This window comes from Sarcophilus harrisii, chromosome 4, assembly GCF_902635505.1.
Source record: "Sarcophilus harrisii chromosome 4, mSarHar1.11, whole genome shotgun sequence".
NCBI classification, from domain to species: Eukaryota; Metazoa; Chordata; class Mammalia; order Dasyuromorphia; family Dasyuridae; genus Sarcophilus; species Sarcophilus harrisii.
Window position 1 is genome coordinate 132,421,416 of NC_045429.1, and position 243,793 is coordinate 132,665,208.

The 243,793-nt window shown below is 35.7% G+C and overlaps 2 protein-coding genes across 6 annotated transcripts; one reads left to right on the plus strand and one right to left on the minus strand.

Annotated features, from left to right (window-relative positions):
• The first annotated feature begins 50,785 nt into the window (after positions 1–50,785).
• Positions 50,786–121,149, plus strand: EZR (ezrin). Of its 2 annotated transcripts, none has more exons than XM_003769572.4 (14): positions 50,786–50,985; positions 52,672–52,753; positions 82,338–82,421; positions 93,305–93,400; positions 94,499–94,773; positions 95,634–95,717; positions 97,085–97,231; positions 104,966–105,062; positions 110,365–110,528; positions 111,595–111,725; positions 113,752–113,912; positions 114,357–114,449; positions 116,022–116,273; positions 120,359–121,149. In XM_003769572.4, the coding sequence occupies exons 2-14, from the start codon at positions 52,742–52,744 to the stop codon at positions 120,521–120,523; spliced, it is 1,761 nt and encodes a 586-aa protein (XP_003769620.1). In that variant the 5' UTR covers positions 50,786–50,985; positions 52,672–52,741; the 3' UTR covers positions 120,524–121,149. The 2 variants fall into 2 exon arrangements, with proteins under 2 accessions (XP_003769620.1, XP_031793411.1); XM_031937551.1 differs by lacking the exon at positions 50,786–50,985 and adding an exon at positions 51,033–51,055.
• A 12,236-nt stretch (positions 121,150–133,385) lies between these two features.
• SYTL3 (synaptotagmin like 3) lies at positions 133,386–235,738 on the minus strand. Of its 4 annotated transcripts, XM_023503304.2 has the most exons (17): positions 235,492–235,738; positions 234,330–234,420; positions 228,377–228,506; positions 224,370–224,423; positions 221,598–221,725; positions 220,990–221,483; positions 216,245–216,463; positions 193,880–193,944; positions 177,875–177,926; positions 176,297–176,363; positions 174,503–174,575; positions 163,905–164,029; positions 153,198–153,332; positions 145,328–145,506; positions 141,666–141,768; positions 138,573–138,743; positions 133,386–136,001 (listed from the first exon to the last, which is right to left on the minus strand). In XM_023503304.2, the coding sequence occupies exons 6-17, from the start codon at positions 221,097–221,099 to the stop codon at positions 135,933–135,935; spliced, it is 1,368 nt and encodes a 455-aa protein (XP_023359072.1). In that variant the 5' UTR covers positions 221,100–221,483; positions 221,598–221,725; positions 224,370–224,423; positions 228,377–228,506; positions 234,330–234,420; positions 235,492–235,738; the 3' UTR covers positions 133,386–135,932. The 4 variants fall into 4 exon arrangements, with proteins under 4 accessions (XP_023359072.1, XP_031793412.1, XP_031793413.1 ...); XM_031937552.1 differs by having other exon boundaries at positions 220,990–221,725; XM_031937553.1 differs by lacking the exon at positions 228,377–228,506 and having other exon boundaries at positions 220,990–221,725.
• Between the last annotated feature and the right edge of the window lie 8,055 nt (positions 235,739–243,793).

Genomic DNA, 243,793 nt, shown 5'->3' on the forward strand with positions numbered 1-243,793 from the left:
AATGGACTATCTCCCTGATGTCCCATATTACACCACTGTAATCTGTTCTGGTCATTTTATTTTTAATCTCTTCTTATTTGGTTAGTGAATCATTGAGGCTATTTTAATGGTGCCATCTCACCTCCCTATGTGGGGTTTTGTTCAATAAATCAAGATGGCAAGGTGCAACCCTGGATCACCCCCATTATTTGCTTTCTCTTTTATTACTTACTATTGCTTAAATTTACACTGTTAAAAGACTTAGCCTATTTAACCAGTTGAATTGAGATGGAATGGAAAGCAGAAGGTGGTCTTGGCAAAGATATTTCTTTCTACAGACTTTCTAATCATATATTTCTTACCAAACACTTTCTTAGAGTATATAGTAAAGTAGTAGAGGGATTTTGACATTTCAAACTGCAAAATAGAGGGAGCTCATGGCAGGTTGATTTTTATTTTGTCAATCAAGTAGGAGGCACATTAGTTATAGCATATATTATAGCATATAGATATATTATTAGTTTTATAATGAGGACCTCAAGGACTCAAATCAGCTAAATCTTGAGTAGTTAGGAGATTGTGCTTTGAGGCAGAAGAGGGTCTCAGGTTCATTGATTCTAAGTCAAACGGAACCTTAGAGAGTACTGATTCTAATGAGTAGAACCAGGAGATCATTGTACCCAGCAACAAGAAGACGATAGGAGGATTAATTCTGATGGGGGTAGCTCTTTTCAACAATAAGATGATTAAAGCTAGTTCCAATGATTTTGTGAGGAAGAGAACCATCTACACCCAGAAAGAGGATTGTGGGAACTGAGTATGAATCACAACATAGTATTTTCACTCTTTTTATCGTTTGCTTGCATTTTGTTTTCTTTCTCAGTTTTTTCCTTTTTGATATAATTTTTCTTGTGCAACAAAATAATTGTGTAAATAAGTATACATATATTGAATTTAACATATATTTTAACACGTTTAACATATATTGGATTACTTGCCTTCTAGGGGAGGGGGTGGGGGGGAAAGGGGAAAAATTTGGAACACAAGACTTTGCAAGAATCAATATTGAAAAATTACCCATGGGGCAGCTAGGTGGTGCAGTGGATAGAGTACCAGGCCTGAAGTCAGGAGGAGCTAAGTTCAAATCTGAACTCAGACACTTAACACTTCCTAGCTGTGTGACCCTGGGCAAATCACTTAAACCCAATTGCCTCAGCTAAAAAAAAGAGAAAAGAAAAAGTGAAAAATTATCCATGTATATGTTTTGAAAATAAAAAGGGTTAATAAAATTCCTAAAAAAAAAAAAAAAAGAAAAAAAAGAAAATATTGATTTTAGAGTACCACAACTAGTAAGTATCTGATATAAGATTTGAATCCAGAGTTTCCAAACTCCAAATCTACTTCCCTAATCAGCTAAACCATACTGACTCTGAAGCGAACTAGGAGGGGAGAATTCAATGGGGAGGGGAAATTGTTTTAAGATTTTGTGAAAAAAATAACACCCCCAACTTTGGAATTCCCCCCTAGGTTCTGCATATGTCAGGTGTAGGAAGTATGTGATATCTTAAGTGCATTCTTTGGGACTCAGAGGCACTGAATCAAAGAGAAAGCCACCTCCCATGGACTCTAGAATGACAAAGGTCAGTTTATAAAATCTTTTTTCAAATTAAAGAAAACAAGAATGGCTTATAGTCTATGCCAGGTTCGTAGGTATGTCAGACTACTGTGCCATTTCTGACTCACTGTTCTCTAGGACTTTAGCCAACACGAAGATTTTTTTTTTTAATCACTTGTTTAATGGTGTGCATTGGCCCTTCAAGAAATAACAGCCTGGGTACCTTCCCTCATTTCCTGTGTCACAGGCTGTTTATAGTCCCTGAATGCTCGCAAGCAGTTGCTAAGATTCAGGAGAGAGACCCTGACGTTTCGGCAGGGAGGGGAGGGATTTGTAAGGTCTCTGGAATGCAAGCATTGATGTTTTCAAAAGCATTTACTGTTAAGAAAAAGAGAAAGCCCGAGGAATGCAGACCTCTTATCATTTTGCATCATATAGCATGCATGCCTTTAGGTGTGTGCTGGGAGGTCAGCAGAACCTGCCTTCACAGTTACCGAAGGAGTTCTGGTCAGAGGGAGGGAGGAACAGCACATTCGCTCTCCAATGTGCGTCACCTTCCTGGGCAGAGCACCAGGATTGCCCTAGGAGATTTTACAAATGATTATTTTTTCTTTTTTGCATGGGTTTTTTGGAAAGACTCTATTTTTGGGTGTGGGTCATCTAACATGAAGTGAGTTCCTGCTGCAGCTACTCCCTGTCGGATTGAGCTCCAGGCCTCCATGACCCAGGCCCAAACCAGAATAGGCCACAGTGACTTGGGAGTTACTTCCAGGAAAAACGTAGAAATCCAGGATTTCTCTCTGAGCTACACACAGTTTGGGACCCATCCCTTCCTGGCAGAAACAGAAGCTACCTCTAAGTCTAACCTTGAATTGAATTATGGGGTGAAGGAGAAGTGAAACTATTTATTTACTTGATTTCCTATTTGACCTAGTATTGGTGACAACGATCATGATGAAACTTCTGAGCTCCTTCCTTCCATTTTTTTTTTTTACATCTACAAAAGTGACACAGACTAAGGGGGGGATAGATAAAAAGACAGCTTAACCTTTTGAAACCCTAGGAATATAACCCAACCAAGGGCTGTCTCTACACTGCTAAACAGAATAAGAAGATAAATGCCTCTAAGATGAAATCCACTTTTGAGTGTAACTTCTATTTGACTGAAAGTAAAAGCAACCTGCCATGAGCTCCATCTACTTTGCAGTTTAAAACCTTAAAACCCTACTAATATTTTCCTAAAAACTCTGAAAAAGAAGAGGCTCATATCTTTGCCATTTTCCATCTCATCTCAATTCAACTAAGTGAATAGGTAATGTTAAGCAAGAGTAAGAAAAGAAGAGGCAGATAGTGGAGGAGATCCAGAGTTGAGCATTGACTGGATGTCAACAAGAGAAATTCTAGGGGGCAAAGGAATTGATTAAACCAATCTTGTGGATGAGCTGAGCTAAAGTGAAGATGGGCATTATGAGAGTCAGGATTGTCCAAGGTAAAAATTAACATGTATACAGGAGTCCTCCAAATAGGAGGCCAGGGAGTGGTATTGAGGGAAGAGAGATCATAAACCAGACAGGGGATTTGAGAAAGAAAAGGGAGTTACTTATATCCTGGAAGATCATTGCAACAGAGATACAGACTGAGTTATAGAGATTAAAGTCTATCTAGACCAATTTCTTCATTCTACAATTTGAGAAAAGTGAAATTATATCCAGAATCATAGTTAGCATGTATCAAAGGCAAAATGTGAATTCAGCCCTTCCAACATTCCTGTGATCCATTACAACAAATTGCTTCTCTGGATAGCTTGAGATTTCTCTTTACTAGAAGTCTTAAAGTAAAGATTGGATGATCCCAATCTGACTGGATATTGTAAAGGACATTCTCAGTCAGGGCCAGGTTGGACTAGATGATCTCTGAGTTTCTTTCCATTTCTGAGATTCTCTGAATTATAACTAGGAGAATGATGCTATAATTGACAGAGAAAGGGAAATTTGCATAAGGAATGGGTTTAGATGAAAGTCTATGGAAGATGTCCAACAACTCTCCTACTATCAACTTGAGTGCCATTCTTAGAAAACCAAAGTGGAATTACATCAGGTATTTTATTTATTCATGTAACTACTGCTTGAGCAATCCTGACATTCATCCCAATAGAGCTATGAATTTCTTCCCCAATTAAGGACTGTTTATTTTATCATTAAGTCTCAGGGACTCCTTTTCTGTTATTTTTTCTTCAAGGTGCCAGAATTTGACAATAGTTTCATATATTGACTTATAGTCTCAATTTTCAATTCTCCCATAATCCATAAAATTCCCCTTAAGGTCTGACTATACAGTGAAAGAAGCAAAGAAATAATAGTTTAAAGGCACTAGAATTATATTTGCAAATATAGTTGATTTTTCATGCAAAACACTAAGCTAATCATTGAGTATCTAAATAAAAAAGATATAATCCTTGTTCTTAAGAATTCATATTTTGTTTTTGCAGCAAACCAAATGGAAAAAACCCATAGTCCTTAAGATATATCAGCAGAGCAGATAGTAACGCTTCTCCTTTAATGTATTTACATGAATAAACCCAAATCCATTTCTGGTGTCGGACTTCAATAATGCCAAGGATTTTGGTGGTGAGAAATTTTCTGAGTCTTCAATAGCTGTAACTACTGAGGATCTCTTTCTTTAAAGATCTTGGCTGTGAGATCGTCCTGTTGTTTTGCTATTTCACTAGGACAATCCTTGTTTCAACATTTTTATATATACTTTCTGTTGCTTCCACCTTCCTGCTTTTTCTTGATTTCCTTCTATACAGTATGTGGTTCCAGGCTCTCTTAAGGAGATGCTCTCAGAATAATAGAAAGACTATGGGGAAAAGCCAACATGTAGAAGGGCTGGTACCCCAAATATGGCACTCTACTTTCAGCTTCTTCTCCAATGACTTTAGGAAATTTCCCTTGGGTAAATAAGCTCATTTATTCTGTGCATTTCTTGGTATATATTCTTATCCATATAAATTCTTGAATTTCTTTATGCTCTCTACTGAGATCGATGGACTTATTCAGTCTTCACATGCATGATTGTTATGGGCCAGAACTATGTACTTGAAACAAGGATTTTTACAAGGTGTTAAGTCAGTAGAATTGATAAAACAATGGTACTCTATTTTAGCATATAATATTAGCATATTATGTGATATATATAGTTCTCTAGTTCCATATGATTGATTTAATCTTACAACAAATAATGGCTCCCTAATGATATAATGATTGGTTTATACTCAATGTACTGTAAATGATGTAATTATAATAGAGCATATATACTAGGACAAACTCAGCCAGGGTGGGACTCAGAGACAGATTCATTCCATTTCCCACCTTTGTGGTGGCTGGAGGCTGGAGCACAAGCCGCAGATTCAGAGATTCACTCCATCTCACACCACTGGGGTGGCTGGCCTGTCCTCCTGCATTTCCTCCACTGAGATCAATCTAGCTCAGGCCCCAGGCAAGGAGATAATAAAGAATTTGGACTTTAACACCTGGCTATTCTCATGGTGATTACTGAACTGAAAGATGCTCCCAAGACCTCCAGAAAACCAACCAGAACACTACAATGATGGCCTTTGTTTTAATAGCATTTGACCAGAAGACTGGCCCTTAGGTTATAGCTTAAGGCATTCCTTCAACCTAAAATTATTTCCCCTAAATTCACAATCTTTTGAAGAGAGATGATAGAGTAACTGGAGGGTCTCTCACTGAGGATAGCAGAACAGTTGGTCTTGTGTCTCCAATTATCCTGCTCCACTCAACTTTGAAGTTATCTTTAGAAAATAGTGAGCAAAATTCCAGAGTTATCTATTCAGTTCTCCCTGCAAGCAATATTTAGACAAATTCATCTGTACATATACATAATCTTCAAGGACAAACACCCCTTCGGCTATCTATATCTCTGTCTGTATATGTTCATATAAATGTACATACAGATAAGGAAAAGGAAAAGCATTTTTCTCATTTTTCATTTCCTCCCAGTTATGCATTTAAACAATTTTTAGCATTTTTAAAAAATGTTTTGAGTTCCAAATTCTATCCCTCCTTCCCTCACTTGAGATGGCAAGCAGCCACAATTGTGTAAAACATTTCCACATTAGTCATTTTGTATAAGAACACTCAAATAATAGAAAAAGAACAAAAGAAAGTGCAGAATAGCATACTTCAGTCTGTATTCAAACAATACCAGTTTTTTCTCTGGAGGCAGATAGTATGCTTCACCATTAGTCCTTTGGAGTTGTTTTGGATCACTGTATTGCTGAGAATAGCATTCACAGTTTTTCATTGTACAAAAATGCTGTTACTGTGTACAATATTTTCCTCTATTCACTTCACTTTTCCAGATTTTACTGAAGTCATTCAGCTTGACATTTCTTGTAGCACAATAATATTCCTTTATAATCATATACCACTGTTTATTTAGCCATTCCCCAATTGATGGGTATCCCGTCCATTTCTTTGCTACCACAAAAAAAAGCTGCTATAAATATTTTGTAGAAATGTCTTTTTCTCCTCCTCTTTTTGATGAGACAAGCATTTATTAAGTACTTACTATGTACCAGAACTGTGCTAAGAACATACAAATATTATGTGATGTATGTACATAATTTTATATACTTTTGTGTATGCATTGTAAGAATCTAAATAATTAGATTATGTATTCTATAACCTTTGCACCAGAGCTATCCTCCAGACAAAAAGGCCCCAAGTCACTTTAGAGGGCTTTCACTTCCTTTGGGCTCCTCAGTTAGAGAAGGAACCTGAGAACCTCAGGATCTGGCTCATTTGCCTCCCACTCATGTGGAACATAGTTGCCTGTCATTCCCCCAAAGATGTCCATGATTTTTTCTTACCAGCATTCAAACTCATATGTATCGAACCTATAATAGGCCTTATGGATACTGTAAATGAATAAAGGTCTCACACCCAAGGCCCCTTTCAACGAGTCCCCATTTGTCTCTGCCCCACTACAGACCTATAACATTCCTGGGACTACAGTCCTGCCTTAGGTTGGGCTCCACCGAGAGACAAGGTCAGGCTTTGCTCTTACCCATCGCACAGCCCTGCTCCTCCACCTCTGGCTGACTCATCACCATGGTCCTTTCTCCAGTCCCTTCCCTGCCACTTGGTCCCAGTCCCGTCCCTGCCACTTAGTCCCCCTGCAGATGGCACAGGATAGCTGCTGCATCTCCCTGGGAGGTGATGCCATTTCCAAAGTGGCAAAATGGTGGCTTTACAATGGACAGAGTTACAGTTCTTTCACACCTGGGACCAGAACAGAAATTAGGCTATTTACTGCAGGTCTTCATAGTAGATCCCATGGCTGTTCATTAAAGGTGGAAACTGGTCTATTTTGCTGTTCCACACATTCCCTTGGTGTTCAGGTAAGTAGACTACTGCTTTTTCATCATCTCTCAATAAATGTTCGGTGATTGCTTATACTTTCTCAGTTTTCTCCATTTCCCCTGACAATACAATTTAGTCAGGTGCTGCTTTGGATAAGTAATTTTTTAAAAGCTGGAGCACGAGGAGCAGGATTGGAAGACTCATCCTTGTGAGTTCAAATTGGCCTCAGACACTTACTAGCTGTGTGATCCTGGGCAAGTCACTTTACCCTTTAAAGCCTTAATTTCCTCATCTGTCAAATGATCTGGAGAAGGAAATGGCAAACGGCTCCAGTATCGTTGCCAAGAAAATCCCAAAAGGGAGTCACAAAGAGTCCAACAGAACTGGAAAATGATTGAACAACAACAAATAATACAGAGCAACTCAGGGTTGGGATAATTGGGATTATAATTAATCCCATAAATATAATTGGGATAAAGCTAATGACTGCTTCTAGAATAAACATCCATAACACTCAAGTGTCTCTGACAGCTCTTTGTTAAACTGCTAAGAAAGCTAGGTGGTAGGAGGGATAGTGTGCTAGACATGGAGTTCAAATCCTGACTTGGATATTTACTGGCTATGTGACCTGACCAAGCCAATTAAGCTCCATTTCCTCATCTATGAAATAGGGATAATGATAGCACTTACCTCCCAGAATTCTGGTGGAAAAAAAAAAAAAAGATATTTGTAAAGCATTTTTGCAAACCTTTAATTTCTTTATAAATACTAACAATTATTATTCTATTTTTTTCTCTTTTTTCCATATTTTTCTCTAACCAACACATCCTAGTCACCTAAATTATGCTAGTTGTGTTCTGGTGTGGGTGAGTGTGTCTGTTCCTCTTTAAGACTTCCCTATAAATGCATATTCTACAGGTATCTAGTTGTAGATTTAGAATTTCACTAAAGTATAATAACAAAAGACTTCTAGGTGGTCCAATGGATAGAATTGGAAAGTTTGAATATACAGAAGCCAACTACCTTTGGATTATCCCAAATTCTTAAGATTAATTGAATAGACAACATTTCTACACTTTTCATTTCCTATATCTCTGGAGACCATAATTCAATTCAAATCTCAAGAATGGGAATCACAAAAATTACCAAAAAAAAAAAAAAAAAATCACAACTGGAAGTTACTTAACTATTATAATTATCAGCTCATGGTTATTTTTATAGGAAATCTTTCTGACTTGAGACTCAAACTTTAGAGCTAGAGAGGACCTTGGAGATTCTCTTCTCATTTTACAGTCAAGGAGAACTGAGGCCCAGAGGTAACATATTTGTCAAAAAATCACATAGAAAATGTCAGAGACAGAATTTGAACTCAGGGTCCCTTGACTTTAAATCCAGTACACTTGGAATTATGCCATGGTTTTGTTTGGACTGAATCACAGTCCCCAGTAATATGAGAAATGAAAAATGTAGAAATTCTATCTATTGAATTAATCCTAAGGATTTGGGATAATGTAAAGGTAGAGGGTTCTATACATTCAAACCTTTCAGCTCTACCATTCTGTTGTAATCCCAGGAAGGGGAGGGAAAAGAACAAAAGCATGTCCAATTCTTTGTGACCCCATTTGAGGTTTTTTTGGCAAAGATATTGGAGTGGTTTGTCATTTCATTCTCAAGCTCATTTTACAGATGAGGAAACTGAGGCAAGCAGAGTTAAGTGGCTTGCCTGGGGTCACACAGCTAATAAGGCTGAATTTGAACTCAGGTATTCTTGACTCCAGTGCCTTTGCACTAATCCCTGCACCATCTAACTGTTCATATCATTAAGTACTTTAGTAAAAAAGTATGAATAGACTGGAGTCATCTCTGGATTCTGTCACTTATTAGCTATGTTAATATTATTATTTATATATTTTTAGTCAATACTTGGGGTTTCATTTGTGTAGGAAACTCCCAGATGTGGAAACTATTAGACTTGTGCTAAGCACTGGGGATACAAAAAAAAGTCAAAAGACAATCCTGCCTTCAAGGAGTTTACAATCTAATGGGGAAACAACCAGCATACAAACAAAATATATAACAAGGATAAATGGGAAGGAAATAAAATTAAATTGTTGTTCAGTAGTTTCAGTCTGTCACACTCTTCATGACTCTATTTGGGTCATACTTCCTCACTCCCTTTTCTTGCCAAAGATACTAGAGTGATTTGCCATTTTCTTCTCCAGCTGATTTGATAAATGAGGAAACCGAGACAAACAATGTTAAGTGACTTACTTAGGGTCACCCAGCTAGTGTCTGAGACCAGATTTGAACTCAGGAAGATAAGACTTTCTGGCTTTGACTAAAAAGGAAGCCAAGAAGGAAGTAGGCAGAGATAAGGAGGAAGAACATTACAAAGATGGAATGACTTAGTCATGAATCAAGGAAGTGGGTATCACAGAATTGAAGAGTCTATGGTGGAAATAAGAGGGAAACAGATGGGGAAGAAGTAGGTTATAATGGACTTTGAACACCAGAGGATTAAGAGCCTGAAGGTCTGCAGAATGCTTCATGTATATTATCCCATTTTATCCCCAAAATAACAGAGATAAGTTTTATCATGCCCATTGTACAGATATCAAAACTAAGACTATGAAATGTAACTTGGTCAAGGACACACAGCTCATAGGTGTCTGAGGAGGAATTCAAACCCAAGTGTTTCCTGATTAAGTCCACTGCTCCATCCTCATGCTGTCCTGTAGCAAGGCTTAAGAAAAAACATTTCTTTTTTTTTTTTTTTTTTTTAATTTCCTATGACTTCCTTGTTATCCGAAGAACCATTTATGTATAAGAATCCATATCCATTTCACCAACAGGCTCATTTTAGAAAGGCTAAAGGCAAAATGAGCAACTTCTCTTATTTTCAAATATCATTTGTAACAGAGACATTGGACATGATGTTTGGAAGGGTTGCTAACCAACATTCTATAGAACAAAGTGTTGGTGTTTGGTGGTTATGAGTCACGGATGAATGACTTCACCCACTGTGAACCTCAAACTGGGTGTGTCATATGCTTTAGATTAACTAAGAGCTCTTTACTCTTTCAGGTGAAGGAAGTTTTCCCCTTAGCTGCTTAACCTTCAATATCTTCGAAGAACAAACTCAAGTTTGATGTCATTGAAGTTTCTACAAATAGGATTTTGAAGGGCAGCAATTGCCGATTAGATTAAATGACAGTCAATTTGGGGCTGGCTAAACTATGGGAAATAATGAGTTTATTTTCTACATTTGTCATATAGAAGCAGTCTAGAAGCTGCTCTTATAAATAGGAACTTCCTCCTTTTTAATAATTTCATATTATGTCATTTTCACCTATTTGTGAGTATGGGATGTCTATCCAGTGAGATGGAAGCTCCCAGAAGACAAATTCTTGTTCTTTCTTTTTCTTTCTTTTTCTTTCTTTCTTTCTTTCTTTCTTTCTTTCTTTCTTTCTTTCTTTCTTTCTTTCTTTCTTTCTTTTTCTTTCTTTCTTTCTTTCTTTCCTTCTTCCTTCCCTTTCTTTTTCCTTTGCTCCCTCCCTCCTTTCCTTCCTTCTTTTTTCTTTTGCTTTCTCTCTCCTTTTCTTCCTTCCTTCCTTCCTTCCTTCCTTCCTTCCTTCCTTCCTTCCTTCCTTCCCAAAGATAATGGAATGGAATTTCCTTCTCCAGCTCATTTTACAAATGAAGAAACTGAGGCCAACTGAGTGTCTAGCATCACTCAGCTAGTAAGAGTTTGAGGTCATTGAAGATCATGAAGATTTGAACTCGAATCTTCCTGTCTCCAGGCCTAATGCTCTATCCAGTGGATCATCTAGCTTCTTGTTCTATCATAGATCCTTTTTGTATGATAATGGACAGAGAGTTGTGGTTTTCAAAGAGAACCAATTACATCAGGAAGGTGATGTCTTGACTTGCAAGTTACTTGGATTTAAGTGAGGCCGAACTGTGCAAAGTCATCCACCTCACTCTCTCCTCCAGAATCATCTGAGTCCAGTGGTAAGATATGGACATGGTTCAGCAACAGGCAAATCAGTCAGTCCATAAATAACTCTTTATTTCACATATACTAAAACCACTAAGCTCTCTGTTTCCTCATCTTGTAGGAAAGAGATAATATTTTTGCCATCTTCCTCACAGGTTTGTATTGAGAAAAACAGTTTTAAATTTTAGAGTGTTATAAAAGCATGATTAATGATTATATTCAGACAACAATCAATATTCCAAATGAACTCTTTAAGATGAATAAAAGGGGACATTTCTATAATCCATTGTTTGTAGAGCCCTTTGTATATTAGTAATTGACATGTAGCTAATAACAGCTAACATTTATAGAGAGGTTTAAGGTTTTACTTTAAAAATGTCATTTCATTTGATCCTCACAACAACTCTAGGAAGTAAGAACTGTTATGATCTCCATTTTACAAATGAAGAAACTGAGGCAGAGAGTTAGCTAAATGACTAGCCCAAGGTCACACATCTAGAAAAGGATCTGAGTCTGGATTTGAATCCATATCTTCCTGAGTTGATTACCATTTTGTAGCAGCTCACCTTTTTGAAACAGACTTTTTTTTTAAAACATTGCTGTGATTTTTCTTCCAGTGAATCACTGATATTTAAGCAGGATCCATGATAGAGAGAAAAGACCATAAATTGTGCCTCCAGTTTTCTCCATATTCTAGCTGAATTGTTTCCTCTCTTAACAGATGAAACAAAAAATGGTAAGAGTGAGCTAAAGAAATCCTGATGAAGTTATTTTTCCTAACCTCTTTTTGTGAACCAGTTGACATGCAATAATTTCTCCCTCATCAGTGACTTATTACATAGAATGCTGGATATTTACTAGCTGTATAATTCTGGGGCAGCTGCATCACATCTTTCATTTTCCATTTCCTCATCTATGAAATCAGTCAATAAACATAAATAAATCCCTGCAATAAGCCCTAATATGTCCCTAGCATATGCTTTACTATGTGTTTAGTGCTGAGGATATAGACAAACAGTCCTTGCCCTCAAGTAGCTCACAATTTAATGGAAGATACAGCAAGCAAGCGAATATATTCAAACAAGCTACATGCAATGTAAATAGGAAATGATTAAAAGAGGGAAGGCGCTAGAATTAATAGGGATTGGGAAAGGTTTCCTGTGTAACAGGTGAAAATGGGGAGGAAGAGCACTACAGGGATGGGAGACAACGACAGAAAATGACCAAAGTTGAGAGATGGAATAGCAAAAAGGCCTGTAAATGGGGATAATAATAGCATTCATCTGATAGGGTTGGTATAAGGAGAAAATGAGACAATATGTGTAAAGTACTTTATGTATCTCAAAGAACTACATAAATATTGGCTTGTTATTTGAAGAGGCAGCATTACAAAAAATTTAGTTTTTGAAATGCCAGACTTAAGGTAGTCATAAAATTATTGTAATATGAAAATACAACATATGGTTTCTGTTCAGATCAAGAAGAATTTAGATGTACTGAAGATATTCAAGGTCACAGTCCAATCAGATGAACTGGGAAAGTAAATTCATTAGTTGCATTTATTGAATTAATAGTTAATATTAATTGTTCACATTTCCAGGTTCACATAGTTACCTCTTTGATGAGCAGTGAATCACCCAGTATAATTTTTTTTCATAAAACAGAGTCTCATATGTAAAATAGGATCTCTTCATTTGTCTTGCCACTATATACTAAGGACCTCTAGGTACTGCTATCCAAAAGATTGATTTTTACTGTACCCTAAGGACCACTGGACCTTTTCATAAACCTTGTAGCTGTATCTTCCTGTTGTTACTCCCAATTGGGAGGTGAACTCCTTAATTGCAGGGATTGACTTTCTTTTCTATGTGTATTCCTAGTACTTAGCAAAATACTTGGCACATAATAAATGCCTACACACAAAACAGGGAAAATGTGCTTGGATAAAATTTTGCCTGAGAGTCATTCAGGCAAGATTTTCTTGAGGATAAGAAATAAATGTGAAATGGCACAGATTTTCCAGCATTTCGATAACATCCTATTCTCATAATTGATGAGAATCTACCATTTCACTACTCATTGTCCCATGTGAAGAAGTAGAGATCAAACTTAAGAAGGTGAAGAACATGATGACACCCACTAGATCCAGGAAAAAATCCATTCTGGAACTCTAAGGCACTCAGAAATAGATGTTCAAGCTGGCTCAAAGAGGAGAATATTCTGAAATAATAGAAAAATGGTGATTATTAACTTTTTTTTTTTTAAAAAGTGACCAACAAGACATCAGTAAGTAAAACCAAATGCCTACTCTCTCATTCATATAAAATAATTATTAGACTAATCTAAGTATAGATAAAAACACAAGAAAGGAACAAACATATGATTCTCAACAAGCCACATTTTCAAAGTGAGACAACTGAAAGTTGTGGAGAATATAAAAGTATTTATCAAAAAAAAAAAAAAAAAAAAAAAGCTTGTATGATAGCTAACTTCGTGTATTTGCAAGGATGTCAGGGGTCTTGCTCTTCTTGGCCTCACAGGACAGAACTAGGAACAATGGACATATGTTACAAAGAAGCTAATGATTGGGCTGATATATAGGCTCCTAAATTTAGAACTAACCCCAAATAGTATGGACTTTCTCAAGAGGTATCAGGTCCCCCTTCACAAAGCGTCTTCAAACAAAGACTAAATATTTTGGGGGTATCTTAATTAAATCAACAAACATTTTTATACTAAACACTCTATGTAAATAGATGAAAAATGGAAAAGAATTGTTAAAATTTCCACGACAAATTATTTTCTCCATTAATATGAACAGAACCAGCATACTGGATTCTAACATCCCAACATAAATGCGACAGTAGAAATAGCAATAAACTAGATAAAAATGGAAGGAGCAACTGGACCAAGCAAATTATATATAAAGGAGGATTGGGTCAGAAATGACATAATTTTGAGGGCATTGAGAAATCAGTTCTTATAATATAGAAAGAAGAGAAGATATATGAAATAAAAGGGGAAAATCAAGGGGAAGGGGCATTGATGATTACAATGCTTGCTTTTCATCTCTCTTTGAGAATTTATATATATATATATGTGATATCCTTTATGACTATATGAGAAAGGAATAGATAAACTTTCAAAATTAATATTCTACAGTAATGTTTTTATAGTCACACAATTCACTGGAAAGTGCAAATAATATAATATCTTTTTTTTTTTTTTACTATTTTTAAAAGGACATAATTAGGTAGGGCAAAATATAATCTCAAATACTAATTTCCAGCATGATATCTTCTGTGCACATACTAAGATAATACAAGATTCCCTGATAGATACAACAGAAGTAACTTTGATATTCCTCTGATTTTTAAAAAATGTGGCAAAGTCAAGAATATCAAGGTAATTATGAATTTAAAAAATGTAAAAGAAAATAATCTAGCTGTACCAGACTTAAAACTGTATTATAAAGTGGCAGATATGAAAACCATTTGGTACTGGCTAAGAAACAGAGTAGTACATGAATGGAATAGGTTAGGTTCACAAGATAACTATAGTTAGTAATCTACTGTTTGATTAACCCAAAGACTCCAGCTTCTGGATAAGTACTCACTATTTGACAAAAATTACTGAAAAAACTGGAAAATAGTATAGCAGAAATTTATCATAGATTAACATTATACACTCTAAACTAAGATAAGGCTGAAATGGATTCATGATTTAGTCATGAAGGTTGATATTAACCTTCAAACAAATTAGGAGAGCAAGGGATAGTTTATTCATCAGATCTTTGGAGAAGTGAGGAATTTAAAGCAAGAAATAGAGAACATTGTAAAATGCAAAATAGATAATTTTGATTATTTTAAATTAAAAAGATTTGAGCAAACAAAGCCAATGAAGCCATTATGAAAAGGAAAGCAGAAAGCTGGGAAACAATTTTTATAATCAGTATTTCTGATAAAGGCTTCATTTATAAAATATATAGAAAACTGGTTCAAATTTTTAATAATACAAATCATTCCCCAATTGATAAATGGTCAAAGGATATCAAGAGACTATTTTCAGATGAAGAAAATAAAAAGCCATCTACAATCTATAAAAAAATAATCTAAAGCACTACTGATTAAAGAAATCCAAATGAAAACAACTCTGAGGTACCACATCACACCTATCAGATTAGCTAAATTGACAGGGAAAGAAAAGGATAAATGTTAGAGAGGATCTGGGGAAAATATGCTCTAAATCATTTTGGATTACTGAAAAGCAAATTAAAACAACTCTGTGGTACCACCTCACAATTCTCAGATTGGCTAAAATGATAGGAAAAGATAAGGATAAAAAAAAAAGATAAGGATAAATGTTGGTGGGAATGTGGAAAAACTGGAATACTAACACATTGTTGGTGGAGTTGTAAACTGATTCAGCCATTCTGGAAAACAATTTACAACTAGGCCCAAGAGCCATAAAGTGCCACTAATAGATCTATATCCCAAAGAAGTTATAAAAGAGGGGAAAGAATACACATATGTAAAAATGTTTGTAGCAGCCCTTTTGGTGGGGACACAATTGGAAATTGAATGTATGCCCATATATTAGGAATGGCTGAATACATTGTGGTATATGATTGTAATGGAATACTATTGTTCTATAAGAAGTAATGAACAGGCTGACTTCAGAAAAACCCAGAAAGATCTATATGAACTGATGCTAAGTGAAGTGAGCAAAATGAGGAAAATATTGTACGCAGTAACAGCAACATTGCATGATGATCACCCATGATAGACATAGCTCCTTTCAGCAACATAGTGATCCAAGACAATTCCAGTAGACTACGGATGGGAAATGCCATCCACATCCAGAGAAAGAACTCTGCAGACTAAATACAGATTGAAGCATACTATATTCACCTTTTTGATTTTTTTTGTTTTTCTTTCTTGTGATTTTTCCCTTCTGGGGATTTTTTTCCCCCACATGGCTCATATGGAAATATGTTAAAATGATTGCACATATATAATCTATATCAAATTGTTTGCTGTCTTGGTGAGGAAGAAAGGAGGGAGAGGAAGAAAAAAAATTAAAACTCAAAATTTTACAAAAATTAATATTGAAAAACCTCTTTACTTACAATTGGAAAAATAATATATCATTAAAATAAAATTTTAAAAAATTAAAATAAAAAATAAAATGTGGCACAAAACAAGGAGGCATATGATCACTAAGGAAATTTAGTATTATTATAGCGAATGCCCTGCTTAGAATTCAAATAAAAAGTTGATTCCTTATAAATGCTGAAGTCTTCCTGATGCTATTGGTTGCAAGTGACATTGCACCAAATGCATCAAGTGCTAGAACATTATTCAATCTCCTAAGTGAGATCCACAGTCATAAAAAAAAAAAAATTGCCCTAACCATTCATACAGAAAAAAAAAAAAAAACTAAGTGAATGAAAAGGACATTTTTTCCAGAAAATTATATTCTGATTGAATCCCCCTGTGTTGTCCCATCAGTACATATAATTAGAGATTTTGCTGATGGATAATAAAATGGATCCATAATTGAACAAGAAATAAGCAGGTTGGATTGCACTTTGGGAGAATAGGTAGCATCTCAGAATCCAGGCATTTCCTTGAAACAAAATCCACTATTTTTAATACCAATTTTATCCTGACAATGCAATATTTAATGTATTTAAATCATGAAGTACCAGAAATTCCAAAGAATCAAAGCATTGGTGACACAAAGGAATAATTAATATACATATTCAGGAAGGAGTATAAATATATTATTAAAGATGAGTTAAATGCAGGAAATGGCATGAAAGATGTTACAATGAGATATATGTCTGTAAAAGAACATGGGCCTGTCATGTAATGAATTAATAAGTCAATAACAATATGCCAGGAATTGTACTGATCGCTAGGTATACAAATATGAAAAGACAGTCTCCATTCTTAAGAAGCTTACAATCTAATGGGGGAACTCAACATTCAAAAGGAAGCTGAAAAGAGTTGACTGCAATGGAAAGAAAGACGGTATTAATTATTTAGTTCTGGAGTCATGATGGAAAAGTCCAAAATAATGCAACCAGGTGGTAGAATGAAAATGAAGGATTACAAATGAACAGCACATGGATCATTCTAGTATCCAAATCATATTTGGAAACATAGAGGAAGACCTTTAGATTGTTAGATGTATCTCTAGAAGAAATCAGTGAGGTGCACAGGACTAAAAACCATAGATGGGGTTTTGGCTATACCTTTGGAAAAGTACCTACAATAATGAGATCACTGACAGAGTCACTGAAATATTGAATGAGCTATGTAAAAACATTGTGATGGATGCTGGAAATATTAGGATGAAAAATAAGTTTTTTCCTTTAAGGAGCTAAAAATCTAATAGGGTGATTATGACATGCACAAAAATAAATAGGATACAAGATAAATCTAAATTTCTTGAGGGTGGGAACTGTTTTTTTTTCATCTTTTTCATTTTTAATATTAGAATCTAGCATAGAGCTTAACTCTTAAGTAAATTATTTAGTTAATAATAGTTGAACTAATTGTGACAGAACCGAAGTGATAACAAATTTAGAGAAGGAAGGAAATAAGCATTTATTAAATGTCTGCTGTATGTTAGACACTGTGCTAAGAGCTTATAAATATTATCTCATTTGATCCTTACAACAATTCTGGGGGTATAAATTATGATAATCCCCATTTTTTTGCTGAGGAAACTAAAACAAACTGATTATGTGACTTGTCCAGGGTGACTTTCAACTAGATTACAGATCTTAAAGAAACAAAGGGATTTCAATAATTAGTGATGTGGAGGTTAGTCTGTTCAGGGACAGGGAATTGTCCATGAAGATATGTGGAAGAAAAGATTATAGGACAAGGTTAGAGAAAAGCTTAGCTGAATATAGGTTATGAAGGCAAATAGCATGAAACAAAGCTGGAACTATAAGTTGAGACCAAAGTGAGAAATAGTTAAATGTTGGTCAAGATTTGTATTCTTTTTTCTTATAAGCAATAGGAAACCAGTGAAGATTGTTTATTTGGCTTTGAACAGAGGAATGGGAAGATCAGACTTGTGAACAAGCAAGGTATTTGGGAACAGACTGAAAGATGGATTGGAAAAGGGAAAACATGAGGCCAAAAGACCATTCATTAAACTATTGCAATTGTACATTTGGGGGGTGTGTGTGTGTGTGTGTGTGTGTGTGTGTATACAAACATGCATTTATTCAAAGATCAGCTACTAATTTGTGATGAATTGAATTTGAAAGGTTTATAAATAGCATAAACTGTTGTTCACAGGTATCATTACTGACTTATTGTTATTTAAGAGATATTAGAAGATAATTTGTACCTTTTATTAAAATGTGATTAAGTATCCCAATATACCTGCAAAAGTCCTTCTTTTAATGAAGAATATAAAACCAAATAAAGGTCTACTAGTTCGTTTATCTTATCTACTTGTAAGGACAACATACATCCAAAGCATGAGGCATATTTATTTGCATACAGTGGCAAAAATTATAGAAAAAGACAAAGAGAAGACATGAAAATCACTAATGTGTAAAGAAAGTGTAGTTTGCTCTCAAATCAGCTAAATAAAGTCTAAAGTTAATTGTCTGATTTAGTGGTACTTGTGGAGTCTGGGGACTTTTTTTTGTAAACATCTATTTTTACTCTGGAAACTTTCATACCCTATTATTTCTGAAGTGCTTTCAGTTTGTTGCTGGATTTCTGTCAAAGTCAAGGATACAAAGATCTGCAACTTGCTTTTAAAAGCCTTTGAATCAAAGACAAGTCTTCACCTTTGTGCTTTACAATGAACCACCAAATCGTTAGGTGTAGAAGGGTCACTGTGGGTATATTGGAGTGTTTAATTATGCTTTAATGAAAAGTCATCAAGTACTGGGAAGATGGTGTGAATTAAAAGTAAATATATTAAAAAAAATAAAATAAAAAATAAAAGTAAATATATTCTAACATCTGCAAAATAACAATTGGTCAGGAATGACACCTGAAAAAGTTCCACATAGTTCTTCCATTCCCTAGGCATTTGATGTTTTGTCATTGGACCTTTCAACATAAATATAGCACTTGATATCCCTCCACACAGGGTATTTTAAACAAAATGTAAAGAATCATATCTCAAATGATCATCAACTCAAAGAGTCAATCAAATATCATTGACTTATTTATGGAATTAGAAGTTTGTGGGATGCTGCAAATCACATGCAAAAAAGATTCCAAGTGCCCAAAAGCCATTTTTAAAGAATCAGTATTTTTAACAATCAGATAATTAAGAATCAGACATGACGGTAACAATTGAACAACAACAATGCTTTTAAAATTTGGATTGGAAAGCTCATAAGTTTTGAGTTTCTTTTCTTAATCTGATCTTTTGAATATGATTCCATTTTAGAAGACCATTTTATAGAACTCCTTAACCTGTAGCTGCCACAATTAATTTAATTTTGACCAATTTGTGTTTCTATGACCTTTCTTATGATGTTTATAAGCATATGTTTCCTTTTTAGAATTTTGTAAATGCAAATGCCATCCTTCTTCTTGGGAATATAAATGAATTGGTATTACTTACTAGAGAATACATGCATGCATAGACATTTATTCATAGTTATATTAAAGAGTAAGGCTTCTTTCCCTTTTTGTCACAATCTTTATGTATTGGAAATTTAATCTGTCCCAATATAGAATTTGGCAGCTTTCTTATATATAATATCAAGGGAAAACACCATGACAACCTCCCTCAAAGTCCTCTGTTCCTCACTTGAATGAGTAGCCCAAAACTAACCTTCTTGCCCTGGTGAAGCAATTTAGACACAATTCCAGAGAAAGTTGACTGCCTATAGGAATTGGTTATTAGCCTCTATACCTCTATGATTTAAATTAGCTCTCATCATTTTTCTTCCTCACCTCTTTCCAACTTCTTTTTGTATTTTATCTTCCCCACCAGATGTAGAATTCTCGAGAGTAGAAACCTTCTTGTTTTCATGTTTTTGTATCCCTAACACTTAGCACAGTTAATAAATAAATATTCTATTGTAGTAAGTAAATTCATTCTCTCGCTCTCTCTCTCTCTCTCTCTCTCTCTCTCTCTCTCATCTTTTAGCTGTGTGGAGGATGCATTGGAGGATATATATTGAAATGAAGGGAGATCTAATACAGGAAGTTCAATTAGAAGACTATTACAGGTGCAGCTAGGTGGGCTCAGTGGATAGACCACCAGCCCTGAGAATCCATATGGGTTATGGTATTCTTCTGTTGAGTCCAAACTATAAGGTCATTCATAATTAACACTACGTGTAAGCCTGCTACTGAACAGATATCTTAAAGTACATTTCTAAAAGTAGTTGCCAAATGAATAAAACAGAACAACCTCTTAAATTTTCCCACTTAGTTTTCTAAGAGTGAGGTTTTACCATAGATCTTTCTTGATCATCCAAACTTAGCTATCTTTCATTCAACATTATATGTGTCAAGTAGCCCCTGCATTGGTAATAAAGTTATTTGATAAATTATCAGACTTTTTTTTTTGGCTAATAATTATCCAGGCTGCTGAACTTAGAGTTCAACATTTTTACAATACTATTCCAATACTCATAGAAGACATGCAGAAGACCACTTGATGTACCGACTAATATAATCAACCACACATATCATGTGGCATAATTACTGTCAGAGATATACCTTTGCCAAATGCAAATGCAAAAAAAAAAAAAAATGAGGGGGAGAAAGAAGGGAAGAAGGGAAACAAAAAAAGAAGGAAGAAGGAAGGAACGAAGGAAGGAAAAAAGGAGAGAGGAAGGGAGGAAGGGAGGGAAGGAGGGAAGGAAGGAAGGAAGGAAGGAAGGAAGGAAGGAAGGAAGGAAGGAAGGAAGGAAGGAAGGAAGGAAGGAAAGGAGGGAGGGAGGGAGGAAGGGAGGGAGGAAGGGAGAAAGGAAGGAGGGAAAGAAAGAAGGAGGGAGGGAAGGAAGGAGGGAAGGAAGAAAGGTGAGAGGGAAGGAAGGAAGGAGAGAGGGAAGGAAGGAAGGAAGAAAGGAAGGGAGGGAAAGAGGGAAGGAAGAAAGGAAGGAAGGAGGGAGGGAAGGAGAGAGGGAAGGAAGGAAGGTGAGAGGGAAGGAAGGAAGGAGAGAGGGAAGGAAAGAAGGAAGAAAGGGGGAGGGAAGGAAGGAAGAAAGGGGGAGGGAAGGAAGGAAGAAAGGAGGGAAGGAAGGAAGGAGGGAGGGTAGGAAGGAAGGAAGGAGGAAAAGAAGGAAGGAAGGAGGGAAGGAAGGAAGGGAAGAAGGAAAAAGATACATAGTTAATACCAAATTGGAATTTAGTAACTCACAACTCTTAGTGATTTAGTTTGCTACCATTCATCCCTTTGCCAATTTCTGACTTCTCCCAAATTAGAGGAGATAAGCTAAATTGTTTTTGTTTAAAGACTGGATTTCCCCATTTAGTTCAGGAACTATTCATGGATCCAGACCTACTACTGATAGGCACAGAAAATTTGACCTGATCTGTGTTGAACCTGGAATGTTTTCTCTTCTTTAGGCAATCTGGTGACTCCGCATTCTTGGGATGATTACCATATTAAAACCATACAGTTCCAATACATATTCAGCATTGTCCACTGATGTGCAGAACTCTTAAATTCTAGTAATCTGCCCACTTCAGCTTTCCTGGTAGAGATTAGAGGTGTTTACTACAACACCACACTTTTTCTTTTGTGTGTCTGTCAATACACAATTTTTAGATATCAGTGTAAAGTTCTACCTCCTAGGAAAAGCAGGTGTTATGTTAAGGACATCAGTATTTGGCAATGTTCTTTTGGCCTATGTAGGTATCAAAATCTTGCTGTTGTGCATCTAGATAAACTGAGTCATAGAAACTGGGACATGAGATCATAAGGTCATTGTTTTAGAGCAAGAATGAATCTTAAAAATCATCTGATTCTGATCCCTTCATTTTACAGATTAAGGAACTGATCTCAGGGAAGCTAAATGCTATGTCCAAGATTACACAGCTTGACCCAGTAAAGATTTGAATCTAGGCTTCTGACTCCAAATTCTTTCTATTTTACCTTGTCTCCCCAAATTAGCACAATTTTTTCCAACATCAAGAGAAAACAAGGAAGGCCTCTGAGAATACAAAGTGGACCAGCTGTGGTGAATTTTTAGGTTTATGGTCACGAACAATATCAAAAAGGTATATATATTTATAAGCTTCTGTTCTTCTCTAAGGTCATTATGATATAACAGAACTATTCCCAGATATTTTGTCTAATTAGTCCCTTTGTAATCTCTAATGATGATAGGTTTTTATATCATCTCCTCATATTAGAATGTAAGTAATTTATCCTTGTTTAGTCTTCTATCATTGTCCAGTCATGTTTACCTTTTTATGTTTCCCCTAACTCCTATATTTGAACTTTAGAGTTTTTACATAACTCAGGTCTTTTCATCAGAAATGCTTGAAAGTACTTTATGTCATTCTCCAAGTATAATTATATTCAGTTTTACTAGGTAAGTCACTCTTGGCTTTAAGCCTATTATAGCCTATTATTTGCCTTCTAGAATATCATATTCCAAGCGCTATACTACTTTTTAACTGCTAAATGGTTGAGTTGTCTTAACTATGGCTCCTCAGTACTTGAATTCCTTTTTCCTGACTGTTTATAAGTATTTTTTTTATTTGACCTGGAAGACCTGGATTTGGGCTATAATGTTTTTATGAATTTTCATTTGGATAAAGAGGTGACGGTGGATTCTTTGTTTTTACATTGCTCACAGGTTGTAAGAAGTTTGGACAGTTTTGTTTTAAAATTTCTTGAAATATAATGTCTAGGCTCCTGTTTTGTTTATGGTATATAGATAATGTAGTGATTCTTAAAATTTTCTCCTCAATTGGTCTTCTAAGTCAGTTGTTTTTGCTATGATATGCCTTACATTTGCTCACTTTTTCCAGCATTTTGACTTTAATATTTCTTGTTGTCTCATGGCCTCATTGGTTTCTATATGAGTCCATCCTAATTTTCAGGGAGTTTGTTATTAGACAAGCTTTTATACTTCTTGTGCCAAGCTGTTAACTCCTTTCCAATTCTTTCTTCCATAACTCTCAACTTTTTTCCAATTTTTGCCCTCTAGCACTCTAATTTCATTTATAAAAATTTTTTAAAAATTCTTTTAAAATTTTTTCTTCATTTCTGGAAGAAATTCTAGTTGAGTTTGTGCCCAAAACTGTTTTTGTTTTTGTTTTTTTGTTTTTTTGTTTTTTTTGTTTGGTTGGGTTTTTTTTTTTTTTTTTTTTTTTTTTTTTTTTTTTTGCTTTGAAATTTTGCTTGCAAGTATTTTGGAGTCATTCCTTTCTTCTCAGTTATGTCACAAGCATCCCTGTCACTATAACAATAGGGATTTCTTTTGTTTGGCCATTCTACTAACCAGCTTCCTGATTTCATTCTTGATGTTAGAGCTGGGTTGTGTGCCCTCATGGGAAAAAAAAAAAAAAAAAGTCTAATCCTGTTACTTCTTTCTTCTCGGAGATAGCTCAGGCTGGGGACTTTCAAGTTTTCAATGCTCTCAAAGTGATTTGATCTTGAGCAAAGTTTGATTACTATCCCATTGTTTTGGGTTCTGCAAGATTCTTACCTGGATTAGGATCTGAGCAATAGTGGGCCATGTAGATGGCACATTAGATAAGGTATCAGAAAAATTCAACTTTGTGATTTCAAATCTAGCTTTAGGCACTGACTAGCTGTATAATCCTGGGCAAGTGACTTAACCCTGATTGCTTCAGTTCCCCTTTTGTAAAACAAGCTGGAGAGAAAAACGGCAAACCATTTCACTTTCTTTGCCAACAAAACTCCAAATGGTATCACAAAGAGTTGGATGCAACTGAGAAATGACTGAAGGACTACAAAAAACTAAATACTGGCTAGACTCAGCTACCATCAATTAGCTAGGAACCTAAGCATTCTCAAATGACAGAACTGCAGGTCTGGAATTTTGGTCTGGAATTCATATCTTGGTTATTTTTCTACAGGGCTAGAAGAAGCTGGAAATGAGCTCCTACTTTGCTTCTGGAATTTGAGCAATGTCACTGCTGCTTATTTGTATACTTGCCTCTGTGTGTACTACCTCGGGCCTTTGACTGCTTCTTCTTCCCCAAACACCCACTGTGGGCACAGGTACCTTTCTTAGTCCACCCAGGATCCATAACCTGCAGTTGGGTGAAAAAGCTGCCAAATGGCAACTATTCCTATTGTGATGGACCGGTATGGGTATAGGACCTTCTCTTGTTATGGTGTCCTTTTTCCTGAGACGTACACAATTTCCAATGTCCACAGATCTCCCTATCTTATTCTGAACTGTAAAAATGTGCTTTTTTTGGATTTTCCATCTGAAGTTGGTCAGATACATTTTCTAGATCTGTTTGAGGGTGTGGGGAGACAGGAGAAGGGAAGAAGCTTGCTGTACTTTTTTTCTGCTTACTCCTCCATAGTTCTCAAGACCCTCTAATAACATCTCTTTTAAATTCATATTTATTTTTCCTCTTTGCAAAATCCAAAAGTTATAAACTTTGGGTTAAAAATCCATACTTTTTAGGCCCAGTTCACTAGATTTTTAAATTTTCTCCAAAGCTTCCTCAGAGTCATTGCCTGCTTTCCATTCCTTTCCCTATACTATAATTATTTGAATTATTATGTGAGGATTCTGACAATGTCTCTTCTTTAACCTCTACTCTTTCTTAAATATCCATACAAAAAATAGAAAGCTGATTAAATGTATGTGATCCAAACATAAGACCTCTTTCTCACTAAAGGAAAATTTCTAAGATGAACCAAAAGCAGCAGTAGCTGCTGCTGTTACTGCTGCCACATTTCTTTATCCTTGTCCTTGTCTTCCTCCTCCTTCTCCTATTATCATTGTACTACTACTATTACTTCTATTATTACTATACTCATATTGTTACTATGCTACTATTGCTCCTCCTATTTGCTACTTTACTGCTACTATTACTATACAACTACTATTTCTCCTACTCCTAGTAATTTGAAGAGCTCAATGATTTTAGAAAAACATGGAAGGTTTTGCACAGAATGATGAAGAGGAAAATGAACAGAACCAACAGAACATTTTATCCAGCAACAGATATATTGTCTTAAGAATATTTTTTGAGCAAATAAGTTATTTTGTTTAATAAATATCCAAATTACTATAAAAGACATATGTAGAAAGATGCTACTGCATCCAGAGAAAACACTGATAAATAGAATAATTTTATATGTGTGTATATATGTGTAAAGATATATATGTATATATATACTATATATATGTGTATATTCATATATACATATGTATTTACATACACACCTATTTGTGGTCTCATGATAGACATCTAGGGGAATGAGGAAAGAAAGAAAAAAAGAAATTCACATGATAATTATGTTGTATATTTGAAAAAAATAGCAAGTTGTACATAGTAGATTTATAGTAATATATATAGTACATAGTAGTTTCATATGTAATCATCTTGTTTATGGAAATGACCATTTTATTCCATAAATTAAAAATAAAAAAGAATATTCTCTTTCTACTATTATTCATTCTTGTCCTATTATTATTACTTTTACTACTCCTATGCTTCTGTTACTACTAAAATTCTATTACTACTGTTACTTTTCCTTTTCCTCCGCTTATTACCACTATTACCATTATTATTACCATCACCACCACTCCAACTATTACTATTCTTATTATTCTTGCTACTTCTATTATTCCACCTACTACTTTACTACTACAGTTACTATTACCACTACTACTCAGTTACTACCATCATTACTCCCACTCCCACTCTTATTACTATTCCTACTACTACTATTCCTCCTCTTCCTACTACTTCCTACTACATCTTACTATACATCCTACTACTACTGTTACTCTTCTTCCTATTACTACTGCTACTCTGTTACTAATATCACTGTTACTATCATCACCACCACTCCAACTACTATTACTATTCTTACTACTCTTGCTACTTCGATTATTCTACCTACTATTTTACTACTACAGTTACTATTACCACTACTACTCAGTTACTACCATCATTACTCCCACTCCCACTCCTATTACTATTCCTACTACTACTATTCCTCCTCTTCCTACTACTTCCTACTACATCCTACTACTACTGTTATTCTTCTTTCTATTACCACTGCTACTCTATTACTATTATCACTGTTACTATCATTACCACCACAACCACCACTAACAGCAACCACCACTATTACCACCACCACCACTACTACTACCACCATTATTCCTCCTTTTCTCTACTAGCACCACCACTATTACTCCTATTTCTACTTCTACTCCTACTATTACTCCACTATTATTCCTACAATATTGCTGAAAAATCTAGCAGTGTTATAACACATGTAGTTGTTGTTTCCATAGCATGTTTGCCCCTGCTCACCTTAGAGGGAAGATAAGATCATTTAATCCTGGATAATATTCCAAAGCATGTTGCAATCTTTTGATCTCTTAATTAATAACAGCTACCAAAATGGGTGGTTCTTGCTGTACCAGGTATCCCTCTTCACCCAAGTACCCACTTCAGTCCAGAAATTGAGAACACTTGTTTCTTTGTTCAGGATTCCCAGAAACCCAAGAACAATAGCAGCAACAGTACCTTAAAGCCATAGCAGACTGGCCATACCTCTCCTCTCACCACTCCTTTCAACATAACCCAGTGAACATAGAAGAGGAGATTGTTGGGTTTTGTTTTTTTTAAACTTAGTTTAGTCTCTGTGTGAGTCTACTTAGTTGTGCCTACCTACTTCTGAAAGACTTAGAGAAAAATGTAGATAAATAATGAGACATTTTAAAAGAAATAGAAAAGTCAGAAAAATTCAAGAAATGAAAAAAGTGCATTTTGATATACCAGGTCTAAGATAAATGACATCCACTCTCTGAGAGCTAGCCTGACTAAATTTAGAGAAATCTATCACCAGGTTAGCCTAGTGGTGACATTGTTTGGGAGAGAGTAGAGGATATAGCATTTCAAAAAGGTCATTAGAAAAAAAAGTCAAGATCTGTATCAGTGGAGAGAAAAGTACCTAAACTCACAAAATTAGAGCTCTTCAAAGAAACGTTTTGTTTGTCCTTTGTTCTGTAAGAGGACCATGACATCAGGGAGGTGATGCCATGACATTCAAGTTAGTTAGATTCAAGTGAATGTGGACTATATGACATCCCCAGCTTTACTTTCTCTTCCAGAGTCATCTGATGTCATATTCCTCTTTGAAGAAATATGTTTACAAAGGAGGAAAGATGGAATAGGATGGGATGTAAGAAATTTGGAAATGTTTGGTTTTATTAGAAAGATCTGTTTCCTATAAATACTTGTTTCTGCCTCAGTCCCTTGGCTCATGCTTTTTCCTCCTGCCTGGAGTGTCTTTCCCCCATATTACTTACTTCTTTTAAGACTAATCTAGAGACTTACATCTCCCAAGAAGCCCTAGATGCATTGTCCATTTTCTTTCCTTCCTTCCTTCCTTCCTTCCTTCCTTCCTTCCTGTTGTCTCAATAATCATATGTAAAAAATCATCATCATCATCATATGTAAAACACTACTGTGCCTTTTGTCACTTGCTTAAATATTCTAGTAGTTTCCTATTACAACCTCTCTGCGCCTTAGTTTCATTATCTGTAAAAAAAAAAACACACACATACACACCCTAGACCTCATAGTCCATGGCATCAAACTGTTATTTTCAGTGACTCCTTAAATGTTTATCTATGAATGAAAATCTGAAAGGATAATTGAATGAACTAATGTGTATTACAAAGAAACATAACCTCAATTTCTATCCCTTCTTTTTGTTTTCTTGTATTAAACATTATGTACATATACAATCATATAAAGTCAGCAGCAAAGTTAGGAGACTACATCTTCAGACAGAGGGCAGCCATTGCCAGGTGATCATGGAAATCAGGTATTTCCCATGACGGAAGTTCACCTTCCTTTTAAGGTATTTGGGGTGGGGAGGGAAAGAGGAAGAACAGAAGAGCTATCTTTTGTGGTCCCAACTATTTTTAGTCACTCTTCTCCAAGTCATAACTACAGGTTACCATAGCTACACCAGGGGTTCCCTTTGAAACTCCCTCTGGGGGTTAAAGTTAAACTTTTTGAAATGAACTTTTTGGGGGCAAAAGATCTGATCAAACATGGTAAAGATAAACAAAGTCACAAAGGTACAGGAAGGGAGTAGAGTCTCAACAAAAGGATCAAATGCACATTGTACATCCTTAGGTGACTCTAATACTTATTTCAATTCAGTTCAATTTAGCAACCATTTTTTAAATGCCTGCTATATACAGGACAGTGGGATGGGTGCTGGATAATCTCTCTTGCATTGTAGATACCCTATCTGATGAGTTAAATGGGACTAGACCTGGAATCAGGAAGACTTCAATTCAAATCTGGCCTCAGATACTTACTGCATGTGTAACCTTGGGCAAATCACTTAATCTCTGCCTAACTCAGTTTCTTGATCTATAAAATGGGAATAATAATAGTATTTATCTCTCAGAGTTATTGTGAAGTTAAAATGCAATTATATCTGTAAAGTGCTTTCAACAATTCAAAGTCATATATAGAAGTGTTATTTATTGGTATTGTTATCATCATCGTTACCTTACTATTACTATTGTGGGTGAGGTGTTTTTTGGCAAAAGCTTAATTTGGAGATCATCCTAGAGATATGGTAGAAATAGTTAAATGGAAATAGAGCTTGAGGACTTGGGTTCAAATTCATTTGTTTTACTCTAGGCAAGTCATATAATCTCATTGGATCTCAGTTTTCTCTTCTGCATAGTAAGGAATTGGATTAGATGACCTTTAAGTTTTCCTTCTAGCTTTAAATATATGATCCTATTCTTTTCTGTGGTACTTAATATCCTTGACATTTATATGAAGGGGTTGGATTAAATGATTTTTGAGGATGACCCCTCCCCTTATTCCTGACTCCTACATATAATATTAGAGTCATAGTAGAAATACAGAAAGAAACAGCATGGATATTCTGACTCCTCTTTTATTAACTTTTTCACAGGGCAAGCCAAAGATCTACCATGGGCAGTGAGAACTGAGATTTTTGTTTGGGGGGAGTTTTTTATCAAAAAAGGATTAGATGAATCTCTATAAAACAACCAAGGCACATTAATATGATGCCAGGCCATTTGTGTAGTGCTTCCAAGAGTGGTGGGCTCATTGCCATTTCCTTCCCAACCCTGGAAAAGTACAAGGATGCAGGTTGCCCCATAGGCCTGAAAATCAGATGCTCAATTGTCCTGCAGGGTAACCTGACTCTGTACCAGCTGTGGCTTAGAAGTAGGAACAAAGTCTTGTACTACTCCCAGAGGCACTGGGGGAGTGATGATTGAGAAAGGTAGGAAAGGAGCTCCAGTATTTACACATGGCTGTGGAAGGCTTAATTGGGCATTCTCAGCTCCAGTAGTCTATAGTCCTTCTCAGGTGACAAGTAGTAAGAGATTGCAAAACATAGATAGATAGATACATATATACATACAGAGAGAGAGAGAGAAATGGAGATTTGTGTGTATATGTGTATATATATACACATATACACACCTACTAAACATATATATGTGTATATATACACACACAGACACACATATATAATCATCATTTCATTTTATGCTGAAAGGGTCACAACAATGTTAACTGAAATAAAATGAAAGTGTAACTTACATATTTGGTGACAAAATCTCACTTTTTAAGAGATCCTTTCAAATTAAAGCATTAAACAATCTTCAGGATGTTAAGTGAACATGAAAGTAAAAAGTATTTGAACTGAGCACGTTTACCTACTTGAAATCATTCTAACAGGGATGATTTTAATCTTTAAAATAAAAAATGATATTATTTGCTTATAAATATCACCTTTATTTTTTAAGCAAAATCTCCACTTTCTTGAACCCAATAAACCATCCTTTGAAACAAAAACTAAAAACAGAAAGAGAAAAATCAATTCAAAAAAATCAACCAATATCTCAACCAACTGTGACTATATGTACACAATATTTCATATCCACCTCTGCAGAGAAAGGACTTGCATTTTCTCAGTTCATCTCTATGACCAAGCTTGGTCTAATAATAGTTATAATAATAAATTGCAGTATAGAGTGCTTTATATGATTCCTTATTCTCCTCTTCCTTTCAGCCATTCCTCCCCCAAAGTAGCAACAAAACACTACGCAACCCTTTTACTATATTCTTTAAAATGCCTATTTTGTAGGTAACAAACTTTGCTTCATCTTAAATCTTTTCCTCTCCTACTCTTTACATCTACTGTTACTAGCTATTATTGAAGCCTAGTTCCATCTTAATTACAGAGTCTCCCTAGTCATTTTTTCCAGTACCAGCTGAATTTTCTTTTTTTCTTCTTTTTTTTATTATAGTTTTTTTTTATTGACGGAACATATGCATGGGTAATTTTTCAACACTGACCCTTGCAAACATTTCTGTTCCAACTTTTCCCTTCCTTCCTTCCATCCCCTCCCCTAGATGGCAGGCAGTCCCATATATGTTAAGCATGTTATGTTAAATACGATATATGTATACATATTTATAGTTATCTTGCTGCACAGGAAAAATCAGATTTAGAAAGAAGGTAAAAATAACCTGAGAAGAAAAACAAAAATACAAGCAAACAACAGAAAGAGTGTAAATGCTATGTTATGGTCCATACTCATTTCCCAATGTTCTTTTACTGGATGTAGCTGGTTCTGCCCATCATTGATCAATTAGAACTGATTTGGAGCCTCTCATTGTTGAAGATAGCCACTTCCATCAGAATTGATCCTCATATAGTATCATTGTTGAAGTGTATAATGATCTCCTGGTCCTGCTCATTTCACTCAGCATCAGTTCATGTAAGTCTCTCCAAGCCTCTCTGTAGTCATCCTGACCAGCTGAATTTTCACTGATTCCCCTCTGCTTAGTAGTCTGAGGTGGGGAGTTAAAATACTCTTTGCTCTCCTTTGCCATTTTTGGGTTTTCTCACTACCTCCATCTCTTAGTAACCTCTCCTCCTTTAAGGTTCATGCAATCCATATCTTCTATCTAATCAAAATCCTGGTATTGTTTACAAGTTTCCAGTCCACTCCCCTTCTTTCAAATTCAACTAGATGAATAACTGGTACACATTTTTTTTTTCTCTCCAACTTCTGCCCTCATACTGTAACAAAAGACTATATTTGTAACATAACTATCAATAAACATATTGAGACTCCCTTAAACACCTTAACCACTCAGTTCTTCAGCCTTTTCTCTTCCCATGACCTGCTCTTCTATCCCACTTCAGCCACACACAAAGATGATCATAAACATGAACTTCCATGTTCAAGAATTCTCAAATCATCTTATCTGACCACAAGCTACTGGCTTTCTCCCTCTCCTTCTGCCTTTCCTTGTCAAGCCTGACTCTTTGTCCACATAGTGATTTTTAATCCCTTGACCCTTCAGGTCTCTCCAGTCTTTCCTTTTCTCCTCGTTTTGACTCCTTGTTGAACCATAATTGAACTGGTTCTCTTCTCTTCTCTTCTCTTCTCTTGCCTCCATGGTTCCTTCATCATATTGCCAATTGCACCTTGACAGACCTCAGCTTTGGATGACTCCCATCATCCATTGCTTTTGCTTCTGCACATGTGCTATTGAGCAAATATAGATAAAATCACATAACTGTTTCTGACTGGATCCCCCACCAGCTTATGTTACTGAACCTCAACTAGGCTCTCCCTCTTGATAGGCAATCTTCCTATACTTCCCTTGCCAATTACTATCTCACCCTCCATTGAGGCTCTCCAAATCTTTTTATGTTTCCTCAAACCTCCCATGGTACTCTTTCCCCCTCACCTTCTCATCTGAGAAGTTTGCCTCTTATTTTGTAGAAAAAACTAAAGCCACTGACCTTAAGGTCCTTCTTCTCTCCTTTTCTTCATCATATACTATTTATTGGTTGTTGTCTTTCAACAAAGAGGACAAAAATTACATCACTATGTTAGAGTCAAGTTGTAATATGTTTGACTATGGCTGAGCAGACCAATAGAAGCTCTTTCAGAGATCAGACACAAGTAGCCCCTATAAATATTTGGAAGGGACTTTCTAACTCTGTGCATCTTGCCTTTCTTCTGAGCTAACTTAATTCTGCTTTGCTCATAGGGCACCCCTTGCTAGATGGTCCTGTGCTGGTATCCCATGTCATACAATCAATTTTAAAGTTCTTAAGAGAGACCTTGAGAGTGATCTTGTATAACTTTTTTTGCTACCTTGTGAGCACTTGCCATATGTGAGGTTTATCAAAATAATCTTTTTGGCAAGCATAGACTTGGTATTCGAACAATGTGGCCAGCCCAGTGGAGTTGTGCATTCTGCAGTAGAGTTGGAATGTTTGGTGATTTAATTCAAAAAAGCATGTCAGTGGGGATCACATCCTGCCAGGTGATCTTCAGAATCTTCCTAAGACAATTCAAATGGCAGCAACTCAGTTTCCTGACATGGCGCTGGTAGACAATCCAGGTTTCATAGGCAATGAGGTCAGTACAACAGCTGACACTACCTCCACCTTCCCTCCATTTCACATAATAAAGTGGCCCTTCTTTTTGCCAAGAAATCCCTCTACATGCACAAGTGATTCCATTCTATCCCTTATTTTCCACCAGATTGCTCCCTTTACCGTCCAACTTTCTAATTATCTTCAGTCTCTCCCTGTCTACTGGTTATTTCCCTATAATTTACAAACATGTCTATGTCTCCCCAATCCTAGGGAAAAAAAATCTCTCCTAATCCTCCCATCCCTGCTATCATCCTATATTTCTTCTGTGCTTTGTGGCTAAACTCCCCAGGGAAGGCAGTCTACAAAAGTCTACCTCTGCTTTCTCTCCCCTCACTCTTTTTTTACCCTTTACAATCCAGCTTCCAACCTCAACTCTCCACTAAAACTGCTTTCTCCAAGATTATCCGTGATCTCTTAATTATTAGATCTAATGGTCTTTACTCAGTTATCATTCTTCTTGGCCTTTCTGCAATCTTTACTGTTTATCACTTTCTTCTTGAAAGTCACGTCTCACTAGATTTTTAGAATACCACTCTCTCCTGTTTCTTCTCCTACTTAGACATCTTCTTTTAAGACTCTTTGCTGAATTCTCTTTTAGGTCATGACATCTCAAGTGTTCCTCAGGGCTTTCTTTTTTTTACCCCCTCTATACTATTTCATTTGGCAATCTCATCAGTTCTTATAGAGATAGTTCCTATCTCTATGCTGATGATTTTCAAATCTAGTTTTCCCGATCTAACCTCTCTATTGATCTCTTGGATATTCAATTGTCTTTCAGATTATCTTAAACTGGATCAGATACCTTAAACTAAACACATCTAAAATTGAACTCATTATCTTTCCCTCTAGCCATTCCCCCAAACTTCCTTACTATTTAAAGTAACTACCACTGTCCTCCTAGTTTTTCAGGCTCCAAAATTAGGAATCATCCTGTACTTCTCATTATTTCTGGTCTGCCCACACTACAACACCCATATTTATTCTGTGGCCAAGGTCTGTCAATTTTACCTTTGCAATATCTCTCATATATGCCCTCCTCTCTTCTTTGACACTGCCCCCATTCTATGCAGACCCTACAATATTCAAATAGCATGTTGCTGCTGGCACTTCCTGCCTCTCTGTCCACTCTTATCTATCCTCTATTTAGCCTTTAGAGTGATATTTCTAAAGCACAAGTATAACCATGTCACCAGTCAGTGGCTCCCCTCTTACCTCCAAGATCAATACTAAATTCTTTGTTTAGCATTTAAAGCCCTTTACCATCCCATTCCAGTCTTCTTATATCTTATTCCCCACCAGGTATTCTTTAACCCAAGGACACTAACTTTGACCTATGAGGAAGACACTCTATCTCTTGATTCCAGGTATTTTCTCTGGCTATTCTTTTTTTTTTTCCTAAGATTTTCCTGAGTTTATTCTTTTTTTTTAAAAAAGTTTTTAATTTTCAAAACATAAATGCAGGGATAATTTTTCAACATTAACTCTTGCAAAACTGTGTGTTCCAATTTTTCCCCGCCTTACCCCCAGATGGCAAGTAATCCAATATATGTTAAGCACAGTAAAAAATATATGTTAAATCCAATATATGCATACAATTATCTTTCTGCACAAGAAAAATCTAATCAAAAATGGAAAAAGTGAGAAAGAAAATAAAATGCAAGCAAACAACAACAAAAAGAGTGAAAATTCTATGTTGTGATTCATACTCAGTTCCCATAGTCCTCTCTCTGGGTGTAGATGGCTCTTTTCATCACAAGTCTTTTGGAACTGTACTGGATTATCTTACTGTTGAAGAGAGCCACATCCATCAGAGTTGATCATTGTATAATCTTCATGTTGCTGTGTACAATGATCTCCTGCTTCTGCTCATTTCACTCAGCATCAATTCATGTAAGTCTCTCCAGCCTCTCTGTATTCATCCTGCTGATCATTTCTTATAGAACAATAATATTCCATAACATTCATATACTATAACTTATCCAGTCATTCTCCAACTTATAGGCAAACACTCAGTTTCCAATTTCTTGCCATTACAAAAAGAACTTCTGGTTATTCTTTAAATCCTGGAATGCTCTTCCTCATTTCTTCCTCCGTGTTTCTCTGGATTCCTTTAAGTCCTAACTAAAATCCTGTCTCCTATAGGAAGGCTTTCCCAAACCCCTCAATTCTAATGAAATTAATATTTTATTTCCTACTTATCCTGTATATGACTTTTTTGTACATATTTGCTTGCTTGTTGTCTCTCCAATTAAACTGTGAGCTCTTTGAAATCAGGAGTTATCTTTTATGTCTTTTTGTGTCCTTGATGCTTAGTGCATAGTAGCTGTTTAATAAATGTTTATTGATTGATTGACCAAAGTGTTTTACATAAATATAATATTGTAATGTGATATTAATATACATATTTTAGATATATTCACACAGATACATATAGAGCATTTTGAGTACCTCAAAATATTTTTTTGATCTCATTTTATCCTCACAACATCCCTGGAAGTGTTATCCCATTCAACAGGAATCTGAAGCTGAAAAGCCAAATAGCTTGCTCAAAATCACATAGCAAGAATCTGGGGCAAAAGTCAAACTCAGGATCTAAATGACATTTATTTTTATTAATAATCATAGCTAACCTTTAATATGACACTTTAGTTTCTTTACAACAAAGCATTTTCCTTAAAAAAAAAAAAAAAAAGTAGAGAGTACAAGTAATATCATTCAGATTTTACAGATGAGAAAATTGAGAGATTGAAGGACTTGCTCTCCATTGTGGAACTAGTATGTAGCAGAACAAGGACTTGAACTCAGATCTAACTGCATTTTTTAAAGAGGCAAACAGAGTTAAGCATTTGCCCAGGGTTACATGGCTAGAAAATGTCTGAAATCCTATTTGAATTAGGACCTGACTTCAGGACCAGAGCTCTATCCATTGCACCACCTAGCTGTCTGGTCATCTGCATTTTGCAGTGAACTGCATTATCTCCTTACCTCACACAGGTGCTTTGAGAACAAAGCTGCACAAATCTTGAATGCTAAAAGATGTGAGTTATTGTTATTGTAAAATATCCTCCAGGGATTCCACCAACAGCATCAGTGTGCTACTGGGGGCTGAGCACTGTATTAAGCACTGTGGGCATTAAAAAAGAAGGAATAATCCATGCCATCGGTGAATCTATCTCATCTAGTTGGGAGCTCCATGAACTGGTGCAGATAGCAAAATCCTCCTTTGAAAGCACCATTTGCCACGCCAATCCCCCCAAAAGCCTCTTGTATGATACTTTGCCCTTCTCATTCTGTGAATCCTCTCTAAAGAATCTCCCTCATACACTAGAGGCCTTTTCCTCTCTGGTTCTTTTGATATTTCATGGGGACCAGTATAACACTCAAGCTCTCCCTTTATTAAATTTGACTTGTATTCTATGAGTAGCCTATCTCCATCTTGGAGCATATATATGTGCATCCTGGATGACATCTCTTACTTACTGTACTTCTCATATATAGGTTAATTATCTTTGCCCCAGTCTACTTGGATCTATTATATAGCTTTGTTTATTGTCCTTTTAGGCCATGAGAGATATTGATTCTTCTGAGATGAAGATGTTCTACCATTCATAGATAAATAACATCATGTGGATAATAGTAATGGTAAGGAGATGACCATTAGGAAGTACTTTTGAATTAATAAATGCACTGTCCAAATTTGAGCCACTCTAATCTGTCTGATTGTGGGCAAGGCGTGTAATTTCACTACTCCTGCAACTAAGTAAACTCTCTTCCCTTCCCTACCTGGACCAATTGGTAAATCAAAGAGATATACTATCCCCTCTGCTAGAATATCCTGTCTTTAATAGGGTCTTACCACATCCTAAACTTGAATTATCCCCAGTACCTAACATCTTTACTTCCTATTTAGGTGCTACCAAGCAGGAACTAGAGAAAATCATGAAATTGATACTTGAACCTACAGATTTGCATATTGTAATCTCACCCACAGGCCTTTAGGCTTGGAGGCAAATCCTTTTATACATTTCCCTAATCCATTCATTCTCTGTCTCTCTCTCTGTCTCTGTCTGTCTCTGTCTCTGTCTCTGTCTCTCTCTCTTTCTCTCTCTCTCTCTCTGTCTCTTTCTTTTTTTCTCTCTCTCTGTCTGTCTCTCTCTTTCTCTCTCTCTCAGCTTCACCACAGCAGCTATTCCAAATCTTATCTTTTCTCAGATCCTTCACTGAACTTCTGAACTTCCTCCCCAGATTTTTTCAGAAGAACTCAATTCCTTCTTTCCTAGAAAACTTCAAATCATTCACTGTGGGTTCCTTTTTCTTCTTTCCTCATCTTTATCTCATATTGTTCAGAAGTCTTGTTCCTGTATTTCCATCTTCACTCCTTTCTCTTATCAAGGCAAAACTATACATATCAGAGATTGTGTATGTGTGTGATGGATTCCTTTGGAGGCTGATGAAGACTTTGCAACCTTTCTCAAACAAAGATAAAATCCATGGCATTACAAAAAAAACTGATTATGTTGAAACAGTTACCAAAAAAGAAAAGAAAAGATGTTTTTAAGTTCTCCCTATCTACTAGTTCCTTCTCTGTTACCTAAATATGCCTATATCTCTCCCAACCTTAAAATATCTCACTTGATCCTACTAACTGTGCTAGGCAGCAGCTTGTGGCTTTCCTCCCCTTCATGGTTCAACTCCTTGAGAAAACTGTTTACAATTAAGGCCTCCAATTTTTCTCCTCTCATTCACTTCTAAAACCTTTGATAAAACATCCATATCAACTGAAAATCTGCTACTATATATAGGATTTTCTAGGGTTAGGATTAATGCTAATTTACATAAAAACTAAAGCAAACACTGCATTTGCAGAAGGAAAAGGTTGTTCCAAACCAACAGCACTTAAAAAGATATATTTCTATATCGTATTTCAACTCAATTGTATTTGATTGAAACACTAAAAATCTGACATTTACAAAAATAAAACCTTTGCTATCTAGCTTCAAGTCTCATCATTTCATTGAAAATGCTGTCTCCCAGATATAATGCCTTTTCTCAACCCTCTTACTCTTTAATCTCCATACATTTTTTGACACTGTTAATCATCCTCATCTCTTGAACACTCTTTCCTCTCTAGGTTTTTCTAACATTGTTCTTTCTTAGTCCTCCTCCTATCAATTTAACTACTCTTTTTCATTCACCTTGGCTAATTATTCCTCCAAATCATGCCCAATAACTATGAGATGTCCTCGAAAGCACTGTCCCAGGTCCTTTTCTCTTCTCTCTCAACACAATCTTGCTTGGTGATATTATTAGCTTCCATGGGTTGAGTGATTATCTCCGTGCAGATAATTCCCAGATGTTTCCAGCACAACTATCCTTCTTAGCTCCAACCAACTGCCTTCTGAACATCTTAAAATGTTTATACATATAAAATATGTATGTGTATGAACACAGACATATTAGGGCAGTATATATAATCCAGACAATAAATATTTTAATCTATTTTTTCTTCCAGTATGAATAACCATGCTCATCTCATTTTAGTGAATATAGATTTCATTTGGGAAACCCTACAAGTTTACACTCAGTACAACATCATCTACAAAAAGAAATATCTGAAGTAGCATACCACTTGTAGAAAATACTTCTCTTTGATTATGCAAAATACATCCTCCATGCTATAGCAGAAAAAAAAAAAAAACTAGATCTGGAGTCAGAGGATCTGGCTTTAAATTCTGGTTCTGCTATTTATTAACCTTAGAAAGCCCTTTCCCTTCAGTTTTCTCATCTACAAAATGAGTTTTCAAGTGAAGCTGGATGACTTGTTGAGATGATTCTCAGTCAGAAATCTCATCTCATTTATGACTAATGTACACATTAGATGAGCATGTATTTAGTTGTTTTACATCTTATTGAATGTTGAGATGCAAGGAAGACAAAAGCAAAGACTATTTGTTGCCTTCAAGGAGCTTGCATAATAACCTAGCATAGTTCTAAGTATGGAGGATACAGGGATGGAGGTCAATCATGAAGAAGCTGTAGAAGTTTGGCTGGAAAGTGTTTAGGACTTGAACTTTGTTTATTCAATCAAGATGAAAGAGTGGAATGAATGGAGCATCATGAATACTTAGTAGATTGTCAGAGGTTAAAAAGGATCTAGGATTCAAAAAATACTCCAATGCTATGAATTTAAAAAGTTCAAAAAGCACGGAGTCTGGCAAGATTGCCATCATTGTCAACAGACTTTTAGTTCATATTTTCTCAATTTTTAGAATAAAACATTAAGATTCAAGTCAATTCTCTGCCATGGCAGTATGGTGAGACACTGTGTTATACTGGGAAAGTGCTGTTTTTGGAGTAGTTGAGCCTCAGTTTTTTTCATTAATAAAAGGATATTTGTGCAGAAAATGCTTTGTAAGACTTAAAGCACTTATGCTGCAAAGAATTCCAAGCAAAATAATGCCCATCAATTGGGGAGTGATTAAACAAACTATAGTACATAAATGTAATAAAATATTACTATTCTGTGAAAAACAGTGAATACATAGAATTCAGAAAAGCATAGAAAGATTTACATAAATCAATGCAGACTGAAGTAAACAGAACCAGGAAAATACTATACATAATGATTACAATGATGTAAATAGAAAGAACAAAAACTAAAACCTGAATGCTGTGTAAGTATCATGGTCAAGCCTGACCACAGAAAATGAAAAAGATATGAAATGCACCTTTTTTTCTTTCTTTGCAGAGGTCGGGGCTCTTGGTTTTGTTGAACTGCCTCCCCCTTCTTTTCCTTCTATTCTTTGTTATAAGAAATGGTTCTATGAGAAGAAAAGGGGAAAGGGATATATCTGGAAATATAGGGATATAAAACCAAAAATATCAATTTCAAATACACTAAGTTTTAAAGCATTATATAAATGTGAGTTATCTGGAATTTTCTCTTAACATTTAAAAAATTCATGAAAATTTCAGGGAGTCAAAATTCATAATCTTCTCACAGTTTCACCTTAGATGGGAATAGAATAATCAGTACCTAATAATGTGATCAGGAATACATTTGGTGAAGAATAAAATTGGCTTAGTATTATTATAATACTAACATCATAGATAGAGAGCTAGGCTTGAAGATAGGAAGACTTCTGAGTTCGAATTTGATCTTAGATATTTACTAGCTGTGTGACTTTAGGTAAGCCATTTAATTCTATTTGCCTTAGTTTCTTTATTTATAAAATGAGCTGGAGAAGGAAATGGCAAACCACTCTGATATCTCTGCCAAGAAAATCACAAATGGGTTTATAAAGTCAGTCATGATTGAAAATAACTGAACAACAATAATAAACACCAGACTGAATGTTCACAAAATTGTGGTGATGCTCCAACTAGATCTATCAGAGTATTCCATTTTGTTTTTGAAGTTTTATGAACAACTTCTGTAACCCTCCTGAACATGGAAACATCAGCCAGTTTCACCAACAATGAAGTCATAGAATATATAAGCATTTCATAGCACTGAGCATAGCTCATCACCAAATGACTTGGTTAGCTTGAGTTCTCTAAGAAAATAAACAGCAGTGGGATGCTCGGCAGCCATTGTGCAATGAAGGGAGTTCATGAAGCAGTTGTGAACAGAGATAGTTAAAGAAAACCAATTCTGGAAGTACTAAATCACAATATTGAACCACAGTAGACAAATCAGTCCCATGTGTCCCTATCAGGAATGACTAAGAGGTAATTTTCATTAGTGAAGACTTCTGTAAAGAGGGACTTCTCATAGATGGAAAAGCAGTCTTTATGTATACATAGTTTGGGAAAACTGTTTGAACTGTATTGGTCTTTTGAAACACACCCTTAAACATAGATCACAATCAACATTTTTTTTTAAAGCAAAGGGCTGATGCTGAGTGAAACAAGCAGCACCAGGAATGCATTGTACATAATAACAGCATGAATGTGCAATGATCAACTATGAAAGTCTTGGTTCTTTTCAGTGGTTCAGTGACCCAAAGCAATCCCAATAGACTCTGGACAGAAAATGCCATCTGCCTCCAGAAAAAGAACAGAGACTGAATGTAAAGCAACACATGCTTTGTTCACTTCTTTTTTTTGTTTTGTTTTTGTTTTTTTTCTCTCCCATGATTTTCCCCTTTTGTTCTGATTTTTCTCTTCCAACATAATTTATAAAGCAATGTGTATCATAAATAAATATTTTTAAAAGAAAGGGAAAAAAGCAAAGGGCAATGATATAGTATCAATAATACCAGGTTCCAGCTAGAAAAGACTTCAAAGGTCATCTAGTCAGTCGATCTAATTTACTCAACTGAAAAATAAACTAAAGTTCCCACCAATTAAGTTCTGCTACTTGCCTAAAGTCATAAAGCTATTTAAAGGTATCTGCTCATGCAGTTTTTAGGAATGCTTTCTTGAAGTTTTTTGTTTGTTTTAAATGATCGTCATTTCTGTTTATAGTACACCTTCTGCCCTAGAGCTGAATCTATGGACAACAGTTAAACAACTAGAACTAATAAATTATTGAATAAGCCACTCTGCACCTGTAGTCCTTTGCCTATTTGCTGTTTTGACTGAGGTATATTTTCTCATCTGTCCAACAGAACTGATATCGTTTGGAATTTTTTTCACTATAAGCATTGTAATTTTGTTCTTCTGGTTCTATTTGTTTTACTATGTATCAGTTAATATAAATCCATGTGATTCTAAACTTTTCATATTCACTCTATCTTAGTTTATGATAACATTCACTTACCACAATTTCTTCGGGCATAATGAATTCACTTTACTTTCAGTTCAATGATATTATAAAAAATTCTACCATGAGTATTTTAGTACATATCGTACTTTTTCTTTTATGACCAGAGAAAAGAAATCATTAAGTCAAACAGTATAAACTGTCCCAAGAATTCTCAAATCCAATTATTGATAGGAATCAGAGATTTACCTCCAATTAGTCATGATGCATGGTCAAGTGACAAAGGAAGTTGTTGGTTTTTTAAAAATGAGTTCTAGACTATATGAATGAGAATTGTCAAAGACCTAGACAGAATAAAATCTAATCTGAAATAAGAATTTGGTTCGTGTTTCAGCCTAGTGTATTGCAATTTTGTAAATTTATATTAACAGAAGGTTTCATTGAAGAGCCATTATTGGAACTGATTAATTTCCTTCTGTTTTAGGAAAATCAATTGTGCCAAGCAACAGTTATTATCTGTTGGTCCTCGTAAGGCTTTTTATGCCTGAAGGGTCAGTTCCTTAATTTAAATAATAATTTTCTGTCTCTTATTGTTGCTATTAATGTGTCTTGCAATGTCATTATGTACCTTCCCCTCAAGTAATGAATCTTTTAAAATCAATTAGTCTAGTCTCCTATGGGCTATGTCAGACCATCAAGTTTATTAAAATTCTGTTTAAATAAGAGTACATAGACCTTGAATTAGGAGCCCTGGGGGGCCTGGAGGTCTTAAAGGAATAAAATGAATGAAATTTAGTGCATAATCTTTGTGTCAAATATTTAGATTACTCTTCTTCCTTTCAGTTTCTCTTTTTGTTCTAAATATTAGAATTGTCAGATAATGGCTGGATAAGCAAATGTTAGAAAACTATAATAGTCATAATAGCAAAAATAGTAATATAGGAAAAATAAACTAAGAAAGGAAAATATGTGTAGAAGAAAAAATACAGCATAAGAAGGAGAAAAATGTAGCATAGGAAGTGAGTTAATTTACCAGTAAAGAAAGTTGTCTGATCCATAAGCACCCTCTCACATTATAATCACAAAAGAGATGTCTATTTTCATCATTTAAGGATCTGAAAGGATCTCACAAATCTTCTTCGATTTACTAGATGAGCTTTGAGAGTTGCTGGGGCTAAAAAAATTATTACTTTCAGGTTGATCTGGTTTGCAGAGCTTTTCTGAATTCAACTATATTCCTTCTTAGATAAGAAATATCTAACTTAATAGAACCTACCAGAACTTAAATTCTGTTGACACATTTTTTAAGAATTCAGGTTCACTTTGACTTCATGATGAAGCCTCACAGTAGGAATTTTAATAGTAAGAAAGGGGGAAGAGATTTTTATAAGTGAAAAAAGGCACTTAAGGATAACTTAAGAAAATGATATTATTCAAAATATACACCACTTTCTAGGTAGTTTTGAATTATCCTATTTAGACCATAAATCTCCCCAAACTACTGAGAGTTTAAGAAACATTTAAAAATAATTTTGAAATCTATCATTGGTCTGAACAAGACAATTCAGTGACATTGTAGTCTTAGTTGAAAAGAAAAACAAAATCAAATGAGAAAAAAGACTCAATAACCTGAGGGCCCAAAAGATCCAATGATATGTTTTAAATGGGAAGGAATATTCAAAATTTGGTCACCTATGGCAAAGACCAAATGTGGAACTGACAACTACTGAAATACCAAATACTCTCAAAACAAATGCTTATTTTTTATAAGCCTAGCACATAGTATGTGTTTAATAAATGTTGTTTGACTGACTTTCATGTTCTGGGAAACAACCAATTTGTTAAGATCTCTTCATTAGCTAAGGACTCTCCTTTTGAGGCCATTGAGAGGAAAATTGGGTTTGTCAAGTTATTTGTGAACAGAAAGCTGTGATTACATTAGGAAATAAGTTTGAGGATTTTTTTTTTTTTTAAGATTAACCTGGCACCAGTTTTGAGATATAAGTAAGATAGGGCCTAAGGTGATTTGATAAAATTTTTATATATCAGGAACATGTAAATTCACTGTGTACACATAGCATCACTAGTCCTTGGCACTGCATCTAAACTGCCACAAATAATGTCCTCATTTCACTGAAGTTTAACCTTGCCTGAAGAACTTAATTACTTTGTAAACATCCTATAACTGTCCTTTTTTTTAATCATGAGATAGTCATATATAATTGCTATTCTATTACCAAGAAACTGAATCCCTTAAATAAATAATATGACTTATTCAAAGTCAACCAATAAGACTGAGAGAGCTGGGAATGGAATCCAACACTATTGACTTCAGTGTTTTAACTACTTCCATCCACTACATTTACGACCATATTAAAATAAACCTAAAACTTGAAAATGAAGATTTGTTTGCTTAAAAAAAAAAAAGTATAAAATTTACTCTTGAGGGTTAAAAGCAGGCGTGTGCTGGCAGTAGCCAGTATTGACTTCGGAGAGCCAATTTGCTTTATTTTTAGTGTATTTTCATCTTGAAAATTGGTAAATGCTACAACTCAAGTCTTGATTTATTGTTTTATCGATTGTTTAGACTTAAGGCAATGATGGAGAAAAAATATTAACAATGCAGATAAAATTTTAAATTAATGTTGTGTATACATTGTTTGATTTTTTTTCAAGCATCTGGTTGTTAAACATTTACCAGAAAACCCACAGAAAGATCAGGTTTTAGTCTTCTAGAATCCCAAGATCCACTTAAAAAAAATTTAAAGACAATGTAATTTGTGCTATATGTAAAATTTAAGCCAATCATGTGATCAAAAATTACATTTGAAATATATACCCCATTGGTGGGGTTAGGAATAAGAATGTCTGACAGACTTTTGGGCTATACTAACACTAGGAGTAGGAGAAGCTAGGTGGTTGGTCAATACAGTGCCTGGAAGTCTTATCTTTCTGAGTTAAAATCTGTTCTCAAATACTTTCTAGCTATGTGAATCTAGGCAAGTCACTTAACCTTGTTCCCTCAGTTTCCTCCTCTGTCAAATGAGCTGGAGAAGAAAATGGCAAACCACTCCAATATCTTTGCCAAGAAAATCCCAAATGGCATCATGGAGAGTCTACATGACTGGAAATGACTAAAACAACAGCAAACCAAAATATGTGGTGTAGAAGATGACAGGCTAGGAATTCAGTTATTTACTCTATCACTAATATGTTGGATGACTTTGGCAAATCAATTTGTGCCTCTGTTCCTCAAATTCTTTGTTTGCAAATGTCCTTTCCAGAATCTTGTGAATTTAATTTTAGGATTATTGGATCATAGATTTAGAGCTGAAAGGGACTTTTGAGATCATTTGATCAACTCCAACATTTTACAGATGAGGCCCAGAGAATAAAATTACTTTCTTCAAATCATAGAGAAAATGATGAATTCAACCTCATATCATAGTATCCAGAAATTTTCTTATCACTGTACTTTATCTTATTTTATTAGATTCCTTTTTCATTATTCCTCACAATTTTTCTTTTTTCCAATGGAAGAAACTGATGTTGTTAGAAAAGAGTTTCTACAAGTAATACATTTGAGTTTGAAAAACAGTTATGAAATATAATAACTGTGTGAATATGGGAAAATCATTTATCTCTCTTCAGAACTTTACCCCAAAAGAGAATGTAAGTTTAAAATTGAAGTTCTCCCATAAGAAGTTATTTTTATTTTTTTCTTTATTTGATATTTTTATTTTTCCCAATTATATGTAAAACAATTTTAAACATTTGTTTTTAAAACTTTGAATTCCAGATTCTCTCCCCTTCTCATTGAGAAGACACATATAAATAGCATTTTTAAAAAGAGAATTTTCTTCACATTATAACATCTCATTAACCTGCACTCTGGAGACTCAAATTTCTTTTTTTTTTTTGTGGGACCCATTGGCACTAGTGAGCCTTTCTGTGTAGCAATTAGGACTATAGAATCAAAGCAAAACTATGATAGAATTAGAATTAAGATTCATCAGTTTCTTATCCTTCCCAAACAAGACATTCTATATAAAAGTCTTACAAGTAGTAGGAAAACTTTACTATTCTGTCTTTCTATATGCAGCATATCTTGGTTTGAGAAACAGTTAGGAAATATAAGAACAGTTGTAATGATATACTAAGAAACAATAAGCAGGTTGATTTTAGAAAAAAAAAACACGGAAAGATTTGCATGAAACAAAGAAGAATGAAATGACTAGAACTAAGAGAACATGTATACAGTAATAGCAAAATTGTTCGAAGTATAATTCTGAATGACTAAGCTAGTCTGAATATTATAACTATTCAAATCAACTGCAAAGGACATATGAAGGAAGATACTATCCACTCTCAGAGAAAGAACTGACAAATAGATGTATCCATATTATGGTTTTACATATATATATGTATATATATATATATGTATATATATGTATATATGTGTATCTTTGTATATGTATGTGTGTGTCAATTGATGGTCTTTAGTGTGGGGGAGGGAAATAGTTTAAAACTTTAATAAAATTAAATTTATATTTAAAAATAAAACAAGAAATGTAATAGTTGTATAAATATAAATGAACCATTTACCTCTCTCATTTTTTTCTCATCTAAAAATGAGCTTACTACTATTTGCACCATTTTTCTTCACAGGGTCATTGTGAAAATACTTTGCAAACCTTAAGGTGCTATATCAAAATGAGCTATTATTATTGAATTACTATGTACCAGCCTCTGTGCTAAGTTCTGCAGATACAATGAAAGGCAAAAAACACAGCTCTCAAGTTTACATTCTAATAGGGAAATGACATGCAAATAACTATGTACACATATGATAAATTCAATTTAAGTGGAAGGAATCTTAGCCTATCAGAAAGGTCTCCTGCACAAGATAAGGTTTGAACTGAGCCTTAAAGGAAGTCATGGAAACCAAGAGGTAGAGTTGAGGAGGCACAGCTGTGAAAATGGAACAGAGCTGGAAATTGGAGTGCTATGTGCAAGGAACAATTAGGTCAGGATAACTTGATTGTGGGTGTGTAAAGTATAAGAATATTGAAAGGTAGGAAGGAGTCTGATTGGGAAAGGCATTAATTGACAATCAGAGAATTTTATTTTTTTGTCCTGGAGGTAATAAGGAGCCACTAAAGTTTACCAAGTGGGCATAAGTTGTAATTTGTTGTTGTTGAGTTATTTCAGTCACGTCCAACTCTTCATGACCACACTTGGGGTTTTCTTGGCAATGATACTGGAGTGGTTTGCCATTTCCTTTTCCAGTTCATGACTGAAAGTGAAGAATTAAGGATGACAGAGAGGTTGCGAGTTTCCCTAGCTAAAAGAATAGTGATGTCCTCATTATTAATAGGGAAGATTTTAGGGAAAAGATAATAATTCTGTTTTATACATGTTGAATTTGAGATGCCTATGGAACATCCAATTCAAGCTATCCAAGAAGCAATTAGGGAGGTTAGGTAGTGCAGTAGATAAAGTTCTGGGCCTGGATTTAGGTAAACCTGAGTACAAATATGGCCTCAGACACTTATTTGCTGTATGAGTCTGGGCAAGTCATTTAATTTTGTTTGCCTCAGTTTCTCATCTGTAAAATGAGCTGGAAAAGGACTTGGTCATTCACTCCAATACCTTTGCCAAGAAAACCCCAAATGGAGAATCAGTGAGTGAATAAGAACAAGAAGCAATTGTTGATGCAGGATTGGAGATTAGAAGAGAGTTTAAGGCTGGATATACAGATTTGCATATCTGCAATAATATGATAGTTGAGTTCATGAGAGATCATGAGATCACTAAGACAATACTGAGGGAAAAGAAAAGAAAACCTAGGACAGAGCCTTGAGTGATAGCCATAAGTCATGGATATGACTTGGAAGACTATCCAACAAAGGAGTCTGAAAGGAAATGCTCAGATAAATAGGAAGAGAACAAGGAGAGAGCAATTATCAGGTTAATGTATGGAGAAGAGAATACCCAGGAGGAGCAGGTGATCACCAGTGTCAAAGGCCATCAAGAAGTCAAGAAGGATACAGACTTCTATGGAAAGGCCATTAGATTTGGCAATTAAGACATCATTGGAAAATATGGTAAAAGCAGTTTCAGTGGAGTGTTGAGGATGAATGCCAAAGTGAAGAGAATTTAGAAGTGAGTGAAAGAAGACAGGGAAGAATTAAATATAGACAACTTTCTTAACAAGTTTAGTGGAGAATAGGAGGTGAGCAGGGATAACTGGATCAAGTGAAAGTTTTTAAGGATGAAAGAAAGATAGACATATTAATAGGTAGCAGGGAAAGGAGAGATTGTAGATTTGAGATAAAGACAGACAGAGGCAGAGAGATAGGGAGAAAGAGAAAGAGAGTGGTGATGGTGGGGAATCACTGAGGGACCAATCTGCTAGAGAAGTTGGAATAGAATGGCATCACTTGTTTGTAATGAGAGGCAGGGATGAAGGAGGAGAAAATATAAGAAAAAAGAAGGATCTCTAAGCTAATGATCTCTCTTTTTTTTTTCAGTGATATATGAGACAAGGTTCTCTCTCAGCTGAAAGCTAGGAAGAAGCAATACCATAGAATACTTGAGACTCTGTGATCAGCAGAATAGGGAATCAACTGAAAAAATATTAAAGGATTGCCTTTCTACAGTGAAGGCCCTGTTGAGATTATGTAATATAAATATATAGGGGACCCAGTTAGTATGTGACTTTCTCCTACTCTGTTTAGCATAATGCAAATAAAAGCAAAGGATTCGGATGATGGGAGTAATCTCAGATTGTGGTTTGGCAAGGCAGGATCAGTGATAGGACAAGGATATCAGGAATTTGAGTTGAATGAATTCTGAGATAATAAAGGAAGAATATTGTAACCAGAGGTGGGAGGAGAGTATAGCTAGGACAAGGATGATGTCCTGGGATAGAACTGAGAGGAAAGGTCACTGTGGCAATAAAAAATAGAGTTAGACGTTATAAGGCATGAGGAAAAATGAAATGATAAAGATTGTGAGCAAAGGAATTCCAGAGTTCATGAACACAGAGTATATAATATAAATTATATTTTTACCCTTGGCAATTGATCTACACCCACAGAGCTACTGACAAAAATGAATTAAAAAAAGACTCTGATGCCCATGAATAGTCAACTGATCATTCTTGAAAAACCTTTATAGCTGAAAATTCTGGACAGGCCAGTTTACTTAACAAGTCATGCATCTAGTAATGCTTGGCTTCCCTAGAATCAAGGTTCATTATAACTTCAAAACTTAAAGCATAACTAGTGTTCATGGTTTTAAAATTCTGTTTTTTAACACAGTGAGTTAATGGAAGTCCAATATAAAATTTGATGTGTATGTCACATTCTGTTTTTTCTATCTTAATCTCTCACATATGCCCCCTTCTCTTCTCTGACTTACCATCTAGGTGAAATCCCTAATACCTCATATCTCAACCACTTCAAAATCCTGCTAGTTGGTTTCCTAGCAGACTTGATCACATCACATACATAATTCAATAAATTCTTTTGGTTTCTTATTACATCAAGGACCAATATGAAATCCTCCGTTTAGCTTTTAAAGCCTCTCATAATATGCTTCCTTCCTATTTTTCTAATATTTTTATGCCTTACTCTGATTTCTATATTTTATGATCCTTACTCTAGTGTCCTTAGAATTCTGTCCTCCTCACTGTTGCTTCCACAGGATACATCATCTCCTTACCAAATTTTCAGTCTCCCTGATGTCTGGAAGGAACTCTTTCCTCCTCTTCACCAATTTCTGGCTCCCTTCAAGTTTCAGTTAAAGTCTCTCCTTCAAGAAGCCCTTTCTAATGCTCCTTAAATATTAGTGCCTTCCCTCTAAGATCACCTCTAATTTGTTCTATATCATCGTTCGTAAATAGTTGTTTATGTGTTATCTCTCCCATTAGATTGGGAGCTGAGATTGGTTTGCTTTTTTTTTTTTTTTTTTTTTTTTTTTGCCTTTCTTTGTATCTTAAGACTGGGCACATAGTGGATCCTTTAATTATCATATTCTGGCTTACATTTCAGGAACCTTAAGAATTCGATTTATGTCTTTTTTCAGAATATTATCATTACACTGTATCTTGTTATTTCTAAGTTAAATTCCTTCAGGTAGTTAATTGCTTATATACTGCAGCTTCTCCTCCCGAATCTCCTAGCCATCCCAGTTACTGTTTTTAATTTTCCCTCAGCTACTTGTGTCTGTGTGCACGTGTGTGCGTGTGTGTGCCCGCACGTGTGTGTCCACTGACATGAGAATTCATCTCTATGAAGAAACGTCTTTCACTGATGCAGGGGAATAGCTCTTATGTACTCTATTTTAGAAAGTAGCCTAAAAGATTAAGTGCCTTAACAGTGGTCACATAGTCTCTGTTGGAATAGATCTTAAATCCAAGTTTTCCTCACAATAACTAACTATACAGCATTGCCTCTCCGAAGCTACTTATTTAATGTTTTAAAAGACTAGAGAAAAAGTTTCTCGATATCACATTTAAGTAAATTAAGATAATAAATTACTTGACAAATATAACTCTTAAGCATTCAGCCATGAGGTGTTCTCACTTTTTCTTTGGAAAACTACAGGCTGTTGGATTTTTTCCCCCCAATGGAATGCCATTGTTCTGGAATTGAAGTGTACAGTTTTGTGACATGTAAGTCGACCCAGGTACAGGTACAGCAAGCCCACAATGGTGAATGAATTCCCAGAACACTAGTGCATCATTAGTCATGTAGGTAGGTGGGTGGGGGTGGAGTGGAGAGAACCATCACTTGGGGCTAGAGAACCACAGCAACAAAAAGTAAATACTCTTTGTAACGTAACGTAAGTTACAATATAACTTATTGTTATAAGAGTAAATAACAATATAACAACTTTCAGGATTTTCCAGGGACTTGGCTGTGCTCTGGATAATACTGAGTATCTCACACTGAATAATACGAATGTATCTTGGCTCTCCCTTAGGGGTTAAACCTTAAAAAAAAAAAAAAAAAAGGAGGGGGGAACAGTTGGACGTAAACCCGTAAAAAGTTCTTGGGGATGTGGGGAGTGGGGACTAGCAATTGTGACAAAGTCTAGGGAAGAAGCAAAGACGGCCTTTAAAAGAAAGAAGGGGAGGGTGGGAGGGAAGACGGGAGGGAAGGAGGGGGAAATCTCTCCCAGAGTTTCAGAGATTTACTGGGAGGGAGGAGGTGAGTGAGAACTGCTCGAGCCAGAGGGAACACAGGGAGTTGTTTGTGCGAGGGAGGAGAGAGGGGGGGGGGGGGGGGGGGGGGGGGGGGGGGGGGGGGGGGGGGGGGGGGGGGGGGGGGGGAAGGGTGTAGGAGAGAAAGGAGAGCGCGGGTGGAGGGTAAATGAGAAAGAGAGAGGGAGGGAAAGAGCTGGCCCAGAGTCAGCAGCCATATTGCCCGCACATGCACGCGCGCACACACCAGGAGAGAGGGGCGGGGCGGGGCGGGGCGGGGCACAGTACTCACATCCACCCGCCCTCCCTCCAGTCAACCTGCCCCGGCCTTAGGGAGCCGAGTAGCTGGAGCTGGAGGGCTGAGAGTCGCACTGGCCCACTGACTGCCTGCCGAACGGAAGAGCGGAGGGCTGAGCTTGCATTACGCGGGTAGGACTGCTGCTCTGCTTCACTCTCGGGCGGCGGCGGCGGCGTGGGAGGGTGGGCTTGAACTTGCGAGGTAAGAGTCTGGGGGTATGAGACCAGACCCTGCACATCTCTTGGACTTCTCCCTTTCTCGCTCTTTTGGAGAGAGCACTGGCGACAGGTGTTCCTGGGGATTGGCAGTTACCCTCCGGGAGTGGAGTGAATGGAACTGGACGGGATGGGGGGAGTCAACATCTTCCAAAGTATCCCCTCGCCCATTCTAGGGGGGACACGCCAGAGAGTGTCCTCTTCCTTTCTGCCCTGCGGCCGCTGCCAGGTCCTCCCGACCCATCCACCCTTTAGGACCGAACCCAGCTTTCGCGAGTGATCATGGTCCTCATTTAGGTTTCTTTTCTTTTTCATAAACTCTCCAATACATTTTACCCCCCTACCCCCGGCCGGGGGTCTTCTAAATAGGGACTCCCGTGGGCTCCCGGACAAAGTCTAGCCGCGTGCCTTTGGCATGGAAAGTTCTTATAGACGCCACCTTCTGTTTGACCTAAATAAATTACAGGTTACATCGGATTTTTTTTTTTGGGGGGGGTGTATTATTGGCGCTTTCTCATAATGCCTACTTTAAATACTTTACCACCACCACCCCTTTTTTAAAAGTGAACCCTAAAAAAAGTTAACATTTATTTGTTAGCGTTACTTATCGGCGCTATTTGTTAAATATTTGTTTATCTCTCTCCCCCTCCCCATTCATCTTCCTCCCAGCTGCCTGGCTTTACAACATTTTGGCTTTCAATACTTAGGACGTCTATCTTTCCGTCCCTGCCTTTTCTCCTCCCTTCATTCTCCCATATTTTACCTTTCCTAGGAGTCTGCTTCAAAAATTGTTTCTTAAAGCATTTGTTGTGATTTAAATCTTTGGACAAACGGTTGTTGGTTGAAGTGAAACTAAGAAAGTGACTAAGCTGCCTTGAAAACGAAAGACTTACTTTAAAAATCCCCTTCTGTCCTCCTCCTCTCTAATGTCAGTCCCTCCCTCTCCTCCTGCTTTCTCCTTCCCCTCCCTGGGAGAGGAGAGTTGAGTTTTTTCCCTCCAGACTTGGGACCATACTCCTTGGGAACCTTGACAAAAGCAATCCTACACCTGTCCTTGCCTTTATCCAGGGTCCTTAGAGAAAGCCACTTTGACACAGTTGCCCTAGAGCCAGACAAAGAGCGGGCAACAGGTTGGCACACCACTGATTATTTTTTCTCTCAACCTGCCCCCTTTTTCATCTTTCCTTCCTCCCTCTCCCCTTTGATTCAGTGATTCTTCCCTTGGGTCTGGAGAGATTGCCTGAGGGTGATTTTGGTTTGTTTTTTAAACATTTAACATTGTTTTTTAAAATGTTAACTTGTATTTTCTTTTAATTTTTGGTACTTTTGATTTTATGGGTGTGGTTAAGTAAATGACCTTCCTTGGTGAAGGCTGGGCTTTTCCTCTCTTCTTGGGTGAGGCATTAAAAAAACAACAACAAAAAAAAAAAACGGTGGAGTTCCTCCATAATTACTGGTCTGGTGACTCATCCCCAGTTCCCCTGTTGGGCCTGTTTTTTAAAAACCCCAGCAGTCTTGGGACAGACTTCAGATCCCTGTAGTTTGTCTGTGGGAGAACGAAGGTCTTCTTTCCTTTGTAAACGGAACTTTCTTTCACTTTAGGGAAAGAAGAGAGCTCCTTGCATGAAAGCTTTGTTTGGAGGGATATTAAGGAACAAATCAGGAACTGAAAATGCCGAAACCAGTAAGTAATGCAGTTTTATCATTTCCGTCTAATTACTTTAGATGCCCAACAGGTTCCATGTTGGAAACTTTGTGGTTTTATATATTTTATTTTTCTTTATTTCTCTGTCTATATTCATTTACTTATTTAAATGAAAGTGACCTTGAATGAAGAGCTTAGACAATGGTATCTGAAAGATAGATTTTTTTTTTTTTAAGGGAGAAAGTAAAACATACAGAGGCTTCTTCTGTTGTGTCTTTATGTGTTGAAACAGAAACATCAAGGAACCAGGATTATGCTATTTTCTACTTAGCTCTACACTGAGGCTTCTGGTCCACCATGAAACTTCACATTTTGAACACTGTTATAATTGGGACCAATTTATTGGTCAGAAACTTCTTTGGGAATATTCTTCTGGCTTCTGCATTTTAAAAATTCCATTCCTCCCTTCTGAAGCACTGCATCCTAATGCCCTTTTTTCTTTGTTTCTTTAAGTGGTGAATTGAATCCATGAAATTCATGGGAAGAAGGGATTCAAAATAATCTGAAGTAGGTCATCCAAGATCTTTCAAGGATTTGAAATTGAATTAAGCTTCTGTCTTTCTCTTTGTAATTTAAAGTCACCTTGAAGAGAAGACTTTCTATAACAGATTGCAGTAGAATTCCAATCCCTTTTATGAGGCCCCTTCAAAGTCACTAAGGTCTGACTGAATTGTTGGACTGCTAGCAGATAGAATGCCAGGACTGGAGTCAGGAAAACTCATTTTTCTGAGTTCATATAGCCTCAGTTACTTACTAGCTGTATGATCCTGGGCAAGTCATTTCACCCTTTTGGCCTTAGTTTTCTCATTTGTCAAATGAGCTGGAGAAAGAAATGACAATCCACTTGTATTTTAGCCAAGAAATCCCCAAATGGATCTTGAAAAGTCACACTAGACTGAAATGACATCAACAAAAGCAGTATTCCCATCTATATACCAATTTAGTAATGGGTTTGAATTGTAAAAGGAGGCAGTACCCCAGTGGGGGGAATATTCTTTAAGATTTTGGTGTGTATAATGGGATGTGTTTGAACTGTACTTTTTGCAGCATAGGGATTGTATTGACTCCAAATATGTTGATATCTTTTTTATTTCCTTTGTCTGAGAGGGTTGGTTTGTCTTGGTTTTCCTACAAAGTATTGGAAATGTTCATAATTGTCCATGTATGACTTGTCACTTCTTAGCAAGGCTTATGTGCCTTATTGTGCTTTGCCACAAGAGGGTGGTTTAATCAGTAATCTGAACTATACTAGAAAACTAGAAAAAAGATCATGATTTTCTCCAATGATCAACATTTTTTAAAAGTAGATAAATTAGTTCATTTTTCAAGTGTAGTGGGGAAACTATACTTTGGGGGTTTTAAGTATAATGAGATACATGGGGATTTAAATTTGGTTTTAAATCTTTTTTTTTTCTTCTTTTCAACTTAGAGTTTGTTTCAGGGTCAAAATTTTATTCTGTTGGACATTTCTCTGGAAAGTCTACCTTTAATACAACTACCATTGTTCAGTTCATAGGAACATAGGTTTCATGCTGGACAGAACCTTCCAACTCACACATAGCATGTTGAGTCTAGAGTCAGGAAGACCTGAAGTACTTAACTGTGTGTCCCTGGGCAATTCACTTTGCTTGCTTCAGTTTCCTCAACTGAAAAAAGAGGATACCAATAGCCACCTATTTTACAATGTTGTTGCAGGGACCAAATGAGATATTTGTTAAAAAGCACTTAGCTCAATGCCTGGCACATAGTACACATTACATAAATGGTTTATCGCCTTCCCCTTCCCATTTTCTACAAAACAAACAAGTGGTCCACTTTTGTCTTTCTTTTCTAATGCTCACCATCTATCAGTCTGATTAAATTGCTCTGGAATTACTTCTGCTGTGACTTAGTAGCTGTCAGAAAACTGACCTCTTTGATATAATTTCCTATTGAGAACACATCTGGGAAAACATTATGCACAGGGGTAGGTCAAGAGAAATGATTACTTCTAAAATAAAAATTTTTTTATTGTGATTTGATGGGGGGGTAGAGGGAGGAATCACTAAAAGGGCAAGATGAGCAAGAGTAGAGCCATTGGAATAGAATAGAAATTCTAGCAAGAACTCTACTCACTTCCTCATTTTCCCCCATAATAGATTCTTTTTTTTTAAATGGCAGGCATGGTTTTACTCGTTTATTCGAAGATTCTTGATCTTTTTTTTTTTTTTTTTTTAACATGGATCTGCACAGTTTGGAGAATGAAGTTTGTGGACTTCATCTCTGAATGTTTTTATATTCATAAAATAAAATACATAGAATTAAAAAGAAAACTAATTATCTTGAAAAATTGTCACCATAATATTTACTAAATTATAGACAGTTACAAATCTCTCTTGGATTGGTAGAGTTTTCCCTACATAATCCGTACTAGCAAGCAAGCAGTTGATACTTGGTTATCCAAATTGAAATTTCTGCTGGTGGTAAGGGAGGAAGGAAGTCCTTTGCATTTGTTCTCCCTAAGGACCAAAAGAAGCTAACATTTTGTGGGTGTTCCTGTCATAAAAGTATATTTTTTTCTTCCTGTAAGCAGGTTAGTGTGTCTTTAGTTTGAAAATGACTGACACCTATTTTGTATATTCATTCTTCCACTTACTGTGCTGGAGAAAAATTAGTCTCAGAGTTTTCCTTTGTAGACAGGAATTATCTGATGATTTTTAGTGTAGATTTGGATCTGCATTGGAGCACATAAAACACCCACATTTTTGAGTGAGTTTCAGTTGAACCATTTTCAGAGGTGGCCTGAAAGACCATTGAGACCCCTACTGTGTGACGGATAGTCTTGCTTTCCCTAATCTACTGCCTGCCTTCTATGCCTAACAAAAATTAAATTGGAAGTGTAGTACTTCTATTAGGTAGTTTTTATGCAGGCTTTCAGCAAAGGTCCAACAATACTGTTCATTTCTTTTTAAATTAGGATTCCTTTGCTAGATATGAATTTTGGTTTTTTTTTTGTATTTGATAGGATGGGGCAAAGAAGTTTTTAATATAAGAATAGATGCATTTGAATGTTTTAGGTTTAACTGTCAACATGACTTTATAACTGTTCCCTTTCAACTTAACAACCAAAGTATTTTTAATTATTGTGCCTATATATCCACATCCCATCATTCAAACAGTTGACATATATACATTTTATATATAGCCATCTCTTTAAAAAATCAGTTCCCACTTTAAAGACAATTGAAGTTAAATCAAGTAGGATGATGCTATCCTAAACAAATATAAATTATTTATATTGAGATTAATATCTAGGAGTCACAGAAATAGCTAAAAGCATTGTCAGAGAAAAAATCCAACAGTCAGGGCAATGTGTTTTTATCATCCATCATACTTTTCTGAGCTCCAGTAATGTACTTTCAGTACACAGTCTGCTATTTGTTCTTCTATGATCATGGGAAATCCCAAACTGCCTTATTTTTATAAACACAGTTTCTTTGCTACTTTCCAGGTTAGGTTGACCTATTTTCTTTCCTCCCTCTCTATTCTCTTACTCCTTATAGGGGTCATATATTTGCAAACCTTGTAGGGTACAAACAAAAACTATTGTAACCAACCTCTGAAACTGTGTTGTGAAAGAACAGAAAAGGGTATTGTTTCCCTGGCCTGAGGATTTAAGGGACTAAAGGGTTTTTTTTTTTTTGTTTTTTTTTTTTTTTGTTTGTTTTTTATCTCTTTAAATAGTCCAGGTAAGAAAAACTTAAGAGTGAGTTATCTCTAAAAGGCATAAAGAGATGACTCCTTTGCTTTTTAGTTTTAAAGTGTTTGACTTGCCTTTGAAATTTTCTATTCAACACCAGTTTCTTTTTCTTTTAAGTAATTACAGAATTCACTGAATCATTGAATTTCAAAGCTAGAAGATTATCTAATCTAGCTCATTCATTTTTTGCAATTGAGGCCAAAGAGAGGGAAAAAAAATGATTTATCCAAGGTCACATAGCAAGCTTTTGGCAAAACTTTACCTAAAATTGAAGTCTTTTTGATTTCTTATCTTCTAACCTCTGGGTATTTTAATCAGATTCAGTTACAAAGGCATTTGTTTGACATTAGAATCTGAGCAATTGAGATTACTTTGTCTCTCTTGTACTGCCTGGATACTTCTGACAGCCTTTTTTTTTTTTTTTTTTTTTTTTTTTTTTAATATTCCTTCTGTAAGTGAGAATATAAAAAAGATGTATGTGTTTAGTTATGGCTAATGATAGATATTATGTCTATCAATATATTTTTTTAAATTTTTCCCCCTAAATTACTTTGGAATAAATGCAAGATTTTTTTTTCCTGTACTATTGCGGGGAATAAGAGGTCAAAAATGTGCCTCTTTGGTTTTACAAAAGGCAGCCTCCCTAGAATTAAACAAATTATTGACTATTAGTCACACCAGAATCAGCCTGAGTTTGGGGGGAGAGGGATAAACAGGAAAACCTAGGTTCATATCCAGCCTGTGGCCACAGCTTCATGACTCTGGATAGGCAATTCTAGGACTTATCTACTAAAATATAGACAGTTAAAAATCTCTCTTGGGTTGTGGTGCTTCTTAAGGAAGAGACTTATCTATCTCTTTCATAACTTTTCTTCTCTTATTCCTTATTTTAGCATCTTGTCTTAGAAAATACTGGCAAAACAAATGGATGCAGTAAATACATCGTATTTACCATATGCAATTACAGTCTATTACCTCTCTCCATTAAATAGCAGAAAAGTGCATTTTTATCATTAATTTTTCAGAACTAAGATTTGATGCTATTGCATATGGCCTGAATTTTGGTTTGTCTTTTAGTATTTTCACTTACATTATCATAGTCATTTGTGTACTTTATTCCACTAGTTCTACTTTTTGTGTTCAGTTCATGCAAATCTTTCCACATTTCTTTGAATTCTTTATATATATCATTTATGCTGGTTTATTTTTTTAAATTTCATTTGTAAATGTAAACATGACTACATATATTTTGTTACATATGGGACCTTCCTTTCTATCATCTATCTCCTTGGGATATAGTGAAATCATTGGATTTAAGGATGTGAATAGCTAAATTAAGTTCTTATAGATTTCTTGTACCTTTATCAGATTCCAGGACTGTTCCAAAAACAACCACTGATGAGATGTGAACTTGAGATTGTGAAGTATCTTTATGGTCACTATCTTGAAACCAAAGGGCGGATTGGAATATCAGGAATGTCATTGTTGTTATTTGAAATAAAATTAAATTGAGTTTGGAGGGAAAGGAAGATAGAAGAATAGATATTAAACCAGAGCAAGACTGGTTAAGACTAAGAAAAATATGCCCTGATTTCAACTTTACTCTCTAAAGAGTCAGTTGCAGGACTCAAGGGCAGAAGAGGCTGGAAATCCCAGATCAGGTATAAGAAAGAGATAATCTTTTATAAACTTTCCTTCCCCATTACTTTTCTTTCTCCCTTTTCTAAACCTCATCATTGTTTATAGCTTTTTGCCCTCTATATCTCTATGTAGATGCTTTATTGGTGCAATAATTCCTTCAAACTCAGTTCATAAAATGAGTACTCTGCTTAAAATTAAATTTCTTTATTTGCTTTATTTGGCCTAGTAAAAATTTATTGTCTACTCTAGGCCAGGCACTGGGCCTATAGGTATACAGAGGCAAAAAGACAATCCCTGCCCCCAGAAGCTCACAGTCTCATGGAGGAGACCACAAGCAAACAAATCTGTACCTTATACAGGATAAATAGGAAATAACTAAGAGAAAGAAGGCACTAGAATTAGGAGGAATTAGGATAGATTTTCTACAGAAGGGATTCTAGTTGAGTCATAAAGGGAGCCAGGAAAGCAGGTGAAGATGAGCAAAGAAGCACATTCCAGGGTTTGGAAATCCCTTTTCAATTAGTTTCTAGTTTTCTGAGGCTAATCACTGAGCTCATTTCTGCCTGCAGCACACATATATATATACATATTAAGTAAATAGAAGAAGCACTGAAAAATGATGTGATTATTAGAATGTAATCTGTCTGCTCATTTTTGTATTTGAGTGCCTGGTACATAGGTACTTAATAGAAATGCTTTTCAATTGCCTATTGAGATAGATTATCTGTCTCAATAAAGAATCAACTATCTACTTATCTTAAGAGAAAAATTTTCATTCCGGACTTTTATGGCATCTTCCTCCCAACTCCAAATTTAGAATTTTCATAGAGGTTTCAAATCAAGAATCTGAACATTTTGATCCTGTGTGAAGATAATACTTCTCTCAAAATCTATATATAAAGGTTCATTTAATATTGAAAATATTTATCCATTATGATAGAGAATATTTATTTACTACTTCTAGCTGTGAGCTTCCAAATCATTTTTATTCTGAAGGTGGTCTGTTTCAAAAATGAAACATAGTTGATTTCTTAAGGATTTAAAAAAAAAAAAAAACATTTTAGAGTAAAGGGATGCTAACAGAATAATGTGAGTTAAAGTCCTTAGTGGGAGATTATAAAATCCAGATACTTTATCCATTATGAATATAAAGAAGAAGGTTTTAAAATTTGTGCTTGTCTTATTGTCATACTGCATTTTACTGGAAATATATTTCATTTTTCTGGCATTATAAACAGGTTCCAAAAAGTCTGTGTATGCACAGTTCCTAAGTTCTTTTGAGCATTAGTAGTGCCTGAGATTCTTTGGAATCAAGGGGAAATTTTTCCTATTGGGAAATGTTGAACGTTCTGCTTTACTTTGTAAATTTGGACAATGTAACACCATTATCCCTCATTCCATATTACCTCATTCCCCACTATGGGGAACTTGGTGACCAGATTCTAAAGTATTTTCTTTAAATTCTAATTTCCTGAGAGCATGAAGCATATTACATTAAGTCATCAGGTGAAAGATATAGTTGTTTTAAAGGAATTTAACAAACTACTGAGGAAAGCAGTAAGGGAGTGGAAAGCAGTCTTCAAAAATTAATGCCTTTTTTTTTACATTACAAAATACTTTTCTGAATATAATAATCCCCATCCCTTCCCTAGTAAATCATACTTGCAACAAAGATTAAAAAAAAAGAGAGAACAAAACAATTCAACAAACCAATCACTAGTTTGATTACCTGGCATTATGCAAAATATTTCATATCTATACTTCCCTAGCTCAAATAGTAGAGCTATAAAGAATATCCTGAAATCATAATTCAATAGATTGCAGATTTAATAAAGCTAATGTACTTTATAGCTGAATAGGAAATTTTTCCTATGAATTATAAAATAATTATACTTTTTATCATGTTTTCTAGTAGAATCATTAAAGTTTTTCTGCTATCAAATCTATTCATTTTCCTTCACATAAACCACTGAAGTAAAATTTAAACGCATTTTTAAAACTATTAATTAGCAGTATATATTAAGTAAATATTTATCTTAAAAATATGTAGAGTCTTAGGAGAGAATTGATCTGTGAACTGGTCTTTATTACTGTTGATATTTATAACTTCCTAATGTATTCTGGGGTTTCTAATAAGAGTTAATAATTTATTTAGGATAAATAAAAACAGACTTCACCATTGATAGTCCTTTGGATTATCTTACCAAAAGCAATGGCATTCTTCCTTTTCCAATTTTAATAAAATTGTTTTATGGAAGCCAATGGGGAGATGAGATAGGAGGTAGATAGGTTAGTGCTCAGGGGACTTTTGCTCTTTGCATAGTCCTTTGTGGTTTTGCTTGTTTTTGTGTTTTAATGTGACTACTACTCTGTCCTGAAGTAAAACCCCCTGTTTTGGTTGGTTCTTTGCTTCTCTAACCTAGGGAGAGGCTAGAAGGATCTGATTAATGAATGAATTAGGCTCCCCAGAGTTGTTGTTGCCTCAGGTAATCTAAATATCTGCTTCTGTCTTTTAAGAAAAGGGAGGGAGAGGCTAGAAGGATCTGATTAATGAATGAATTAGGCTCCCCAGAGTTGTTGTTGCCTCAGGTAATCTAAATATCTGCTTCTGTCTTTTAAGAAAAGGGGTGTCCAGAAACATTTTTAGCCTTTATGACAAAGGAATTAATAAGATTTTTTTAATCCCCCCCTCCCACCAAGAACATCTATCATAAGTTTCTGTAATATGTTAATTCTTTTGGGGCTGATCTTGTGCATGTTATTTAGAACGTTCTTCCCCCACCCCTCCCTTCCCTCCCAGGTTTAGCCTATTGTATATAGAATCATAGATTTAAAAATGGAAGAGACCAAGACCATCTAGTTCAATTCTTACTTTTTATATTATTTTTTTGCTGAGGCAATTGGGGTTAAGTGACTTGACCCGGGTCACACAGCTAGGACGTGCTAAGTATCTGAGTTAGATTTGAACTCACGTCCTCCTGACTTCAGGATTGGTGCTCTATCCACTGCACCACCTACCTGCCCTCCTAGTTCAACTTTTTACCTCTTCATTTTATAGTAGAGGAAACTATAGTCCCAGAGAGAACAACTTATACGCAAAGTCATACAAGTAGCAAAGCAACTGAAGCAGGATTTGAACCTTAGCCTTTTGAATCCAAATTTAGTGTTCTTTCCACAGATTTCACACTACCTACTGTAGTATGTCCCACTATCAGATTAGATAGATGAAGTAAGAACACTGTCTTCTAAAGTGACTTAACTGCAAAGAACTTTGGGGTTTGAAATATAGTGATGGAGCTTAGACATAAAGATTGGTTTGAAACCGGGAATATCCCAGACATTTGGGGGGTGAGAAGGAAAGAGATATTGCTTTCCTCCCTCTCCTAACTCCCCTGTGTTTCCCTCTCCTCTCTTTATCCCCTCTCCTACCCTTCCTCTTCTCATTTCTCCTTTCTACTCTCTCTCCCTTCTTCTCCCTCTCTTCTCCGCTGTCCCTTCTCTCTTTTTCTTTCCCTAACTTAAGTGATCTTATAATATTACTCTTATTGCAGAATCATCTTAGCCCTTTTTAGGGAAAGAGAATAACAATATGCCAATTCATATTCAACTTCTGATAAACTATATGACCTGTGTATGAGTTTCTATCTTTGTTCTTTGGCTTGGTCCATTGGAAAAAGCACTAGACTTGAAATAAAGAGTCTGGTCTCACATTCTAGCCCTCAGTTTCTTTATCTGAATAGTATGTCACAATAGGAGTGGAATAGGAAGTAGTCAAATATTTGAAAGTCCCATCAGTTCTAAAATTCTGTGTTGGCTTTTTTGTACTAATGTGGTTTTATTTTTGATTCTGATCAACCAAATATTTATTTATTTTTTTAAAGAATGGATTTCCTCTTTTAATTTGCCTAAATAATTTTCAACTTACCTAAATAATTTTCTCTTTTACGATGTCAGAAATCCTCTTCAACTTGGGAAAGGGAAAGATTAAATAGAAGAGGGAAAGGCAAAAAGAACAAATGTAATAGTTTAAAAAAAAAGAATAATTTAAGTATAAAAGTTAAAAAGGCATAAGAGGAATATATATATTAGAAAAACCTGAGGAGATAAAGAGCTAAAATTGGACTGTTGGGAGAAAACCAATGCAGAGAGGGAAAAATCAGTGTCCTGTGCCCTTCCGATAAAATAGCAACTCTTGTTTGGCATTCAAAACCTTTTACAATCTAGTTCTACTCTGTCTTTCCAGGCTGATTACAGATCCCCTTCATTTGTCTTTGCTGGGACCAAACTGATCTACAGAGCTATATTGACTGTAGACATTTCAAATTCCATTTCAGGGCCCAGTGTTTCCTTAACTGTAAAATGGGGACCATAATTGCACCTCCTCTCAGGGTTATTGTGAGGATCACATGAGATAGTTGTAAAACACTTAGCACAGTGCCTGACATGTAGTAAATATTTAATGAATGCTTTTGTCTTGCTTGCTTGATTGTCTCAAAGGAAGACAGGTAGGATTTGTGTAGAAGTAGTGAATTGGAGACTTGGGGGATGAGGAAGACAAGAGGAGGGACAGAGAGACAAATGGGAAAGAATAGTTAAAATGGTGGGAGGGATGAAATGAAGACATAAAAATATAAGTAAAAGAGAAACAGTGGAAGAGATTGAGAGCCTGAAGAAGGCACATGTGAATTAATATGTGATTGACAGTAATAGAAGGTTGGTAATAAAAGCCCTAGACAGAAACTCAGCCCTGCCATTACTTGGCTGATTGTATGACTTTGGACAAAGCTGTTAAGCTTTTGGGCCTCAATTCTTTTGTGTTTAAGATTAAGAGGTTGGACTGCCTGATTTCCAAAGCTTCCAATTCTAAAATGCTTTACTGTAATTCTGTGATGCTAGGGGTGATTTGGTCATTTAAAAACAGACAGAAGAGGGTTATGGGTGAGGGAGAATAGCACATTGGGTAGTAAAATGACAATCTTTTTTCTAATAGAAAAAGAACAAAAACAAGAGAATTAAGTTAGAGAAATGAACAAGTTAAAAAGAGGTATTGTAAGAGAGGGGGAAAATTCGGAACTCAAAATCTTACAAAAATGAATGTTGAAAACTACATGTAACTGGAAAAATAAAATACTAGTAAGAAAGAAAAAAGAGGAGCAAATTTTCAGCCTTAGAGTATAGAGTATAGGAGAAAGAATGGATGTATCTAGGAGAGGGCAGAGATAGTGACCATTAAATATAAATGCAATTTTTTTAAAGATTTCCTTTTGACAAAGGGAGTTAGAACTGAGAAACCCATCTTGGAGCCATCTTTATAAAAGTAGCAAAATTTACAAAATAAAAGAGATTGGAAAGACTAATGAATATATTTGTTTTGTTTTTTTTAAGTAAAAATTGTTTTTCTTCTCTTGATCCAAAAATTGATTTAAAAAAATAACTGGAGAATATCATCTGAATCTTTTTTAAAAATGGAAAAGTCAGACTTTATATCGTTACCTTGGATAAGTTAAATAAAATTTAAAAACACATATACACAACCCCTATAAACTAGACTTTTGTCCTGATCTTTGTCTAACTGATGATTCATTCAGCTACTATCTTTGTACCACACTCGCAATTTCAGTCATTGTAATCAATATCCGTTTCATATGGAAAGGTCTTGTTATGCTCATTTCTTATCACTTATGTATGATAAGATGACATTTTGCATATGGTTCTCTGTCTCAGAACAAATTGTCTGACAATGTTTTATTAGGAGGAAGCCCCTACAAATGCTTTTCTCTGTATTCATTCATTCATTAAGAACAAAGGATCTTTTGTGATGCAGTGTGGCTTGCTAATCCCAGTTCTTTACAGGGTCACCATTTTTATAAATTCTGTCATCCAGAACTGCTATAAAAGGAGATTTTGTTGATGGTGAGATTATATTTCAAAAAAGGTTTGAGAAGGGACTCCTTGATAGAGATGGTTTGAGTTTCTTCTGTCCCATTTACTAAGATATTGTACAGTGACAGATATCTGACATGTATTAAAAGAAAGCAGTTTGTACCTTTGCAGCATCTGAGTAATTTACCTGTGAGATCTCAGACTTGGTACCATCATGTAAAATTAAATGTTTGGTCTATTATATAATCTGCATATAGATGCATAACTTATTAGGTCCCAGACCTCAGATGATTTATAGAGAGGGGGGTGGTAATTATGAGTGACAAGGAAAGAGAGAGAGAAAGGAAAAAAATAACTTCATTGATACTATGTAGGAGATGGTCCAAACTATTTTGTTTCTATTTCTTGGGTTATCTTGTCATCTACTACCCCTGTCTATACCAATTACCAATAATGGTACTTTCCCTGGAACCAGTTGATTGGGGAGTATGAACTTATTTGACTATCTAGATGATTTTAAACCATTCATGCTGTGAGGTTTATATACATATATCTTATCCATTCAAAATGACTATTTTAGGATCTCTTATTATACACCCTGTCATTCTGTCCAATCAAATCAATACTACATTTGCTTTTGTTAATTGCCATAGCTACACTGTGACTGCAATCATCATACTTGTGAAATCCCCAAACAGAAACTTCCTTCTTTGGTCTCCATTCCCCTATGTAATATGCTTTTTCTCCCAAGCTTGCCTTGGAAGGCAGGAACTATCTCAATTTCATATTTGTTTTCCACCTAGCACAGTGACTGGCACTTAGTTTAATGAATACTTTTTCATTTATTCATTTACCAGTCCATTTTCTCCCCAGACAATGCAAACTTTTTGAGGAGTAAAAAATAGGAAAGTAGTTCTGTGTATGTTGGGGAATAGAAAATAGTTTGTGATCATTGTTGTTTATTAGGCCATTTGCCTTACTTCTTTTTTCTAATAGTTCTACTTCTAATACAAACTTAATTTTTAGATATCACAATTTGGGGAATTCATTTAGACAGCTCAGAGTATTATTTTACCCATTATTATACCATTATCTTATAACAAAAACCAGATTTAAATTTTTTATATATTTTTTTATGTATGCCATATAAGGAAATTCAAGGTGGGGGTTTTTTTGTGGATTTTTTTTTAAAGAAAAAAAATATGTTTAACACTATTTTCATCTCTGTTTCTTTTAAATTCTTGTATATAATCATATCACTCCAGATATATTTTTTAAACACTTCTTTTTTCTCTGATCTCTTTTGGAGGGATGACTGGTATAGAAGAGCAATGGAAAAAGCCATTATACTTCAAATGAATTCAGAGTCTGAAGACTTGGATTCAAATTCTGTCACCACTTATGTGACTTTGAGCATCATTTCATTGCCCAAAGTTCCTATGTCTTTCAAAGTTGTTTGTCTTTAAGTTATTACTGTATAAAATGGTCTGGTTCTGTTCACTTCCCTCTGTGTCAGTTCATCTTAGATTTTTTTCCCTTTTTTTTTTAAATTTTGCTGAGGCAATTGGGGTTAAGTGACTTGCCCAGGGTCACACAACTGGAAGTGTTAAGTGTCTGAGGCCAAATTTGAACTCATGTCCTTCTGACTTCAGGGATGGGGCTCTATCTACTGCACTACCCAGCTGCCCTTCAGTCCCTTTATTATTCCTTATGACACAGCAGTGTTGTACATTCATATATCATAATTTGTTTAGCCATACCCTAATTGATAGGAATTAGTTTCCAATTCTTTGTCAACTACAGAAATAATTGTTATAAATGTATTTGTGCATATGAGTCCTTTTCCCTTTTTAAAAATTTCTTTATGATATCTCCAGGTCAAAAGATGTATACGATTTAGTGACTTTTTGAATATAATTCAAAATTGCTTTCCAGAATGGTTGACTCAGTCATAACTCCATCTATAATACTTCAATGTACCTGTTCCCTTCTCCACCAATTGTCATTTTCCTTTTTTTTAATCAGCTTTGCTAATCACATGGGTTTAAAGTAAAACCTCAGAGTTTCCCTTATATTTTTTTACTTACTTTATGACCAGCATAGTACTTTAATTACCTTGGGAAACATTAATGGAAAAGACAACAGAACCTTAATTTTCAATATAGTTTATCATCTACCATTTGACTAGCATATAAGAAACAGCAAGAGAAAGTCAACCAATGAAAGGGAGCAGTTGAGGAACAGTGAAAAGAGTGCTGTATTTGGAGACAAAGACATGACTTTTACTTTGTGACAATGGGCAACTAAGTTATTTAAATTTTTCTGGGTCTCATTTTCCTCATTTACAAAAAGAAGGGAATAAAACAGTTGCCTTTTAAAGTCCCCTCTAGCTCTAAAGCTAGGGATCTTAAATAAAAAACTCAACAACCATTTGGGACCATTGACCCTCCCTTGTTGACTTCCTTTGACTGTTCTTGTAAACCTAGTCTCAGTTGATAACAAATGTCTTTAGTCAACAAGGATTGAAGTTTCTATCACTTTTGTATTTGTTCCCCCAAACCAAATTCCTTTCCATAGAAGTTAGAAATTAATTATTTTTAGTGAGATTCTAGAATGTATAAAAGTTGGTCTTCACTGAGTTAGTTATATTATTAAATGGAAAAAGAGTTTCAGCAGAAAAGTAAAACTTTAAATGCTAAGTTTCTAAATATCTTATAAGAGGTTGCATGATGTTTATAAAAACATGCTTAACTTGATAAAATGTTAGCCCTGATGGGGGAACTGAGAGGGAGAGAGAAAATTTGAACTCAAAATTTAAAAATAATTAATAAAAAGTAATGAGCAGGTTGATTTTAGAAAAACATGGAAAGATTTGAGTGAAATGAGTAAAAGTATATAGTAATAGTATTGTTTGAAGAACTGTGAATGAATAAGACATTCTGATTATTATTATAAATATATAATAGAAATATAAATTCTGATTATTATAAATATAAATGCTCAAGTCAACTACAAAGAACCTATGAAGGAAGATGCTATCCATCTCCAGAAAAAGAGTTTGGAACTTAAAATATAATCAAAAAAAAAAATAAAGTTGAATCTTTAAAATAAATTTTTAAAAATATTTATTTGGTAAATATTTAATGAACTATATACATATATATTTAAATGTATTAAGCAAAATAAAATAGTGTCTGTATGTTCATAATACAGAATTATGATTTGCCTTTGGCCTAAAAGTTAAATTCAGAAAAAAAAGTTTTTGAGTTACTTTTTATAATATTTGATTAATGCACTGATATTTGAGAGCTGCACTGCTTGTATTTTTGTGGGAAGTTTGGGGAGAGGGGGCAAGAAGAGGGATGTCCTAATTTAAAAAAAAAAATTAGTGAGTATGAAAAGTCTCTTTGGTACTTTGTAAGGGAAATTGTTAAAACTGAGCCATAGAATACTGGCCTAAGCAGGGGAGATCCTGGTTCCAGGTAGAACCTAGAATGTGTTCTTTGCTTACCAAACCATTAAATGCCTCACTGGGAATCATTCTGTCAATTCCAAAGTATGTATTAAGTACGGACCCAGGGGCTCATCTGACAGGTTTGACCCATGCCCTTGCCGAAAGCATCCTCAAAGCTTTTTTCTCCTTGAAATTTGTCTTCAGCAGGTATCAGCTATTTCTGTGATTCCCTGCTTTAACTGGCCCTGGGGTGTGATAATAATCTTTTTTGGGCCCCTGGGGCTGGGGACCAAGTTGATCTCCTGACTGTGTGCTTTTCAGTCCTTCCTTCCCCTTCCCATTTCAAGAATCTCCTTGTCAGAAGTGAATAGGATTTTTAAAAAAAATACCAGCAGGCTTATATAAACACATAGTTCTCCTGGTTCTGTTTGCTTCATTCAAAATCACTTTGTACAAATCTTTCTAGATTTCTCTGAGTCTGAGTACCTTTTTAAAAAAATCTCTTCCCAAAAGTCTCTTGTTTTTTTTGTTGTTGTTGTTACATTTTATGTTCCCAGCTACCTCCCTTTCCTCATGTACCATAGATGTGTTTATACACACACACACACACACACACACACACACACAAAATCGATTCAAATCAATAAACATTTATTAAGCACCTACTGTTTGCCAAGCACTGTGTTAATTTTATAAAGGGAACGTAAAAACAAATTAATGATTTTATCCAAGATTTGGCTCTAGTTAAATAAAACACTTATTCAGTATTTTTGCAGAATTTCACTACTCATTTATTTCAAACTATGTTTTTGGACAGCTTGCATTCTTAGTTTGGGTTTTGAAAAGGTTAAAGTTCTGAGTTTTCCACTTGTGTTTTTAATAGAAAGATGGAAGAATAAAGACTTCATGGCTGTACTTAAAAACAAAACAAAACAAAAAATACCAACCACCAAATCTTTGTGAGGCAAAACCATCTGGAATTTCCTCTTGAAGAAGAAAAAAAATTCTTTTTCAGGTGTCACTGCCATTCTTGCTACACACATTGCCTCATTGAGGAAGAGGCCTTATAGAAATGATTTTAAGATACAAGGTTGGTGACATCCTTAAAGGGAGGGAGCTTTCTTTGCCTCTTTCTCAGTGACTGGCACCTGAAATGTTTACTCATTGATTTGTTGATTTTATACCTTGACTCCTTCCTTCCCTACTACAACAAAAAGGAAAAGAGCTAGCAAACTTCATGTGTCTTGATTTAAACTTCTCGTTTTTACATGACCACTCGTGTAACCAAACTTGAAGATTTACAGAGAAAATGTCCCCATTTCTGATAAGTATGTTTTGGGGGACTCCATAATTTGCAAATCACAGAGCTAAATGTCACATCTGAAAAGTTTAGCTACCTGATAGGGATAAAGGGAAAGTGTCCTTGAAAGATTATAGTTAGTTTATTTATTTGTTTGCCTTTTAGTATAGGTTTCTACTTTTATTAGATAATGTGACTGTGTTTATAGAAAGACAGTTTAATGATGTTTATTTTTTTCAGTGTTTCCCATGTCAAACTGTACATTGCTATTCTAGATAGGCTTTTTTGTTGACCTTAGACACATAATGTCTGACATTCCTCAAACATTATTAGTATGTGGGGTCCCTGTGCCCTTTCACTCAGTTTACTGCCAGAGCCACACCCATGAATCTTTTCACATTTTGACAACTGATAACTATCAGGAACAATATAACTGAAGATTATATGTCATTAACAACTAAGAAAATGACCCAAAGTTTACTTTGCAGGATAGGTCTGGAATTTTTGTATAGAGTGCAAGTCTTCAGATAAAAACAGCCTTGAGTGTATTTTTTTTTTTAATTTAAATTAAGTAGCAAGGAGGTTTGACCATCAACTTTACCTATTTACAACTTAAAATAGAACCTGAAGAATCTCTCCAAGAGAGTATGTATGTGTGTGTTCCAAGAAATGTTTAATAAACCGCTACTATGTGGTGGACATTACTAGGTGCTGGGATTAAAAATACAAAAAAGTAAAATAATCCCTATTCTAAAGAACTTTATATTATCACATAGGAGACAACTTGTGTATGTGTATGTATGTATGTGTGTGTGTGTGTGTGTGTGTATATATATATATCTCCAGAATAAAGAGAAAAAGAATTTAGCAAATAATTAGTTAAATTCAAGTAGTTTTGGGGGAAAGGGCATAGGCAAATGGTATAAGAAGGTAGTGGTAAAATAGGGAAAAATGTCTTGTAGATTGTTGAAGATGTTGCCTAGAGGTACCTCTGGAATGGAGTTATAGAAAGCAGAAGTAAAAAGGGAAGTGCATTTGAGATGTAAGTAACCAATTTTATATGTGTGAATACAGACACATATTATACAGGACACCCTGGAGTGGGGAAGCCCTCAATTCAAATTCTACCTTATTGCATACCTGGCTTTCTTCCCATGGATGGGCTCCCAACAGCCCCAATTCTTAAAGTGACTGAGTTGCCAGTCTTCATGGTACGGGAAATATCCATATGGATAAAATCATAGTGCTCTTTGGATACAGTGTATACAATGTATAAATTTAATGGATTGGAAAAAATTATTTTTGGATTTCTCAAGATCCCTTGTGACTGAAAAAGATTTGTAATGCCCCATTCAAATAGGATTTGCCTTGTGGAATTGTGTTATCAGTGACAAAATGAGTCCTGTTTCTAAGTCCTCCCTGGAAACATTTCCATGTATAGTTTTCTGTCTTCACTCTGGGGTTTAGAATTGCGAAAAAGATTGACATGATTAGTTAATTTTGTTTGTAAAAAATTAAGTGTGCTCAATTTAAAAAAATGACATACATTCAAATATTTAGTTATTTCAAATTGATTTTGAGTCTATTAACTATTCTTGGAATATTTTAACAACATGGTTTTAAAGATAACATAAAAAAAATAGGCAAATTATACTTTCAGTTGCCTAGCAAAAGAAAGTGCTTACATACCAGTTGGCCCCACCTAAATATCAATTCTCTGGATGAAATCATGTTTGTTTGTATAGCCTTGTTTCAGTCAATATATTCTATTTGACATATTCATTCAGCAAACATTTGTTTAATTTTGTATTTTAAACTTGTGGAAGGATATTAGAGGAAAGACACAAAGGATATGATAACTATTTAAATTTCAGTTTACCTAGTGCTTAACTTTGATGATTTTTTTTACTACAAAGCTTGGTATAAATTTGTCTGTGTATCAATAACAACATTTGTTAGCTCCCTTTAAAAAACAAAAGAAAACTTTTACCTGTTTTCCTGACAACTCAAAACAAGTTTAAAGATGTAAAAATTTACATTACATTTAGAAGGAATGATGATTTTTTCTCTTTAAATCTATGATAAAATAAATTCCTGGATTTGGCTAATCTTCTTTACTACTAAATTCCATTCCTATTGGGGGAAGGGAGGGAGAAAAAGAGGGAAGGGAGAGGAGGGGTGGGAGAAAGAGAGAGAGAGATTACTGAATTTATTCAGATTTTAATTCTTATGTGTTTCCACTGCATCCAACAACCCTCTTCCTTCACCAAGAATAAATACTGTTTAAATTGTAGCTGGGAGACAATACCAATAGTCTTGGATTACAAATTCTGGTTTTAAATTGTTTCATTTCCAGTGAGAGAGTACATTTGGCAACAATTGGATAAATTGGATAAAAGGTGAATCCTATCCATATAGTCTGGATTAGTTTGGCCATTTTAACATTCTATGGAAAAGAAAAAAAATGTCAGCAGTTATTAGGAACTGACTTTATGCTTTGTGCTAAGTGAGAAATGAATATTTCTCTCATATTTAACGAGTGATTATTGTATTAGGATCAAAGTTTTTCCCTTTCTCTGTTTCCTCTTCCAGATCTACCTAGACCTAGATCTAATCGGAGAATAAAAGAAATTTTAAGTATGGGCTGATGAATCCTGCTCTTTTGTGTTTGTTCTTACTGGCCTGAGGAAAAGTTGATTTTTCCCTATTATCTAGACTGGTGATAGGGAAATTGATGTCTCTTTGATCAGCATTTGAGTGACCTAAGTCACATGCCCCAAGACCATTTTTATGTAGCCCACACCTGTCTTTGTGTTAATCAATTCCAATTTATTGCCACCCTCAGGAATACCTCCTCTTCAAAAGGCATATAAACCATGACCCCACCACCAGTAGGGATCTTTGTTCTAAGAGAGACAACCAAATGACCAATTATTTTATTAATAACCTGCTGCTTATTAATAAAATGATTAAATTACCTAGAACCTATGCCTCTCAACCTTTTTAAACATCATATTGATGAGGGATATAAAGAAAGGTAAAAACAGTTCTTGCTTTCAAGAAATTCAATCACTCAGTCTACAGAAGGGAAGAAACATGCAAAGAATATATACAACCAAGATACATAAAGGATAAATTGGAGGAAATCATAGAGGGAAGGCTCTCTTTCTTATGACATAAACTATCTTGAATTGAAGTATTCTTATCACTAAAAAAAAATTCTTCAGAAAATGAAAGGTGGTACTTTTCGCATCTTTTCAACATGGCTTATAAAGAATAGATCATGTCAGACTAATGCTATTTCCTTTTATATAACCATTATCAGACTAGTACAGTGGGGTAATAACTTATAAATACAGTAGATCTTGACTTCACCTACACAGTTGATAAAATCTCTCAGGTGAATTTTATGCATAAGGTAGAGATTTGTGGGCCAGTACAATTTTGTGGATTTGTAACTGACCAGAACAAAAGAATAGCCATTCGTGGAGTCAGTGTCTTGGTGGAGAGGTCTATTGTTTCAGGGATTGGTTTGTCTTTGATACTATTTTGTTCAATATTTTTATCAGTGACTGAAATGAAGGTATAGATAGCATGTATTTTAGATTTTAAGATGATCCAGACCTGGAGTAATAGCTAATATTTTAGATAACAGGATTGAAAAAAATTCTTGATTCTACTAAAACTGTGAACAAATCAGTATGTTTAGAATCTGTGCTTTGTTGGCTTGGGACTTTTCTACACTTAATTTCTATTTATTTATTACAATTTAGAGTTTTAGCTACTTGCTTGAGGCCCAGAAAATTTGAGAGATTTGCTCCTAATACTAATGAAAGTTCAAGGCAAAATTGGAATCCAGATCTTCCTGACTCCCAAGTTTTTACTATGCCATGTTGCCTTTCAGGCCAAACTTTAAAAAAAAAATGAAATTTAGTAGGGTTCAATGTAAAGTCCTAAACTTAGATATAAAAAATCAACTGCACTGATTTAGGATAGGAGATATAGCTAGATATAATAGCTTAAATGAAAATAATCTCTTATTTTTATGGATCAGAAGTTCACTAGGAGTCAATGACATGGCAGTTGAAAGTGGTAACATAATTTTATAATGCATTGAGAGATACAATATGTGGATTCCATATGAGACAACTGTGTGACATGGCTGCCAAAAATATTAACATAATCTTAGGTTACTTTATTTAAAACTGTAGTATTGAGAAACAAGGAAGGTGAGAGTAGTTGTTATTCTCTTTCCTAGTCATTTTGTTCAGTTCTGGATCCCGTGTTTGACAAACTGATGAGGTCTAGAGAATGATCATCTCAGAAAAACCTGGAAAGACTTACATGAACTGATGCAAAGTAAAGGGAACAGAATCCAGAGAACATTGTATACAATAACAGCAATATTGTATAATGATCAACTGTGAACAACTTGGCATTCTCAGCAACAAAATGATCCAAGACAGTTCTAAAGGACATAGGATGAAAAATGTTGTCGATCTCCAGATCCAGATCTCCAGATGATGAAAAATTTGATGAAAAAATCAACTTCGAAATGATGTATAGTTTAAATGGTTTGATACTTTATTCTTAGGATTCTAGGGAGCTCCAAAGATAGAAAAGAAGCAATATGCTAGTCTTTGTAAATGATCATTTTTAAAAATTCTTTGTATTGGCAGCTAGGTACTTTGTTAGGAAGGTATGTTAAAGTCTTTCTCACATTTACCAATAATATGCTACATTTCCCTGGAGAACATGGTGCCCAGAATGACTGAGTAGCACCTGATTTTTTATTATAATGAATGGTGATACTAGCAATTCAATATTTCTGAAGATCTGTGATCTTCCTTCTTTGGATGCTACTTCTGCTGGTGAGCTTCATGGCTTCTCATTCTGCCCAGTTTTTGCCCATGCCTTTTCTTAAGATCTTACTGAAGAACCACCCAACATGTTAGGAGCCTTCCTCTGGGCTTTATTTAAAATTTCAATGATCCCAACGCAGTACTTGTGGTATACACCTTGACATCATGCCACATGACTGGTTCACTTCCCTTTTTTAGTCATATGTTTCCAGAGTTGGGTTTTGTTTTTTGGGTTTTTTTTTTTGGAAACTTCTTGAGCATAGATCACCCACCAATCATTAGAACTCTTATGCATATTTTTTTGTGGTTGCAAAGAACTGGAAGGAAACAAAATAGCTGCTCCATGCATTTCAAGGTAGCTAAGCAAATTGTGGTAGATGAATGTAATACAATATTACTGAGGTATAAGTAATGACAACTACAATAAATACTGTAAAAAGCATGAAACTGATACAGAGGGAAGTAAGCAAAGCCAAGAAAACATACACAGAGACTGCAACAATGAAAATATAAAAAGTAACAACTACCACAAAACAATCAAATATGAATGTTGTAAAATTGCAAAAACAAATAAAAAACACCCCAACTATACTCCCAAAGAATAGGTATAAAAAGATATTTCCTCTTAAACCAGTTTTGAGAACATGGGAGTTTCAAGGGTGTGGAACATTGCCTATATTGTCATATTTTTTTCTTGATGTATTTTTTCTTCCTGTTTTTTATTTTTTATATATTTTTAATTTTTATTTTATTTTTTATTTTTGAATTTAAATTTATTGAATATTTTATTTATTTTTCAATTATAGATTATTTGTTGTATGGGATGGTTCTCTCTGGAGTTATAAGGACAATATGAAACCAAAAGTTATTAATAAAAATTTATTTAAATGAAAGGAACTGTACTTTAAAGTATTTAGAGGCATTACAATTACAGGTGATACAGAGGAAATGTATGTTGGGCATAAATAAGCAGCAGGAAAATACAAAGTTAAGTTTAGTCACTAATATTTATGAAAACTTGTATGTTTTATATTGAAAATAATGTAAATATGCTGCTCTCTTGAAAAGGACTTTACCTTTCCCTCTTCTTTGTGTTACCATGTTATTTAGGGTTTCTGGACAAATGCCTAGTTCAAAAAGTATGCATTGATCTTTTTCTTTATAAACCTTGTTGGCTGGTATTGTAAGATAGTGTGTGGACTATCTTCCCTAAACTAAAGTTGGATATTTTGTACCATAGATATATATAATAGAAGTTTTAACAATGAAAGCTAGTAATTGGATTTTCAATACCAACTCCATTTTGCTTTCTCTTATACTATTTTATTAAATAAAAATAGTTTTTAATGGATGGCCAGCAATAATGGGAATAGATGAGCATTCATATAGTGAAATAGAAAATAGGCTATTCAGTTAATTTGAATTTTTAATTGCTTCTAATTACTTAAATAGATTGATAATATATGGATAGCAAAGGGAGTATACTGTGAGAGGGAGAGGAAGCAAATGAAGAAATACTTGTCCTAATGTTTATTGATTGATTAATCTGCCCCTTTAGTTCTGGAATTCCCACTTCACCAGAAGCACAGAAGAAATTTTCCTAGCTCCACTTTGGCATTAAATTGGCTGAAGTTAGATATCCAGTTAATAATTCTATCATGCCAGATGGAGAGGTTGGTATTTATTAGCTTTTGAAATGTGAAGAATGAACAGTTTCAATTTGTGTTAAAGGGTCTTTGAAGGCTTTAGATCATGTATACTCTACAAAGAACCCATTGTAGAAAGAGATCAGAAATTCATTAAGATCTTGAGAGGTTAAAATATGGATCAGCCTTCTGCAGCATTTGATTTTACACAGAAAAACTGTCTCAGCTAATACTAGTGTCCTGATAACCAGTTAGTTAAATTTTAATAGAGATAGACTTACAGAGGTGGAAAGGATGTTTTATACTTAGAGGATACTAGAAAAGATCCTGAGAGGCTAGAGTGATGGGCCCAAATAATCAACTACCAACAAGAAATTGAAATAGTTAATTTTTTACATTAAAAATAAGCTTCAGAAATACAGAATGGGGGACATCTGGCTTAACAGCTAGTTACAAGACAGATGTCTGGGGCTTTGAATTGAATACCAAAAAACTAGTCCAGCCTTGAACTACATAAAAACAGCCATAGTGTCCATCTCAAAAGAGTTAATTGTTCTGCTGTGTTCTCCAGTGATCATACCATAAAATTGTATTCTGTGAGAGATGACTTTTAGAAAGGACATTAGCAAACTGGAGTTCATTCAAAGGAGAATGGACAAGATGGTTAAGTATGTGGAAACTCACAAAATGTTTAATCTGGAAAACAATTAAGAATTGGGACTGTTTCAGAGTTAGAAGAGGAATTAAATTATTTTATGTAGATCCAGACAATGGAACTGGAGACAATTGGTAGCCATTTTTCAGAGGTAGGGGAGAACTCTCTTAAAAATTAAAGCCCTCCAAAAATAGAATTGGACTGCCTTGTTAGGTAGTAAACTCCCTAATGGTAAAAGTGGATGAACTACTTTGGAATGATAAAAGCATAGAAGGTATAGGGTGGAAATTTGGATTACCTCTCCTCTACAGACCCTCCCACAAAGATTTAGTATGTTACATGAAACCAACAATTTTGATACTACTAATAGCTAGCAGTTATATAGTGCTTACTTTATGCCAGACACTGTGCTAAACACTTTGTAAACTTTATCTCATGTGATGCCCCATCAACACTGAATTTCTTAATTTTTTTTTACCTTTACTTGAAGCATTGCTTTTTAAAAATCATTTCATCTGTTTGTTAATTGTATTTTTTCCCATCATCTCATGTAGCTGTGAGATTTAAAAAAAAAAAAAGAATAATAAGATTAATTCCTGCTGATAGTCTAGCTTGTGAAACAAAACCATGGCTTTATATATTTATGTTTAAAATGAGCCTCTACTTGAATGAATTCCATTTACTTTGTACACGAGCTGTTTCAAAGCATGGAGATGCATTAATGCACAGCTTATAAAACTAGAAATGCAGTTCAAAAAAGTCATAATAAAATTGCATTACAGTAACTCATTGATTTGAACCTAATCTTTTCACAGTAGGATATCAAATTTTAAATTGAAATTTTCTTTGCATGTGGATTGTCTCCCAAATTAAAAATATAAACTGGTCAAACTGTTAATTAGATGGATATCTTAACACAATACAATAACACAATGGATAGTTAATACAAATTTATAGCAGTCCCTACCTCATGGGGTTGTTAAAAAATTCAGAAAGCTTTAATAGGTGCTGTATAAAATACTTACTCTATTCCCTTCCCCATCCAAGATCATCTGCTCTCTCCCATTTTTGCTGAATCAGTTTAACTGAATGAATCTTAATGAATTTTAATTTAACTCCCACATTATCACTTATTTGACTAAAGCAATAACTTGCTGAGGTCATGCCCAGCCAGAAGGAATGATGGTTCTTGGAAGTTCTTAGAATAGAAAAACAAGTGTATATTTGACTGCATACATAAGTTATTCAGTGAGCTAAACTGGCAACTTTGAGAATGAGTTTTTGTTCAAATGGTAATTTCTGCTTCTCATGCTTTCCTTCCCCCTTGTGAAAAGAGTTGTTGAAGGTGTTCTAGCTGTTCTTGTATCAGGGCATTACCAAGTATTGGAAAGGTCTTATCATCCAGATATTTTAAATGTGTTAAAAGTTGCTGAAGTGGCACCTTAGGAAGAAAAGCAGGAATGTTCAGAAACAGCTCTGACATTTTAAATGATTAAGAAAGGTCAGGCAACCTAATCTTGGTGGTAGGAGGATAATCCTACTCAAACTAGCTTTTGTGTAAATGCAGGTGTGATAATATGGGGATTAATACATTATGGGCTATATCTACTGCCCCAAATGCAAACATCCAAATGCTATAATCAGAATTCCTCCTACTTTAAATTATTATTTTTTTAATTCTTAGGTACATAAGGAATCTGGTGGTGCCTTTGGAATGTGACTATTCCCAAAAGCACATAGTTCTGGTAGCTAAGGTAAAGGTGATTACTCTGTTCATGTAGCATATTTCCTTGCCTATATAATACAGGAAGATGGTCTAGATATTTTTTTCCTATTGAGTCTTATTACTTTATTGAAAATGAAGTTGGCGATGCTTTGAGAGGTGATTTAAAATGCTAACCAAAATTCTTCCCAAAGTCAAATCTTGTCTAGTTTTATTTAAATAAGTGAAGAAATAGAAACAATTTTAAAGCTCAAAATACAGCAATAAATCACATATTACATGTAATTTGCTTTTTATTCCATTATAAAACTCATTACCTTGCCCTTTGCCAAGTCTTGTGGGATGTAGATAATGCCTTAGGAAAATTTATAACCAAAACTGACAACCCAAAATTTAAGTATTTCAAATTTTTACTGAGTTAACAATTATTTCTCTTCTCAAAACTCTTTTCTCTGCATTTGTCATTATTTGTAGAGAAAATATTTGAGTTTGGGATACATTATTTTGTACTAGGTCAGAGATATCTAGAACTGAAAGAAAGGCATCTTAGGTGATAGAATCGAGTCTCATCATTCTAAGGATGCAGAAAGAGGCCCAGGTCACTCAAGGGGATAAGTGGCAAAGCCAGAATTTAAAGTAGTGTCTCCATCATTCCAAATTTAGTGCTCTTTTTTTCCCTCCGAGGTCAGTGTCGCTGAATTTAAAGCAGTTAGTACTTCAGACTTCAGTTGAAATTCATTTATGAAGAGAGTTAAGCTTTTCATTCATACCAGAATATATTTTACAGTTATCTTAACTACTTTTCAAGTTTAAAAGTTTGAAGTGGTCTCTTGGGAGAGGAGGTGAAGGGATTTTTTTATTTTTTTTTGGTTTGTTTATTATATGTACTTACACTAAAATCCATGGCTTTCCTCAGAACAAAGGAAAAACAGTTTAACAAAACCAAGCTTATCAGGACAGAAACTTCATGGCTTTATCTGACATAGTGTGGTAACATGCCGCACCTGTTGTGTACCACATCTCTGGTGAGAGGAAGAAAGTTTGTTTCATCATTTTTTTCTCTGGAACCAGTGGCAGTAATTATTTTCATTTGCTTTGTGCTTCAAACATTGCTTTCTTTGATTTGGATCCATTCAGGTCAATTCATTAAGCTTTTTTTATGTTCCTCCTGTGTGCAGATTATAATACTAGGTACTGAGGATATATAAGCAAAAAATGAAATTCTTCCTGCCCTTAAAGAGTTTGCAGAGTTGTTTAAATTTAGATAAGTTTTACTATTTTACTTGGAACACTTCCCATTTTGTTGTTTCTTATGACATGGTTTCTTATCTCATGCCTGTTTCTCAGTTTGTTCAGCCATTTTCCATTTGAAGGGCCACTTGTTTAAGTTTGATTTTTGGCATAGTTGGGAGCTTTTATTTATTTATTTTTTTACTTCCTCTATCTATTCAGAGGCTACTGGGTCAAAAAATAGAACTATCTTAACAATTTTTCTCAAAATTACTTTTTTGAAAAATTTTACCCCATATCAGGTTAATCTGACTTTTTATGAACCAAGGTAATGTTTTATTTTGCATTATGAATGATTATTACTTATTTTTCTGTAGGATAAATTTGTTCATAATATTTTATAGATATAAATGATAAATAGCTTGCAAAGTTGGTAATCAGAGATATATAGATAGATTTGACTTTTTTCCTTGTGTGTATATATATATGTGTGTAGGTATATATATAAATATATATAGCTACATATATGTAGATCTTTATATCAATATGCAGGGAAAAAAGATAGTTCATGTCTTTAAGGAACTTACATTGTAGTAAGAAAAGATAATATACAACTGGGAGAGAAAGGGGAAGAGGACAGGATTGAAGGAAGCCAGGTTAGAAGCTTGATTTTTAATGTTCAAATACCTGGAACGAGGCTGGAAAGGTAATGAAGGCTGGCGTGGGTGCCTCCACAAAAAAGGAATGGAAATGAGATGAAATGTAGGATTGGGAGTAGAAAGGAGATGGCAAGGGAATATGATTGGAACCAAGGGTGGGTGTAGGGGACTAATATAAAATAAGACTGGAAAGGCATCTATGTAGATCTACTTAGTGTTTTAGATAAGACATATCTATCAGTCTACATATTTTAGTGGGGAAAAGTCAGAATTAGTGAACTATATATAATGAATACTAGAGTGATTATCACTACTGTAGTTCTAATTTGGGTTTTGAAATGACCCCCCAAAAAGTGGTCTTATTAATTAGAATTAGGTATTTATCCTTATTAAGATTACAAGCAAATAAAAATGGAATATTAAAATCCAAGATTGGTCTAGTGTTGAACTTAAGCTGCTTCTGGTTATTTTATAGGAAATAGTATTTCTGTCACAAATTAGGTCCTTGATAACTCTCAAGTGATGGAAACAAATGATTAATGATTCATTGCAAGTGGGGATAAAATGCTGGCTAACCTTGACATTAAATTCTTTTATTTTTTAAAAATAATTTATAACCACTCATTTGGGGGTTAGTCAGCATTTCAGCTTTGGTGAAAGTAATCTGCCACTATTGGCTTATATTAAAATGCATAATCTACCAGTTAACTTTTCTTACTTCTGTATTTGACTTTGGGGCTGGTTTTCCCATCTCTTATGTGTACTCTTGAAAATGTAATCAACAAGGTGGTGAGGAGAGACCTGCTTTCTTTTTTTTTTTTTTTTTTAAATTTAATAGCCTTTTATTTACAGGATATATACATGGGTAACTTTACAGCATTAACAATTGCCAAACCTCTTGTTCCAATTTTTCACCTCTTACCCCACCCCCACCCCCTCCCCTAAATGGCAGGATGACCAGTAGATGTTAAATATATTAAAATATAACTTAGATACACAATAAGTATACATGACCAAAACATTATTTTGCTGTACAAAAAGAATCAGACTCTGAATTATTGTACAATTAGCTTGTGAAGGAAATCAAAGATGCAGGTGTGAATAAATATAGGGATTGGGAATTCAATGTAATGGTTTTTAGTCATCTCCCAGAGTTCTTTTTCTGGGTATAGCTAGTTCAGTTCATTACTGCTCCATTAGAAATGATTTGGTTGATCTCGTTGCTGAGGATGGCCTGATCCATCAGAACTGGTCATCATCTAGTATTGTTGTTGAAGTATATAATGATCTCCTGGTCCTGCTCATTTCACTCAGCATCAGTTCGTGTAAGTCTCTCCAGGCCTTTCTGAAATCATCCTGTTGGTCATTTCTTACAGAACAGTAATATTCCATAATTTTCATATACCACAATTTATTCAGCCATTCTCCAACTGATGGACATCCATTCAGTTTCCAGTTTCTAGCCACTACAAAAAGGGCTGCCACAAACATTCGTGCACATACAGGAGACCTGCTTTCTTAATACTTCTTTCTAGACAGGCATTCTGCAAATATTTTGTTAAGTCATCATCAATTTCCAGTGAAAGAAACTGAGAATCCTAACTTTTTTTGGAATGCTTAGAAATTTGTCTAGTTTTGCTTGCTAATAAACTTTGGTGTACTTTTTGAATTGTGGGTTTCAGATAGGAAAAGAAATATTAAAAGAAGTCTTGCTTACCTCATTTTTTTTTATTATGCCCAACAACAGCAAAAGTTATGAGGCACACAACATAACTGATTTATAGCTATTCCATTTTCCTTAATGCATTAAAAAAAAAAAAGATCTTTAAAGGCTCAGAAAAGTGAGCCTTGAGAATTTAAGGTTTTTGTGAGCAAGAAGTATTTGCTTTTTTATTTCCAGCATTTAATATTAAGCATTGAATTAAAATGAGAATCAATTGCTTATCAAGCTGCTCCTCAAGATGCAGCAAATCCAGTTGAGCTAAATAACCATTCTATTATGTAGGAAGCCTCCTCCTCAGAGAATTCTTGCATATGTCTGCTATGTACCTAGGTTTCCTCATTCAAATGTGAATTCCTTTAAAGTTGGAACTCTACTTTTGCCTTTGTTTCTCTACCTTTTAAATCTGATACATAGTATACAGACTCAGCGATAGGAAACAAAATGATGGGTGCTTGTTGTGTTGATGCCCTTTAGTTTGAAAAATAAATTAGTGATCTCATAAATGGAAACAAATTGAATTCCCTTTATGCCTAAGGATCCCAAATCCATAGAAACACTTGCTTCCCCCTTCCCTGCCTAGCAACCTTTGTTTAGAATACACAGTATTAAAGTTACTCAATCATCTGCCAAAACTGAGTAGTGGGATCCACTTCAAGTAGGAGAAATTGAAACTCAAAACTTGTCTAGACAAGTCATTTTTTTTTTTAGTTAATTTGTTCCCTGGGTGATTCCAAGAAAAGAAACAATGCTTCATTAACCTCTGCTTTCAGACTTTTTAATCAGTTTTGGAAAAGCAGCTTTGGTCTGGTTTTGAATGTGTTTTACTAAAGTAAAGTGATGGCAACTTGGGCTTTGTCTGTGTGCCAACTCGGCCTTGTCGTCAAGGGTCTTGGTGCGATTTGTAACTTGTACTGAAGATGGATATTTGGGAAAGGCTGGCACTACTAGGGGTAGTGTCAAAGTCCCCCACCAGATTTTTGTCAAGGCCACAGGCGGGCCAAAATTTAAGTCCTTGGTTAATGTACTTTTTTCTGGTTTGTTTTTTCAGATTAATGTTCGTGTTACTACCATGGATGCTGAGTTGGAGTTTGCCATCCAGCCCAACACTACTGGAAAGCAACTCTTTGACCAGGTTAGTTCCCTGCATTCCTATAAATGAGTCAGAAGGGAGAACTTGGATTCTACAAGATGAACATGTTTCCTTTTCCTACTAAGCTAATTATGTTGATGGATAGGAGGTGTTTTTTACTGAAAGATTCCTATACCCTTCAATTTATATATATATATATATTGAATGTGTGTATATATATATATATATACATATACATATATATATATGTATATGTATATATATATATACACACATTCAATATATACACACATATTATATACAAACACACAACAATTGTGTGTATATGTATATATATTGAATATGTGTGTGTGTGTATATTGTGTATATATATATTGTGTATTGTGTATATATATTGAATATGTGTGTGTGTGTATATATACACACACACACATATTCAATATATACACACATATCATATACAAACACACAACACACTTGTGTGTGTGTGTGTGTGTGTGTGTGTGTGTGTGTGTAAATTTTTTGCCTCTTCCACAAAGAAAACTAACATTATGTTCAACTCTATATGGTAACCTGTGGCTGGAGTGCAGTATTCATAAAGAGAAAAAGATCTTAGATGATGTTGGAAAGGAAAGATGGTTCCAAATATTAGAAGCCCTTGAATACCAAACACATCTGACCTTTTACTCAGTAGAAAGCCATTAAATGTAGACAATACCATAATCTGACTTATGTATTAGGAAAATTAGTCTATCAGTGATGTGAAGACTAGTTGAGAGTGGTAAGACTGTAGGCAGACAAGAAAAACCTATTGAGAGGCTACTGTATTAGTTTAGTTGGGTAAATTATAATCTTGGCCCCATTCCTTCTTCCTCATTTAAAAAAAAGATGGAAAGTCCAACAAACAAATAAATCTTTTAAAATGCCTTCACTGTTTACCTGTATCTTAGTGTTAATAAGCTTCCTTCACAAGATAGTGACTTCTCTGGCATTGGAAGTCTTTAAATAATGGCGACTTGTCAGAGATTATATAAATGAGACTGATGACTTGGGCAGGAATTGAATTGGATGACCCCTGAAGTCCCTTCTAACTGTGATTCTTTGACAAAATCTCCTTGAAATGTTGATTTAAAGTTGGAAAAAGGATTAGAGATGAATCGAATCCAGCCCCTTTGCTTTATAAAATTTAAACATTTGTAGGAAATTTATAGGAAATATTTATAAGAAATTATGACTCCAGGAGATTCTATGACTTTTCCATTGTTACTAAGATGTAACAACAACACATATATATATATATAGTTGCTTGATTTAAAAAAAATTAGTCATATGATGGGCATTCTCATGGTGATTGCATGTAGTGTTAAATGGGTATACTCGATACTTCTGAAGGCATGTGATCTAATGAAAAGATCACTAAATTTGGAATCAAGAGACTTAGCTTTTGGTCCTAGTTCTCTTGCTCAACATCAGGCAAGTACCCCTTAGTTTCTTCTTCGATAAAGAAGAAAATAATATATTTCATTATTTAACAGGGTCATAGTGAAGACCAAATGAGATCATCCATATAAAGAACAATAGTGTTGCCAAGCATTATTCATGTGTGAGCTAGCAGTAGTTAAATATAGCATGGTGGATAAATAGAATGAAATAATATAGCTAGCATTTATATACTGCCCATTGTGTGCCAGGTAGAGAAGGAAATTGCAAAACACTTTAATATCTTTGCCAAGAAACCCCCAAATGGGGCCACAAAGAATCAGAGAAAACAAATGACTGAATAACAAAAATAGTGTGCTAGGTACTTTGTTAAACTTTTTACATATATGATCTCATTTGATTTTCATAGCAACCAGCAGAAATAAATGCTTTTATTATCTCATTTTACAGTTGAGGAAACTGAGGCAAGCAGAAGTTAAGAAACTTATTCAGTGAGGATCACACACCAGGTGTCTGAGACTGGTTTTGAATTCAAATCTTACTGCCTTTCCCTCTGCTACTTACCTATCTGAAAGAACACTAGATCTTATTGTCTCTATGAGAACACTGGACCTCCAAGGAATCCTAAATATGAACCCTGCTTTTGGCCCTGGGTGATTCTGGGAGTTATTAGTTAACCTCTCTTAGCCTCAGTTTCTTTATTTGTAAAAGGAGAATAATCTACTTATGTAGATTAGAAGGTTATTGTGAGAGCAAATGATAAGATGAAGTATTTTGCAAACTTAAACACCTAAATAAATCTTAACCCTATGCAGGGTAGTAATATGCATCACTTATGGTCTTGAGCTGGGGATAACTGAGTCCACAAGAGAATTCCCTTCTCTTAGCCCCAGCTGTAAGAGAAGAAAATATCAGAGGTCATTCTGATATTCCTTACATTTCCTATTTTGCTTCTCAGAATGGCCAGGGTGCTTCCTGGCACCTGTGTCCCCTAAGAAAATTGATCTCCGTGGATGGCCCAGCAAGTCCTTTCTATTCTCATTTGGGACAGTTTCTAATTTCTACATGGTTATGCTTGAGTAGTTATAAATAGAAGAAATGGCAATTTAGAGAGAGTAATTTAAAGGACTTGCTTTGTGCACTTCAGAAATACTGTTAGCTTAATAATAATGACCATAATAATAATGATCTAATCTCAATTTAATTTTTAAAAATTTTTTTCCTATTTTAAGAGTAACTGTAAATTGTTTACTTAGTGCTATTCTTTATATTGCAAGTAAAAATACTTTCAGCCTCCTTTGCTAAAATTAGATGTATTAACTAGTATTGGATACTTCAATGGTTTCATTTTTCTTAATCTAACTTTTTTTCTATTTTTTTCCAAAACTACTTTACTCTTTACTGGTCTCTAACAAAAAAGACTGTATGTAGAATTCTTTTCAGCTCCACTAGGCAGACATGACTGAATAGTGTTCATTCTTGCTAAAAGTTTTGCCAACAAGTTTTAAATGACCTTTTCAGATGGGTATAGGGGGTAGAGCCAACTAGGTCTGTAGTGCCTTCTTTTTCATCATCGTGTTTGTCTTATATCCATTAGAAAATAATAAAAAAACATCTTGCTGCTTCTCTTCTTTTTTTTTTTTTTCTTTTAAACCACATCACCCCAGTATCACTCTTGGCTTACAGAACTGTCTCGGATGCTATTTTCTGCCTTTAGCCAATGACTAGTGATGGCCTCTGCATGTGTTCATTCTTGATGTCACTCTGCTCAGGGAAACTATGTCCAGAAACTATGTCTCATTCCTTGACCAGAATCTGCACATGGTCACCTCTTCTCCCTGGGCAATGTAATGCATGTTCACATTGGTGCAAACAAATCAAATGTAAAGTCCCCTGGTTGGCTTTCAAAGCCCTTCATAACCTGTTCTTCTTCCCTTATTCCTGTCTTCCCATGCCTTTCCCAACCATCTGTTTTGGAATCCAGTGACTGTGCATTGTTCTTGTGCACTGTCACAGCTCTGGGACATTATGCCTGGAACTCGATCCATGCTTGGAACTTCCTCATCTCTGCCTTTTGGCTTCTGTGGCTTCCTTTAGGTCTCAACTGAAGTCACATCTTTTACAAGAAGCCTTTCCAGCCCTCCTTAATCCTAATGCCCTACTTCTGAGATTATCTCCAGTTTATCCCATCTTTATCTTGTTTGTATATCCTGTTTGCACAATGTTTTCTCCATTAAATTGTGAGCAACTTGAAAGCAGGAGAAGTTTTTTGTTGTTGTTTTGTCTTTGTACTCCAGCACTCAACACAGTGCCTAGGACATAGCAGGTGCTTAATAAATGTTTATTGGTCTGTCCATTTATTTTGCTTTCTTCCAAAATTTCTAATTTGTATTTTATTGAAGGTTTTTAATTTGTTTTTCTTTTTTAGTTGCATGCTCAATTCCTTGATCTTCTCTTTCTCTTTTTTATTCATGTAAATATTTAGAGATACAAAATTTCCCCCAAAAACTGCTTTGCCTGCATTGCTCTTTTCCTAAAAATAGAAAAGGGAGGATTGATCTACATTTTGTCCACAAACTAGAGAAAACACTACACTCAGATTTAGGACACTTGATTTCATCTGGCCCTGTCACTAATTGGTTATTTCTTCTCCCTCCTCCCTCGTCTCCCCCCTCAGATGTCCTCATCTATAAAATCTTTAAAATGAAGGGGAGCAGAGCTGAGTAACCTTTAAGTTTCTAGCTATAACATTCCATATTTCTGTGTCACTACCAAACACTGTTCCATCCTTTTTGCCCAAACATTGGAAATATCGTCCTTTTTTAAGCTTATGAAAGAGAGATGGCGGGGAAAGGGAATTTCATTTTACAAGAGTAGTGGGGAAAATGAATTCCACCAGTAAATAGCAAAGCCCAGAAGATTAGTCCAATATCCCAGTAATGGCACAGGACCAGATATATTGAACAAAAAAGGGGATTTTTACCTTCTCATTTTAATTTGAAATTTGTGATCAGAATCAGAATAAAGAGGAGCCAGGTGTGAAGAAGCAATATAACCTCATTCACTAACCTTCCTTCCACTCCATCTTCTCTCCAAGCCTTTAAACCAAAGGTAGGATAATTGTGGAGTTTTTTTTTTTAATAGAAAAAATGAATATTGAGAGGCAGGGGATAGTGTGTTATAAGGGACAAAGCATTGGAATTAGTGTCCCAATAATTGATTTTTAAATCCCAACTCTGCCTAACTTAGAGAGGAGGCAGCTTTGGACTAGATGGCTTTTAAGATCTAAATCAAGCCCTAAATCTATAGTTTGAAGTTGCTAGGGAAAAAAATGTTTTAGCATTTTTCTTGAGAGATGATGAAGTACAATTTTCTTTTTATCAGTTATCTTGCAAGCCATCATTCACATCTCTCTGTTGTCTGTAGCTGAAGTTAGCACAGAGAAATTTGCCTTTTATTCCTTGTCTAATGTTTATGGTTCATTTTCTTTCCTCACTGGTCTGCTCAAGCTTTTGATTATAATAATGCTTTCTGAAATCTCTTTCAGAATTCAGGGACTGCATACTGACCTAATAGGTCGCAGTGGAACTTCTTGTGGCATTTTGGTACTAGAGTGCTGAATTTGAAGTCAGAAGTCTCAAAGTCTTGTCTCAGCCTTGATGCTTACCTAGATGTAGACTTATCAGTAGTTCTCTTAACCTTTAAATAAATAGCATTTATATAATTCTTTAAGATTTGCAAAGCACTTTACAGGTATCTTATTTAATCCTTACACTATCCCTGTAACTAGGTAATAGTACCTATTTTCCCATTTTACAGATAAGGGAACTTGAGGTTTAAGATTAAATGACACAGCTAGGGAGTGAACAAAGCAAGATTTTAATTGAGGATTTGCTTATTCCAAGTGCAGCCTTTTATTCTACGCAGTTGTGAGTGACAGCCTTATTTTCTTCACCTCTACAGTGGGGGTCCTAATGCCTGACATAGCCCACCTCTTGGTAAAGTTGTTTATTATTACCACCATTCTCTTCTTTGTAGTAGCAATTTCATTCTATGCCAGACTCAATACAGGCTTCATGTTTCTGCTTAAAAGTCACGTTCCAAAATCTAGCCATCTCTTAAAATATTGGTGCCAAACTTGTTGCAGACTCTTCATCTCCTATTTTGCAAGCATACTTAGTCAAAAATAAAAAATCCCATTTCCTCCAGGGCACATCCAGGTACTGCTGCACTCCCATCCGTTAATGACCTGAATGCTTATAGAGTTGTTCTGTTCCTCTGAGTACTCTGTGTACAGTATCTTATTATATTGGGTGACTTCTTGAAGCCTCATTGAATGTACCCCAAAGCTGGAAAGGCTGGATTTTACCTAACTATTACTTAGTTAGGACCATTCTAGTGATTTATCTCCACATGAGCTGCAAGGTTGTGATCTTGTTAGCCTCATCAACTCTTAAATATCATTTACTAAGAAATGTAAAGGTTGTAGTGTAGCAGTACCTAGATGTGGCAAGATGACTGATTCTTCATTCATTTTTAAGGTTTCTCTTTCCTTTCTCCCAGTAGTGCTAAAATATTATTGGATAGAGATCAGATAGAAAAGCATTGCCACTTTCAAGAAGGAGAAACTTCTTTATTAGTTTTATATTTATGATTGCACTACTATTAATAATAGCTAGCATTTATTTAGCTCTTTGAGGTTTATAAAATCCTTTACAAATATTCTCATGTGATCCTCCCAATAACCCAGGGAAGTTCGTGCTCTTATTCCCATTTTATAGAAAAAGAAAGTTAAAGTAGACCACTTTGTGACTTGCCCAGGATCACATAACTGAGGAGTGACTGAGGCTAGAGTTGAACTCAGGGTAATACTCTGTCCACTGTGCATCCTAGCTGCCTCATATCATGATTACTACAGTGTCATTTTTGGAGGCAAGTTGACCATTTTAATGCCGGAAATGTGCTGCTTAGGGAAGGGGCAGGCAGGAGCTATGGAAGAAGACAAATAGATATTGAAGTTGAATATGACTCAAATCAGAGATTAGGTAAATGAATGGGTTAAATGAAATCTATAGTATTTTGTACCCTAGGATACCAGATGGGTAACAAGTATGCCCTTGTTCAATAGGCTCGAGCAGGCTGCTACAGGAAGCTTTTCCATCCAGGTCTCCAGTGTTATGTTTTAATGTGTAGTTTGTCAACCTTGGACTCATCCCCAAAAAGTCATTTTAGTTACCTGAGGCAAATTTCCAGAAACTAATAGAAGCTGTACTATAGAAAAAGACTTCTATGGAATAGATGCCAGTTTCTTCTTAGCTACTTTAAGCCCCCAGAGAGAAAATGTTATCCAACTTTTCTTAACTCTTTTTTGAATATTTTTGCTTTCAGTTTCTGCAAATCTTGATGCTAGTGGTTCTTAATTGAGTTTTGAAGAAGATAGAATTCTTTTGACATTTGTTAAAAAATAGGAGACAAGGAATTTTAAAAGTGAGATTTTTTTTTCAAATATTGAGTCAAGGGAATTCTTGTTTTCTGGAAATGGGAGGGACTGTGTATTAGAGAAGAAGAATATTATAATCAAATGGTAACTATCTTACTACCAGTTAGTAAGATTTCAATAACTTTTTTTTTTTATTCAGAACTTACAGGAGGCTGGTGCATTGATTAGAGTTATGTATTTAGGATTACTGAAATCACTCACAAGTATTGACTAAAGTTCAGGGTCTATTTTATGTAAACCCATTTGTAAATTCACATTCTTCACATTCACACTCATTCATTCTTCCATGAAGTAGATAATCTGTATTAGAAAAAATGTCTTGGGTGAGGCTAAGCAAACAATAGAGATAAAGTGTGTGTGTGTGTGTGTGTGTGTGTGTGTGTGTGTGTGTGTGTGTAAAACTAGGGCAACTGAGTGGTGCAATGGATAGAGTAGCAAATCTGGAATAAGGAAAAATCATCTTCCTGAGTTCAGATCTGGCTTCAGACACTTACTAGCTCTGCTTCCTCATCTGTCAAAGCTGGAGAAGAAAATGACCAATCCCTTCAATATCTTTGCCAAGAAAACCCCAAATGAAGACACAGAGTTGGACACAATAACAAAAATTTTAAAAATAATTATCAACCCCAATATTATAAGGGATAGACCTTCACAAACCTCAAGAGGAGAGTTAATTAAATTTAGTGTTTAAGCCCATATAGTAGTGAGGATGTTGAGAAGAAAATGAATAAGTAGAGAACTATAAATGTTCTTTTAACTTGGACACTGCAGAAAATTACAAATGGTTACCTTCCATATATCCATTGATACAGTTCTTAGGATAATGTCATTGTTTCATGTATTGTCTGTTAAGGAATAATTCGGTTTTCATGTATAAATGATAACACAATTCTTGCCTTTATAGTGGGTAGGGGAAAAGGTGGAAGGAAGAGAATTCAGAGCCCAAAATTTAAAGAAATAATGCAGTTTGAACATGATGTGTGTTTTATTGATACATTTTTCTAGATAGAATCTTTACAATTTAGAGCTAGCAGGCTTTGCTACTGATGAGGAGATAAAATTTAGAAAGCAGAAGAAAACTTGCCCAACAGTACACATTCACAGCAGATCATTAGCTGAGTGAATCTTAGTCACCATCTCTCAGTTTGTGATGTGATGCTTCACAGACTTGCAAATTGGGAGCAATAAAAAGTATTTTCTTAAGAAGAAAGACTTTTCATTATAAGTTTACAATAATTTTAAAATGCTCATTGACATGATGGAATAAAGCACATGCTTTAGAATAAAAGAGCCTCAACTTCCATTTATGTACCATTTATGTCATGAGAATCATAGTTGCAAAGTTATAAAGGACCTCTTAGTCCTCTTCTTACTTTCCATTAGTATTGCCTACAACATTCCTAGTGTGTGGTCATCTACCTTAAAGACCTGCAGCAATAGGAAAATTACATATTGAGGGAAGTTCATCCAATAACATGTGGATGGAGAGAGAATTTTAGAAGACTTTGCAATATTGTCATTTTCCCCACATTTTTGCATAAGGTGGAGGAAGAATTGAAGTTGATACATGGTGGAAGAGGGAAGAGGGGTGAACAGAACATCTGAGAATGAAATTTGAAGCTTGTCAGGAATTCATGAATTTTGAGCTGGAAGGAACCTTAGAGATCATTATGTCCAAACCCTCATTTTTGGCAGATTAAGGAAGTTAAGACCCAGAGAAGTTAATTTACTTGGTCAGAGTTGTGTGAGTAGCAAATGGCATAGCTTGAATTCCCTATAAGATTTATCTTAAGTACAAAAAACAGTTGACATGTCTGCTTTTAGATTTGGTGGCTCCTAAGTAGTAAGGTAAATAGAGTACAAAGGCAAGTCACTTAACCTTGCCTCAGTTTCTCCATCTGCAAAATGAACTGGAGAAGGAGACTACTCCAGTATCTCTGCCAAGAAAACCACATGGATGGTTCTGGCTTGCTATGATCTATGAGGTTACAAAGAGTGAGATACAACTGAACAAAAGGCCTGGAGAGACTTACACGAACTGATGCTGAGTGAAATGAGCAGGACCAGGAGATCATTATATACTTCAACAACAATACTAGATGATGACTAGTCCTGATGGATCAGGCCATCCTCAGCAACAAGATCAACCAAATCATTTCTAATGGAGCAGTAATGAACTGAACTAACTATACCCAGAAAAAGAACTCTGGGAGATGACTAAAAACCATCACATTGAATTCCCAGTCCCTATATTTATGCACACCTGCGTCTTTGATTTCCTTCACAAGCTAATTGTACAATAATTCAGAGTCTGATTCTTTTTGTACAGCAAAATAATGTTTTGGTCATGTATAAAAAAAAAAAAAAAAAAAAAAAAAAAAGAGATACAACTGAACAAAACATGTCAGACAATGGTGAGCTAAACATTATTACAAAAATTAGCTTATTTGATCTTCATAACCCTACCAAAGTAGGTATTATTATTAGATTGCTTTTACATTTGAGCAAACTGAGGCAAACAGAGGTTAAGTGGTTTATCCACAATGTGTGAGGTCAGATTTAAAGTTAGATCTTTCTGATTTCAGGCCTAGCACCCTATCCACAGCTTTTAGAGAGATGGTCTCAAAAAGTCATATAGCCAACAAGAGTCATAAATGAGTGTTCCTGGCCTTGAGGTCATTCTGTCCACTATGCCATCTTCTTCTCAGACAGAATTAAGATCCCAAAAGACTTTGACATGTTAGTTAGACAGACCAAATCTCAGATTAATTTTATGAATTACTTATGAATTATGAAAGAATAGAAATTTTGAATTCTGAATTAATGAATTAGATGAAATGATCTAACAAGGATAAAATGTCTATCCTTGTTCAAAAAGCCACATGGGCAAGTATGGGGGAAGGGAAGATTCATTGTAGTTAAGGGGTATAAAGGGAGGTTGAATATAGTCTTTGGAATCTGTTCTCATTCTTTTTTTTTTTACTTTGAGTTCCTATGAAATAAAAAAATATATGTGTCTAAATTCTATGTCATAGATTAACCACTACTTCTCCCCCCAATCTTGCAACAGTGGGTTAGTTTTTCCATATTTTATTTAAATTAAATGTAAAACAAAGATTCTAAAAGTCCACATAACTTTAGCTTTTTATGAGCTCAAACCACTTTGAATGTCAGATTTTGGTTTAAAATGTAAATACCTTGTTTGGGATTTCTAACATGGTTAGATGGGGACCTCTTTTTCTTTTACAGCCTAAAAGAAACCATAAAATGTGGGGGCTCCCCCAGAAAAATCGAGTAGCTTTTGGAATTTTCAGCATGTGTTCAAAGCCTGGACTGAATGAATGAGCACAGATCATATGTTCATTGTGGAATATGCTGAATGGGTGTCCCGTAGTTCCCCTTGACCCCCAGTCATTCATATCCACAGTAGTAACAGCATGATACTCCCTGTGAATCAGATTGCAAGAGACTTTCTTTTCTTCAGAAACACCATAAAGAATTTTTTAAATGACTCATGAACAGTCCTTACTTTGAGTCAGGATTAAATCTTTCCCCTCCTCCACACCATGATATGAAGCTCCTGGCACTGGATGGTCATTATTTCACATCCTAGGAACCTAGAAGCCAAAAATCTGCCTGTCACTCCTTGGTGAATGTAAAACTTAAGCTTGCCTCTCTCCCAGCCCTCAGCATCGCCACCCTGGAAATGCGCCACCAGCTGTTTCCTGCCTTTCACACAATTGCTTCTTCCCTTCCCTGTCCTTAGCTGTCAGATTCCTGGACTGAGTGGTTGACAAGCAGAGCCATACCCAGAAGCACACAAGGACTTCTTAGATCTGTGTAGCAAGTGAGCCAGTCAGACTGGTTATTCCCTTGGGAATTGGGCTAACTCTAGGAAAACTGTATCATATTTTGGCTATCTGGCATTTCTGCCCATTTGGGAGAGGCATCCCTCTATAACTGATTTCTACATTTATATTTCCAGGTGGTTAAGACCATTGGCCTTCGGGAAGTGTGGTACTTTGGCCTCCAGTATGTGGATAATAAAGGATTTCCAACCTGGTTGAAGCTTGATAAAAAGGTAAATGAGGGTTAACTATTTACAGATTGTTAACCTGGGTGTGTTGGCTTGCTGATTTGATATTGACTGTTGATGAGGGAAACCTGAGCACTTTATTCTCCTTCTAGTCCGTCTTTTCATTTGTCTTTAAAGGACTTTAAAAAAAAAAATTATACTTGCAGATTTCCAGGGAACTGGCAGTCCTGGGAACTGGATATCTTATGTATTATAACTCCCTGCTTCATTGAGTCAATATGGTGTTTCCTTGTACTACTGTCATTGAACCTTGGGTTTGCTGGTCTGTTTGTTTATTTTAATTAGAATGTACCAGAGAAGCTAATTTGCTCCTGGGAAGAGTCTAAAAGCAACAACTAGATTTTTTTTTTAATATTTTATAAAAACATTCACTTTGTATTGCTTTGCTCAAGTTGGCTTAATTATGCCCCAGTACTTAAGAAAAGTTATTCTTATTTTTTAGCAGGTCTGAGATAAAGTAAACTAAGCATTAGTATTTTTCTTTCCCCTAAATTAAGATGTAAATCCAATGCCACATTTTCTCAAAGTTTAGTATAATATACTATAATAGAATTTGGCTAGCCTGTCTACCCACAATATGGTGGGAAAGGAGTCATTACTTATAAATATTAGAGCTCAGGGACAAGCCTTTCCAACTCCACCTTCCATACTGGGCAATTCCAATGATGTTTGTATGCTGAAGGTACTTCCAAAGCAGGGCCTATCTTTGGGTCTTTAGTCCCCCCTCTTAAATAAGAGCAGTTGGATAGGCTAGATAAGCCTATAATTTATGACCCTGTGAACATAGCTTGGATGTAAGGGTTGACCAGTAAACCAGAAGGAGACACAGATCAGTAATTGGCTCCTTCTGAATCCATGATAGGTGTCTACCAAAACAGAGATAGGCTGAAATTTTTTCTGATTTTTTTTTTTTTTTTGGCTTAATATACTCAAAAAGTATTTTAAAGAACCTTGTCCTAGCAAATGTGATCTTAGAGCCCCATTTGCATGTGCTTATGCATGCCATTGTTGCATAGATGATGTGTTGTGAAATCTAAAACTTTGTCATTTGAATTTTAAGTGGATTTGTTTCCTCTTGTCCAGGTTTCTGCTCAGGAAGTCAAAAAGGAGAGCCCTCTTCAGTTCAAATTCCGGGCCAAATTCTACCCAGAGGATGTACCTGAGGAACTGATCCAGGACATAACCCAGAAGCTGTTCTTCCTACAAGTGAAAGATGGAATCCTCAGTGATGAAATCTACTGCCCTCCTGAAACTGCAGTGCTTCTTGGGTCTTACGCTGTTCAAGCCAAGTTTGGCGATTATAATAAAGAAGTGCACAAAGCTGGGTACCTCAGCTCTGAACGTTTGATCCCTCAGAGGTAATCCCAAGCACTCTCTCCATCTGCCCTTCATCATCTAGTCATTCACTTGTGTCATTCTGCATAGGATGACACAAATAGTGTCGGGAGTGGCAGGGCCAGGGTTGGGACTCCAGTGACTTCTGGGTTTTGTACGTTTTTAAAGTGAGTCACTGGACTTTTGACTCTCCAGCCCACAAAGTGTACTTTGTGAAGAGATTGATGACTGCTTTTAGAATAGTTTCAGGTAGTGGGAGGAAAAAATAACCAGAAAGGAAAAATACCCTGTACTCATGGAAATATGAAGGGTGAGAACTGGGTGTGCCCTTTTCCTATTCATCACTGTATGTGAATAGAATCCTTTAAGTAGGATGTAAATTCCTTAACATTGGGGTATCCCTAGTGCCAGGTACAGTCCCTTTCACCTAATTAGTGCTTAATACATGTTGAATTGAGTTCAGCTCAGTCACATTTCTTCTAAGAAAGTAGCAATCTGAAAGAATGATAGTGGAGCCCACTTAAATCTCTGCTTAATGCATATGTTAATTTATTTTGTTTAATCTAGGAACTTCCCCATTACTATCTGTGTGATTTATATCCTTTTTCCTCTCTTGAGGAAAAAAAAAGACATTGCAGAATATTTAAGTTTTTCAACAAAGATTAGGGCAGATTTGGTCTGACAACCAGATCTAAATTTTTGCATTTCTCTATGCTGACTCCAATGTAGCAACAAAACCTTCTTAAAATTGTCTGAAGGAAACTAAGGATTTTTCTGGAGGTGGGAAAGAGAGGCAGATTTCATAGCTTTTAGCATCCTTTAAAAAAGAAAGAAAAAGAAGGAAAAAAAAAGAGGTATTAATTTCTTTCTTTCCATATTTCAGAGTAATGGACCAGCACAAGCTCTCCAGAGAACAGTGGGAAGATCGGATCCAGGTGTGGCACGCAGAACACTGTGGGATGCTGAAGTGAGTTCCCAGTTGTAGTACAAACTGGTATTTAGGTCATCTCCAGCTCTTCCAGTTAATCTTCTTTATCATGTGACTTCAGTTAGGAATTTCAAAGTAATTAGCTCTAGGAGGCTTTTGAACTGTTTTCCAGTCCTAATGCCTAATAAGGTATTAAAAGTTTTAATGTAACTGGTAGAGCATTTATTTTTGTTGTGGTTTTTTATTTATTTTTGATAATTAAATTATAGTTATAGCCCGAGGACCAGCCTTTACATAAAATTTTAGGAAAGCTCCTTCCCAGGCTATATTTCCTTTCTTGATACTTATTTTAGGGGAGGGAAAAAAAATCTTAACATCTCAAATAATACAGAGGCTGCTCCCCTCCTCCTTAAAAAAACCTTTTTGGTACCCTGTTTTTTTCTGGTACTTAAGAGGTATTGGTTTGCTCATGCATGGAATGCAAGATCATTGCCTCTTTATGGTTTTTTATTGGATGAGACAGAACCCCTAAAGGCACATTGATCTTAGAGAAACAGAAATGTTGCTTGGAATTGAGAAGTGCAGGTGTTTCTTTAAATATGTCTTATTGGGGCCTTTTTTTTCTCCATTATAGTCATTTCTGGAAATCTCATCCCCACTGTAACCCAGAAAAAATTGAGCCCAAACATCCTCCTACAGTGACCTCTGCATTCTAGCCAATGTTGTTGTTCTTTTAAATGGAGCAGCACCGCTTTGTTTTCTGATGTGAATGCTCCTTATTTTCATACTTTGGCAGTATTTTGATGTTGAATGCCAGACACAGTGTCTGGAAGGGTCTTGCTCATGAGGCTCCTGGCAGGCATAGATTATTACTTATGGCACCCCCGTGGCTGAACCCATCTGACACAAGTAAACTCCCTGGGCTGGGATGGACAAGGAAAAGCAGACACAGGAGAGTGGTTTGCAATAATAAATGAGGAAAGCCATGGGAACTCTGGAGTTAGCAGACAGGCCAGAGAAGAAATAATCTGCTAGGTCAGCTAAGATAAATACCATGTCACTTAATAAAGACATTTTTGTCTACTCTGCAAAGATATCAAAGAGGTTCTGTCTCAATTTGTCAAGTGAGCAATCCTTTACGATGGGAGGGATGGGCAACATCATTCACCCTGTGTGATTGGATGTCAGTGTTCACTCAGTTCTTTTCCACCAGTGATTCCTGCCCACCTTGGGATCCTTGCTGTTCTGATAGCCTCTCTTTGCTCTTCCTGAGTGCTATGGAGAGGGGTCGGGGAAGAATGACCAGTACATAAAAAACTGCTAAAACCATCCTTAATACAATGTGAAATTCATTTTATCCTAATCTAGCGTTTTGTGTGTGTCTGTGCTTTAATCTCCCTAATTAGAGATAATGCTATGCTGGAGTATTTGAAGATTGCTCAGGATTTGGAGATGTATGGGATCAATTATTTTGAGATAAAAAACAAAAAAGGAACAGACCTTTGGCTCGGAGTGGATGCCCTTGGGCTGAATATTTACGAGAAAGATGATAAGTGAGTTGCAACTTTTCTTTTTTTTCTTTTTTCCAACTGATGGGGTAGCAGGAATAGGGAACAGATGGGGAATTAGTAATTTTGAATAGGACTGAATGAAGGCCTTGGTTCAGCTTTGCGTTGGCCCAGGGAAAGGACAGTTCTTAAAGGTCTGTTTCTACTCTGTTGATACGAATACATCAAAAATTTGGCACAAAGACCTGTATTTGGCTCTACCTTCTTTCCTAATGTCATTGGGTATTAAGTGTTTTGAAGTACATGCATAGTCTTGAAATGTTCAGAATGTCAACTCTGTGGAGGACTGGGGAAGGAGTATAGTGGATCCATTAAAATTTGGATAAAATTCTATATACTTATTTATTTGAAGGAAAAACTAAGAGGGAATAAGAAAAAGTAATCCTGGGGAGCCTGGGATATGGGAAGGAATGGGATTGGGACAGGTGGATCATTAATGCCATCTTTCCCTGCCCATTTGTTTCTTTATGGAATAGGGTCTAATCACTAGAATTTATAGGTCCATCTGCCTTCCAAGCAGTTTCTGCAAAGGTTAGAAGCCAGTACCTGAAGGCTCATATCAAATTTCTGCTGATGCAGTTAACTAACATTTATTAAGCACCTGCTGTATGCCAGGCACTCTGCTAAGTTTTGGAGATACAAAAAGAAGCAAAAATTAATACCTACCCTGAAGTAGGAACTTACCATGTAATATTGAGAGAGTTAAAGAGATCTTTAAGGCTACATAAATTAGTGCATTAATATAGAATAAATAATATTTAGCATATGAGAACCAGGATTGTTTTGCTTTTGTCTTTGTATCTCCAGTGATGGAGAGGCAACTTGGCATAATTAATAGAGGGCTGGCCTCAAAAGTCAGTAAGTCCTGGATTCCAGTCCTGCCTCTAACATATTGGTTGCCTGACAATAATTATCACTTAAGCTTTCACTACTCTACAGGTGCTCATTTATATTAGTAGAGGGAGTTTTCTTACTGAAAATTCCCTATATTGATGAAATAATTTTTTTTTCATTTATTTATTTACTCAATGAAATCCAGGCCTGCACCAGAAACAAACCTGGACCAAAAACCTAAATCCAAGTGATATATTGTCTTGCATATAGTAGGCACTTAATGTATGCTTATTCCCTTTTCATCATCAACAGTGAGTAGAAGCTGTGAAGAGGCAGTTTAAATTTGATTAAAACAATAAAGAAAATCTTTTAGTAATATTATTCAAAGGAAATTGTCTTTATCAAGTTGTAGGTTTGCCCTCACTTTCCATGGAAATGTTTTTTGAGCATTTGAAGAGGATTATAAATGAGATTCTCCAAATATAGATTGGATTCAGTTGTCTCTGAGGTCCTGTTCAGATCTGAGATTCTTTGATTCTGGAGAGATACTTGGCCAATAATTTGGGCTACAGGAGGATGGGGGGGGGAACAGAATGATAATTTCCTGTTGTCCTTGCTCTAAAGGTCCTCCTATAGCTCAGAGCTATGTTACCTTTATAGTTGGGGGGGCTGTTGGGAGCACAAGGACCTATGGATTTTGAGTCACTAGTTAACCTTTGCTTCTTCAGTTTCTTCATCTGTAAAATGAGGATATAATCTATTAATCTGTTAATTTATCTCCTAGGATTGTTGTGAGGATCCAGTGAGATAATAATTGTGAAGTACTTATTAATTACTATACATTTTTGGGGGGAGGAGGATTGCTGAGGTAGTTGGGGTTAAGTGACTTGCCCAGGATCACACAGCCAGAAAATATTAAGTGTCTGAGGCCAGATTTAAGCTCAGGTTCTCCTGACTTCAGGGCTGGTGCTCTGTCCATTGCACCATCTAGCTGTTCCTGCTGTACATTTTTTATTATTATTTTAGTTGTTGTTATCTTTGTTTTATATATATATATATGTGTGTGTGTGTGTCCTATAGTCTTCTGAATCACAACTCCTGATTCTCAATTCCAAAAGTGGTATAGTACAGTGGGAAAAGTCTGGGGACTTGAGTTGATTCCAGACGTTGATGATTAATTGCAACCCTCTTAATCTTGAAAGGCTTCAGTTACCTTATCTGTCTAATGGGAATAATAATACTTGTACTGACTTCTCAGTATTTCTCAGAGTTATTGAGGAAAACCCTTTGGCTTACATAATGTGAGTTCTTATTATTCCAGGGCCCTTTTAGAAACAACCTGCTCCTCTAGCTATGTACCATTCTGTAAAATGAGCATGTTGGCTAAGATGAATCCCTGCAGTTCTAAAGGTATAGTTGTCACCCTTTTCCTGCTCCTCCCTGCTGAAAATAAATAATAAACAAACAAACAAACAAACAAATTTGTCAGGATCCTGGACTTAGAACTAAAAGAGACCTTTTGAGGTCCTTGAATTTAGCCCCCTTGTTTTTTGTTTTTACAAATTGCCCAGATTCACCCAGACATAAGTCTGGTATTTGAAAACAGGTTCCCCAAATGCTTAATTTTTTCCCCCATTGTGCCATGCACTTCCCGATCATACTCATTGATCATCCTCTACACTAAAACAATTACAAGGAATTACAAATGAGCTTCAAGGTCATTGTGTGTTTGGGTGGGGGGGGGTGTGATTTTTTTTTTTTTTAAAATGAGATGTTTTGGTTTAGTCAGATATAGGAGAAAAAAGAAAAGAAAAATTTGGTATTCTCTTTTCCTGCAACAAAGATTCAACTTGGGGAAATGAGGCTCAGCCTTCCTTGGATCCCAAGGAGAACAGTACATAAAATAAAAAGAAAAACCCATCATAAGATTGGAAGAGGGAGATAGCTTCTTATTCTTCAGCTTAGTTTTTTGAATGATGAAGTAATAAAACCATAGTTATCCAAACAGGTTTTTCAAGCCACATTTAATAACCATAGGCAGGAACTTGCTGATGTCGGCTTGTAACTGCCCCCAAACCACAAGCGTTTCTGTCTTTTCCTGAATAAGAGTTTGAGCCCCATTCAGACCTCCTTTTCTGCTCTCAGTCCTCTCCAATCTCAAGACTTGTCAGTTTAACTTGCGTTTCAGTTAATTTATTTGTATTTTCCCCCAGTTGCAAAACTTAAACTTGAGAAAGAAGAAAAAAAAAAGTGCTGATAATTTTCATTAACATCCTATCTACTTTCATCCATTAGAATGTAAACTCCTTAAAAGTGTCAACTGTCTTATTTCTTTGTATTACTTCCCCATCTTAGCACAGTACCTAGCATGTCATAAATCCAAATTAAATTCTCTCTCTCTCTCTTTCCCCCCCCCTCCTCCTCCTCCCTTCTTCCTCCTCCCTTCTTCCTCTCTTGTCTCTCTCGAGACACTCCCTTCACTGGAATTAGTCTATTGACCAAAGTTCTTTTCCTTTTGACTTTAGAAGTCAGTGAGTAAACATTTATGAAGTGCTTACCATGTGCCAGGCCCATTGGAGTAATCAAGGGCATTGAAAGTCAGGGTTGAAGACTGAGAGCTCACTAAAACTAGGAGATGTTAAATGTACACACATACACACATATCTATCCTTATCTAGCTCTTTATCTACACACTTATTCAGAGGCAGTGATACATAGTGGATAAAGAACTAGCTTTGGAATCAGGAAAGAAGGAGGTTCCAGCTTGCTTCTGATGCTAATCAAGTCACTTGAAGTTATCAGTGCTTTACACAATTACAGTAAGTTGCAAAACAATTGCTAACATGCCCAGTAGGTAAGAGGGGTTTCCTCAGTGGTAGTACCAATGAACTCAGAAATAGCAAAAAAAAAAAACAACAACAACAACAACAACCACCCCAAAACCCTCCCCATTGCTGATAATAACGTTGAGTTAAATGTTTAGAGTTCATTCTTCCAACATCAAAGAAACAGATAAAAGAAAGAGAAATTGAATCTCTTGAGAGCTATGTTATTAATAATAATAACAGTGATGATGATAAAAGCTAGCACTTATATGGCACTTTGAAGAGCACTTTACAAATATTATCTCATTTTATCCTCACAACAACCCTGGGGGGAGGAGGTAGATGCTATTTTATTCTTATTTTAGAGATGAGAAGGTGGAGATTAAATGACTTGTGTATAGGTACCCAACCCAATAGTAAGTATTAAGGTTTTAAGTCAATTCTTCCAAGGTGTTACCCAGGTGCCTCTAAAAGCAAGCACATCTCTCTGTAAGTACATCACTGAGACCTATCTGCTGCCTTTGTTAATGTTACTTGTACTTTCTTTTGAAAATGGCTGCTCAATTGTTTTTACCATTAGAGTGTAAGCTCTTTGAGGACAAGGTTTATTTTTTCTATCAAAGGAGTCTTGGATTTGGAGACCTAGAGAACCAAGGTTAAGATGTCATCTTTGTCATTTGCTTTTTGTGTTCACTAAACCCCGCTGGTTCTCCATTGTTGGTAAAAAGGGGTGGGAGGTTGGAGGTGAGAGAGAGATTGGATTGGACTTCCCTTAACTCTTAAATCCATGATTCTATATCTGTGCTTCATGATACCCACTCATTCTTAATTCTGTATATAATATAATATAACCACTTTTTTTAAAAAGCCTCTCTTGACCAAGGATGAAGTTCCAGTAAGAAAACTTTGTTCTTCTTAGCATGAGCCATTATAAATATAAATGTCTTTTTAAAAAAATCTTTCCAAGCTTTGTTCTGTTTTTCCAAGTATTTAAATTGATCCCTGTAATACCATTTTTTTAAAGATATGGCCTTCATGATCAGTTCTCTACTTTGGACATTGAAACCATGCTCATAAATGGTTATGGCTTGTAATTCATCCTTGAAGCTTCATGGTTTTTCAAAAGGTCAGGCCACAGCTGAAGGCTGCTCCCAGTCATCAGAGATCCATGGCAAAATGCCCAGACCCACAACCAAGTAACTGGAAAGATGATGGCACAGACTGATGATCTAATTTTTCCAAGAATAGCAACAGAAATTCTGTATGTTCAAGATGAGGGAGTAGGTAATGATAGGAATACATGGAAACCATCCGTTTCCTGGTTGCTTAGTGTTTAGAAAGAGTTGTAAACTTAGTCTCTCTGGTCCCACAGCATTAATTATCCCATCGCAAATTGAGCAACACTCTTGTGGTTCATTGTTTCTTTCTTATTACCAGCGGTGATGTGGGCTTCCCACAGAAACTGCATAAGTAATGACTATATGTACACCTGATGAAGGAAGCTAAATCAGATGATCCCTTTAAGCCCCTTCTACCTGTTAATGCTGATTCATATAGTTGACATATACAGATTGTTGACACCTTGTGTATGTATGAATACATACAGGAAAATTACTTTAGATCTTATTTGTTTAAATAATTTAAATCACAGTACATATATCTATCCATCATACCTTTGATCTTTTTATCCTACTAGCTGTGTGATTTTGGACAAATCAGTTAACCTCCCTGTGCCTCAGTTTTCCCATCTGTAAAATGAGGGAGTTAGGAAGGATGTTTGTTCTCTTTCTGCTCTTGTGACCCTATGTCCTTTCCCTCATTGTGAATAATGTGAACTACGCAGCTAAATGGAGATTGGTTCTACCCTTGTCTCTTAACAACATCACAGCATATATGCTAAATAATAATTGATACTTCAGTTCAGAACCTGGCCTGTATTGCCCATAAAGATTATGATTGGAGTTTTAATTCAATACTTATTTAAGTGCCCAATATGATTCAGTAGAATGAGTGCAGAATTTGCAGTTAAAGATTCAGGATTTGCTATTTATAAAACATTAGAACCTTGGACTATTCACTTAACTTGTAAGCTTCAGTTTGATTTCCTATAAAATTTCCTTCTCTAATGTCCGCAGGAGATTCCTAAAGTGATCCAATGATGATGATCCATTATGTTGGGTGCTATGAGAGAAAAGGGAAATATTAGTTAGGATCCTTACCCTCAATGAAATTCCAAGTCTCAGAAAGAAATGATATGTTTAAAAAGTAGAGCACACTATGAGAATTTCATACCTGTGCCAAACGTAGAATTGAAAGTTACCTATTTAGCAAGTGTTCAAACACATATTATTTTTCTATAACAGATTTGTATATACAAGACAAAACACAATAGGTTTTAGAATTTCAATTTAATTGGACACTTAATGAAACATTTGTTAAACATTTAGAATATGTAAGGTGCTAGCAATACAAGGACAAAAATTAAAGATAACTCCTGTCTTCAAGGAGCTTACATCATAATTGGGAATAAAACATTTAAGTAGAAGAATAAGTTTAGATACTTTGAGAAGGGAAAAAGTACTAACAACTAGTGAATCTCCCCCCCCCCCCCAAAAAAAAAAAAATAAATAAATAAATAAATAAAATCGTGTACCTAAGATAAGCTTTGAAGAATTCTAAGAGATGAAAGAGAAGAAAGTGTTTTAGACAGGGATGCAAAGACATGCAGATGGAAAGTGGGGTTTGGACATGTTTAAAAGAATTGTAGAATGAATCCACAAATAGTAATGACCATAGTATAGTAGTACTAATAATGGTAGTAGTAGTAGCAGCAGTTAGCATTTATGTAAATGCTTTAAGGTTTACAAACCACTTTACAAATAAGTAACTGAGGCCATTATAGGTTGGAACCCAACTATAAAGTACTTTAAAACCTTAAGAGTTTGCATTTTATTTTAGGAGTAGTAGAGAGCCACTGAAAAATGACTTTTGAGTAGGAAAGTAAGTTAGTGATAACAGAACTTTAGAAAGAGTACGTTGACAGCTATTTGGAGAACAGATTAGAAAGGAGGAATGACCTGTTAAGAGACTGTTATGGATGGGAGATAATGACATTTTTTTAATTAAATTTTTTTGTTACATTTTAAGTTCTGAAGTATCTCCCTCCTTTCCCACTTCACACTAGAGAACCCACCCTTTCTAACTCACAACATTCACATATACATAAAACACTCTATCCATATTTCTCGTTATCAGTTCTTTCTCTGGAGGAAACTAGCATCTTCATATTAACTTTGTAGTTGATTTGAGTATAAATAATACTCAGAATAATTTAGTTGTTCACAATTATTCTTTAAACAATATTACTATTGCCATGTACAATATTCTCTTATTCTTCAGTATTTCATGCAAATCTTTCCATGTTTTTCTAAAGTGAATTCCAGTTCTTTGCTCCCACAAAGAAAGCTGCTACAAATATCTTGTTTCCCTGATCACTTTGGAAAATAGACTCAATAGTGGTATTGCTGGGTCAAAGGCATATACAATTTTATAACTCTTAGGGCATAATTCCAGATTGTTCTTCAAAATGGTTGAATCAATTCACAGTTCCACCAAAAGTGTATTAGAATCCCAGAGATCTTGAACTTGCATGACAGCTTTGTGAATATAGAGAATGGAATAGGTATGAGAGATCTGAAGTATAATAACATCAGCAAACACTTTCAGCTGGGTTTGGAATATGGGAATTGAGGGATAGGGGATATGTAAATATGATTTCAAGGTTGCAAATCAGGCTGACTTAAAAAGATGGTGGTGGTCTCAATAGAAATATGAACATTTGCAAGGGGAAGGTTATAAGGGAAGATGGTATTCCATTTTTGTATATGTTTAGTCTGAAAAGATCATTGGACATTCAGATGGAGATGTCTAGGAAATATTTGTTGATGTAGGATTGATTGTTTTATTCGGGAGAGAGGATTTGGGAGTCATCTGAGGAGAAATGATTCTCAGTAGACCCATAAATGTATATTAATCTTTTTTTCTCTTTTTATTTCTTTAGATTGACCCCAAAGATTGGCTTCCCTTGGAGCGAAATCAGAAACATCTCTTTCAATGACAAAAAGTTTGTCATTAAACCCATTGACAAGAAGGCACCTGTAAGTTTACTTGAATTTGAGGCACTTGGTTTTTATTTTTAGTCTCCAAGGCAAAATGAGGTTCTGAGACAATACTCAGATTGCTCTGACATTTGAAAAGAAGCTGGAGACTTAGCCTGTTCACTTATGTGGGAAGAATAATTACTAGCACAGTTGTATAGAAAGGACCTTTTGTGTCATATGACTGATCCTTATGGTATGAGGATGAATGGAAAACCTACGCTAATGGAGAGCCAGACATCCCCATTAACCTAGTTTTTATTCAGAGTAGCCTTTTTCCCCTAATGAATCATTGCCTCTCTGGGCAGAGCGTTTCTTATTCTTAATAGCTGGATGACCCTGTGCAAGTCACTGACCTTGATTGCCTAACCACCCCACCCCCCAAAAAAAGAAAAAGAAAAGTTATCAGTATCCTCTTATGGAACTGGGGGCCTCAGGGATGATAATTCGTCATTGTTTATCTTGCTGGATGTTGGGAACTACTCTTGTCCACTGGACATGTGTGTTACAGTGCCATTTTCTTGGTCTCAGGTGGATTTTTAACTATGGGGCCTCTAGCAACAGACCTTTGAGCATGGAAACTTAACTGGATTAAGAGAAATTAGGCTCATAATTTGGATTTTACTTAGGGAAAACCTGCCAATTTCTTGTCTGACGGGACTCAAGAGATTGGCTTATGATTTGACCAGAGCAAGTATTCTTAACCTGAACCCCATTGTCAGTCTAGTCAGACATTGTCAAAATAAATGAAATACAAAGGCAACCAATGATATTGAAATTAATTCAAATTAACAAACTATCCCTGGAACCCTTGAGGATCCTTGAACGCCAATTTAGATGATCATCTATGGCCCCTTCCAACCACATTAGCTCTGATTGTGATTGACATATATTGAAAGTAATGGTTTATTTGGAGTTGGTTTGTTTGGGGTTTTTCCAATCTTTTCAAGATAATGGACAGATTTTTTTTTGCCTGCTGCTTCTCTGAACTTTTGAATCCAACACAATACAATATGTATTTATTAGTTATTATGGAACATTTTATTTTATTATTAATGTTATATTAATGTGTTATTTAATATATATTAGTGATTATTTCACAAATAAACATTTGGCAACTGAAAACTGCTTATAATCTCTCCGTGAACAAAAGCCAGTTTCTTTAGTACCTGTTCTGTATTTTACCAAAATTATAATGAAGGGAAAAGACTTGGTGTGCTTGTATAATTTTGGTTCCTTAGTTACAACATTAAGCTTAGGAGGACAAACATGGGCTGTAGTCCATGCATTGGATATTTATTTACCCACTTGAGACTGGGTATTGCTTAGGGATGGAAACCCGCTCAAGAAAAAACATAGTGCTATTGTCGGATTACTTTTCCTGTAGTGTCAGCACAGCATAATTTAGAATCAGCATGTCTTGACATAGTTTGTGAAGGTATTTTCTTCTTTAATGAAAATCCTTCCTGCTGTTTGTGAACTCTTGCCTCTTCCACTGTTGGTAGTAACACAGTTATTTAAAATTAAAGCAGTATTTAATGCCAGGATTTCAATTCCAGGAGCAATTCACATTAATTTACAGCATCCCTCTGAGCAAGGTTCATTGTAGTTAGTTTAGTGGTATTATTGATGCTGAAAACTGAGGCAAAAGCAAGCTGGGAATGACAACAAGAGTTGTCCATTTGTAGCAGAGAGTGCCGGATCTATAGTTCACAAAATCAGATTTGACATTGTAAGTGCTATCTGTGTGACTGTGGGCACATTACTTAAGCCTTTTGGAGTCATGGTTTATTTATCTGTAAATTAAGAGGGGAAGAACCTAAGCAACCACAGTTCTTTCCAGTATTAAATCCTGTGATTCTTTTTATTTTTTTCTCAGTAAAATTTTGTTTTTCCAAATACATGTAAAGATAATGTTCAGAATTCATTTTTGTAAGACTTTGTGTTGTAAATTTTTCACCCTTCCCTTTTTGCCTCCCCCCTCCCCCAGACAACAAGCAATCCGATAATAGTTTAAATATATACAGGCCTTGTAACCATATTTCCATATTTGTCATGTTGTTCAAGAACAACATTTCTTTTTAAAAATGACTTTTTGTATATTTTCATGCAACTCTGTAGATTCATAGATTTAGGGCTAGAATCAATCTTAGGGGTTATCTACAGATGAGTCCGCTCAGCTTACAAATTGGTCCTTCATCTAACAAATGACAGAACTGGACATTTTAAAAATATTTTTATTTTCAGTTCCAAATTCTCTCCCTTCTTCCATGCTTTCCTCCATCTATTGAGAAGTCAAAAAATGAAATAATCATTCTATATATGAAATCATTCAAAATATGTTTCCATATTAGCCATCCTTCCCTTCCTTTTCTTCCTTCCTTCCCTCCTTCCTCCTTTTCTTCCTTTCCTTCTTCCTCTTTCCTTCCTCCCTCCCTCTCTTCCCTCTCCCTTCCTTCCCTCCTCCTTTTCTTCCTTCTTTCTCCTTCCTTCCTTAATCCCTCCCTCTCTCTTCCCTCTCCCTTCCTTCCCTCTCTCTTCCTCCCTCTCCTTTTCTTCCTTCCTCCTTTTCTTCCTTTCTTTCTCCTTCCTCCCTCCCTCCCTCCCTCCCTCTCTCTCTCTTCCCTCTCCCTTCCTTCCTCTCCTTTTCTCCCTCTCTCCTTTCCTTCCTTCCGCTCTTCTTCCCTTCCTTCCTTCTATTCCATTTCTTCCTCTTCTTTCCATAAAATTATTTCACATTTGGAATTTATTTTCTAATAATGAATTTTCAGGCCAATTCATGATTATCTTGATGATTACCCTTCCCCCCTTCTTGACTTTTTTGTGGCTTTTTACAAGATGAGGCAGTATGGATATAAACCATCTTCTCTAAAAGCTTTTTCATGGTGAGCAATGGAAACTAAGGTTTTGAAGTATAGTCTTTTATTTCAAAGATACAAAAATAGAATCTCAGAGATGAAGATTGTACGTGCCATGTCAAGATTCCTTATCTCGACTGGCTTGTGCAGGGTCCAACAAGTACACAATGTCCAGTAAGTTTCCCTGTCAGCTTTCAAATGAACCGTTGTATTGTAGCCACAGAAAGTTGTGATAGACTTTTCTCCCCCAGTCATGGTTTTGCTAATGATCATGCATTTCCTTATTAAAAGTCAGCTGCTTAGCACAGCTCCTCAGCTTACAAATGTGTTGTATTTCATTGAACCAACAAGAATGGACCAGTTGAGGGGTACTACCTCTAGTGGCTAAATCCCTTTGACAAAGTTTGGGGATTTCTTCCTCAGAATAAATGTCCCAACCTCTTTCTTGTTAGCTTGTTAAAGACTAGCAGATGTAATGTCCCCAAGAAAGACGGACTTTTTCTGTTTTCTTTTTTGTTTTGTTTTAAATCAAAAAGGATTTTATCCAGCTGATTTCAGAGTTGAGTAGCAATTCTTAAGAAGTGCTAACCAGTTAACAACTTTTGACCCTTTGTTCCAAAAAGGAAAACTTTTAATTAAATTCTAGAGGCACCCTGTTACCGCTTGGCTCTGACGCAGCAGTGAACTTTGAAGCCTGTGGTCACCTTTACAAGGGTACATCCAGATTTCTGCCACATAGTTTTGGAGCTCTGAAACCAAGAAACTTAACAAAAACAGAAAAGAGCCCATGGCCATACTCATTGGCATGAGGGTAACCTGGGAGAATAACCCAAAAATTTCTTGGTGGCTTGGGACCAACCTATTTTTGAGAATGTTTCTCTTCCAGTCTTCTGTTTTCCTCCTTAGGTGGTTGTCTTTAATCTCCTAGATTTACCTCCATGGGTTTTCCTATCCGGAATTCGCTTTCCCAAGGGCAGTGTTATTTAAGTGAATTTTAGGAAAACAAGCCTCATGTGTCCAGAGAAAAAAGTATGTAGGGTGGTTTTGCCTCCAGAGGTTTCCATAGTGGCCATGGACTTAGAAATCTAAAAAAATGGTGACTCTGCAAGTGAGGAGTATCAACAGATGTGATTGCTCAGCTCTTCTACTTTAGATCATAAACTGGTTATCTGAAAGGCAATGCACTGTTTCCTCCCTTTTGCTTTTTTCCTCTGTCCCCTCTCCTTTGGGAACCCTGAACAACATTGCAAAACTAAATTGATTCCCCTAATTGCTCTAGGGGACTGGCTGCTCTAGAGATGCAATCTTAGTTCTTGGAAGACTTTAGTTAGTAAAAAATCTCATCTCAGTCTAATTTTTTTTTAAGCCAAATAGTTCTTTGCATATTTTCATTAGTCACATTTAGGACTCATTTATGGTACATGATTATGAAGCCATAATACAATCTTGTTGTATAATAAAAGGTAGATGGGTAATAAAAATATATTTTCTCCCAATTTCTCAGATATTACTGTCTTAGGAAACTTGATGATTTAAAGCAAGTATTTGAACTCCAGAGGGAGATTTCTCTAAGAAAGATCAGAAGTAGAAGGTTTCTGAGATTGATGTTGCAGTAACATCTAAAATCATCCCTTTATTATCAGTATTCAGAATTCTTTATTTATATATACAGATATCTAAATTTATTCTTAAATGACAGTTGCTTCTCAATATTTTTGATGTTCCCAGTAAAATCTTGGTCTACTAATTATTTGTATAGTGTAGATTTTTGTATCTCATATGTATCTTGTTTTTCTTAAGATAGTGTTGGCAGGTTGGTGGGCGACCTTGTGGTTATAAGAAGTGAGGAAAGGAGTTAGATCGAAGCACTTTTGCCTTAATATAATTGTTTTTGTTACTAAACCATTATTCACTATTCTCTACTTCTTATTGAACCTGATATTAGGATAAGGTTGAAGGCCAAGAAAAATGCTTTCAGATGTCTCTGCCTTAATAAGAGCACAGGAGTTCCTTTCTGGCTCTTGAAATTCTGATTAATGCATCCCGTTCCAGTGAAACAAACAATAGTTTCATATGAACACTTATTTGTTGAGCGAACATCTACTGCAAATGGAGCATATTATATGATTTTTTTAGATACAGTGGAAATCACAAAGTCCTTTGTCCTCAGAAAGCCTACAATCTAATGGAGGACATTTCTCTTTGTGAGCTTACTCATTCTCATCCTGAAGAGCTTAGGTCACCTAATAGTGGAGGAAGCCCAGCAGGAAATTCCATTTCTGTCTCCATCTCTTGCTTTTGGATTGGTGCAATATTACTTCCTTGAAAGGGCAGAAACCCTTGTTTTGTACCCAAACGCCTTTCAACTTTAATATCTTAAGATACACCTGTGATTTGGAAGATGGCAAAGTGTATCACAAGAGAAATTCTATTTTGTCTTGTAGGACTTTGTGTTTTATGCGCCTCGGCTTCGGATTAATAAGCGGATCCTTCAGCTTTGCATGGGGAACCATGAGCTGTACATGCGCCGTAGGAAGCCAGATACCATTGAGGTACAGCAGATGAAAGCCCAAGCACGGGAAGAGAAGCACCAGAAACAACTGGAGAGGTGAGCTAAGAGGGGGACATCAGGACCAAGGAAAGCAGTTCTTTGTACCTTGTATGCAAGTAGTCCTGGTGAATGGAATTAGAGCGACATCCCAACATGAATCATAGATTTAAAACTTGGACAGTATCTCAATTTTTGCCCCCTTTTTTGACAGATCAGGAAATAGCAGAGTCCTCCAGCTCCATATCTCATACCCTTTGTACTACACTGCCTCTCTAGAGAAGGCTGTTGTTCATCTATATAAAATACTAAGCACCAAACCAGCTCCAGCCCAACACTTTCTTCCTACCTATATCACCTTTTAACTATTTTTTCTATCTTCCTCAATGTATTCGCCTCCTCTGTGCTTAGCACTGTGCCCTGGCACATAGTAAACATTTAATAAATGCTTCTTGCCAAACATATACAGGCCTGCTCGCTAAACACAAGGAGTCAGGAGACCTGAGTTGCAGTCCTGACTATATCACTAAGTAGTTGTGTGGTTTGAGGAGTACCTTAGACCTCAGGTTTCCTTGTTGGAAAGAAACAAATTGATCTTTTCCAACTCTGAATTTCTCTGATTACTCTAATGTTGGATGTTTATGTCTCTGGGATTAAAAACTCCTTGGCAGTCACAACTTTCCAAAAGACCCACATGCATTGAATATAATTTAATTTTAATTTAATTTGTTTTTATATATTTATATTGTATTTATATTAATTTAACTTAGCATTATAATATGAAGGTGTTGGGACTTAAGAAACAAAAGTTCCCCAATTGCCTTGGATGCTGAATGTCCAAAGATACAAGATGAGAAACTGTAGAAAGATCTAAGGATCACTTTCATTATAAACTACCATGAGGATGGGTTTTATTGGTGAGGCTGGTTTAGAAATTAATATGTTCTTCTACATTCATGGTGGAAAGACAAAAAGGGCTACAGGGCATGTGAGAAAGAGAATCTTCCCATAGGCTTTAGAAGAATTAAAAAGCCCACGGTTTCCACAGTTGTTCAAGTGTCTGTAGTTTTCCTTCTGAAGTTTGAAATTTTTCTCTTTTTCTTCCACCTCTTCCTCTTTCCAATAGGCAGCAGTTGGAAACTGAAAAGAAGAAAAGAGAGATTGTTGAACGAGAGAAGGAGCAGATGTTGCGAGAGAAGGAGGAACTGATGCAAAGGCTTCAGGATTATGAACAAAAGACCAAGAAAGCAGAAAAGGGTAAAGAGGATAATGGTATAGGAGCGGTTGAGTTGTCCTTTGTCGTGGGGGACTGGAGTAATGTAGGGAGAGAGATTGGCGTGGCGGGGGAGAGAACACAGAAACAGACATTAGAAAACAGTGGAAGAAAAGAGTCAGAAAAGCAGAAAGCAAAGACAGAGAAGCAGAAATAGAGGGAGAGATGGGGAGAAAGATAAAGAGAGATAGAAATGGAGAAAAAGGTAGAGGAGAAGAGACAGAGAAAGAGAAGCAGAAGGGAGGAGAGAGGAAAAGAGATAATAAAGACAGATGAAAATGGGGAAGAGAGATAGAAAGATAAAGAGAGAGATGGGAAAGAGGAAAAAAGGGAAAGGGAGGGAGAAAGAGGCAGCATCTTGTGCTATGCCTTATTTGTACATAGTTGTTTACTTGTCGGATTATGAGCTTCATTTAGGGCAGGGACTATTTCTTTGTGTTCCCAGTGCTTAGAATAGTAAGTAGTGGACTCTTAATATATGTCCCTTAACCTGTTGACTTGAAAGAGGCATTGAATTATGAACTTGGGTCTTAGGGTCAAAAAATCTGAGCTGTAATGCCAGCTGGTATTTACTGCCTATGTCTGTAGGAAAAGTCACTTAACTTATGAGCCTTGATTTTTCCTATTGTAAAATGGGATAATTATACTTAACACTGCCTCACAAGGTTGTTTTTACATATGTATATGTGTGTGTGTGTGCATATATGTATCTTTTATAAATTCCAGTTAAATTTGGGTGTAATTGTTGTGCTGTTACAAAAATTTTTTTTTATTTTGCTATAAAAAGAATTGCACTATAGGATTTATTGTGTATTTGAGTACTATGATCAAAAACTTGGTTTGTTGTCATCTATATGATAAAATGTATATACGTGCATACACACACATCTACATATCTACATATAGTTACTATATACATGCATGTGTATGTATGTGTGTATATACCAATCTTATAAATTGCAGATAAATTTGGGTGTGATAATTTGTGCTGTTAAAAAATTTTTTTTTCGCTATGAAAAGAATGTTGCTTTAGGATTTGTTATGCATCAAAAATTTGGTTTGTTCACACTTCTATATGCATGCACACACATATTTATATATCTACGTATAATTATATATACAGCATGTATGTGTTAAACATACCTCAGATATATATATATATCTGTGTACACACACACACACACACACACACACACACGTAAAGCTTTTATAAATTCCAGATAAATTTGGGTATAATTTTGATGTTATAAAAAACATTTTTTTTTTTGCTATAAAAAGAATTTCAGTGCAGGATTTATTGTGCATTTGAGTACTTTGTCAAAAATTTGGGTTGTTCACACTCTACGGTAAAATATATATACATGCATACACATATCTACATATAGTTACATACACACACACACACACACACACACACTTATGCATATGTGTGTGTATGCAAATCTTATAAATTCCAGATAAATTTGGGTGTAATTATGGGTTACGATTTTTTTTTTTTTTTTTTTTTTTTTTTGGTAATGAAAAGAATTTTGCTATAGGATTTGTTGTGCATTTGAGTGATTTGTCAAAAATTTGGTTTGTTCACACTTCTATGTGGTAAGGTATATATGCATGTGTGCACACATATATACATATAGTTGTTTGATACACAGTATATATATATATGTATTAAAAACATCTATCAGATACATATACACACCCACACATAATATGCCTTAGATAGCTACAGCACTAATTACAGCTCCTAACATCAAAATCAGTGTACTATTGTAGGTGCTAGAAATATGAGAATTATAGATTGAGAGGTGGAAAAGGCCTTAGAGATGAGGACATTGAGACCCAGACATTAAGCTCCGTGGCCCCATAGCTGGTCAGTGTTGGACTTGGTCTCTGAACGTTTTCATTGGTGTTGATGGGAGGAGAGTCACTGGCAGCCAGGAAGGAGGGGTTGGGGGCAGTCCTGGCTTTGGCCCCTTACACCTGGGGGGGATCTCCCCTTTGTCTCCCCAGAGCTCTCCGAGCAGATCCAGAAAGCCATTCAGCTGGAAGAAGAGCGGAAGCGAGCCCAGGAAGAGGCTGAGCGCCTGGAGGCCGACCGAATGGCTGCTCTTCAAGCCAAAGAAGAACTGGAAAGACAAGCTGTGGATCAGATGAAGAGCCAGGAGCAGCTGGTAGGAATTACCTGGGTTTCAAGATACTAAATTATAAAGGGGCTGCCACCTTGGATGAAAAAAAGGGACATCTGCCTTGTAATCATTGTTATCTGGCTCTGTAACATGAGCCACATTGACACAAAGTCAGTGGGGGGTGCTATGGGACTAGAGCAGTGGGTCTTCTCTTAGAATAGGACTTGGTGGGGCCCAACGCCATCCCTGGAAGGATATAACCAGAGGAAAGTGAAAAATGTTGGAGCCAGAAACACAGTCTCCAAGAGATGCCTTTGGGTGTCTGAATGGCCCCTGTTAGCCACAAGGAGGTGGGAGGGAGGGTAGGTGGCAGATTTGGGTCACAGGACTCCCCATTCACCAGAATATGCAATCTTGGTCCCAGATTTTCATTCACAAAAGGACTCTGTGGAAAGGTTTCCAAGTATAATTTTAGTCCTTTCTCACCAGGCTGCTGAACTTGCTGAATACACCGCCAAGATTGCTCTTCTGGAAGAGGCGAGGAGGCGTAAAGAGGATGAGGTGGAAGAATGGCAGCTCAGGGTAAGAGGGGCAAGGGCTTCCTGTCTTCCTCCCCCGGCGCTGCCCATTGGGGTATGCGGTCCAGTCATCCCTTTTCTTTATGAGAGAACTGGGTCTGAGCAGAACAAGCACGTTCCCATTCAAATGGTCTGAGACATTTCCCAACCTCAGATATTACTGTATTACCTAAGCAAAAATCCTTCCTGGAATGTGAGTGACTGAATTGACTAGATTAGCAAAAGAATAAGGAACTTATTATTTGGTTTCCACCTACTTTGCTTTGGGTTCTGCCAAGTCCCTTTTTAAGGTCTTTTATGCTTTGCACTGTTCAACTATGATCAAAACTGGTTTTGACAAGGAATTTAATTTTGAATCCAGCTTTTCTCTTCTCAGGGTCACCTGACATAGTCTGCCTTCTTTCTCGTATTATAAAATTATAGAATTCCAGACATGGAAGAGACTTCTGAAGTGCTCTAATTTAATTCCATCCTGGCACTGGAGTATCTCTCTTCCCCTTCTGCCCCCCCATGCCCCAGTAATAATCCTAACAAATGGTGATCTGGTTTCTGAATGAAGACCTTCAATGATGGGAAGCTAATACCCCCCCACATCACCTTGCAAGGCAGACTGTGTATTCTTCTTTTGGACAGCTCTAATTATTAGGAAATTTCTAAATTTCAGTAGAGCCTCCTTCTCTCTCTGTTTCAAATTCTTCACTTGCTCTCATGGAAGGCAAGTATCTGATACTGCAAATCCAGCCCCCCACTGCCCCCAAAGAAGCTGACATTTTGAGAAGTCTCTTGCCCTCACACATATGCCATCTAGCCCCCTCTCTCTTCCAACATTACCCTTCTTGTTGTATAGCCTTTCATCTCTTATTCTCTTGGCTGGTTTCTCAGTTCATTTTAATTTAATAAATGTATTAAATAGTCTTCTATAAAGCGTATCATAAACACACAATGGGTGGGAGTGGGTTGTTAAGTAAGATACTGTTTTTGACCCTCATGGACCATCTAATCTGGTGGAGGATTATGACATCTTCACAAATAATTGTGATTAATAAGCCCATCACAGCAGTGCAAGTAGGGGTCGAAGGAAAGGAGAAATGGGAGTTATTACTATCAAGGGAAGATATCATCAAGAAGGTTATGCTTCTTCTTTATTCTCTCAATTTTTGACCAATATCAGAAGCAGTGGTCAGTATCAGAAGAAATCTATATTCTGTCCAGAGTAGCTTTACTTATACTGTCTTAGCAAAATTCTTCATCTCAGTTAACCACATCCATAGGGTAGAGATGGCTGGTCACCATGCAAATAATATGAGTATAGAGCCTAAGAAAAAGAAATAGTGTCTAGATAAATCATATTTTAAGTTAGTAGTTGTAACATTACTCCAAATGTCAAGAAATTCTTCACTGTTCCAATACTAGAAGTAAGAAAAAAACCATTTTTGGTAAACCTGAGATAACTACTGACTCTCTTAGAGAAAAATCCCTTCTTATTAAGACTCTAGGGAAAACCAGCCCAAACCATAAGATCTTTGTCCAAGGGGAAGGAAAAGGTCTTCACACCTTTGTTAACTTGTTTTTAAAGGCCAAAGAAGCCCAAGAGGATCTTGTTAAGACCAAGGAAGAGCTTCATCAGGTGATGACTGCCCCGCCGCCACCACCACCCCCTGTGTACGAGCCTGTGAATTACCACGTGCATGAGAACTTGCAGGATGAAGGCACCGAGTACAGTGGCTACAGCGCCGAGTTCTCCAGCGAGGGCATCAGGGATGACCGCAACGAAGAGAAACGCATCACGGAGGCCGAGAAGAACGAGCGTGTGCAGAGACAGCTGCAGGTCAGAACAGAGGGACTGGGGGAGGTAGTTCCTAAAGTCAGAGAGCCAGGAAAAGAGGAGCTTGTCTTCTACATATTAAAATGGCAATTATATTTTTTATTAGTGCCCTCTCCTCTGCCTTTTTTTTTTCTTTAAAGAAAAAATCTCAGAATTAGTAATGGGGATAAACTGGAATCATTCCCAATAAAATCAGGGGTGAAACAAGGTTGCCTACTATTACCATTACTATTCAATATCGTATTAGAAATGCTAGCTTTGGCAATAAGAGTTAAGAAAAAGATTAAAGGAATTAGAGTAGGCAATGAGGAAACCAAATTATCACTCTTTGCAGATGATATGATGGGAGAATCAACTAAAAAACTATTAGAAGCAATCCACAACTTTAGCAAAGTTGCAGGAAACAAAATAAATCCACATAAATCATCAGCATTCTTATACATCACTAACAAAATCCAACAGCAAGAGATACAAAGAGAAATTCCATTTAAAATAACTGTCGGTAGTATAAAATATTTGGGAATCTCTCTACCAAGGGAAAGTCAGGAACTAAATGAGCAAAACTATAAAACACTCTCCACACAAATAAAGTCAGATCTAAACAACTGGAAAAATATTAAGTGCTCTTGGATAGGGCGAGCAAATATAACAAAGATGATAATATTCCCTGAATTAATTTATTGAGTGCTATACCAATCAGACTCCAAAGAAACTATTTTACTGACCTAGAAAAAATAACAACAAAATTCATCTGCAAGAACAAAAGGTCAAGAATTTCAAAGGAATAAATGAAGAGAAAAGCAAATGAAGGTGGCCTAGCTATAGCTGTACCAGAACTAAAACTATATTATAAAGCAGCGGTCATCAAAACTATTTGGTATTGACTAAGAAACAAAGTAGTTGATCAGTAGAATAGGTTGGATTCCCAGAATAAAATAGTCAATGACTATAGCAATCTTGTATTTGACAAACCCAAAACTGCTGGGAAAATTGGAAACTGGTAATTATAAACAAATTAGAAGAACATAGTATAGTTTACCTCAGGTTTGTGGAGGAGGAAGAAATTTATGACCAAAGAAGAACTAGAGATCATTATTGATCATACAATAGATAATTTTGATTATATTGAGTTAAAAAGATTTTGTACAAACAAAACTAATGCAGACAAGATTAGAAGGGAAGCAATAAATTGGGAAAACATTTTTACATCCAAAGGTTCTGATAAAGGCCACATTTCTAAAATATATAGAAAATTGACTCAAATTTATAATAGTTCAAGCCATTCTCCAATTGATAAATGGTCAAAGGATATGAACAGACAATTTTCAGATGAAGAAATTGAAACTATTTGTAGTCATGTGAAAAGCTGCTCCCAAATCACTATTGATCAGAGAAATGCAAATTAAGACAACTTTGAGATATTACTACATACCTGTCAGAGTAGCTAAGATGACAGGAAAAAATAATGACGAATGTTGGAGGGGATATGGGAAAACTGGGACACTGATGCATTGTTGGTGGAGTTGTGAATGGATCCAATCATTCTGGAGAGTGATTTGGAACTATGCTCAAAAGAATTATCAAACTGTGCATACTCTTTGATGCAGCAGTGTTACTACTGGGCTTATATCCCAAAGAGATATTAAAGAAGGGAAAGGGACCCACATGTGCAAACATGTTTGTGGCAGTCCTCTTTGTAGTGGCCAGAAACCAAGTAGATGCCCATCAATTGGAGAATGGCTGAATAAATTATGGTATATGAATGTTATGGAATATTGTTGTTCTGTAAGAAATGACCAGCAGGATGATTTCAGAGAGGCTTGGAGAGACTTACAGGAACTGATGCTGAGTGAAATGAGGAGAATCAGGAGATCATTATGCATGGCAAAGCAAGACTATATAATGATCAGTTCTGACAGACATGGCTCTCTTCAACAATGAGATGATTCAAACCAGTTCCACTTGGGCAGTGACGAAGAGAGCCATGGGAACAGAGTGTGGATCACAACATAGCATCCTCACTCTCTCTGTTGTTATTTGCTTGTATTTTGTTCTCTTTTTCAGTTTTTCTTTTCCTTCTTGATCTGATTTTTCTTGTGCAGCAAGATAACTGTATAAATATGTATACATATGTTGGATTTAACATGTATTTCAACATATTTAATGTAACAGCTAGGGGAAGGAATGGGAGGAAAGGGGAAAATTTGGAACAAAAGGTTTTTGCAAGTTTCAATGTTGGAAAAATTACTCATGCATATGTTTTGTAAATAAAAAAGCTTTAATTTTTAAAAAATGACAATTACAAACAAAAAGAAAAAATCTCAACCATATTCATAGCATATAGATGGCTGCCCACCATGGAAATTATTATGAAACTTGGAGTCTAGGAAAAACTGCAATCTATTTTAAATTAGCAAAAATTGCCAACTATATTCCAAATTCTCTGAGTGAGAGAAAATGATGTATTTCCAAATATATTTTCCCTTTTTCCTATCTAATTAATGATTAATTGTCTCAAAGATTTAAAAGAAGGAGGGGACTGAAAATAAAAATTTCATAAATTTTATAAATTTTCATAAATAACATTTCATGATTTTTAAAAAATTGTTTCATAAACTTCATTAAAACTAAATTTTAAGTTCTTTACCCAAAAAAGCAAGGAGTAGAAACTTTATAATTATTTTTAAATAGAGTAAAGAAAAAAAGAGAGAAACAATTTCCCATATTATGAACTTGGAGCCTAAGAAAAACTGCCACCTATACTCTAGGTTCTCTGACTGAGAGAAAATGACGTATTTCCAAATATATTTTCCCCCTTTCCTATGCAGTTGATTCCATGTCACAAAGATTTAAAAGAAAGGGGGCAGGGGTCGCAAACTAGGTGGTTCAGTGGATGGAACACCAGCCTTGAAGTCAGGAAAACCTGAGTTCAAATCTGGTCTCAGACACTTCACAATTCCTAACTGTATGACCCTGGCAAGTCAATTGACCCCAATTACCACAGTAAAAAATTTTTAAAAAATAAGATAAATAAAAGAAGGGATTGAAAATAAAATTCATAAAATTTTATGAAATTTATAACTTTTCATAATTTCTTAAATTTTTCATAATATTTTCATAAGTAAAAAATAAAAATAAAATTTTTTAAATTGTTTACAAACAAAGCAAGGAAGAGAAACTTTTTTTTTTTAAAGTAAAATTATTTTTAAACAGAGGAAAGAAAAAAAAGAGAGGGAAACAATTCTCCAAAATCAACATGGCCTCTATCTGATGCCGTATGAAATAATATCATGGGGGACTGAAAATAAAAATTTCATAAATTTTATAAAATTTACAAATTGTCATAAATTAAATTTTTATTTATGTAATTTATATATTATATGCATTTTTATATGCAATAGTGCCACATTTTCCCTTTAATCTGCAGTGAAGATTTTTCCCTGAATTGAATATATGTGATTTCTTTTGAGCCAATGGAGATACTAAGCAGAACAGCATGACCTTTTCCTATTTTAGCAGTGACTTATCTGCTTTCCTTGTACTTCCTCAATCTGTGAGAGCCTGCACTTTCTAGTAGCTCATCTGGGTGGTTCAAAAGTCAGCTGTAACATTTGGATCTTTTAGAGATGACACATCATTGGCACTTTATGTTGGGGTCTGGAACACTTTGTTTGCCACTAGCTCTATGGCCTCAGGCAAGCCCTTAACCTCAGTTCCTCACCTCTGAAATGAAATTTAGACATCCCTATAGAGGGCCAGAAAGACTCATCTTCCTAAATTCAAATCCTTCCTCAGATACCTACTAGCTATGTGACTCTGGGCAAGTCACTTAATCCTAATTGCCTCAGTTTCCCTCTCTGTAAAATGAGCTGGAGAAGGAAATGGCAAGCTGTCTTTGTCAAGAGAACCCCAAATGGGAGCCAGCTTATAAGTCACTTGCAGGAATCCAAATGAGATTTTTATTTTGTTTTGTTTTGTTTTCCAAATGAGATGTTTTACAGACTTCAGAGCTTCTCCTGGGTATCCATCATAGCTGTCATTAAATTCCTGACATGTCATTTATCTAACTATGTTCCTTAATGTTTCAGACGTTGACAAACGAGCTGTCCCAGGCCAGGGATGAGAATAAGAGAACCCATAATGACATCATCCACAACGAGAACATGAGGCAAGGACGGGACAAGTACAAGACTCTGAGGCAGATTCGACAGGGGAATACAAAGCAGAGAATCGATGAGTTTGAAGCTATGTAAAAACGCACTGTACAGCTAAGAGGCAGGACTGTGGGAAAAAGCAGATCTGAACTTTTCTGAAGGGAGTCACTGTATGACAAGTGTAACGTGTATTTTTTTAGTATGCTATAAATCTAGAAACTCCCATATTCTCTGATGGAGAGAAAATAATTATTCAGCATTATTATTCTGAGGGCTGGGAGGTGGGGGGATTGGAGGGACACTTAGAACATTCCCCCCTTGTATATTAGTGCCAAAAAGGCCTGCAGCAGGATAGATTTGAGTAAGATTGAGCATCTCTAAAGCCTGATAAAGTGATAGCACTTCATATTGGCATGTGTGATGCATCAAGATTGAATGTAATTAGAGAAAATCACATTGTGGCCAGACAGTGCCATACTTTGATTCTCCCTCCTTCCCTCTGTCCTTTCCTTCTTTCCTCTTTTCCTCCCTCTCTCTGTCTGTCTGTGTCTCTCTCTCTGCATATTCAAAGAAATTAGCCTAAGAAGTGCCTGATTCACTTTCCATTCTATGCAAGATTGATCCATGTTTCTAAAGTGCTCATTTTGAAAGATAGGTCTTTAAAAAAAAAAAAAATCTCCTCCCTTCTTCTCCCTTCTTCCCCAAGATGGTCTATTTCCCCCCTTCAGGTAATTCGGTTTAGTTAGAAAAAAAACATTCCTGCAGTGATCCCTCAGAAGGAACAATATAGGAACACACTCTGATACCTTATTTTGCATGAAAGTTAGGTATACTTTTAATTTCTATACACCTAATGTGTTATACTCTGGCTTAATTAATGATCAGTTATAGAGAATAGTATTTATATATAAATGATAATGAATATGGTTGTAACCTTAGTTTAAAAAAGGGAAAGTTTTGTTCTGTATATTTTGTTACCTTTTACAGAATAATAAAGGAATTAAATATGAAAAACAAAACCACTTAGACAAGGTACTTAATCTGATGTACTGTGATGACAGGAGACTGATTACTCCATGTAATCACATTTGTAAAATGATTTTTTAAATTTGTGTCTTGCATGTGATTCAGTATACATACATACATATATGTGTGTATGTATATATGTATATATACACACACAAATACACAAACAGCTCACTTTTTTCCTAACAGAGCTTCTAATTTTTTAAAAGATAATGTTGATTAGTAACAATTCAGACTCCATCCATGAAGGGACTGTTTAATTCTGCGAGTCATCTCTGTATTCTGACCAGGAAAACGTTGCTATGACCTCCTTCCCTTCCCTGTCTCATCTCTGGAAAACCATTAGCATGTCAGCCGTGGTGTGCTCTCAGCCCTGCTTCCTCGTTAACTCCCTCCTCTTTGTCTTTTTTAAGTTAAAATACCGTATGCCGACGTCTTCTGCATCGCATACACACAAAATAAAAGATCTTCAAGATGATATTGCAGAGCATTTGATGTTTGATTATATGTTGTGGGGCCGGGGAATCCCTTTTATTGACTGTAGTTTTCATAAAATACTTGGAAGCCGTTAGGAATTGGATTGAGCTAGATTGGGATGTGTGCACATCACAGGGATTTTAGAGGTGGAAGGGACATTCCCTCAATGACCAGCTCATCCCATCAATACCACAAAAGATTTCCTTCTGCTATCCACACAACAAAGGATTTCCTCAATGCCTTCAGTGATGGGTGACCCATTGCTTCCTGAGTTTGCCCATTTCACATTTGTCTAGCTCTTAATTATAACTAGATCTCAATTAGTAAAATAGTGAAATAATGAATCCCCTGATATAATCACATATATTTGAATTTGCACTATTTAAAATTATGATTATTAGGGGGCAGCTAGGTGGGTACAGTGGATAGTGTGCTTGACCTAGAATCGGGAAAACTTGACTTCCAATGCAACATTAGACACTTGCTGACTCCGTGATCCTGGACAAATCAATTTAACTCTTTTTGCCTCGGTTTTTCTCATCTGTAAAATGGGGATATTAATAGTTCTTTCCTCCCAAGCTTGTTGTGAAGAGCAAATGAGATAATAACTAAAAAATGTTTGGCACTAGTAAGGACTATATAAAAGCTAGTTATTATTAATTATTTAAAATATGTAATTGGTTCTACTCTAATGGAAAGCTGTAATGCAGATTCAGAAAATAGGACAGGGGACCAGCTGTAGTGCATTTCTGGACAGCATATGTTATTAACATTACATGAATTTGAAAGTGAAAATGAATGGCTTATCAGTGCTTAATTACATTTGGGGAAAAAGAGCAAGAAAAATTTCCCCTACAAAGAAACATCCATGGCACAGTTAAATATTCAGGGGAAAAAAATTTTCCCTCCAAATGTTCATAATAAAAGTTACCTTGGGTTTCTGTCATTTTATGTATTTGGACATATTGCTAGTGACATCACAGAATGTTTTGTGGACACTTAGTGATATTGAACCACTTCCCAATGGGCTTTTTACTACTACAGGGTAAGTAAGCATCTTGCCTGTGAAAAAGAGATCCGTGACTTGAGCTTTATTTCTATGATAGCATTCTTTTCACTCTCAACAGCGACTGGGCGGCTTAAGTTAAATATTTACAAAAAAAGAATATGAAAATTAGTTCCTCTCCTGCAGCCCGAATTGGTGATTTTTCACATTTATACTTGGGGAAAGTAAATGTGTTGAGAGGTATTACAGCTGCCACCTGGAATTTTGGGATGCACCTGACCTTTAGCCTCTTGCAAGAATGCAATCCCCAGTTGTTTAAAAAAAAAAATGTATTTATCTTTACCAAGTGGTGCTTTAGTTTAATATCATTGTCCATAATTTTGACATGGAAAGAACTTTTGGACATAAATTTTTGATTGTGAGAATAAAGTCTAAGCCTTCTCTCCCCCCCCCTCGTCCCCCACTCCCCCCAGATGCCTGATTCTAAAATTTGAAGAAAAAAAAAGTTGGTACTGGCAGAATGTGGTGAGAAAGGTTTAATTTTATTTTCCTTTTAGCCTTTTTCCAGTGAACCCTTCTTTGTCATTATAGAGTTAGATAGCTAAAGAGCAGTATGGTGTTGGTGGATAGAGAGCTAAACTCTGTCATTTGCTGGGTATGTCACCTATTTGCAAAATGGTGGGAGAAGGGCCCCATGATCTTTGTGATCCCTTCTAGCTATAAATCCACAATCCTACAACTTTGCTTCTCTGGGCCTCAGTTTCCCCGTTTGTAAAATGGGAGAGTTGGATTTTGTGGGCTCTATAATCCTTTCCAGTTCTCTATGACTCCTCCAGTATCAACAGATCTACTTCAGTAGGGGGAGATTCCTGACTATTTCTGTATGCCAATAAAATAATAGATCTGGTCCAAGAAAAAAGTTTCATTTGAAGCATCATGTATGCAGGCATTAACTACTTAAGTTAAGGAATAGGAAGAACTCCCAAACTCAGTACTGAGTCTTTAACAATCACTTCTCCATAAAAGAAGCACAAGGTTTAGGGGACTCATTACATACAAAAAAGTTGGTAGGAAAAGAGAGGAACAAAAATGTTAGTGCATTGATTGATTCTTCATGAAGTAGAAGGGAAGAAGAAACGGGCTGAATGTAAATTGGGACCATTTCCTTTAATAGGAGGACATAGACTTCTATGGAATAGCTTTCTTTTTTAAAAAGTAGATTTTAATTTCCATTTAATGACATTTATCTAGGCTATCTTTGTTTTCATTTGAGTTGAGAAAAGGAGTGGATTCTTTTTTTTTTTTTTAAAGTAATCCTTTAATAGCCCCTAAAACAAAAGCAAATATTGTAGCTTAAAGTTAGATTAGAATTGATTTGGGGTTTTTTAATATTAAGATTTTTTTTCCTTTAGAAGATTAGAGTAATTTAAATTGTTTAAATACCTTAATGTATTATCCCTTAGTAATAGGTATTAAGCTTTGCAATAACCATTTCTAAATATCCTAGAAGCAAATTAAGTAGCCTACTATTGAGGAAGAATTTTTTAAAATTATTATTATTGTTACTAATGATGCCATCTTTAAGATTTGCGAAGTGCTTTATATTTTAGATTATCTAATTTGACCCTCAGAAAGCCCTATTAAATATCATTATCTTTATTTCACAGATGAAAAAACTGTCAGAAAGGTTGAAAGATGTTTTTTTAAATGTAGTTATGTACAGTAACAAGGAGAGGACATTCTTGCTTAAGCTGTGCAAAGTATTCATATTTTGATTCTTTCAAAAAGATTCATTTACACTGAAATGATCCAAACTTGGTGTATCCCAGATCATTCATTGCTGCAGCTAAGAAGTGGGTCACACCATTGAGAACAAAGAAGTGTCCCAATGTGGGCAGACTTACGTTTTTATAACTGGATATTTCAGTTTTAATTTTTTGGTGTTGAAGGATGAGACATTTTCCCTCCAACCCCACTTCCCACCCCAACAAGGCAACTGATGGTGTCAGGGAAACCATCAAACACTAACTACTTCAAGCTGCCTCCCCTCCCTAGTCCTATGTGTAGGCAGTTGTTCCTTATTGCAAAACAGGAAACATTTAAATATATTACTAAGTCCATTATGAAAGAAGTTGTTGAGCCATGTGAACTAGAATGAAAATCTTACAGAACTTGTGTTCAGCAAGGGACTATAATGTGATCTCATTAAACCTGTTACTCGACCTCCCGTCCTAATCTAGATTTATCCTTAGAGACAAATTCTCTTTCATGGGAGATTAAAGATCCATTTGGCTCTCTGGACACATGCTTCAGTCTGGTTCCTTCTGAGCTGTTCATTACCCTCCCACGGGGCGCCCTGCTGGAGCAGAGCTAACCAAGGAGATCTTGCCGTTGGGATTTGACAATTCAGCATTTACGGTTGATGTTTTTACTTTAGCTTTGGAGATAATCAACCTTGCCCAGGGTGCATGGGACGGAATGCCAAGTATCATTAATTTTACTGTCAAGGCAAGCCTGGGAGGGGAGGGAAAGCTTGCGAAAGTACTGGGCTACACTTATCAAAATATTCAGCCAGTCAACAAGCATTTATTGGATAGTTGCTGTGTCTCAGGTACTGAGGATAAAATACAAGGAATGAATCCATCCCTACTCTCACAGAGTTTTCATTCTAATAGGAAACGGTATATTTTAGATATGTACAAAATAAGTATGAAGACAAGTTAATTTGGGACAGAAGACTAGTAGTTTCAAGAGTAGAGATGGAGTACGTGAAGAACAGAGAGCAGGCTAAAATGCTTTCCTTCCTCACTGAAACCCTCTTTCCTTCAAAATGTTAAATAGCTACCATCTTTCCTGAGCTCCCTTGAGACTAATAGTGTTTCTTCTTGGGGAAAGTAATGAAAATGAGGCTAGAGATATAGAAATAGATTGGGAAGGGCTTTAAAAAGCTAGCTGGAGTTTATAGATAATCCTAGAGGGAAGTCGTCGAAGTTTTTTTGAGAGTGAGTGACCTGCTAGGACAGGGCTTAGCCACAAACTGAGGCAAAAACCCAAATTATGCTCATACGAGGACATTCCCCTTACCTCCCTTCCTCATCAAAGCTAAGAGGGAGACTTCCATATTCCATTGAATTTCTGTGAAATCTCCATAGTCTCATTGCTAGCATGTATTTCATATACATTGATACATGAACTTCAAGAGGATGCAGAATATTGCCATGACTGACATTGGTGGTGATGCAAGATTCTAGTTGCTAATCTCTATGACTTGAGAGGTCTCTGTCTTCCAATCCCAAAAGGAAGGCCTGATAACCAAATGCATTTGGTAGAACCTATTCATTGCAAGAGAAAAACAAATTATAAATAAACATAAATACATTAAAAAATAAAAATTATAAAAGGGGCAGATTTGAACATCGTCAGAGTTCTTGTATTCCCAAATCCAGAACAGTAGAGAAAACTTCACCAATAATGAAGCTTCTTAGCTTATAGGTATCTTCCATTCAATTGAACAGTTATTGAATACCTACCAGGGGACCTCACACTTTTTAAATAGGGGGCCAGTTCACTGTCCCTCAGACTGTTGGGGCTGGAGTATAGTAAAAACAAACACTTTGTTTTGTGGGCCTTTAAATAAAGAAACTTCATAGCCCTGAGTGAGGGGGATAATCGTCCTCAGCTGCTGCATCTGGCCTGTGGGCCGTAGTTTGAGGACCCCTGACTACACTATCTACAATATAGTAGTGATCCCTAGATCTCAAGAGGCTTTAAGAGACAAGCAGTAAGAAAGATTCAGAAAGGTCTTTTAAATCCTGGCTATCATGCAAGGTACGAGTTTTGTATGAGCTTTGAGCTCTTCTGGTTCAAACAGTAGTAGAAGCCCTTAGGTAGCTCTCAGAGCCTGCCATTACCCAGGGCCTTTCACCACTGCCTCGCAGATTGTCAGCCAGCATTACTGATCTAACGACCAAATTTCCCTTATTTTGCCCCCTTAGTCCTTAATTCCTCATAATCCAGACCTTGAGATTATATAATTCATACCACTGATCATGGCAGAATCCTTTGGCGGGAAGAGATCTCCAAAATTCTAACCTTCCACTCCATAGCCTGTGCACTTAACCCAGGGAAGAGCAAACCTTTCTTGTTTCTAATAAGAGATACTTCAAAGTAAAGAGAGATACTTTTATCTTCTGGCTCTTCCTCAAAATTCTTCATCTAACTTTGAGACCATTAAAAGTTATCTGTAAATGGGAAAACTAAGAATCATATTTTTATTTTAAAAGTTCAATATCTACCAGTAAGTCTTGACCTTGAAATTGTTGAATCCAAAGGTGAAAAATGTTTAAATTAACATAGGCATTAATTAGGGGAAGGAAAAGGCACTTGTAAGTGTCTTTACAATTAGAATTCATTGAGAACCTGTAACATCATTTTATTTCTTTTTTGTGTTCCATTAGGATTGCATTCATGGACTAAAATAAAATTCTTTTTTGGCTTTGCTACCAAAAAAAAAAAAGAGTTATCTGTGAGTGAAATTTTAAAATCCCAATCACTTATGGGACTTAGGGCAGCAACCAGTGATAAAGCCCCAACTGCCCATCTTTGTTTAGGTCACAGACAAAAAGGTTCCCCCCCAACTACAAAAGAGAAAATTTCCAGTGAGTGCAGCAAGGGGAAACATCTACTTACTAAAATTTGAAAAAAAAATTCAATTAGTTGAAGTTCTGACATAGAACAAAAGCTTTCTTCCCCTTCTTATGAGTAAATCATTTTAACCAAATAGCACATGATATAGGCATTCAAATACACATATACACACACACACTCATGTGTGTATGTATATACTATGAGCATATACATACATATATGATATGTATGTACATATACACCGATGTATATATTTATGTCTGTGTATATATACACATATATTTTGTGTGTATATGTATGTATATATATATATATATATATACACACATGTATAAACACAAATATTTCTAGCTGTACACACATTTATAAATGTGTATATATTATCTCAGATGGCACAGGACACAAGCAGTTTGTGTTTGTGTGTGTATGTATATATAGTCTCCAAGCAATTTGCTCAAATTATGATAGTTTCCTGAAAGCATTTAAAGGGCTGTCATTTGAGTAGTTTGAGGTACAGTGGATAGAGTGCTGGGTCTGGAGTAAGGAAAACTCATCTTGCATTTAAATCCAGCCTCAAACATTTACTAGCTCTGTGTTCCTGAGCAAGTCATTTAGCCCTGTCTGCCTCAGAAGGAAATATCTCCAGTACCTTTGCCTAGAAATTCCAAATGGGGTCATGAAGATGCAGTCGTGACTGAACGACAAACTTGGAGAAGAGGGCTTAGACATGTCTGCTAGACCTTAAAAAAGGGAGCTGGAGAGAAGGGATGGAAAGCACTGGGCAGATTGGGGCTTGATAGAAGAGGGAAGTCACCGACTAGGAGAGTGCTCCCAAAGTGGAAAGTGGCTGTGTTGCCTTGGCAGAGATTTTATGATCACTTATTGGGTTTGGGATAGAGGAATTCTTGGGAAGGTATAGCCTGGACTACATGGCACCATGGTCCTTTCTGGGAAGGCACAATTCACTTGCCACTCAGTAATTTCCTGCCTTTGAAATAAGCCTGGATTTATGGTTTCCAAAAGGTTCAGCTGGCTTTCCAGGAGAAGAACATAGGGGTCCCCAAAGGCGATGCTGTTCCTCAAAGGTATGGAGGAAGGGGCTTTGGACCCCTTCCCCGTTCTGCTTTCTGCACTCCCCACGCTCATCATTCCAGGCTGAGGCTAAAAACTTACCCAGGTGACTCAGACTCAAGTGTGATTGGTATCTGTCAATTCAGGATCTCTGGCACCAGGAGCACTCAGCTTTTCTCCCAGCTGAGCCCTCTCCAGCCCCTGGCTCACCCTCAAGGGCTCCAGCTTGAGGTCTACCTTCCGGGAAGCCTTCCTGGACATGGTGGTCCCCATTGGTCTCTCCCTACCTACTCTATCTTGTCTGGATCCTTCAGAGGTTTCATTTCAAATCGATCAAAAAAATTTCCTGTTGGCTTTTTAAGTGCTGCTAAGTGCTCCTATGCTAGGAATTGGATTGATCTCTCCATTTTTAACAGAGTAATAAATCAGCATTTTTATATCTGGAGCAAACATCACAGATGAACAGTCAGGAGAAGGGAGGAGGAGAAACTCATATATGGGGTCAGAGACAAGGTCATTGTTAGGGATGCTGCCACCTCTACCCTCCTAAGCAGAGGAAGAGGGCTATTAGATAGCTTCCTATTTAAACAGCCCTAAATAGCTAGTGATCAGGAATAATTACTTGTGTTTTCACACATCCCTGAATACTAGGGAATGGTATATAAATGTTTATAGCAACCAGTTTCTTGAAACTAACCCCACCCCACCAAAACCTCAAAGTATGTTAAACCTGAAAGGGATTTGAGAGATCATTTAATAATAATAGTAGGTAGCATTTCTATGATGCTTTACAAATATTATCTCATTTTTATCCTTACAAAAACCCTGGGAGGTAGGTTAGTATTATCTCTATTTTTATAACGAGGCAACTGAGACAGATAGAGATTAAATGATTTATCTAAGACTACACAACTAGCAAGTTTCTGAAGCCAGATTCCTGACTCTAAGCCTAATAATGTTCTTTCTGTTCATTGGCTGCTTCTAGTCTGTGATCCTGAGCCTAATACTCTTTTCACTGGCTGCTTCTAGTCTGCCTCCATGGTTTTACAGAGAAAGAAACTGAGATCCCACAGAAAGGCACAAAGGAAGACTTTACTCTTATCAAGTAAACCTGAGCTTTCATGAAGTCTATTAGGACTTGAATGTCATAGACTCACAACTGTTCAAGATTTCATTTTACAGATAATAAAGCAGAGACCTAGAATTCCTATCAGAGCAATGGTTGACACAAGACCTTTCAGGGCATCAATCACTCTGGTCTCATGACTTAGGTCAAACAGCTAGGCGAGGAAGGGTCTCCTTCATTCTTTGTTCCATTCTCTCTTCCCTCCCTATTTAAAAAAAATATTCAACTCCCTTTTTATGTGTTTCTTCACTCTCTAGATTAGAATATAAATTCTTCGAAGGCAGGAACTGTTTCTTTTGGTTTGTGTTTATATTTTTAACAATACACAGTTCCTGGGACATAGGAAATGTCCTGCTGATATCTATACATCAATTTATTTGTCAATCTATCGATTTATCCATCAATGACTTCCCATAACATTCAAGGTCCTCAACAAAATGAGTCCTATGCCTTTTCATTTTGTCTCACACTATATTAGCCTCAAAATCAGGAGGACCTGCATTCAATTTACTGTACAATGACATGTAAAATCAACAAGAGTTAGGCTAGAACAGTAGTATTCCTGGGACTATCTGAGAAGATCTAAAGAAAGATAACAGAACGGAGATTTGGCCAATGTGAACTCCTGGCTAGCTCCAGGGCTAAGAATTAACCCTGGAGCTAGCTGGGTTGGGAGGTAGCCTCTACGCCAGCCACGGGAATTTTCACTTTGTAAACAATGTGGGGGATCCCTCTGAGGGGGAAATTGGGGGAACCTCTGCTGATAAGGGACTGCTGATAAGTGCAACTGAGATGCTGCTTCGGGCAAAAAGGAACCAGCACGTACCTACAGTATGTGAAGCACGGATGCTTCTGTGGGCACATACAGGAGGGTTGAGTTCTTGGTTCCTGTTGCAGCCTGAAGAGAACTGAAGAATGACCTGAAGCCAGAGGCACTATCCCCCACACCTCAGGACTAGAGGTAATTACAATAATAAGCTCCTATTTAAAAAAAAAAAATAAGCAAAGGAGAAAAACCCCAACCATTGAAAGTTATTATGTGGATAAAGATGAGGATTCATCTTCAGAGGATACTGAAGCAATAAAAGTGTCTCATACCCCAAAGAGTAACATCAAATGATCACCTGCCCAAAGAAGTACATAGAAGAACTTCAAAAAGACTTTAAAAATCAAATGCATTTTTTAAAAAATTAAGTACAATCCAAGAAAAATAAGAAAATTATAAAAAGAAAGACAAGTAACTGGAAAAAGAGATGCAAAATCTTAAGAAAACAACTCCTTGAAAATTAGAATTGGGCAAGGGGAAGCCAATGAAGTTGTAAGAGACCAAGAAATATATTTTTTTAAATATAAAGAATGAAAAAAATAGAACAGAATGTGACGCATCTAAGAAGAATAACAACTGATCTGGAAAACAGATCAAGAAGGAAAAAACATAAGAACAATCAGATTACCTGAGAATTGTGATCAAAAAAAGAATCTTGATACAATAATACAAGAAATAATTTTTTAAATTGTCCTGAAGAGTTAGAACAAGAGGGGAAAAATAGAAACAGAAAAAAAAATCCAATAGTCACTACCAAAAAAAGTTCTTACAAAGAAAACCTACAAGAAAATCATAGCCAAATTCTGAAACCCCAGCTCAAGGAGAAAATATTTCAAGCAACAAGGGAAAAAAATTCAAATATAGTGGAGCCATATTTAGAATCACACAAGACCTAATATCACCACACTAAAAGAACACAGGGCTTGGAACACTATATATTGAAGAGCACAGTTAAAAATTCATACCCAGCAGTTAAACATAATCTGAAGGGGAAAAAAGAACTTTCAATGAATTTTCAGGTTTTCAAGATTTTGTTGCAAAAACACCTGAACTTAACAAAAAATTTGGCATGTAAAATCTTAAGAGAAATATAAGCTAAATATCAAAGATTCAAATGAAAGACTTAAAATAAACTGTTTACTTTTTAAATGTGGAAATATAAACTGTATGTCTAAAATTGTTATTAGTAATTAGATAGTTCTAAAGAAAGATTGGGACAGAGATGAATATAATGTGTTTCTAAAAAGTAAAACTGTAGAAAAAGCTAAAAAGATTAATTATACAAATGAGGTGCAAGAGGAAGAACTGGCACACAAGAATTATAAGGAGGAGAGCTGGTAGTTCTCCTACAGTACATCCTAAGGAATGGATTAAAGAGGAAACAATACATATGTGTGTGTACTAACATATATAACATACAATGCATATATTTACACATATGTGTATAAAAGTCTTCTAAATGCAGAAAAAATATGATGCTAAGGGGATGGGAGAGGAAGAGGCTGTAAGAGAGAGATTAGAAGAAGCAGTGTTAAAGAGAGAACATACATTTTAAAGGGAATCAAAGTCTTTTAAATTTATAAAGAAATAAGAACATGAAAGAATAGAAGACTTCTGAAAAAGTGTATAGATCAATGGGAATGGGATAAAGAAGGAACAACACATATACTTGGAAGGCTATAAAAGTCTTCTAAATTCAGATAAAAACAATAAGGCAAAGGGAAAGAGTGGGCTGAGAGGATAAGGGAGGGATCTTTGGAGAGGGAGTAGATTAATAGGAGAGCAAGGTAGCTGGTAGAAATAAAGCAGAAGAATCATGAGGGATAGAAAATAAGAAATACACACAAACATAATAAAGATCAGGAGTGCAATTTATTAGGTTAAAAGAAGCAGGAGTAATAATCATGATCTCAGAAAAGCTAAAATGTATTTTAATCAAGAGAGAAAAATAGGGAAGCTATGTCAACCATATTAATTAATATGTTTAGATTATTTAAAATAACTAGAGAGTATAGCATTGGAATATTACTATGATGTAAGAAACTGTGAGTTTGTGGATTTAGAAAAATATGGAAGGACTTGAATTTATAAAGGAAAAGGAACTTTCAGAGAAACAGAGGACAAACATAGCATGACCTTACTTAGGTGTATATAAATGTGTATATATGATCATAGATATCTATATGCAGGTATATTTATATATGTGTACATATGTATATGCATGTACACGTGTGTATATATAAACATATCCATGCTTAATTGTAGCCTTTCGGGAGGAGGTGGAATAAAGAAAAAAAGTGCACATCAGAGAGCAAAAGAAAATTTATATGGAAGCAAAGAAAAGATGGATATTTCTGAACACAATTGTGTAGTATTTATTATACAGGCTTTCTCGAAATGGAAATTTATTGCTGTGTATTTTGAATCCTTTCTAATATTCTGCTGTGCACATGACAATGGTGAGGTTTTTTGTTTTCTATTTTGTATTTAAGTTTTAAATAAATGAAATTTTGAAAATGTCATTGGAAAATGCTTAAAAAATAAATAAATGATACAATCCAATATAAATAATTAGAGGAGTCAGGAAGACTCGAATTCAAATATAGTTTCAAACACTGACTGTATGACCCCGGACAAGTCATTAAACAACTATCTGTCTGTTTCTTCATTTGTAAAATGGGAATAAAAATTTTATTTACCTCCAAGTGGGTTAAAGGATAAAGTGAAATAATACATGTAAAGTGCTTTGTAAAACTTAAAATGCTATGAAAATTTTAACTATTTTTATTATTTGTCATTTTGGAACCCCAGGTCCACTTTAGTACCTTGCATATTTAGTACTGAAAAGATATAATCATCATTACTAGCTATCATCAACTCTTTTTGGCAACAAGAAAACTGAAGGGTGAAGGGGCAAAGTGATGACTAAATTACCAGAAGTAGTAAATAGCAGATTTATCATTATTAATATTATTATTAAATAATAAATAGCCAGGAAAAGGAAAAGGATATAGAAATAAATAAGATATCTCCTCTCAAGGCTTAAGCTTATAAACTAGTAGAGAAACTATGATATGCACATTATAAATTAGAATATGATGAATGTGGAAGAGGCATTTAGAATAGTCAGTTGAGGAAGAAACAATTTTGGGGCTGGTATTCAAAAAAGACTTCATAGATGAAATGGTAGACTTTTATTTTGAACTTAACACCAAATAAAATGGGCGTTTCTAAATACATCATAGAACAGAAAAAGAGGATTATACATGAAACTGAAGAGTTCTATTGTATAGAGCTTGTTTTTCTTTAAGTATATAAAAAGTAAAGACTGGTTTTCAAAGCTGTTCTGCAAAACTGTACTGTTCGGGCCTCCATTCTCTTCTTTACATTTTTTTTCAAAGATATCTCATTGGCCCTCTTTTCTTCCTTCCTTCCTTCCTTTTTTTTGTCCCTCTTTTCTTTCCTTCTTTCTATCTTTTTATTTTTTTTATTTCCTTTTCTTTCTTTTCTTTTTCTTTTTTTTCACTCCCCATGCCTGGAAAAAAAGAAAGAAGTCATTTGTAATAAATATATAATCAAGCAAACAAATTCTTAAGTTGGCTGGGTCCAAAAATATGTCTATTTGCCATCTTGAGTCTTTCATCTCTCTGTCAAGTGGTGGATGATTTGCATCATTTGTCTTCTAGACTTTTAGCTGTTGCATCAGAGTTCTCATGTCTTTCAAAGTTGTTTTCTTTATAATAAAATTAGTACTTTTTGATCAGTTTGAGAATAAGGCTCTCTAAGCTTATTGCTTGATAGGGCAATAAGAGAGATTTGGCACATTAAAATACATACATAATTAGTATGTGATGTACCTTTGGAGTTCCTCTAATAGTTCACAGGTCCTTGAGAAATATTGATTAAAGGACTTTTATTAGGTATTTATTGCTTGAAAGAAATTCATGACTATGGCTGACATGCTTGGTTGCTTGAAGATGACTGTCCTTTCCCAGTGCTACTGGATCATGTTTGCCAATGTTTTAATCAGCCTTGGAAATTGCCACCTGACTACCGGCCCAGGATCATAAAATTCTGGGTGGGGAGAAAAAAATGCCAGTTTGATTTACCTTGCTACCAATATCTTTGTTTAGAAGAAGGGTAGTACTCCTTCCCCTCCCTCATCAAAAGAAAAGTCAAATCTTGATTACTCAAAACACAAATAGAGCTTATAGATTATTCAGTTCTCCAGTTTCTCCTCTACCTACCTAATATCTGCCATGCTATAGCTATGTAGCCGCTCTGGTAGAAGGAACAAAAGGTCAAAGAGAAAGATTAGATCAAAACAACAGTGTTAACATTTTTCCAGTGCTGATGGAATTGTTGGTGAATGAAAGGGATTGATGGCAAAAGCAAGAATGTGGGATTACCCATGAATCTGATTACTCATGAAGACTCTCCCCAAAACTTCTCTCCAGGCTCATCATTCATGTTGGGAGGCAGAACAGCTGTACATCAGGGGTTGGGCTAGGAGAAAATTGCTGGCACTTTTGTGGTGGTGGAAGTATTTAGAAGCATCAGGACATTCTTTAGATGCTAACTATCGAGATGACATGGTGCTAGAAATTACCCCTGGGAGGGTGGAAAGAAATCTGAGATGCCCCCCGATTGAGTCAGTGTTGAGAACAAAAATGTGGATCGTATTAAGATATGAAACTTAACAAGAAAAAATAATATAATGTGTACCATGGATTTTAAAAAATATATCATTTACAAGGATAAGGTGGAAGGAAGATAGTAGTTTATCAGAAAAAGACTTGGGGGGAGGTAGGACTTGATAGGCTGCAAGGTCAATATACATCAACAGGATGATACTGCAGCCAAAAAAAGCAAATGTGATCATATGGACTCTGTTCTGTTCAGCCCCTACTGGGAACACTGTGTTCATAGGGGGGCCATACATTTTAAGGACATTAACAGGTGCATCCAGAAGAGAATAACCAGGATGATGAAAGGCAGTAAGACCATACATATAAAGGTCATTTGGAGGATCCAGGAATGTTTAACCAGAGAGGGCAGGGAAGACATGGTAGCTAGCTTTGAGGATCAGAAGGCTATTACTTGTTCTACTTGACCTCAGAGAGCAGAATTATAGACATTGGACACAAGGTGCAGAAAGCCTGATTTAGGCTTGATGTTAGGGAAAAAATTCCCAGCCAACAGCACAATGTCAAGGTAGAAATTGGGGGTAAAGGGGGAGATCTTGGTGGAATGGCTCCCCCCATCCCTGGAGCACTTGAAGTAAGGCTGGACAAACACTTGCAGAGTTTGTATTTTGAGAGGATCTTCTTTAGGTAAAAGTTGCACTAGATGGCTTCTGAGATCTCTTCCAACTCTGAGATTCTGCAGTTCTTTGATTCTGTGAAAGAGAGGGAAAGAAAACCACTGCATGAATCAGAACCAGTCCAGATAATTAAAGGTGTGCCCTGGATTTATGAAGCTCTGGCAGTGATTCTGTCCTGGAGCAAGAAAGCGAAGGAGTGGGTGGAGATCGGAGTCCCAGTGATTTAGATCTGAGCCCTACCCTGGAGGAGTGCAACAAGATTCAAGGAGAGTAAAGGCTGCCCTTTGCCCTGAGCCCCCAGTCATTAGGGACAAAATCTTTGATCCTAATGGCTTCCTAGAAGGTGATACTTGTTTGTGCAATGGTAAGAGAGCCAAGTCAGTTGCCATATAGCAAAATGGTGCATTTCTGGACTCCCTCTAGTCTTTCTTTGGGAAGACTATGCTTAAAGGGGGTACAAACAGATTTAGAGCTTAGGCTACACATAAAAGAATGGTGTAGATGCAGCTGCCTCTGTGTTTGACCCAATTCTTCATCTCCTCATCCTCACCCCCCAACTTCTACTTTTTTTTTTTTTTACTACAGACCAGCAAAATTCATCAATGAGGAAACTCCCAGATTAGTAATCCATCTGCAATTTGGAGTCTTAAAGAGTTGCCCGGGGCCCTCAGGGTTTAGGTGATTTATGGTCACCTAACTAATGGTCACACAACTAATTTGTATCAAGGCTGGATTGAATTCAGGTCTTCCTGACTACAAGATTGGCCATTTATGAATGTGCCTTTTGACTTCTCAAAAGCACCTCCTCTTCAAGATTTAAATAATTGAAGGTTGGGTATCTTTTTAAGTTTACAATAGGAATAAAGGATGAAAAATATTTTGGGAACTGCCCTTCTTCTGCAAAATAAGAAACAATCCCCATCCTTCCTTCTAAGGCCATGACTCTACTCTATGGCCCATGTCTCTAAACCCAGGCCTCTTTTATTCTGGAAGGCAAGAAACAACTTGCTTAGTGATACATGCAAGAGAAAATGCCCTGGGGGTGCTGTGCCATCAACTGGAAGATCAAAGAGAGAAATTTTGTGTATATCCATGTCTATGGGAGTCCTCCTCTTTGTTGGACCAACCTGGAAGAGAGGTCTGTATCACCTTACAGTAGTGACTCTAAAGAGTTTCCTCCCAGGTGATCTTTCTAACTGATCTGAATTGTGCAAGTTTTACATCTTTGCATGAAGAACATTCCTTTTCCTTTGCCCTTTATGAGCTATGAGTAATATATTTGTTCACTTTGATGCCTCTTCTGTCCCTTGCCAGGTCTTTGTGAGTTTAGGCTGTGTTTAATTGGCTCTCTTAGCACCCTTGTCCAGAAAAATGCCATGGACACCTTAGAAGCTCCTGGCTTAATGAATCCTACTCCCTTTGAAGTGGTAGTGGTCACTATTTGATATCAGAAGCAGGAGCCTCTCCTCTTTATCCTTTCTTTTATTTTGGTGTTACTATTTACCAATGTTCAAACCAGTGGATAATCTCACTAAACACAACTGACTTTGAAATAACTTGAGCTCTAGGAACCAGTTATTTGTCCCTTGTTAAGGTATTTCATTTTTGGTTGATATTGTTTGGAACTCACCATATTAGACTTGGAATCAAGAAAGTATGAATTCAAACGCTCTTTAGACCTATGCTGGGTGTATGAGCCTATGCAAGTCACTAACTCTGCCTTAATTTCCTCATCTGTAAATCCAAATACCTAGGTATAAGCAGTTTTTCCCACTACAAAGCTGTTGTAACAATTATGGAACTGATTTTGAAATGATTACCTCCCCAGTAGTTGGTTAAGCTTTCTAAAAATTATTTGCTCTGAATTGCATTTGATTCCTTACTTTAGTGTTATTGTTTTAGGGTACATTTGGGATTGAACTTGCAATTATAACAACCAAGTAGAATTAATACTGCATTATCTTTACGTCAGCGGGAGAGGGGTGGATTGAATAGCACCTCAAGACCTTCTCAGTTCTGTAATTCCAGTGTGGACATTAGGAATTTCAGGGAAGGGTGGGGTGATTATCAGCAGCCAATACTGACTAACTACAACTGAAATTTGGAAGGAGGTTCAGGAAATTGAGTAAGGTGCCAAAAGGAAGTCTTTGACAGGAAACACGTGGGTATCACTGCGGTAGAGAGCCTTTATTCTCCCACAGTATCTTAATCAAATAATTAAAGAAAAAAAAATAACACTCTTGTTGAATGGACCCCCTTTCATTATCTGTCATAGCTCACTCTCTCCTGAGGAGCTGGGCCAGATCTCTTGTGTGTGTGTGTGTGTTACACGGAGGTGGTTTTTGTTTTGTTTTTTAAGAAACCTAAAAAGATATTCAGATGTTTAAACAAAACCTTGGCAACAAATGTTCAAAAATCAAAAAGTTCGCTCATTGTAAATTTTTCATATACTGACAATTTTAGCGCAATCTTGCTTTAAATCAGAGTCGTGGCCAGTTGAGCCTTCCCTGAAGGCAGAGTGATTGAGATCCCACCACTTCAGTAACATTTTCATCCCCCAGACCCTCTGAGGAATTGGTTTTGGAAGAGTTGTTTTTTTTTCCTTTCTACCACATGACAAAAACCCCATTGAACCATAAGGATCACCTTAGCTTTGAGCTGATACCAGTGGAATGAATGGGATGCACTATCTTCAAAGTTCCAAGAAGCCAGAGGAATCAAAACTTCTCCCAGAAACACTTTCCTGGTGAGCGTTCCTAAGTGCCACACGGAGATCTGGAGTAGCCGGGTCTGCAGCTGGGAATACTCCACGGGGTACTGAAAAACATGGCAGGATGGGTGAGTGACCTCCACTTGTGTCTTTGCAGCCGAGAAGGCTCCCATAATATCGTATACCCACTCAATACATGGACCAGGTTGAGAATAGAGAGGGGGAGTTTTTCAAGATTCGGGCCTGCTGGCAGAGTATAAAGAAGCTGCCTGGTGCAGTGACTCTATAGCACAGACACTCCCTTTGCTTCCCAGGTGTCAAATTTCCATTCCACACCTGTACAGTCAAGCTCTCCCCCTGGAAGAAGCAGAGGTTTACTGTACTCAATCAACATCCTCTGCTTAAAATAGGACTGTTTGCTCTGGCACTATCTCCTTGACCCTCCCCCAGGGTGAAGTTCTTTCCTGGCAAGTCCTAGAAATCCAGTCCAAGCAAATAAGCGTTTATTAAGCACCTGCTAGGTACAAGATTGCTCTAAGAGCTGGGAATATAGTTACCAAAAAACAAAAACAAACAGTTTTTGCCCTCAAGAAATTTAGTGCTCTGGAGGAATCAAACATTAAAGCCAAAAGCTTGGAAAAGTGCCTTAAGACTAGAAATGGGCAAATTCAATAAAAGGGAAGAAGATGAACTGTCCAAACCATAAGCCAGGGCTTTGATTTCCATTTATGTATGAATAAATGAAAAAGTATTCTTAAATGTGCTAAGTTCTGATGTTACAAGTATAAAATCAAGATAGTCTCTTGACTCAAGGAGTCAAGGAGTTTATATCTATAGGAAAATGGTGGCCAGAAAAGTTTTTAGTTTAAAAAGTCAAAGATGGTGTAGAGATATAGGGAAATTAGTTAACACAGCCTTTTTAGGAATAATGCAGAATATTATGCTTACCCAAGAAAGGGATAGAGTGTATAAAGTAAGGCTTCAAATAAAATGAAATTTCTTGAGGACAGGAACTATTTTATTTTTGTTTTCCTATATCCCATGATGAGGCAATTCCAAAGAGAAAGTAAGATGGCTCAATATGAATAAAGCACTGGGCCTGAAATCAGGGAGATCTAAATTTAAATCCCACTTCGGACACTTACTAGCTGTGTGACTTTTTGGTAAGTAATTAACAGCTGCCTGCCTCAGTTTTCTCATCTGTAAAATGGAGATAATAATTGCATCTATCTCTAGGGCTGCTTTGAGAATAAAATGAGATAGTATCTATAAAGTGCTTAGCCTGACACACAGTAGAAATTTAATACTTGTCTCCTTCCTTCCTTTTTCCTTCTTTCTTCCCCTCCATCCTTCCTTCTTTTTCTTCTTTCCTTCCTCCTTTCTTCCTTCTTTTTCTTTCTTTCTTCCTTCCTTTTTTCCAATTACTAGTGTACTACCGAATACATATTATGTGCTTAATAAATGCTTGTCAACTGGTTAATTACAAAAAAAGAAACTGCAGCCCAGAGGAATTTAAGTGACTTGCAATAAGGGGAAATCCTGGCATATTAAGTCATTTTCTGGAACCAAATAATGATTTTTGAAAAAAACTAGGTGAAGATAATGATAGAGGGCATTACAGACATGGGGATGGAAGATGGAGCCTTAAGTGTGAAAAACAGTAATGATCCAGCTTTGCTGGACCAAAGAGTTCATGAAGGAGAATAATATATTTAATAAGGGCAGAAAATCCAATCATTCTTCTGCATGGCAGTCCTTCAAACAAATGAAGGTAAGATAATATCCTTGCTAAATATTTTATTTCCTTTCACTGTCTTGGATGAGATTGTTTCAAGGTCTCCCACCAGTGTAGCTGACCTCTTCTCATATACTCAAGCTTATCAATGTCTTCCCTAAAAAGAGGAATATAGAATTGAATTCTCTATGTGTCTCACCCAGGAAGTAAATAGCAGGACTATAACTTCCCTTATTCTACAGTTCTCTTACTGAAAACTAAAATCACTTTAGTTTGGGGACTGCCATGTCATTCTGTGGACTCATATTGAGCTTGTAAGTAATCTAAAAACAGGATCTTCATCACATAATTTCTTGTTTAGCCACATCTCCCCATCCAGCATTTATGTAGTATGTTTTAAAAAAAACCTGTGTATTGTCCTTATTAAATTTCATCTTATTACACTCAATTATCATTCTAGCATGTCAAGTCCTTTGGAGATCTCACTTCTGTCCAACAATGTGTTAGCTATCTCTTCCTGATTTTGTGTCATCCATGAATCTAATAACCATTCCATCTATACTTTCATTCAAAACATTGATAAAAAATGTTGGACAGAATAGGATAAGGTACAGAATCCCATGGTATGAAATCCTATACTGATCTTTTAATGAATTTCCTGGGCCTGGGTATTCAGTCTGAACAAATCTAACAATATATACTTTTAATGTAGCTCATATCTTTCCAGTGAAATTAGTTGAAACCATTATCCAAGAAAATGTGTTACAGGGGGAAAATAATATTTTGAAAGCATGACGTAAAGTACTAGGTTGCTCTTCTTATTAACATATCTCATTTATCATGTATTCTTATGAACATATCTTATTTAACATGTTTCTCCATTTACACAGTGCACAATGCAAAGAGAAAACTTTGACATTCACCAAGATTCATCAAGTCCAAGGAATTTTTTTTTTTAACTTGCCCCTTGCCCAGTTTAGAAATGAATGTCCAGCCAGGTTTTCTTTTTCACCCTTTTCCCACCCAGAAATCATTAACTAAACATTGTTCCCAAGTTCAGTGGACACTGCACTTTTCCTGAACAAAGGCTAAAATTTATTTTTCCCCGACTTGCAACTTATTGACAGAGGCTTACAGATATCTATAGATTGGTATTTAGGGCTTTTTTATATCTTAATTTAACTGACTCACAGACTTTGGAAAAATTCATAAGTTTAACTTTGACCATGCAGGTGTGGGGCCCAGAGCAGCAAAGGGATCAGAGCTTTTGAATGAATGTTGACCCTGTCTGTACCTTCAGAGTCTCATGAAAGAGAGGATTCACAGTGTTCTTTTTGATACTTGTCTTCCTCTTGGCCTGAGAGCCCCTATCAGGTAGCAGATAGGTCTTTATATAGCTGGGGACCAAAGAAGGAAAGAAAAAAGAAAAAAGTCAGAAATCTTCTACATAACATTCTAAAAAAGTTGAACACCAAGTAGAACGGCAAATCTTCTCGCACTTAGCCCCTTATGACGAGCTCCTGGGTAACCAGGTGAGGCTGGCAGAGAGCCCGAAATACTGATAAGATTACTCCCTGAGATAAGCAGGCACTGATAGGGATCAGCTCAACCTTCCCTCCCCATGGAGGTTTTGGGTAACCCCATCTTACTGTATCCAATAAGAAAGTCAAGTTATGTGAAATCCCCAAAGGTTAAATTTCCCCTGTAAATTGTCCATGGCTTATGTCATCTTTGCTGAATCCCTTTTTGGGTTAGCCTGCCGCACTGTTTCTGCTCATGGTGTCTTTCTCCTTCTTATAATTAATTAATTCTTTTTAGAGTGCTAAACTCCTGTATGGATTTAACCTGCCTGTCAATGAAATATTCCTTTCTTCTGGTTAATTATGAGTTCCACTGGGAAATTCATCTTTTTCATAATTAATTGTTAAAACCATTTTCCTTGGTAGTTATAGATTCTCCCAAATCTATTTCATATTTATCACTCCTGGTGTCTATTGTATCTCTTCATTTTATCTCATAAATAAAAATATTTTTTGGCAATGAGAAAGGACATTGGGAATTCATCACATATCGAACTAAAACATTTGATAACTACCCCAATTCTATCATTTGATGCCAATTGTTCACCTCAATCTCATCATTTGTCCTCTGTCCTTTGCTTTTTGAAACCTATTCTAATTTTTAAAGTGAATTCTTAGCTAAGAGGTATAATTGATAACCCAGAGATTACATGTGGTTATTCCCATTTAAGCTGTTTATAATTTGAAGTCCATTTGGTTTCAAACTTATTTTAACAAAACTAGGATCAAACAAAACACTTTGAAATGCTTTCTATGTAACACAGGCATACAGAAACATGTCCTGCCTTCTACAGGGGAATACACATCCTGTGGGCTGTCTGTTCTCCCAGTCTTTTTTTTTATTATTATTATTTCTTCTTTCATTTTTTAAAATGTTTTGTTGATGTTCTTTTTTCTCCACCTCCCAATCACTTTCCATTGACTCCCCTAACATTGACACCGTACCCCCCCCAAAAAAAAGAGACCCTTTCTATATAACAATATGATGCAGTTATTCTTTGGTTAGGTCTGATAACATAAGCCTCATTGCACTCCCAAAGCATACTGCTTCTCTGACAAGAGGTGGGAGTGATGTGTTTGGGATTCAGCACCGGATGATGAGATTGATGTAGGCACCAAATGTTGGGATTCGGTCATGTAAATAATTCACAATAGCCATTCTCTTTGGCAAAAGGTAGGTTTGTTTAGCAGAAGAGGTTACAGACAAAATGAAAAGAAATGGAAAATATGAAATAGAGTTGGGAGAGCATATAGCATTTTGGACAGTAGTTTTAGATTTGGTTGTCCTTGCATGCAACTGTAAGAACAAACTGGTTTGTCACTAAATAAACCAGGAACTCATCAATTTTATTGTAATTATTATAATTTTACTTTGAAATAAAAGTTTGTATCCTATCTCTATTTTCTTTGCTTTACAAATTTAAAAAAAAAATGCACTGTTAAAAATACTATATCTATACAGTGATTCAAGCTTTATAAAGAGTTTTATCCAAGTTAACTCATTTGATCTCATAACCCTATGAGGCAGATGCTATTATTATCCTCATTTTGCTGATAAGGAAACTGAGGCAAAGAGCCATTAAGTGATTTGTCTATGGTAACACAGCTAGTGTGAGGATCAAGATGTGAAATCTTATCTCTCCTGACTCCAAATTCATCATTTTTTCTAGGATATGATACCACTTAATGCAGAAAGGATATTCACTACAATATCTAAGGATAAAAGAGAGGAATATGAAGGATTATCCTAGAGAAGATGGTGGTCAACGGCTTTCCCTTCCTCACACCCTCACAGAGGACCCAAGGTGGGAAATTACCACATAACAGATTGGAGAGGAGAAGAAAGAACTGCTGAATACATGTTACTAAGGAATCTCTTTTAGGGATTTTTAGAAGAGAAAAATTCTCATCTGGCTGGGAGTGACTATGGCTGGGAGACAGCAGGAGGACTGAGAGTGGAAGCTCAAACCCACACACACTCTTAGCCTCAGGCTCTGGCTTCCCTCTTCTTCCTCCAGATACTCCCTTTGCTCCTGTAGAATCTACTGAGGACACCTAATTAGGGCCAAACATCTCAAGGAGTGGAGGTTCTCCTGAGGGAGCACCCTCAAATTGCGTGGGTAATTCTCACCCAAAATACCCCCACATACACATAACATACATACACACAAGCACAGATTCACATATTTTTGGGAACGTGTCCTTCATCGAAAACTCACTACTTGTGCACATTTACTTTCACTCGAAATTGCTCTCCCTGCTTCCACACACACACATTATTTTCTTTTCAATCTATTCATGATGCACTTTGCCACAAATACCCAGAGACAGCTTCCAATCTTAGGATACCATCGATTATCAGTTCATCCAGGATATTTGCTGCCATACTTATAGCTGGGGGCATTGTGCAAGGTGAGATAAATGAGTGGCTATTATGGAGAGCTGTAAATCCTCCTTTGGGACCAGTTGCTTGCCTTTCAAGTTGGGTGTCCCTAAGTCTAAAGGTGAGGCTAGAAATCTGAGTCTTACATTTTTCCAACCATAAAAAGGGCCACTTCTAGTTTTTAAAAATCTCAACTAAGATCTTTATAAGAGTTGATAATCCTCCTATATCTCGGTCTTAAAACAAAAAAAAAAAAAAAGGAAAGAGATATGGAAGAAGAGTTTTCAAAGTATCGTCTGGGATACCAAGACACTTTCAGGGGATCCATGAGGTCAAACTATTTTCATTATAATACTAAGACATTAAATTTCTAATATGATAAATATCAATAAGTACAACCCACTCAAACAAATGCTATTGGTGGGGCAGTTCAATAATTTCTAAGAGTATAAAGATATCCTGAGATCAAAAAGATTGAGAACTACTTTGATCTCAGTGATACAAATGTGCAAGATATTTTTGCCTTGACTAGCCGCTTTCAGATCCCCTCAGTGTTCACTGTCTGCATTTCCTATCTTCAGAAAAGACTTGCTCCTGGTAACTGTCCTAACATCCTGAGATTAGGCCTTCTTCTTGACTGCTCAAGACTTGCTTGTGAATTTGTGTCTGATCACTTTATATAGATTTTATAGAATTTGTGTCTGATCACTTTATATAGATTTTATAGAATTTGTGTCTGATCACTTTATATATAAATTTTATCACTTTATATAGATTTTATAGAATTTGTGTCTGATCACTTTATATAAATTTTATAGAATTCTGCTTGTGAATTTGTGTCTGATCACTTTATATAGATTTGCAAGGAAGAGGACTTTATGCAACTTTCTCCACAGGAACTGATCTCTATAGAGTATAAAGGATCAAGAGGTCAGAGAGGAGAGGAAGAATATTTTTCTTTACCTTCATATTAAAAAAATAACAACAACTTACGGATTGCATTTTTTCTTCTTTTCTTCTCCAAAGGCTAGGTTCCTACAGGCTTGGATGCAGATTTCTAATGTGGAAACCTTAAAGTCATACTGAAGGGCAAATAGTATTTCTCCAGAGACATTAGCATTGTCAAAACTGCCCACTTCTGTACAAGTGCTGCTAATGCTCACCAAACTTCCCTGGAAAGAACAAAAAAAAAAAAAAAGGAAAATAGATAATGAATGTGTTTCAATGTAGTGAACTTCCCATACTTCCTAATTAACAAAACCAATAGAATCTAATGCTACTACATGTCAGAAAGCTGCTATTTGATCTATAATATATTTTCCTAAAAATATCACTTAGCATTACCTTGAGGTCTGGCTGGAATACACCTGAAGCTGGAAAGGTTAGTGTCAATAATGTCAGGTAGAGCCTAACGGACCCTTGACACTCTCACCACCTATCTTTTTACTCTACTTGAGCCCTCCCCAATAATAATCTTTATTTAAATCTCACCATAATAGTTAACAGTTAACATTTATTGAACAATTTAAGGTTTACAAAAGATTTTCACATATATTATCTCACTTGAACCTCACAACTATGTGAAGAAGATACTATTTCCCATTTCACAGATAAGAAACTGGGTTCTAGAGAAATTTAATAACTTTCTCTGCTCATACAGTACATGTCAAAATTGAATTCATTATTCCCCACCCCTACTCCTTCCTTCTTAACTTTTTTATTGTTATCAAAGGTACTTACATCCTCCCATTTACCTAGGCTCAAAATCTAGGTATCATTCTTGTCTCCTCCTCTTGACTCCTCTTTCAACTCTTGAAATTCTTGATCCCATTCAATATATATTTAAACAATATATTTTTATCATGTTTAATATATATTGGATTACTTGCCTTCTAGGGGAGGGGATGGGAGAAGATAGGGAAAATTGGAACACAAGGTTTTGCAAGAGTCAATGTTGAAAAATTATCTATGCATATGTTTTGAAAATAAAAAGCTTTAATATATATATATATATATATATACATATTCAGTAAAACAATATTAGTGTCTTCTACCCCTTATCCCCTTTCCCCCTTGTTCACCCACCATTCTAATGTTCAATTCTGCATCATCCCCAACTTGAATCACCCATTTTCTGCTCCTTCTCCCAAGCTTCTTGATGTTATTAGAAGAACTCATGTAACAGGGGTTATACTACAAATCCATGCTCTCTAATCTCAATTGAGACCCCAGTGATGCATACCATTATCTTACTATCTAAGCAGCAGTCCCAGATCTTCTCTTTACTCCTCAAGCCTCCAATGCTATTTGCAGGACTCTCTCCCTCAGCACATGTGCTTGTTTACTACTTTATTGAGATAATTGAGACTATCCTGTCTTACAAACAAAAGTTCCAGGGGTCCTCAAACTACGGCCCACGGGCCAGATGCAGCAGCTGAGGACGATTATTCCCCTCACCCAGGGCTATGAAGCTTCTTTATTTAAAGGCCCACAAAACAAAGTTTTTGTTTTTACTATAGTCCGGCCCTCCAACAGTCTGAGGGACAGTGAACTGGCCCCCTATTTTAAAAGTTTGAGGACCCCTGCAGTCAAAACCCTACATTTTAGAACCCTTCTATGTTTTCATCCATTCTTTCTTCTTTTACTCCTACCTGTGAAATGGGTATCCCTCTATTTTCTTTTAAGTGAAAGGTAAGTGAAAAAAAAATTTTTTTAAGTAAAATGTAGTTTTTGTTTGTTTGTTTGTTTGTTTACAATATACAAAGAATAGTTTATACAACAAGGTAGTCTGGAACTCTTCTGTTCAAGCACCATGTTAGTAACAAAGGTTTGAATGTTAACATTGACTATATTTATAAAATTAAATATTTTTATACATCTATTTACCATATGGTAAATATGGTAAATATTCAGTAGTTCCAAAAGACTTGGAATGGAAAATGCCATCCACATCCAGAGAGAGAACTATGGAGAGTGAATATAGATAGAAGCATGGTATTTTCACCTTTTTTTGTTTGCTTGCTTTTTCTTTCTCATGTTTTTCTCCCTTTTGGCCAGATTTTTCTTGCACAGCTTGATAAATATGTTTAAAAGGTTGCACATATTCAACCTATATCAGATTGCTTGTTATCTTGGGGCGGAGCGGGGGGGGGGGTGTAGGTAAGTGAGTGAAGGAGAAAAATTAGGAACACAAAGTCTCACAAAAATGAATGAATAGTATTTGGAAAAATAAAATACTATTGAGAGAAAAAAATCATGTTCTATAAACAAAATACATTCTTATAGTTTAAAATAGCCTTGTGGCAAATTATATATCACCAAATAAGATGTTATTATAACCTCATATATAAATAAGATACTATATGTACAAAAATCAAACCAATTTTAAACTACTCAACAGTTCCAGATAATTCAGATTCTCATCAAAATATCCTCTAACAAAGTGAACATCCGCAGCTAGAGTCTTGAGATAGTCATAAGCTTCTTTGGTGCAAAGGTTTCCAGTACAGAGAATGTGCTGAATTTTTTTCCCAAGTATCAGCAGATTTTTTAATTTGTCTGGCAGAATGTTGCATCAGCTGGGGATGTGCAAGTCTCCCAATACTAACAACCTGTGACCAGCCCCTCTCCACCGCAGCAACTGTCACTGCCCCCTTCTTCCTATCCCTCTATCTAAACACATGATGTTCATCCCTACCAAGAGTTTGCCCCATTGTTGATTTCCTCTTCTTTCCTTTATCTTCACTCTCTTTTTAACTCCTGCTGGCTCCTTTCCCACTGCCTCCACATATGCTAAAGTTTATCTCATCACAAGAAATACTCCCTTGACCTTGCCAAAAAAGTATCGTCCTTTGTCTCTACTCCCTTCCACTACCAATCACCCAGAAATAATTGTCAGTAACCATTTTCTCCATTTCTTCACTTTATATTAATTTCTTTTTAAATTTCTTTTCTTTTAATTACAGTCATAACCGTGCATATACTTCTCGACTTTTTACAGTCAGGTTTCTGACCCTGTCATTCAGCTGAAATTGCTCCATCCAGACAAGATTACCAAAGATTTCTTTCCTGTTAAATTTGGGAATCTTTTCTCAGTCCTGATCCTTTTCTACCTCTCTTGGTGTTTTCTTGCTCCTGTATATTCTCTCCTCTCTTTGAATTTGTAACATTGCTTTCTTCTGATTTGTTTCCTAGCTATTTCATGATGTTCCTTTTTTGGATCATCATGTTTTCTGACCTCTTAGTGTGGGTGTGTCCCATCCATTTCAGACCCTCTTTTCTCTTTGTCTCTACCCTCTTTTTGGAATTCTCATCAATTACCCTGAATTCAATGATCATCTCTATGAAGATGTTCTCAAATCGAGCAATTTGGAATTATGCTCAAAATGTTATCAAACTGTGCATACCCTTTGATCCAGCAGTGTTACTATTGGGCTTATATCCCAAAGAGATACTAAAGAAGGGAAAGGGACCTGTATGGAAAATGAATGGATGCCCATCAATTGGAGAATGGTTAGGTAAATTGTGGTATATGAATGTTATGGATTAATACCATACCATATGGATTCATCACCAGCAGGATGAATACAGAAAGAATTGGCGAGACTTACATGGACTGATGCTAAGTGAAAAGAGCAGAACTTCTAGAGGTTGTAAAAAAAGGTGTGTTCTAAGAAGTTACTGCATATATCTTTTTATTGGGAGTTAAGTGATCCAATAGATAGAAAACTGGATTTGGAGTCAGGAATTCTGATCCTTGTTCTCTGGACACCTCATTTAGCCTTGGTTTCTTCACTTGAAAAATGGGGATTATAATAATAGCACTTATCTCACAGAGGTGTTGTGAAAATCAAATGAAACATATGTAAAGTGCTTTGCAAATTTTAAAGTTCTATATAATTCTATTATTACTTTTAAAATCTATGTACAAATCTATCCTCACATTCATCCCTACCTAGCCTTCCACTCCCACATACACATTTTTCTGATTAAAGAAAAAAAGTTAGGAGTTGAAAAAAATCTTAATGAAAAGGAATGTTGCATTTGAAATTATCTGTCATGATCTGGTGATTCCATCTATTAACTCTCCCTATACCTTATTGTCTTTGAGAATCACCTGAGGCTCACAGTAATTAATTTGTCCAGGGTCCACACAGGTAATGAGGGAGCATTTGAATCCAAGTGTTTCCAACTCTAAATCTAGCAGCAGCCACTATGTCATTCATATACTACTGCAGTAGGAAATTTTCATAACTACTAAGAAATGTGAAAACTAGAAATACAACAACACTGCACAGTAACCCTGTCTCAAAAGTGAAAACCACGTATATCAGACTCATTTGCTTGAGAAAATATAGATGTTTCCTAAACAGCCTTCTGATTTCATGGCTCTTCCCAGCTGGGTACATATTGGGCTGGGCTTAGCAGCAACCTGAGCTATATCATGAACAAACTTTATGCACCTTCACCCAGTTCCTTCAATCAGATATCCCCAAACACCTTCAAGGTAGCTGAAGTAAAGAGGTTTACTGAATGAAAACGAGATTTTACAAAGTCATACTATAAATACATGAAATACAGGGCAATCTCTGGATCTCAGCAGACATTCTCTCTCAACATAAAATATTAAGTGATAAAAATGAGACATGACAACCACACACACACACACACACACACACACACACACCATATATTCACTGATCTTTCTGTATGTATTTAAGATGCTGATTTTCTGGAACTAGTCAAGGACTCTGATGTGTAAACATTTTTGCTGTTAAATTCAGATAGAGGTAATACCTTCTTTATCAATCAATCAACAAATATTATTTAAAGCAAGTAGTGTGTGTCAAGAACTATGCTAAGCATGGGGATATGAAAACAAATGTCAGTCCTTCATCTCAGGGTCCCTACAGTCTATAGGGATCCTCAAACTTTTTAAATAGGGGGCCAGTTCACTGTCCCTCAGACTGTTGGAGGGCCGGACTGTAGTAAAAACAAAAACTTTGTTTTGTGGGACTTTAAATAAAGAAACTTCATAGCCCTGGATGAGGGGGATAAACATCCTCAGCTGCCACATCTGGCCCACGGGGGGCCGTAGTTTGAGGACCCCTAGATGCAGTAGTAGTATAGAGCAGCAGAGTCTAGGAAAAGTGGTTTTGTTCTACATAGTAACAAAGATTTTTTTCAAAAAAAAATTTAATAGCCTTTTATTTACAGGTTATATGTATGGGTAACTTCACAGCATTGACAATTGCCAAACCTCTTGTTCCAATTTTTCCCTCTTATCCCCCACCCCTCCTCCCCCAGATGGCAGGATGAGTAGATAGTAACAAAGATTTTGAAAGGAGCCTTTGGGCACAAGATCATCATAATTTTTCCAGTAACAATGGTAGTATTGATTTGATTATTGCTCTCAGAGTAAGATCTAGACACGAAAACAAGTGGGTGGTAGAAATGTTTGTGTTGGGTAGGTCTAGGTTTCCTCATAGCTGGCTGGGTGTGATGTGAAGTAGAGTGTAGGTCTGGCTAAATATAGTTGTTGAGATGAGATTTTACTCACTGCTAGTTTATCCCCACACCAAGAAGAGTTCCAAAGTGAAGGAAAAAGAGAGGGAGGAAAAAATAGTGCACAACATTCAGGAAAATGGAAATTATATTAAAAGTATTTAGAAAGAATATATTTCAATTTTTTTAAACAAAGGATATAAATATTTGGGGGAATTAAGCAAACACTGATCAAAGATAGTTGGCACTTAATGTTTCTGGGATAACTAAATGAATAAACAAATGAAAATATTTCCCCCTTTAAGGATTCTGAAAAGTCACTCCTGTATACTTGGTTCCATCAAGCTTCTGATCAATATTTCTATTCAAAAGTTTAATAATCTCTCCAGATTAATAGATGTTACCATAGTTTGAACTATGACCACATAGTTTTTGGAGATTTTCAGGTCAACTCCAACCATGATGAACCAAAAGAAAAGGACATTTTGTTTATTGATTACTCAAAAGTATTTAAGTACACTAAACACAGTTTCGACAGCTGTTTTTCATCAGCTGTTTTTCATCAGCTGCCCTGTATAGATGTTAGGAATGTACACAATTGCTTGATAGATTCAATCAGATAACTTCAATCAATGATCCTCTGGTTTTCGATATCAAGCAATATAAACAGGAAAACATATGTTTAACCAAAGTATTCACTGTGTGGGAGAATGTCCTACACAGAGATCAGAGAGAAAGATTCCCTATAGATGGTAAAGTTCTCCAGAGGCTTCTATTTACAAATGACATGCTGATAACATCAGGCACCCAAACCCTACAGGGATACAGAATACTATTACTCAACAAGATACATGTTCAAAAAATATTAGCCTAACAATCCATAAAGGTAAAACGGAGTGGATGAAGAAGACCTGTTCATCAGACATAATTGATGAGTAATCTCTGGACTTAATTCACCACATACAGGGTGTCCCAAAAGTCTTTGCTAGTTTAGAACTGTAGTAAAACTTTCAGGACACACTGTATAATTTGAGTAAGCACTGCTTATGGACAATAGGCTGAGTCCAGAATGGAATAGTTGGAGGAGAGTGGTCTAGAGCACATTTTGGAAAATGTATACATTTTCAACAATATCAAGCTGACATACAACCCTGCCTTTTTGCCTCCAATATTATCCTGGTGATGCTATAATGCTACTCATGTTGGGAAAAACTGAAAATCCCTCTTCTAGTACTTACTAGTGAGTCCCAATTTCCTTATTTGTAAAAATGGGCCTGATAATAACAACTATATTACCTATTTCAGAGGTTGTTGTAAAAGTCAAATGAGAACATTCGCAAAGCTTAAAGACAAACATTTGTTTAACACTCACTATGTGCTAGACACTGTGCTAAGCACATTACAAAAATCATTTCATTTCACAACTTTGAGAAGTAAATACTGTTATTTTCCTCATTTTACTGAGGAAATTGATGTAGACAGAGGTTAAGTGACTTGTCCAGAGTCACACAAATTGTATGTGCCTGAGAGAACATTTTAACTCAGAGCACCTGGCATTCTGTCAAGTCAGTCAGATATTTTCTTGTTCTCCTTTTTTCAACAGAAATAAGTTAGAACTGGTCCTGGGTTACTCTCATGACTTTGTCCCTTTAGTTTTTAGGGTTTAGTGAGACATGTATAGGAGGATCAAATGACTCTATATTGGGATTTAAGTTCACTTTCTATAGATTCAATGGAAGTATTTTTGGGATTATGATTATGATTACTAACATTTGGGATTGTGATTATGATTATCATCATTATTATTACATTATTTGAGATTATAATTATCATTATTATTACTATCATTTGAGATTATGATTATCATTATTATTATCACTATCATTATCCTTACCCATGCTATGACAAGTGGGGAATGGTCAATCCTTCATTAAAATTTTAACACCTTCTTGTCCTAACATAATATAATGCAAACTCATTAAAATAATGGTCTTAGGTACAATTTTTATCATTGTCACTGCTCTTTTTTAGAAGTAAGACTAAGAAAAGTCACTTAGGTCACTTACGTAAAGTTACATGGTTAGAAAATGTCAGAAATGAGGCCAGAACCCAGATTTTCTCATCTTAGTTTAGTGTTCTGAACCCTGAACTATACAACTGACGATACTTCCTACTGATATGGCCAAGGGAAAGCATAGGAAAGTTGTGTATTAGTTCTTAATTAAATTAATTAGTTCTAGGTTTCATTTAGTCTATATCATGAGCCTATAACTCAGTTATATCTGCTGCATTTCAATTCAGCCTGGCATTGTTATGATATTCATATGTCCCACGCCAACCACATTAAATCAAAACTCACACTTTTGATGCCATCAGAGAACACGATGCTATTTGTAGAAGTAGGCAAAATATCTTCTTGCTGCAAACTGGGATTAATAAAGCTTTCATAACTTTCTTGGTTAACGGGTTTAAGATCATCTGGAACGAAGGCAGTCTGAAAAAGACAAAAAAATCACCGATCATATTGTTCACTTACCTGTTTGCTTTTGTTCAAATGTTTGGTTAGCACTGCATAACATACAAGCTGACATATACTATATACAACTCTTTCATCAATGCGCTAATAATAAATATCTTAGAAAGTAGGAAATAGGGGAGAGGGAGAGAAAAGAAATAGAATCATTGAGTATCTATAAACCACCTGTTGAGATCTAAGAAATGGATGTTGAGTTTACAAAATTACCATAGAGGCCAGATATGATGGTAATAGAGAACATTAGTTACCTGATAAAAATCACACTAAAAACAATTAATTTGATAAATTCTTTTTTTACTGAAAATTTTATTTTCAGTGGATGCAGGCACCAGTGAGTGATGCAAGGCTGCAGTTCACCAGGGAAAGCCTTGGGCTTGACTTATAGTTCCATGAATCATCAACAGAGAAATCATCATTAATACCATGGGATTTGCTGAGGTCACCAAGAGAGTAGTAGGAATGAAAAGAGTCCAAGATATACCACTGGTATACACTCACTATGGAGGATGAGACAGCAAAGAAGACTGAAAGAGCAGTCAGACTGGCAGGAGAAATAAAAGAGAGAAATGTCATAAAAATCCAGAGAGGAGAGTATGTCTAAGACAGGCTGGTCAACAGTGTGAAATGCAATGTCAAAATGAGTTAACACATTAAGCTTTTTGCAAACTTTAAAATGATAACATTTTAATTACCATTATTATGTAGAAAAGAGGTCAAGAAGGATGAGATCTAAAAAAAGACCATTATCAGTCTAAACATCAAATAGAAAATATCCATAAATATGATTTGATTTTGATAAAATCTCTACTCCCTAACAGAAATTAACATAGATTTGAAACTTTTCCATATAATCGACTTTAGGTAGTGATAGAAGAAAGAAGAATAGGAACAATAGTCAGCACTGATCCTTTCCCACCTTTAGCTCCCACCTTAGCATTTTTTTTTTTTTTTGGTGAAATGAATGGTGAACATTAAAACTTGGATTGACCATGAAAATTTTCTAAGTCACTGATAAATCATAATTTACTAATGCAACTCGACTCACAAAGCTAAGATAATGATGGACTGGCAGGGTGGTATAGTGAAAGAATACTCTTTTTTATACACAAGGGACTAGAATTTAAACTCTGGCTCTGCCTTTTTACAAACTATGTGATCTTGGGCAATTCACCTCTCTCTGAGTCTCAACTTCCATTTTCCATCCCCATTTTCATTTGTTTCTTTGTCTTTAATTTGTGAACAGCAAATGAAAAGAAAAAAACCTTGAGCACAAAAAAATATGGGTGGACCCAAGATGGCAGAATAAAGGCAGGGACTCACTTGAGTTCTTTCCCAAACCCCTCCAAATACCTTTAAATAATGACTCTAAACAAATTCTAGAGCAGCAGAACCTACAAGATAGCAGAGTGAAACAACTTTCCAGCTCAAGACAACTTAAAAGATCAACAGGAAAGGTTTGTTGCAACAAAGGTGAGAGTATAGTAGACCAATAGACCAGTACTGGCTATGCCGGGCTCCAGAAAATCAGAAGGTCTCCAGATGACTGAATCAGTGACAGCAATGACAGTTTCCAGACCTCTTAGTCCATAGATGGTAAGAGGATAAAACAACAGATCAAAAGGAAATTTATAGGAGTTCCTTTGCTGACACCAGAGGCAGTTCTCTATTGTATTGCTTAGTTTGCAATAGTTTAGTAAAAGAGACAAAAAAAAAAAAATACTAAAGAAAATAACACTTTAAAAAACAAAACAGGCCAAATGGTTATATACAAAAGACATATACTGAAGAGAACTCCTTAAAAGAATAAATGACCAAATGGAAAAGGAGGTTAAAAAAGTTCACTGAAGAAAATAATTCCTTAAAAGTTGGAATTGGTGATAAGTGGTCAAAGGATATGAACAGACAATTTTCACATGAAGAAATTAAAACCATTTTTATTCATATGAAAAATGCTCTAAATAATTATTGGTCAGAGAAATGCAAACTCTGAGACACCACTATACACCTCTCAGATTGGCTAAGATGATAGGAAAAGATAACGATGAATGTTGGAGGGGATGTGGGAAAACTGGGACACTGATACATTGTTGGTGGAGTTGTGAACAAATCCAGCCATTCTTAAAAGCAATTTGGAACTATGCACAAAGGGCTATCAAACTGTGCATATCATTTGATTCAGCAGTCTCTTTACTGGGCCTTTATCCCAAAGAGATCATAACAAAGGGAAAAGGACCCACATGTGCAAAAATGTTTGTAGCCGCTCTTTTTGTAAAGGCAAAGAACTGGAAACTGAGTGGATGCCCATCAATTAGGGGATGGCTGAATAAGTGATGGTATATGTATGTTATGGAATATTATTGTTCTGTAAGAAATGACCAACAGGATGATTTCAGAGAAGCCTGGAGAGACTTACATGAACTGATGCTGAGTGAAATGAGCAGAACCAGGAGATCATGATACATGGCAACAGCAAGATTATACAATGATCAATTCTGATGTATGTGGCTCTTTTTGACAGCGATTCAGGCCAGTTCCAGTGGATTGTTGATGAAGAAAACCATCTTCACCCAGATAGAGGACTGTGGAGACTGATTGTGGATCACCACATAGTATTTTCATTTTTTATTGTTATTTGCATACATTTTGTTTTCTTTCTTATTTTTTTAACTTTTTTATCTGATTTTTCTTGTGCTGCATGAAAATTGTGGAAATATGTATAAAAGAATTGCAGAAGGGGCAGCTAGATGGCACAGTAGATAGAGCACTGACTCTGAAGTCAGGAGGACCTGAGTTCAAATTCAGTCTCAGACACTTAATACTTCCTACCTGTGTGACTAGGCAAGTCACTTAACCCCAATTGCTTCAAGGAAAAAAAAGAATTGTATATGTTTAATATATATTGGATAACTTGCCATCTAGGAGAGAATATAGAGGGAAAGAAGAAAGAAAAAAATTTGGAACACAAGGGTGTATGTTGAAAATGATCCATGGATATATTTTGAAAATAAAAAGCTTTTAATAATAAAAAGGTAGAATCTGGCAAGCAGAAGCTAATGATTTTATGAGATACTAAGAAATAATCAAACATAATCAAAGAAATGAAGAAATAGAAGAAATTGTGAAATAGCTTATCAGAAAAACAACTGATGTGGCAAATAGATCCAAGAGGGATAATTTAAGAATTATTGGACTACCTGAAAGTCATGGTCAAAAAAAAAAAAAAAAGATCCTAGACATCATCTTTCAAAAAATTGCCAAGGAAAACTACCCTGTTTTCTAGAACCAAAGAGTAAAACAAAAATGAAAAAATCTACCAATCACCTCCTGAAAAAGATTACAAAATGAAAACTCCCAAGAATATTATAGCCAAATGCTAGATTTTTCAGATGAAGGAGAGAAAATTGCAAATAGGTAAAAATAAACAATTTAAATATCATGGAGCCTCAGTCAGAATAACACAAGATTTAGCAGCTTCTATATTAAAGAAGTGGAGGGCTTGGAATATAATGTTCTGGAAGGCCATGTTTATAACCAAGAATCACCTACCCCAACAAAAATGAGTATAATCATTCAGAGGGAAAAAAATTGATATTCAATAAAATAGAGGACTTTCAAGCACTCCTGATAAGACCAAAGCTAAATAGAATTTTTGACTTTTCAAATACAAGATGCAAAAGAAGCATAAAAAGGTAAACAAGAAAGATAAATTATAAGGGATTCAATAAGATTGAACTTTATATTCTTATATGGGAAAATAATATTTATAACTCCTAAAAACTTTCTCATAATTAGGACAGTTAAAAAGAGTATATATAGAAAGAGAGGTGTGAATTGAATATGATGGTATGATTACCTAAAAAAAATTAAGGGATGAGAAAGAAGAATGCAGTCAGAGAAGGGGACGGAGAAAGATAAAATGGGATAAATTATTTAACATAAAAGGGGCTTGAAAGAGGGTTTACAGTGGAGGGGGAAATGGAGGAAGCAGAGAATCTTACTCTCATCAGAATTGGCTCAAAGAGGGAATAATATACACACTCAGTTGAGAAATACAGAAAAGTAGGAAGGGAAGGAGATAAGAGAAGCAGAGGGTGAGGGTGCTGAGCTGATAGAAGGAAATGCAGCTTGGGAGAGATAAAAATCAGAAGTAAAACACTTTTGAGAATGGACAGGGTCAAAGGAGAGAGGATAGAATAGACAGGAAAGAAATAGGATGAAGGGAAATACATGAAAGATAATCATTATTGTAAAAAAAATTTTTACAATGAATTTCTCTGATAAAAGTTTCATTTCTCAAATATATAGAAAAGTGAGAAATAAGAGCCATTCCTCAATTGATAAATGGTCAGAGGATATGAACAGGTAGTTTTCAAACAAAGTAATCAAAGCTAGCTATAGTCATAAGAAAAAAATACTCTAAGTCACTATTGTTGAGAAAAAATACAAATTAAAACAACACTGAACTACTACCTTATATGTGTCAGATTGACCTATATGACAGAAAAGGAAAACGACAAATGTTAGCGGAAAATTAAAACACTAATGTAATATTGGTAAAGTTGTATACTGATTCAACCATTCTGGAGAACAATTTGGAACTATACCCAAAGGGCTATAAAACCGTGAATATCCTTAGACCAAGCAATTTCATATAGACCTAGTGGTCTATATCCCCCAAAAAATATTAAAAAGAGGAAAAGGACCTATATGTAATAAAATATTCCTAGCAGGCTTTTAGTGGCGCCAAAGAATAGAAAATTTAGGGGATATCTATCAATTAGGGAAAAATTAAACAGGTCTTTCTATGTGATTGTGATGGAATACTATCATGCTATAAGAAATGATGAGTAGGATGCTCTCAGAAAAAAAACAGAAAGATTTACACGAGCTGATGCAAAGTAAAACAAAAAGAACCAAGAGTATATTGTACACAGTGACAGCAATAGTGTATGATTATATACTATGAATAACTTAGCTATTTTCAGCAATACAATGATCCAGGACTTTAAATGAAAGGTACTGTCCATCTCCAGAGAACTGGTAGAACCTGAATGCAGCTCAGAGATAGTTTTTCCTTCTGTTCTTGGGCGTTTTTGTAAAATATGTGTTTTCATAGAATGACTTACATAGAAATTGTGTTTTGCATGACTACACATGTATAATCTATATCAGATTGCTTGTTTTCTCAATAAAGAAAAGGAGAGAGAATCTGGAACTCAAAATCTGAAAAAAAAATCATTAAAATTATTTTTAACTTGTCATTAGGAAAAATAAAATATCACATCAAAAGCTAAAAAAAAAATCCCTAAAAACACATTACCCTAAGAATCAAGCGATGTTGAATTGTATGGACTTGAAGATTTAGAAGATTCAATTATATAAGTGTTTGATATTCTATTTTATGTCCTTGAGCAATCTCAAGTGCTAGATTACCTGGACACGTGCCCTTCTCTTTCTATTAAAAATGAAGGTTAAATTTTTAAAAATATAAGTATGAATCCATTGGTGAATCTAGACTGACATTTTGTATTCACATCTTATAATGTATATTTGGCATCCAGTGATTGAAAAAGTGAGTTAAGATGAAGAATATTGGTCGACTTTCCTAGTTATTATCGCTGATTCACAGAGTAACTTTTGGTAAGTGGCTCAAAATTTCTGTGCTTTTGTTTACCCAGCCAGAAGGTGAATACTAACTAATGCCTACCTCACAGGGATACAGCAAATTCTAATTAATTTTGGTGTGATGCTTCAAGATTTTTCAATGAAAGGCCCTCTGTCAGTATAATATTAAGACCTTACTAATTGAGACACATCATGGTATAATTGCAGCTTGACAAGTGTCTTATTTAAAAGTACACTAGTTACATTTTAGCCCAAATAATAAGTAGTTAGCACTTACAAATCATTCTGTGCTTATATTTAATCTGCTTTACAACTACTTTGATAATCTATTCTTCACCACAGTTATCTCCCCATTATATATCAGCATATTCACAAAATAGATAAGAGATGGAGATTGTCTGAATATCAAAGTGACCTGGACAGGAGGTGAAACAGAGCAGCCTTCATTATTTGTGAAATGTTGACAACTGCTCAGAATTAATAGGAGTGTTATATTGCCTGTGACCTTCCTCCATTCTGACTCACCAGATCTCTTCTGAAATAGAGAGACAGAGTCCCTTTATTTATATATCACATATCTTTAACCATATTCTTATTCTAATTAGCATCCTCTTATATCAATAAATAAATATACTAACTAAACTGTACGTAATACAATACTGTATTTGGATTTCAGCTATATGTACATATAGCTTATAGATTATAGTTCATAATCAAAATAATAAGGCCAAAGACTAGCTTTGACATATCGAGAATTGAACCCATTACAAAAGATGCTATGAATGCAAAAATCATGAAGGGACATGAAAACATGAATTGAAACTTATTAATATTCATTTCATTCTTATCTTTTCCAATGATTCAGATAAAATTGATCCCAAAATGGCCTCTTTTAAATTTAATGTTCTGGGGATTTTCACATAGATGGATAAAATAGCTGTATTTGTTGGGGGGGGGGGGTTCAGTTGAATGAGAGTATTAGGATATAAGTTCACCTTCTGTAAGCTCATTGAAACTATCTTTGAGATAACTCCAATTGCAGATAGGATGATGGGAATAACATGTTCCTCATTCTGTGGCTTTGATTTCTTCTCCTAGAGTTCTATATTTTCTAGAACTTGCTCAGTGTGCAGATAGGGTCTTAGGAGAGACTTTCTCTTGGGTCCTTCCTTTTTGCTGTATATCTGTGACCCAGAATTGAGTACTGAGTAATAGAGCTGCCAGCTGGTAGTCATTCCTGCATCCTGTGTTAATTCAGGAATTCTCTGCAATCTCCTGCATCAATGTCTCCTACTATAGTGCCCAGTCTCATCTTAGCTCTCTCTCCTCCCTCTCTCTCTCTCTCTCTCCCCCTCTCCTCCCTCTCTCCCTTTCCATCTCTCTCTCTCTCTCTCTCTCTCTCTCTCTCTCTCTCTCTCTCTCTCTCTCTCTCTCTCTCTCTCTCTCTCTTTCTCTCTCTCTCCATTGTTATTTTTTCTTGAATTTACTGATTAGAATTTGGTCTATTTAATTTTCTACATCTTTATAAAGAACATTTGATGGATAAGTTTCTTCCTCTTGTTCTTGACTCTGCCTCAAGTTTCTATATTTTGAATACTTTTCATTACACATAGCTTGGAAATCATGAGTATGCCGAATATGCTGAAATCTATTACCATAATTAATAAAAAAATTCTTATTATCTTATTTGATGGAATTCAAATAGAAATACACCTGGAAGAAATTATTGTTCTATTATTCTGAACTCTATAGGATAATCTTTCAATAATTTCTGATTGCAATGACCTGATCCTCATTCACTACCATATTACCTCACATTTGTTTAAACAAATCTGCATGACTCAGGTTTCCATTCAATACTTCATTGCTGACATATTATTGTCTCAGCTCATATTGATGCAACTCATGGAGGACTTTTAAATTCTATTCTTGCATCTTGGTCACCCAGAAATGAACCACTTTTAGTTATATTCAATAAATCCAGTGTAATACAATTTTTGTTAGACCTTAGTATTGCCTTGTGAAGTCTGTTTGTTCCAAAAACATTTCCATACATTTTAACATATTTTCTGTGTGATCAGTAAACATTTATTAATTCTTCTTTCTTTTTGGAAAAAGAAATCTTTAATCTTTGTATAGATCTATTGGGTAATGTTATTTATATTGTGCAGGGGTTTTTTGAAGACACTCCATTGCTATCTATTTAACTATGTCAAATATGTGTGTATTTATGTGTAAACAATTGTTTACTTGCTCTTAGTGGGTTGTTTATATAAATATTTGGCTTTAGGATGCCAATCAACTTCTTAACATAAAAAAATCCTCATCTTTTTTCCTGATAATATGTCTTGCCTCAAGAAAATCAAGATATTTAGATCTGTTGCTATCATCTTCTGGATTCAAGCTTAGAGTCTATATTTCCTTAGTAAACATTAAGAATTCTTCAAGATTGACATCTTGAAGAAAATTTCCATGAGATAAAGAAGCTGTTTAACCTGTTTTCCAGGGAGTCATAAACTTGACAAATGTTTATAAATAAATATGCTGTGATTTGTCAATAGTTAGGATTTCAGTCTATATTCTACAACACAGATTCTTTTTCCTTTCTATTAGGCAAGAATTTATTTGTATATGCAAAAGGAAGTCCAGAATAGTTTAGTCAGAATTCTGAACTTGATATCAGGAAGGCTAAGGTTCAAATCCCACCCTTGACACTATCTTTATGATCTAAAGCAAGTCACTTAACTTCTCTTAGCCCCAGCTTCCTCATTTATAAAATAGGGAGATATATATATATATATATATATATATATATCACCAATATCTCATAACTTAAGCCTTTAAAGCACTTAAAGTGTTATCTAAATATTCTTATTTTTAACCTCTTCTTGAAGCATTTCCTGAAAAAAAAAAAAAGGTAACATGGTCCACCTTCTAGGAGGAGAAGAGTTCAGCTTACTTCATCATATCTCCTTATTTAGAATTGTCCTCTTCTGTTTGGTCTCCTTCAGTTCAAAGGACAGGAGTAGGGAGTTATTTTCACTTTGGATTAATCAAATAAGATACTAGAATACCACCTATATGCAAACCTCTTGATTGTATCTCCTATCCAAAGTATCACTGTGGTGTCCATTTGCAAGGCTTAGTTGCTTTGTTGAAGGGAAGCAACTAAAGAAGAAAATCTATCACTGGATAAAAATGCAAGTGACCTATTAAAGAGTTGAGGTTAAATTGTTTTGTTCTGTTTTTTTTTTTCCTTCTTGGCAAACTTTGAGCTATAAAATCCTGGGAGAGGGCTGAACTTTTTGCTTTCTCTGAAAGTTGGGTTTGGGTGAGATATTTCTTTTGATTTAGTTGCCAAGAGAACTTGTGTCTCCAATAGTCTGTCATGAGCCCAGGGCTACACCATCAGTATCCTTCTGTGTTCTTTATTTCTCTAAGCCAAAGACAAAAGTAGATGTGAATCAATCCATTTTTGCATTGAAGGAATTTAGGATGTTTAGCCTGGAGAAGAGAAGACTTGGGAGACATAAGGGCGGCAATCTTGGTAAATTTCCAGTACTCAAAGTACTGTGGATTAATTGTTGCATTTGCCCTCAGAAGTCAAATAAAGAACAGTGATTCTAAGTGGAAGAGAGGAAGATTTGGGCTTGGTGAAGCCCTTCCTAATAATTAGAGCTGTCCCAAAGAAAAATTAGGCACCTGGATAGGAAGAGGGTTCCCCATCACCGGAGGCCTTTAAGCAAAGATTCCATGACCACATCTCTGCTGTGTACGGAGGGAGATTTTGTTCACTTACAAGTTGGACCACATACTCTTTCACTTCCCTTCTGACTCTGGCATCCTAAAGATTTGTTTTGCATTGTTAGAAGGCTTTCTAAACATAAAATTACTGTGCTAATGATGAGGATGATGATGGTGTCTGCTTATATATTTATATAGCACTTTAAGGCTTGCAAAGCACCTGTCTCATTATCTCATTTGGTTTAAAACAACTATATGAGATACTGTCATTATCCCCAGTTTATAGATGAGTAGTTTAAGGTTCATCGAGGTTAAGTCATTGAGGGTCTTACAGCTAGTAAATATTTGAGGCAGAATTCTTACCCAGGTCACTGTCACTCCCAAAAACCAACACAAAGAATATATGGTTTCACTATTTGATTGCCCTTTTTCCCTTTTCCCTACCTGAATTCTAAACCATTTTGAATTTTGAACTTTAATTTCTCAACCTCCCCCAAATAAGAGTTTTTCATATTTTTTTCAGTTCATTTAGTTTTTCCATATAAATCCCAACAAAATGAAAGTCAAAATGAGATGGAAGATCATTGAAGCAAATATCCTTTTCCAGTGTAGTATGATTTAATTGACCTATCAAGGGCATCCCATGGGATTCCATGCTCAGTTTCCATTCTCTTCTAGGGGTTCTTAAATTGGAATTCATAAGTGGATTTGGGAGAAACTTGAGTGGGAGAATCATATCTTTATGTACTGAACTCTAACTGAAATTTAGCATTTCTTCTAGTTATGAATGTTAGCAATTAGACTTCACCAGACTGCCAGACCCAGGTGACAGAAAACAATTTAAGAACACCTGTTGTTGTTCTTGTTGTCCATTTTTTCAGTCATGTCTAATTCTTTGTGACCCCATTTTTTTGTTTTCTTGAATAAGATGTTATAATGGTTTGACATTTGCTTCTCTAGATCATTTTTACAATGAGAAAACTGAAGCAGTCAGAGTTAAGTGACTTGCCCAGGATCCCAGCTAATAAGAGTCTGAGGCTTTATTTGAACTCAGGAAGATGAGTCTTTCTGATCTAATGTGCCATCTAGCTGCCCCAGAATCTGCACCAATCCCTAAGAAAACTAAGTTCTCAGGGTAGCCCATGGAACCCCAGCTTGTACCCTGGTTGTCAAGTTGATGGCAGTGTCAGATTGGCTCCTCCTCTCCTTCTGGTCCATACCCTCCCTGTAATTGGTTGTGAGGAGATGTTTGTCAGAAGTCATGTCATTCTGGGACTTGGAGATTTCTATAAAAAAAAATGCAAGGAAAGAAAAATCTAGATACCAGTTCTCTATGGTTTTCTTACAACCCAACCCAATAAAAAATAGGATGTACTTGGTAGAAAGAAAGAAAGCAGAAAGCTGTTCCATCCACTGTGAGTCTCTGCAGTTAAAACAATAAGCTTGTAAAATATGTGAAATTTAATTTAACAAACATTTAAACATGTTGAAGGTACTGTGCTAAATTCTGATCATACCAAGAAAAAACAATCCCTTTTACCTTCAAGGAGCTGATATTACTGGGTGGAAATGGTGAGAAAATCAAAGAAGTCACTATCAGATAGTTTGGAGAGAGAGACACAGAGAAGGAGAAGGAAAGAGGAGAGATATAAACAGATAGAAGGAGAGAGACAGAGGGAAAGTGAGAAAGAGAAAATATACAAATGGGAAGTCTAGAAAATTTAGGAAGTGACTTATGATTTGAGCCTTGAAAGAAGGGAAGGATTGTGTCTAAGAGAAAGAAGTGAGAGCAATATAGACATGGAGGACAGCTTGGGCAAAAACAAAGAGGCAGGTAATGTAACAAGGAGATAATGGAATAATAGACCAGTCTGGAATACACAGTGCATGAGGGAGAGAAATACAAAATATATCTGGAGAGTTCAGTGAAAGGTTTTACATGCCAGAGTAAGGGAGTTCTATTTTCTCTTATATATCAAAAACCAATGATCATTTTTGAGCAGAAGTGACATGGTTACTGCATCTTTTATGATTTAGCTGAACCAGTGATTCAATTGATCTTGGGAGTGAAGAACTCCCTTTCCCATTATAAATCTGGGGGCACCAAGAAGTCAAATGACCAAAACCCAAAGTCATGTTAGCCACCAGAATCAGAGACAGTACTTAAATTCAGGTCTTACTGATTCTGAGAACAGCTTTCTATTCCTGTACAATACTGCCTCTCTGTGTTTTAAGAATATCAATTTTACAGATGTATGGAGGATGGGTTTGAGAAGGAAAAGACTAGAAGTAGAAAGAACAATAGGGAGGATGTTGCAATAGTCCAGGAAAGTAATGAGTAGTGAGTAGTAAGAAATCTACTGATCAGAGAAATGTTTTAAAAATAGAATCCATGAGACTAGACACATGATTGGAATTTTTTTCTTTTAGGGGAGAAGGTGAAGGATAGAGAAGAGTTAAAGATGATTCTAAGGTTGCATACTGGAAATTTGAAGGAATCAGTTTATATGGAAAAGAAAATGAGTTTTGTTTTGAACATGTTAAATCTGAAATGTTGATAAGACATTCGGAGGGAGATGTTCATCAGGTATTTGGCAGTGACTATCTGGAATTCAAGAATGAGATAAGAGTTAGGTATATGGGTTTGGAAGTTATCTTTGGAGAGATAATTGAATCTAGGGAGAGCTGGTGAGATCAGTGAGAGAGTGTAAACAGAGTAGAGAACTCAGAAAAGAATTTTTGCGGGTGGGGAAGGTGAATGGGGAGGGAGGAAGAGAAACACCTATAGTAAGCAGGCAAGAGAATGGATGAGTGACAAGCTATCAGAAAATGGACAAAGATTATGCTCCACTTTGCAAAGATAAAGAAGGAATAGAGTTCGTGGAAAAACTGTTAATCTGCCTTGTACTACACTGAAATTGAAAAATAGCTACTAGTGCCAGAGTTGTAAAGAAATATTTCTCTCTGGTTAAACACTACCCTTCTGTGCTTATTCAAATTAAAAACTGGCCATCTAACAAATAACAGTTTTCAAGAAGTTCCTTGCAAAAATATTATAAATATATAAAATTACAGATTTTTTTTTTTAACATGGGAGTACTAAATGGGATTTAGGGTATCCTTATGAGAAATTCTGAATCACATGAACTTCTATTTAGTAACTTCCTGAAGGAAAAGGAAAAAAAGTGAAGAGTTTAATAGGAAAAAAATTTTCCTTATTTAGCAAAAGCTATTTTCTTGTTTTTGTGTTGTCCCTGATTTACTCATTTCTGAAACTTAGAAACTATGACTGTAAGCAAGTTATTTAGCCTGCTTTTCTAAGCCTCTGTTTCTTCTGTTGTAAAAAAGGATAATAAAACTCCCTTTGAGATAGGTAACAAGGCATAGGGGAGAGCAGACCTTTCCTAAAGTCAAGAAAATTATGGTTTTAGTCCTGCCTCTCACAATAATAGCTGTTTGGCCATAGGCTTTAGGCTTTCCTTGCCTTAGGTTGACTTCTAAGAATGTGGATCACTGAGCAGTTGTTGATCAACAAGGAAATCACAGATCTCCACCTACCCACCCCTTCTTTCTACCCATCCCCCCCCCCCCCCCCCCCAAAAAAAAACATTTGCAGTGCCAACCTCAGAGTTGTTGGGAAGATTAAATGAGATAATGTGTATTAAATGTTTGGTAAACCTTAAAGCACAATATAAACATTGACTGTTATCGTTTTATTGTGATTACAAAGGCAACCTTAAATGATCATCTAGCCTTTCCTCCTACCTTTATAATCATTCATACAACATTTGACTAAATACCAATTCACTCAATATTTAATGAAAACCCTTCTCTGTGCCTAGTACTGATTCAGATAGGACTAGCAGATAACAGTCTAGCTGATCAAGAAAAAGGCATCCTGCCATATCCGTCAGTAAGCCATTTCAACATTTCCCTTATACATTATTGCTTCTCAACTCTGGCAGTCCTATCCCTACCCCACTCCAAAGTAACAGTTAGAAATTTATCATATCTTAGGGTGACTTTCAATTTGAGATGGGAAGAAGCTGAACTTTCATTTCTAAGACTTAGTCCAATGTTATCTCCAATCCAGTTGTTCTGTTCCAACTCCTAATCCCCTATTTTTTTTTTTTTTTTTTTAACATTTTTAACATGAAAAAAAGCTTCCCTAAATAGGGGAGAGGGAGAAGGAGAAAATACCTGAGAGGGTCCCGACGTGTGATTAAGAACAGGTATCTCCCAAATGAAGAGACTCCCTCCACTTTTCTGCAACTTATATTAATAGAGAGTTCCCCTGAACAACAGATACTACAACAAATTTGGCACACAGTCATGGTAAGTCCATACCCATCAACAGAGGAAAGAATAGGCTGTTTCTGAAGCAATTGTTTCCATCCTATTTTCTTTTCCCTTTTCCAAGAAGAGTGATCAAATGGAAATTCTCCTGGAGAGTTAACACTATTTAAAAAAACTGAAATCTAGATAATCCATTTCCTCAAGAAATATTTTATTATTTTGTTTACAATGAGTCAAAAGCACTTGGAACTGGGAAGATTACAGAGACATATGGACAACATTGCCAAGTTGCTCTGAAAAAGCCTTAGTGATGATGGAGTTTTACCAAAGTAAATCATTCTTCTCTCAACAGGGAGGACACTGCCCTCTGATGGACACACCAAACTCCACTGCAATATCCTGAGAGGTCTCTTGTCCTTTCCAACCCCACCATTCCCCCTTAATCTCCTTTTTGTCTTTCCACCACATACATATGCTTCTACCGGCACCAAAACAAAAGTTTTATCTGCTCCGTACAATACTACCGGAAAACTATTAGTATCAAAAAAGAAAAGAAACAGATTAGAAAATATAGAAAAGATGAATAATGACAAATTGGCTACTGACCAAATGGATGCATGCATTTCCAATACCCCAAATAGTTCATTTTGAAGTTCATTTTGAAAGATGGGCAATTTAAAAATTATTATTCCATTCTACAGAAGATGAATGAAGTGCAGAGATATAGGAAGTAGTGAATCAAATGCTAGACTTGCTTCAAAGCCACTCTATCTCTGACCCTTACCAGCTGTGGGACATTCTGTGTGCCTCAGTTCTCTTAAATATAAAATGAGGAGTGTTGGACTTGATGATCTTTAAGGTTCATTCCACCTCTATATCTATGATCCCATGATTTTTCTCCTTAGTGTTACACAGCTAAGTATCAGTAGGGCTTCTTGGGAACCTTCTGACTCCAAGCTTACTAGACTTTATTGAAAACCACACTGCCTTTCTGTGAATATGAATCAATCATTGCCTTTTAGCCTATGGATTAATCAAGGCATGATAAGAGATTAGAACTTGAATGATGCTGAGATGTTACATCATCAATTCCATTATTTGTACAAATGGGGAATCTGTGGTTTAAAGAAGGACCTAAATTACCTAAAGTCATACAGCTAATGAATATATCCAGGGAATGTATATTGAGATCAACAATAAATATCCCCAACTCTACAGTGAATATCTTAAACTCAAAAGCCCTCTTGAAGAGTGGAAAACATTTGTTCTTTGATTCCTTCTTCCTTTCCCTGGTATAACACCTGCTGGTCTGAGGCCACAATTAGCCTAAATAATTTCTAAACAGTGCCTCCTAGCTTCATAACTCTCAGGTTTAGATCTGGAAGGGTCCTGGGAGATCATCAACTATAACTTCATTGTTTAATTAATGAGGGACTGGCAATAGTCCAAGTTTTGGTTGTCAAACCCTTTATGATGGTGAATAAAATATTACTGAGGCTCTCACAACTCTTTTTCAAGGATTGGCACTGTTCCCCACTACATTTTTAAATTATAGAAGGAAACATATATTACACGTGTATGTATATATGAGTGTGTGCATGCACAATGATAATATAGGGATCCTTGACCAAAGCTAGAAAATCAGAGATCGTCCATTCTAATTCCCTCACATCCCAGATAGATAATCCCAGAAACCAAGAGATGGGAAATGAATTATCTTCAGTCATATCATTGCAGATCTGGGATTTAATCTCCGGTCCTGTGATTCATAGATTTAGAGCTTAAAAGGATCTTAGTAAGAGTCCATCTAATCCAGGGTTCTTAACCTGGAATTATTAAATCTAAGATTTGGGGCCTTAAAAATATTCTTATACCTGCATTTCAATATAACTGATCTTCTTTGTAAAACTATATATTTTTAAGCATTTAAAAACATTATTCTGCAGTGGGGTCCAGATTTCCAAAGAACTCCATAACATAAAAATCTGGATATAATTCAACTCTCTCATTTTACAGATGAGGAAATTGACACCAAATATATAGTCATTAGTCATAAAGGTAGTGAGTAACAGAGGTAAATATTTTCCTAATTCCAAGCCCAGCTCTTTATCCACTATATCACTGTTACCTCTCAATTACTTCAAGTGTAATGCATCTTCTATCTACCATTACATCTCTGGATCAGATTAGGAATTTAAAATCCGTTTCTGTGTGTAAGCATATGGGTATCTGGGTATTTGAGTATATCTGTTTACATGTATTTATGAAAATCATAAGAAAAGATCCCCTTGCTTCTGTATGTATGTGTTTCTAGGCTCATGATGAGTAGAAGGACAACCAGGAGCTGGTTTTGCTGACATGTTCAGTGTGGGCAGTATAGGAAAGCTATAAGTGACAGGAAGGGGAAATATAAGATTCCAGATCAATAGTTGAAAGGATAAAGAACTAGGGAACATTATGAAAGGTAAACTGGGCAACTTTGATTACATTAAATTTAAAAGTTTTTGCCCAAACAACACCAACAGAAACAAGATTAAAAAGAAAGTACAAAGCTAGAGGAAAGTCTTTACAGTCAGTATTTCTGATAAAAACAAAGAACTGTATCAAATGTATAAGAATACAAGTCATTCCCCAATTGATACATGGTCAAAGGATATGAACAGACAATTTTCATATGACAAGATTAAAGTCATCCATAGTTATATGAAAAAATGCTCTAAATGACTATTGATTAAGAGAAGTGCAAATTAAAACAACTCTGAGGTACCATCTCACATCTCTCAGATCTTAGGAAAATCTTAGGAAAGGATAATGATAAATGCTGGAGGGGATGTGGGAAAACTGAGATATTAAGGCATTTTTGGTAGAGTTGTGAAATGATCCAACCATTTTAGAGAGCAATTTGTAACTATGCCTAAAGGGCTATAAAACCGTGAATGCCCTTTGGTCCAGCAGTGCCATTACTGGGTCTGTAGGAAATCATAAAGAAGGGGAAAGGACCCACATGTGCAAAAGTGTTTGTAGCAGCTCTTTTTACGGTAGCAAAGAATTGGAAAATGAGTAGATACCCATCAATTAGAGAATGCCTGAACAAGTTGTAGTATATGAAGTAATGGAATATTATTATTATTCTATTTTTTTAAATGATGAACAAACTGATTTTAGAAAAGCCTGGAAAGATTTGCATGAACTGATGCTGAAAGAAAAACAAGCAGAACCAGGAATACATTGCACATATTAACATCAAGAACATGCAATGATCAACTATAAAAGACTTGGTTCTTCTCAGTGGTTCAGTGATCTAAAGCAATCCCAATAGACTTTGGATAGAAAATGCCATCTGCATCCAGAAAAAGAACCAAGGAAACTGAATGTAAATCAACACATGCTATGTTCATTTCTTTTTTCTGTTTTTTTTTTTTTTAATTTCCCCCATGGTTTTTCCCTTTTGCTCTGATTTTTCTCTCCCAACATGATTCATAAAACAATGTGTGTTAAAAATAAATAAAAAAGAAAAGAAAAAGAAAATAGTATTGTAATTTGTAACAGCTAACCATATAGAAATGAAGCTGTTCCTAAGAGGAGTAAAGTCTGAAATGTATCCACTTGTTATATAGGACAAAACAATTTGGAAGGTAGAAAATCTGGTGCTGTAGTTTTCTAAAAACATAGAAAGATTTTTTTTCTAAAGAACTCCTTTAAAAAATAGAAATAAAATGAAACTATATTTCCAGAACCTTAGATTTGGAAGGAACTTTAGTTACCCAACTCATATAGTAATTTACTTTATAATTAGTACCCCAATACAACTCATTTAATAAGTATAAATTATATAATCCAAGTTTTTTCTGACTTCATGTACTCAAACTACCTAATGTTCTATGATGTCTTTCATTTGGCATATTCCTTCAATTGAAGTGCCTTCTATGTATCTGTCACTCATGTTGTAAATTGATTTCTATTGGCAAGTTTTTACACATGCAAGCTCATATGGAATAAATACAAAGAGAATAAATAAAAATATTTACAAAGTGTATGACAAAGTAGATTTACAAAGACATGGAATTTTGGGAAAGAGGGCACTAACAATTGAGGGGATCAGGAAAGCTTTGTGCAGAAAGTGGGTCTTGAATTACCTCTTACAGAAAGAAAAGTTAAGGAAGAGATAAGAGAAGAGTTCAGTTCAAATTTGTGAGACAGCCTATGCAAATGTATGGAGATGGGAGATTCAATAGCATTTGTGAAGGAAGAGAAAGCTACAATATTATTCTTGTATGTATATGTGTATGTTTATATATACACATAAATGTATACTTACATATACACATACATGCATACATACATGTGTGTATATTCCTAATTGATTTCTCTGGTGCTATAGCTGCCAAAAATAATCTTCCTAAATCACAGATTAATTATCTTATGACTATTTGATTTTTTTGTGCAGCAAGATAATTATGTAGATATGTATGCATATATTGGATTTAACATATATTTTTACCATGTTTAACATATATTGGATTACTTGCCATCTAGGGGAGGGAGTGGGGGAAAAGGGAAGGAAATTGGAACACAAGGTTTTGCAAGGGTTAATATTGAAAAATTATCCATGCATATGTTTTGAAAATAAAAAGCTTTAATAAAAAATAAAAATTGCTTTGTGACTGAAGGCAAAAATATTCATTGATTTCCTATTTCCTCTGTGATAAAATAAAAATTGTTTGGCATGTAAAGAAAAAATAGTTGAAAGGATCATCTAGTCCAGCTCCCCTCCTTTTTTTAACAGAAGAGAAAATTAAATACAGTAAGACTGAGTATCTCTCCCACAGTTACACAGCTGGCAAGCATCAGAAAGAAGCATTTTTCACTACACCATCCACTGGCAGGAGAGGTGATGGAATGGAATTTTTAAATAAGCTGGAAGAGATAGGAGCAGTTTAATGAGGTTTTCATTGGTGTGAGGGGAGAGGCAGAGCTGAAAATGTGCCTACTGTTGATATATACACACAACTGTTGCTGTTTATACTTCATTTTTTGAAGAGGACCAATTACATCAAGAGGTGATTATCTTGACTTGCCTGTGAATTAGATCAAACTGAGGCAGAGTTGTAAAGTCATCAGCCTCACTCTCTCTTCCAGAGAATGGATTGACAAAGAGCCTGGCAGGGCAACAAATCATTTTTAAAGACCATTTAACCTTTATGGGTAAGCAAACAGAGCAAAATTTTGCTCTTCCCTGTCTTGATATAAAGGAAACGTCTGTCAGATACTATTTCAGGGGAGAGCACTCAGGTCCACCCATTAGAATAACTGAGCATGAATTGTAAGAAAGGAAGATGGCAAATTAAAGATGATCCCAAAGGCTACATATGAACTACACTGGAAGGCTCCATGTGGAGTTATAGAAAACAAATTACTAAAGAGGATAAATAAAAATACACTGAAGGAGGACCTAAGACTCTTTCTAGGTGAATACAAGCTCTGAGGACCTCTGAGATAGTTCTGGGATTATCCTCAAAGAAGGCAAAAGATATGGAACAATTATTACATTGTCAATGTGAGCATCTACATCTCAGAAACTGGGAAGTGCTGCAAATCAGTACTTAATTGGTTGTTTGTTAATTGTCTAGGCTTAAGAACATAATGGAGCAAATGTTCAAAATGTCATGGGAGCATCATTTATTTTTCCCCAATGAGCTAGTTATGAAACATTAACTAGAATATCCCTAGATACAAGTGATGTTCAGGGAGTTCTAAATTTTAAGACAAATGGGCAGGGAAAAAGAAGGCTCTGGAGAGTGATTTGGAACTATGCTCAAAAAGTTATCAAACTGTGCACACCCTTTGACCCAGCAGTGTTACTAATGGGCTTTTATACCAAAGAGATACTAAAGAAGGGAAAGGGACCTGTATATGTTTATGGCAGCCCTCTTTGTAGTGGCCAGAAACTGGAAACCGAGTAGATGCCCATCAATTGGAGAATGGCTGAATAAATTGTGGTATATGAATATTCTGGAATATTATTGTTCAGTAAGAAATGACCAGCAGGATGACTTCAGAAAGGCCTGGAGAGACTTACATGAATTGATGCTGAGTGAAATGAGCAGGACCAGGAGATCATTATATACTTCAACAACAATACTATATGATGATCAATTCTGATGGACCTGGCCCTCTTCAGCAATGAGATGAACCAAATCAGTTCCAATGGAGCAGTAATGAACTGAACCAGCTACGCCCAGGGAAAGAACTCTGGGAGATGACTATGAACCACTACATAGAATTCCCAATCCCTGTATTTTTGTCCACCTGCATTTTTGACTTCCTTCACAGGCTAATTATACACTGTTTCAAAGTCCGACTCTTTTTATACAGCAAAATAACTGTTTGGACATGAATATATATGTATATACATACATATATATTGTATTTAACTTATACTTCAACATATTTAACATGTATTGGTCAACCTGCCATCTGGAGGAAGGGGGGGGGGGAAGGAGGGAAAAAGTTGGAACAAAAGGATTTGCAACTGTCAATGCTGAAAAAATTACCTATGTATATATTTGTAAATAAAAAACTATTAAAAAAAAAAGACTGACCCAAAAGATGGTGAGATGTTATAAGGATAGTTTGGCAAGCACTCTTAGTTTTTTAACCTGTACAAGCACTGCCGAATATAACAACTTTTCAAAGCTAAGGAGGAAGCAAGGCTAAGGAAACAAGGGAGAAAAATCAAACAGATTTTGTTTGTCACAGGACATCTGAAGACTTCTATTTTTGTATACAAGTATCAAATATGTGTAATTAGGTAGGCTTCTTGTTTTTTTAATTCTTGCAATAGTCTAAAATAATCCATATAAAATCCAAATAAACCATAGAATCTGATGCAAAGTAGTTTCCTCAAATCTCAATAGTTAAAGGGCAGTTATAATTTCTTGAGTTGAGGGATAGAAGGATGAGGTAGCAGTCAATATAAATGAATCATATTGGGCTAGAGCAGGATTTGGTGGGGCATACAGACAAAACAACACAGTGCTTTGGTTAGGATGACTAGCCCGTTGCTTCTATTAAAAAATAAAATGAAAGCCCCTTGAGAGCAGGTGGGGAATGAAGGAAAGGACTGTTTCATTTTTGTCTTTGTATCTCCAACACATATTTCAGACTTAATAAGGGCTTATTGATTGACTATTTGATAGGTAAAGTGCCAATAGCTGTTCAACACAATAGAAGCACCCACCTATAAGAAGGGTACTAAATATTGCTATTCAATAAAAGGTAAGCTTCTGGAGGGAAAGAGCTATTCCGTTGGTAGGTTTTTGTTGTTGGTTTTTTTCCCCAATCACCTTATACAAAAAAGGTACAAAGAAGGCATTGGATAAATGTTTGTCAAAGTCATTACTAAATAGTCATTGGTGTCTTGCTTAGGTCTATTAAGGACAAATCAGGGGGAATTCACTTACTTTTTATGTGTGTGGTAAGAGAGAGAAACAAATTTTCCATCGATTTATTAAATCCTTTAAGCTGACCAAGTTCCTGTATTAAAACAGAGAGAGAGTAAGAATTATGTCTGGCCCCAAAGCCTCTAAACCCCCAATTTAAAAGCACAGAGGCATGGGGGGGGGGAGGGGTTGGATGTACATTGCTTTACAGAATTATAAGAACCTTATCCTCCACTGTCTATTAATTCCTAGACTAAAGAAGATAATTTTGTCAATTGTTTAGAAAGAGAATAAGCAGCATGAATAGTGAATCCTTAGAAGAAAAAGAGCCAACTTTTCATTGACCCAGACATTGATCCCCACTCAACTGTGGATGAGTTTGCTATTCCCTCCATCCTCTCCTACAATTTTGGTGTTTTCTCATCTCTCTAACTTTCCCACAGTGCTAGAAAAGAGCAGTGTTGTGGGCTAAGGCTACAGGGGAACTTGAATAACCAGGTTGGCACCACTAAATGTTTTCTCCCCACAGAGAAGAAATAGTAAAGGAAGGGGAGGAAAGTTTAAAAAAAAAGATCATTTTCCCATAAAGGCTCACCTTTATATAGCAAGGATATGAGAACTTTAAAGCTTAAGGGAAGAAGGGAACAGAATTTATGGTGGAATTCATATCCCAGCTTGAAATTAGCCATAAGAATGCCGGAGAATCATTCCTTTCTCTCTCTCCATGTTTTTTATTATTTCTATGTATATGAATTTCATGTGGATTTCCTATATCCATGCACATCCAAGTACAGAGACATAGCTTTCAGCAAATATATCAACACATGGACACATACATTTATTTCCATAAACGTATATTCCCATTCCCAAACAGACATGATTACAGGACACATACATTCCTACAATGATATACATAAGACCACAGATATAAGCATTTTGAGACAACTGAAGCTTGTACCAAGGTTCCAATATTTAAAAGGTATTGATATCTTTCTATTTCTATAATGGAGAAACTGCACTTAGTTAACAAGAATAATTAAACTAGGAAGTCACCAGATGGCATGTACTTCCTCCACTGATGAATGTACTTCCTCCATAGGTAAATATGGAGAGCTCACTATATACTGTTTCTCCCCAGAAGTGACCTTGTGGTGTCCTTGGGTTTTTTCCACCCTAACTCCAACAATATTGAGGATTCAGCCATAGTATTTGGCACGTAGTAGACACTTGAATACTTTTTAACTGATGAATTGATTTTGTTCTGCTTTGTGCACAAACAAAAAGTGCCTAGTGACAACTATGCATAGGATCATAGAATCATAGAATGTCAGAGCTTTAAAGAACCTTGGTCATTATATAACCCAATTCTTCCTCCTTACCCATTCACTTAACAGACAATTACAATGTCATCTAAAGATGTTACTTAGATACTTAGACATATACCAACTCAGATGCATATGTTAAACAGAGCAGATACATAGATCTGTGACCAAATATATGAAATAAAAGGCCTGACTTATTAGTTCTATTAAAAAAAAGTCATGGGATGGATTAGGCATTGGACCTCAGGATTCTAGCAGAATGAGGAATAGCAATGCTGCATAAGAAAATTAAAGTAAATAGAAACAATGGCACCTTGATTAAATTTACTCAAGACACAGCATAAATATGCTAAACTATGTCTGTGTTCTTGTAACTAAGACCAGAACAGATTAAGCTACTTTTCTAGTCCTTCAGAGATACTGTACTTATCCCCTTCCTTTTTCTACTTCTCTCCTTCCCCACAGAAGCAGATGATGTAAGCAGATACATTACCCCTGTGTTGGATTCATTATGGCTCTCGCTGACAGGAGGTGGAGTGGGAGGAACCACGGAAATTTTGCTGCGGTCAAGGAAATACACAGAAATAACTAACCAAATACAAAATCAAAGTTGGGAAGGGGGTGGGGTGGGGGGAAAAGGTCAAAATGCACTACAAGAACATTAAAAAAAACCTTAGCTTTCTCTACTTTTCTTTGAGTTTTATACTCTCCAAAGCCTGAAAGTGCTTTAGTCTCATTCTATATCAAGTCTAATAATTTACCTTAATTAATATCACCATTAATCAATTAATTAATTAATATGCACTCTATAGAGAAAAGGTGTTTTTCATCCTTCAATATGGAAGTATTTCAAACCTTTAACCATATTCTAGAACCAATCAGAACTCTTGAAATGAAGTTAAGGCTACAGAATTGAATTGCTAGCAGGGCTCTTTCCCCTCAACCATACCAGCCATGCCCAGCTTTCTGAGTCTATTCTTAGAAAATATCATTCAGAAAATGGCCTCAGAGTTTGGGAGGGACAGCGTGGCAAAAAAAAATTAACTAAGAAGGGACTAAATGCTCAGAAGTCACGGGCTAAGAGAAGTCTAAGCAAATAAAGATTGAAAAATCCTAATGATAAATCTAAGCCCAAGCCAAGCAATTTTTGTTCATAGGAAAATTACAACAAAACTTGACTCAAATCAAATAGCAGTAACAGTGGGACTGATTGCCAGCTTCAGAAAAGCTAAGTTTCCAAGCATCTACACATCAGGCAAAATAGAGAAGATGACTTTGCTATATAATTTTTCTTCATTGCTATTGTTTTAGTACCATATGGACTAGAATTTAAGAATACCTCAAAAGACCAAATTGCATCAATTGGCATAGTATATGTGAATATACATAAAGATAGCAAGATAAAAAATTTTTCAAGATGAAATGATGTTTGCTTTTAATTGTTTACACTCAAGCTCATTTGCACAGATAGTAGACATAGGAAATTATGGTAAAATTGTTTTTAAAAATTATATTAAAAATTCTTGTGTCTGCTGAGACAATTGGTATGTCTGGACCTTCTAGTGTTAATGTGTAACCTGAAAAAGAATTTACAATTATGAATCTGTATTATTCAATACTCCCATATCATTAAATTTCAGGGAAATTTGCAGTACCCAACACATAATAGGCACTTAAATGCCTCTTAACTGATTTATTGATTGGATGCTGCTTGTCATTGGTACAAAACTGTCTAGAGACATCTCTACATAGTCTTGGAATGTCAGAGCTTTAAGGAACCTCAGCCATCTATAATCAAACTTTCTCTCATTTCCCACCCATTTTACAAATCATTAAATTGGAGATTTAATGTAAAGAAAATACTTAGCTTTAAAAAAAAAAGTTTACCAGAAATTTTTCCATAAGAATATACAGGAATCTAGGTTTGAATCTTTTTTTCAAAGACCTCAATATAATGAATTTGGATTTCAAAGTTCTAAGACCCAGAAATCAAAAAGTTCTTTTGTGATATCCTATAGGCTTCTGTGTACTTCTGTTTCCTAGAACAACTTGTCCTTTCTACCATACTAACCTCAGGTTCTGATAAGATTTCAAGAGCTTTGCACCAGCTGTTTCGTGTTTGCCTGAGAAAAGAACAAGAATAGAGGCCACTTATTAGTGTGGACATAATTTGAAAGATGCAAATACAGGAAGTCATAAATAAAAAAATTATTATTTTCCTAATAGTGATTCTACTGATTATAAGTCAAGCTGGATCAGATCAAAAGGACATCTTTCAACTCTAATTGCTGGAAGCAGAAAAAGCAAATTTTATTTGAGGTTATCTTAGGACAACTCTTTGTAGGAGACAGCAGTTCTCAAACTCTTTGGTCTCAGGACAATTTTATACTTTGAAAAATTATTGAATACTTTAGGAAGTTTTTATTCACTTGGTAATCTCCATTGATATTTACATTATTAGAAATTCATTTGCCTTAGTACTAATATGAAAATTGTTTTGCTCTTGTGAATCCACTGAAATGATCTCGGGGACCAGCAAGCTTTCATTTCTCTTCTGAAAATTTACACTATTATCTGATGTATCTTTCATCCAAAAAATATGCTCATTGAATAAATAAATTTTTAGAAAGCATTTATTAAGCATTTACTACATGCTAAGCACTATATTAAATGTTAAGGGCATAAATTTAAAAGGAAAGCTAATCCTGGCCCTTAAGGAGCTTAAATTCTTATGGGGAAAATTTCATATTTCTCCAGTTCATTTTATAGATGAGGAAACTAAGGCAGAGTTAAGTGTCTTGCCAATGATCACACAACTAGTGAGTATCTGAGGCCAGATTTAAACTCAGGAAGATGAGCCTCATCTTCCTAACTCCAAGTTTAACACTCTATCCACTGAGCCATCTGGCTGCCTTAGAGAATAATTGAATTTATATATTTTAAGTCTAAAGGCAAGTCTTCAGATCAGGAAGACCTGGCTTCAAGTATGGCCTCTTATATATTCTGGGCAAGTAACTTAACCTCTCTGGGACCATTCACTTCTTTGAGATTATAAATTACAGTCAAGTAGCCAATATCAGGGGAGGGATTTTCACACCAGTAGTTCGTTCATGGATGAAATCACATAACCCAACTTCATTGCCCATTCTAGGTTTGGTTTTGGTTTTTGAGAAAAAGGTTATTTGTTTTTACTTCTGTAAAGGTTATGAAGCAAGAGAAGTTAGAGAGGAAAGAACCTTTCTGCTAGGGGTCATGGAAATAAAGCTTATGAAAAGAATCTATAAGACTGCACTGTCACTTCTGTAGGAGTCATCAGGGACAGAGAGAAGGAGGAAGAAGAAGAAGAAGAAGAAGAAGAAGAAGAAGGAGGAGGAGGAGGAGGAGGAGGAGGAGGAGGAGGAGGAGGAGGAGGACTGAACTAAAGATACCAAGTCTCATTTCCTGTAAGATCAGTCTAGGACCTCTACAAATTTTACAAATAGTAAGAACTCAATGAATGTTTGCTTCATTGTGTTGAATCGAATTTATAATCTACACATTTAGAAGGAAGTAATCTGCTCCATATTTGAGCACCAGATATCTTTTTCAAATGACCCATGAACAAGGATATTGAAAAGCAAACCAGTCTTGTCCTTTGGCAGACAAGAATCTGTTACCAGTACACATTGGCATATCAAATGCCAGTGGTTTGAATCTGTGAAGCAATAACTCTCAGTTTGCCTGAGAGACCAAAGACTTAATAATAGCAAGTATTTGTATAGCTTTTATGATTCTCAAAGTATTTTGCATATATTATTTCATTTAACCCTCACAATAACCCTGTGAGGTAGATACTGTTATCTTCCTTTTTACAGGAAAATAAAGCTGAGATCATTGTGACTTGCCCCAGCGTCACTCAAATAGTGGAGAGGAAGGCCTTAAACCTTGGTTTCCTGGGTCCTAAACCACCACTATTTGCTATGGCTTGCCACCTCTTGGCTGCTGTCACATCAAATTTCTTGAGAATGTTATCAGTGCCACCTAAAGTTCTGCAAAAATTGGGGCAAGAGAGCCCACAGCACTTCTCCCTGCACTGAAGCAATTTTCAAGGCATTTATAACCCCAAGTTACATGAAAGTAACTACAATCAGAATGAAAAGAAAAAAATCCTTTAAGGATACACTGAAGCAGCAATCCAATAAAGCAAAATCGGCCTTCAGTGTAAGTGCCGGAAAAACAATATTGGTGAATAAAACAAACAACTAACGGCATTTATTAAGTGTCTATAATTTATAGCCAGGCATTGGGCTAAGTACTTAGGATACATACACTTTAGTCATAAAGTGAAACAATTCTGTCTTTCAAAGAGCTCATATTCATTGGGTGGTGGGTGGATGGGGGAAACAAACTATACTAGAAGTCGCTACAAAATAGATACAAGGTAATTTCAGAAGAGCAGTAGGTACTTTTAGCTAAGGAGCCCAAGAAAGATTCCAATAGAAGAAGATATTGGTGGTGAGTGTAGAAGTAGCATGGTATTGTGAAAGGGGACCTGGATTTGGTGTCAAGAGTCAAGTCAATAATCCTTTACCTTTTTTTGTTCAATAACCCTTTATTAAGCGTCTGCTATGTATTAAACACTATGCTGAGTTCTGGGAATACTAAGGCAAAAGACAGTCCCTGTTCTCAAAGAACTCGCAGTCTGAGAGAGGAATCAATGTGCAGATAACTTTGTGCAAATGCGATATATTCAGGATAAATTGTGAAGTCTCAGAGGAAAGGCATTAGTAGTAAAGGGATTGAGAAAAAATCTTGGAGGAGGTGGGATTTTAGTTAAGTCTTGAAGTAAGCCCAAGAGGTCAAAAGTGATAGATGAAGAGGGAGGACATTCCAAACATGGGGGACATTCGATAGAAATGCTGAGTCTGGAGATGGGGTGTAAGGAACATCCAGGAAGTCACAATCACCAGATCATGGATTGTGTGGAGAAGTATCACATATAAGAGAACTTGAAAGGAAGGGGACAAGTTAGGAAGAGGACAAATTCCGAAGAGCTTTAAAAAAAAGGCCTTTTTAAGGGGATCTGGATTCAAATCTTCGGTGTTCTACTTAATAGTTGTGTGATAGTGGACAAGTAAATTAGTAATCCCTAGAACTTAGTTTTCTTGTCTGTAAAGTGAGAAGAGTATACTGTATGGCTTCTATATCACCTCTAAGTCTAAATCTGTGATTCTGTGCAAGAAATTTGAACTTTTCATAGATAGAGCTAAGTAATACTTATATAACAGGCAATAATTGAGAATGTTTCATCTCTTTCTAAGCAAAGTCTCCAGGATACCCTTGAGCCAAGAATAATGACAGAATCTCAAAGAAAGAAAGGCCACACTTAAAAAATTAACTTCACAAGTTGACAGATAGAAAGGATGATTAGAATATTTTAATCAAACTACTCACTGGCTAGCAAAAGCATGTGCATAAATATAAGGCCAGGTATCACCATATTGATCAAAACAGGAAGTAAGTGCTGAATTGTCACACCAATATTGATCAAAACTAACAAAAATGATACTATACTTTAAGCCTGAATTCTTGTGGCGGAGATTTAGTACAAATATAGATATAAATTCCTGTTCTTGGGAGATAGTTTATGCAATAATAACACGAGTCCTGAAATTGCACAGATCACAATGTAATAAAGTTCTTGTTTACTAGGAGAGTAAGAAAAAGCTGTTTATTTATAGTCAGTGGAAATGAGTTTGAATTTTGGCTCTTCCACTTGCTTCCTGTGTAACTTTGGGCAAGTCATTAAACTTTTATAGGCCTAAATTTCCCCATCTGTAAAATGAAAGAGCTGGATTAGATTAGCATTGAGGTCTCTTTCTGCTCTAAATTGATGATCATCTGGGGACTGCAGCCTTTTGTCATTGAAAGATTTGATGCAGTTGACTAGGGAAGATGATGAACAGGTCACAGATTTTACTATATTATAGTGACATAATAAATCATTAACAACCCACATATTTAAATGTATCTGTATCCTATTGAGCCATAAGATCTTCTATTTAACAACTAGCTAATTTGCTTCCTTCAATTTTCTCAACACTTCAGGAAGCAAGTAATTTGCATTAGAAATAATGTCCTTCTCATACAAGTACATTTGGCAGGGGCCCTTGAAGTATAAAAACATTGACTCCAGAAAGTCCCTATAAATTAGTCAAAGGACCAGAACGCTTAATACCTTTATAATAATAGATTTCTCCGAAATGATTGTTGTTGTTCAGTTGTTTTAGTCACATCTAACTCTTTGTGATCCCATTTGAGGTTTTCTTGAAAAGGTACTAGAGTGACTTGCTATTTCCTTCTCTGGTTCATTTTACAGTTTAAGAAACTGAGGTAGACAGGATTAAATGACTTGCCTAGGATTACCCAGCTGGTGTTTGAGTCTGGATTTGACTCAATTTCAGTCCTTCTAAATCAAAGGAATCTCAGAGGTCATCTAGTCCAAAGACAAAATGACAGAGGTTAAATGACTTGCCCAAGATTTCATCATAGTGAATGTGTGACCCTGGACAAGTCACTCAATCTCTATCTGCTTCAGTTTCTTCATCTATAAAATGGAGTTAATAATAACCTACTTCCCAGGTTTTGTTGTGAGACTAAAATGAAATATTTGTAAAGTTTTTCATAAACCTCAAAGCATTATATAAATGCTAGCTATTTTTATTAAATGCTAGCTATTATTAGCTTTTTTAAAAAACCACAAAAACGTGAAATTCAAATTCTTTCCAAAAAAAAAAAATCAGGGAAACCAAGGAAATGAATACATTTCCTATTTATTTTCTTTACTTATATTCAGAAAGATGGCATACAGAAATATATTTTGGAGAATGGGATATCCAATTACTTGCACATACAAGTACATTTTGTAGTATATGCTCTAATACTGCTATCCTAACCCCCCCCCCCCCATTTGCATTGGCTTCTAAGGCCCTAGAGCTCAGCTTGCTGCTTTTTCACCTCATAGTTTTGGGGTAACCCAGAGAAGTTGGGGGTGTTGTTTTGGTATCGAAACTAATTTCCACCAGTGTACCTCTCACATTGGTTATCATTTAATGTACATTAGTCAGCCAGATTTAATTAGCTCTTAGAAATGGGCATTTACTAAGATGTTCTAGTATGAACAATTGGTATAAAACATATCTTAGTAGCATAGTCTTTCATAACTCTATACGGAATTTAAAGGAAAGCTGGTTCATTTTAGAAATCACATGTAGTAAAAGGACCAACAGTTTCCAGTTGTCAGAAAAGTTTTCTCACTTAATGAGGTACTTATGAAGATTTTCTTAGGTATGATGTGGCTTTCTCTAGGATCTTAATAAAGTCTTGAAGCTTCATTTCCTCAGTGGAACTATGGGTCTTCAGTTACTAAAATAGTTACTATCATTCTCCACTACTATTCTGGAGGAATTACCAGGATGCTGATTAGAAGTCAAATATTTTCCAATCTTGAGAATTCACAAAGTTATTCTCTAGTAGTGAGAGACACAAAGGACCTTTTCTCAACATTCTCAACAACTCCCTCTTGGGAACTTGACTTGAACTGCTTCCAAAATGGGTTCTAAAATGGCTTGCTATCTTATCCAAGACCTATCCAAGTCAGGGTGTGACTGAATCTTTTTTATCTAATCCCAGTATATGTTCTGTTTATTTTATTTAATTTCACTCTATGATTTTACATTTTTCAAATTACTTAAGGCTTTTTCATACCTTTCACTCATTGATTCCATAGAGGTTGTGTTGAGGTAGTGCTGACTAAGTCAATTCCACTCCTTATACTTTTTTATAGTGAACAGGACATAGCTTGTAGGTAAGGGTAGTTTTTGCTTGAGTGGTATCCCAGTTATACATCTTTCTAAAGGATGACTAGATATATGAAGCAGAATGGATAGAGGATTCTGTGATTCTATCATAATAATGGGGATGAGGAGAAGGGAAATGACATTGTTTTATATTCTACTACTAAACTATTAACATAAAACCTTTTTATTCCACTGTTTCCCTAGTTAGAATATGAAGATAATGCAATCTAATTACTTGCTTAGAGGGCCTCCTAGGGATGTGATGAAAGGATTATTATTAGTAAATAGCCACCATGAAAGAGCTTGAGTTACTAAGGAAAAAGGCATTATGTAAATATATGGCACAATGCATCTCAGAGGACATGGGCAAAAGAAATCTATACCCCAAAGCTGAAAAGCAAGAATTTCTTGTTAGGGATTCTTTTCAGATCTTAAGACTTTACAATTTTATCATATCCACTGCATCAGGATTTCTAGCTGGCATAGTGTCAAAACAAGCACAATACAAGTTGTTATCTCCTATGAACTCTAAACAGAAGTGTACTGGATGGAGAGCCATTAAATGTGGGTTCAGCTTGTAATCCTAAGCAATTTGATGAATCTCTCCCTTGGCCTCAGTTTGTGGACTCTAAAACACTTCATTTAGAGAACAGATTGAAGACTATGCAAAGACATTTGAGCAACTTGAAAAAAAAGATGTTAAAGTAGGTTTTTCATTACATGTACATACACATGGACATATACACACATACTTATACATGTTTGTGTGACAGAGTGTTGGGCCTGGAATCTGGAAGACCCGAGTTCAAATCCAGCCTTAGATATCTATTAGCTGTGTGATTCTGGGCAAGTCACTTAACTGTTTGCCCAGTTTCCTTATTTATAAAATGAGATAGAGAAAGATATGACAAACCATTTCAGTATCTTTGCCAAGAAAATCCCAAATGGGGTCAGACAATACTGAAGTAACTGAACAACAACACATGGGGAAACTGAAACTGGATAACATTAGTGACTCAGTTTAAGTCATATAATAGGCAAGTGTTAAAATTGACATTCTCTTGATTTTTTGCTTCATGCCCCATGACTCACATAATTATATTGTGTCTACTAAGTGCCAGTCACCCACGATCCAGTTTCAACTCAGGAATTATAGTGATGGCATCTCATATTCAGATTCTCTCTTAGAAACCTGCTGTATCACTGGAACTGAAGTCAAAGCAAGAGTATGGTAACTTATAATACCTGTAATTATTCCAACCCATTACATCATCATTTTTAGTTATCATTTAGTGTCTATTTGTGTCAGTAATAAGATCTATCATCCACAAATTTCAGATATCTGTTTTACTTAGTTGGACACAGCTGAGGGCAGGATAATCTAGGAACTGGAGATCTCTTCAGTCTCATGTATAGGTCTCACTGACCCATTAACATTTGAACTGGATCATTAGAGTGTTTAGAATCATAAATCTTCACTAAATGCTATTTTTTGGTTTCCCTCTGTCCCTGAGTTTCTTCATTTGTACAATGAAGATAACACATTTGTTATTGAGAAGTATGAGTTTCTGGCTTCAGGTGCCAAAGATGTTCCTTCTTCCCAGAATCTTCAACTTATGACAGCATAAGATAAAATCATAGATTCCGGGAAATGGAAGGCACATTTGAGTACCCATGAACCCGTTTGTGTAAAAGATAGATCCATTTTTAACCTTTTAAAAGTAATCAATCATTTTGGCATCTGGCAGAGTCCATGAATTCTTCTCAAAATAATGTGTTTTTTTAATTTGTAAAATAAAATAGATAAGATTATTTTTAAAAATCAATAATATTGAAATGGTTGTCAAATTATATATTTTTTGAAAAACCAAACTCAGAGAGGTGAGAACCAGAGAGTAATAACTTGTAGAGTATATAAGGGATGGTAATATGAGGTAAGTCTGAAAAAATAGGTCAGTATAAGATTATGAAATATCAGATAAACAGGCTTGAAATTTCAGCATGTGAAATTTACTTAGAATGAAAGATTTTATAACATTCTATAGTTCATTAAGTTCAATGAGGGTTTACTGAATATCTACTCTGACAAAAAAAAATCTTGGGATTGGGATACTTTAGTTGAACTTATAAACTTTTTAAGTGGGATGATGGGGTCAAAACAGATATATTTTAGGCTATGTTAATAACAATATGGCATCTAGAACAATGGAGAGGATACTGGGTCTGTAGTACTGGGGACAGCCCTGGAAATTGTAAGAAGAGGCCAGATTATATATAGTTTAAAAGCCAAAGAGAGATTTTTATATTTGATCATGAAGGTAATAAGGAGCCACTAGAGTTTCTGAATGTAGGGGAGGAAGAAGTGACATGATCAGAGCTGTGCTTTAGTGAAATCAATTTGCTATCTGAGTAGAGGGTAGTCTGGAGTGAGAAGAGACTTGAGATTGGGAGATCAAGCAGCAGACAAGGTCTGAATGAGAGATGATGTGGATTTGGACAAGTGTCAACATTAGAGGAAAAGGGGTATGCATTAAAGATACTATGAAAGTAAAATCAACATGGCTTGATGATAGCTTGAAAATGGGGAAGTGAAAAAATGAAGAATCAAGGATGACACCAGATTTGTGAGCCTCAGTTAATGGAAGATAGTGGAGACCTCAAAAGTAACCAGAAAATTAGGAAGAGAGAAGGCTTTGGGGGAAAGATAACAAATTTAGTTTAGTATACATTTAAGATGTCTAGACACTCAGCTCAAGATGTCTGATAGGCAAGTGGAGATACGAGATTGGAGGGCAGGAGAGAGGTTGAAGTTGGACAAATAAATCTGAGAATCATCTACATAGAATAATAATTGGATCTATGGAACCTGAAGAAGTCACCAAATGAAAGAGAATAGAAAGAGAAGAGGACCAAGGACAGAGCCCTGGGAGAAACCCCTCAGGCAATTAGGTGAGAAACCAGAAAAGAGCTGTGTAGGGAAAAACCAACAGAGAAGAGAGAATCCAGAAGAAGGAGATTGATGGTGTCAAAGACTGCAGAGAGTCAAGAAGAGTGAGGATTGAGAAAAGACCATTGGGTTTGACAATTCAGAGACCACTGGGAACTAGAAAGAGAGCCTATAAGTTACTATATTCAGACTATTTTAAAAAATGTTAGAATTTCATGGACAAACCATGAGCTCATGCCTTTCTAGGCAAGACTGTGTCAAGGGTGAAGCAACATTTGGTGTCTAATTTATTTTGGTTATGAGATCTCCACAGGCAGCTGCCATCTTCCCTGACCCTTTTCGTCTCCCACCCCTCCACCAGGGCACTTGAACAATGGGAGAGAAGTTATGGGGCATTGATAGTGGCAACAGTAGAGAGAGTAGAGACAGAGAGAAAAAGAAGGAACTAGTCAGGAAGAGAAAAGAGACAGACATACAGAAAGGAAGAGAGAGAGGAACAGAAAAGAGAGAAAGGAGGGAGGAGGCAATAAAGGAAAGAGAGAGTGAGGAGGGAAGATGAGAGAGAGAAACAGAGACAGAAAGAGGGAGATAGAGACAGAGGCAGAGAAAATTCAAGTCACATTAAAGGGATGGGACACTCTGGACTATAAGATGAGAGGATGATGGCACAATTGCTTCAGTTTCCTTCTGTACAAGTCAAATTCATAATAATGTATTCATTATCACCCTGGCACACAGTTGCTCTCAGCCAGCTCCCCTACCATTAAACATGAATCTTCTGCCTAGCTGCAGGGCAGAAGCATTATTTTTTGCCCTCTAATTTTGCTGCTCATATCTTGTCTGAGCAGACTGTCTGCTGAAGGGCTTCCATATTAGCATCAAAGGTCCACTCTTTCTGTCTCCCCTCTCACTAAACTTACAAAATGAGGATTTTTTGATTTGCTTCTGTTTTGCTTTTAAGTAAGTCTCTAGGAATACTGAGGTGCAGATGCAAAATTCAGAGCCTGGTTTTGACCCAGTAGAGCCTCAGTATGAGAAGCAGCACCATAAGGGGATCAAAGGCCTGCCTGTGAGTCAGCAAGCCGAGGATTCAAATTCTTCCTCTGACACATACTGGCTATATCAGATCCTGGGCAAATTTCTTAATCTCAGCATCTGGTCTTCAATAAACATGCTGAGTATAACAATGTCAGCACTTAATCTATTACTATACTGATTAGAACAGCTCCTAAAGAACATAGTACACAGTAACAACATTGTGTGATGATCAACTATGATAAACTTAACTCTTTTCAGCAATCCAAGACAATTCCAATAGATTTGGAATAGAAAATGCCATCCACATCCAGAGAAGGAACCATGGAGACTGACTCCATACTATTTTCACTTTTTAAAAATTTGTTTTTTGTTTTTTTCTTTCTTATGGTTTTTCCCTTTTGTCCTGATTCTTCTTTCATAACATGACTAATATGGAAATATGCTTTAAATGGCTGTACATATATAACCTATATTAGTTTGTTTGCTGGCTTGGAAGAGGAGGCAGAAAAATTTGGAATTCAAGATCTTACAAAAATGAATGTTGAAAACTATCTCTACATGTAATTAGAAAAAAGTAAATACTATTTAGTAAAAAAAAAATTAAAACAAGAACAATGACTAAAAATCCCTTTTAAGGATCAAAATAAACTAGTTAAGATAAATATTATTTTCCATCAAGATTACAAAATATAGTAATTGTGCTGGCTAGACATTAAGTAAACCATAGTCATGACTACCATTGGTATTTCCCTAAATTATTTTATTCTCCAATAAGTAGCAATTTAGTGAAGGTTAGAAATGGCATTTCTCATTTTTAAAAATGACATATTACTTATGTGGTGAAAAGACCATTGCATCTGAAAGTTAAAATCCCTGTGTTTGAGGCTGAACTCTGCCATTTATCCACTCAGGTCAGATTTGAACTCAGGTCCTCCTAACTTCAAGGCTGGTGCTCTATCCACTGCACCACCTAGTTGCCCCCAACAAATTGACTTTTAATATCTGTATCTATATGTGGAAAAAAAGAAATAATAATTCGCCTAATACTCATAATGAAAAATGCTATCTGCCTCCAAAGAAAGAACTGATGTCATTTGAAAACAGACCAAAGTATACTATTTTTCACTTCCTTTTGTTTGTGTTCTTGTACAAAATGAGTTATATGAAAATATTTTACATGATTACACATGTATAACCTGTATCAGGTTGCTTATTGTCTTAAGCATGAGGCAGGGAAGGGAAGGGATAGATTGAATTGAGTGGATGAGAGAGAATGGATGAAAGAGTGGACGCAACTCAAAACTTAAAAAAAAAAACAAATGTTAAAAATTGTTTTTACATGCAATTGGGGGAAAATAGAATATTATTTTTAAGTCCTCCCCCTCACAGTATAGTCAAGAGTAATATGCTTTGTAAATTATAAAGCACTATAGAAAAATGAGCTATTAATATTAAAAGTGTTCTCAGTTTCCTGTATGTAAGCTTGAACCAAGAAGCAGCAAAATGCAAAAGTTAGTTGCAAAATGTTAGTGAACTCATCCATATTGCACAAAGTTAGCCAGAAGAGGTCGCTAACTCAATAATATAGGCAAGATGCCTAAAAGACTAACATTTATGCTTCAGTTACAGAATGCCCTTTATAAGTTATTTGGGAGATTTCCAAATCAATTATGCAATGTTTTGGAATACTCCACACTATGGAAGTAATAATTTCAAATCAGCAAAATGAGTTGAAATATGAACTTACAGAAAATAAAATTGTGTTGAAAAAAATGTCAATGTATGTTAATGATGGAACATTTCAACTAAAATTTAATTAGCATTTATTAAGCTTTTACCATATATAAGTTCTGTGGTAGGTAAAAAGGATTAAAAGCCCCAAATTAAAACTAGTCCTAGCCCTTGCCCTTGAGGTCTTTATATTTTATTGAAGTATAAAACATATAAACAGACCATTAAATGTAGGATAATTTGAGAAAGAGGGGCAACTAGGTGGCACAGTGGATAGAGCAGCAGGGCAGAAGTCAGGAAAACATATTACTGAGTTCAAATCTAACCTCAGAAACTTATCAGCTTTGCCTCAGTTTCCCCATCTGTAAAATGAGCTGGAAAAGGAAATGGCCAACCATTCCAGTATCTTTGCCAAGAAATTCCCAAAGGGGCTCATAAAGTCAGACATGACTGAGAAGTGACTGAACAAAAACAATTTGAGAAAGAGCAAGAAAGCACTAATAACACAGACCTCATTAGCAGACCTACCTAGGAGCTTCTGCAATACTAAAATAGTTTTTTAGTTTGTTTTTTGATATCTTTTTTCTTGACATCTTGATAGAAATATGAAGTTGAGTGTCAGCACTTACACTGAGTCTAGTCTGAGTTAAGGGAGCTAGGAGTTTTGTTTTGTTTTGTTTTTTGATCTGGCTATATTCTCCCCATCTTTTATTCATCCTCATAGAGTCTGATAGTACACATTAAGTCTTCCATTCCTCAGGGACAAAAACTTCCAAGATAAGTAAAAAGAAAACTTTCCAACTCTCTTCTCTGAAGAAAACCCTCAAGATAATTTAGAGGAAATCTTAAGGAACAATGACAAAGGCAGGGTTACAAAAAATTTGGTTAAAAATAAAAGTCTTGTGGCTCTTTTCAACAATGAGGTGACAGGTCAATTCCAATAAACTTCTGAGGGGAGAGAACCATCTGTATCTAACGAGAAGACTATGGGCACTGAATGTGGATCACAACATAGCATTTTCACCTTTTTTGTTGTTGTTGCTTGATTTTTATTTTCTTTTTCATTTTTTTCCTTCTTGATCTGATTTTTCTCATGCAGCATGATAATTGTAGAAATATGTAAAGAAGAATTGCACATGTTTGACACATGTTCAAATACTTGCTATCTAAGGAAAGGGGTGGGAGGAAGGAAAGGAGATAAAATTTATAACATAAGGTTTTGCAAGGGTGAATGTTAAAAATCATCTATGCATATATTTTAAAAAATAAAGCAAAAAAAAAGTCTTTCAGATCTGGAGGTTCTTTGAACTCAACCATGATACTAAACTTTCTGAAAATTGCTCAGTTTATGATAATTTCAATGATTATACTTTTAATGGAGAATTTATTAAGACTTGGTAAAAATTGAAGTTCCTTTTATGGACTACTAGTTTTCTTGTTTTGACAGTTAAGCATAAGAATGTCAGCCAATTTATTAATCTATGAAAAACAGAATTTAGAATTATCTTATTTTTTCAGAGTTTTACACTGGGCTCCATGCCAATTTCATTTTGGGCTCATCTGGGCAGTTCAGGCCAGAAAGTGTCTCTATTAGAGAGAACCAAGAGAACTGAGTAATAAATATCATGCTGACATTTCTTTTCCTAAAAGAGGCAAAAGATAAAAATTTTCTTTTGCTGGAAAGCTTGTATTAGCTTGTATTATCTAAGGAACTAATCCCTGTGGAGAAGGAGTCCACTATCACCACCACCACCACCAACAGTGACTGCCCCTAGCAGATAAGATTTGGGAGCAATAGCACTGTCCCCTAGCCACCATCCTTCCTTTCAACCTGCTAGAGTTCTCATCTCTTCAGCAGCTGCAGCTACTACAGACCTAGAAAAGAAAGTTTTCATCACCAATCTTTAGGGCTCTCAACTTCACATCCGATTTTATCAATAGAATCAGTTCCTCCTTCTCTACAATGAATTTTTTATTATAGGGAACAAGCATTTATTAAACAACTATAATGTGCCAAGCACTGTGCTAAGTGCTTTACAAACATCATCTCAGTTGATCCTCACAACAAATGATTTGGCCAGCACCATGGAGCTAGTTTCTAAGGCCAACTGTCAACTCAGGATTTCCTGATGCTTGGCCCAGTGTTCTATGCACACTGAGCCACGTAGCTACCTCTAATAGCCAAATAGTTGGGAGGATATTTTTCCCTTTGTTTCCAATCCAAATCCCCAATTTTCTTAAGATAATTATGCATCTTGAACTGCTCCACTTCCTCTAAATGAGAAGAATGTTGCACACTTTGGTTTCCTGATCTGCTGTCTCTTATCAGACATCACTCTACAGATATTTTTACTGTAAGCAACTATAAGCCCGTGATCATTATTGATGAAGGCTGGCTGATCTTTGTCATTTCGATAAAAATGTATGTCAGTGGTCTCCTGTCCACTGAAGACTGTCCTTATCTCATTGTTTACATGCCTTGACATAATATTTTTACAAGCCCCTGTACAATCTGGGATCTAGAGTGATAGCCACGGACAAAGTTAGCTAGTTTTGGGGCACATTCAAAGATATATTTTAACTTGTCTTCTCTGATCAAGACAACGATCCAAAATAATTCCAAAATTCTCATGATGACAAGTGCTATCCTTCTCCAGAAACAATGAACTCTGTGCACAGACTGAAGTACACTTTTCACTTTATTTTTCTTGGTTTTGTGTATGTGTGTATGTGTGTATGTGTCTCCTTTTCTAACATGACTTATATAGAAATATATTTTGCATGACTTCATGCATATAATCAATATATGCTTGCCTTTTCAAAGGGAGGGAAAGGGGCTAAAGGAAGAGAATTTATAACTCAAAAAATTTAAATGAATTCTTACAGTTTTTTAAATGTAATTTGGAAATATTTTGTGAAATAAAAATATTTTTAAATTAAATTAAATTTTTAAAAAATATACTTAATTAGAAAAACACAGTACAAAAACCAAACCAACACATATGTCCATCCATACTCATAGTCCTTATGAATTCATACCACAGTATTTTATCTTATTATTCCATTGTACATAACAGGCACTCAGAAGGACTAGGTTTAAATTTCAAATTTGTTCTGTGGTAAGATGGAAAGAGAGCTGATCCACAGGACTCTGATTACTTAGTAAATGGATGACTCTGGAGAAATAGTTTCTTCACCCATAAAGTAGAGAAAAATACTTTAATTATTTCACAAGGTTTTTGTGAAGGCCAAAAGAGATTTTTATGTACATTTATATGTATATACATATATACACATATCTATCATTTAAAGAATTTTACAAATTTATCATTACAAGTTGAATGAATGACTCACAATTTGTCATGAATATTATAGTCACTCAACAAACATTTGTTGCACAATTAAAGGGATGCTGAGATGAATAAGATTAACTATTTGTCCTCAAGAACAGGAAAAGATATACATATATGTATATATGTATGTATGTAAAATTATAACATAAGGCTTTATTTAGTGAGGAAGCAACATGAGCAGCTAGAATTGGAGTCAAAGGTTTTGTGGTTGTTAAGCCATTTTTAATTATTTTTTTACTTTTCTGATCCCCTGCTGGGTTTTCTTGGCAAAGATTCTGGAGTGTTTTGCCATTTCCTTCTCCAGCTCATTTTACAGATAAGGAAATGGAGGCAAACAGAGTTAAGTGACTTACCCAGAGTCACACAGCTAGGAAGTATCTAAGGTCATTTTGAACCCAGGTCTTTCAGACTCCAGCCCAATACTCCATTCACAGTACCACCCAGCTGCCCTATTAAGGACCTACCTTCAAATCCCAGCTCTGCTACTTCTGAACTTGGAAAAAGAATACTAATAGCAAGTAATTACCTAGTACTTCAAGATTTGTAAAGTGATTTATATGTGTTATCCCATTTTGTCATTTAACTTCTCTTGGACTCAAAATCTTTATCTATAAAATAGATATATAAAATATATTTATATATTTTTGTCTATATAAAATATATAAAATAGCTATATAAAATAAGAGAGGACTATAAAATAAGAGATTTACTGGTCCCTAAATTCCCTTTTACCTCTAAATCTAATCCTATGAAGTCATAGAAGACCAATAGGAAAAGGGAACTATAGGAGTTTAGAGTAGACAGAGGTCACTTTTGGCTGCATTAAGTATAGAAGACTTCACAGAAAAAATTATATGTAAGCTAGGCTTTGAAAGAAAGTTACAGCTCTGACAAAGGAGATGGGCTGGTGTAGAAGTTGTAGCAGGCAGAGTGGGAAAGTCATTATCTTTTAGGAAGAAGAAATTATATAAAGCAAAAGTGTGGCAGCAGGAAAATCCATTGTATATAGGATGTGAGCCATTTAGCTTGCCTTGAACATTGATTATGACATGCTAACTATTGTAAAGGTTTCAAATTCTAAATATCTTCATCTCTTCCTACATAAGCTAAATAACTTAAAATTATTCTTCTACAGTTTTATTTTGATAAAAAAAAATTATGGCACTTACTTTCAGCTGGAAATTTCTTGGCTCGTTCCTCAAAAAACCACTCTCCAGTTTTTATTTTTGCATCTCTGAAAAACAAATGAAAAGGCAAACCTCAGGGAAAAGAAATGTGAAAAATATAAATGGAATTCTGTTCTGCACAGTACAAGGAGAATACCAGATGAGGGAACCAAGGTACAGGGAAGTTAGCTCACACAATGATAGATAACCTAGGTCTTTCCTAATTCTTTGTCTAGTGTTCATTTTCCCATACTGTGCTATCTTTATATTAATTAACATATCATTGTTGGTTATTAATAATAATATGTTATATAATAATTATTAATAATAACATTGCATATTATCAAAAGTATGGTTAGTCAAATCACGCCATGCTACTTAAAAGTAATGCTATATTCTGGTACTTTAGCCATGTAAGAATTCATTTTGACTGAATCAAACCAATGGCAGGCATTCCAACCAAGTATGAAAAGAAGGGTATAATCTGACTCAGGCCTTACATTTTGGGAGACTAACCAAGTTATACAGGGTTCAGAGAAAAGATATGTAGCATCTCATGGACTAAAATCCCACAGGAAATGCCAGTCAAACCAGGGAACATGGGGAGTTGCCCCATGTTTGAAGATATCAAAAAACCAAATTATAATAAAAAAAGAAAAAAAAGAGTTATTTTTTAAAATAAAAAGATATGGGTGGACAGGGTACTTCCCAATCAAGTTAGAAAAAAATGAACAGGGGTAGCAAAGAAAGAAAGAAAGGAAGGAAGGAAGGAAGGAAGGAAGAAAAAAGAAAGAAACCAGAAAGAAAGGAAGAAAGAAAGATGAACAGAATGTGGGCACAAGGATTAAGTAACAGAGGATGAATATAAAAATGCCAAAAATCCCAGTGGAGATAGTGTTATTAATGCTTCAGTTCAAAAGCTAACAAGAAATGGTAAGGTTAACAAAATATTCTTAATTTTTTTGCACTTTTTTCTTTTAGCTATATTGAGTATTAAAGAAGAGATAACATTACCAGTAAATGTGGATGAGAAAATAATAAGCAATAATGCAGACAAAGGTAGAGCTGCCCATTTTTATTTGGTTTTTGTTTCCTCTGCCAAGGAGATGGTTATTTAACTTGAAAGGAAAAGGACAACAATAGCTAAAAGAAAGTTGATACCCGAGATAAGAGAGAATTCTGCTAGCCAGAGAACATCTTGTACCCTATAATGAATTCAAGTCATCTGGCTATTAGGATGTATCCTAGGATAAGGAATAAAGGTGGCAGGTGAGAGGGAGTGTCGAGCCACTTTTATTGATCTTGGAAAGATTATGGAGAACTAGAGGGGCCACAGGAATAGAGAAGAATAAGAATTACTGCAGCTTTTTAAAAGGGGAAAACATGGAATCTGTGCCCATAAGCTAGGCTTTAATTCCTAGGGAAATTCCAGAATTTAAGTATCTAGACCAGAAGTATCAAGCATCCAGTGCATTAGTCCCTAGTGTGGCCAGAACCAGAGAAAATTGCAATTGGGAAATAATTAATAAAACAATTAAAAATACAATAAAACACAGATAACATTACATTTTAAAACTTAGTCAATAGGTGGCCAGAGATCCTTATATATAGATTAGTGACTTCATTTCTATTTGAATTTGATATCCTTAGTTGAGAGGATAAAGAGGTCATGGCAGACTTTACACAGGATTCCTAGTCTGGTAGACAAGTATTCCATTCTAAAGATATAGTTTGCTTAGATTTTAGCAAGTATTTGATAAAGCCCATCATATTATTCTTATGGACAAATTAGACATACAAAATAGAGTGGCATTAGGTGGATTCAAAGCTGGCTATATTTCTAGACCAAAAAGAGTTGTCATTAACCATTTGATACTCACAACTCAGCAAAGGAGTCATTTGTCCATTAGCTACTCCTTAGCCAAAAGTACACTTGTTGAGGAGTATGCTTTAAGTTTGGGTCAACCCTCCCTGGGAACCAAGGGTATGAAGGTTCTGTGTTTGGTCCAGTGGCAATATTTTTGTTAATGTCAGTATAGTAATATAAAAAGAGTTTTGGATTTGGAGTCACAGAAATGGGGATTGACCTGCCCAGGGTCATACAGCGAGTAAGTGTCTGAGGCTGAATTTTTTTTTTTTTATTTAATAGCCTTTTATTTACAGGATATATACATGGGTAACTTTACAGCATTAACAATTGCCAAACCTCTTGTTCCAATTTTTCACCTCTTACCCCCCACCCCCTCCCCTAGATGGCAGGATGACCAGTAGATGTTAAATATATTAAAATATAAATTAGATACACAATAAGTATACATGACCAAAACGTTATTTTGCTGTACAAAAAGAATCAGACTCTGAAATATTGTACAATTAGCTTGTGAAGGAAATCAAAAATGCAGGTGGGCATAAATATAGGGATTGGGAGCTTGTGAAGGAAATCAAAAATGCAGGTGGGCATAAATATAGGGATTGGGAATTCAATGTAATGGTTTTTAGTCATCTCCCAGAGTTCTTTTTCTGGGCATAGCTGGTTCAGTTCATTACTGCTCCATTGGAAATGATTTGGTTGATCTCGTTGCTGAGGATGGCCTGGTCCATCAGAACTGGTCATCATATAGTATTGTTGTTGAAGTATATAATGATCTCCTGGTCCTGCTCATTTCACTCAGCATCAGTTCGTGTAAGTCTCTCCAGGCCTTTCTGAAATTATCCTGTTGGTCATTTCTTACAGAACAGTAATATTCCATAATATTCATATACCACAATTTATTCAGCCATTCTCCAACTGATGGACATCCATTCAGTTTCCAGTTTTTTGAGGCTGAATTTGTATTCAGGTCTTCCTAACTCAAGGCACAGTAAGTAATCTATCACTGAGCCATCAGCTGCCTTGAGGTAACAATGGCATGCTGATAAAATTTTCAGTTAGGAAGTGGAAGGTATGGTTAATACCTTGGATCAGGATTTGGAAATCTTTGGCAAAAATTTAATGAGATTAAATTTAGTATTTCAATAAGGATATATGTAAATTAAAATCAATTTTGCAGGTACAAAATGGAAGAAGGAAATGTTTAAAGAACAGTTTACTAGCAGCAGCAGTAACAGCAGCAAATATTTACATAGCTCTTTAAAATTTCCAAAATGCTTTTCAAATATTATCGCATTTGATTTTCACAACAACCCTGGGAGGTAGTTGTTATTATTACAAATATTTTATAAATAAGGGAACTGAGTCCAAGAAAAATCAGGTAAAATAAAAATTAAGCTAGCTAATTAGGTCAAATTTGAACTAAGGTCTTTATCCTAGCCACTGAGAGTTTTTGTATAGGGGAGTAAAGTGATTAGAACTGTTGTTTAGGACAGATGGATTGAAGGGGAAAAGAAAACACAATGGAAAATGTGTGGGTTGGCTATTAAAATTGGCCATAAAATTGGCATAAAGATGCCTGTGCTAGGGTGATATCAGTGGAAATAGAAAAGGAATGAGAGCTGTGAGACGTTGTGAGCTTTGATAACAACTGCTAACTGCTGAGTAAGAGATTAGTGGGAGGGATGATGCTAATATACAAGTATCACTGTGTGTGTGTGTAAATATATATAATATATATAAATGCATCTGTATATACACACATGTTTATGCATGTATGTAATATGTAGATATATGTAATTGCATGCACAGCTATTTATATTCCTATATTCTGTGTGCATATACATGTACGTAATGTATAGGTAAATGTCATACATGTATGCATGTGCCTGTATTCCATATATGTATATGTGTATGTGTATATTTTATATATATATATATATATATATATATATATATATATACACACACATATTCACATCCATATCCCCACAGGTATATCTATACATTATATATGTGTGTATGTGTATAAAGTATAGTTATATCAGATATACTTAAAATTCTGTGTGTGTGTATGTGTGTATGTTGTATAGATTCAGGACTTCTTAAACTTTTTCTACTTGTGACCCCTTTTTGCCCGAGAAAATTTTATGTGACTCTGGATATATAAAATAGGTATACAAATCAAATAATTACTGATAATAAATCATAATTTTGTGGTCCCCATATTCATTTACAAGACCCTCTAGGGGGTTGCAACCCACAGTGTAAGAAACGAGAATATATATAACATGTAACTTTGTGAACATATATGTATATATAAAGATATTATATGTATACATCATATTTAATATAATATATTGTATTATGTATATAATATATGTCATGAGAGAGAGGGTTTTTTGGGGGGGGGACTGTAATGCATAAACAAAGGCTGTTAATGTTAATATTAAGTAACTGATAATAATTTTCCAGTTTTCATCAGCCAGTCTGCCTACCACAGAGTCACACTAACATTACAAATACACACACACACACACACACACACACACACACACACTCACACACACTCCTTCCTTTCTATTCATCTGTCACAAACTGTCAGAGTGTATTATGCATCAGTTGGCTGGTAACTATTTTCATTGCTGACTAAAGGGTCTTTGGGAAATACTCATCAAGCATTTATAAGCTTCACAATATATTTATAAGACGATTCCTGCAGCCTGGAGTGAAGAAATATAAGAATGGGAAAAGGAACTGGCTCAGCTCTGATCTGTAGCATGCAGAGGGTCAAACAGTGTGGTCACTATTGTTCAGCCTCAGATTCCACCCCACTGACATCTGTCCCCTTTTCTCTACAAAAGCCATTGCCTTCCTTCAGTCACCTGTCACCTCTCAGTCAGACTCCCAATGGGTTTCACTACTTCAGGTTTCTTCCCTCTCCAATCTGTCCTCTATTATTTGGTTATTAAAATTATATTAAGGAAATATAGGTCTGCCCTTGTCACTCCCATCCTCAATAAACTCTATTTACCTCTAGAATAAAATAATTATTGTGTTTTGCATCAAAAGTCCTTCACAACCTGATTCTAAAGTCTTTCTAACTTTTTTTGTATATTAATACCTGGTTCTGTCAAACTCATCTTCTTGTTTATCCTCAAGTCATATCATATTCTGCATCCCAACTATGCTTCCATCAGGTCCGTCCCCTTGGAATGCACTCCTTTTTCACTCTTGTTTCTCATATACCCTACTTTCCTTCAAAATTCAGCCCCGAAGCAACTACTCTATGAAGCCTTACTTGATTCCCTGGCTGCTATCAACTTCTTCCCCTCACCTCCAAAATAACCTTTCATTGATTGGTCTGTATTTTGTATCCATTTACTCGTGTCCTGAATAGAATGCCTTTCTTGAGGATAATCTGTTTCTTTTTTCTTTGTACACATGTAAGAACTTATCATAATATCTGGGATATACTAGGTGCTTAATAAATACTTGATTGATTTATAGAAACTGCTTCCAACAAGAAAGAAACTTGACTCTGTGATCCAGGCTAATATAGTAATAGAGACTTATGAATCCATGAGTCCTCAAAATTTTTCTTTCTAGCACTTAAAGGAAGGAACTATGTCAAGAAAGTGTAACAGAGATTAATGGTGCAGTAAATACATTCTCATTTGAAGTTCCCCTTTTTATACTAAGAATGTCTCTTTCATCCTAATAAACATGACATGTTTCATCAAACTGAGAATAAGATCTGTGTACTGGACTGAAAAAACTTCTACCTGATGGATGTACTGACTTTCATATTCAGACATAGCATAGCATTTTGGCTCTGACTCAATATCCTTAATATGTATACTTTTAAGTTCTTTTTTAAAAAAATAGTGGTGATGGACTCAGGGTTGATCCATTCAGCATCTTCCATCTACTCATCCTTGTGACTAACAATATGTATCTGTGAGACAAAAGGATGACAAAAAATAGGGATGTGGTCTATGACTGTGGAAGAGCAAAGCTAAGTGCCCTGACCAGGGCCCAAGAGTTAGAGTACTATGGAATTAAAAGGGACCTCTTATGGGCTGTTTAGTCCAATTTAAATCTGTTCAAGAAACCCTTCTACTATATTGCCAACAAAAGGTCATTTAGTCTCCGCCTGAAGGCATCCAGGAAAAGAGAAAAACTGCTTCCTCCAGAGTCAGCCATTTCATTTTTGGCAGCTCTAATTGAACTTATTTCTATCAATAGCATGCTATAAATTACTGTACAAACAATATAGATACCTGATAAATCTCGCTTATTTATCCTCATAAAGACATGAGTATCATGGGAAATATTAAGTGTGAGGGTAGGGGTAGGAAGAAAAAAAATCTTCTATAGAGGAGCCACCCACTTTATTAATGACCTTCCTTTGAATCGTTAAATACTTTAAATATTTAAATGTAAATACTTAAAATATTCTTGAAAAATCCTGAAAGTCTTGGAGCATCTAGGTGATGCACTGAATAAAGTAATGGGCCTGGAGTCAAGAAGATTTATCTTCATGAGTTCAAATATGGCCTCAGATATTTACTAGTCATGTGATCCTGGGCAAATCATTTAATCCTTTTTGCTTTAGTTCCTCTTCTGTAAAATGAGCTGGAGAAGGAAATGGCAAAGTACTCTAGTATCTCTGCCAAAAAAATCCCAAATGACATTACAGAGTCAGATATTACTGAAAAATGGCTGAATAGTGGCAGCATTTAAAAAGTCTTACTTACTTACTGTACAAAGATTTTTGGGATACATTGTATTTGGGGGAATATCAGTACTGCATTTAGGCTATCCATCTGGTATCCTGCCTTCATCCTACTTGACTAGCCTGCCTCTCTGCATAGATATATACATATACATACACATATCTTTAATAATATCTTTTTATGAGATTATTTGTACATAAGCCGCTGTTGAATAAATGTTTTAACCTTCTTGCATTGGCCATGTCTCCATTGCTCTTTGGGTCACCTGCATTTGAGATATTTCGGAGAGAGCTCTCCTAAGATTTACTGCCACCTAACATCACTAGGAGAAATTGAAGCTTAAATTGTTGGACTTTTGTGGCATGAAGCAGGGAATCATTAAAAATATTATATCTTTTCTCCAATCCAACTTACAATCTCGTTTTTAATCCTGGGCCCAGATAATTGTCCACCTGCAGCACTTGCAATTAAATTACACGTCACCTTGTAAAGAACATTTTTTGCAATACAAGAGAACAAGTTAGGCAAGCATATTTGTAGTCATGCTACCATTTGATATCTCCTTAGTTGTATCTGTCAGTTATATTGATGAGATCTAGATTTCAGGGTTCCTGATCAGGGAATCAAATGATGAGATTAGGGTTCCTGGTGGTCAGGAAATTAAATGATGGGGTGGCAGATTCGGGGTTCAGGGAACCAAATGAAGAGGTTTGGCTCCTCTAAATCCCCTTAAGATTTGGAGCAAGGTAGGGAGTTGTGGCGGCACAGAGGTCCTTTATAAAGGAATTTACAAACCCAAAAAGCTAGACTGATAAAAAGCATTGGGAAGTCAGCCTTTGCTATGTGTGAATAAAAAGACTGAATTCCTTAGTGGCAAGGTCCTGGCAGAGAGATATAAAGTTTCTACTAAAGAAATCCCTACAGAGAGGTATAAAGTCTCGTTAAGGAAATAGGCAAGAAAGATAAAGAGAGGGTAATGCTGAAAAAGAGTATCATTTCAGCAGGCAAAAGGTTGTTGCTATGACAGGAAGAGATTCCTTGGCATGTTAGGTTCTCTGCAAGGACTCAGCCCCAAGTTGCCATTTTTATAAGGAAATCTGAGAAGAAGTTTCAATTCCCTCAATGCTGTCACTGCCCCCCAGGCCTAGATGAGATCACTTACTAAGAATGGTTTTGAGCCAACAATAGAGGTCAATAGAAATCTAGATCTCCTGCTATATGAGATTACTTCAACTAGTCCCATCAAAATAAACCACTTTATCTTGGTTCCCTGGGGCGGGTTTCACAGAGGGAAGGCTCAAGGAGAATCTCTCTTTCAAAGAGCTTTAGAGAGAGTTTGGGGGCTCCCCTCATCAATATGATTTTAATCCATGTGTAGGAAAAACCTTTTTCAGGACAGTTTTTAAAAATGCCCTTTATTCCATGAAATCATTTCTTTTAATAAACAAGGACTTCCAGTAAAAAGGCAGTGAGATGAACCTAGAACCTCTGAAAAGACCTTGGTAGCCCCAACTTTGAGATTTTGCCATCCTATAAATTAATTCATTTCCACTTGATATTTATGGATTAAATTTGTGCAGAAAATAGTGAGCAGAGCTGTCAGAGATATGGATGAGGATAGTTTCTTTTTAATCTTGATTTATCACTGGATGATTTTAGATGAGAAATAAATTTTTTTCCATCATTCAGGTAATTCTTGAGTTTATTTTCTATACTTCCCCACACAAACACACTGTATTTCTTGCTCAGTTACTTTAGAAATCATTTTAAAAAGTAGATAATTATCTTATGGATATTTCAGAGACATGACTAGCATTATATGTTCAAGGGTAAGCAGGGCATGGGAAGAAACATCCTAAAAATAAATTTTCAAGGCAAGTCCAGTTGGGGTGGGGAGAGATGACAGGGGATATAAGGCCTCATGGGGCAATACCATGAGTTTGATGATGAAGAAATTATCACCAAAGTAAAGGAACAAGATAGGCCCCAAAAGGACCAAAACTTCACTAGGAAAAGTGGAAGAAAGAAGATAGCACAACAATCAACAAATATTTCTTAAGTATCTACTCCATGCCAAGTGTGCTAGTGATTTCCAACTTTACTAACTTAGTTTTTCTAACTAATGCTAAATTCAACTGTTTCTCCCAGTTGAAGAAGTACAAGTACTTTAAATACCCTCTAAATTTTGGTGCTCTAAGGCAAAACTCCAGTTTGCCAGCCTTAGTTATGGCTCTAGGGTATTATAAAGAATGAAAGATAGAAATTACTTTTTAAATTTTATTTAACAAATATTTTCTAACAAAATGAATGAAAGTCCCTAGCAGAAACAGGAATTCGAGAGTATCACCATTGTCAAACACTGAACTCAAAGTGTTCTCTAGAGTAATATTTTTATTTTACATTGGAATTGCTGCTATTGGCAAGTGTTTAAAACATCACTTCCCTGTTTTGCACAGCAGGAAGAATCAGCACTTCATCCCTACAGTTCCATAATATATTCCCATCATTTACTGGACAAGAATAAGGAGCTTAGTATGCAGAGCTAACATTCTTTAAAAGCCTGAAATAATATTATGCATCCCACTTATGGGTCTGCTCTTTGACAATATTTTAGCAGCTAGGAAGCTCTGAACACCAGCTGATCTGTCTCATTAATATGGTTTAAACACCAAATGCTTTTCAACATGATAGAACACTGTCAAATGAAGCCACATGCCTCTTTTATATCGCATATGTAGAGGCATATACTAATTTGCAATTAGATCAACAATCAGCAATTGCAATAATTTTTATGTGTACATATTTGGAGAACATCTTATACTAAATTATCTCATATCTAAGTCAGTTTCCTTGTAACGAAATTAGCTAAGTTTCTCTCCACACCCAGATTCTTTAATATGATATCAATAGTTTGTAGAGGGAAATAACTGATTATTGTGATTAAAACCGGGTAACTATGGCTGGAGCTAGAGAATTAAGATGAAGATAAAGAAGTTATTTTTCTCAAGCTGATGACAGAATATTCTGCAGTAAACCTGACAATAGTCTTATATTAGTGTATCCCTGACACCAAGGATACAGTTTTGCCCAGTTATATCTTTTGTGAAGATAAAATTCTATCTTTTAGTGACTGCTTTTTGTCAGCAGGGAGGCTTTTGAAAAGTCTCTCCTTAGCAAGAAATTTCTAGGAATAACTATTTCTTCCCACCTCCAACCCCTGCATCTCTTTAGGTCACAATGGTCAGGGATTGCATTTCATTATATGGGGAAATAAGAGCTAGGGGAGAAGGTGACATCTGCCAAAGGCTAAAGAAGAGAACTCTCTGAAAGGAATCCACATGTGCAAAAATGTTTGTGGCAGCCCTTTTTGTAGTGACAAAAACTGGAAACTGAGCAGATGCCCATCAATTGGAGAATGGCTGAATAAGTTATGGTATATGAATGTTATGGAATATTATTGTTCTGTAAGAAATGATTAGCAGGATAATTTTAGAGAAAGCTAGAGAGACTTACATGAATTTATGTGAAGAGAAGTGAGCAGAACCAGAAGAAAATTATACATGGCAATATCAATATTATGCATTGATCAATTCTGATGGATGTAGCTCTTTTCAACAATGAGATGATTCAGACCAGTTCTAATGATCTTGGGATGAAGAGAGCCATCTACATCCAGAGAGAGGACGGTGGGAACTGAGGGTGGATCACAACATAGCATTTTCACTCTTTTGTGTTGTTTGCTTGCATTTTATTTTCTTTCTCATTTTTTCTTTTTTGATTTGATTTTTCTTTTGCAGCAAGATAATTATATAAATATGTATGCTTATATTGGATTTAACACATATTTTTTTTACCATGTTTACCATATTGGATTACTTGCCATCTAGGGAAGGGGGTGAGGGGAAGGCAGGAAAAAATTGGAACACAAAGTTTTGCAAGGGTTAATGTGAAAAAATCATCCATGCTCAGTTCCAGAAAATGCAGCTCTGCTTCTTGAGGGTAGGAATTATTTCATTTTTTGGAATCGTTTGTATCATTAATATCTAGTACAGTGCTGGTCACACAACAGGGACTTAATTTTGAAAATTAAAGTTTTAATTAAAAAAAAGGAAGAGAACCTCTAAATCTGAAAGGAGAAGCAATAGGACATAGGAGAAATATAGCTGAAATTGAATCTGAAAGACCTAGGTTTGAATTCTGCCTCTCAATTCAATAGCCTGCACAAAGCCTGGGTTACCTTCTCTGTGAATGGGGACAATAACAGTCGTAGCTTAATATATGGAAAGTACTTTGTATATCAGAAAGCATTAGACAGATGTCAGCTAATGTTAATTAACCTAAAAGGAATGGATGCATTATGGAAAATACTACTGTGTCTAGTGACTTCTCCCTGAGAGCCAGTCAGTTAAAAATGATCTTTTGAAATGTGTTCTTATGAACCACACATTTTTCATTGTGAAGATATATTTTTTGTAAGGAAATTATGACATACGAGAAAATTTTGAAGGTTCTATCTGCTTGGAAGATTAAAAAATGAAGGCAGAGAATCATATTCTACAATGTGTCTCTTTATTTATACCACCAACAGTAGTTCCTTGAACCCAAATATCCAGTTCCATTGACCAAAATCAGTACAGTTGTGGCTCAGTTCCAGAAAATGCAGCTCTGCTTCTTGAGGGTAGGAATTATTTCATTTTTTGCAATCATTTGTATCATTAATATCTAGTACAGTGCTGGTCATACAACAGGGACTTAATAAATGTTTGTAATGATTTCAGTGGTTAACCCTCAATCTCAAAAAACAGTAGATCAATTTGCTTAAGGGACTAACCTGAAAGTTTGCTTCTACTCTGCTTTTAGAAATGTTAAAGGAATCTTATCTAGTTTGAAACCACTGAAGTCATCCCAAATCAGACTCAGAAAAGACCTAAATTCTCTGTTCAGTTTTGGAATTGATCAATCTTCTTAGAAATCTAGGCCCATCCTCTGATGACCTGGCCTATATACAACATTACTTTTAAAAAATTTCAATTTCCTTTCCTTTTTCTCCCTCTCCCCATACTTTCTCTCCTCATTCCCATTCCTTATTTACCATCAATAACAATTAGCAGGGGTTTTTTTCTGCTTTGTCCTTCCCTATTCCCTTTCCCTCTGCTATAGAAATTTCTTATTAATGCAACAAAGAGTCAAAAATTTTGTGCTAAGTTTCACCATTTGTTAGAATTCCTTTATTTGGATAGCTTTACCAGTAGCATTTCTGATAAATATTAGAGAGAAGCAAAATTAAAAAGAAAACTTTCAGGTATCTGGGGTCTTAAATGCAGTCTATTTTGAACCAGGACAGAAAAGCAATTTTCAGAAACCAGCCATTAGTTTCTCCTTTTTCACTTTCAACCTTCTTGTGTTGATCCAACTTCTGCTGATTCCAATCCCCATCTACCCAATCCCATCATTTTAAAGTTAATGAATAAGAATTTATTTGCTCTCCTTCCTACTTCCCTCTATGAGGGGGAATGAATGAGTGAGAGGGATAAAAAGAAAAACAAATTCCCGGTAACAAATATGCATGATCAATCTACCCATCTTAATTCCCTGTAATTGGAGATATCTGCTTTTGAATGCTAAAACTGATCTCCCAAAGGTTACCAATGATTTTCCTGGTGAAATTCAGTGGCTTTTTCTCATAAATCAACTAACTACTTAATTTACTTTTTCAGACTGGCTTCATATTACTTCCCCTCAGGATTACTACATTTCAGCTAACATGGCCTATTTGTTGTTCCCCATATGTGATGTTACAAGCTGTTCCGCATGCCAGAAATCTCTTTCCTTCCTTCCCTCTTGGAATCTTTCAATTCCTTCGTGGTTCAAAGTGCCAACTGCTACTTGGAGCCTTCTGGATACCTACAGTTACTAGCTGCCTCCTGTTCTATGCAACGACTCTGAGTTTGACATGTGCACATTATATATATTTACTTTTTTAAGCACATATGATTTCCCTTCAGTAGAATTGAAGATTTGTGGAAATAGGAACCAGTTACTTTGTCATTTACAATTCCTAGTATATTCTTTGCCTATATCATAGTAATTTAATGTGTTTTTTGAAATGAATTAATTCAACTGGTACATATTGAATATATTCTCCCCATCCTCTCTGTAGCCTTTGACCTTTCCTTCCTGAAACTGTCTCCTCCCTTTGTCTCTGTGACATTTTCCTGGTTCTTTTACATTTTTAGATCTCTTTTTCATCCTCCCTTGCTTACTTTTCTAATCTCCTCTTGTCATAGCTATGTGCCAAGCCTTTGCTCTCTGCCCTTTGTTCCTTCAATATTCTCCCTTGCTCAGAGAACTTAACCGCTCCCAAAGTTTATCATCTTCTTCTTCCTCATCATCATGGCTAGCATATATATAGTGCAATAAAGATGGCAAAGCATTTCAGACATGTTAACTCAATTGACCCTCCCAACAATGGTGATAGAGAGGTACTATTATTATTCCTATTTTGAACTGAGGCTCAAAGAGATTCACTTACCAAATGTCAAACAACCGGCAAGGATCTGAACAAAATTCTAATTCAGTTCTCTCTGACTCCCAGTCTAGCCTGGGATGTCACATTACTTCTACTACTTCTATTCAGTGAATTACTAAGTTAGCATCTCTAAATCTGACCTATACTCTGAATTAATATTGACAATAGCTAATTGGACTAAGCCTTTTAGTTATCCTAACATCAACTGTTTTTTTTTTTTTTTTTACCATATCATTTCCCTGCTTAAAAACACACAACAGCTTCCAATTGCCTAGATCCAAAAACTTTCACTTAGTTTTCAAGACTCTCCATGACCTACTTCCCTCTGCCTCGCCCCAGTATCTATCTAACCATATATATATATCCCATTCCTCCCCAGATTGCAATCTTTGTCCTTGACACACAATTCTACTCAGGGTCCCCTCCATACACCAAGATTATTTCTATTACTATCCCTTTACCCATATGCTCTTTCTCTAACCCAAAATGTCACTCTTCATACCAACCTACCTCCTAGCTTGTGTCTACACTTCATGAATGAACTTGAATTCCTCCTCCATAAAGCCTTTTCCAGTTATTAAAATCAACACTGTTCCTTACCTTTTCTGAATTCTTGTTGCCCTCCCAATCAATATTTCATAGCTCAGCACTTCACTAATATCTGATTTTTCCTGTCTATTAGTTTTCTCTTCCCAAATAGGTTGTGTACTTCTTGAGGGCAAACAATACATACCTTCTCCTTCTTTGGCATTTTCTCTAATTTCTGCCTCTGTTCTGTGATTAAAATTTGTATACCGAGCCTAAGTTTGTATTCTTCAGCAATTTTTAAATTATGATTTTTTAATCCTACCCTTTTCATATGTTTCTCCTCATTCTACAGCCAACATCAGGGCCCCCGTCCTGAAAGTAAATGGCCCAGAAAATAGAGCCACCCAGAGTTAAAAGAAAGAGATGATGGTGGGACCCACCAGGAGCTTTTTTGCCAGTCACAATTAGGAGCATATTAATATAAGGCAGCAGCACATATTAAATATTGCAAAGTTTTTAAAGGTTTTAACTTTAACCCTCAGTGATTTTAAAAAATTCTTTTAGCAAAAGAAAGTATACAAAGCTTATTAAACTCAAATTTCCTTTTCATTAAAATGAAGGGAATGAATGAGATAATCCTACAACTTCCTACTTAGTTATATCATCCTATAATATTATAAATAGTTGGTCAAGTGTTGTTTTTTGTTAAAAATGCCTACCAACAACAAGATTATAGGATGATCAATTCTGATGAACATGACTCTCATCAACAATGAAATGATTCAGGCCAGTTCCAATGAAGAAAGCCATCTGCACCCAGAGAGAGGACAGTGGGAACTAAATGTGGATCACAACATAGTATTTTCACTCTTTTTGTTGTTGTTTACTTGCATTTTGTTTTCTTTCTCATTTTTTTCCTTTTTGATCTGATTTTTCTTGTGCAGCATGATTTTTATGGGAATGTGTATAGAAGAATTGTACATGTTTGACATGTATTGAATCATTTGCAGTCTAGGGGAAGGAAGAGGTGGGAGAAGGGGAAAAATTAGAACACAAGGTTTTGTAAGGGTGAATGTTGAAAATTATCCATGTATATATTTTGAAAATAAAAAGCTTTAATTAAAAAAATATGACATAAAAAGGCCTATGAGTAAATAATTGAAATGGACACATCTCTACTTCAATAGCAGTACCTCTGCAAGTTCACTATTAGTATTGCAATTATCTTGTGTATTTTGAAATATCTTGTTTCAAAATAAGGAAGCTGGGGTTTTAGAAATCACATCTCACATACTAGGAGGATAAAGCTTTAATGACATTTAAGCCCAAATATTTAGATTTCAAAACGGTAGCCTTCCTGGGAGATTGCCTCACACAGATATTCAGTTTTGATTTCGGCATCTCAACTCTGAGGAGCAAAAAAAAAAAAAAAGCAAAAAAAAAAAAAAAAACCCAAAGAGTTATTTAACACTCTACTCTTCAAGGTCAATGATATTCAATTTGAAAGATAAAGTAAATTTTGGCATCTGAACTGGAAAAAGATCTTTAAATCCTTCTAAACAACCAGGTTACTAGGGAATAGACCTTTCTGGCAGGTCTATTATTTTCTAAATAATTTTTTACATAAAATAAAATATTTAATATTATAAGGTAAATAAATTAGATTGAAACCCATTATCAAAATATAATTTTTTTTTAAAAATCAAGTTTACAGACACTAGATAAAACAGACCCTGTTCTAAACATTATGCAGTGGAAGTATATATTTTCTTCAGAGCAAGGACCAACTTGTTATTCAATGTAAGTCCTTCTCATGGACTTAACCTACCATAATAATGTTTTTTCTTCAACAAATGCTTATCTAGTTGAACTTAGGTCTCTGGAAAACTGAATTGGGATAGAGGCACTTAATCTACGTTATGTCATTTGATCCTTACAAATAACCCTGTAAGGTAATTTTTTATGTGAAGTTTAGATGTAGGGCACAGGGGACAATACCATCTTGGGTACATTTGTGCTGGGACATGGAGACCCTCCCCCATAGAATCCTTTGGGACCAATTCCAGGTCATCCTTTCTGAGGAACATAAAGGAAAAAATAGAGATTGAGATGTTCTTAAGTGATAGGGATTTCCCATGGCAAAATATATATATGCCTCCTAGACAGGAAATTAATTTCTTCTTCCAATCCCATTCCAATTCCTGTATCCTGGGCCAAGTCCCTGTTTGTCCATGATAGTTTGGGCTTTGTTGAATCTATTAAAGCAAAAAGGGCACCAACCTAATCAAATCCAAGAAATATGAGATGCAGAAGTTTGGCAGTATGGTGTGTGTGACTTGAATGCTAGATGTGCAGTCAAGAGGCCTCAGTTCAAATGTGAACTTAGAAACTTTCTATTTTTCTGATACTGAGTAAATTATTGCACTTCTCAGAGACTCAGATTCCTCATCTGTAAAATGAAGATTAACTACAACTTTCCATTTAGAGTTATTGTAAGTATCAAATGACATAATGGAGGTAAAGTGCTTTGCACTTAAAATGCAATAGAAACATGAATTTGTAGTAATTTGTTGTTATTCAGGGTGTCTAACTCTTTATGATCCTATTTGGGGTTTTCTTGACAAAATGCTTTGCCATTTCCTTCTCCAGCTCCTTTGACAGAAAAGGAAACTGAGGCAAAAATAACTTGCCAAGGATCACAAAGCTAGTTCTGAGATCAAATTTGAATTCCTAAAGATGAGTTTTTCTGATTCTAAGCGCAATGTTCTATCCACTGTACTACCTAGTTCCCCCGTTAAAGTTTATAGTGAATTGCTATAGTATGGAAAGAGAGAAGATAAGAGTTCCAATGGAAGCACATAAAACAACTTAACCCTTCTTTTCTGACTGTATAAGTGAAATGTATGAAGCACCTGAGAAACAATTTAAGTAGATTTGTGTGATGATGTCAATGAAGATAATGCTTGAGGATTTAGAAATTAGAATTCAACTGCTTTATCCACAATATATTAATGCCCTTAATATTCTTGTTCCCACATGGGCTTCATAGAACTGTCACTGTTTTATTTAGGCATGTTTTTAAATCCCAGGGTTACAAACTACTTTCCCAGACTCTTTTTCTAGCCTTTTTTCTTATTTTCTACCTTCACACAAACCACAAAAAAGCAAGTGGATTATAAGCCTCATGCATGAAAACTCATACCAACTTATGCACTCATTCTATTGATTAGTTGGCAGAATGTAAAATAGTTGTGAGCTCAATACACCTTTGATCTTAGGACATCTTTGAATTTAGTATTCCTTGAATGGATAATCCCCAAAAAGGGAATAGAAAAAAATTACATATTTAAAAAACAAAACAAAAACAAGGCAAAGATGATATTAAAACTTTTTAACTACTCCAAGACAAAGTATTTCCATTTTTTTGCATGTATTTTTTTTCCTTACTGCTCCATAGGTTATCAAGAATTTAATCAACTATTGTTCTTTGAGTTTGAGAAAAGAACACTCTCCCTTTGGGATCTGGCCCAGTCATTCATTCTACATAATTACTCTTGTGTAATCAGGGAAGCAGCTCTCTGCTCATAGTATTAAAGCATTAGAGCAGAAAGATCTTTCAAGGAATGTCCTTCTGATTTCACATTTAAACCCTAATCATAATCATATACCCTTTCTTAACAAGATGCAATGAGGCTTTATTGGCTTTTGTGTTCCCAAACCATATTTTCAGGGCATCCTTCAACACAGACTAAGAACATGGGTGACCTTAGGCAAGTAGCTTGGCATTTTAGATTCTTCATCTATCAAAGTTATCATAATTCATGACAAGAATGATGGATTTCACATCAGAAAGCCTGGATTCAAATCTCTATTTTTCTACTTACACCCCGTAGGATCTTGGGCAAGTAATAGCTGTTCCCTGTCTCTTTGGTTTCCTCATTTGTGAAGTGTTAGGGTTGGTTCCTGATAGAGAAGTAATGAATTCAAAATATATTTTCACACATCAAAAATGTGAGATTTTGTTTGCTTGAAAACCCAAACACATTGGTTTTGATTCTTTCAAATTTTTGCAAGGGAAGTGGGTAGAGAAGAGAAGGCTGGTGACAGGGTTAACAAAATAAAGCAAAGTCAGAAAAGAAAATTAAGCATTTTTCAAATGTATAAAAGAAAACAAAGGGAAAGTGAGCAGATAAATTTTGAAAATAACATGTTAAGGCTAAGAGGGTGCCCATCAACTGATAAAAGAGAAATATCATGTAATGTAATGAATGTAATGATATACTATTGTGCTATAATAAATGAAAGGGGCAGTTTCAAAGAAATCTAAGGAGAACTGTAGGAACTGATACAAGTGAAGTAACCTGAACCCAGAGAACAATGTATACAATAACAACAATTCTGTAAATACAAACAACTTTTGAGAGACTTAAAAATGATGACTACTGCAACCAGGATTCCAAAGAGCTGATGATGAAGTTATTTACCCCCTTAAAGAGAAGTGATGGATTTGTATATGAAGAATGAATAAGTTTATTTTATTTGACTGTGTATATTTATCACAAGGGGGTTTTTTAATAGGAGAGGAAAGAAAAGGAGAAAAAATTGTTAATTCAAAAAAAAATTAAAAGTCTTTAAAAGATTCATAAAGCATAAAAAAGAAAAAAATAAAAAATGTATTATAGACAAAAAGAAATAAATAAGCTGAAATTTTCAGCTTCATGTGTAGTTCTCTTTTTCTATTCTATTTTGTCCATACAAATGCTCTGACTTGATGCTTATTAAGTTCATAATTTTATAAAATAATAATAAATGTGGAAAAAATAAAATAAGTGGGATGGACTAGATGGGCTCTAATTTTCCTATCTTCTCTAAATTCACAAGCCTATGAGCTTATGACAGGGTGATCTTTGGGGCCTCTTCCAGCTCTGGCATTCTGATTTCTACTTGCATTTTGCCCCAAAATCTGATTGTATTTTGCATGTCCCTCTGGGTCCTTAATGTGGAGCCAAATCCCTGGCAGATCTTTCCAAGCTGGAAAGGGTTGAATGACTTTGCAACACAGGAGAATTTTGTCATCCCACAACAAGCCTGCCTACGCCTGGAGAGATTCCATTACAAGGTGATGAATATATTTTGGATACAGAGCTCATGAAGGTGCAAAAAAGAATGAAGTTTCTGTCTCCATTCATATAGAGAAATCACAGAGCTTCTGAAATACTGAAGCTGAAATGTCAAAATCTGCACAATAGACTTCAAAAATCTCTTTCCTGAGGGAAAGGGACCTGTATGTGCACGAATGTTTGTGGCAGCCCTTTTTGTAGTGGCTAGAAACTGGAAACTGAATGGATGTCCATCAGTTGGAGAATGGCTGAATAAATTGTGGTATATGAAAATTATGGAATATTACTGTTCTGTAAAATGACCAACAGGATGATTTCAGAAAGGCCTGGAGAGACTTACACGAACTGATGCTGAGTGAAATGAGCAGGACCAGGAGATCATTATATACTTCAACAACAATACTAGATGATGACCAGTTCTGATGGATCAGGCCATCCTCAGCAACGAGATCAACCAAATCATTTCTAATGGAGCAGTAATGAACTGAACTAGCTATACCCAGAAAAAGAACTCTGGGAGGACTAAAAACCATTACATTGAATTCCCAATCCCTATATTTATGCACACCTGCATTTTTGATTTCCTTCACAAGCTAATTGTACAATAATTCAGAGTCTGATTCTTTTTGTACAGCAAAATAATGTTTTGGTCATGTATACTTATTGTGTATCTAAGTTATATTTTAATATATTTAACATCTACTGGTCATCCTGCCATCTAGGGGAGGGGGGGGGGGGGTAAGAGGTGAAAAATTGGAACAAGAGGTTTGGCAATTGTTAATGCTGTAAAGTTTACCCATGTATATATCCTGTAAATAAAAGGCTATTAAATTAAAAAAAAAAAAAAAAAGAGAGAGAGAGAAAAAAAAATTAAATTAAATTAAAAAAAAATCTCTTTCCTGGTACAGTCTAATCTTTCAAGAAAATAATTTTTTTCCGAATGCAAAAGTGCTTAATCTGGGATCCATGTGCCCCAAGGAGTCTCCCCAAAAGATTTCAGGGAGTCCATGAACTTGTCTAGGAGAAATTATAAGAGATTGTATTTTCTTCACACTTCCATGTAAAAGTGAACAAAATAAATTTATCACTTATTAAGTAATCTCTCCAGGATTAGATAGGATGGTCATGGAATGACACAATCAACTCCAAAGATCTCTTCTTCCCCTGATAGAGTCTAATCCTCCAAGAAAATAGCCAGGTTCCCTCTAATTCAGAGGCTCTCTTAACTTGGGATTTATATGCTCCAATCCTTCCCCCCCTCCACAATTTTGGAGAGTCCATGAAACTGCCTAGGGGAAATTTTTTTTTTATTATTTCCTTCAATCATTTATAGAAATTATATTGAGAAGGGGTCCATTTATAGGCTTAATCCAATTGCCAAAAATGTCTATGATACAAAATAAGTTAAGAAATTCTGCTCTACGATTTGGAACTATGTTCAAAGAGTTATCAGACTGTACATACCCTTTCATCCAGCAGTGTTACTACTGGGATTATATCCCAAGAGATCTTAAAGAAGGGAAAGGGACTTGTATGTGCAAGAATGTTTGTGACAGCCTTCTTTGTAGTGGCCAGGAAGTGGAAACGGAATGGATGCCCATCAATTGGAGAATGGCTGAATAAATTGTGGTATATGAATATTATGGAATATTATTGTTGTGTAAGAAACGACCTGCAGGATGATTTCAGAAAGGCCTGGAGAAACTTACATGAACTGATGCTGAGTGAAATGAGCAGGACCAGGAGATCATTATATACTTCAACAACAGTACTATATGATGATCAATTCTGATAGACGTGGCCCTCTTCAATAATGAGATGAACCAAATCAGTGCCAATAGAGCAGTAATGAATTGAACCAGTTATACTCAGCAAAAGAACTCTGGGAAATGAGTATGAACCACTTCACAGAATTCCTAATCCCTCTATTTTTGTCCACCTGCATTTTTGATTTCCTTCACAGATTAATTGTTCACTATTTCAAAGTTTGATTCTTTTTGTACAACAAAATAACTGTATGGGCATGAATACATATATTGTATTTAACTAATACTTAAACATATTTAACATATATTGGTCAACCTGCCATCTGGGGGAGGGGGAAGGGGGGAAGGAGGGGAAAATTTGGAACAGAAGGTTTTGCAAGAGTCAGTGCTGAAAAATTACCCATGCATATATCTTGTAAATAAAAAGTTATAATAAAAAAAGAAAAAATTAAAAAGTTTTTAATAAAAAAGAAATTTTGCTCTAATGCATGCTAATATGAACATAATGTTAATTTGTCTTCTCCCTTTATTTGTGTTTTTCATCTTTAAAAAGTTTTTATTGCACCATTAGATAGCTAAATAATTCAGTGGAAAGAGTCCTGGACCTGGAATCAGGAATTCCTGAATTCAAATATTTTCTTGGACACACTCTATGTGCTTGGGCAAGCTATTTAACTTCTCTCAGCCTTGGTTTTCTCATCTGTAAAAAGGGAATAATAATAGTACCTACCTCACAGAGTTGTTGTGAGGTTCACATGAGATAACATATATAAGGCACTTTGCAAATTTTAAAGCTCTGTACAAATGTTAGCTGTTATTTAATGGATGTTTCCCAGGCATTAGGACTATAATTCAACTAGGGAGTTAAACAGCTAGAAATGAAATCAGGGAAACGTGAGTGCTACCCATGGCAGACGTGTTCAGAACATTTGTTAAAGAAAGGCTTATTTTCAGCTACTTCTTGGGGTTCTTTTCCAAACTCCAACTCTTTAGAGTCATTAAAAGATCAAGAGGAATGAATGAGAACTGCACAAAATAAAAGAAAAAGAAGAAGGAGCTGATCTACAGATGGATCACATCATGATGCCATAACAAAACTGCTATAAATGGCTATAATTTTCAGGTTAGATTTTCTTCATCTATTGTCCATTATCATAGAATCACAGAGGTAGAAAGAACATTGAAGCCGTTCCAAAACCTAACCTTACCCGAACAATAACGCTTTGTACAAAATCTCTGACAAGTCCATTTACAGACCTATAAATTCTTTCATGCAATCTTAATGTAGTACATAGTACAAAAAAAAAGATGCAATCTCTGTCCTCATCCACATATTTCTGGTCACCCTCATCTGGACATACTCCAGGCTGCCCAGAACAGAACTCCAGATGTGGTCCTACCTGGGTTGAGTATAACTGGATGATCACTTTTCTTATTCTGGACATTCTCTCTCTCTTAATACAGCTCAAGGTCATATGAGCATTTTTGACCACTCTATTATATTAGTGACTCACATTGACCTTGAGATTTACTAAAATGCCCAGATCAAGAGGTTTTAAGAACTCTCATCTATTCATGTTTCCCCCACAGAGGTCTGGTTCAGCTGAGTTTCTTTGAATCAAATGTGAAACTTTACACATTCTTATTAAGTATGGCTCATCATGACAAGCTGACAAGATCTTTTGGATACCACTGATTTGGTTTTCCATTATGTTATGTTAGCTGCCCCTCCCAACTTTGTGTTAAATAGATTTGGTAAATATAGCAACAACCACTAGTTTGCAATTAACTTAATTAGCCAATCTGAATTGCTCACCCATCAGCAAAGCAGACAGTGCATTTCCACATGTAGGTTTTCCTCAGAAAGACTCGACACTCGGAACATACTCGGTGGCTGCAACCCTGACACACACCTCCTCGATTTATCACCAAACCCAGAGATTTCTGACACCGTGCACAGAACTTCTCTTTGTTTTCCTGATTTATGTTCTTTGCTGGTCCCCATCGAAGATCCTGCAGGTGCAATTTCAGTTTCCTGGGAACCCAAGGGACCAAATGACAAAATCATAATTTACTACAAGTTGACACTATTCCTCAATCTATTTCTATAAGGTAATTTGGTTCCATTCTCACCCTCTCTAAACAAGGCACATATATTCTATATATATTCTAATACTGTAGTTTTATATATTTTCATATATGCTAATACATTATATTCTATATTCTATATATTCTAACACATTAGATATTATAACATTATAACTGTTACATATTATAACAATATAATAATATAATCTAATACATGATATGTTTAAAATATATGGCATTTTATAATAAATTATAATGCATATAATTAAATAATATATTACATATAAATATGCATTTTCATGTTATAATGTGTTGTGGTACATATAATGATATATTTATATAATGTAACCTATTATGTGTACATGTAAACATATGTTGCATCTTAGGGTGTCTATGATTACATTCTACATACATGTAATAATATATGCAACATGTTATAATGTATATTATATATATATATATATATATTATAATAATTCTACCCTCCCTCCAAAAAGAGAAAGAAAAAAAAGGGAAGACTGGGGGAAAAAAGATAATATAATTATATTAAGTCTCAAAGTAAGGTCAAATTCGCAATTCTTTATGTCCTTTATAATGAAAACTTACAATGCTATTTAACTTATAGTTATGTTTTTTCTCATAATAAGTGTATATATATTTACATAAACATAAAGTAGAGAGTGCAATTATTATTATTTCCATTTTATGGATAAATAAACTGAGACGTGTCTGAAACTTGTTTTATTATTACACAAAATATATGCCAAGCATACCTCAAACTTTTCCCCTCCATCAAATATTTATTAGATTCCTAAAGAAGCAATATGTTATGATAGAAGATTGGCTTCTGAATCAGAAAGATCTGGGGTCTAAATCTATACTGGTGGTGAGACCCTGAACAATCATTTATTAATGGGGGAAAAACACAATGAATCCTTTCGTCATCAGATTAAGTGACAGAAGTTTCAGACTCTGTCAATACAATGGAAAAGAACAGTTGCTGATCTGCATTGGTAGAGGAAACCTCCCAACATCCATAAAATCAAAAGACCAGAACAAATGATAACAGCTTCAATTTATATAATATTCCATTTATATAGCATTCACAATATTTTTCTTCCCAAAATCCCATGAGGAAAGTAATACTATTATCCATTTTTACAGTTGAGAAAAACAAGACTCAGGGAAATAATGTAACTTGCCCACAATCTCACTGCTACTCCCTTATATTGTCAAAGGGTTGTGCTTGGTCTAGAGGTATGAAAAAAGATAAATAAAGATAATGGAAAAAGGAATAAGTCTTTATCTAGTGCTATGTATCAAGCACTCTTTTTAAGGAAGGTATAAAAGCTTTAAGGTACTCAGAAAAAAAAAATCACAAAAAATCAAGTTTATGTCAGAAATTCTTAAAAAAAAAACCCAATTATGAACTAGGATTCAAACAATGAAAACATTCTTCTTGTAGGCAAGTTACTTCTTCACTTTGGGTCTCAGTTTTGATATTTGAATAATAATGGGACTGAGCTGGGTAATCTCTTAGATTGCTTCCAGTAAACAGAGCAGATGTCTGTCAGTGAAACATTAAAGTACTGTAAAAATTAATAATAATAATGAATGTGATAGAGAGGACAGATTTTTATGGAAAACTAATTGATGGCAAGTAGAACCAGGAAAGTAATATACACAATGATTATTAGAATAATAATGGAAAGAAGTGGAAATAAATAAATAAGTGGAAAGAAGAAAAAATAAAATAATTGAAATTGAATGCTACAAATTAGAGTGATCTAGCTTGGCCTCAGATGCAAGGATATGAGAAAGTACCTCCCCCACAGAAGTGAGGGATCATAAGTATGCAACACATATATCAGATTTTCTCATTTTGCTGGTTAGTTTTTGTGAACTTTTTTTTCTTCTTTTCTATTGTAAAGGATAGTTCTCTGGATGCAAAAGGAGGAGGATACATTGGAAAATTAGGTTATATAAAAATAAAAGATATCAATAAAATATATTTTAAAAAGAATTATTTCCAGTGCTACCATTCTAGGATTCTGGTCTTCTTTTCTTCCTACAGATATCTATATGACTAGATAATGAGAACTAATGCTCAGAAAGAAGTCATTGACAGCTCCATGATTATAAAAGAAAACTAGATCTTCTCCAGTCACTCTTCAGGGGTCCTCAAACTATGGCCCATGGGCCAGATGCAGCAGCTGAGGACGTTTATCCCCTTCAACCAGTGCTATGAAGTTTCTTTATTTAAAGGCCCACAAGACAAAGTTTTTGTTTTTACTATAGTCTGGCCCTCCAACAGTCTGAGAGAGAGTGAACTGGCCCCCTATTTAAAAAGTTTGAGGACCCCTGCATTGGTGCAGAAAAATCTATGAATGTATTTGGAAGGTTTTTCAACAGTAAAGAAGTGAAATAAAAATGATTCTGTGGAAGGCTTCCCGATAATCAGAAAATTTGAACACCTTTCTCTGAGTATTTAGAATACTGCAGCGAAATTATAAGTAGATTTTTTCCTTCATATTTTTGTCCATTGTATGGACAGAGTCTGAAACTTCTGCCACTTAATCTGATGAAGAAAGGATTCATTGTGTTTTTTCCCCTTTAATAACCACATCTCTTTCAAAAGCATTAAGAAAAGCACAAAGTTACAACATAATACTGGGTTTGTCTGAAAAGCTAGCATGCATATGCATATGTATTCACATATACATTAAAACCCACAACTATTCAGTTATGACTAGAAAGGTCAGAGGATCTACAGACAGGAGTCTGGAATCCAAGTTCCATCATGTACCAGCTGTTAGGGTTTGGGTAAGTTATTTCATCTCTCATAATCTAAGTTTTTAAATCTACAAAATGGGGTTAAAATATTTTTGCAACCTATCTTGTTAGGGGCCAAGGGGAGGGTCCAATTAGATAATTTACATACGAGTGTAAACAAAGCACTTTGTAACTTTGAAGTACTTCACAAATGTGGCCATAGTTTTAAATATATAATAACATTTTATTAAATGATAGTGTTTGTGAAGTAATGGGAATATGCTTATAATGGCAGAAAGATTTAAGTAGTTTCTGTAATAATTCTATTCCAATTTGTCTTTATAGATCAAAGAGATTTACATGTTTATAGATCAAGGAGATTTATATATACAAAGAGATTAATAATCTCCTTCCTACTAGAAAGCAAAGAGAAAGGCAAGAAACATGAAAAAAAAGTCTCCATTTATATTTTAAGTAATGTCTCCTGGCTGCTTACACATTTCACTGACTGTTCCTAAACCTTGCTACTCTGTTAAATGGATAAAAAAATAAATAGAATGAGCTCTTTGAAGAGTAGATCATCGATTTTTAGGAAAAGGTCATTTCTTCAAATTCCCTCAGTTCCTTCTCTCTGCTGCTTCAGCTTTTTTGAAATTCTTCCAATTCAATTGCAAACTCAGGATCTTATTTAAAGGTGTCAGCAAAGAAGGAGTTATTTAGATGCCTTTCTAGGCCTTATTTTCCCAAGTATAAAGTGAAGAGGAACTTAGACTTCAAGATTCCCATGATTTAAAGCTCTTTAAACTTGTAGTTGTATTTTCTAAATAAGAAAGGAAGAGCAATGATTCTGAGTTTACATCCTGCCTCTTTCACTTACAAGCTCAATGTCTTTGGGCAATTCATTTAACCCCTCTGGGAACTCAGTTGCTTTCTTTGAAAAACGAGAAGATTAGATTAGATGATCTCTAAAGTCCCTTTCAACTCCAAATGCATCAGATCCTCCTTATTTTTCTCTAACTAAGCTCTCTAAATGAAGAGGAAACTAAAAACTGAAAATGCAAGTCTATATAGTGTAAACTACTTTAGCTCTTCTTTTATGGGCTGGTGGGGGCTGGTGGTTATGTGGAAAGGTAAATGCCGGGTGTGAATAAGGTTTTACCTCCCCCAAATCCATAAGCAATGCACTGTCATAAAACGAAGGAGATAAGGGCTGACAAAGTGAACTCTGTCAAACTGGGTATTTCCCTGAGAGCTTGTTTGTTGGCACATATGGCATCTTGAGTTGGCAGCCTTGTCAGTGTCGGGTTCCAGCTTTCACTCAAGCAAATTTGCATCTTTAACCAACAAACTCCCAAATCTGCTACCAAATACTGGAGTGAAAAATCTTTAACTTTAGGGTACTTGTATATCCAAGGACTGACTCGGTAGGTGAAGCAATATTTGTTAGAGCAAATGAGTCACTAAAAAATGACTAAGAAAAATAGGTCTCTAACTTCCTGCCCATCTTTTGATTTTAGATGGACAGGGATGGTGACCTCCACCCCAACTCCTTCAGCCTATGGGCTTTCTCAGAGGCTAAGAACATTCTCCAAGTAATCCACTGATTTGCTAGTTTCTCTAAAAGAGGAAAAAAATGCAATAAAAAGTGACACCACAAAACAGAAAACAAAACCATGACATCATGCTCAGAGGCCAACATACCTTATCCTTTCCTCCTCGACCTTTTGTACCATCTGATCTCGGTACAAGACCTGAAGCACCATCTCACGTTCCGGCTCCTTGAGGGAATTCAGATTAACTTCTTGGGTCATCTTCTCGTTCTTTATTTACCAGATCCCAAACTTGGTTAGGTACCTCATTCCACCAAACAATTCCCCCTGTTGTTTTGGCTTCAATGCCTGTGAAGAATAGTGACTAAGAGTTTTTGAAAGAGCTAACCTCTCTTATTTCATTGGTGATTGTGGTTTCGTTCTTTGTTTTTTGTTCTTTTTTTTCCCCCAATGTGTCATGCACTTTGGGAGGGGAAAACATCAAGAGTTTGTTTTTCTGTGCTTAAATCTTTATTTCCTAAACCGCTTTGCCCTCTGGTGTTTTCACTGGTCATCCTTCAAAGACAAAAACATCTCCACATTGGAGAGTTGGTTCCAAAGGCAAGGTGTGGTCCCAGGTAGATATTTTGGCAGGCAAAAGGCAATCTGCAAGTTAAGGGGTATTTTCGTTAAACACACGCACACACACACACACACACACACACACACACACACACACTATAAATAGCTTGTTTTACTTGCAATATTTTATTGATTTACTTATGGCTGGCAAAGATTAACCCTGTTAGGGATGATATGGACGGTAGATCTGCATAGAGAGAAAAGTTGGGCTAGATGACCTCTAAGTGATCTTCCAACTCTAAAGAGTCTATAACCTGGTTCAAAACCTGTAAGAAAATAAAGAAAAAACTTTTTTTTTCTCATTTTTCTTCACCTAGAATAATGAAAGCATTACTAAACAAAGACTAAAATATTATGCACAAAGATGGAGCTTTTTTTCTTGACTTGGTGCTATGAATTTTTATGAGCATTAAATAGATGATCCCATATTTAGTGAACATAAGATTGCTCAGATTTTAATTCTATGCATGTGTATACCAGGACTTTAATAGCTAAGTATAGAAATCAGTATAAAATATGGGCCTTCCTGAACTTTGGCATTAAGAATTAGAAAAGAAATATTCTTAACCAGTTAATCAATTATTGTACCAACATATCAGATAATACTATAATAAACTTTGAACATGGCAAGTGCTTAACAAAAATGTTTGTTGAATTTAACATTTGATACTAAAATCATTTTTTTTAATCAAAGTTGCCCCAACTGGAATTTGATCATATAGAGAGATTCAGAAGCATAAGGAAACATGGAGCCATCCTCATGTGGCAATTCTATTAATTATTCATGGGTTTTTATAGTTTTTGCAGGCTGTCATATGAATCATGCCTATCTTATTTCTGTTGGGACTAGATAAAAGGTTTTGCACATATTCTGCTTGCTATCTTTTCAAGCAACTTCTCACCCACATCCCCTTCCGTCTTTCCTATCTCCACTTAAAATAGAGCCAAAAAGACATTTAATTCACAGTACAATGGACAAAAATGGGCTAATTAATTCATTTCATCAGATGCATTTGTTGTAAATAAGCATTTAATTCAGACACCTTATTCTGCAAAATAAATATATTAGACCCTTTTGTGCTCTCTCTCCTTTCTTAAATGACCATGGAAATTATTATCCATTTATATGTTTATCCCAGTCATTTGACTAACATTTAAGTTGCGATTATGTGCCAGGCACTGGGCTGATTCTAAGAATATAAGGCAAAAGCAGTCCCTTTTCTCAAGGAACTCATAGTCTAAGAGGGAAGGGGAGGAAAGATATACACTGAGCATAGGACTAAGAACAACAATATTTCATTATTAAATATCCAGCTTGATTATTGCTATATTACAGAGGACAAAGAGACTTCTGGAATGAGGATAAAATAATTTCTTTCCTATAGTTTCTATCTCTCAATCCCTTTGTTCATTTGAGAAAGTAGAGTTCTAAGGAGATTCCTCAGCTGAGGAATGGGCAGGAGGGGTCTGGTAAACCTAAGAACACACACAAATTTCTGACCATCAGTTGTATGACACAGTTGAAATAAGAGCCCCAGGGGAAGCAATAGAGGACAGTTTAGATCAGTTCAGAGCTGAAAAGGAGCAGTTGATGAAGAGTTTTTTTTTTTTTTTTTTGATGATGAAGAGTTCTAAGAGGGACTCATAGGAAAGGTTTGATCCCAGCCTACATCCAACTTCCTGATGTCATGACTCTCTTTCAGAAGGACAAACAACAACAACAAAACAAGCAGCCCGACGGAGGAGAGGAATGAGTTTCATATACATTGGCTAAGAATTCTGTCTGAAGAGAGCTATAATCCTTTCTGCCTAGAAAAGGTTGCCTAAGCACAGAATCTCCAATAGATGGATAAGGCACAAATATCTCCAAAGATGAGACTTGAGTTAAGAACAGCAAAATAGAAGTTCCATAAGGACAACTATTTCCTTTTTTCTATTTGTATTCCCAGTGTTCAATCCAGTACCTGGCACACTGCAAGCACTTAATCAATGCTTTTTCATTCATTTGTTCATTCATTTATTCTCCATTTTTAGATGTCTGACATAATTCCTATAGAAGTACACTCAAGACCACCCTTCCCACTGAAGATACATATATTTGTGGGAGAGTAAGTTCAAGGTATATTAAATATACTTAAATAATATATTAAATAATGATTTAATTAAAATTAATAAATAAAATTAATTAATTCCACTGCTCTTTAATTGAGTGTACTTCTATAGGAATTATGTGTCAGACATCTAAAAATGGAGAATTTTTAAATTTAATTGGAATACTGTAAATACTGTGGTCCACTGGTAAAACTAAAATATATTGGTAGCTGCTCAAGAGTATGATTTAGAGATTTTGACCCACAAACATATAGAATCTGAGGTAACTAATAGGTAGCCCCAGAATGGTGCTTTGTTAGCTACATATGTATGGACAATAATTTCTTAAATGATAAATCTAATGGTTTATTCTTAGTCTTCATCTTTCTTGAACACTTCAGCATTTGGCACTGTTAGCCTCCCTACCTATTGGGACACTCTCTCCTCCTTTGGATTTTGTGACACTGCTCTTCTCTAGTTCTCCCGTGGGACTGTTTTTCAGTGTCCTTTACAAAATCATCATCCATGTATACTATATATATATATACACACATACACACAACATGTATGTATGTATATATGTCCATGTATACACAGGGGCATGTGATTTTACTGGTGCAGGGAATTCCTACCTCTGGAGATCTGTAACTGTTCTGCTACTTAGAAACCTAGAGAGTTGCCTAAGGCATTGAGAGATTAAGTGGCTTGCCCAGGGTAAGAAAGTTCAGAGGGTTCTAACATCAGGATGCAAACCTAAGCCTTCTGGACTCTACCTGGAGTCAGAAAGACCTGAACTTAAATCCAGCCTCAGACACTTACCATCTGTGTGATTCTGTCAAAATACTTAACTTCTGTTTGCCTCAGTTTCCTCAACTGTGAAATGGGGATAATAAAAAGCAATTACTTTGCAAAGTTATGAGTATCAAATGAGGTATTTGGACAGTGCTTAGCCTAGAACATAGTAGCCACTATACCCCACCTCCATCCCCATCCCCACCTCTACCACTCACATACACACAGGCTTATTCCCTTCTCCTTTCAGCTCCTAGATGGGAACTCTATTTACTAAGCCATATTGCACTACCATCACCCCCTCTCTTTTCTCCCTCCCTTTCTCTCTCTCTCTCTCCACACACACATACATATTATATCTGTAAATGCATTATATATCTCTCTATATATAGCTCTCTCTATATATAGAGAGAAATCTCTCTTTATATATCTATATCTATATCTTAGTTTTTGCAAATAGAAAATGAACTGAAATCATAATTGAATGCAGGGAAAAAATAGTAATTGGCAAATATATAATATAATATATAATGATGATTGAACCTTTCAATGTTCTAGGCAAATTTCTAAAACTATACATTACTAGGAAAGTGCAGACCTGCATTAATAGAGGAAATTTATTCACTTGGGAACTATATATACCAGTGAAATCACCTAATTGGGTATCTGATCATGGATAATGATTTTGCAAAGAGAATCATTATCATCTGGGAAAGGAACAATCAAATAAAAGGAAAATCAGAAAAGGGGAATTTCATAAAAACCCAGGGAAGAGATGTGTCCTGAAAGAAGAGATGTTCAATAGTATCATATGTTGCAAAGAGTCAAAGAGGATGAGGACTGAAAACAAGCTATCAGATTTAGCTATTAAAAGGTTGTTGGTAACTCTAAGATACCACTACACACCTGTCAGATTGGCTAAGATGACAGGAAAAAATAATGATGATTGTTGGAGGGGATGTGGAAAAACTGGGACATTGATTCATTGTTGGTGGAGTTGTGAACGAATCCAACCATTCTGGAGAGTAGTTTGGAACTATGCTCAAAAAGTTATCAAACTGTGCATACCCTTTGATCCAGCAGTGTTACTACTGGGATTATATCCCAAAGAGATTATAAAGAAGGAAAGGGACCTGTATGTGCACGAATGTTTGTGGCAGCCCTTTTGTAGTGGCTAGAAACTGGAAACTGAATGGATGTCCATCAGTTGGAGAATGGCTGAATAAATTGTGGTATATGAAAATTATGGAATATTACTGTTCTGTAAGAAATGACCAACAGGATGATTTCAGAAAGGCCTGGAGAGACTTACACGAACTGATGCTGAGTGAAATGAGCAGGACCAGGAGATCATTATATACTTCAACAACAATACTAGATGATGACCAGTTCTGATGGATCAGGCCATCCTCAGCAACGAGATCAACCAAATCATTTCTAATGGAGCAGTAATGAACTGAACTAGCTATACCCAGAAAAAGAACTCTGGGAGATGACTAAAAACCATTACATTGAATTCCCAATCCCTATATTTATGCACGCCTGCATCTTTGATTTCCTTCACAAGCTAATTGTACAATAATGTCTGATTCTTTTTGTACAGCAAAATAATGTTTTGGTCATGTATACTTATTGTGTATCTAAGTTATATTTTAATATATTTAACATCTACTGGTCATCCTGCCATTTAGGGAGGGGTAGGAGGTAAGAGGTGAAAAATTGGAACAAGAGGTTTGGCAATTGTTAATGCTGTAAAGTTACCCATGTATATATCCTGTAAATAAAAGGCTATTAAATAAAAAATAAATAAATAAATAAAAAAGAAAAAAAAAATAAAAGGTTGTTGGTAACCATGGAGAGTATGGTATGATCAAGTGGTGAGGTCAAAAGCTAGAGAGCAAGGAGTATTGAGAGAAAAGAAATAGGAGGCAACATAGGGAGCTTTTTTCAGGAATTATGCTGTGGATTTAGGACAGTAGTTTGGAGGGCTGGCAAATGAAGGTTTTAAGGATTTTTGTTTTTGCTTATTTTGTTTTTTAGGATAAGAGAGATCCAGGTATATTTGTAGATATCAGGGAAGGAATTAATAGACAGCAGGATTAAAAACGGGAGTGAGGAAGTGATTGAGGGAGCAAGCTGTAGGGGGAGGTGGGTAGGAATTAGATTAAAGGCAGAGAGATCCTGATCTTGGCTAGAAGGTTCAATTTTCTCTAGAAACTTGAGCAAAGGAAGAGAAGATAGTATATCATTTTAATGGATTTTAATGGACATAGAACAAGTAAGATTGGTAGTCTCTATTTTTTTGTAAGAAACTCTTATTAAAAACCTTGTTTCTGACATTTTAGGAATGGGATGCTGTTTCTCACTGGTATTTCTCCTGTCCCCTTTTGACTTTGTACTATGATTCCCTCTATCAGTAGCACTTCTATTGCCATCTCCACCCTATCCCTACATACAATAATCATAATGCTGTATTGGTTTTCCAGAGCTTAATGACCTTCTGCTATACTAAAGACAATCTTGTTACATCTTCAGTTGAAGATGATCCTCATCTCAACTTCCTCCATCATTCTGTCATTGGACTGACCCTTTCCTCATCAGGGTAAGGGTAGATTTTTCTGAGAAATGGGCCACTCCTCCAAGCACCCACTGTGAATGACTCCCACAAGGTCACCTATGGTGGAATAAAAATGCTTGTTGGCTTATCCCAACTCTGATGGATCATAAGGTTTTCTTGCAGCACAGATGTGCTCCTCTCTGCACCACCCCCCCCCCCATACACAATAGTGACTTCCTTAAAAGTAGTCTTAGGGCATTCCTAAAATTCTGTCTTCCCACCATGAGCAGTGTTTTGGGGTCTTTTTTTTAATGTAAGATCTCTTCCTGAAGGCCCCACGTACCAAAATTGGTTGTTCCACATACTGGAACTGCTATTTATTTTTCTGTCTCATCCCTGTGGAGTTAGCAAATACAGCAAAACTTGTACATGTGGGAAACTATATATGGATATAGTGGAAAACAATATATGGATTGCATATGCATCCATATGCAAAGATGTGGAAACAGGAAAGTGGAAACAGGCGGGGTATATGCAGAGGAGAGAAAGTTGTCCGATTTGGCTAAAGCATAGATTATACAGAGGAAAACAACATGAAATAAGACTATTAGCTTGTAAAGGTTTTGAATGACAGGCTAAGATGCCTGACCTTTATTTGGCAAATTATAGGGAGCTATTGAAAGGTTTTGAGCAGGGAAATGACATGATCAGTTTTTGTTTTGTTTTGTTTGGTATAAGGAAGAATAATTTAGCAGTGATTCAAAGATCAGACAGGAGGTAGGGAGGAAATAGAGGTCAGAAAATTTGTTCCAAGACTGTTGCATTAGTATAAATGGGTAATAATGAAGGTCTGTACCAGGGTGGAGATAGTAGATAGAGAGAAGACTGTTTCAAGAAATTAGGAGAGTCCAGATGATTTAAGGAGGTGCGAGATCAATTCAGGTCTGAGAAAACCTATCTCTGATTGGGCCTGTCAAATCTAAGAGCAAAAATTTCTTTTCAGGATCCTTTCAATGAATGTTATTTAGACCCTAGTACCATACTGTGATGCACAAGTTGCTGTTTCTTCACCTAAGAAGGATGGTGCACTTGGATTCCTGTCATCAGTCTTTTTAATGTCCTTATGAACTAATGGTGAATAATAAATTGGTTTTCAGGTAATTTGTGTCATCTTTAAAAGATACCAACTGTTACATTTCAGAAGTGTAACTCCTTATTGCAAAAATGTGAATGGGAAGGGAATTTCTGTCTAGTTCAACCTATACCTGGAAGAAAAACAAAACCAAACTCTCCCCAACATCCTAAAACAGCAGTCATCCAGACTTAACTGGAAGACCTTAAATAACAAGGAAATCATTTTCTCCCATGGTAGCTTTAAAAAGTAAGAAGTTTCCCCTGAAATCAAGCCTGGTTTAACCCCTAGAGCTGAGCAAAAAAAAATTTAATCTCTTTCCCACATGACTGCATTTCAAATTACCTGAAGACAGATTTTTGTGTTTCTCCTTAGTCTTCTTTTCATCAGGATTTTTCAAGAATCATCCTACAGCACAAATTCAGGAGCTAAAGCCAGGAAGTGCCGTTGTTAGAGTCTTAGGCTTCAGGAAGACCTAGGGTCAAATATAGCCTCAGAAACTTACTAGTTAATTTGACTTTAGGCAAATCACTTAATTCTGTTTGCTGCAGTTTCTTCAATTGCAAAATGGGGATAATAATAGCCTCTAATTCCCAGGATCAAAGGAAATAATACTTATAAGTTCTTAACACTGTAACTAACACCCAATATGTGCTATATAAATATAGCATATATTTGTAAATATATGTAAATATAAGTTTTTCATTTCATCCATGTCTGATTCTCCAAGACCCCCATTTGGGCTTTCTTGGCAAAGATAATGGAACGGTTTACCATTTCCTTTTCAGCTCGTTTTACAGATAAGGAAACTGAGGCAAAGAGGGTGAAGTGATTTACTCAGTCACATAGTTATAAGTATCTGAGGTTGGTTTCCAACTCAGGAAAAGAAGTCTTCCTGACTCCAGGCCTAGTGCTCTATTCACTCTGCCTCCTAGCTGTCCAATATATAAACAGTAACTGTTACTACCATTTTAACTGCCCTCCTCTGAACAATCTCCAGTTGATTAACATCTTTCCTACAGAGTACTCAGAACTCAACACAATGTTCAAGATAATTTCAACCAGTTCATAAGATGACAGTCTACTAGATACCTAAATAGGTATTATGAAGAACATAAAAGCATATGAGTTCATCACCCTAGGAATGGCCAAATGTCCTGATTCTGCAAATAAATCATTGATTATAATAGAATTTCTCAGATCTTAGAATATAAGCTGTGATTCAGTTCACACAAATTAGAATCAGATTTAAGGTTTTTTCAACAAATATCTCTTAGATCATTTTCCTATTTAGGGTTTTCCCTGAGAACATCTTTGTTCTTTGTCTTATTTTATCCTTATTCATGGTTTCCCCCTAGAAACATAAGAATTTGGTTTATATGGAGTTCTACAAAAAAAAAAAAAAGAATAAATCCTCAGTTCTCAAGATAATGGCATTTTACATATAATATAGGCTTCATTTAATCAAACAAAAAATTACAAAATACTTCATCTCAGCTTACAAATAGTTAAGACATCTCTCTTTCTCCTTGTTAGATCTCTGCCCTCCCCAGGGATCTATATATTTCCCTAGACTTATAGTACTATAATACCTCTGCTTAGCCTCTTAGATACCTCTGCTATCAAGGGAAAAGAATCAAAGGTTGCTGGAGAGTAAGACTACACTTTTCTCTGGTGAGTTTATGGCTCCCTGGAATGGCAGCATGAGTTCACAAAGAGAGCCAAACAGTAAAACAGATTGATGGAAACAAATCAATTGCCAAAATCAGAAAAATAACTGAAAATGTATAATATACTGCATATCCACAGTGCCATGTTCACATAGAAAAGATATTCTTTGTTTATGAACTAGTACCATAACAGTGATATATATATATATATATATATATATATATATATATATTACCTCATCTCATTTCTGCCTGCCATATAACATCTCTCTATAAAGCTTTTCTTTATTTTCACAGACACCTCTCCTCTTTGAACTCCATGGCATTTTGTTTTTATGTCTTAGAACACTTATTCCATGTTGCTTTGTTGTAGAACTATTTCTGAACACTATATCTTCCACTGGTTTCTGGAGTATAGGAACCGTGACTATTTGTCTCTTCGTCTCTCTTAGTGCCTAGTGTCCATGCCTAATTTATACTGGATGCTGAATATTTATTTAATTAATGATCACAATGAATTTGAACTTGAGTCTGAAACTCCCTCATAAGACTACAAACACATACACACATACCCTACACATTTATGCAGTATATTTATGAGCAATAGTGAATAAATTATAGAAGGCCATAATATTGTCAAACTCAAAAGATTAGCAATATGTGTATAAAAATACTCTAGTATTCTTTAATGATGGATGTACCTATCATGAATATATACATGTCCTTTATACGTCGTTACCCAGAGACAAAGTCTGGGTCACCTCTGGATCATATCCTTTTATTAGTTAAAGCTTTGCTTTCCCATAATTTTAAACAGTTTAGTTGTATTCCTTTGAAACTCCTTTATCTTTGTTATATCTTTCTTGATATTCTTCAGAAGCAGAATTCTTTGAAAAATGAACCCCATAGAGATTAAATGACTTGCTTGAGATCACATAAATTGCATCTTGCAATCAAATCCAAGGTCTCTACAATCAAATCAGCCTTTTTGATTGCATTACTTTGTTTCATGGTTTAGAACATTTCTTCAAAGTCAAAAAAGTTTTCCTAGAGATAGTGAATAATAAAATAAAGTATAACTAATTGGCTATGTTAAGTACTATGAAAATACCAAGGAAGCAAGGGACATTCCCAAATGTCTTGCTATGTGTTTCTAGAAACAGAATGGGATATCTAGGAGAGTGTTTTTGGATCTAAGAATGAAGATCTTATCAACAATGAGGTTAAATAGAAATACTGAATCTCTATTGCTAGATATACATCCCAGGAAAGTCAAAAGACTTCCCATATAAAACAAAAATATTTACAAAAGTTCACAAAAAAAAGATCACTACCAAAACTAAACAAAACTAAAAAACAAAATGATGCTCATTGATTAACAAATGGCTAAATAAATTGTGGTACATGAATGTCATAGAATATTACTGCACTACAAGAAATAATGACTATGGAGAAGCACAGCAATATACATCATAATTGCAATAATGGCAATAGAAAGGATGAAAACAAAAATGGAAACTGAATGCTCTGAAATTATAATGACTAAGACCGGCCCCAAATGAGGGATATGAGAAAGTTATCTCCCTCCAATTTTTATGAAGTGGGAGACTATGGACATCCACATATAGTTTATATAAACTATCAGAAATGACTGCTGTTGGTAATTTTTTAAAATTAACTTTTCTTTTCTTTTAAAGCTTTTTATTTTCAAAACACATGCATAATTTTCAACATTCATCCTTGCAAAACCTTGTGTTCTAAATTTTTTGTCTTCCCATCTCCCTACCTTCTCCCCTAGATAACAAGTAATCCAATATATGTTAAACATGAGAAAGAAAACAAAGTGAAAACAAACAACAACAAAAAATAAAAATACTATATTTTGATTCACACTCAGTCCCCACAGTCTTCTCTCTGGATGCAGATGGCTCTCTTCATCGCAAGACCATTGGAACTGACCTGAATCATCTTATTGTTGGAAAGAGCCACATCCATCAAAATTGATCATCATATAATCTTGAAGTTACTGTGTACAATGTTCTCCTGGTTCTATTGACTTCACAAAGCATCAGTTCATGAAAGTCTCTCCAAGCTTCTCTGAAATCATCCTGCTGATTGTTTCTTACAGAACAACAATAATATTCCATAACATTCATATACCATAAATTATTCAGCCATTCTCCAACTGATGGGCACACACTCAGTTTTCAGTTTTTTGCCACTATAATAAGGGCTGCCACAAACATTTTTGCACATGTGGCGCCCTTCCCCCCCCCCTTTTTTTAAATCATCTCTTTAGGATACAGGTCAAGAAGAAACACTGCTGAATCAAAGGTATGCATGGTCTGATAGACCTTTGGGCATAGTTCCATATTATTCTCCAGAATTATTGGATCAGTTCACAACCCCACCAACAATTTATTAATGTCCCACTTTTCCCAACCCCTCCAATATTCATCATTATCTTTTCCTGTTATCTTCGCCAATATGAGAGGTGTGAAGTGGTACCTTAAAATTGTCTTAATTTGCATTTCTCTGATCAATAGTGATTTGGAGCATTTTTTTCATATGACTAGAAATGGTTTTAATTTTTTTATCTGAAAATTGTCTGTTCATATTCTTTGTATGTTAGTAGTTTTAATAAATTGTTTTCCCCCTAACTTTTAGTTATTATTAAAATGATTGATCTCTGGTTGGGGAAAGGATATATTGAGAAATATAGGTGATATAAAAACAAGTACCAATTTTTTTTAAAGCATGGGAATAAAGAAATATTTTGCCCCCACTCTCTACTACCAATGAAGCTAGCAAAGCAGCTCAGGTTGGACAGAAGGGAAGTTGAGTAATTTCATAGTTATATTTTATGTAGGAAGTAAAGACTTTAGTAGTCAGACACAAATCTGTAAACAGAAAGCAGACAAATTCCAAGAGAGTTAACCCGGTGAGGAGAAAAAAAGTGAGAAGTGGAAGAGGCAGAGAAGAAACAGAAACACTACATTTTAGGATAGTGGTGATTTTCTTTTTCCACTTTTCTTTTTACTCCTCTTTTTTAACAAATATTTGTAAGCACCTACTATATTCAAGGTACAAAGGAAACAAAGTTTTGGGTTTGGGGTTTGTTTCTTTTTCTTGAAAATCAGTTTCTTTATTTTTTCTTTTCAAGTAGTCTGGAGTATAGTATAACAGCAGTAATAATTAAAACCTAAAATGCTAATACACTTGTTTGTCCTTCTACCAGTCTTCTTTCAAATATGTTACATCATGAATTTTTATTTTTTATTTTTGGTGAGGCATTTGGGGTTAAGTGACTTTCCCAGAGTCACAAAATTAACACGTGTTAAGTATCTGAGATCCTATTTAAATTCAGATTCACCTGACTCTAAGGCCAGTGCTCTATCCACTGTAAGAGGAAAAAGAAAGAAAGGAAAAAAGGAAGGAAGGAAGGAAGGAAGGAAGGAAGGAAGGAAGGAAGGAAGGAAGGAAGGAAGGAAGGAAGGAAGGAAGGAAGGAAGGAAGGAAGGAAGGAAGGAAGGAAGGAAGGAAGGAAGGAAGGAAAGAAAGAAAGAAAGAAAGAAAGAAAGAAAGAAAGAAAGAAAGAAAGAAAGAGAAAGAGAGAAAGAAAGAAAGAAAGGAGGGAGGGAGGAAGAGAGAGAGAGAGAGAAAGAGAAAGAGAAAGAGAAAGAAAAAGAAAAAGTTGTATCTCTCCATTTTCAGGGGAGAGATACAACATGCACATATGTAAGGAAATACATTCAGGATATATTCAAAGTAATATAAAATAACTTCCAAAAGAAGAGAGTCCCTACAAATAAGATAATCACAAAAAGTCCATGAAGGAACATATTCCCGAGTTTTCTTTTGAAGGAAACTAGGGATACTTAACCTAAATTTGGAGGACTATTTGGCACTATATCCACCCAAGTGCTAGAATTTCGAAACTGTTAAAACAATTTTTACAATTTTAGTATAATAGATTAGGTAGGAGATAAATTGATATACTGAAAGATGGCTAGATTTGGACTCACAGGACCTTTGCTAAAAGAGGAAGCAGATCATAGCGAATGTCTTCTTAAAAGACAGAATGGTCTAGATTCAAGTCCTGTCTCATACAAACTAACTTTAAGACAATGGGTAAATCATTTAATCTCTCAAAACCCCACGCAGCTTTCTCTAAGATTAAGTTATAAACAAATTGTTGAGCTGCCTGGACGGTCTTTACAATGATTAAATGGTAGACTGGATTCCCAGACTACCTCACCATACACATAATAGCTCATCTTTACTTGGAATATTTGATTTGACAAATTGGAGAAAATATCAAGGCAAGAAGCAGGAAAAGTGGGAGTGGGAACAAAGTTGTTGCATTCTCAAGTAGTAGTTTCCTATTCTTTCATCCAATGGGTCGGTGATATGTGTAAAACGAATTATCATACCAAGGGGAAAGAAATTGTGATACAAGAAGATGGAAAAAATTACATTCAAAGTGATAAAGAACAAACTGGAGCAGATTTACATGAATAATTACATTTTACTGCTGCCCAGATCTTAGAAGAAAACGACAATGTACTGTCATAGAGCACAAACCACAGCCTCCCCTCCCCTCACATTTCAGAGAAATGATCACTCACTCCTTAGGATGGTCGTTCACCACAATCACTTCTGTGAGAATCTTTGCTGTTGAAGAACATAAGCATACTGCTGACTTACTGTTTCAGAGCCCTGGGGAAATTTTGAATGACTAAATTAGCATTGACGGTTTACCAGTAATTGACACGCATCACTATTGACTTCTGTAAATTTTATTAAAAGCAGTCCTTAAATGTTCAATCAACTAAGTCAGAAGAAAATAAACAGTTAAAAATTGGTGTGAAGAATTGTATCAATACTAAAAACAAATTTAGAAGGCAAATGCCAGTTCTTTTTAACTTTAAAAAAATCTCTGATCTTTAAAATTGTTTCTTCTCGTACATTTGAGAGGTTAAGCGATTGCCTACAACACAGGGGATAACGATAGGATTTGAATCGAAATCTTTTGACTTCAAATTCACACACATAAATACATGTGTATGTAAAGGGTGTGTGTGTATGTGTGTGTGTGTGTGTGTGTGTGTGTATGTGTGTGTGTGTAATCCTGAGTATTTGTAACATCTCTGAGAGAGAAGAACATAATGAAGTTGACTTATTCCTGAATATTCAATATTAAGACCTAGAAACTAAAGAAATACATAACATTGTGTTAACAGCTTTTTAACCTATAGCTACCAGATGTGACATTTTCCTCTTAATTTTATAAGATTGTACTTTGGAAGAGCATAGATCTGGAAGGTACCTCAGAAGTCATCAGATCCATTTACATTCATCCTACTTAGACTGAAAGCCTACATCTGCAGAAATTAAGTAATTTGCCAGAGGTCACATTGGGTCTAAAAGGTCAGTTGGGGATTTGAATCCAGGTTTGCTAAACTCCAGAGCCCAAACACTTTCCATTCTACCAAGTACTGCTACAGATACCACTTTTTCTATGTCGTTTTAATTATTCTTTTTTCCCCATCTTATTTTAAATTTTGTAAGATTAAATATTAAGGACATGTTCAGAATTCAAGCTCAGGTCCTGTGACTCCAAATCTAGCCATCTTTCCGTGTGTCAATTTATCTCCCATCTAACCTATTACACAGCCAAGTTCCCAACTTAAATTACTTCCCCTTTCACCAACTCAGCAATCTGGAAGATTTTACAGAAACAGACTCTACCAGAAAGTAGTTGAATTAGATTGAAAATGCCTGTCCTACCTTTTGGTGTGCCTTAGGAGTAGAGTCCAGGGTAGCATGTCTAGAGATAAGGAAGTCACTCTTGCTTTTTGGTTTGAGAAAATGACTTCATACTCTTTCCTTCCTGTTGGTCCAAAGCAGGAGCAGCAGTTCTTTGAACCACAGATTTCTAGCTCATGGGGGCTGTGACTGCTAAGGCTGTCATCCTCAGTGATGATTGCTCTATATTGAGTAGTTTCTGCTACCACAAGAACAAAACAAAGACCAGTAACCACACCAAGTAGCTTTATAAATGACTTTTTTTTTTTTTAAGGCAGGCAGGCCAGAGGAAGTACACAGCTGGTGTGAGCAAAACATATTGCTACTCTCACGGAAATCCCAACCAATCTCAGAGGATGAAGATATTCAAATCTCCCCATATTCGTGATGTTTGGTGATTCGCCTGATTCACCACAAGTCTTTGGTGGTGGAAAAGCATCATAAATTTGGAATCAGAACATCTGGATTTGATCCTTTTTTTTTTTTTTCTGAGACAATTGGGGTTAAATGACTTGCCCAGGGTCGCACAGCTAGGAAATGTTAAAGTGTCTGATGCCAGATTTGAACTCAGGTCCTCCTGACTTCAGGGCTGGTGCTCTATCCACTGCACCAATTAGGTGCTCCTGAATCCTATGTTTTCCATTACAAACTGTGTAGACTTGACCAGAATGAGGGGATTAGAGAATATAAACTCTAAGGTCTCTTCTAGCTCCAAATTTTTCATCCTATGGATTGAATTTCTTTGGTAACATAAATTTTATTTATATTAAGTTTTATGTAAATTATATGATCGTCTCAAATTAGTTTGCAAATATAAACTCATTCATAGAGTTTACTTTTTTGACAGGCAACTGCCTTAAGTCTAGTTTTAAGACTTTTTTGTGCCATTAATTTAAAGATGTTTCCTGTGTAAATGAGATTAGGCTAGATAATCTCTATGGTCCCTTTCAGTTAAAAAATTCTAAGATCTATGATCTAAGATTACAAGGAGGTAAATGTGAACTAGAGATTAGAATGGCCAAAGAGGCTTCAAATTCAGGGACTGAGAGGCAAGTTGAAGCATTGAGAAAATAAAACAGAAAAGATATGAAAGAGAATGATTCGGGACAATAATCTAGGGGATAGGCACTAAACAAAAAATTTTATTAAGAATGTGTTTCATCTACTGGTCATCCTGCCATCTGGGGGAGGGGGTGGGGGGTAAGAGGTGAAAAATTGGAACAAGAGGTTTGGCAGTTGTTAATGATGTAAAGTTACCCATGCATATATCCTGTAAATAAAAGGCTATTTTATTTAAAAAAAAAAAAAAAAAAAAAAGAATAAATTTTACATTGATTTTCAAAAAAAAAAAAAAAAAAAAGAATGTGTTTCAAGGGATACTTATGTGAGAAATGGATTTATTTGGTTTCCACAATATAAAAATTAAATTGAAGGAACTTGTTGTGCCACAGTTCCCTTTTATTGTCTTGACTCAGTTTCCCTAATTGGCCTGCCTCAGTTTCCCTAATTGTCCTGCCTCAATCCCCCTGGTCCCAACATCACCTTTCCCTCCTCATCATTAGAACTGATATAATTTAGAACTGGCTACACTACACCCCTGCTTCGGTCTACCCAGTGGCTTGGAGTCATATGCATATATACTTCCTGGGAAATTCACATTAGCTGCTGGATGCTTTGAGACATCAACCCTGGGGGCAGCATGCTCTCCCTTTCAAATAAAATATTAAAAATTCTCTAATCTTTATCTTGCCTCAGTTTTTCCAGTATTAAAAAATGAAACTTAAATTGAAATCCACAGGGCCATTGGATGGAGGTTATCTTGACCAAAACAATGTAATAATGGAAGCTCTTTGGGGGCAGGGACTGGGTTTGTAATCAGGGTTGGTGGCCTGAGATTAGAGAAAAAATCTTTTGTTCTTTGACCCCCCCCACCTTCCACTGTTATCTTCCCCTTCTAGAATGGAAATTCCTTGGAGGCAGGGACTGGAGTAGGAAAGCATCCAGCCTAGTTAAGTATTTGATAGCCTCAGGCTTTCTTACCTCATTTTTATTTTTTTTTTATTAAACTTTTTTATTTTCAAAACATATGCGTGGACAATTTTTCAACATTGATCCTTAAAAATCCTTGTGTTCCAAATTCCCCCTCCCTTCTCCTACTTTCTCCCCTAGATTGCAAGTAATCCAACATATATTAAGTATGTACAATTCTTCTGTACATATTTCTACAGTCATCTTGCTGCACAAGAAAAATCAGATCAAAAAGGAAAAAAAATGAGGAAGAAAACAAAATGCAAGCAAAGAACAACAAAAAGAGTGAAAATGCTATGCTGTGATCCACACTCAGTCCCCACTGTCCTCTCTCTAGGTGCAGATGGCTCTCTTCATCACAAGATCACAAGATCACAAGAACTGGTTTGAATCATCTCATTGTTGAGAAGAGTCACATCCATAAAAATTGATCATCATATAATCTTGTTGCTGCAGTAAACAATGAATCCTGGTTCTGCTCACTTCACTCAGCATCAGTTCATCTAAGTCTCTCCAGGCCTCTCTGAAATCATCCTCCTGATTGATGAGATTGGGGTTCCTGATGGTCAGGGAGTTAAATGATAAGGTTAGTGGTAGGTTTGGGGTTCAGGGAAACAAAGAGGTTTGGCTTCCCTAAATCCCTCTAGGATTCAGGACAGGGTAGGAAGTTGTGGGAACCCCCTTCTGGTGGCGCAGAGATCCTTCATAAAGGGATTTACAAACCTGGAAAGCTAGACTGGTAAAAGAAGTCAGCTATTGCTATGCATGAATAGAAAGACTGAATTCCTTGGTGGCAAGGTCCCGACAGAGAGATAAAGTTTCTAATAGAGGAGTCCTGGCAGAGAGAAAGAGAATTTTTAGCAGAGAAATCCCAAGAGAGGTATAAAGTCTTGTTAGGGAAATAGGTAAGGAAGGTAAAGAGAGGGTAACGCTGAAAGAGAATATCATTTCAGTGTGCAAAGGTTAGGTCCTCTGCAAGGACTGAGTTTAAAATTGCCGTTTTTATAAGGAAATCTGAGACAGAAGTTCCAATTGATTGAGATTCCCTTAATGTTGTCACTGCCCCCAGGCATAGATGAGACCACTTACTGGGAGTAGTTTTAAGCCAACAATAGGGATCAATAGAAATCTAGATCTCCTGCTAAACGAGATTACTTCAACTAGACCCACCAAGATAAACCACTTTCTCTTGATTCTCTGGGGCAGGTCTCTCACAGAAGCAGGGTTCAAGGAGAATCTCTTCTTCAAGGAGCTTTCAAGTGCTCTACCTCATGGCTCATTCCCAGTCAGAGAGAGCGAAAGAGAAAGTGTTTCAGGGCTCCCCTCTCATGATCAATTCTTACAGAACAATAATATTCCATAACATTCATACACCGTAACTTATTCAGCCATTCTCCAACTGATGGACATCCACTCAGTTTCCAGTTTCCTGCCATTACAAAGAGGGCTGCCATAAACATTTTTGCACATGTGGGTCCCTTTCCCTCCTTTATGATTCCTTTAGGATATAAGTCCAGTAGAAACACTGCTGGATCAAAGGCTTACTGCATTTTTACAAACTGCACCTTAAAAACCCCAGACAATGGGAAAGAAGCTAGGAGACTGGGGAGGGGAGCTCAAGTTGGGGAATAAAAAGGGATGTCTTTTGCCTAAGTGTGTGTGTGTTTTTTTCTCTCAAACCATGCTTTGTGTGTCAGACATTGAGTATTTTTTCTTATGAGAAAGAAATAAACTTTTTTCCTAGGCTCATACTCGGATTTTTGATTGTTTTAGTGGTCACTACTGTCCCACACACTTAGGGGGGATAAAATTTAACCAAGAGGTTTCACCAGATTTTTAGCCTGGCATATAAGCAAGGCAGGAGCAGCTCCATTTTCAGTTTGTACTAAATACTGTTTATTAATAGTACACAAAATCATTCTTGGTATGCCCACACACTCAAGGAGATGTGCTAATGTCTCTCAGCATCATATAGGTCTCAATCTTAATTCTAGTTCTGAGAAATGAAACAGTACACATTGCAGGTCAAAGAAAATGGCCCTGCTCAGAACTACAGGCTAATCCTGAATTCCCAATGGGGGCTAACATGGTCTTATACCTAGGGATATTGGATCCCTTTATAAATACATAAATCACTCAGGCAAGTCAGCAAACATTTATTAAGCACATACTATATGGCAAAAATTGTGTTAATCACTAGGGATACATAAAGAGGCAAAAGATAGTCTTTACCCTCTCAGTCTAATAATGAGGAAGACAACAAGCAAACAAATATGTACACCTTATATACAGAATAAATGGAAAACTAATAAAAGGGAAGGCATTAGAGTTAAGAGAGGTTAGGAAAGGCTTTGTGGAGAAAAGTGGATTTTAGCTGGGACTTAAAAGAAGTCTCAGAAAATAGTAGGTGGAGATTGGGAGAGAAAGAGATATTCCAGGAATGGGGAACAGTCAAAGAATATGCCTAGAGATGAGAGATGAAGTGTCTTCATGGAATAGCAAAGAGTACATTAGAAGGGAGCAAGACATAAGAAGATAGAGAGGGGAATGGAACAAAGAAATGAAATGTTTTGAATACCAGAGGATTTTGTATTTGATCTTGGAGGAGATTCAGAGCCACTAGAGTTTATTGATTTCTATTTGCATCTCTATCACTTAGCACAGTGCTTTTCACATAGTATATACTTAATAAATGTTTTATTGCACTGCATTCATTTATTCATTCAATGTTGTACCTTTTTCAAATATGTGTTTTGTTTTGTTGACATTGCTTTGTAAAATTTAGTATAATTCATTAAATATTCCAATCATAAATTCTCAGACACTGAGAAAGGCAAGAGAGAAAATCCTATTTACCCAAACCTAGGATGAAACTGTCTTTATATCTCAAACATAGTCATGCATATCTAAGCTCCCCATAACCTGGCACAGAGCCTTGCACATAGTAAGTGTCTAATAATTGTTGAATTGAGATAAATTAAAAAGTTGTAAAAGATTACAAGTTATGTCCCCAAGAGAAGTGCTATCTGACATGCTTTATTATCAGGTCTTATTAATATCATTAGATTAGTTTTAGATTTAATAGAATTAATTAATTAATCTAAATTATTAAATTAATTTATTATTTATTAAATAATAATTTATATATTCTTCTTTACATAATATCTACATAATACATAATATAAATATTATGTAAAGATATTATGTAAGTATCTCATCTTCTTTACATAAAATGTTCTTTACATAAAATGAGAATGAAGGGCAGCAAAGAAAGGGCAGAGAGCAAAAGGGAGGAGTTTGATTTCTAGCTATAAGCAATCTGGCCTTAGTGCTTTCTAGCTACATAAGAGGCTCATTACTTTTTCTCCTTTTCTCAAGGGAGAAATTAAAAAACAAAACAAAACACCAAAAGAAAGGGGTGGTTGCTTTCTTCACCTTCCCAATCTCAGGCCCGTATAAGAAGAATCTGGTGTCACCTGGCTTGATTCTCTCCTTGTCAAGATAAGCTCCCCAATTTTTTCTCCCATAATCCTATAGCTGGGACACCTCATGCTACTGGGAGAAGGCTTGTCTGGGTTATCACGAACTCTATGCTCAGCAAGTTTTTCTTGACTGAAGACACCCAAACTTGGAAATTCTTGCAATTTTTAGCAAAGTTCCTAGAGAATTTTTGCCATCTCTTCACCTTCTCTGAGTCGCCAGAAGAGACAAAGTGCTATAAGATGGCTTTAAGCAAAGATGGGACAGTCCTCTTTTATGTCATTTTTGTCTGTATCTGCATCTCTGTGTACAATATCATGTTTGTTCTGTGAGTTAGATTTTGTTATCTAGAAAGATTTAAAACGCAACCAGCAAGAAAAACTTCTATGCTGTAGTTAGGTTACTGAGAATATTTCTTAAAAAGCCTAACTTTTTCCTGTGGACTTCAGCTTTGGCCAAGCTGGGGTTTACACACACAAAAAATTAGCTAATTAAAATTAAATAACATCTTAGCAGATTCTCAAAGTTTTGAAAGCAATAATTAGGAAATTTGGCAATTAGTCATTTTAAGATGGCAAGAAAAATTCCTGAAACATTGGGGATGATTCCAGGAATTTACCCCATTCTGAAAGAAAAGAAAAAGAAAAAACAAAATAGGTAAATAACAACTTTTTGCTAACCCTTCCTTGACTCCTATCTTGTTTGGAATTCCCTTCTGTTCCTTTAGGAAAGCACACCAGAAGGGATTAAGGGACCCTGTCCACTCCACTCCCCAGAGTCCTGAGTATATCTCATTTGGGGGAATTGCTAAAAAAGTCAATCTAGCTCAAGTCCCTCCATTTGCTAACTCCTGTAGGAGTTACTAGGGAAATTCATATTCTGCCCCACTATAGAAATAAGGGAAGCAACAAAACCATGGGAACCCATACAACTTTGCCCAAATGCCTCCTCAACACAGTTTTGTGAAAGTGGGGATAAGGCCCAATGGTCAGCATCCCTGAGCCCTGGCACCTGAAATTATAATCAAACTATCACATCACCCCAGCTTTCAGTAGGTTCTGCCCAGGAACTGCCTGGGAAGAATTGGGGTACCCCTGGCACCTCCCAGCATGGCAGTGTGAGATGAAAAAGTCAGCATTTGGTAAGACCACCATCCTCGGTTTCAGTTGTAGAAATGTATTAGCTATGTAATTTATGGCAAATTATTTTAATTCTGCTCCATTTTCTGATTTGTAAAGAGAAATAATTGTTGTTGTGACGATCACATGATTACAAAAGTGCTTAGTATAAAACATGCTATACAAGTGAAAACTGCTTTATTGGATATAATTGCTTCATATTTCATAAATTTATGGGCTTTTTTTTTAGATGTGATCAACAAAAAAAATGATTTTGATGTGTGTAAAGTAATTTGGAAATTTGAGCTATGATAGCAAAAGCAATTTTAAAGGAACTCTAATTAAAACCCATTAAAGGGATACATAAATAGTAATCTATTTGCACTGATAGGGTTAACAGAAGAGTTTGAAAACTTTAGGAAAAGAGAAAAGCAATTTGCTATTACTTTAAAAACTCTGGCTAATCTAGGGGAAGGAGTGAGGGGAAGGAGGGGGAAAGTAGGAACAGAAGACTTTGCAAGGGTCAGTGTTGAAAAATCACCCATGGATATGTTTTATAAATAAAAAGCTATAATAATAATAATAAATAAAAATAAAAACGCTGGCTATAAACAGCCTGCTTTTGAATTATCTAGAGTAAGACTTCTGAGGATTCTGTCTTGACTCAACTAGGGTCTCTGGAATCTTATCCCAGACCCCTTGCTCACTTATCAAGGAAACTTGGTGTCTTTGGGATGACCTTCTGCCTTAGAGCTAGCTGCCACAGCCCTTCTAATTGAGGAAGCCTCCAAGCTCACCCTAGGCCAATCACTGGAGGTCCTGACTCCCCATCAGGTTCAGAGCATTTTAGAAGCCAAAGGATATCAGTGGCTTGTTAGTGAGAGGCTTAGCAGGTATTAGGCTCTCCTGCTAGATACCCCCAACTTGACACTCCAGGTATATCACACCCTTAACCCTGCCACTCTACTCCCTAACAAACTCAACCAGGTGACATTATTTATAATTATGAGGAAGCTTTAGATTCTGTCTACTCCAGTGGTCCTGACTTGAAGGATATTCTTGATAACCCAGATGGTGAACGATTTATGGATGGGTCCAGTTTTTTTGAAAATGGGGAAAGGGTTGGGAAACTAGGTGATACAGTGGATAGAGCACCAGCTCTGAAGTCAGGAGGACCTGAGTTCAAATCTGTCCTCAGACACTTAACACTTCCTGACCCTGGGCAAGTCACTTAACCACAATTGCCTCAGGAAAGAGAAAGAAAGAAAGAGAGAGAGAGAGAGAGAGAGAAAGAGAAAGAAAGAAAAGAAAATGGAGAAAGGAAGGCAGGTTATTCTGTGGTGACCCTCAATATCCCCTTGGAAGGTAAGCCACTTCCCCTTGGGACTTTTGCTTAGAAAGCTGAACCCATTACCCTTATTAGGGGTTTGGAACTAGGGAAAGGAATGAGAGTGAACATCTACACAGACTCCAAGTATGCTTTTCATATTTTGCACACTCATGGGACTATACGGAAAGAAAGGGGACTTTTGATACCAAAAAAAAAAAATTCTTATTAAATATGCTTGGAAAATTCGACAACTATTGCAAGCTGTTCATGAACCTAGAGAGGTTTCTGTTATGTTTTATAAAGGACAACAAGAGGGAGATTCACTTCA

Excerpts from the sequence above, each read along its gene's own strand:
- EZR (XM_003769572.4), top strand. Across the intron at positions 97,232-104,965 it reads ATTTACGAGAAAGATGATAA|ATTGACCCCAAAGATTGGCT; the intron begins GTGAGTTGCAAC and ends TTATTTCTTTAG. Across the intron at positions 110,529-111,594 it reads CACCAGAAACAACTGGAGAG|GCAGCAGTTGGAAACTGAAA; the intron begins GTGAGCTAAGAG and ends TCTTTCCAATAG.
- SYTL3 (XM_023503309.2), bottom strand. The coding sequence starts at position 221,099 with ATGACCCAAGAAGTTAATCTGAATTCCCTCAAGGAGCCGGAACGTGAG. Across the intron at positions 176,364-177,874 it reads AAATCTTATCAGAACCTGAG|CAAAATTTCCGTGGTTCCTC; the intron begins GTTAGTATGGTA and ends CCTTGACCGCAG. Across the intron at positions 164,030-174,502 it reads TCTTACCACACACATAAAAA|AAATCTCCAAGTCCCAGAAT; the intron begins GTAAGTGAATTC and ends TTTTTTTTATAG.